Source organism: Gopherus flavomarginatus, chromosome 21 (assembly GCF_025201925.1).
Source record: "Gopherus flavomarginatus isolate rGopFla2 chromosome 21, rGopFla2.mat.asm, whole genome shotgun sequence".
In the NCBI taxonomy this organism is placed as follows: domain Eukaryota; kingdom Metazoa; phylum Chordata; order Testudines; family Testudinidae; genus Gopherus; species Gopherus flavomarginatus.
This window is the reverse complement of record NC_066637.1, coordinates 7,563,630-7,799,740: the sequence shown is the minus strand read 5'-3', so window position 1 is coordinate 7,799,740 and position 236,111 is coordinate 7,563,630. Positions and strand designations below refer to the sequence as shown.

At 46.8% G+C, this 236,111-nt stretch overlaps 2 protein-coding genes across 11 annotated transcripts; both read right to left on the bottom strand.

The window, feature by feature from the left end:
* Positions 1-5,767: 5,767 nt before the first annotated feature.
* On the bottom strand, positions 5,768-184,513 carry DVL1 (dishevelled segment polarity protein 1). 9 transcript variants are annotated; one of them, XM_050931464.1, is made up of 16 exons: positions 184,061-184,159; positions 111,702-111,771; positions 86,987-87,108; positions 76,234-76,346; positions 59,408-59,501; positions 39,761-39,899; positions 30,152-30,245; positions 28,975-29,044; positions 27,948-28,087; positions 27,459-27,535; positions 27,021-27,088; positions 26,322-26,471; positions 19,403-19,534; positions 18,245-18,412; positions 15,878-16,084; positions 5,768-10,369 (listed from the first exon to the last, which is right to left on the bottom strand). In XM_050931464.1, exons 2-16 carry the CDS (start codon positions 111,746-111,748, stop codon positions 9,951-9,953), a joined length of 2,040 nt encoding a protein of 679 aa, XP_050787421.1. In that variant the 5' UTR covers positions 111,749-111,771; positions 184,061-184,159; the 3' UTR covers positions 5,768-9,950. The 9 variants fall into 9 exon arrangements, with proteins under 9 accessions (XP_050787421.1, XP_050787423.1, XP_050787422.1 ...); XM_050931466.1 differs by lacking the exon at positions 184,061-184,159 and adding an exon at positions 158,931-159,004; XM_050931465.1 differs by lacking the exon at positions 184,061-184,159 and adding an exon at positions 155,201-155,288.
* Positions 184,514-196,872: 12,359 nt separating this feature from the next.
* Positions 196,873-233,317, bottom strand: MXRA8 (matrix remodeling associated 8). Of its 2 annotated transcripts, XM_050931482.1 has the most exons (11): positions 233,250-233,308; positions 232,995-233,076; positions 223,015-223,038; positions 222,276-222,584; positions 221,543-221,644; positions 219,776-220,234; positions 209,928-210,086; positions 208,753-208,783; positions 206,165-206,241; positions 205,064-205,141; positions 196,873-203,373 (listed from the first exon to the last, which is right to left on the bottom strand). In XM_050931482.1, the coding sequence occupies exons 2-11, from the start codon at positions 233,041-233,043 to the stop codon at positions 203,348-203,350; spliced, it is 1,314 nt and encodes a 437-aa protein (XP_050787439.1). In that variant the 5' UTR covers positions 233,044-233,076; positions 233,250-233,308; the 3' UTR covers positions 196,873-203,347. The 2 variants fall into 2 exon arrangements, with proteins under 2 accessions (XP_050787439.1, XP_050787438.1); XM_050931481.1 differs by having other exon boundaries at positions 232,995-233,317.
* Between the last annotated feature and the right edge of the window lie 2,794 nt (positions 233,318-236,111).

Below are 236,111 nucleotides of genomic sequence, written 5' to 3'. Positions count from 1 at the left end.
CTGTACATCCATTTCCGGTCCTGACCAGAGTATGAAAATGCAGGAAGGGCCACAGAAAGAAGGGATAGCATGGGATGGGGGAGGAGAGGACTTGCTCTCATGGAAGAAGTAGATGCTCAGCACCCTTCGAGTTTCAACTGGGTGAGTTTCCGATTCCAACTCAACGGTAGGGGGGAAAAATAGTTACGGTCTAGGAATTGCCAAGTACGTATCTACAGATCCTTTATTACTGCTCTCAAATATGCACCACAGGCAGCATGGATGGGGGAGAGAACCCACTGAAAGGCCTCTGCATTGCTGCTAGGGTGAGAACCAAGTAGAATCGTATTCAAGGATCAGTTCCTCTAGTCCTAGCAATTGGTTTAAAGGCTGGAGTTTGCTTCTGGCTTCCATCCTCCTGGGTGCTTCTTGGTATATCTGTCTGCTCTGTTCCTAGTGCACAAGCGTGCTTTGCAACACACAGGGTTTGTAACTCCAGGTTAGCGTAACAGGACTGCACGTATTTCTACATGTTTTGTGTTTAATAAAAAGGAATAAAACCAAGACATTCCGCAGCCTTGGATTTACATTGTAGAAGTTACAGTGAACGGAATCATTTCCCCATCTAAATCAGCAGCAGGCCAAAGTGGCCACCAAAACCCCCAGAGACTCCCAGATCCATCTCAGACCAATATAGAATTTTGCAGGCTGGGATCTATCATTTCTTTGTGCTGCTCTTTTGCCTTAAAGAGGAGGGTGGTTACAATCTGCTCGAAGTCAGCTGGGACCCTTCAGGTTCCTTGAAAATAGCTAACGTGGCCTCGGGTTGGGGCAATTTTTGCATGCCCTTGATTTCACCTTGAGGAATACATAGAAGGAAGGCGAGGACATGGGAGGGGAAAGATACAGGAAAAGAGAACAAGAGTAGGTCAGACCTGAAATGGGGGGGAAAGAAACAAGAGTGTAAGTTTTCTCCCCATAACTGATATAAATTAATGCTGGAATCCCACCTGAGCATTCTGGTGACAAGCTTTCCTCTTACCATTTATACCTTCCCCAGGATCCTTCAGTATACCGGAAAGAGAGTGTGCTATTCCTTATTTATATCTATATTTACCACTGCATACATTTGTACTGAGACTTGTAGAAACCTCATTTAGATCAAGTATAAGGGGAAATATCTGGCCCAATACAAGGGACATATTAATAATCTAAAATTGGCTCTAGTTTATTTTTTGCCAAGCTGCCTTTGCAAAGAACATGGAAATGAACTGAAAATAGAAAATGCAAATCTCACCCTCCCGAGTCAGAGCAAAATGCTCCCACAGTCTCTGCAAACATGCAAAGGATTGGCCAAGAGACCCACTCCTCACCCAGTGGGACCGTTTGCATTGAGATAAAATAGCAACATCCTTGTTGCAAATTATGAACTACATGTAAAAAACCCCTCACCTGTTCATGAAACAGGCTCAGGAAATGTCAGATCAGTCAGACCAGCGGTTTGTCTAATTCAGCAACCTGCCATCAACAGTGACAAATAGCAGCTGTTTCAGAGGAAGGGGTAGGAAATCCTACAATGGAAAATTATGGAATAACTTCCTTCAGGGCTGGTTAATGCTCTGAAACATGAGGGTTTACAGCTCCTCCATTTTTTAAAAACCCTATCTAGTGTCAATTGATGTTTTCATTGTCCATATAGTTGTCCAAATCTTTTTGAAACCTAGGATCTCCCTAGGCAAAAGGCCATGCTGCTTCCCATGAGTATATTATTAAGTGTATACTACAGAGGTGGGCAAACTACATTACAGCCCACGAGACTGTTCTGCCCGGCCTGAGCTCCTGGCCCAGCAGGCTAGCCCCTGAACCTCCCACAGTGTTCCCTCTCCCCCGTAGCCCCAGCTCACCCCGCCACCGGTGCAATACTCTGGGTGGCTGGGCAGCGCAGCTGCAGAGCCGCAGCCTGACCTGGTGCTCTGGGTGGTGCTCCGGGCACGGTGGTAAGAGGGCAGGGGAGTTCAGGGTGGTGGGGTCAGGGGGTGGGGGTGTGGATAGGGGTTGGGGCAGTCAGAGGGCAGGGAACAGGGGGTTGAATGGGAGCAGGGGTCCTGGGAGGCAGTCAGAAAAGAGAGGAGGGATTAGATGGAGTGGCAGGGGGCAGTTGGGGAGGGGTCCAGGTAGGGCTGTTGGGGGCAAGAAGCAGGGGAGGTCAGATAGGGGTCAGGGGCTGAGCCACGCCTCACTGTTTGGGGAGGCACAGCCTCCCCTAACTGGCCCTCTATTCAATTTTGGAAACCCGATGTGGCCCTCAGGCCAAAAAGTTTGCCTGCCCCGGTCTACTATCTAGTGATAACCAGCAGGCCCTGGGTTTGCAGGTGTTTCAGTGGAAGCTCCATGTGTGGAGGGCTTGCAGGCTGAGGCTGATGATATTTATTCCACTGCATTAATGTCTACGAGCTCCAAGACCAGGACCTCACTGTGCTAGGTGCTGCATGGACAAAGAATAGAAAGACAGTCCCTGCCCCCAAAGAGCTTACAGTCTGAAAGCCACAGTTATAACTAAAGCTATGATCTCAGTATGGAGATTTTTAGTACATTTCACAGCAGAGGTGTGGGGAAAAAACCCTAAGTCATGGAAAGGCCACCAAACAACGTGTTCTTTGCTACCTCAACATGTAAAAGAGACTAGTGGGCCTGCTGAAAGGTGAGGGGAACAGAAGGATCTGAAGAAAGAGGCCACTCCACATTCCCCTCACAGCAGCAGATGCTAGGCCTGGCTCCCCATTCCCGTTGTTAGGACCTGCTACAAGGGGTTGCAGTGTCACTCTGGTTTGGCCCATGGCCCTTCCATCTACATGCTCAGTGACTCTCAGGAGACTGCCCCATCACAGATAAAATATAGACAGTGTTTTGCTTGGAACATACACACACAGACAATAGCACTCAGCCCCCAGAACTGCTCAAGTGATCACAACCAAAGCATCCCAGGGGCTGGTCTACATTGTAAAGTTAGGTCGAGCCAGCTGCGTCACTCAGGGGTGTGAAAAATCCACCCCCCGAGTGACGTAGTTAAACCAATCCCTATCACCACTCTTCCATACCTAGCTACCACCTCTCAGGGAGGGGGATTAATGACAGCAAGGGCAGAACCCCTCCCATCGCTTCAACGGTGGAGCTGTAGCATTTCTGAGCGTAGACATAGCCTGCCTTGCAAAGCTACCCATTCCTTTCCCCGTGCTCTGCCCTAATGAAGGCTCAGTTCAGTGCCAATAAGTCACAGAAATGAACTACACTGTGTGCATTCCATTTCATTCCCTACTCAAAGTGCATTGCTTGCTGTGCTGAAAAGAAAAGCAGTGCATTATTTCAGGGGGAAATCTCTTGGTTTCTCAGGCCCGAGTTTGTTGGTGGATTTATTTTTTTAAGGACCATCAAAGAGGGATCCATCTTTACTGAAATTAGATCCTAGATTATGAATAAAAATAAAATAAGTTTTTAATGGGGCCTTTGTGTAGCAAGAACAATCACATTCCTTTTTGGGGGGGCGATGGTAAAAAAGCATCATTTTATCACATTGTAACACACAGATCCTGATTCCACTCTCTTTTATATCAATTTTACACCCATGTAAGTCCATTGACTTAATATGGATTTACTCCTTATTTATACCACTAGATCAATATGTGGCCCTCTGAATCTACATTAAAATGCAACAGTTCCATCTGAAGGTGCCTCCCGTGAGTTCCCCTCAGAAGTACCCAAGGCAGAACTTTTTGAAAGCAAGCAGCTTTTTTTCCTGATATCTCCCTATTTTATTTCCCTCTCCCTCCTTCAAAGTTCGCCCAAAGCGTTTGGTCTTTACCTCCATTTTTATCAGTGCAGCTTTATCGGCCAGTCACTGAGCTGCACGAAAATTATCCCATCAATTGAATGCACATGAAGACTGGACATAAGCAGATACTAATCTGTGTGATAGGCTGAACGTTAGAGAAACAGGACTTTTGCAATGCATCTCATGCACAATTCTTCCTCTGCATTTAACTCCCTGCATACTGAAGTTCTTTTGGAGGTAGGAGCCTGTGCACACATGTATATGGAAATCCATGTGAGTGGGATTTCTTGTGGAGTAAGGTGCTACCCAGCACGAGCCAAGGTATCAGGATCTGGCTTGAAGTCCCCATTGCCAGAGACTCTACTCAAGGATGTATTGTCACATGTGAGAGGACCCAAATGGTGATTTCATGACCACACAGCAGTTTATGTTATTTTCTATCAGCATTTTCAAAACAGGAAAGATACAGAGCCACATTCTTTGATGAGACTATTGAGGTCAGCAGAGATTAAACTGACCCCTTCTTTTTACAGCCAAGTGGAGTCCCCTGTTCAGGGATCCAGGCTGGGGTCAATAATCTAACTCCCTCGTTAGACAGCTGAGTGAGTGCAGGCTGCACAACCTAGATCTGCAAAGTCTGAGAAATACTGGGCCCAGTTCTCCTCTCACTTGCAGCTGAGCAGCTCTGGACTGTGCTCTAAATTGTGATTAGCATCCAGTGTTTAGCTAATTTCCCCTCAGCATCCTCCAAGCCAATATGTAGTCCTTGAAAGATAGAAGAGCTGGGGAAGTTCTTCTGCACACAGCCCAGAGAAGGGGTCTCCAGTCCATATCTGCTACAAAGCAGTACTATCCATGATAGGCCCGAGGGGTGTTCAGGGGTCTTTCTAGGGGCCCCTGATGACAGAGAGCAATCCCCATTCTGCTGGCTCTTGCCAGCCTAGGAGGGAGATTTGGTCCCCATCAAGCCCTTGGGAGAATCCCTGTGCCAGGCCCATTCAGGCTTTAGAGGGCAAATTTCTTTATACTGTTTATCAAATGCATTTTGTTGGGGTTTCCTTGTTAGACTCACCTGCAGTCTGGGGTCCGGCAGGATCCTAGTCTCCACCTCAGCTGGGGCAGACATGCAGAGTCCAGGACAAGCGAGTCTAGTCACAGGACCGTTAGTGGGTTGAAGCAGCTCCAGGGGACAGAAGGAGAGATTTCTTACTCGCTTCTTGGGTCTGCAGCTCAGACAGCTCCAACCTAGGCCCAGGACTCACAACACCCTGGGCCACACAGTGCAAAATATCACACCCTCTACATTATATTTGTGCTCCCACAAGCTCTGCCTACTCCCTTTCCAGAGGCAGGCTCAGGGAGAGGGAGGAGAAACTAGATTAATCTAGCCTCTCTTATAAAGAGACAAGCATGCTTGCTGCACAAATGCATTGATGACAAGGTCAGGGCATGGTTGCCAGAAGCATTGAGCACTGCCAGTAGCTCCTGGGAACCTCTCCTTTCACTCATCATCCTGCATGGGAACAATCAGACCTCTGGATTCTATTCCCTCCTCTCAGGCAACTCATTTAACTATCTGTGTCTCCGTTTACAGACCTCGAGTCCCTGGACTCATACACCTTATCACAGGGGGGCTGGAACAATTTGTATATTAGGGGTGCTGAGAGCCATTGAACCAAAATGTAAACCCTGCATACAATGGAAACCACTTCAAGCACCCCTAGTTCCAGCACCTATGCCTAATCAGTGTCTAAGCATCCAGAGAAAAGGCGATAGGCCGTAGAACTCTGAATCCCAGTTCCCTGCTCTAATCCACAGACCACACTTCCTCCTGGACAGAATACTACCTCTCTCAAGTGGGGAGCTGTCCGACATAATGCATGCCTTGAGATCCCTGGAAGGCAAGTACTATAGAAGTGCAAAGTAACCTTATCAATAAAGGGAAGACACTGGGTGCAGTTGTCACATAAAATTAAAAGCTTTTTTAGTGTTTAAAATAGCATTTACACGTAAGCAGCTATATATTAACTATACAGACACTTGGGTTTTAATACAATATCTACAAAAAAGAATTCAATTATGCAATAGACATTTAACAGGAACAGTGCAGTCCATGCTAGTAAAAGGTTACTCTCGGAGTAGAACCAATTCTAGAATAGGTGATAGTCTGGGTTTTCATTATTTAAAAATCATTTAACGTTTCCCCTCCCCACTGTACATAAATTCTTTACATGTATTTCTAATCACTGATTAGAATGATTTTTTAAAGTCAATCTTATTACAATCTAGTTAAATGCAAAACAAAAACAATTACATCAACTCATCAGCTGTCAGTCTCAAGAGAGGACTGTCAATTTGACAAAAAAACAACAAAAATATCAAAAGTCGGCGCCTGTGCATTGTTTGCCATCCAATACACCTTTGGATAAAGTGTCCAGGGACTATTACCTCTGAAAAGAAAACATGTTAACAGGAGGTCAAAGACATCAGCAGTGCCTTTAAGACACTCAAACCATTCACCAAAATCTTACTCTTTAGAGAGTTGGGTTAATATATTACCCTGACATTCCAGTAGGAGGCATCATCCCAAAGCCTTGGCAATATGTTATCTCTAAGCCAAAAACACACCTATTTGTCCTTATTCGGTGCTGTTGACAGGAATGAATAAATAATAGTGCAAGTCTAGCTGCAGAGCACAGGCAGATTTTGATAATTCCTCCCACCCCCCCCAAATTTAAATACTATTTAAGGCTCCTGTTATGAGGCCAGCTTGTCATTTTAACCTGTTCAGCATCACACCCTTCATGTGCCTATTAACGGCAAGCTCATTCCTTTTCACTGCAGTGGGAGGAGGACAGGTCAAGATACATTCTAGAGCCAGACCACTGCCAGCTCCCCGACCTTAAAAGGAGCAAAGTAACCTGGGCTCTGCTAAGAAACTACATGCTCTTTAAGGGCCTGATCCTTCAACTATTCGCCACTTACAACTGCCTCGTGGATTTCACGGGCACGTCTCTCTGGAGGAAGTACTCCATCTGGCAGTATATGCTTGCAAAGTTAGCCCCAAAACACCCCTAGGCTGCAAAGATAAACTTGGACATATTTAAAGGCATCAGCAGGATTTCGGAGATCTCTCTCCATCCACTTACGAATAAGTGACGAACAGTCTGCGCCTGGTTCCCCGCTCACTCAGTCTGGCATCTGGCTAGATTTCAGTGGAGTTACTGTATGTTCCTCTTGGGGAAGGGAGAGGGGAATCAAGTCCTACGTATTATACTATAAGCATGATGTATTGCACTATTCATAGAATGGGCACTTAGATTCTCCTATGGCTCTTCAGCGAACAGAAGATTCTAAATGCTGTTCATTGTTTAATAACCTGCCATCACGCACAGAACAGCGCATGCTTTGCCTGAACTGGGAGCTTGATCTCAGCTGGAACCAGTTTGGATAGAACCAGGCTAATGTCTAACCCACAGTCCAAGCCAGACTTGGCAGCCTGTTCCTTCAGCAGATGAGCACCTTCCCACACCTCCAATATGGACTGTGCCAGCCTGACTCCAGAGTCACCCATGCACACGGAAATACAGAACACAATCATTTCAACACAGCAGCAAAGGGCAACACGACACAAAGCAGTTTTTCTGCCAATAGCACTTACTACAACAACAAAAAGAAAAAAAATACAGCAAGTGTGTAACTGCAATTCTTGAAAAGATGTACAAGGAAATAAAACATTTCAGCCTCCTTGGGTGAAAGTCCAGCCTGCACTCACTCCCCCTTCTGTATACCCTACCAGATTAACACTACAATCTTTTTCCCTGATCCCATAACTTTTGCTTTAAGATAAAGTGAGCCAGAAAAAAACAACACATGAGCAGAGAAGTAAAAAACTGGTTTAAAAGCAGAACCACCAGAGATTGTCAGTAAAGTCACAGACTTTTTTTTTTTTTTTTTTTTAAACAGTGTCTCCTTGAGATACAGCAAAAGTAAGGGATGATTTACCCTGATTTCTCTGATTGCTTTAAAGTTTGATTTAAAAAAAATTAATTTCTGAGGGAGATTAGTATTTGTGTCATGCCTAGATGAAAAATGGAAAGAATGTTGCTGAACAGCTCCAGGTTCTAAAAGGATCGTGCAATTTTATATTGGTCACTGGCAACTTTGCTACTTAGCCAGTACAGTCTGGGATTCCAGATGAATCATCATGAAAGCTGTGCTTCCAGAAACAGAGCTGGGCAATGATAGCCAATGGGTGAGTTAGGCAAAAGGGATTTAGGGGTTTAAATGGGGAGTTGGTGTGTGGCAAGGTGAGGTGTAAAATCTACAGTGCTCCAGCACACTAACTGTCCGTGTGGATCCTGCTGCTGTGCACTAATATGCACTGATGAAGTGAATGGCTGTTTCAAACAGCTGTATGTCAGTGTATTCTAGGGAACCTTGTGGGTACGGCAGCGGGATCCACAGGGACTGTTGCAGCTTTACGCCCTTGCTTGCCATGCACTCACTGTTCATTTAGACATGCCCTAAGACCCACTGACTCGCAGGCTGCTCTGTGCCGAAGTCGCTTTTGAAAAGGAGCCCTACGATCCTAAGTCATTCCGCTACTTTTGCAAATTTTTACCTTTTGTCTTTTTCTAATTCCACTAAGAAAAAGTAAAAGAAAAAGCTGTGGCAGCCACCCCAGGGTGCGTGATGTGATAAGCAGACTGCTTGGGAAGTCAGTGCTGCAGTAGGATTAAAAGAGAACATGAAATCCCAGCAGTATACAGCTATACACCTTCTCTTCTGCATGCCTGCTAGGCACTGAAGCCAACAATAATGCAAGGAATATAGCAGCAGGGACTGTCATATTGGGGAAAAAATCTTTTCTATACAGTGAAGTGTGATTTAAGCACCTATCCTCAAATTCAACAGGAAGAGCTGACTAATAAAAGGTGGATTTTAACAACATTTTCCAACACCACAGGACTGAAATCCTTGGAGATGTGTGACAGCGGATGCTTAAGAAAAAGCTGCCTGTTGGAAGTGGGACCCTTAGCACAGGTTTCACTGTGTGTCAGGTAGAAAGATGAATCCATTCAAGCATTTCTGAGCTGTGCATAAAAGCATTTCCCTTCCTACCATAACTAACCTCTAGCCCTGTCGGCCTTCAGAACACGCCCACTTGGTAACACTGCAGGGCCAACCCCAGGATTCTGATTCACAGCAGAGGTGAAGCTGAGAAGGGGGATGCCAGAAAGATCTTATTCAGCAACCAAGAGGAAAAAGAGCAGCCACAATTACCAGCAAAGCCACTGATGTGGGCAGGAATAGGATGAACATCCCCTCTTTAAATTGGGAAAAGCTGCATCTATGCCTTGCATAACCAGAGAGCGGCAACTGTCCCATTGCTACAGGAACAACCTTTACAACAGCAATTAAGTGCATGTTATGACCAGACAAAAATAGACATGCCTCATCATCAGGGATGTCACAATTGTGATAGGATGATGTCAAAATGAAAGACAATTCCACTCCTTACTCAGCATAGGAAAGAAGGACTCTACATTGAATCAGATCTTTGCCTACTGCTGGGAATTTCACTCTGTGCCTGCCCCTCTTACGTATTGCCCACACACTTTCGGACGTCAGGGCTGCTTGTGTTGCTGTTTGCTATATACCAGATGTATGACAGGGAAATCAGTCATAGTAGCCAGTGTTTCTGGTAAGACAGAGAGAGTGAAAAATCAAGGTGCTAATAATGCATCACTGGAAACTTAGAAGTCATATGAAATAATACTCTTGAATCAGCCAAGAAGACACACTAATTGCACTGAAAGTAGGTGCCACAATTACCAAAGCTCGTTAGGCTGTGAATATACACCAGTCAACCACATTAAAAAAACATGGGGAGAAAGGGAAAAAAAGGAGGAAAGAAAAGATGCCATTGATTTGCTGATATTTAAGAATCTCAGGTGATATTTTTTGTTTTTTGCAACACATGACTGAGATTCAGGAAGGTGTTACATGCAATACAGTCAAGCTTTCTTTCTTGAAGTGTTTGGCAATGACCCCATCCCCCCAAACCCAAACTCCAACATCAATTAAAACAAGCCCCTCCCACCCCTCCCCCAAAAACAGAGTCTGAAGGCACTTCCTCTCACATGATGTCAACAAAGAATTCGCAAGGGTTGCCCATCGCCTTCTGGAAGGACTGCCGGCTCCCCGTCAGCTCTGGAGGAACAGAACTCAGTTCTCTCACAGGAGGTCCGCCGGGGGGTCCACTCGTCCCGTAGACTTTGGACCCTAGCTTTGGCAAGTTGCAGAGAGGTGGGACCCCCGGAGGCCCATACGAATGGTGGCTGTGGTGGCTTCTCTCGCTGTGGGTGGCAGAGACGTGACTCCGGTGGCTGAGCTGGCTGACGGGCCGTTCACGGCGCACTACGCTGGCTCCGCCCCCGCTGCGGGCGGTGTGGTCAGATTCGCTGCCGCTTCCGGTTGACTTGCGGTCCTTGTCCCTGCCCAGAGCCCTCCGGCTGTTCTCACTATTGCTCCGGTTAGAGCCGCTGCTCTTGCTTCCTGTGGATGGCGAGCAACAGGAACAGAACAGGAGGGTCAGTCAGTCACGTTTCCTCCCCTCCACATTCATCAACACTTCCTGAAATCCCCCGGCATCAGACCCACAGTGGCAACAATGACAATGACCAACTCCGGACCACATCAAGCACAACAGGCTATGGATGACTCCAGAATTTGGCGACGACACCCAGTAGAACAAAGCTGAGGAAGCTGTGGCATGCAAGGATACACATCGATTGAACCCTCCCTCCAGAGCCAGCACAGGAAAAGCATCGGCTAGCCTAGAACTACAGCCTGAAGCCCTTCTGCTTCCATGCCCCCCACTCCCGGCACGTAGAGAGAGAAAAGACAAAATGGAGGAGTGGAGAGGTTCTGTTTTTAAACACAAAATCGGTTTTTTCTAACAGTATGACTGAGTCAATGTGTGGATGCCAGGAACCCTGCACAGGAATGGGTTATCCTCTCATGGAACCTCTTCTTCAAAACACAACTCATCTGGTCTTTCCTGTACCAGTCTTTGGTAAACGAAGCAGATTCAAATGATGGCCCTGCTCCAAACCCAGTGAAGTCTACAGAAGTCGTTCCGTTGGTTTCCATGGCATTAGGGCCTGACCCAAAGGCAGATTCCTACAAAGCCCATCACTGAGGTGTTTGGTGGTTGTAGTGGCCTTCAAAAGCCGGAGTGTAGAGTTGTTACACGTAGATTGCCGTGGATCATGCAAATGCCGAGTCTAGATGTTCCCCACAGAGGCTGAAAAATAATGCCTGTGAGGTTGTGTGCAAGTAGCCACAGTATGCGAGTGTGAGCTATTGACTTCACTGGGTCTGAGGCAAGGCCCTGTGTCAGCAGCTGCAGGAGGTGCTCAGATATCGTAAGGATGAGCATGGGATGGATACTTAGGTAGATATTTCCAAGTTAAATCTCTCTCTCTTTAAAAAAAAAATCCTAACTTTCCAAGCCATCGTTCAACAAGGAACTAATTGCTCCGCTTAAACCAAACCCCTTAGTTTGAGGTTCCATTCACACACAAACTCCTCTGCCTCGTAATCGTGGGCCAGATTCTGAATTTGAACAATCACCACAGCACTGATGGTTAATGCAACAGGAGAGAGGGAAGAGAGAATCACAGGTGCTCCTATTGCTCGTCCACTGATGAGATTATATAGAGAAAAGGCAAAATGAAGGAGATGGAGTTAAAAAGCTAGGCGGCCTGGCATGTGTAGTAGAGAGCTCAAAGCCTCCTGCAGAATGCAGAGGGGTTGAGGACCAAAGCAGAATGTGAAATACCCAAGACGCAGTGTGGGCGAGGGGTTTGACCGCAAGACTAGGAACCTGCAACTGGTGAATTCTATTCCTAATCCCCAATTCTCCTGTTTGCTTTAGGCAAGACTCGAGCTTCAGTTTCTCCATCCATGAATGGAGGTGATTATATTGTGATGCAGTAGGGAGTGTCTGTGTGGGGAGTGGGAGAGCAGGGGAGGACTTTAGGGGATGGACGATGCCAGGGCCTGTAACCTGAGCTAGGTAAGGGAGAGGAAAGGTCAACACCTTTGCCCGGGAAGGGGACAAAGGAAGGGAGCGGCAGGAGGGAAACAGTTTGAGTTAGGGCTTGGGGCTGTGTGGGCGGAATTCAGGGTATCCTAGCTAGGATCCAAGCACCCTGAAAGCCCAGAAGGACTCGGTGGAGGGGTCCTGACTGTGCCTGCAAGCTCTGCTGTAACCTGTGTTCCTGTTGTCCAATAAACCTTCTGTTTTACTGGCTGGCTGAGAGTCACTGTGGGTCCCAGGAAGAGGGGTGCAGGGCCGGACTCCCCCACACGCCGTGACATATATTTACTCCCCTAACTTCCAGGGGTGTTGTAAGGATTGGTTAGCTAAGCCCTTTGAAAACAAAGCACTACATAAATGCTGAGTTTCATTATCAAACATCTCCTAATAGCCAATAAAAAAAACCAAACACACATCAGAGCATAATTAGGAATTAGCAAGATGACTGTTCCAGCCCTCACTCCAGGCAGGATCGACGCCAGCATGACACAGAGTTTTCTTACAAGGGACTGATTATAATTCATCCAGGAGTGAATGGGCAAGTGCCCATCTCCACCCAAAAACAAAATCTTAAGGCAGGGCTCTTTGGCAACTGCTTTGCAAGATCAAGAAGCACCTTGATAGGAAGAAATTCCAATGCAGTGGGCCTTTTTTCCCCAGCAAGAGATCCTCCCCACATTGTGGCAACCCTTTAAGTACTAGAGAAATCTCCTTTCCCACTAACGTGTCCCAGGAAAATAGCATAAGTTTTCAAGCAGGAATTCCCATGGATGGAGAGATCAGTAAGCTGGGCATGCAATGCCAAGTCTGCAGTAATGTTCTTAGAGTCAAGCTGGAGGCGTACATCAAAGTTAAGGTGTATGTGAGAGTTGTTATTCGAGATCAGGCCCCAGAACCTAGGTTGATTTACCTCATCAGCATCGTCACTGCTGAAGGTAGCAGCACATTCAGTTTGGTGCAGGTGAAAGGAGCTGAACTGACAGCTTTGGAGAACTAAGCCCTCTATTTACTAAGAGCTACGTCCTCCCCAGAACAGTAAGATTCAGGCAACTGCAGGGCAAGCTTCCTCTCATTGGCCCTTCCAATACTCCTCAACACAAATCTAGGAGAGGAGAATAAAATCCAGTATCCTTGGCGGCTCTGATGACTACTAATGAGATACCAATTGTGTGACATGGACAGTCACCAGATCTGCACAGACACCCTCGGGCTCCCTGGCCACTGCAATCCTGGGATATGCATTTGCTGCCTGGGGGTCACTACCAACCTACCAGAGCCACTGTCTCTTTTTGAATAGTGGAGTTATTGCTACACCCTCAATGGCTGCTCACTTTACGTGTCCGTCAGTCATGTCAGCTTTTAGACTTCTGAATGCCCAGTGTGACCAGATCCAACAGCCTGGTCCAGCACCCCCAACAACTAAGGTGCATGGCCGGCACCCACAGGCCTTCCACCAGGCAGGAGAGCATTGGCGGCCACCTCTAGAAGCAGCTTATTGGACTAATAAAAACAGGGTCCAGATGAGAAACTCAAAAGGCTGATCAAAGGCACTCAGGGCACCATTTGGAAGTCTGCACATTGGCAGGGAGAATTCTGATGTCATTCCCTGGTAGCTGTTGTACCGCTGTGCAGTCAGATTGCTCACTCCGCTAATGCCACGGTATTACAAACAGGATGTCCTGGGACAGGCAAAGTGCCTCTGACAATTAAAAATAAAACAAGGGGGGAGGGAACAGCTAAACACTTGGATCACAAGAGTCTAAATGATCATGCTATGAAGTTGTTGTTATTATGGAGGCGTTTGAAGCTTACCAATCCCCTAGTGTCAGCCATTCCTTTCGGAATCCTTCAGTCTAATGCTTGCTCAGAATAAAACAAGGGAATAACACAGTTATAAAACAAGAAACAACACATCAGTGTAGTTTCCAAAAGTAGAACAAGAAAGAAAAAAGTGTTGAACCGTTCAAAATGAAACCCTCCCGTCGCCTTTAATGAAACTCTCCTAGCTGGTAACCCAGGATGCATGGACAAAAATACTGTACCTTTCCTATTCCACCAGCAAAGAGCTAATATTCTGTTGCTCACAGTGACTTGGTGAACCCCCTGAGGAAAAATCAGTGCCCCCCCAGTGACAGAACAGACCTGATGTGGATTTTTTCCTAAAGATCTGAACTTTTTTGGTTTCCCTCCCACACATACTTGTTTTCAGCTGAAGTGGGAAGGGCAAGAGCTGGAAATCTCACAAGAGTTCTTTTCATGGGATTTCCAGCCTGGGTTTGCATAACGAAGGAGGTTGGGTTAAGTCTGGAGGGGCTGCAGGCAAATTATTGGATGTTTATCTTGGTAACATGGTTCATACCCACACTTGGAGCCTCCTTCTGAGCCTTGCTTTTTGGTTACTGGCAATGTTTCACATTCGCACACCAGAAGCAGAGTATTTAAAAAATTGCAGGGGGCCCCCACTGGACAGTCACACCACAGAATCATGTTTTATTTACTATGCTCAGAATGAAGTAGCAGGGTGATCCTAGGGCTGGAAAGGAGGTGGTACATTCAAGCAGCCCATGCAACATGCATCAGGGCAAAAGTCATTGTGCTTCCCGCAGAATGGCGTTTCAGGGTTGCAGTGTATTTGGCTGGCTGCTCCAGACAGCACTCTTTCTGCTTATTTCACATAGGAGGAGGTGAATGGCCTTCTGCACTCAGTACGGAAGTGGAAGCCGGGAGCAGATAGTTTGGAATCCCACTTCTGTCCTTGACTCTCAGTTCTGGCACATGACTTCAAGCAAACCACTAAAGGCCTGATTTTCAGGGATGTCGAGCTGTGACGAACTGGGAATGTTCTTAATGTTTTCTCTGAATACTGTGTTGGTGCCTCAGTGTCCTCATGGCAGTTCTTAAGTATCTGGCAGAGCAAAGGGCCAGTGCACCTAAATGCCTGGCACTCTGTCTCCTAGCAACTGATGGCCTGGGCCCCTCCTCTGCAAAGGTGCCAGCTGAAGGTGTTGGAGACAAAGGGATCAGGTGACCTCCTGGCCCGGGAAAGGGGCTGAGCAGAGAGGAGGGGTTGGGAGGGGTTGTTAGGCTGGAGCTGGCTGAGGGCAGGTGTGGGGGTCTGGTTCACTGCCCCCCAGAATGGACCCGGCCGAGAGGTCCGGTTTGCTGTATCTACAAGCTCTGTTTTAGACCCTGTTCCTGTCATCGAATAAACCTCTGTTTTACTGGCTGGCTAAGAGTCATATGTCTGACTGCGAAGTGCGGGTGCAGGACCCGGTGGCTTCCCCAGGACCTCACTGAGGCAGGCTCGCTGTGGGAAGCGCACGGAGGGGCAGAGGATGCTGAATGCTCCAAGGAGAGACCCAGGAGGTGAAGACGTGTGAGCTTCTTGCCCTGAACAAGTCTGCTCCAAGGGAGAGGAGGCTCCTCAAAGTCCTGCCTGGCTTGGTGGGGAGCAGTTCCAGAGCATCGCCCGGGGACTCCGTGACACGAGCACACCACCGAAATCAGCGCCTCGCACCTGTGAAAACCAGACCCTTCACCTCTCACGGAGGCCTTCTGATTAGTCGGCAAGCTGTTATCTATGTAGCTCTTTCCTGGGATGAGGAGTGAGTGATTTATCAGTGCTATGCCTGTGCCACATTGGACACGACAGACAGCCCTGTATCTAGTTCTCCCGGGGTTCTTGCTCTGTGTGCTGAGCTCTAGCAAAGTACCCAGATGGAATATTGTGCTGGCTCAACTAAAATGTAATAGGCACTTGCACTGCAGTGCTGAAAGGCCGGCCCACCTCTCCCCTGCGTCTGCAAAGGGAGTTTTGCTTCAGCACAGTTGCCACACATCCCATGCATGGAGCATACAAAACCACGAGAAAGGAGAGCACAGACAGAACTAGGGAAACTCAAGCAAACAGCCTGGGATAACGGGAGCTGGGACAGTGCATGCTCTACTCACAGGCTTACCTTCGCTTTGCTGGCTACCCGCACTGCCACTTCCGTAGCTGAAGCCTGGGTCCTGGTATGCTGGTGGGAAGCATGGAGGGGGGAGTGGGTACTGGTAGGGGTACCCCTGACCTAGCGGCCAAGGTGCAGCAGGATGTGGAAGGGGAGCAAGAGTGTCCTGATCAGAGGCTCCGCTAGACCCGTTGTTAAGGTTCAAGGCAGCCATATCTGGAGGAAGAAAGAAAAGGTGGGGACAGTACTCTTCCTAGGCCCCGGATCCCCACATACCATCATCACCCTCTAGAACGACAGCTAGTGGGGTAACTTAACCTCAGCAGTTCAATGAAGCTATTACCCAGGGTGAAGTAGGTGTGAATATTGAATATGGAGGTACAGATATCATAGGCGTCGACTTCCACTGTTCCTGGTGGGTGCTCGTCCCCTTCTGGTCCTGCCCCTGCACCGCCCTCGCCCCGCCCCCATTCCACCCCTTCCCCAAAGTCCCTGCCCTGCCTTCTCCCCTGAGCGCGCCGGGTCCCCGCTCGTCCCCCTCCCTCCTGGAAAGTCCTAAGTGCCGCCAAACAGCTGTCTGGCAGCAGGAAGCACTGGGTGGCAGGCAGAAGAGCGGGGACGCGGCGTGCTCGGGGGGGAGGAGAAGGGGGAGGAGAAGGTGGGGGTGAGAGGAGCTTGTCTGCCAGTGGGTGCAGAGCACCAACTAATTTTTCCCCGGGGGTGCTTCAGCCCTGGAGCACCCACAGAGTCGGCACCTATGACGGATAGTTTCAAGTAAGCATGTGCAACTGCGAGTGCAAAAACACCTGCACTGCTCTGATTCGATGCCCCAAACCTTCTACCATTTGCCTATCGCTACCAGCCACCCGCAAAGACATTCTAAGGTTTATAGGAAGCATCTCAGTGGGGAGATGGGCCTTGCAGCAGAACCACTAGGTTAACAAAGCCAGTCTCTGGCAGACTAAGGAAGGATGGTGGCCTTGTGCTTAAGGCACTGACTCCCTGAGTGACTCTGGGCAAGTCCAGGCTGCCAGCTACACTTGGAGCTAGGAGTGTGAGTCCCAGCGTGCACACTCACCCTTGCACTAGTTCGCGCTGAGCAAGTGTGCTAAAATGAGTAGTGAAGCCACGGCAGCATGGACAGCTCAGGCCAGCCGCCCCCAACAATAAACCTGCTTAGACACGGAGGTGGGGGGAGGGAAAAGGTGATCAGGGCAGCTCGCCCATGCTGCTGCTCCCGCTGCCTGCGCACTATTGCAGCGACGCTACTATTTTTAGCGCACAGCCTGATGAGAGCTAGCAGGTCTCCCCGAGCCTGGGATCACACCCTGAGCGCCAAGTGCAGATGTAGCTTCCATCCCCTCTGTGCTTCAGCGCCCCTTCTGTACAAGTGGGGGATCTGTTCTGAACGCTGAGGGATGTGGCGAGGGTACAGCCATTACTGAAATAGAGGTGCTAACACACTGCCACGATGGGGGCCCCTGAAGTGACCTGAAGAATGAATTCCAGAGCAAGAGGGGTCAGTGGAGAATGCCTGGCAGCCTAGTCCCATTTAGACAAAAGGAGGGCCAGACGGAATGCCTCTGCTGATCACACTTGTGTCGGCATGAAATCATTATTCGATGTCAGATCATACTTATACAGCCCTCATCACCGTAGTGTTTGAGCCCCTCACAGCATCCCCATAAAGCAGGGTAATACTAGCCCCATTTTACAGATGAGGAACTGAGACCCGAGGACACACAGGAGTGTGGCAGAGTCAGGATTGGAACCCAGATTTTCTGAGTCCCAGTCCAGTGTCCCATTTCACTAGACCACCCTTCCTATCCAGATAAGAACATAAGAACAGCCACGGTGGGTCGGACCAAACATCCATCTAGCCCAGTGTCCTGTCTTCCAACAGTAGCCAATGCCAGGTGGCCCAAAGAGAATGAACAGAGCAGGGCATCATCAAGTGATCCAGCCCTGTTGCCCATTCCCAGCTTCTGGCAAGATAGAACATAGAATATCAGGGTTGGAAGGGACCTCAGGAGGTATCTAGTCCAACCCCCTGCTCAAAGCAGGACCAAGCCCAGACAGATTTTTACCCCAAATCCCTAAATGGCCCCCTCAAGGATTGAACTCACAACTCTGGGTTTAGCAGGCCAATGCTGAAACCACTGAGCCATCTCCTCTCTGAGATAACTCAGTTGCTTCTTCTAGGGGAAAATATTGGCTAACGATCATGTGACTGGGGGGGGAGAAACAGGACAAGGGGGCACGTGTGGAAATGTGCCTGTGAAATACCACAGGAGGCTGTCCTGCACTTCCTGCCAGAACAGAGGAGCTGGCATCCAGCACACACACAGCTTTGCCCTTCACGGCTGAGGAACTTACTGCTGCAGAGGTCCCCGAAGACATAATAGCACTGCTCTGAGAAGGTGATTTTGTTCACAGTGTGCCTGAGGTAGCCGTGTTTTAACATGCTGCTGGCGTATTTTCTAGCCTCTCGTCTGTCCTTGAAGCCCTCCACGTGTGTGTAAAGCCAGTCAACCACATCTGCCCCTGCAACGGGAGCGGGGAATGGAGAAAGAGGAGAAACATCCCAATGTTACTTTTAGCTGGCAAGACAACATTCAAACTCCTATTATTATCTACCATAATGCAATAATGCCTATAGGCCTCAGCCAGCTTAGCAGCAGCATTGTGCTTGGCACTGTCAAAAAAAAGAGAGGGGTCAGGCCCTGCCCCGGAAAGCTTCAGAATATCATAATTTCATAGCACCGTTCATCTGGAGATCATTTGGCCCACCACTGAAATGCATCCACATCCGGGGCGGGATGGAGCAGCTGTCTAACGGTGCCAACCACCATCAGTTTAAGCCAGAAAGTGAAAAACAATCCTGCATCCAAGGTGGAGCACCCATTCATTTAAATGCTGGGGGGAAAAAAATCATACATGGATTTTTTTTTAACATAGTGCATATGAGAAGGAATTAAGACACTCTGAAATGATACAATGTTTATTCAGACAGTGACAGGTGTTCAACAGATATGGGGGGCCAGGAGGGGTGGCAACTCCAGGCTGTCTAATGTCCTGCTTCGGTTACAAGTAAAAGTAACTTAGGTTTGCATTTGCATGCAGCATGAAAACACCATCTGGGTCACTTGGCAGTCTCCCTTCAAGAGGGGAATAGCTGGGAGGTGGTTCCAGTCACGACTGAGATGCCTTGACAGAACGGTATGAACGTGCAGGTTTGGAGCAGCAGGGGGCGCTGCTATCCTGGACTGAGAGGCGTTCATTCCACAGCTGCAGGGAGGCACAGGGTGGGAACAACAGTGGGTTTAGGTGCAGTGGGACAACGGGAAGGGGAAGCTTGTACAGTCCTAGCCCACACGAGTTCAAACTCAAGCCATTCGTTCTCCCCTTTCACAACTAGATTCTTTCACAGATACACACAAGAAAAAAGTCACCCGGGCTCTAAAAGGCAGCTTCCCCAGCCTGTTCCTAACAAGCCGCTAGGTGATCTGCGCAGCCATCGGGGGACCCGCTTACCTATCACTGCATTGGAGATGGTAATTTTTAGCCACATTCTGTCCCGGATTTCCAGGCCTGAGTCAGGTAACTGCATAACCTTGACAATAGTAGCCATGTCACTCTTCACAGTCAAGGGAGATTCTTCCAATTCTGAAAGGAAGAGAGGTTAGATGCTTCTCGGAGCTCAGCCACCTCTGTAGAGAGTCACGGTTTCAGCACGTTTGGATTGCGCCTCTCAAGACACAGCTTTCCAAAGCAGAGGCAAGACACAGCCACAAGATTCTCCCGTCTTGCCCTCAGCAATGGCACCAACGTACAGTATTCACACCAGTTCTGTAAAGATGCTGCTTGGCGTGAACAGCTTCGTCACTGAGTTGCAAGCATCCTACAGGTGCTAGCTTCTCCAGCCAGTTACAAGTCACTACCGGCCCCTTTCACTAGGGGGAGCTCCTGAGGCTGATCCAATCATCTGCAATTTCTCATTTAATTTGCAGTGCAGAAGGACTGTAGGCAACACTCCCTCCACATTCAACCCACCACAGGTCACATGGCGGTTGTACAACAGACAATGTTGGGAACAAGCAGGTTTCGCTTCTACCTAGACCTCTGGGTTAATCACCATGAATGGTGGCCCTGCCAGGGGAAGAAGAGGACGAGTCTATTCTGCTATCAATGCATCTGCAGCTCCTATTGATGTCAGTGGGCACGGTCCCAGCATCAAAGGGAGGAGGGAAATGAATCAGGAAACTAGAAGACAGCCTGTATCATTAACAAGCACTGGGCTGGTGGATGCCTTCAAAATGACTTGTTTAGTGGTACGCAGCCTAACAAACCAGGGGAGTAACACAGCCCAATGAGAACACCCCCTTCCTCACACTTCAGGCACCTCTCTTGCAGAATATTTGGAAAGGCCAATTCTAGATGTGTCAGCATTGATCAGTCATTGCTGCTTCTCTAATTTCACCACCCCATCTCGTGCATAACGCCCCGGACCTGAGTGTTCAGCTAGAAACAAGAGTGATTTGTTTTGCTGATCCATTTCCATCATAAAACCCAGCAGCAAGTGCCTGCCAGATCTCCTGTGCTGGCTGGGCAGGGTTAAGCCTAGCCCCCCGTCCCTCGTATGGGAGGGCTATTCTCCTTAGTTACCTCAACCAGCAACTCCTAGGACCCTTCCTTCCATAAGAGTGATGCTCACTATAGATCATAGTAATTAGAGACCGATCTGAACCCCAAACGCCGTCAAACTCTGGATCCAATTCCCAACTTCACAGCTGGTCATGTATTTTTAATGGGCTGCCCACCATACTCATTGTGTTAACCCTGCCTCCTGTCCTCCCAGCTCAGGAAAATTCGTATCCATCACATAGCTCAGGCCCATCTCCGGCAGAAACATAGCAAGTCATGAGCCTCCCACCTTTCTAGGAGAGCAACAAAACCAATTTCTCTTTGCGTCAGCCACCCTCACACTTTTGGTAAAAGGCACAAATACAAAACAGCAGAAACTCAAACCATTGATCTTGATACATGCACATCTACACATTTGAAATAGATCATCACATGCCATATACACATGAGGCTTCTAAACTCTCATGCCATCTGAGCAACACTAAGATTTTGCTTTTGCTTTAAGTTAGTTCGGTTAGTAACAAAAAGCAACTTTAAAAAAAAAAGAATATCTGATTTAAATATGTGGGGAGCAATAAACTTGATTTTCATGGCCTGCCTCCACATCAATATTATGCTTTTAAGAAACCACTGGAAGCAGAAGGATGCTGGATCAGTAGGCTGTAGTTTGCTGGTTGCTGTCCAAATCTGAAAACTCTCAGTTACATCAAAGAAAATGCATCCACTTCGGGACTGGCCTTCATCAAGTAACCCTTGACCTGACAACATGACTGAATGGGGTGGTGAATACACAAGCATTAGAACAGGCAGAAATGCCGACCATCTTTTGAATCAGATGCATTAGCCCACTGATCCTCAGATCCTAGCGGTTCAGGAGCCAAATCAGTGATCAACGTTCCCCAAAGGAGCCACAGCAGTGTACATTTATTGTTTCATTCTCTCTCTCTCAAGATATAGATATATATATCTATATCTATATATATATCTTGAGAGAGAGAGAGAGAGAGAGAGAGAGAGAGAGAGAGAGAGAGAGTGTAAATTATATAGTCATTTTGCTGTGAGAATTATATATAATTATTCTCACAACAAAATGACTGACCAAGTGTTCTACAATTGGTTAATAACATAGTAAAAGTATCCTGACTGGTTAATAACTTAGATCAGTTAATAATTAAATCACACAGTGTTTTAATATCATGTGGTGTAAAGAGCCACAGGAAATACATTAGAGAGCCACTTGCAGCTTCTGAGCATCACTGCATTAGCCCATTGCTTTAGATTGGTTCTGAGTGGCACCTTTACCTGTCAATTTCACCTCTCCGCTTTTGGAGATTACGGATAAGGGTATATACATCAGGACAAGGCAGTTGTACCACGTCTCATGCCATCTTTATTTTGCACCTTCATTCCAGTGCACATGCATGTACAATATTTGCTGAAGAGAAAGGCCCATGCAGAAGGAACAAGTAGCTCTGGGCAGGACACCCCTTTTCAAAAAGCAAGAAGGTATTTCACAGTAACGGTCTGAGGGTTTGATCCAAACCCCATTCAAGTCAATGGAAAAAAACTCCCATTGATTTCAATGGATTTTGGATCAGACTCCGAAACACACTTGCTGCCAAGAGGGATTTTGAAATACTCAGGGGCTAGCTCCCGAGAAAACTAGAGTACTTTTACACATAAATATATCTAGGGTGATCTTAGAAGACCTGGATGGGCAGTAAGCAAGCTCCCCTTCTGAAAACGGAGAGGGGAAAAGGTGCTCTGCCTTTAACAGATAAACCAGCATTGGCACTTGTACTGGCTGAAGGCAGCTGGCCCAACAGAGAAAAATCAGAGGCTATTGCAAGAGATTGTTGCTCTGGAATAAGCTGAAAATTATTTCAGAACAAGGTACTTTTTTCAGTAATAATTAATATGGAAAACTGGCTCTATCTGGTATGAAAAAGTCTGATTTAACAGCAATTGAGTAGTCAGGTCCCTGAGGAATCCTGTGTTTGAGAACAAGCCTGAAGAAAAAGAGATACCAAAACTAAACCCAAATAAGAAACCCAAGCCCTGCTGTGTTGTGGGTTTCACCTGAGGCCCTCCAAATCTCAGGTGCTTTAGTCACAAGTGTTGATGTAACACTGACAGCACCAATATGTCTGATGTTAGGAACAGGCAAGCAGGTAAAGGGGGTGGGCTGGAAGAAAATAGGAGTCTTTCAACCTGTTTACGTTGTCCCAACCCCATTATATAAACAGAGTAAATCAGGAGACATATTGCAGTGCTCAAAAGAAGCACTGCAAAAGCACAGACTTGCACTCAGCTAATGCTGCTCCATTAACTGGCTGCTTCCACGTTTACAGCCAAAACAGTAAAACTGATGTTTATGTTTGCTGTGAGTATCAGCAATGTAACCCTGAGAGAATCTAGGAGGCTCCTGGATGGGGAAGTGCAAGGCTGGAAAGCCCTGTTTGTATTTAAGCTCTTCGTTTATTCCATTCTGGGTTTAGAGGCGCGCGCTCTCTCAGCTTCTGCCGTACTTGGCTGAGATGTTAATGGGTGAGATCCTCTCTTCCTCCTGACCACTCCTGAGATCTGGGTGTGCCACGCCTACTGTGCATCAAACTGGCTCCAAGTGGAGGAGACCGAAGGGGAAAATCAAATGAATGGCAGTGCAGTTTGCGACCAACCTCACTGCTAGTCCTGTTAGCCTTGTTTGTAATAAAATGTTACCCTTCTATCGCGCCTCCCATCTGAGGATCCCAAAGAGCCAGGTGTGCTGGAACAATTTGTATAATGAGGGGTGCTGAGAGCCATTGAACCAAACTGTAAACCCTGTATATGATGGAAACCACTTCAAGCCAGCGGGTGTGGCAGCACCTCCTTCCCCGCTACCCCCGTTCCAGCAGCTATGCAAAAAGCATCAGAAATATGAATGAAGAATCCCCCAGACACACCTCTGATGTGCGTCAGGATAACTACTTTACAGATGTGGAAACTGAGCCATTTTGTTCCAATTTCAGTTTTTCCTCCTGCTCGTGTTAGGAAAAGGGGACACCCCACGCCACAAGAAATGAAAAGCTATCTGCAGAAAACTGGTTTCACTCCCAAGCAGCCTGCATTTCAGAAACATGATGAAGAGGGTGTCCGCGTTCCTCATTTCCAAATCGCCGTGCTGTGTAGCAAGGCACCCAATACATTAATGGTTCCAGAGGAATGTAAACAGAGTAACAGACTCTCATTGTTTGACAGCAAATCAGCAGACATATTCGACTCCAGTAATCTTTAGTATGTATAAGACTGAAAAAAATGCATCTCTAGATAAAGCCACGGTGGGATAAGTGGTTCACTTGCCTTTGACTGCTGATAATATTTTGCCCTCTTTTGTTGGTGCCGCCTCCTGTCTAGGGAGATGCAGAGACAAGGCCTAGAAAAGAGATAACTCCCCTTTCAGAGTTTCAAGGTGAGGCTGTAATTCTAGCAGCTGTCTGCTTATGAAATCTGAGAATGAGCAAGCACCTACACGGTCTGGCAGGACCTGCTGGTATTTTTAAATATAAAGGCACCACCAATGCATAGACAACTCCAGGAATTTAATACTTCAGCCAAACATTTGTCCAGGAAAGATTCTGTCATTGATCATTAACCCAAAGGCCTTTAAATGAGCAATGAAGGTCTACTTTATTCATTATGATGATTGTTGTTGTTTTGCCTCTATGGAAAAATCCAATACAACGTATTAGCAATGAAACCAATAGAGTTTCTCTAAGGGGTTACAGAAATGACGTTAAGCAACCTATAGATTTTAGGCCCCAATTAAGCAATGCACTTAAGAGCTTGCCTAACATTAAGATTGTGAGTTATGCAAGCTGGCTTCAGTGATTGCTGAATTGGAGCCTTAACAGAGAATGAGATCCTCCCTACAGAAATTTTAAGGCAACCTACAGAATCTGTGGGGAATTATATCCTTGCTACAGATTGGGTTAACCTTCTGTAGAATTTTTAGCATTCTGTATTAAGGGTTTTTCCATACAGGATATCTGTAGGAAAGAAATAAGCACTTTTTAAGGTGTAAAGTTCCTTAGAGGGTCTAGTTTAGATTATTTCATTGCAAAACAAGTCTCGGAGTGGAAATAACACCTGAATTATAATTGGCAGTGTCAAGGTTAGTTAACAGAGTCAATCTTTTTTTTATTATTATTCTCGTGCAGCCGAGAATATTTTCAGTGTGAAACAAAGATTAAAGGAGATGTGTGTGAGCAATACAGCTAGATCAATCAATTCTCACCCCTTCTTTTAACCTACTCAGATAAGCCAACCCTTTCAGAAGTGACTAGTCATTTGAGGCATTTCAGTTTTTGGATGTTAAGCTGAGGCACCATAAAGGGCCTGATTTTTAGAAAGGGGGGAGCACTCTGAAACCTAGCCATCTTTAAGGTATTTCAAGCAGAGCCCAAAATTGCTGGTCACTGAAAATCTTGGCCCAAATTTTCTAAATCGGGACATGCTATCATGAATAGCCACCAAAAGCATCCAGTTTGCATTGCTCCTTCCCATTTCTTCTTCTTTTGAAAAAATATGCCAGCCAACAAAGTACAGCAGCTGTCCTGCCTGCCTCAGAGGAATCGGTGGGAGAAGAAAAACTTGGGGACACAAACTGAGGCTTTGCCACTTGACGAATAAGAACAAGACAAGAATTTGATCCTGATTGAGGCAAAAGTGCTGTTTAATTTTGCTGTTCGCAGGGCAATTGGGAAGTGTGTCCAGTGCGTTTAGCTAAGTTGGTCAGTGCACTGATTGCCCTGTGAGCACCAATAGGACCAGTTAGCAGCCGCAGCTCAAAGCGGGATGCTAGATGGCAACATTTTGGATGAAGTCGTGAACCAGTCTTGCAGAATGTGTTTAGTTTCCGGTCTCTCTATTCTTCGTTCATTCATCCAGGAAAATACTTCAGCGTGGTGCTTAAGTCCACCCCTATTTAGGGCAACACTTACGGACTAGCTTAAGTCCCTTCAGCACATGCTTAACTGCGGCCTCGAACAGGGATGCTTTCCTAAATTGGGGCCTCAGTGGTGAGGCGCTGAACAGCCACCTGCTGTATGTATGTGTCTTGCCTCAGTGCCATGTGTTTTAAATCAAATGCTGCATTGTGCCCTGCACACTCACTAGAGAACAAGACAAGACTTATTTCTTCACTTCTAACATTTCCAAGATAAGAAACCATAACAACTTTCGCATTAGGCAGACAGGAGAACTTAGGAATTGTCACAACAGACCAGACCAGTGGAGGAGAGAATCTGACCCTTCATTTCCTCTTGCGGGACAAAAGTCACCAGGTTTTGATTTTCGTTTGTTTGTTTTTTAAAATTTAATAAAAGTTCCCAAAAGAAATGGCAACCCAATTAAACCATATTAAAAACACCGTGAAGGCTGTTTTGAAAGCAAATAAAAAGTTTCCAAACATAATGCCCCAGTTCCTGATCTGCAAAGTTATCCACCTGGGGGGAAACGGCTTCTGACTCTGTAAGGGATTGATACATTAGGATGGAGCTCTGCCCTTCCATTTGATTGGAAGATGTGGGGGAAGCCCTTCTCATTTATGGTGCAAAATGTAAGTGCAAAACCTTGCTCCTCCTACTCTATGCTATCACTGTGTTAACCTTCAGAAAGTTTTATGCTCCCCACACGTTAAAATTAAAAATTTAAATGTTTTCTTGTGGTTGTTGTGTTTGTTTGTGTCTTGCTTTGCTTTTTGTGCAGCTCTACACTGCCGGCCCTGAGCAGAAGACACCTGCCCTGTGCTGGCCGCAGTGCGACTTACTTTCCGAATCGTGAATTGAGCTTGTTAGTGAGGAGCTGGTAGATGTGATGGTGCTCATGGAGGGGCTCATACCGTAACGGGGGTACGCTCCCGTCATGGCTGTGGTATGAGAGATCCATGCTGCAGGGTCAATCGGCCTCACTGGTTCAGCTGGAACAGCAAACAAAAAAGAAAGAAACCAATCAGATTTCTGGCAGAATCCACCTCAGCAGGATTCAACGGATGGTGAGTGGGGGTAAGACAATTATTTGGACACTGTCAGTATCTTGAGTCATTGTCATTCATGTGCACTGGGCTAAGATCATCACTAGTGTGAGGGACCAGAAGGAATTGTCTCCTTGGGTGTCCTATCAGGGACTTTTGCCTTCATCCAGGGCACTAAGCAGGGACGGTTGGGTTAGATTTGGAGGGGTACATCCAAGATGATCAGTTTCCTGTGATTGTAGCAGGAGTCTTCTCATATTATACTATGAAACCTGACCCAGACCCAAAGCTAACTGAAGTCAAGAAAGAAAGAACCCCTGCGCCCCCCACCCCCCACTTAGAACTAGATATCCTGATCTGTTTGCAAAGGGTTGTGGGGGGAAAAAACTTTCTAAGATGACAGGGTAGCTGGAAATGCCTTGACCCTTGAGGTCTTTGTGCCATGGATTTTGAAAACCTTGCAACTTAGCACTGTTATACTGGCTGCTCACTTACCCCTCGGGATAGTGAAATAACTCCTAGGTGTGGGGTCCCAGCACTTGGCCACTGTTAGGCTGATAGGTCTGAAAAATCGAGAAAATAAATAGGGATGAGGCAGTTCTCTTTCCCTGTAGAACCGGGAGAATGATACTCTGTCGCAGTGAACTAATTTGTTCCTCCCCAGAGATGGCCAGATAGAACAATCACATTTTGAGAAGTCTTTTACCCTAGGATCCCCAAAGGGAGTGAACCAGCAAGACAGCTACCAGTTTGTGTTGGTTTTAGCTGGTATTCTAGCAGCCAGAGACTGACCTACTCCAAGTGGTTCAGATAGTCAGGATAAGCATCCAGTGAACTGTGCTTATCCAGACTGAACAGCTGAACTTTTTGAGCTTTGCCCAATACCAATATTTCGGGAGATGGGGGAAGACAGGGATCTGGTGACACACTCACCCAGGCTTGGAGACGATTTCCCGTAAAACCCGCACTGCGTCATCATTGCTCATGTTCTCAAAGTTGACCTCATTCACCTGGAACATGTCACAAAAGACAATGATGGTCAGAGGTTGTCATTGAAGGGAAAAGGATGTTTTACTTAGGCTAGTGTTCGCCTGTCCCATGCCAACGGCAATGAATAGGGCATTGTCAAGCACTATGAGCGAGGCCCCAACTTTAATTTGTCTTAACTTTGGTGGAGAAACTGAAGAGATTTTTCACTGCTGTAGAGTTGGTCAGCCATCCAGCAGGTTAAACATCCAGATCAAGTTAAACAGCAATGATTTAGAGACTTACGTACTAGGTAGACCTTGTGCAAGCTAAAACTTCTTTGCACAAGGGAGAATTTCACTCACGGGGTTCTGGAACGAGGGAAGCTGGTGGAAAGGCTGAGCGGAAGCCAGTAATATTTCAGCAAGTGGCGTAATTTTGGGGGCATGGACCAACCTGTAGAAGCATGTCTCCTGGTTCAATTCGGCCGTCTGCTGCCACGGCTCCTCCTTTCATGATAGAGCCAATGTAAATGCCACCATCTCCTCGGTCGTTGCTCTGTCCTACGATGCTGATCCCCAGGAAATTATACTTTTCTAGATAGGAAGAGGGGGAAGAAAAAGCAAGCGAGGTGATGGAAGGCCACTGAAAGCTGGCAGAGCATTACTCTATGGCCTTAAGAGAGACAGGTGTCTTCCAGATTTCTCACCACCACCACCACCACATTATCAACAGAAGCATTGTAGACATTCAGACTAAGAGGCTAAGCTGAGCTGGTTGTATGTACCTGGCATATTCATCCAAGCAGGGAGAGGTTGTTGATCTTGGATTATTTTTTCATATGACTTGTTGAAAATTTGCACATTTTAAAGAAAATAAGCAAGAGGAACTGTACTGAAAAGACCTGTCTGCACCTAGAAATAGAACACTTAACAGCATCAGGTCGTGTTTGTTTTTCCATACATCACTGGGGCAGCAGGAATTCAGGGCTGGTGAAAGGGGTTGGACTGACAAGTCTGAAAGCTTCTAGTTATCCAAACAATGCAGACAACATGGGTGGCAGCAACATAAGCCTCCATCACCAAGCTACCTTCCTCCTTACCCCACTTCTAGGAGTGAGAGGAGAATTCCATCTCCAATGACCACAGTCATGGCTTATCCTGCTCTATCTGCCATGAAGATCAAAAATCTGAGACAGTTATGGTGTGGGTTACGTTATATGGACACACATCCACTCTGAACTGGACCGAGAACCACCTGCTTCATTTGGCAGTCTGGACAGCTGTCAAAATTTATGCCCCTTGAAGTCAACGGGAATCTTTTCATTGACTTCTAAAGAACTTTGGATCAGGCCCTAATTTAAGTAGCTCAGCTATTGTATCATGCTAAGTCCTGACCTTAATAGTAAACAATGAACATTTACAGCACTCGACAAATAGAATTAAGAATAAAAATAAACAACGACGCTACAACATCAGCTTACCCATATTGAGCGTGACAGTGATGATATTCAGGGACATGGTTGAATCCGTAATACTGCTGAATGAGGATGACTGGAAAAATAAAATAGAGGCTTCATCAGAATCCCAGCTTTCAAATGGTTCAAAATCTAGCAATGAAAATAACTAACTGGAGCAATTCATTGGGAGCAACCAACGGATCAGATTTGGACCTTTCTTCTGTATGGGAACCACCTGGGAACCCATCATGATTTCTTGAAATTGATTCCTTATTCATAATTCTTCAACAAATGTATTTCATCCAATGGTTGTTTGAAAGGGGCTCATAGCAATACTCAATATCAGGGATTCTCTATTTGAACGGTGCATGCAAAGTCCTGTGGTACAGTTTTAGACCAGATGACCTAAAGAAAGTACTCTTGTCGCATAGATGTGCATTTGCATGCGAGTCCTGGTATTCCCATGGATCAAAGCTCCTTCCCAACCATCGGTGCAAATAAAACATGACCCCACAAAAGTCTGCAGAAAGGCAAACAGAAAATGGGACACACACGGCTAAATCGAAACACTATCAAGGTTCAACAAACATGTGAGAATAGCTCTTCTGTTAGCCCAGTTCTAGCAATAAGAGCTTAACATATTCTGTTTCTTTAAAGCCCCCGGGAATATTTTTTTTTATGAGAAGCAAACAAGTGCCTGATTAAATTATAATACATCCTCAGAGTCACTCCAGTGCAGCTGTTTCAGCAGCGTACCAGAATGGAGTGAGACACAATCCTTGCAAGTTGCTGAGTTTTTCCTAAGAGCTGAGCATCCTCTGCTCCCGTTCAGGTCAACAGGAGAGGATGATGCAGGCCAAATTCCCAATACTGCAGTAACCTTGCCATTGGCCCTTCCTCTTACTGAAGACAGTGTCCTGACTGAGGCTGTCCCATGGGAGCACGTGGCAGAGAGAAGATGGGGCAAGAAGCAGGGTCACTCAGCATCAAAGGCAGAAGTCTGAAGAAAAATAACAAGCTGTGATAATACTTCAAGATTCCCAGGTTGAGGACCTGTTTCAAAGCCTATAGGAGTGGACAGGAATCTTCCCACTAGCTTCAGTAGGTTGTTGGCCAGTCCCATAACCTCCTTCTAGCACACACGCGCTCATCAGAAACATGACACTCCCCGCCGGATGCTGCATGACCCCCTCAACCTTACCCTGTCAATCTGGCGCATCCTTTGTTTTCTCCTCCTGCGTTTATGCTTCCGTATTAGCCGGGACGAAGTACTTTGCTCTGTGGAGCTACTCAGCCTGGGGAGAATTCAAAGCACAATTCAGCTGCATAAAAGTGAGGCCATTTTCAACTCTCTGCTCTGCCACAAACGGCCGATGCCTGAAGATCCAGGAGGGAGCAAGAAATGTAGGCCCCAGCAATTGACTCACGATGCACCTCCCTCCCTCCTTGAACTGCCGCTCACCCCAGTGTGTTCGATCTTGGTCTTTGCCTAGCAGCATGCACAGGGCAGTAGATTAACTGTGACAAGGAAGTTACAGGCTAAATTACAACATGGATTAATGAGAATAATTTACTATCTTCCTCCTCTCCGGGAGCAAGAGGGAATTCAGCCCCCAACTTGGAAACACAAATCCTTCTGATTTAACCACCCAAGGTCACGGAAACCCAGCATTGCCTAGTACTTTGTGGTGGTCCTGACCCCATTATCCAATGAAGAAAAATGCACACAATAAAGACAGCTGTAGGCCAAGCAATTATTTTAATCTCTGCTCTGAAAGGCTCCAGCACAGAGAACCCTGGAGAATCACGTGATGCTACATTTTGAGAGCCCTGGAGGGAGAAAGAAAGATCCTTGTCAGCATGCCGCTATTCCTCCATGCAACTGGAATCCCATGTGACTAGGAACTTAATGGGGGCCTCGTAGCTAAGAGAATAAACTTTCTCAAATAGTTATGCTTGTTCTGATGGCTCCTCAGTCTGTGGGATGGAGAAAGTTACGTTGCCGCAGAGCGATTTATTTATTTTTGTTTCTATGGTTTTCGAAGGCACTGTAATCGCTGAGCATCACATCCATTCATGCATTTTTCTTCAGAACTGCTCAGTGAGGTAGGGAAGTTGTATCATCCCCATTTTACAGATGAGGAACTGAGACCCGAAGAAATGAAGTGACTTGTCCAAGGTCACACAAGGAATTTGTGGCAGACTCAAGGACAGAACCCAGATCTCACAAATCCCAGTCTGGTAGGTAACCACAAGAACATCCTTCCTCTCTATTTGTTACTCTAAAAATGGTTCAGAGACACAAAGACGATGCTATATCTTTAACCAGCACAACACAGCAGCTACAAGAGCAAGTGGGCGAGTCCCTGCTTCACATACCTGAGCAACAGGGACCCTGGACCTTTTTTTCCATGTCTACCTGGCTCCAATCTACAAGATTCTGGCCATGTTCAAAATGCTGGAAACTACAAGAGAGGACAAACCCTGGAAATCTCATGAAGGGGCCTGTTATCATGAGAATCCCCACACGCCGGCAGTATCCAAGTCGTGTATACTCTGCGAGTGAGTACTAGGGCCGGGAACCTCACGGATCTGGAGCGTTTGTGAATCTCTCGATTCATCCTCTGAGTTCACAAAACTAATTCAAAGCTTGTCAACATCAAGCACATGTTTCCCCCCAGCCAGGAGGGCAGTTCCATTTGGAGTGGCCACAGCCTACATTTTCAAAAGCAACTAGTGATTTCAAGTGCCTCCATTACTGGGAAAGCCCACGCACCACTTAAATCCTACCTAAGCACTCCACGTATGGTACAGTATGGCTTCCGGGGTGCCTAGATCTTATTGGCTGCTCTGCCTAGCGGTCAATTTCACATAATGTCCATTTTGTCACCAATATTTTTCCCAATTGGATTTTCACTCTTCCTCTTTCCTCTCAGAATCTCCCCTTAGTAGAGCATGAACCTAAGTACGTTCAAGATTGAGCTGAATTCTCCAACCCACAACGATCAGGGGGGCTTGAAGTCCACTGAAGTGAGTTTGCTTGAGTCCAATGAACCTGCCTGCTACTTGAAGAGAGACTCTGGGGAAACTTTCCTGCTTTCAAACAGCAAGATTCCTGGGAAGGCTGCCGAGTGAGAGGCAAGTGCCTTTCTTAGGCGATAAGAGTAGGATTTCAGTGCTTCAGTAGGCAAACTAACCCTGTGCCGAGATTTCATTCCATGCTGTGAGCCCTGGGGAAGGGGTGAAGTCCAGTATGAGTCATGGTGAAGCACACACTAATCTTTCTGTTGATTTTCATGCAGCTGGGTTGGGCCATGAGAGAGAAAGAATGAAACACATGGCAAATTTTTATAGTGTCATCTTTTTCTGATTCTAACAGCTTTAAATAATTCCCGGCAGCTTTGCATCATGTAGTTGATTTTCAGCGTCTGTAATGATCGACCGAAGCGTGCAGTAGTTTAGAAGGTGCTGCTCCTTCTAAACTACTGCAGTGTTTCTCAACCTTTTTTAACCAGGGACTGGCTTGCTGCCTCCCTGGACCGTGTCAAGGAGATCTCAGGGACTGGTGCTGGTCCACAGGCCGGTCGTCGAAAAACACCGCTCTAGACAACTCCTAAGGAGGGGAATTCTGGTTTGCAACGGAGACACAGATCGCAGGACACGTCCCAGGCAGCTCACCATATCATTTGTTTGGTATCACAGTGCCATGCCAAGCAAACCACTGGCTGCTGTTTCCGATTGTAAACGGCAGGCTCTAGGTTAGAGATGTTGACAAAACGCACATGCCACGCCACGCCTGAGATGTCAGATTAGGGAGGGACTCCTCCCAGTAGCAGAGAGCTCTTCCTTCACCTGGCAGACATAGGTGGTTTTGTCTGGACAGGAAATCACAAGACCAGTGGGCAGAAACATAAGACACCTTCAAGGCCCCCTAGCCCAGTTTTGCCTCAAGAGTCTTGACAGGGACCTAGTGTTACTTCCAACATTTCTGACACAGAAGCATCTTCCAGCCCACTCTCTCCCTGTCAATATTCTCATTATCACCAGGCATTTCCAGTAAACAAACCTCCCGAGCTGCCCATGCTGACAGGTTGTGCCAATTCCTCCCCTTCTGCTCTGAGGCACATCAACACAGTGCTGCTTAGAAACACAAAGAGCAATTATACCAGGGGTTCAATCAGATTCTCTCTGGCAGGCTGAACTAAAAATATTTGTCTGCAGTAAATCTGGCTGGAAAATGCAGCTGCTCTCTGACTTTGTGAGCACTTAAAAGTGACGTTTTAATCCCCCATCAAGTCAGGGACTCAGTGTTTCAAAGATAGCTTTGATATATACAAGGGTAAAATTAGCTAAGTTCCTAATTGCACTGAAACCAATTAAAGATGTCCTGATTGTAACTTGTAACAGTCCATTGCTAAAATACCAGCAAGATGGATACATCTTAGACACTGGTCTGATGCAAGGGATGGTCAAGAGAGTTTGGCTAAAATATTCTCACCAACTGGTAGTGGGCTTAACTTTTCCTCCTATTTTCTCTGCTCCTTCTGCAATTCTGGGCTCCGGCCAGGGCTGGAAGTGTAACGAGTCATTAGCATGCTTTGCACTTGGGTCTTCCAGGTCACATGCTGGACTTCTACCATTAAAGCTTAGCTGGTGGCTAGTAGCAGGCTGTTATTTTCTAGTGACCCAGCCACTAGGTAGCAGTCACATCAGACATGTTGCTAGTGTTACAGAAGTAGAGGTGCAAAAATACCACAAGAAAGTGAACAGAACAAAAGGAAGAAATAGCAGAAATCTGGAGAGAAAGCCTGTTTCCCATGAGACTTAGAGGTTCTGCAGATTCAAAGAAGTCTGAGAACTAGCATCCAAACTCTGGGTCATTATTCAACCCAAGCTGTCAGATCTTCTGAGAGGTTCTTCCACCAACCACCATCTTATACATCCTTTATTACTGATTTCTTAAAGAATAAATGTACCTTACCCCTTCTGACTTGCTTATCTTTCATAATTATATCAAAGGAATTCTGAAGGCGTAGGGTAAAATTATACCTTCTCAACGGAGACCATGTCAGAGCAGAGTGTGGTTATTAAAAGCGTAAGAAACCGATTCTTACAAACTGAAGGGAAAGGGAGACAATCTGCTTAATGATTCAGAAAGATGGTTCTGTAACCCTCAGGAAATTCCAGACATTCACTCAAAGCACCTAATTGGCTCTAAAGTGCTGCAGAGGTGGTGTCTGATCTGGCCAACACCATCATCCATGTGTCCTACTCTCTATGCCAGAGGAGCTAGGCACTCGGTTATTATTTATTTGCATTATGGTAGTGCCCAGGGCCCCACTGATTTAGGCACTCTCTAGACAAACAAAAGAAGACAGTCCCTGTCCCAGAGAACATACACTATATGAGAGAGCGACTATAGGGATGAGCCTAGATAGAGGGATTAGACAGAAAGAATAGGCAAACCGAGAAAAGATACTTGCATATGTGTGAGGGTGATGGCAGTCAGAACATTTTAGCATCACCTGCAGGCTGATTCCACTGTCAACTGCACACTCAGCATCTTCAAAAGGATACACACCTTTACCCTCCCCATGTACCTCGGCAATCCTGGATCAAATGATACTAGTCTGCATAGGGAGACGTGGGCCTCATGTGGGAATCCAGGCTCCATTAGGATATGCACCTCTCCAAATGCTGAACACTGTCGATCTGTAAAAACGGAACTGGATATCCCACAGAACAGACTTTCTTTAAAGATTTCTGGCACTTTTTTGTTTCCAGCTGGTATCAGACTAAGAGGAGTCATGTTCTTTTGGTCTGCAGTATTTCCGGTTCTACTCTGCATCAGAAACCAGGAGTTGGGGTGCCGGGGAAAATCAGACCCACAAAAGATCTCAGTTCATATATGGTTCTAAAATACAGTCCATGATTTGGGGCAGTTTTAATGCGATCCAAATTGGCTCTCACTCTCTTTGTCTTTCAAAATTCAAGACCACATCTTCAGCCTTAAGACACACTTCCCTTGGCTTGCTTTCTGGCATCCTTCCATCACAGATGAAGGATGTTAAAATGGTACATGCAAAATGTATGCAAAAGAAATGAAAAAGGAATTTATCCTGAAGAATGCTACAAACGTGTACGCATTTAATTCAGTTAAATTCTTGATCCCTTCTTGTGGAAAGCTGGGCAAAGTTTTAAGCTGTCTTAATAACCTTGGGTGGAAGTACAAGGAAAGCAGTTGGTCTTGGCAAGACTCCTAGATGATGTGAAAGCATGTTTGTAAATATCAGGCTCCACAGTCTCTGCGATTTCTTTAAAAAAAATAATTAGGGAGAAATCAAAGGAATCAAACTTATTTCCTCTTGCACGTTGCCATAACATTTCAGCCATCTCTTAAGTTCTTCTTGCCAACTTTTTCAAACCTGTGTCCTCAAGAGAACTGCTACTTACTCCATATTTAATCAATAAAGAAAATATATATTACAATTACATAGTCATACTAATTTGCATTTCTGTAGCACTTTTCACGCCCAGTATTTCACAAGTGCTTTACAATAATTAATTACGTAATCCTTACAACATCTCTGGGAGATTGGTAGGAATGATTACTGCCATTTCACAAGTGGACAAAGAGAGTGACTTGCCCAGGGTCACCAGGTGTCAGTGCCACGCCAGGAACAGAACCCACAAGTCCTGACTATCTCCTGCTGCAACCACTGGCCAAAACTCCTTTTGCACTCCTCAAAACCGAAAGGCTATTAAAACGCTACCCAGAGGTTACAAAATGAGGATAATCAATGCAATCCGGTTTCTCCAAAGAGGAGGCAAGTGGGGTGGGGGGGGGGGAAATGGTAACGATAGACATAGTTTGCGAAAAGGGCTTCAGAAAAAGTTCTTTCATTTGGTTCTTTCATGCAATAGACTTCGGCACATCTGAAGTCAGTGCAGTTGGAATTCTCGCCACGCACGATTTTGACCACATTAGAGCTAAGAGTTCTTATTAATAATAATTATAGGCTGCTGTCAAAAACCTAGCTTCCTAACAGCCTTTCGTTTCCCAACTATTTACGGTCTTAGAGGGAAGGAAGAGAGACTTTAGAACAGTACCTCTTTACTGAATAGATTACTCCCCAGCAGCTCTGTACTCAATATATCACCCATTACCTGCAAACGCCACTAATTTTATGCTGTTTCATGACTTGTGTACTATACCCCATTATATCACATTGTTTTCTTTAAAAAATGCCTTTTAAAGCAAACAGTTTTTCATATCTTTTTCCCACATCCCAGAAGAAAAACACCAAAATGAATCAGAAGATCAAAGTCTGAAACTCCCTGAACCATAAGAGAGAGAGAAATTGCTACTGTCTGTAGAGAACCTGAGACAAAGATATGCCAGCACAGATGATACATGAATCTTGGTGTAACAGGATTCTGGTTAAGAAAAGAAACCTAAAAGATGGTGTCGAATTGGGGAACTGTACTGCCTTGAGAGATCCACTCACTGAAATTAAGCCCCCCTCACTAAAATGCATCATGGGTTTCACTGGATTGGAAATTAACCACCTCTGCCGCACCGCTCCAAGTTAAAATCAAATACTCACAGAGAAGTACCACAGAAAGTTCACATCTTCCTTGTTGTTACCACCATAAAATCTTTACATTTGGATTCTTCTCTCCGTGTTGTCCCCCTCACCTGCTCACTCCCCACTCTCAACTCGGCCTCCAATACCAGAGTTTATCAACGACATTAAACAAACTTACCCCCTTTAGCCCTTTCCCCGGGCCCCCATCCCCAGCAGCTCTGGAGCGTGTTTGGTTTTCTATCAGGCCATGTTTGCTGGTGAAGAAAATTCTCCCCCCTCCAGCGGAATCTCTCATCCGCTTGTGAACATCGTCTTTGTTATAGAACAACATACCTTGGAGCATTCCATTACGCTGCTCTTCCTGACGTGCTAGCCTGGCAGCTGCTTTGTATGCCAAGAACTTCTGCCCTCGCCTGGAAAGGAAAGGGCCCTTGGCAGCAGCTTCTAAGAATCTCTATCTCGTCTTGGGTCAGATGCAGAGAGTTTTCGTTATTAAAATATAGGACAGGATTTAGCTGGGTCTAGCACGCTGTGCTTCAGTAGCCACCCTGACTGTGCTAATCCTGCCCCACTGCATATCTTGCTGCCATGGAAATAATTCATTTATTTACAAGAAACAAAATGAGCTGCAAGGCTCTCTTGGGAACCCTAAAGGTTTTAGGAAAGCTTAGAATGGATGCAGGTTAAAGGCAAAGGGCTGGATTTTGCAAATCATTTAGGCACAGGGAAAGCTGATGGACTTACTCGTGTGTGTAAAATACTTGAGGATTGGTCCCTGCATTTCCACATGTTGGGGATCCATGCCCACAGCTCATATTTGTACAAGGAATTTCCATTTGCATGTGAAATTATCAGTTTTGGCTGGGCGTTTTTCACCCAGACTGTGTCTGGCAAGCACATATTTTTCAGGTCAAAGCAAAAATCGGCCAAACTGTCAACAGGTGACCCAGTAGCCCAAAATGAGCATGCATGTGCCTGGACAAATAGGCATTCTGCATTCCGCATTACCCATCTGAAAACCTCGCCCTTTACATGTGTCAAATGGAGCTGAAATTAAGGGGGATTTTAGCAAATTAAAAATAACTGAGGCCCCAGTTCAGCAAGGCACTTCAGCATCTGACTAGCTGCAAGCCTGCAAATAATTCCTCTGAATTCAATGGGCTCTATTCATGTGCTTAAAATGAGGCACATGTTTAAATACCTTGCTGAGTTGGGCTCCTCTTCTGTTTGCTTTTCACCTTAGAAACAACAGGAATACCAAGCTGTGTCTTTTGTGGTTTTACTAGAGGCCTCCTTGGAGTACCAGAGACCTGGAATGGGCTTTTTCAGCTCAGCATCTCTAGAGGACGTCAGCACAGCTCTAGATACAGCATTTACAGCTACTTGCATTGGGAAACTAGGAGAGGGAACAAGAAGCTGGTCTTGCAAAAGCAACGGTGAGTTTTGTTTTAAATCTTGCAGCAATGGAGTGGTAAAATCATTAAAAACATACAGAATTAGAATACGAGTGCCTTGTCATCCTACAAACCCTTCAAGGAAAGGCAAATGTAACCAGAGAAAGCGAGAGTGCTTTGATATGGAAGATCATTTGGAAAACATCAAGGAATATTTCCCAACTACTCCCAGTGCCCTGGCTCCAGGAAAGATTAAATAAAATGCCCGTATAGATATTTGGCAAAACAGGCCTTCCTTGTAATAACATTATTTGGGATGAATTCCTCTACTGCTCATCGGGATCATGGAATATGTAATTCAGCATTAATTAATGTCTCCTTACTTGGAAGATATTACATTATAATATTCACATCATTACTATGGAGTGTTTTGCAGCTAATAACAAGCCAAAAAAACATCTGGTACTTGAGGTCTGCACGATGTTTGGATTTCAAAATGTAGCCGTCCTTGCTCTGAGGACACAGAGCAGGATAGCTGTTAAAGACATGGGATGTCCAGGAATTAGAGTTGTTCCTTAATTGGAACACTCACTCTCAGCTACAGGGCAATTTGGCTCTTGGTCCAAACTTCTCAACTGGGTCCCATCTCTAGTATCCAGAGATGAATGGTAAGGAGTAACCAGTAGGCCAGTGCTCAGATCAAAGTAAAGAGCAAATAAATCCCCCATGGATGCATCCCCAGAGGTCCTCCATTTGGTTTCAAGAAGGGCCGCAATGTATTCAGACAATGGAGTATTTAGGCTTTGGCAGATCAGACCATCTTAGGAGGCTGTGCAGAGAAGGGAATTCTCCTCCTGCCCAGATACTCCCAGCCATGAATCCCTACTAAATGAGATTAATGTCCCAATTGGTCTCAAATAGGTTCCCTGGAATTGCAGCAAAGCAGACTCCCTGGTTAAGTGGCTCTCAATTAAACAGCTAGTCCTGTCTACCAATCGACTGAGCCGTCAATATAGAGCAGGCGCCATTTCAGACTCAACGTCCACTGTAGTTTTGCCCTATGATAAGAAGGTGCCACAGCACTGGGGGAAGAGGCAAATGCTGGGGTTTTAAAGGACACGATAATACTTCTTGTTGTCCCCTTGACTCGGAAACTCTCCCGTCTGCTCCTTAAATTCCCCAACAACCCACGTAATCCAGAAAACCTTCCTACCTTGGGCCTCCCCACTCTCCCTCACTTGAATGGCTGTCCCATGACTCGTCTTTGTCTTCCACTGCAAACCCACGAGGGGTAAGGTATGAGTCTTACTCCAGGTAAAGAGCCTGGTAAATTCACAGTGTTCAACAGGGGCTTTGTCATGAACCCAGAGTATGGGGCAGCTTGTTGGCAGGCTTCTCCAGGATAAAATTGGAAACCAGATTGTGACTCAGTCAGTCTGGCCCCTGGGTGCCTCTCCTTGCTCCTGGCAGGGGGATGTGATTTGCATCAGTCCTACACCTACTGCAGACCAGGTTTCTCCTCTGTACCCGCTCAGCTGCACTGGCTGGCAGCACACGTGGGTAGGTGATGTGGAGACCAGGCTCCATTTGCTCCCAAACCCTGCCTGCTGCCCACCTTTGCAGAAGCTGCCCCACAGAGGCTGCTTTTCCTCCCCCACACCCTATTCCGAGCTGCAAATGGTGATGGGGATAGTGTGTGTAAGGGATGCCTTACACTCCCTTAGCCTGGTGCATAGCTAGGGTCACAGTCTGGCCCTACATGATTAAAAGCAACACAGTAAATCTATCCTAATTGCTCAGCGTCAATTCCCCACACCGGTTCCCTACCTGCTTGTGTTATCGTCATCATCAGAGTCAATGAAGCTGCTGGACTCCAGCTCGCTGCTCATCATGGTGGAAGAGCTGTCGTAGCCGGGCGGGTGCTCGCGGTGCCTGTCCAGCTTGGGGTGCCCATTGAGCCTAGGGACTGTGGAGAAAACAGCAGGAAATCAGGCCTGAGGCGGAGAGAGGGTGACAAACGACTGCAGTGGCATGAAGGTGCCAGGGATGGGAGCATGAGACTGACACTAAACAACCAATTCCCAACACCCTGGGAAAAGGGCCCATCTTGAAAACAGAACCACTTAGTGTTTGGATTTTAGTCAACAGCTGACAAATCCTTCCCCCATCTACCCCACTCTGGTTCATTCACAGACCAAGTTTAGAGTTCACAGGGAGAGTCGTACAGAGGTTAGGGCAGACGGGCTGCAGGTCAGGACTCAGGTGCATCAGCAGAGCTCTGTGGGGAGCCCTGTGCTGAAAGAGCAGCAAGTGCTGAAAGTCAGGATTGAGGTTCATTGGCAGAGCAGCACATAGCACAGGGGTGCCACAAACTGGGGGTTTGGCGCTTAAGCAGCAGGGAAAAATGTGCACTGCCCTGGTCTGAACAGTGCTACCAACTTCTCTCTCAGACACAAATCCGTACATTCCCCCATGCCCAGTCAGGTTCCCCACAAACCTGGGCAGCACAACTACGTTGCAGCCTCATTGTCTTGGCCTTTCCATATGCATAAAATATATTGGCACATTTTCTTCTGCTAGCATGGCTCTGAGTATGCAATCAGAGTGCAAGGACTTTCCTCTACATCTTCCCTCCGAAAGCGTACCCCATTTACCTGAACGCACCGGTGGCTCACCTCTGGCTACAGAGGCACTCAGGATATCCCTCTACAAAACAAACTTCCTCTCTCTGTTCTCCCACTCAGTCACCTGTCACTAAAAGACCCTTGACCTAAGAGTGAAACAATTTGCCAAGAAAGTTCTTGTCCTAGACGCCGGAAAGGCTGTTTCTGATAAGGCACCCGGTCAAGAAATCAACAAACTGGACTTCAAAGCAGGAATGACTTTTTAAAGCACGCTTTCTAACCCTTGGAATGCCTTCTCAGGTACAAGCAGATTATACAATGGAAAAGCTTCATACTGAAAGAACGATGGTGCCAGGAATATACAAACCAGAGGGCAATTATTATATCCAGGAAGAAACTTTCACAGCCTAAGACTTTGCATAAGTTTTGAAGTAAGATTATTTGAAAAATTACAAGAAGCAGCATGGACTAGTAGATAGACACAGGACCAGGGGTTGAGAGAGCTGGTTTCTAGTCCCAGATCTGCCACCCTTAACCTTGCTGCCTCAGTTTACTCATCTGGGAACTGGGCATCTGACTACTTCCCTCCCTCCTTCCCAGGGGAATTAATTGTATAGCATTTTGAGATCTCCAGACAAAAGGTATTCGAGAATTACAAAGCACTATTATTCTCTGTAATTCAAGCCCTCCCGACTGTAAAGCTAGATAATCAAAATGCTGTGACAGTAGCCAAGCCGATCCTTCTGATGCATAATTTCCAAATCCCATTCCACCACTACCTTGGCCCAGTTTAGCAGTGGAGAACAGGGACTGCCAACATAGCCCCTAAGACCCAAGCTGTCTTTGTATTGCGAGAGCGGGTGCAACCTGAAAGCAGCATGGTCAGTTCCCCCCTTCCTGGCCAATGTGACTCAATCTTGGTTTGCAGGGAACCACGCCTAGCAGCATCCCTCCTAGCTAGCCTATGGTGCACGAGGGGATCGTTTCAGATGCCATGGTCCATTCAAGCCCTGATGCTCTACTAGGATTGTGAACTAGTTCTAATAATGGGTTTTGAGACTGGAATCTTGTCCTCTCAGAACTACGTTGAGACTGCCGAGGATGGTCGTGTGTTTAACACCTCGGGTGGGAGGTCAGTGTTTAGTTCCAGGCACTGCCTCAGATTCTCCATGTGACCTTGGGACTATTGGCATTTAATCTCTCAGTGCTTCAACTCCCCATCTGTATCACTGGACAATGGTACTTTGTCTTGTCTATTTACACTGCAAGTTCTTCAGGGCAGGGACTTGTGCCGCTCCCAGCATAGTGGGGCCTGGTCTTGGCTGGGACCTCTAGGCACTACTGGAATCCAAAGCAGTGGCTCTCAACCTTTCCAAACTACTGTACTCCTTTCAGGAGTCTGATTGGTCTCCTCACTTAAAAACTACTTGCTTATAAAATCAGACATAAAACCACAAAAAAGTGTCACAACCACACTTACTGAAAAATTGCTCAGTTTTTCATTTTTGCCGTATAATTATAAAAAAAATCAATTGGAATACATTATTCACATAGCTGAAGTTGCGTAACTTAGATCGATCCCCCCTCTCCCTGTCATGTAGACCAGCCCTTAAACAGGCTGGAAACTAATAATTTATGTGTACATTGCACCACAGATGATCAGGTAAAAAAAAACCAGTGGGAATCCCCCTGAAAATAGCCTTCTAGTTCTGGATTTCAAACCAAACTCAGGGACCAAGCAACTAAGCCTGTATATCCCAGACTCAACACAGACAGAAGGGAAAATAAAGGGAAGTCAAATTTTGCCCCTCCCAGCCTGGACCATAGGAGTGCTCAGGCAAAAACTATTCTAATGATCAAGCAGGCAGCCTGGAAACAGACACACCCATGTCTCAAAGGGTCACTGAGGAAGTAAAGACTAAACTGTGTTATTTCTTCTCACGGGGAATCGGCCGACTTTGACCTGTGTCAGCCAAAGTCAAGTAATCTGTTCTACAAAGTCCCTGAATGTTCAAACCCAGCATCTCAATCAAGCTTTAAGAGCCATTTTTTTTTCCACTGGCGCGGTCATCCGTGACAAAACAGAAGGAGGAGAAAACTTTCCCAATTCTAAAGCTGAGAAAACAGTGTTCTGGCCATCAAATTAGTAAGTTTCACACAGCTACCAAACTGTCCGTTAAAACCACAGAGAATGTTCTTGGCTTGGGCTAATGACCAGCCTCCTTCCTGGGGAATGACTGAATAATTTTAAATCCAGATACAGTGCAGTCTAGTGGCTAGAGCAAATGCCTGGAAAACCTAGTGGCCTGGGTTCTGCTCCCAGCATCAACGTTGCTTCATCTCTCTGTGCTTCAGTTTCCCACATCTGTGAACAGGGGAATGATAAACCACTTAGCTCCTGCTAGGAGAGTTTTGCGGCTTAATTATTGTCCATAAAGTCTTGGAGACCTTCAGATGGGAAGCTCCAGAGAACTGCGAAGTTATGTTGTATCACTGAGGCTGAGCGACCCAAGTTATACCAACATCAGCACTCCCGTGCACAGCACTGTGGCGGCAGGAGAGCTTCTCCCGTTGACACGGCTGGTTCACGGAGGGGTTTTTATTATGCCAATGGGAGAGCTCTCTCCTGTCAGCATAGCACGTCTTCACCAGATGCACTGCAGTGGCCCAGCTGCATTGGTACAACCATGCCGCTGCAGCACTTACGTGTGTAGACATGGCCTAAGAAATATTCAAATCCCATTGAGAGTCAATGGGAATTTGCGTGGCTAACTTCCCTTACGGGCCTTTGAAAAAAATCCCATCTTAAATCACCCAAAACATGTGCATCTTCCTAAGCAGGAACCTTTTGTTGCTTCCCTTGTGCAAATACAGAAGGCAGACTCCTGCCCAAGCCTGTTCAGGTCTAGGAAGGAATGTTTTCATTACTGGTCCGGAGAGCAGGGTAAAACAAAACAGAACACAAAGGCTTCACTGCTGAAAGAAGCCTATTCTGTTGAGGGGAGATTTAAAGTAATCACCAGGCAATCGGAGTCACCATCAGAGCTCCCCAATTCTGGCGACTTGGTAAGACAAGAGATGAGAAGTGAACCTGAGAGCTGAAGAACACAGAAGCACCTTAATCCGTTTACAAGAGAACAAAGCCATGCGTGAAGCTTTAACTGCTGGGGCTCGCTTCCCATTTCCTGACATTCCTCTCCACGCCCAGATGTTTCTTGCCCCTCAATCAAAGACACATCCGACGTGCCCATTCCCTCTCTGCATTCTGCAGGTGCTCTACCCCCAACTGCGTCTCCTAAGGTCTGCTCTGGATAACAATAAGGAGCACTTTTCATCCAAGGCGCTCTCAGCTCTCTACAATAGACAGCATGAGCAACTTCATTCTGCAAAGCCCAATCCAGCAAAGCACTTGAACACAATTAACTTAATTTTACTTATGTGCTCAGGTCCCATGGGAGTCAATGGGGGCTTAAACATTAAGCACGTGTGCAAGGTCTGTGCTGAATCGGGGCGCACATCTCTAAAGGCAGTTAGGCACCTAACTTCCACTGGATGGGATTTTCAAAGGAGCCTAAGGGAGTTAGACACACAAATTCCAATGGAATTTAGGAGACTAAACACCTTTGAGGATCTGGGCCTAAGTGACCTGGCCAAGGGCAAACAGTGAGTCTTTGTCCCTCTTTGGCGTTGGCTTTGTAGCTGGATTTGATGCGCATCTGGTTAACAAAAGCTGAACCTGACACTACCCGACAGCTGAGGAGCCATGCAGATGGATTTATAAGATTAGCTTCACAGTTTTCGGTCTCAAGGTAACATTTCCAATCAGGCAGGTCACAGGTAGCACCTCACTAAGGCAAGGTGTGTCTATTGACAACATACATTTGTCACAATGTGGGAGCTGAAGTTGAGGGGAAGAGGGAAAGGGTTTAGGAATAGACTGTTGGACCCAATTTTTACTGTGCTGGACCCAATTTCACGGTTGGTGTGGAATACCTGTTGGTTTCCTTTTTAATGGACTGCATTTTTAATTTTGGTAGAGAGGGGACAAAATATCCATGATTTGGGTTTGTACTTTGGTTATAAGACCACATAAAATAAATACATACCCTGCCAGGAAAGAGGGTAAGAACGGTCCATCAGATTCACAAATATTTAATAATCTCTTGCACTAATAATTCCTGTTTGAACACTTAGCTGCGCTCCACCAACGAGGCTGAAGTGTTCAGAACTGCTCTGATGACTATTTATTGTTTGTGTTGCTGTAGTACTGAGTTCACAGGACCGCAGCATGGTCCCATTGTGCTGTACAAACACAGAGAAATGGCCCCTGTCTTTGTGCAAGGGATCTCATTAGGGTTGGGAAGGATGGAAAAAATCTACCGCAGCCTTGGGGTTCAGCAGCTGTTATAGTAACCAATACCCCTCTCACCTCCACCCCACATGCTGGGGCTGAGGCCAGGAATCCACAAAGATCTCCTTGCACTCAAACCTCCTGTCCTTGTTGTTGTGCAGACTCCTGGGGACGAGGTGAAGGAAAAATCATGAAAATGAATAGCAACATGATTGCAATAGCAGAACCTGAACACATCCAGCAGCTGGCGGAGAAACGCAAGGGTGGAGGTGGTCACAACGCCAGCAGATATTTGCAAATCAGCCTGGAGCTGGGTCTTCAGCAAACACCGCAGATAAACACTAGGATTAAGGAAACCCATCTATCATAATCCATCATTCTGGGTCAGCTGGATCTCCGTGCTGTGTTTCTCTCTGAACCGGCTGCTAAGGATTCTCCATTCCCATTCAGAGGAGGGCTCCTGGACTTGCCAATAAACATCGGGTTTCCAGTTTATTTTATCAGCTGTGCTGGACGGGGCACCCTTATTGTGCAAACCAAAATACTGGAACACACACGGCAGCATTCGGAGCGAAAGAACAGCTTCTCCTCACACCCCAATGCCATCCCCGGAAAAGTCAGTTTACCAGAAACTAGCCAGGGGTTGCATGAAAGACAGAGTGGGGGTCAGAAAAGGCTTGAGAGGCCCCGTCTAATGGTTAGCCTGACAAGGAATGATAGGAAGCAGGTTCTTGCATTATTATTGCAGCAACTTCCCAACTAAGATGGGGACCACATTGCGCAAGGCACACACACACAGCAATTGTCCTTGCCTCAAACAGCTTACAATCTAAACAGACATGTCAGATGGCAGGTGGGAGACAGGCAGGACTATTATCCCCACGTTACAGATTGGAACTGGGGTACAGAGAAGGACTTGGTCTCACAGAGATATTTGCAGCAGAACTGGGCACACAACCCACATCTCTCAAGTCCCAGTCTGGTGTCTTAAATATGAAACCACCCTTCCATCCCGCCTTCCCTGTGCATTGGTTAGTAGGAATTGTTGACTGGGATGGGAAACTCCATAAGAGAAGCAGGCCCAGAGGGAGGATATTCAAAAATGGACAAAATAGGGGAGGGGAGGGATGCACCTAAGGCAGGGAGAGACCCAGACCACAAACCCAGATCCAACCACCTCTGGGATCCAGCTTTCAATTGTGTCTTGAGCTTGTTGGTATCCCCAAGGGAGGGAGAAGGAAAAGAAGAGAGCAGATTGAAGAAAGGAAGAGTAGGTGGGCTGGTCAGTCAGGGGTCGAGGAGACCAGGAGGGCACTGAAAGGATTTCAGGGACAGTCTCCATTTCCTGACCAGGGACAGCAACTCCTGCTGCCGACTCCAGGCCCTGGAACTACCCAAAGCAACACACGTTAGCATATGGTGGAAACGCAGCCACTGGAGGTAAAACCCACTGTACTGGACGCTCTTTGGGGCAGGGACCATCTTTTTATCTTGTGTCTGTACAGCCCAATGGGGTCCTGGTTCATGACTGGGGCTCCTAGGTGCTGCAGTAGATGAGGAAAATAAAACTGGTCTCCCTGTTGTCTTGTCTGTGTAAACCTTGTCCTTCTTCAATCCAGTTCCTATAATCTTTTCCATGGTTCCTATAATCTCAGACTAAGTTCTGTGGGGCAGAGCATGTTCCTTATTCTAGCTTTGCAAATCACTGGGGAAATTTCTGTCAGCCCTACTGCACAGTGTTTTGGCTCACCCCAGTGCAGTGCAGTAGCAGTGTTTAGCTGAGTAGCCCAGCAAAAAACCCACCCTAATGTGAGCCCTAAAAAAATAACTATGTCGCCATCCACTTCAGCAGTGTTTTAAGGGATATAAACCTCTGAAAACTGGGGCTAAACAACTGAATGCCCCAAAATTCAAAAGATTCTATCTTGAGCCATTGGGTGCAGAGACTGTTTCCCTGATATGTGCGCACAGCCCCTAGCACAATGGGTCTCTGATCTCCAAGTAGGGTCCCCACCCCGCCAGCACTACGGGAATAGAAAGAATCTATCATTTAAACATAGCAATGTGGAGTCAATACCCAGACAAGAAGAACCTATAGCAAAGCCATGGGACCTCTCAAGCCACCTCACCACATGCAGACCCAAGACCGAGCAGAACTGCTAGCGAGAGCTGACGGCATATCATTTGCTGACAACAAACCGGGAGCGAAGTCTTGCTCCCTCTGAAGTTTTGTTGCTGGCTGCAGCTTTCCAGATTCACTAGCTGCCTCCTACTTTACCATGGACAGACTGAATCACTTTGTTCTTTCTGAATCTTAAATGTCTATTGTTCATACGGGAGCTGTATATAAATCAGAAGCAGCACGGGTCCAAAACACTAACCCCCAGGAGCCCCACTTTATACTTCCCCATTAGACAAAACCCCCTTCATTACTTTTCTTGCCCTCCCTGAGTTCCCTCTGCTATTCGTCGGTTGCAACTTATAAAACCAACCCCACCAATGGGAGTGGATCATTTTTATTTCATTTGGTGGAGCTGACGTTAAACAGAGCCCTGATCTTTAAAACAAGCCCCCATTGGGGAAAGCTTTCCCAGCTCCGATTGGCTGGAGCATGAAGATCACATAAAAGCTGTGGGGCCAGATTTTCATCTCAGGTACAGGGGTGTGAATGGGAGATGAATCTGGCCAACAGGTTGCACCAAAAGGAGAAAGCTTATTTATATTCAGCTTTGATTTTTAAGCATGTAGCTTTCGAGGCCAGTTGCATTTGTCGTGTTCCCTTTTCCCCTCTGGTTGCAGAACTGTTCTCTATTTTTGCAGCTGTAGGACTCTGTGCATAAGTTCGGGCTGCCCCCAGCACTCATTACTCCATGTTCACTGTGGAAGCCTCAAATCCACCCCCGGCAGTGACTAGATAGCATAGATTCTTAATTCTATTCAGAGTGGGTGGTCCAAGAGCTTTTACTACTGCGGGTCCCCTTTTCCTCTGTATAATTCCATCTTGCATTCTCTTCACCGCTGAAAACTCCACATGTCATCACTTATGGGAGGGTTAAAGAGGGATATTTATCGCCTGCAACCTCCAAGCACTCTCTTAGCCCACACAGCTGGGAAGGGCACTCACTTCCACAACCGGGCCTCCCTCACCACAGAGCTCCTCATTCATAATGGAGTGTTTAGCCAGTGAATTTTTCTGTTCACAAACTGTCAGTGAGCAGATGGTTAGATCATCCTTGAATTTGTCATTCAGAATTCTTTGCCAAATAATGCTGATGGGTAATTCTGGGCCAGTAGCTCATTTGGCTTGCAAAGAAGATCCACCATTCAAAATGCTAGACTTTTTGATTAGTCACAGAGGTCACGTGGCAGGGTTTTGTTCTCTCATTGGAGGAGCGTAGCTCTTAGAATCAGGTTTCAGGTGAGAATCCTTGCAACTGCAATTTGTTATTTGCTTCCTTTTTACACTCTTGCAACGCTTGCTCAGAATTTATTGATCCCACAAACCTCAGTGCTAATAAATTCACTCACCAGGACATCCACAGAAAACAAAAACAAATGCTCATAGCAAATTTGCCTCAAAATTCCAACTAATATTGATATGAGTTTAGTTTTGAAGCTGTCAGTGTCTCATTGTCTAACACTAGGGTCTGGCGCAGGCTTCTAGGCTACTCCTATAATATGGTTTTAAGCAGTATTTCTCTACAAGAAAACACTCTTTATTTTCCTGTGCATTGCCTGGCTAGAGATTTATGAAGGATTACAACACAGCATGAGCACATTGTTCACTGCGATTATCTCGCACTCTGAATAATAATCGACAGGAGCGGTTAGCTTTGGCATCTCAGAATATCCCATGATTTACATTTCCCTAAAGTACCTGCTCATTTTGGAGGTTATAAACGTGAAGCTGTGACTTGTATTCCAATCAAACTGACTAGGATAGCTAATCCCACATGTAATTTTTAGACTCAAACCATTTCCCCATTCATTTTCAGGTAAATAATTTATCCCAGAAAAACTCCATCCGTTCACAGCCACTATGAAGAATTAATGGCCCACATCAATTTGCTATGCTCTTTAGTTCTCAAGGGGGGCTTTTCACATGGAGGACCACTCTAAAAGCAGGCAGAATTTTAACCAGCTGAGTGCTGCTTCACATACCTGGGACAAACGCACACCTAACAGGGCTTATCTGTATACTGGGCAAGTTTCCTTCAAAGCTCTGACCTTCCAATGAAATACTAGTGTTTAAAAACACAGAAGGCAAGTGCCATACGGCGGCTGAACCTGTGGTTAGCAGTGAAAGGGTTAAACATGGATCCATTTGCACTTGTTCTTAAACTTTCCTCAGTTTCCTGGTCACTTCGTTGGTGATCAGCGTCTCGCCCTATGCCAGGTGTTCCCTTTCATGGCCCATATTCTCTTTCTACTCAGTCTTGTGGTGAAATCATAGGGTTGGAAGAAAACAAAGCTCTGGAAAGCAGCTGGGAGCAGGTGAGTGGGCGTCAGGACTCCTGGGTTCTATTCCTGCCTCGGTCAGTGCTTGGCTGACACACCTTGGACAAGTCTCAATCTCTCTGTGCCTCAATTTGTCACATAACATGAGGTGAAGCTGCTTCCCAAGCCATCATGAGATGTTTATAAAGCCGTTGGAGATCCAAGGCAAAAGCCATGGGAGTGCTCAGGGCTTGCAGAGTAAAAATCTTGCCAATTGAGTTTGATGAGCCACTCCCCTCTCCCCGCCCACCGTTCGCACACCGAGAATGGGCCTCTCACTGCTGTTCACTAAACGTTTAATAGCAGGGTGCTGGGGGGCGGGGTTGTTTGCGCCAAGAGTACATGTGAATTTTTAGTGGGAGCAGTGTTTGACAATGCCCCCCCCCCCCCCCAGTGTTAAATGAGCTCTTTCCTTCAGACGGATACAGATGGGAACATAAAAATACTTAACACTCACAGGGGGCTGTCTCTCTCCAAAGGACATTACAAACATGAAATTATTTAAACCCCAATATGCTGCAGGAGGCAGGTGTGTGTTCTCACCATTTGACAGACAGACTGCCCTCGGTTTCCCTGTCTAAGACCACACGGTTACAAAATGCCCTTGCGGGAGCTGTGTGATCTGTTTGACCGCATGGAAGCCTCAGTTAAGACGGCTCTTGATACCTACAGTGATACACGCGGGGCTGAGCTTCTGGGTAGCATCTGATTGGTTCCAGGGGTCTGGTCAGGGGGCGACACCACTTGTGGCAATGTCTCCTATTGTGACTGGGTCTCGGAGGGGAACGTTGCTGCTGCTGCTGCTGTCGTCGCCACCTCTGCTGCTGCTGCCTCTCCTGCCATGGCCCGCTTCCCCCAAAACATTCCAGAAAGGTGGACGTGACCATGTCCCTGCCCACCCCGGGGCCTGTGAAGCAATCCGCAGAATGCACGTGACAGCCGCGCCGTGCAACTCAAGCAACCAAATCCAGAGGCAAAAAATTCTCCAGCTCTGTGCATTAAAAATAACTCTACCCCTGAAAAGAAGGTGGCGTTCAGAGCTCCATCTGGGGCATTAAGCCAATTCTTTGCCTGAAGACTCAGAGATTATGGGGGAGTGGGGGGAAATCTGCACGTTCTTCCTCCATGACATAAATCCCAAGGATGCTTGTGCCCGAAGGGCAGCCAATCTGGTGAGCACTGGATCTTCAAGGGACTGGGGAAACAGAACATAAATCATTTGCATGAGCTTTTTTCACATGGCTGTTCCCTGAGCATGCTTTGCACTCTCTCTTTCATGGATCATCTCTGAAGAGTCCAATCCTTTTACAGACACATTTTTTAATGGGATCCCTAGGAATATATGCTATAGTCCCTCTCTATCCAAATAAGCCACGCATAAGCACAGCTTTGGAATTTGCAGGATTACTTTTTACTCTATACTCAGGCTTCAGGAGATTATGACGATTTGGGGATTATTATTTTTAAATTGTTTCTGATTTTTAATGTATTTTAGAAATACAGTTCGGGCCTAACTACACTGGCTGATTTTTCTATTTTAATATAGCTGTTTAAATTCTTTATTCATTTTGCCTGTATTAATACTACTACTACTAAAACAATAAAAATAGTATCTTTACAGTACACACATGGGGATTCCCTTCTTATCAATTTGTTCAGTTTCACATACACATTAGGATCTAACATGAGCATTGGCAGGTTGCTCAGACAAAATTCTGTCAATTATATTGGTGTAAATCTACAGTGACTCCACTGACTTCTAGTTGACAAAGGATAAAACACACAGACTGCTGTCAGAGATATTGTCCGTTTATAGTGGTGGAGGCATTGCTTACAATGAACAATAGATCAAATTCTGGTCTCACTCCCACCAGTGTAAATCCAGATTAACCTTCAGTGAAGTCAACGGGAGTTTGGAATGTGTAAGGACCACAAAATATAGCCTGACAGACTTTGAGATCCTACAAGTTATGTCCCCAATTCAAGAAGTGACATAGCATGTGCTTAAATACTTCTCATGCTAAGTGTGTCCTTATACCCCATTGACTTCAACGCGTGCTTGAGTTGTTTCCTGAATCAGGACACCTGGGCAAGGTCGCACTTTCATTCAAGGCAAAATAACTATTGACTTCAATGGGAACTTTGCTTGAATAAGATCTACAGGATCAGGTCCTAGAAATCAGTTATTTAATGCCACCTCCCCTGGAGTCAATGTGAAATTAATCATAGAACATCTTCTGTGTGACGGATTTCGAAGATCTTTGTATGTGTTTTATCTCAAGCTACACACCCTGGCGCTACCACCAGGTGCTCCAGCCCAGTGTAAAGAGGCAGTGTTTGCTGAGGAACTGTTTCCATTCAGAAAATTAAGGGCCAACGCATCAGATGAACTTCCTCAGCTCCCAGAGACACCAACTGGAGTTGCAGTGGCTCAGCTCCTTTCAAGCTTTGGCTCTACGCTTATACCCCATTTCAGGGAGGTTTTCATATTCCACGACTGCCTTCTTCGCCGACTGGGTCACTAGGACACAGAGACAGCTACGTCTCCTACCCCGGGGATGACGGGATATTTAAAGAGAGCTTGCAGCTTTGTCACAAATCCCTCCAACTCCTTCTCTTTGCTTGCTTTTCTTTAAATTACCCCTCAGAAGCAGAGCAAAGGAAATTGGGGAGGGGAGTGGAATATAGAGGTGCTAGTTTAACAGAGAAAAATAATGTACATTCTTGGTATCACAATTATTAATAGTAGTATGACAGCACCTAAAGACTCCTATATGGTACTTTACGTGCTCTATATTACTGCGTATGCTAGATTTAAACAGATCTAACACAACTCTAAGAACTGGGATCTTATATCCTCAAACTACTTTTTTCTCCATTTACAGTAAGTAACATTGTCTAGGTTTCTTACCACCCAACACAGTGACTCTACTAGGACATGCAACTTACTGATTTCCATGCGTGCAGCTCACTTCTTTTAATAAAATTAAAAGATTTAAGAAAATACCTATCCCGCTCCCCTCCCACCTCTGCCTTATTTTTCTATTCATATTCCAATGGTTACATTAAAAAACATTTAAACAATTTACAAAAAACTTTTTACCTAAACAATACGTGTTGTTGAAAACTTCCCCATTGTTTTCAAACTATAACATTTTAGCACCTCATATAGCAAGAGACTTTTGGAAATATACTTTCACTTTTGACAAAATCATGGCCTTTGATCAGAAATACTATTTAAATAATCCTTCCCATGGGGTTTGAACAGAGCAGAGGTCAATAACCCTTAACTAGAGAAAGGGACACTATTGTTCTGCAAAGACATCACAACTGAGTTGTTGGTGTTTTGTTTTGTTTTAAAACTATAAAGGATTTTTATGATTAATGTCTTTCAAAGTTTGTACAACACCGAAGCAAGAAAGTGGAGAGCAAGAGAGATCTCTCTCTCACACACACACACACCCCCCCTTCTCTCTCTAAAACCCATCCTACATATTCACGCACCTCCTGAATTTTTCCTCAACAGCACATACCAAAAGCTACTCACTTTAAAGCTCCTTCCAGCAATATGCTCAGTAAGCTGCTATATATACTTACTTTAAAGCACAACTTCAGCTGACTAGACTGGGCAGAAGAAACTTCAGCCTGGGCTTCCTAAGAAATCCTTCTTAAAATGCACAAACACAACCAAACCTCAAAGTGCCTAAAGACACCTGAGCCAGTGGATCAGTGAGACACTACAGTCAGCCGTCACTCTGCCTTCACTGTAGACACAGCTGCATCAGGGAGAGCCAAACCAATGAGGGGGAAGCTATGCAAATGTTCCGGTGATGTACTCTCTTCCCAGGGCCTCTGGCACACACATTGTGGCCCTGATGAATAGTCCTTCAGCGCTGAGTCCCCAAAGGGCAGTGCTGGAAGACAGGTAGACTTCTCTCCAGCAAGCAGCTGACATATGCCGGCCAACAAAGGGGTCTGTTGGGAGAAGGCACGTTCTCCTGATCAAAGCCACAGGCCGTGCGCTGCTTTGACAAGAGGAAAGAAACACCGTGTTTCTACTTTCAATGGCGTAAGGTCGGCACAAAGCACGGCAGCCTAATACGCTTGCAAACAAACATTCTCCTCCACTACCTCTGTACCCCCCACCACCGCGTCTGCGAAGGAAGCTAGAGATAATTCCGCCCATTATCCCTCAGGCTTGTTGAGCCAGAATAAAAGGTGGCAGCAAATGGAATCAGCTCACCAAAGAGGCTGCCGGGACAAAGTTTGCGATATCTTGTGTTAACTCGGCTGAAATCAGACAAATATGAAATGGAAAAACCAAAGGAATTTCTTTGGGGTGCAGAGGGTGGGAAGGGAAGCAGAGGCTCCAACCATTCCTAAAAACAACAGACAGGATAAGCGCTACTTGGCAGCACTGAGATTCCTCCTAAACAAAGAGAAACACCCCCAAGGCCAGTCATATATGGTCTCTTTTGACTCACATGCTTAGTTGTATAGCATGATGTTCCCCATACATAAAGAACACAACAGGTACCAGAGCAGCAGCCGTGTTAGTCTGTATCCGCAAAAAGAACAGGAGTACTTGTGGCACCTTAGAGACTAACAAATTTATTTCAGCATAAGCTTTCATGGGCTACAGCTCACTTCTTCAGATGCACAGACTGGAACACACAGACAGGAGATATTTATACATACAGAGAACATGAAAAGGTGGAAGTAGCCATACCAACAGGAAGAGTCTAATCCATTGAGACGAGCTATCATCAGCAGGAGAAAAAACCTTTTGAAGTGATAATAGAGATGACCCATAAGGTGTGAGGAGAACTTAACATAGGGAAATAGATTCAATTAGTGTAATGACCCAACCATTCTCAGTCTCTGTTTAAGCCTGAGTTAATTGTATCTAATTTGCATATTAATTCGAATTCAGCAGTCTCTCTTTGGAGTCTGTTTTTGAACAGGTACTGTTCAGCCTCGGTGGCTTTCATTGTAGATTAAGGAAAACCACCAAAAAAAAAGGAAAGAACAAAGTTTTTCTGCAAGATTCTCCACTGCCCTGAATTCCCTTCCTGCCCTATCTCCCCATGGAGACGTCAGGCATATGGAAAACTCAGGCAGACTTCTTACCTATCAAGGTGAAGCACACAGAGAAACAGAATCCTGGCTGCACACGTCACCTACACTATTCAGGACTAACAAACCGTCCCCAAAGTTATACTTTGCACATGGATTCTTCCAAGGCACTCAAGTACCATGGCAACGAATGTCATACACAAGCCCACGGGGATGGATCGGTTAGATGGGTAATATACATTATCTGACATGACTTTCTCCATCGCAGAGAGAGGTGAGGGTGGCTGCTTGTTATGCAGCTCTGGGGGCACAACACCTGGAAGGCTGCATTGAGATCTGAGCACTGAAAGACGCTGATGTGACAAAGGCAGGTCAGAGAGGAGCAAAGAGTCTGGGCACTGGAGCGGCTGACTTACGGGGGAAGATGAAAAGAGTTAAATAGGTATACTGCATCCTGTGGCTAACAACCGATATCTATCGCCAGGGCTGAGCCTTTCCTCTGTGCCACGTCCAAGTAGCTAGACTTGGCCCAGAGTAAGGGGCAAAGAGTGGAGGAATCCTCCATCTCAGGCCATGGAGAGGCAGTGGTGCCACTTGGTGCCTTTCATAGGAACTGCCAGAGTATATCACACCCACCGTCCATCTAGTCCAGCGTCCTGTCTCTGGCAGCAGCCGGTACCAGATGCTGCAGAGGCAGGTGTCAGAACACGGCAGTAGCAGAAGTGGGATAACCTGCCCCCTACATTAGCCCTTATCCTCCTCTCTAATAGCTAGAGATTGGCTTAAACTCTGAAGCACGAGCTTTACCATCCCTTCTGAAAAGTCTGTGAGCACTGACTATAGCAACGCCAGCGATTCCCAGCATTTTTTAAATCTTGCTAAGTCCTTGGCCTCAGTGGCTACCCGTGGCAAATTCAGTCATGTCCATTCGACAATACTTAGTTTTGGGTTACTTCTTGACCTTGGCTCAGTTTGAACTGGAGACCCGGAAGCCAAAGGCCCCCCGCTCCCCATTCCCAGCCTCCAGAGCCCATTCCGTCCCTCTGTCGTCACACTTTAGACGCGGCCTGAAAGAGAAGAGCTGCCAAGACTCTCCAGTAGGAAGCAGCAGATCCTGTAAATGTTTGGGCTCCAGTTCTGCAGCATCAGGCTCAGCACTACACAGCTGCTGCATCTGAAGGTGCTAAAAGTCTGCCTTAAGCGCCACCCCCACCAAATGCAAACACAGTATGGTCTCTCCTACCTCCGGCCTTTCATTCCTAACTAAAAACCACCTCCTCTTGGAGAGCTGTTTAATTAACAGCTGCAACCAAGTCTTGCGGCCTGCGGACATTTCGGAGGGAGCAACTGGCAGAAGGGGCGGCTCCGTGGGCAAAAACTACGTCTATCATCGGGTTAGTGCAACTTTGCAATTGCCATGTGCTCAAACGTTCCTACTGCAACAAACAAGGAACCAAGGCATTAAAGAAATGTCCAAATGGTAACTGGTGTCTGTTTAGAACTGAGCATGGAAGTGGAGTCAGGGCGATTATCTGAGCAATGCTGCGAGAAAGCAAATTAAACGTCATTTATCTAATCAATTGCTCACCTGCAGGCGGCTGCCATTCGTTTCCCCAAAAAGCAGAGACTCCAACTGCTTTAATCCACTGCTGATGAGCTGCACTAAAAACAAGAGTCGAGCAGAGAAGGTGCAAAGACACACAGAGGCCACCTTCCCTCCAGTTCCCTCCATGTGAAGAGCCATCAAGAGGTAAGGTGAGGCGTGAATGAAATCCTCTTGAGCTCAGCTGATCCAGAAAGGCTCTTTCACTGGCCCCTTTGGCTGATGCACATGGCTAAGCTACAAGCTGGCAATGCTGAGCTCTGGAAACCTGAGACCCTGAGATAAAGATACATTAGGGGCCAGATCCTCAGCTCAGCTTGACTTCAGTGGAGCTCTGTCAACTTACAGCACCTGACAATCTGCCCCAAGTACATTGATTGAGTCCCATCTTATTAATTTGCTCAGTGGAACATGTACACTCCCAAATCGGCTGCTGGCCTTTTAAAGCTCTATAATCAAAAATAATCATGGACCCATTTAAAATTATTCCACAGACTTTGGGGGCCCAATTTGTCCTAGTACGAAGCAACAACTGCACCCCCAAACCTACACATGATCTCACCTGCCCATACATTTCACGCACAAGGCACAGCTGGCACCCCCAAAAGATCATGGCACTGCGCACGCAGCCAGCTGCAAGTGCCAGCTAGTGCTAAAGAATTAAATACCACCTAGCTCTTATATAGTGACTTTCACAAGTAGGTCTCAAGGGTATTGAAGTCCAATAGGGAAAACACAGAGATCCACCAGTTAGGAATAGGATTTTCAGGAGGTAGGCACCCAATCTTAGGCTCCTTTGAAAAGACCAATCAGAGCCAACAGAGGCCAGAGCATAAAGATTCAGTACAATACTAGTTACTGCATTGCCTAAATAGCAACTGTTAAAACATTTAACAAGCGCACCACATAGCAGACACATTTACTAACATCGACTGTGGTGGAACCAACCGGGGCATTCCTCAGCAGGTTATTATGGTTTATTGTCAGTGCAGCTGCTTCCCTGCTTTGCTATCGTAAAACTGCAAGTGAAGTAAAATGGGGAGTGTAAAAATGCTGCTAATCTAGGTAAACGGGATTGAACCATTGGCTTCACTGGGGGGTGGGTGGCAGGGGAGAAGGGAGAAGGAAAGCAGAGCAGCGAGGCAGGCCTGGCTCATTTTCAGGGGAGGTGATCAAGAGGAGTAACTCATCCGCTAGGTTCTAAGGGTTTGAAGCCTGTTCCATTTGGGGTTGGGGGATTGAAGTGGTTCTGCTAATCAGCTCCGCAGCCCTTGAGAGTCAGAATTCACTTCGTTAAAAGGCAGATTATGTTAAACGGGCAGCTGTGTCTCCAACCAACGGCAGCCTCTTGATCCAGGCGTGCTGGATAGCCGAGCGGTGTGCCTGTTCCCAGACCAGTGTCTGTCTGAAAAAAAATAATTCTGAAGGGAAACAAGGTCAAGTCCGTCGGCCAGGACTAAAGACGGCTCCAGTGCTGAGCCCCGCCCGCAGGTCTTTGATAAAATACCTCTAACCTAACCTTTCTCTAAAGACAAACTCAATGGAAAGTAATTACATAAGAGAGGGGAAACACGAAAAGGCCTGTTCTGTCCTTGCGGGGCATGCTTGCTTCTCCTCCTCAGGCGAGCAGAGTGTGCCCAGCTAAATAGCTAAGAGAGGCTACAGGCCTGGATCTTCTAGGCAATTGTCATCTTCAGATTCCCTTTTGAACTCCCACCCTGGAAACGGAACCATGCAGAGGCCAGATCCTCAGCTAGGACAAAATACCACAGCTCCAGGCACGTCAGTGAGTGATATGGGTTTGCACCAGCTGAGACTCCAGCCCCTGGCTTTTAAAGTCCTCAAGATGGGTCTGCATTGTTAAGTGCCAGGCGTGTTTATGATGCTATGTAGACAAAATAATTATAAGGATGAACCTGTCTGGATAAGTTAAGAACCTCTGATTGTCACCCCCTTCCCAAACCCACGCTGGTAAGGAACCTCTTTTGAGCTCTGTAATCATGTGTTACATTTTTTTCCCTTGGGGCTTGTCATTTTTCAGCAGCCAGCGCACAGCTGGGCTTTGGCTGGGGCTGGAAACGGAACAGTTGAACGGCTGCTCCAGAGGGAGGCTTCCAGCCCGAGTTTGCAGATCAGAGAGGTACTGATCGTTCGGGTAAGCATCCACGCTCCGAGTAACTCCATCGAAACCAAGAACGCCAAGCTTGTCGTTCGTGTATCACTGGTTTACTACAGAACATGCTTCCTGCTGCTATTTATCAGTCACCCCGAGCCCCACCTCCCTCCTATTTGTTGCGTGCTAGTTTTGGCAAAACGATAATGCACGTTTCATCTTCAGGCTTTTACCTGGGGCCTGATTCTCTTTTACACCAAGTCCCCTTTAAAGCTGCTCTATGCTATCAAAGCAGCGTAAAGCGGGGGCAGGTATAATATGCTCCCACGCTAAGCAGGGGTGACAGTAAGTTAAAGGACTTACCGGTACGCCAGAGTCCTGAGCAGGGGCGTGGCCTCAACCGCAAGAGGCAGGGCCTTTAAATCACCTGGTGCTACCAGCTGCAGAGGTGGCTGGGAACCCTGGGACTCAGGGGCGATTTAAAGGGCCTGGGGCTGTGGCCGCCGCTACCACAGCGGAGCTCCGGGCCCTTTAAATCGCTGCTGGAGCCCTGTCGCCACTATCCAGGGCTCCAGCAGCAGGGCTTGGGAGGCCATTTAAAGGGCCCTGTGCTCCAGCTGCTGCAGGGAGCCCCGGGCCCTTTAAATCACCAGCCTGGGGAAGCCAGTCTGGTCCGGCACAGCATACCGGATAGAACCAGCTTATTTTCACCTCTGACGCTCAGACACCGTTACACTGCCAGAGTGGAATAAATGGACTTTGGGTCTTCTCTACACAGGAGGTTTTTCAGTATCCCCTAAGATGTGAATAGCTATAGTTACACCAGTATCTCTTGTGCATATGCATGTCCACAATGCATTTTTTTTCTGGTTTCACTATGTTCCCTGGGAAGGGGTTTAAGCCAAACCAAAAAAAACCCACCACTCTCCAGTGTCCGCATGGGGTTTATACTGGTATAACGCTGCCTGTGTCACTGGGACAGTTTTCCCAGGTAGACAAACCCTAAGTGTAAACAGGAATCCCCTCCCTTTGTCTCAGCCATTCCCAGCGCAAACACATCCTGCCGTTTCTGTCTCCCTTGTACCCAGTACCCATCTGAGAATTCAATGCCTAACCCACTAATGGCCAGGGACTTTCTACCCTCCTTGACCCCGAGCTCCTATTGCTTCATTAGAGGAAGCAGAATCCGTTGAGACGATCAGACAAGAACCTTTCAATCTGTCATGACGATTAGGAGAAGACATTGCTCCGGAGATTAAAGTGCATTCTCCTTGGCTTTCATCAACAGCTGAGAAGGTCTCACCCTGAGGGACAAAAGCACTTCAAAGTGTGGAATCAAACAAGCCTTGAAAGGGGGCAGCGGAGCAGAGGCATCTGCACCAGAAACTTAGAAAGGGTTCTCCATTAGCCCCGTGTAGAACAGCAGGGAGGCCAGGGTGGGCAGAAATCGCAACTAACCCTAAACCTCAGAGAGGAGATGAAAAAGCTCTAGCTATCCAGGGGATCCTCCATCAATTATAGGCAGACACTGAAATCCATTCCAACACATGCCACCTCCCCTCCAGCAGCTGGGTCCAGGCCTGTGAGCACAGGACACAGTCGTTACTGGGCAGGTAAGGGGAGAAGAGGGAGTATTAGTGCCTCATAGCCATGTTGTGCTCCCTGCTTGTCTGTGTGTTGTATGCACCTGCCATCTGTTCTCTTGTGCTTGGACTGGGAGCTCTTCAGGGCAGGGACGGGCTCTGTTTTGCGTTGCACAGCACCTAACACGATGGGGATGTGGCTGCAGCAATACAGACCAATAAAACAAACTCTGACAGACGACGACGAAATCATGGGTTCCCTCCTTCCCTCACAGACAAGCATGCAGCCCAGCCGTGAGAGTAGCCCGTGCAAGACTTTATGCCCCTTTAGACATAAAGCAACTCACGACAGCTGTGAACAAACCCAAGCAGCAGCAAGCTGCCTCCATGTTAAAAATGAAGCAAACCTGAAAACAAACCTACTCGGCAACACGAAGTCCTTGGACATGTGTGACTGATCCAGGAGCGTTACTGCCTCCAGTGTCAATATGGTGAGCATTTGGTTTGGCAAGGGAACATAATCACTTACTCCTAAGAGTTTTTCCTTCAAATAGGAGTAGCCAATACATTTATTTGTCAAAGGAAATGTACCAAGAAACACAATCACTCATGAGCGGTTGCTTCCCCATGCTGAATTAGTCTTAACTTGCCCGGGAAAATGAGTTGGATGCAGGATAATGTAACTTTCCTTTTAATAAACATCCTTTCCCAATGTTACAGCACAAGATTCCTTTCCAATTCGCCTTCTGTACCTTAACAGATTTGCCTACATGGTTCAGTATTTACATGTATCACCTTTCAACTGCAAATGCTAGAGCACTCTGTAAACGTCAATTACATCTCGTACAATATCCCAGGTCAAGTGTCTTTATCCCTCTTTTACGGATGGATAAACTGAAGCCCAGATAAATGAAGGAACATACCCAAAATCACAGAGAAAGTCAGCAGGAGAAAAAGAAGAAGCCAGGAATCCCAACACCCAGCCCTCTGCTTTTAGTGCTAGGCAATATTTCTCAGCAGAGGAACGCTACAGCCACAAATACGTTCTCTGGGTCGGATTTTCAGAGATCCTGAGCATCTGTAGCTCCAAGTGAAATTAACACCTGCAGGTTCCCAGCATCTCTGGAAAAACACACACACACACACACACACACACACCCCACCTGCTATTGTATGTATCTAAATGTGTTAAACTAGCTGACAGATGGTATTTACAAATGAAGACTTTCCTGGTGCCCCTTTTTCCTACTACAGCTGTTCAGTACAGTCCTTAGTACCTCAGAGAGCTTGGGACACTGTTGGTCCTATCCAAGCAAATAGCATTTGAAATAACTACACAAATATTTCCCACATGAATCTATTTGATCTGGATTCTAATTACCCACGGACCAGGCCCGATTTTTGCATGGCGAGCTCTTGAAGAATAAACGAAGCCAGAGATGGTTGGGCGAAGCTCTTCTTTAGAAAACTACGGTTGTTTACGTTTCTGTTACAACTGGCCTGAACAAAAGGCACTGGGAGTACAGATACACTGTTCTCCCCAAGGCTTAAGAACACACATACTGTAGCTGCTACTGGAAATTCGGAACAATCGCTCTTCCCAAACGTTCACAGGGCCTTGAGGGTACATGCCAGGCATCTCCCAAAGCACAGGCAATTGACCCAGCCTTTTTCATCTATCCATACAATGGTTCGTTTCACCGCAGTGCAAACTCAGCACTGAAACAATAGCACCGACACTTGATGGACGCAGACTTGTCAAAAAACGGCAGCAGCTATAAAACATTCTGAACGCCCATGAAAACTTGTCCCTTAATTACCTCCCTAATTAGATGTTCCACAGTCCCTTTTCTCGCTCCTCCTTGGGAAATGGACGTGGGACCTTTGTCCTAGTCAGTGAGGGGTCCCGAGAACATGTGCCAAGCAGACCTCCCACGCTTCTAATCAAGAGCCTGGCTCCCCTCTCATTTAATGGGACTTGGTCAACTTTTCCTAGTATCGAGTACTTTTGTTGCTTTAAGGGGTGGGAGGCAGGAAACAAGGGGAGTCAGAGTTCTCCCCTAGTGACAGCTCCAGCCCATTCAGCCTGTGATTTTATTTGCAGACAAATCCAGAGAGAGATTTGCTACTAATTAGACCAAAAGGTGATCAGGAGAAAGACATTTCCTAATTCATATAAAGCCTCAGTTTGATATAAAGGGGCTCTTGGTTTCCCCACACCAATTATTTCTGTGTCTTTAGCACCCCTTCACTTCTCCTCTGCCACTTTTTTTTTTTGTGGGGGGGGGAAGGGGAGGAAATCACATTCAAAAGGTAACTTTGCATAGGTCCGCTTACAAAGCACATCTTTGTCTGCAGGTTGGCTTTACTGTCTCTTACTCGAGAGACAGATGACATCTACATCAGCACAAATGCGCTCCTCTTTTGTGCTTGATGGGTAACACTCTGGTTTGGGAGCACAACAATCTAAGAATCATGCAATCCCTCTGAGGAGGGCACGCTGCTCTTTGCTTCTCTTTGTTTTCCAGCCATTTTATGACACCTGGAGGATCGGTAGACAGAGATTAGCGTGTGCATCACATTATTTGACATCTGAGGATGTATGTTGCTCACTAATGGGAATTATTCTTTTCAAAATTACTTAACTGAGATTGCACGTTGGGAGGAAGATAAATTGGAAGGTTGGAGACCCCAGAAATCAATGATCTCGTTTCTATGTATCATGCTAGTGCGTGAGTATGGAAAGGGGGTCAATCCCCTCTACAAGCACCTGAATCCTGACCCAAAGCCCACTGAAGTCAACATAAAGCTTCTCCAATTGACTTCACCGGGCACCTAAACACAACCCAGGCAACATCCAATGCTGGGTGCTCTCTCAGGCCCTGATTCAGCAAAGCACTTAACATGCTTAAGGCCTATTGATGTTATTTGGCTTCAAGCACTTGCTTAATGTTAAGCGTGCACTTAGGTGCCTTGCTGAATGGGTCAACAAGCACATTCTACAATGTTCCTTGACCCCACGGAGGCCTGGCTGGCGAGGTTGGGCACGGGCCCGGCTGATGAGAGCTGACTGAAGAATGGATTTTTTCAGTTGAGTGGCCAAACTAAAAAAAAAACCTGAAAAATTCAGTTTGGCACCAAACCAGGAGGGGTGGGTTTTTTGGGTCTCTTGATGAATTAAAGGAAATGAAAAAAAACTTTTGTTCAGGTCAAACAAAACATTTGGAATGTCAACATTTTCCAAACAACATCTGCTAATCGAAGTGTCAGTTCAAATGGACATTTCATTTCAAAATGGTTCCTTTGGACATTTTGTTTGGAAATGACATTTCCAGGGGTGTTCCCCAGTTCTTTTATCCCGACCAACACTATTTGATGAATTTGACCCACATTCACAAAGATGTTCAGAGCCCTGAGGAATGTATTTTTCGGTGAAATTTCTATTCACTGTAAAATCATCTGGCCCAGCTCTATTGCTGACATCCTTTGTTCAAACAAACTGTGATGGAAATTCATCTGACGCACCAGTCAGGCCTGCGGGAAAAACTAGGAGACTGCTCCTTCCAAAGATCACACCTCTTTAAATGCATATCACTTTACGCAATTTAAAAATCAACCCTTTGAAAATTAAGCTGGTTCCCTGGGAGAAATCACTTTCGCCAGCACCGCAATTTCTTTGATAATGATGAAGGATTTGCTTTTTAATCAGAATAGATACAGGCACAATGATGTCTGATGCCATTAATTATTTCTGTGCTATCAAATAGCAACAACATTAATGAGAAGTGTGAGTGTAGCTGGAGGGAGTGGAAAAACCTCACATGTATCATTACCAGAGTCACTCCCTGATTCAGTAAATCACAAACTCCTCTTTACTACAAACCTCTATCATCTCTGCACAATGAATATATCAGGTGATAACCAAATTCTCTTCTAATTCTCAGTTTATGCAAAGCAAGGCTTAACATTTTTCTTGAAAACTCTATGCAAAGTCAGTCATGCACTTATGAGACAATCATTCAGGCAGGGGAGACCCAGTTAAGCTTTTCCATTAAAGTACCAGAAACATTTTGCCTGTCCATTCCTGAAGATTTCCATAAGACTGCACATAGACACAAGAATTCTGCTCCAAAATGTCCGACGAACAAAGTGACTTACTTAGCCTTCTGCAAGGAGCAGGGTACAAAAGAGAAATGAAAACAAACATGAAAATGTTACAGGACCAGGAAACACAATTGGTATTTGAAGCAACGGCAGACAAAAGAGCTGAAAACTCTGGCATGCCCCAGTTGCTTTAGGCAAAGGGCAGAGTTAAGGTTACATGTGAAACCTTAACTTTGACTTTCCCTGACTTTGAAGTATTAAAGCCCCGATCTTACAATGTACTCTGCAAAGACAGTCCCCTTGCAATCACACTGAGCTCCAATTACTTCAATGAGGCACTGCATGGAGCTAACAGTACAATCATGACCTGCTTTAATATTCTCAATGAAGCTTTCTATACACAATTTATATAAAAATACCCAAGCAATTCAACCACAGGCTGTTGGGCTCTATGAAGTGAAATTTTCTGGCCCGTATTATGCAAGAGGCCAGTTTAGATAATCATAGTGGCCCCCTTCTGGCCTTAAAATCTTTTTAACTACCCACACATTAGAAATGAGTGTAAACGCAGTACTATTCTAGTCTCTACAGGTTCTTATATCGTGCTCATCACTGCAGTATCTGAGCACCTTCCAGTAGTGCACTAAGTAATGTGAGTAGCATCGGTCACAGGCTTGCTCTCTCATCCTCTCCCCATGGGAAGGGATAGGGGAAGATGCCTGTGCAAGAGACAATCTTGTTTTGGTAGCATGTTTTTCACATAGGCGCCCACACGCTGCTCTGCATCTATGCTACAGAAGGGTGATTAAAGAATGCACCTGGCACTTGAAGCAAACGGTGGGAAGGTGAGTGAGGGCCCTTAGACACTGGAATGAACTTCCCCAGGGACTCATGCCAGCACCCGTGAAAGCTCTGTCTTGTGCACAGACCTGAGCTATATCCTTATCGTGGAGAGCTCCCTTGTGCCAGCGGAGAAAAACGGCCAACCATGGTTTTCATCCCGGCGCTTTAGGCTCTTTTAAATACGCTGGGCCCAGGCCAGGGACTTGAAATTCTGTGGGAAGCCAGTGTAGAAAACAGAAGGCAAGTCTGATGTGTTCTCAGTAGCCCATGTCGCTGAGGAGACATGCTGCAGCGTTCTGCACTAGTTGGAGTTTCCTAGGGACTGAAGCCTTCATACCCATATATATTGCAGCAGATCCATATTTGATATGTCCTGCATAAGAAGCAGCTTTTTCTCCACATCACACACATCTTGTTCACATTCTGATCTGCTAAAAGGTCATGATTTTATTCAATTTCATGCCTTGGCCAGCCCCATATCCCCACACAGTTTGGAAAAGAAGATAACAGTAAGCTATGGTGGGAAAAGCTACCATTAATGCAGATAGATGTATTATTTAATATCAGAGTGTATGTGTGATGAAGGGGGAATGTTCTTAATGTTTTCTCTGAATATTGTGTAGGTCCCTCAGTTTCCCATACACATTTATCAAGTATCTAGGTGGTGGGAGAAGGGTGTGTGATGCCTGCAGAGCCCTAGAGGACCAGTGTGATGGTGTCTGTGCAGAGAATGGCCGATGCCCTGGCTCCTGGCAATTGATGGCCTGGGCCCCTCCCCTGCAAAGGTGCCGACTGAAGTTGCTGGAGAACAAAGAGATCAGGTGACCTCCTGGCCCGGGAAAGAGACAAAGGCCAGAGGAGGGGCTGGTGAGTTTCAGTTTGGAGCTGGCTGGGGAAATGGAGGGAGGCCAGAACTGGGTCTGGCTCCCTAACACCGCAAGAAGGACCTGACTGAGGGGTCCTGTTTCTTGTACCTACAAGCTGTGTTTTGGACTATGTTCCTGTCGTCTAATAAACCTTCTGTGTTACTGGCTGGCTGGGAGTTACGGTGAATCGCAGGAAGTGGGGGGTGCAGGTCCCTGTCTCCCCCAAACTTTGCGACAGTTTGTTTCCCTTCCAACTGGAGTTTGGCTCTGTTAAGGAATGCAGAATGTGGCCCTTAGATAGGAGAGGGGAAGTAGGGCCATACACTGTGAGGATATCTGTGGCCAGGCTGCTACCAGCACATAGGGGACAGAGCTGGTTAAAATAAATACTGTCCAAAAATACATGAAAATAGCTACTCAGCAAAACAAAAACAAACATTCACAGAAAATTTTCCATCACTGCTAGAAATGTTTCCAGTTTAACAACAAATGTTTGGTTTCACTTTCTGAAAAAACAAAAACACACACACACACACACACACACACACACACACTTTTACTTTTCCTTTTCCAAAAGCCAAAACATTTTCACAGGAAATTCTGAAGAATAAAAACATTTTCAAAAGTTCCCATGAGAAACAACTGATTGAAAAAAAATCAGCTTGAATGTTGGGTAGAATCAAACTGATTAATCCCCAAATGCTTGGATAAGCAGCAACTCCATGGACAAGGGTGTTTAAATAACACACATACATGTTATAACACCTCAGCTCTGTTAGGGGTTGATCCTGAGGAGAAAGGGTTAAGTGGGCTCTGCTGACTCATTTGAGGTATGGGTCTCCTTATCTCACTTGGATATAAAGCAAAACTTGCTCTCTGGTGAGAGGGGATTTAGGGTGTGGGCTGAGCAGATGTGAGAGAGGAACCCCATAGGCAGCTAAACCTGGGGAGAAAGTTTGAGCTGAACTTTGTCATCATATTGCTAATGACTCCATAAGTGGGGTGAGCATTTGACTCTACACAGTACACAGAATGTGTGTTGAAGCAAGTTGGGAAAGGCACCTTCTCATACAGAGTGGGAGAAACTGCAGGTGCTCAGTATAAGTCTATAGTTCTGAATGCTCTCATTCATGGCTATTCTTCACTAGAAAGTAAAGCAAGAAGCCATAAAAACAGTACCACGTCACCAGGCACGTCCCATGGCCTCAGCTGAGGGTTTACCATCCACTTAGATAATGGCCAGCGTCTGTCCACGGATGCGTATGAGCAACTCAACAGCACCGTTTGTATTATCCAGAGTAATCCTGAACTAGAGCGTGCAGCCCAATACACACAAGCAATCCTACCATGACAACACACATAATTACCAAGAGATGTCGTTCATTCACCATCACTTGAGTCTTACAGTTTTCAAATCAGGATGCTCAAATACATTTGTTAGTCTCTAAGGTGCCACAAGTACTTCTGTTCTTTTTGCAGATACAGACTAACACGGCTGAAACCAATCAGGATTGTCTCTGTGTGAGGAACGTGCCCTAATTCAACCACAGGTTGTTGGACTCAAAGGAGGAACTGCTGGATGAAATCCTCGGTCCTGTGTTATGCAGGAGGTCAAGTAAGATGGTTGTTACAGTCTCTGCTGGCCCTAAAATCTATTACATTAATTTTTCTAAGCAGCTCCACAATGATGAACCAGTTTGTGCAAATGGCAGTGGGGATGAAACTGCAAGGAAAGCGATTTCAGCCTCCGAGGGTTTAGAACAAACAAGCTGACCAATAATCAGAGAGGCAGCAGCCCTAGCGGATGAGGCATTGGACTAGGACTCAGGAGACCTTGGCTCTGGTCCCTGTTCTGCTTTGTGATCTTGGGTGAGAACTTTCCCCTCCTTGTTCTCTGTTTTCACTCCCCTCCCCTCCCACAACCTTTGTCTGTCTTGGCTATTCCAAGTGTAAGCTCCTCATCTGTCTCTCACTTCTACGTCCGCATCCAGCACCTAGCACAATGGGGATGGTGGCTGGGGCTCTGTGTGCTACTGGCAAATAAATGGTAAATGCCGACTAGAAAATGTCCGTTTAATTCACCCTCTGCATCCTCCACCCAGAGACTCTCACCCATGTTCTACTGATCCTGCCAGCTTCTGATCAGCTCATTCCCCTCCCCCCCCACAAACACCCGAATGACTAGTCTGTACAAGACCTTTCTTTATTTGAACATTGCACTGAGCTACCTATTATCAAAGCCCATGGCTCAGGAAAGACAGATTATTCTGTAGCGGCTCCATTGTTGTATGGTAGGACAAGGCAGCAGAGATCAGCTCAGGATTCTAATCCTTACGGATGGGAAGAAAAGAAAGGCCACCTGTTATTTACACTGCCTCCCTGGCTGATTTCTGCCATCGTTGCTGTCAGCGAGCATGGGAGCAGAGACACACAGTGCACATGCAAAAACACACCGATGTGCACCCCTTCAACAACCCAAATGGGGCACTCACAAAGTATTATTTATCTTGCAGTAGGGCCTCAAGGCACCAAGTGGGGTCTGGGGCCCCACAGTGCTAGGTGCTGTCCAAACACAGCGAGAGAGTATCCCTGCTCCGAACAGCCAGAGGGTGGGAGAGGGAAATGGAGGCACAGACTAGGGAAGTGTTTCGCCTGAGATCACAGAGCAGGGTGGTGGTGGCAGCTCTCGGCTTAGAGTGCAGATTTCCTGAGTTTTAGGCCAGTGCACTAGGCTGCATCCCCAACTTTTATTGTGGCCAAATTTATGACACTTGAGAACCCTGGACTTCGAAAGGGGTTTCTTCCCCTTGTTCACTTTTCTGCTTTTGCACACACATGAACCCGGTGTATATCTACATAAATACTTTTACTCCATCCCATCTGCCCCACTAATTTCAATGGAAAGTCAACAAAGTGACAGCTGCTGCCTAACGTTTTGCTAGGGATCCTTGAGTTACTGTGCTACACAGTGGCGCTAGGGAAAATTCTGCTGGTGGAGGATCTGCTTATGTCTATTAATTGAATGCAACATAAAACAATCACTGAAGATCCAACAGCACCTATCATTAGGCAAAGTATGATCTTTACATCACGGCCCAATTCCAGCCTGGGTTGTTACACGCTGCCTAGCAGAAATTGCCCTTGCAGGTTCAGCTGCAGGGAAGATTCTTCCAACCTTACTTTTTGCGCTGCTGTTAATGCGCAGTAACACTCTGTGAAGCAGAGATGGCTGCATTTCAGCACTGGGGAAGTGAATCATATTCTTTGAAAATCACTTGGGACTGTTCAGGTTTCATTTCTGGAGAATTGTGGGTTACAGAAAGTGCCTGAGGTGAGTTGCACCTGTCCATTTTGCAGGTGAAAGAGAGCATATTTACCAGTAACTACTGCTGTCGTTTATCATTTTGCATCAATATGGGAACTGACTGAATGTTCACACTGAACAGGGACACAAGGAATGCTCCCTTTTTAGACCAGGTGCACTAAGTCTCTTTGAAGCACGGCTACCTAGAGCATAATTTGCTCTTCAGCAGGATTCAACCTCTCACATGAATACCTAAAGCCAGGGGCACTCTACTAACAGACACACCTTCTCCACTGTGGTTGACTAGATCAGGCAGAGGATGGGGAGAGCCTCAGTGGGTTTGTGACATTACGAACTTTGCAAAAGAACTTTTGGGGAATTCACAAAAATAAAACCTCATCCATGAATCATTTTTTCTTGTCCTGGAAAATTCCAAGAGCTAATCAAATTTAAAATGACAACCAGAGAGGGGTTGCCTAGCTCATGGGTTCTCAACTCAGGGGTTGCAATCCCCCAGAGAGGACAGCAAACAGGTGTCAGGGAGTTTTCCCCACCTTGCCCTTTCCGTAATGCTAAGTGGGAAGATGTCCCAGTCTGGTCCCGGCTAGATGGCAAGGAAGGGCTGGGAGTGGTCTTGGTAGGGAAAAGGTTGGGAACCACTGGCTTAGATAACAGGAACACTACGCTATGTGCTAAAGCCAGAAGAAGGCCCTGAATGCCAGCTTGACAAGAGCGGATGTCCTCCCCATGAAAACCAGTTAGAATTTCCCTCTCCACTTTTCTCCATTACTCACATTCACTCTGGGTGTTTTCCACCTTAATTTACCCTCTGCTCCTGTTTCACCCACTACTCCCAGTGGATTTTCTATTGCTTGCCTTCTTGTTTTGTAGCGGAACAAAAACCCTCTAACACTTGACCTCCTAACCCCACAATGAGAAAGCTTTAGGCAGAAGGAGTTTGCCGTCCCAGTTGGGCCTTACCCTGATGTGCCAGAGGCTGAGAGACTCCCCTGTGTCTCATTAGCACCTTCTCCTGCTATGCATTTGCTTGAAATTAAAAAAAAACAACAAGCCATTCAATTCCTCCCCTTCCTGCAGCACTTGGGGATGCCCCTCCCCCTTTGGCAGGGAAAGGAAATTAATCGTTTTGTTTAAACAAAAGGACGGACTCGGGAACACAAACGGGAGGTGGTGGAATCTCCATCATCGGGGATTTTTAAGAGCAGGTTAGAGAGACACCTGTCAGGGATGGTCTGGATAATACTTAGTCCTGCCGTGAGTGCAGGGGACTGGACAGATGACCTCTCGATTCTATAACGGGGCATTTTTTCAGTGTAGCTTGGTGAGCTGATGGCACTGTCCATGTGCTTAAAACAAGCGGGGCTTTGCACTGCAGTGTAATTAACGCCCCTGGAACAAAGCCAAAAGGTCCTCAGAGCACTAAAGAGGACACTTCCCCCACACCCTAGTGAATTACTGGAGCTGTAATTTTGGTCTCCTTATAACAAGTCTCTACATGGCCAGATCAAAGACTTCGTATATTGCCTTATTCCCATAGCAGCTGAGGAGGGGCTTGGCCATTATTTCACAGTGACGAGGGACACACACAGCTCCTGTCCCTGAATTTGGCTGTGGACCCTAATCCTATTGTCTGTTCCACAGCCGTACGCCCCTCATCCTTTCATTCCAGCAGGCAGAGATGGCCAGAAGGCTCACGGAAAGGATGGCTCTGCTGACACACGAGTTGCGTTGTGAAGGGGCTTCAAAAATCAATCTCACTAATCAGAGGAGAGCTGGATTTTTTTTTTCCAGTGAGACGAATCATTGCAAATTACATTTGCTTTTTAATCTTAATTAAATGCCAGAGAAGAAGCTGTAATGAGCTGACAAGCCCGGATGGTTGCCTTCAATTAGAAATAAGGCACTGTTCTTGTTTGAAGCACATTCCTTCACATCACCAAGGCCTTGTTCATGCATCCAGTGTGCTACAGGGAGCAGAACAGATCACTGTGCAGAACAGCCATTTACATAGCTGGATAAGTGATCTACCATTTGGCAATATCGGCAGAACTAAGACAGGGCTGAAAGGAGGAGTTTCCATGCATAGGGAAAGGTGTGGGCTAGCGGTCAGAACACAGGGCCAGCAGCCAGGAACTTCTGCATTTCAAGCACACACACTCAGCGACGTACACAATTGTCTTAGGCCAGCCAGTGAAGGTTTCATCCTGCTCCCTCTGAAGTACGCCGCAAAACTCACATAGCCTTCAGTGGGGGAGGCTCAGGCCCTCAAATGCCTCACCTCTGTGCCCTCATTAAAACAAGGGTGATCCCTCCAATTTACTTGCCTACTCAGGGTTCTGGGAGGATTAATGAGTAATGAGCTAAGGGAGGTAAAGCCCTGTGAAGATGCGTAAACCCCATTTAAGTGCAAAGGGTTGTTATAGGAAAACTCAGTGTATGAAGTAAACCTCATTAAGTGCAGCGATGGGCCACAGTTGCAAAATTCAAGTCCCACTGCCATCCAAGGTAGGGAATAGTGGGATGCAAGATACGGTGTCAGACCCATCCCTCCATTACCAGGAAAGGATCAGAGATCTAGCCAGACAACCAGAACACCCCCAGTAACATTCGATAGGATGGAAACCCTCATGCATCGGGACATAAGCCAACTCCGACTAGTGGGCAGTTTATTCTTCTAGAATCTTGGGGACCTTCCCCTGAACCAGATGGTGCTGGCCACTGTTGGAGACTAGGAACTGGAGCGGATGGAGCACATCTGATCTGCAGTACAGTTATTCTTTTGTTCCTATGATACCATTCCAGCAAAGGCGACACACTTCATTCTTGTGGATACAGACTAATATGGCTACCTCCTCTGATTCTTATCGGCATTCATTATAAATTCTGCTCCATTATTGGAAAAGTAAATAAAACAGCAGCAGAACTTTCCATTTCTCCACGGGTCCAATCCTGCCTATGCCCTCCTAAAAAATCTGGGGTCCCTGATAAAGAGGTTGCCACGATCAAGAGAAGGAATGCCCAGCAAACTCGGGGCTACTCTGTTTGATCACAAATCTCCCACCTGTGACTTTATGTCAAACAATGGTGACCAATCCAAAAACACCCCCAAAAGGGCTTTGTTTAGCTCCCTACAAATCACAAGCGAAAAAGCGCCGTGTACAAGAACACCTGACAAGATGCATCCCAGCACCTGTTAGACAGGTCAGGATCTATGGATCTCCCAGAGAATGGTGGGAAGCAGAGGTTAGCATCTCTTCTAATTAAAAAGGACACTTTCTCTTTGCAAACTTCAATTCTCACACTAGAAAACAAATGATTGTCATGGCAGCAAATTAATGATACTGAAGGGGAAAGAAGCTAAAGGCTGGAACCATGCAGCAAACACAACAGCCTCACGCAATCTCAGAGGGCCAGGGCTATGCAACTGCGAGGAAAATGTAGCGCTGTTCACATGCGGCGCCCCTAGGGGTACATAAACAGAATATGGAACAGGTGCTGCCTCTGTGTACAGATGGGATAATCTGGATGGCGCAAGACCCAATTCCTTGTTCTGCCTTATTCAACCCTGACTCCAACCCTAACGAGAAGGCTCCAAGGAAAGTGATCAGACTGGACAGATAGTGCCTGCCATCCAGGAGGATCCGAAAGCACCTCACAGCCCAGTGAACACAGTCCATATACACTCACCTCCTCTGAGGCTCAGCTCCACCGCCATGAGGCAGACGCAACACTGCATGGAAGGTCTGTAGAAAAGGAGATCAAGAATACCATCTGCAGCTGAAGTCGCAGCCATCAGCATCTCAGTGTGATCCTGCCGAGTCTGGCAAACTAGAGTAGTGCTGAAACAGGTCAGTACTTGGGTCGGTCAGTTTAGGAAAACCCAGGGTGCTGTAGGAAGCAATTCAGTAGGTAACGCACTTCCCGCCCAATCAGGAGTGAGTCTTTGTCCCAGCATGGCTCCTGGGGGCACTATGCTGCTGACGGTGTGACCTTTCAGATAAAAGCTCAGGTTCTTTCAGCTTAGCAGCCACCAGTGGTTACTAAAGGTCCCGTGGCTTTTCACCACAGCATTACTACCCCTTGTTAAATGCTGATGGGATTCTCAGTACGGGACAAACATGGACCCTTCTGCCCCATGGAGCTTACAATGGACAAGGAAGTCAGACACAGGTAAACAGACTCATCAGGGGTATGTCTACACTGTATCTGGAAACAAGCCTCCCAGTCACCTTTGAGCTGAATTTGTTTTGAGTTCTGAGAGGTACTTGTCTGAATCTGAACCTCCAGGCTTCGAACCCTGTATGGACTGAAGCCCACAAACCAAATAATTTGTCCAGAGCCTCCTAAACCTAAGCCGCCAGCGGCCTCCCAGCTCTTTTCCACTTTCTGACCCAGACATTTAAACAGGCATTGACAAGTCTAGCAAACGTCCCCTCCAGACAGCAGCTGGGAGCCCCGCCAACCTACCTCGGCATGCTGCACAGAGGGGTGTCTATGGGGGAACAGCTCACTGCCGATCACAGAGATCAGGGGAAGGGGAAACATCCTCTGAGCTGAGCAGAGAACAAACATACCCTTTCTCTGCTCCCTCTCCCACTACAGCCTCAGCTGTAATAATAATACACATCTGCCCATGGGAGCCAAGGCCTAAAACACGCGCTCCCCCTACGCTGGGCTAGCAAGTGAGAAAGGGGCATGGATGAATGGAAAAGGCAACAGACATTGAAAACAGACAGGCATGGGCCCCACAGGGTATTTTTAGCTCTTTGGTCAACAGCCCTTAGGGTCTGATCCACCCAGGAGCCAAACAAGCCCTGAAGCTTGCCAGCAGCTTGCAGGATTGAACCTTTGCTGGAAAGGACCTGACTGCATCCAACCCCTCCCACCCTAGCAGGTATCTGCAGTGGAACCAAACAGCTGGAGGGAAAGACAGCACCAGGCATTCACACAGCATGTGACAAGCAAGGGATGGACAGACACACACAGACAGGGAACTACATTTCGACCTAGAGAGCCAGGTGACACTAGGTGGTTTTGGCCAAGTTTCCCTTTGAGATTTGGGATGTGAACCTCAATCTCAAAGCAACACTTGGGAGGCACAATCCACAGGGGCTGAAGCCAGCCAGATCAAGGACAGGAGCTCCAGGCAGAGAGGTTCTGCTGAGTTTCACACAGCTCTGGCTAGAGCAGCAGGCCCTGCATCAGATCAGGGCCAGGTGGGACCCAGATCCAGTCAGACCTCAAATGAGGGGCCCGCCAGGTTAGCAGTAGAGAGCAGCAAACAACAAAGAGAGATTCCAGCGAATTGTCAAACTCCACATACACCTTCTGTTTCTTTGGAGTGGAGCGTCGAGAAGAGACGCAGAGCAGGCGAGTGGGGGTAAAGGAGGCCAAGAGGTCTGTCTCTTAAAACTTCCTTCTTATCGAGTTCAGACTGGCATATTTAATGCAGTCATATCTAAAGAGATTGGGAGGGAGGGAGACAATAAACCAGTTTTAAACACACGTCGCCTTTTAACATTCTTCAAGTAACAACCTTTTGACCCAACATTGTTCGAACACTCCCCCCCTTTCCAGTGATTTCCCAAAGGAATCTGCAGTCAGTACCATGTGAAGACAGCTCTCTGCTCCACCTGCCATCTGAGGGACACTCATTCATTCTCCGAGCCACTGACGTGTTGGGTGGTTAAATAAACAGAAAGACACCTGCTGCCGACACAGTATTTATGCCCTTTTGGTCTTGTGTTTGGAGGCACTCGCAGATACTTTGGTAGGTGGGGCTGTGAGTTAAACCCACACAGGCTCAAGAGATGTCAGAGCAAAATATTCCAGAAGCAGGACAGTTTTATATTTGATGAGCCATAACACTTAACCCTGGATATGCCAAACATTGCTACTCCGGCAAGTAATTAATAAGCTGACTCAGGTGTGTAGAGACCACAGGATGGAATTCTACACTTTACACACTTACCTTGGATGTGCAAATGTTTCATAACCATAATTGGTGGGCATGCATGATATGCACACCCACAGCAATGTAAACCATGGCTTCCTTACTACATCTCTCAGGCTTCATCCAAACCCAACTAAAGACAATGGAAAGATCCTCACTGACTTCAATGGCCTTTGGATCAGGTCCTTCGTGTAAAATCTGTGGTCACGTGGGATTTTACAGCTGGCACTTACGATGCCCATCACAGCCACACAGAACTTCATGCTCCTTCACACAACGGGCAGGGCTGTGCATACACAGGTTTACAAGTCTTGGGCTGAGTCCAGAGGCAGCACCAGCATCAAGTCTGATGAGATGCGTCAGTTACACCACTCGGGTGTTGGAGGCAGGTAAGGAGTTTGGGGGAAATCTAAGATAGCACTGAAGGTGGTGTCCCGAGATAAACCAAGAGCTGAGAGTTGCACCAGGCTACCTAAATAGAATATGGTGCATACACACCCATGGCCCCAGCGAAACACCAGTGGGAGGCTGGGAGCCAATGACAGACCTGGTGCAGTTAGTACCAGCAGCCTTTTCTGTATATGTATAAAAAAAAAGAAGTGCTAGAACTAGTTGAAACAAAGGGAGCAAAATGATGAGACAAAAGGGGGTGGGGAATAAATGCATTTTCATCAAAAACAGAAATCTGGAAAATTCTGACCAGCTCTAAAATGCCCCTTGTCTCCACTGCAATATAAATAATAAGCAGAAGCAAAGCTGGGACCCGTCTTCTAAACGCTGGAGCCATCTGTGCAAATTTCGCAATAGGATTTCCCCCCACCCTCCTTCACTTCACTGGAGAGTGCTCGGGCTAACAGGGAAATACAGGAGCTCCCGGCTCGGTAACATGCTTCCCTATCCTTTATCACAGGGGGTCTCAACCTTTTCCTTTCCCCACCCCATGCTATAAAAACTCCACAGCCCACCTGTTCCATAACAACTGGTTTGCTGCATATAAAAGCCAGGGCTGGCGTTAAGGGGGTAGCAAGCCAGGCAATTGCCCAGGGCCCCATGCCACAGGGGCCCCCCCAAAGCTAAATTGCTCAGGCTTCAGCTTCAGCCCCAGGTGGCAGGGTGGTGGGGCCTCGACTTTCTGCCCTGGGCCCTAGTGAGCCTGATGCCGGCCCTAGCCGGCGGAGCCTTTGAAACAAGTTCACAGCCCCCCAGAGGCCTTGGACCCCTGCTTGAGAACTGCTGCTGCCAACTTTTTTAAAGGCACAGGAACCCAGAGCCACCTCTTTCAGTGGGTGGGGGGGGGGGCCAGGTTCCACAACGGGGCTCCAGAATGATGCCGTAGATGGATAAAAGGGACACAGGGCTTACCGTCTTCATGGCCTTCCCTGTTCCGCCGCCGGTGTCTCTCTCGCCTGTGGCTAACAACCGACTCCGTTCCTGTTTCGTTGTCCAGTCCATCTCGACTGCTGGCAGCATTCGGGCTGAGAGAGACAAGGGGGCAGAAGACAGTCAAGGGTCACACACCACCTCACTAAAAACAAACGTGCCGATGTGCTTAGCGTCCAGGAAGGGTGCTGACTTTGCAGCCCCAGAGACGGAATACAGAGGACAGCTACAACACAGAAAGCAGTAGTGTAAGCTTCCCACAGACTGCTCCGTGAGGGCCCCACTGGAGCTGAGCTAGAGGACAAGGGGACAGATTGGTCTCCCTGCCTTGGGAATGCCCAGAAAGCATCATGCTTTCATTGAACAAAGCAGGCTCAGACCCTCTAGTTTAGATTGTGGTCCCAATGGTCTTGATGTTGGGATAAGAGAGGGGATTGTTTCCACGTGAATCTTAGCAGATCCGTGGCACGCTTTGGAGAGGCCAGCAGAAAGGCAGCTTTGACTGGTCACACATTCACACAGCAGCTGGAGACTCCAGTTCACGTTTTCACAGCACCCTGCCGGGAGCCTGACCATCAGGGAGGCGGCACAAATGCACCTTGGGCCAAAGTCTAACTCAGGTGAGAAAACACCACAGGGACTCTTGAGGAAAGAGTCATCAGTTCTCACATATACTTCTACCTCTGAACACACAACCGCCCTCTCCCAATGCCCCTCAATATTCTCCACAGATCAAGGATCCAAGAAACATTCACAAGGGCATCTGAGTTATTCCAGTAATGCTGACAGTCCAATGGCGTGTTTCTCTAGAGAAGTAGCTATTGGGTCATTCTGAAAGGACTGCTAGACACTCGCTGTCCCTCTCAGGTATCCCTAGGGTAGCCATGAGTCTCCCTGCTGCAAAGCAGACAAATCACCTGCTGCATGCACCCTCGGCTGTCGCTCACCATCCTGAGGGCTCAGTCACACGGTGCATGGACCCCCAACCTTTACTCCCCGTTTGGAGTTAGCAGCTTGCCAAAGGGCATAAACCACAACTGAGTACAGCCCCCTTTATGGCAGCCTTGCAGCCTAGGAAGACCCCGAGTCCCAGAATTCATTGCCGAGATACAGAGGAATGAAGGAAACAGCCTACAGCATGCTGGGACTCACAGTCACTCCAGGCTGCAAAGCCACATTAGAGAGGAGGCTGGTTGCCTGACAACACCATGTCATCCGCCAATCCTTGTGTTATCACAGGGACCACTGTTAGAATTCAGCAGTGCAGATTCCCAGGCACTGTATTGAGTCACGTTCTATTCCTCGCAGCCGACTTACCCTAGACCTTCCTCCACCAGCCCATAGTCTGGCACCCCCATCCATGTTCTGCCTTTTCCCTGCTGGTTCGAGGCACGAGGGAGAGAGCAGGGGAGTCAGGTTATGTTGGGTGAACAATGTCAAGGGGCAAGAGCGGAAAAGGGGCCAGTTGGGATTTAACCAAGCCAAAGTCCTGGGCAGCTGAGAGCCCTACGCTTCCCCCTTCTGCGACAGCGCCTCCAGGAGCCACCTGTCCACTCCAGCAATTTGCCAATGCCCAGATTGTCAGTGGAAACGTTAGTATATAAGTCAGAGAAGAATTCGGCCTCTAAGACTTGAGGCCACGTTGTGAATTTAGACAAAAAACGGAGCAATACTGGTTCCCTACTCCCAGCCTTCAGGGGACTGCTCCTCAATACAGCTAAGCAAGGCTGCCCATCACCCCTAGTTTAAATACCTACGCCGAACTGCAGCCTTTGCTAGCCAGTCACTGGGGCTGTAATACAGAGCACTGTGCATATAACCCTGTTTACGAGCAACCGTCTGTTTCAAGACCACTGCTGAAGAAATGCCAAAGTGAAACTGGTCTGAGCAGAGGGGATGTGCTTCCCCCCACACAGTTTCCCCAAACAGCATTAGCTTGGCTACATACTTCTCCCTTCAGGCTCAATGGGTTTTATGGCGCCCTGTCACTCTTACATTTCATAAACAGCACCGGAGCACTCATGTGGAAGGCAATAAGAAAAGCCTCCCAGAGGCCATAGCTCATTTTAATGGACTGATTTGTGGAAATTGACCTGTAGCTCCTGAGAACGCCGACTGAACAGGATCTGATGTAGCAATGCACCACTGTGCAGCTAGGGGCTGGAATAGCTTCCCTGAGAAAGGGTCACCCCCCACACACAGTCCCCTCAGATACCCACCCATCAAACAAGCTGCCTCAACTTGCAGACACGCTATGCAGCTGAGTTAGGTTTCATGTGCGTCTCTCAGTAGTTCCTTTTATGGCCATCATTGCAATAGTATCCCAGCTCCACACAGCCATCAACAGATTTATTCTCACGACACCCCGGGAGGTAAGAAAGTGCTATCACCCCCCTCTTATAGATGGGGAAGTGAGGCAGAGAGTCTAAAAGGTACGTCCACACTTTGAGTTGGTAGTAAATTCCAGCTGAGGAGACATACCCACGCTAGCTAAAACTCCGGTTTGAGGAGACAAATTACCTCTAAGGGTAGATGGACCCACAGAGACTTGTCTAGGTCACACAGGGTGCCCGTGGCATAGCCAAGAATCGAACCCAGGTCTTCAGAGTCTTGGTGGAGGGCTCCCCTTGCTTCCCTCAGATTGCTGCATTAGCATTTTGAGGTGCTTTTCATCAAAGGATCTCAGATGGAACATCCTTGCTTCACCAATAGATAAAATAAGGCACAAAGTAACTGCTAATTGGGGAGGGGGAATCCAATTTTTGACACCCTACAGTAGGGTCTGAATTCCAGCAACGCTGAAAACATGCAGCTCCCATTGATCTCAACAGGAGATGGGGAGGGTGTCATCACTGCTGAAAATTAGGCCCTGATGCAGTATGTCTAAAGTTGAGCATGTAAGAATGGAGGTACCCAAAATCAGAGGCCATATTTTAAAACATGGGCTCAAAAGAGAGCCAGAAATACATCCCAGATCTCTCTCATCCCAGGTCCTTCTCTGAACCACAAGAAAACACCATTGTTGCCACCAATGAGCCGAATGACAGTCCAGTAACATGAAATCTTTGTTTCAGGGACAAAAAAAAAATGTTTTACAAAAAAAATCACACTAGTTACACCTCAGCAATACATGTTCCAACACTGACTTACCACTTTGTCCCTATCAGAGACTGAATGGATCGCTCTAGTCTAACAGCTGGTCAAGAGAGGATAAATTGCATGCAGAGAATGCAACAAAATGGATATAGTTAATGACACTATGACGTGCTCTACTGATTGCATGGATTCAAAAGGCAAAACTGTTATACAACTACTGTAGACCATCAAGGGAGCTGAACAGCGTATGTGTAATAAGTGTATAGAGGACTTAAAAGAGGGCTAAAAGTCAATTATATGGGCACCTATTTAACAATGATTTTCCTCCTTTTCCCAGGGGTTTCTGTTTTATGTTCCACACGATGGTGAATTGGGGTAAAACCGTTAAATGGAACAGGTTAATCTTACTCAGCCACTCCACAGCAGCTTCCGGCTGAGGCTCTCAGACATTTTGCAAACACTAGTTAAGTCCCATAATCCCCATGCGGGATAGGCAAGTATTATCCCCATTTTACAGAGGGAGAAACTGAGTCAAAGTGAGGTTAAAGGATTTGTTTGTGACAATCAGGAACACAATCCAGAGGTTTGTGCTCAAATCACAAGACCATTTCCCACCCAAAACAAGAGGAAAGGATGTCTGAAATCCACCAGTCTGAGCCCAGTGTTCTCTCCCTGGAATCACAGGGAACTGAACATGAAGGATACGCCCATCCAGCAATAGATGACTCCTGCCCAGTGCTCCAAGGTGGCGGCAAAAACTCCTTTTAGCCCCCACCAATATGCCCCATGGGGAAGGGAATTAAGTCCCCAAATGAAATTTGCCTACCAGTTCAACCTCTACATGCACCAAAGGGGCTCAGAGAAGCACCCTAACATTTGGATACTTAGAGGAACAGAAAACTCTGCACCGTTTGAGTTTGCTCCTAACTACCATAGTACAGGGAGCCATGAGGTACAGTGGATAAAGCACTGGATTGGGACTCTGGAGATCTGAGTTCTATCCCAGTCCCGCCACTACCTCAAGAGAAGGGATTTAATTGTTCTGTGCCTCCGCTTCTCAATCTGTGCATGGGAGATTATGTTTACCCAGCTGTGCACAGTTCTTTCAGACCAGGGGATGAAAGATGTTTAATGCGAAATACTAGCAATAATCTGCAGAGGTGCCTCTCAGATCTCAGCGGTTATGCCACAGACCAGGACATATGCTGAGGAAAGAGACAAAAGCAGCACCAAGTCGACCAAAACACCAAGCTCTGTAAAAACAGTGCATAACTTAAAGCTGATCCTTGACAGCCAGAAATTGCTCAAGCAGCATATGCTGCGGAAGAAATCCCCCAGCTTCTCATTAAGGCTGAAGAAACACAGGAGATGCCCTACCAGTTTCACATGTGTGCATCTCTCTATTGCTAGAATGAGCCAGGCATGTCAAACAGAAAGTGCGGGACAAGGGAATTCAAGAGACACCAGCACGCTGCTCAGCGCCGATGCTAGTTCTTTTCCGTAGGAGCTGTAAAAATTAAAAATTCTTTGAGGGGAAAGGCTGGTGCCTGAGTGGTCCTCTCTTTCCATATTGAGAAACCCAGGACAACAATCAAAGGCTGCATCAAATCCTACTCACTCAAACCCACATGGGGACAACTGAAAGCGAGCAGGAAACCCACAAGATCTCTATGGACTTTCCTCAGGGTAGAAATTCAGAAGGGACCATGCTAGCACCTTCCAAACCTGAGTAAATGGGCCCCCAATGCCACTTTGCCAAGGTGTTTTAGTCATGACCAACAGTTCCTCCTGCTGCTACAGTCCTGCACACCCACAGCTGTGCCACAATGCTTCAGTCCTGAGCCACAATCCCCCCGGGATGCTAGTCTGGGAACTGGATATTAATTATAACAATGTGACAGCTGTGTGGTCAAACAGACTCCCTTTGCTTGTGGTGTAAGCTGATGCAGGCATGCACCCCATGTAAAACACAACATGACAGACCTGCTGAAATTGCCTCCTGCAGCTGTGCACCACACACTTCCCTTTGATGAAGAAGCTGCACTTAAGTATCCATCACACGCAGACAGGGCCGACTTTAAGCCTATTCCCCGAAATTGGGCCCCATGCCTAAGAGGGCTCCGCACCCAGTGAGAATCCCTTCCCTGGCTAGAGGCGCCTTTTTAATTTTTACTCACCTGGCGGCACTTCGGGTCTTCGGCGGCACTTCGGTGGTGGGTCCTTCGCTTGCTCTGGGTCTTGAGCAGCGGGTCCTTCAGTGCCGCCCAAGACCTGGAGTGAGTGAAGGACCCATTGCTAAAGTGCTGCCGAAGACTCAGAGCACCGCCCGGTGAGTACAAGCCCCACGTCTTTTTTTACATGTGTGTGTTTTGGTTTTTTTTAGTCATCCCTGCCGGGGCACCGTCAAAACTGTTCAAATTGGGCCCCGCACTTCCTAAAGCCGGCCCTGCACGCAGAGGCCCCAATTCAGGACAGGACTTAAGCACGTGCTGAAGTCCCAAAGGCACTTAACCATGACCTGAAGCACTGTCCTGAACAGGAGTGCTTTTCTCTTTTGGGTCCACTTATCACAGGGGGAAAAGAAAGAGTCCCTTTCTCCCTAAACAAAGATGGGCATCAGCTGGTTTTCCAGGCCTTCGTCAGTCAACCTCAGCAGCACCATCTAGTGAGTGCAGGCAGTTAGCATGCATTGCTACACAGCTCACTGGCAATCAGACACTCAGAGTCTGCCTGAGAAATCTCTACCTTGGAACCGCGGCACCGCTGGTTTTCTCTCTTGCTGCTGGGCTGTCAGGTTTACTTGCGAACATGAAAGGAGCACGCCGTGGATGTGCGAGCGCAGGGATACTGGGCCAGGCCCTCCACTGGGGTAAATCAGCATTGCTCCATTGATGTGACTGGAGCGATGCCCATTTACACCCTCCGAGAAAGTGACCCCAGCTTGTAATGCCAGGTTCTGCGCAAAGCTCTGAAGTGATCATTTTCTAATCAGATTTGTACAGCTTCTGCTCCCACAGTATCCGAGTGCTTCACAATCTTTAGCACGTTGCTCCTCACAGCCGCCCTGGGAAACCTGGCAGGGATACTGTCGTGCATTTGGTGAACACAGGCTATGCTAACAGGAGAGTGCTCAGAATAATTACTCCACCTCAACGAGAGGCAGAAGCTATGTTGGTGGGAGAACGTCTCCCACAGACAGAGCGCAGTGTGGACAGCACGCTAAGTCAATCTCACTTATGCTGCTGAGGGAGGTGACTTTTTCATACCCGAGTGACATAAATTAAATTGATGTAAGCAGTTGTATAGACAAGCCCTGCGGCACAGAAAGATTAAGTGACTTGCCCAAGGTCACACAGGAAGTCTGTGGCAGAGCAGGGGATTCAGCCCAGATCTCCTGAGTTGCAGACTAGAGTTCTAACCACTGTACCGTCCTCCAGGCAGTTGAATTAACACCACACAAAAGCAACGTGTTATTTGTGCCCTCACTGAGCTGCCATGGTGCCAAGCAACAACAATCAAATATAATGAAAAGCATCAGAAAAAACAAAAAAACAACCTTTTTGAATCCATCCAAAAATAAATCCAAAGGTTGGGCTAGGACCAACCCCCCTCAAAACTCTACAGCAATGATGAGGCAGCTGGTGTGTTGTCTATCATTCTGACCAGTATTATCTCATTGTTGTGCTGCCTGCCAACCTGTCTGTCGACACTAATTCATCTCCTCATCTTCTATTTGGAGCTAAGCTCTTTGGGGCACTGACTGTCTTTGCTCTGTGACTGTACAGCAGCTAGCACTGTGGGGTGCCGAACAGTCACAGAACAAACACAGACGGAGCCCCAAAGAGCTTATGATCGGGGACCCTGGGTGATGCAATTAATAAATACAACCACCACCAGAAAAGGGAAGGAGAAGAGAAGCAAGAGACATTGGGCCAGTGGCGGTTACACGAAAATAAAACACCTCTGAAAAGAACAAAGAACGCAGGTCACATTTAGAAGATTGAAGGTGGGGGAGAAGGAATCCTGGACCACATCGACGTTGAAAATAGACCTGGGGGTCCTGACAGATCACTAGTTGCACGTGAACTCCCAGGACAATGCTGTAGCTAACTGGGTGAATGAATGCAATCCTCAGCTGTGTAAGCAGAGGGATATCAGGCAGTAGGTAGACAAGGGTATATGGTGTTAGTGAGACCATTAGCGGAATGCTGTGTCCCGTTCTTGTGTCCGCTCTTCAAGAAGAACGTTGAAAAAGTGGAAAGGGTCCAGAAAAGATTCAAAGTCTAGAAAACACACCTTACTGAGAGAGATTTCAGAAGCTCAGTTTCTTTACTTGATCCCAGAGAAGGTTAGAGGTGACTACCACTTTCTACAAGTAGCTGCATGGGGCAGATGTCCGATAGCGGATGGCTCTTTAATCTAGCTGGATGTGGACGGTAAAGAAGTTCAGATTAGAAATAAGGAACAGCTCTTTAGCAGGGAGGATAGTTGTCCATTGGGACAACTTACCTAGGGGTGTGTTGGGTTCTCCATCACTTGCAGGCTTTTGAAATCAAGATGGGACATCTTTCTACAAGATATGCCCTAGCTAAGCAGAAGTTCTTGGCTTGATGGAGAGGTTACTAGGTGAGGTTCTCTGGCCCGTGCTAAGGGGGAAGTCAAACAAGAGGATCAGACCAGTCCCTGCTGGCCTTAAAATCTACGACTATGAAATAGAAAAAGGAACTGACACAGGTATCAAGGGGGTGGGGGGAAAGCAATTCCTACTCTAAAAAGCCCTCCCCTTGCAAGGGCCTGCTGGCCTAGGACAAAAGGGGATGCCAGGCCAGCACGCGCAGTGCAAGTGCAGAGATCTGTCAAGGACAGGCTGCGACGGAACTGAACCGCAAACCTCTCATCAGACTTCAGGGGAAGAACTCGGACTTTAAAACAACTCATCTGCCAACGTCCAGCCAACCCACCATGTTGCTTCCCAGGACCCTCTGCTCAGGAGCTGGCCAACGCTCCTGCATTCTCCCAGTCTGCTGAGGCCCAGCCCAGCCAGGGCCAGCACTCCAGGCAGCAAGAGCAAACGTACACAATGACGGGCCATACACTTGGCAGCTGCCCTCTCCTCACATACTCCCATGGCGGCCCACTCCACCATACCATCATTAGGCAATTGCTCCACTGGGCCAAAAAAGCCAAGCACGTGCATTTCTTCTCCATCCCCGATTTCTCCATCCTGCTGTTTGTTCAGACAGCTGGCTCAACGCCTCCATGTGCCGCGACAGCAAGTATTGTTTAGTAGTCAGAACACAAGCCTGGGAGCCAGGACCTCCCGGCTTCTCTGCCTGACTCACCACGTGAGACCTTGGGCAAGCCATGTCACCTCATTGTGTCTCAGTTTGTCCAGCTGCGAAATGGGGATCTCAGCCTCTACCTCCCAGGGGCGCTGGGAAGCATGATGCCCCATTGACAAAGTCCTGGGAGTTCGACAGATGGCAGCAGGTGCAACAGAAGAGCACAGCTGAATAAAACGGCATCTTTAAAGCACAGGGGGTAAAAACAGGGAATGCTGCACGCGTGACCCTGTGCCGGGAGTTTGAGGGGATGTTTTTAAAAGGTACAGTTAAAGCGTTCTAAAACCATCACATATTTCTATATATAGGTCAGGAAGAAAGAACTAGTTATGCTCGCAGGTCACGTGACTGCAGTTGTACAGGCTCCTCGTCTGCAAGGAAGGCAAAGCTTGGTCACAAGAGGGCAGCATAACCCTTGCGAGAAAGGCAGGCAAGGTGATTAGTCCCTGGGATTTCTGGTCCCCTCCAGAATGCAGCTGGGTGCTCAGCCCCTCCACCCAGATAACAGGCTCTCCCAGGCAACAGACATCCCAGAAAGCAGGGGTGGGGGAAGGAGGAAGGAACATGACAACAGCAGGAAAGGACACTGGGTTTGCCTCTTTGAAAACTGAGTCACTGGCTCACCGGCATTGGGGTTCGGCTCCTGCCGCTTCCTTACTGGGGACCTGTTAATGTCACCAATGCAGAGCCAAATGCAAAGGACAGAGTCAGCAGCGGAACAAATGGAACAGCGGTTAACCCCGCTGCGCCAGGGGCTGCCTGCCATTCGGGCCTTGCGGCACAAAGCCTGTCAAAGAAGCGAAGCGGAGAGATGTCCCGGCATCAGCATCAATGCACCAAGCATGGGGCATTTGGGTTGCCAAGCACAAGGAGAGGCCAGAGCTACTGAGAGCTCACTTGGCTTCCAAGAGAATAAAATGGGCAAACACGAGGGTTTCACGCAGCAGGTCGTTCACTTGATCAGGCCGGATTGGTCATATAGCAAGAGAAACAGCACTGAATTTTGAGCTAGATAAGCCTGGGGCTGACAGCCCTAGAGACCGATGGCTTCTGTTTTTCTGAAGGGAGGCAGAGTGGTCTGGTGGTCACAGCAAGGGGGAGAGGGGTCAGAACTCCTGGGTTCTATTCACACTTCCAGGAGGCAGTGTGGTTTGGTGGTTAGAACGTGGATCTGGGCACTTTGCTTTCTAATTCTGATGCTGATACTAACTTGACCTTGGGGAAAATGCCACTTAATTTCTCCATGCGTCGGATTTCCCAGCAGTTTAAACTCACATCAGAAGTGAGAATAATTCACTTTGTTGAGAAATGGTGAGGGGCCTGAGAGTCAAGATTCGGATCCGGATTCCAACCACTCCAAAGGACTGGTGCACAGGGCAGCAGTTTTGAATCTGGGTTTGGGAGTTGGGTTACAGAGAAAGGAACCAGCAGCAAAATTCAGGACTGCACTGATCTGGGGTTTCAGTTCAGGCTCAAATCTAAAACTACAGGGCAGAATCTCAGCTCTCAAGCACAGCTAGCCTTTGGGGGAAAATACTTGCTGTTCCCTGGAACAGAGCAGAAGGATCACCGGATACTTAAGGATCAGAGGGGTAGCCGTGCTAGTCTGGATCTGCAAAAAGTGACAAAGAGTCCATCTGACGAAGTGGGTATTCACCCACGAAAGCTCATGCTCCAATACGTCTGTTAGTCTGTAAGGTACCACAGGACTCTGTCGCTGGATACTTGAAAACAGCACACAAAAGACTATGGTCCGGATCTTGCTCTCAGTCGCCATGTCATTGGAGTCAATGGAGTCATTCTAGATTTACACCGGGAGGATCTGGCCCTGCAAGTATTGCTGCAGGTAACGAAGCTGCTAGTCCACCAACGTATGTTGCATTACATACAGTCAGGGTGATAGCGTGGGGGCGGGGAGTATTATTCTTTATGCAAATCGCTGCTCATTATAATAACATTCCGCTGCCTGTGTGAGCTACATAATTATATGGCACACGGTAATAGAAGGTTGTCATCCACATGCCAGGCAAAGCATTTACATTCCTCCCCTTCTCTCCCCTACGGTGGGTTTCAAAATGACGAGCAACAGGGTAACTTTATTTCAGTGATGATATTTTTCCTCCCATCCCCCCTTTGAGTCCCCAATGAGCACAGCATTAGCAAAACAATAAAACAAAACGTGTGGGAAACACCTAACCCTGGGTGCTGAGAGCCGGGGAAAGGGAAGGCTGAGAGGTGGGAGAAGAGCCAGGCGAGTATTTTGCATCCCTTGATTAGAAAGCATAACTTGGCCTTACTGAAACGAGGGAGGCCGTGAGTCTCCAATGCCACCTGTTCTCTCGATGGGAGGAGGGAGGTCCGTGTGGCTTTCAGTGCACTGGGAGCCCGTGTCGGAGTGGGAGCTTTCAGCCAGGACCAGCTGCAATAGAGGGGAAAAAAAGGGAGAATTAGATACACTCATACAGGTTTCCATGCCCTGACATAAGGCGCTCAGATGCCCCCGATAGGAACCCTATGAATGTCTAGATAGATTAGATGGGGGAGAGAACTGCTTGGCATCAAATTCTGATGACTCTTTGCCAATCATTCACAACAGCCAGATCACTTTGGGTCTGAACATGAAATTGAAACTGGTAGAGATTCGTGCAAAGCCCTTTTGAGACCCACAAACCTGCAGCTGACTCAAAGCAAGACTGACGTTGCTGGGCGGGGAGTGCATTTTGAGAGACTTATGCAGCGTCCTTTGAGTTTCCTAAGGAAACTTGTGGCCCTTAGCAGGTCACTGGGACTGAAAAAAATCCCTGGAATCCTCCCAGGCCTTCAGGAACCCTTAGGAAACACAAGCACATAAAAGCACTGAGGGACTTTGCAGAATGCCCTGCCTTCAGTGACCGCTTTACCACCACGGGTTCAATCAACCCCCATGCTCACAAGGAAAATCAAAGGCTGCAAAATCACATGGCCCAAACGCAAGAAATTTCTCTGTCAGTTCCCGTGGCAAGCGCTCGTGTGCAAGGTGCTGAAGACTGCAGACTGGATCCCGGCTGTATGCACCCAGCCATGGTTTGTTACACAGACCCCCCTGAAGACGGGGAAAAAATTCAGAATCTGGGTCCAGATCCAATTTCATGGCTAGCCCTTATTTTATACAAAAGCCCCAGCCTGAACACCTGGGAACTTTAGGAGACAGACCTGAAATCCCAAGCAGGGTCTGAGTTTTGTGATTTAGGCCCATTTCCATTATAAATGTCAAGGTCATTCCTCAACAGTGCCATAAAATCCTCATACAGGTAGAAACAAATTGCAGCCAGTTTAAAAATCCAAGGGATCCCTAAAGATTCGGGGCATTTTTTTTTTTTTGCTTCGCAGGCTGTGCGCTCTCAATAGTCCATAATGGCCTGAAACCTTTTGTAAAATAATGTTGCTATAAACGACTGCATACAAAACCCCTTTAATGCCGACATCTGCATTCACGGAAGCTACAGGCTGCTAGGAGGCAGCCAGTCAGGGGAGCGGGGAAGGATGCAAAGGACTCCACGTAGAACACTCATGTGAAAATGGATAATTGAAGAAAAGCTACAGCAATCAATCTTCTCACCACAAACAACAGACAGCTTGACACAGACTGGTGTGTCTGAGGCTTATTATACATTCCATTCTCATTACAGGGGTGTATAAATCCTGCAGTTAACCACCATGCTGCCGCTTCTCATTTTCGACTTCCTGTCGATGGGACGAAGCCTCATGTATATGGATAACAGAGATGTTAGGGTTACACAAAAGACGCATTGGGTCCAGTCCTGTTCCACCAAACTCAGCGGATGAAACTCCCATGGGTTTTGCGCCTGCAGAATCAGGCCCTTCGAGAGTGAGCCAATCAAGTGCCCTTGTTCTTAACTCAGAATCTTATGTTGAGGGACACTGGAGGACGTTTGAAGTTGGAGACTTATACTAACCAAATCTGATTTATCCAACTGCCTCGTATCTCCGTTACCACATTCTCCCAGCTTTTGGAGGCCAATGTCTTTCAGTCTATTCCCCATCACCACCACCCTTTTTTTGGTAGAGCCAGATGAAGCAAGAGCTACTTCCATCTTTATAAAACCTTGCTAGTGTTAGAGAAAGACACAGTTAAAGCACACAACTGGGAATCAGATAAGCCGGGTTCAATTTCTGGCTCTGATGGGGATTCTGTGCAGCCTTAAATGAGTCACTTAATTTCTCCCTGCCTCAGGTTTTCCTTTCAGGCTGGTCTGAGATTAAATTCATTCATTAATGTTTGCAAATTGATTTGCAGCCCTTGGGTCGAAGGGGCCATAGCTAGATAAAGGACACTTAGAATCACACCAGAAGCGGTTTGGACCCAGCTTCCATTCTAAACTAATCCCTGATGTTTGGGGATTTCAGATAAACGGGTCCGGTTTTGCTCCAACTTTTTCTTTCCAACAGAAAGGGGCAAAAATGGGAGCAATATTTTTGCTTTAAAATATAGATTAGATTTATTTATTATTATTACTGTAAGGAAACAGCCCCTCGTCCCACGCTATCCAGGCCTCCACACACAAATTGGAGAACGCAGGAGGCAAAAAGGCTTGAAAATTGTTCCATTTTTTGTTCACAATGGAACTGGTGCAAACTCCTCCCATTGCAGGATTTTATATATAGCGTGGTCACACTTCGAGGCCCAAGAGGAGGAGAACAGAGTCCTGTTGTGCTCAGCCCTGTACGCACACAGCAAGAGACAGCCCCTGCCCCAAAAGAGTTTACAGGCCAAACAGACAATACCCAGGGTGGGAGAAAGGCAGTCTGAATAGCATCTTGAACAGATGGGAAACTGAGGCACAAAGCGTGGCAGAAACAGGAATTAATCTGGGATCTTCCAAGTCCCACCCAGTGCCTTGACTGTGAGAGCATCCTTCAGTCTTGTTTCATCGGGAGCATTGTGTCCAGCAACAGGGAATTCAGATTAACCAGAAATGGTACTGAGGACATTTCTTTCACATGGGCCTCTGATCAGATGAGACGCCGAACATTTCTGGCCATGAGCTCCACTTGAACTAGAGGCAAAGGGGCCCATATCCTATTACCAATCCCTTAAACCATCTAAATCCCCTTGCCCAGTCCCTTCACACAACACGATTAAGAAGCCTTTTAATTAAGTAGATGCGCTAATGCTAACTCAGATTATCACCTCTCACTGAGAGGCCAAAGGTCTCCATTTCTCTCCATTTGTAACGGGGCATAAAAGCTAAACACAGCTTCAACAAGCTTGACTGTAACTGGTTAATTTATCAAAGGCTAATCCTAATATAATTCTTGGGTAAACGCTAGCCATCAGAGCAAATGGGGGGGGGGAAGGGAGGAAAACCGGTGGTCCTGGCAGGCAGCACACAGTCCCGAAGGGGAATAAATCATAGTAACAAGCAGGCAAGAGACAGATGGACACAAAAAGGAGCAGTTTGAATACAAAAACGGTTCTTCAGAGCCAGCTATATTACTCATCAGATTCGTACATCACCCAAAGCGAGAGCGACGGGGGAAAATATGGAAGCGACACATAGCACGAGTGATCCAAATAACAAGCCACCGGGAATCTGTTTAGCGCCAGGAAGGTATCTAGAAGGCATGGCAGTATTATGGAGACGAGGATGTGTGATGTTGTGCAGTCTATATAGTTTTATAAAAAATATGGTAATAAGTGAATATAATGTAACTGGAATATGCTTCATGCAAAAGGTCTCTTGTAAGGTATTTACAAAGCTTAGAATCTACTGAGTGTGGTCATCCTATTTGTATAAATGTACCACTCTTATATTTCATATTTCTAGTCCCAGATACAATTCTGAGGGCCTACTGCAATTATGCAAAGTCTGGGCCACTAATGGCGGTTTGGAAACTTAATAGTTCCCATCAACCAGGACAATTGACCGAGGCTCTGTTTACAAGCAAGCCTTCCTGTGAGTCAGGCTGGGAGGAATGAAGGCTTGGGGTCTCACAGTGACATGTGATCATGTCACATGAACTGGAATCCATCTTTAATCTGGTACTTTTCCAGTGGGGTAGGGGCAAACCCAGAGAGAGACAAAGGATTCCTGCCTTATGCAAAAGATAAATAAAGAGGCGGAAGTGAACAAAAAAGAGCAGTCATCATGAAGAATCCCCTAGCTACCACCTGAGCTGGAACAAGAGCTGTACCAGGGGAAAGAATTGTGCCCAGGCCTGGAAGGTGTCCAGTCTGAGGGGAAAAAAAAAACAAAAAAACTTATTGATGCATTTCTGAGGATGAGATTATCTGTATTCAGTTTAATTAGACATAGATTTACGCATTTTATTTCATTTTGCTTGGTCACTTACTTTGTTCTGTCTGTTACTACCTGGAACCACTTAAATCCTACTTTCTGGATTTAATACAATCACATTTTACTTATTGATTAACTCAGAGTATGTGTTAATACCTGGGGGAAGCAAACAACTGGGCATCTCTCTCTATCAGTGTTATAGAGGGCGAACAATTTATGAGTTTACCCTGCATACGCTTTATACAGGGTAAAACGGATTTATTTGGGTTTAGATCCCATTGGGAGATGGGCATCTGAGTGCTAAAGACAAGTGCACTTCTATGAGCTGTTTTCAGGTAAACTTGCAGCTTTGGGGCAAGTAATTCAGACCCTGGGTCTTTGTTGGAGCAGACGGGAGTGTCTGGCTCAGCAAGACAGGGTGCTGGAGTCCTGAGCTGGCAGGGAAAACAGGAGCAGAGGTAGTCCTGGCACATTAGTTGGCAGCTCCCAGAGGAGATTCTGTGATTGAACCCCTCACAGGGTGCATCTCTGAGCAAGGCCTGTCCCTCAAGGAATCCCTCTGCAGGTGAGAACATTTGCACGACTCAAACCAAGGAACACAAAGGAAAAAAAAAAATGGGCGTAGACATGAGATCCGAACCCTCCTCACGCTTGTCCCATGCCCAAATCAGACCGAGCTACCTAGACCAGTCTAGTGCCATTTGCTCTGAAGGGGGAAGATGCAAAACTTTCTCCAGCCTTTCTACAGATGGGAACACCTGTCCTAACTATGTGCAGCCAAAAACAAAGAGGCCGAGATGAGCTGACACTGAGACAAATTGCTTCCCAGGAAAAACGGCAGTTACACATTTCATCCAGGACTGTCAGTTACCCAGCAGCGCACTGCCCTTGGTCTGACGAGCTAATTGCGCTGACAAGGTGGCACAACACCTGGGGCTCTGGTGCACACACTGAAGGCCACTGTCAGCTTTGCCTGATGTTAGCCACAGGCTCTATTTTAGGCACAGAGCACCTGGGCTGGCACGTTCAAAGGGACACACCCATTTCCTATTGGCATTCGATAGGATCCGAGTTCCCAGCTCCCTTAGGCTGCTTTGATTGTCCCAGGCCCAGTGGATGGTTATCATTCTGCCCCTATAGAGGTGCAGAAACAAGCACATACAGTGCTTTACTTAGCTAATTCAGCTTCAGCAGCACCCTTGGGTGGTAGGATAAATATCAGTAGCCTCATTTTACAGATGGGGAAACTGAGGCACAGTGCCTAAGTGATTTGCCAGAGGTCACAGAGGTAGTCAGTGGCAAGGTGGGATGGAACTCCAGAGATCCCGATTCCTATATGTAGACCATAAGACCACGCCACCACCCACTAGAGACAGAAGAGGGCTAGCCAAATGGCCTGTTCCATCCTTCCACCAATGCAGCGGTTTGATCCAAACCTACCAGAGCCTGCCCAATTTGACTGGAAATTCTGCATGGACAAACTCGCGCTATTGATTTCTGGTACCTCCTGTTGGCCAGCTTGCAAAGCCTGGAAGAAAGTCTTTGAGGATATCAGTTGTCAACTAAAAGTTAATTCCCACAAGAGGATTTAGAAGGGCCGACAGAGGGCAGCCCATTTATCAGTCAGGAGTCTGGGGTTAAGCCTGGGTCTCTTTGGAAATGAAACAGCTGCTCTCCAGGCAGGGAGACCCAGGATTACGGGAGTTGGTCAAAACTTGCTTAACTTTGAATTTGGTAGGGCAAGAAAATGGAGAACTCTTTCTCCGAGCTAGCACAGATGAAAAGACGTATTACCTAAAGGCAGCAACATCACCTAGTGGTTAGAGCACAGACCTGCGAGCCAGAACTCCTGGGTTCTAGCCCAAGTTCTGTCCTTGATTTCCTGTGAGACACTCGATAAGTGACCTAATTTCCATGATGCAGCTTCTCCATCAGCCCAATGAGAATAACACCACCTCCCAGGGACTTGTGAAACCCAATGAATCAACATTTTAACGCTTTGAAATCCTTGCAGGAGGCTCCGTGCAAAGTGTTTGCATCTCTAAAGGGAAGGGCTTAGTCCTGCAAAGCAACGAGGCAAAATCCTGCTGATTATTAGAGTTTGGATGGCCCAGCCTTGGGGAGAAAAGGGGAGGATGTGAAACTCAAACAGCTTCTTTGAGGATATTGGAAGTGTCAGGAAATCCCTGAAGTTTGGCAGCACCTGAAATGAGTTGAAAGTGAGAGTTTAAAAGGGCTTCGGAAAGCGTTCTTGCTGCTCTGCAGATCTGGGAGCTGGAGGGTCCTGCAGGACTATAGCAAAAGGCCTTGTTACAATATTAAAACAAAATCATTTGCTGTCCAGGTCCATGCCGGCTGACAGAGGGCAGGGCATGCTCTGCCGTTCACCGAATCTTTCATCCTTCACTCCTAGACATCCACATTTGTGAGCACGGGAAATAAAGTGTCACTGGATATTCTGATGGCTCTAAACCAAATTAATGGGAATACGATGAAGGAGCTTTAGGAAAATACCCGCTGTGTGACTGCAGGAAAGGAAACCCGCCCCAGATGACAAAGGTGCAGTTGGATTAAAGCAATGGCTCAGGCTAGCTGGCCTTGCGCCATGGTCGAATGGAGTGGAATCGGAGAAGTTACACATATGTACATCACCTAGCACAATGGGGTCCTGAAACTGGTTGCGGCCTTCCAATGCTACTATAGTACATGCGGTAATAAAACAGCTGTCCCACTCCCTCTGGAAAGCTCTTTGTCGTGACAGCACAAGGAAGAGGAATTCGGGAGGAAAGTGAGGATGTTACAGCGTTTGCTGCATCTGCACTCTGGGATCGAACAAAGGGCTCGTGTCATGTATTGGGGTGCAGGGAAATCTGTTCTCTGTTTTTTGCAAAGCTCGTTAAGGATTCATCATTTCTTCCAACAATGAACGGTGCCAGGCAGAGAGCTAAGTATCTGATCAGCTTCACTTGAAGATAAATCACATCCCTTTCTCTTAGGGAGCTAGAGCGTAGCGCAAAATGCTCCAGTACTAGGTCATTTTTAAAGGAAAAAAACCCCAAAAGGTAGTATTCTGTCTGGGCACGATAGGCTTCTCAAAGTGTTTCCAGAAGAGCAGGGGTTGTTAACCCCAGCGTCCTGGCCAAATGCCAACTCCGATAATTACATTTTGCCCATCAAATTCCCCCTGCAGTTTCAACTGGATGCAGCACCCTGCTTCATTTCCTGCCTTATACTGTAGCTGTGCTGTGTGGTTACACAGCGTTCCTGTGCGCTGTGAAACAGCTACTGTGTTCCACCCCAGAGAGGGCTGCATTTCAGTGATGGATGAAGCGGACTCTAAACATCTTTTGCCTATTTCACAGGGGTGAGAATTAATAAATGTGTAACCAATTGTAATGGTTGCTTAAAGTCTGTTTCACAAATTAACACAGTGAGATCCTCATATTGCTAAGATCTCACCACAGCAGCTGCTATTAAATCTTTGCTGAGACATGAGGAGAACTTACCCATTCTGTGTGAGCTACAGAAAGGGCCTGATTCTCTTCTCCCATTGGTAATGCTGCAGTATCTCCGCTGACTTTATAGAGTCACTTTTGATTTACAGAAGCACAGGTGATACCCAGTGGCAGGCTCAGAGGGCACAGGTTAATACTGTGCAGCTTAGAAAGAGTCTATGGTAATAATATCCCCTGTGATCGTTTAACACTGATGGAAGCCTTGCCTTTCTTTCTGCATGCTAGGCATGTATAAAGGACTGCTTGAAGGGTGGACTTGGTCCTCGCACAGCTGATTGATCCTTGGCGTATTTCTAATCAAGTCAATGGAGCTACTCCATTACGCCAGGGTGAATCTGGCCCATCATACAATATTCTGGCCATGACCTAGTCTTTCACTCCTCAGCACTTCTCTACACTAGTGGGGTTAATCAATTCAAATGTCTTTTAACCAATTAAAATGCAGCTGGCAACCAGAGGCAAAAACAATTTAATTTAGTGGCTGGGAGGCAGTGATCAAAGTTACCTCGATAATTTGCAGGGGTTAAAACTCAATCCAATCAAATGCCCATATGGATGCACCCCACTGCCCCAGTCAGCCATCCCACTTGAAAGCTTAACGTAAGTACACCATCAACTGATCACTCATGTGCACATAAATCCAAAGGTTCCCATTTGGAGTCAGAGATGTGACTAGTGCACTGGCTTGAGAGTCAGGACACCTGGGTTCTATTCCCAGCTCGGCCACTGACCTTGTGAGACACCTCGGGCAAATCACTTCACCTCCTGTGCCTCAGTTTCCCACCTCACCCTGTGACATATTATTTAGACTATAAGCTCTTTGGCGCAGGGACTCTCTCTTGCTATGTGTTTGCACTGGGCCTAGGATGAGATTTGTTAAGTTGACCCACAACTGAGGCCATGCTAGGTTGGTGGGTGTGTTCCATAGTGCACGTGGGTCTGAGAACCTAAACACGCAGCTTCACTAGAGGTCTTATGTCAATCTCTCAGCTCTGCTGTCTGTAATGTTGGAGCACTTGGCATCTGTGCCCCCTTAAGGACAAGGAGGGAGGGTGATAATAGCGGATGCATAAATACCTAATTAAGAAGAACCGTTAGTCAGGATTTCTGCAGTCAATGCTGTAACTACCACCTCTTGTTAGGAGCAGAAAGTCAATTTCATATGAAGGCATAGCTCTATAGTCTGCTGAAGGCAAATCCCCAGAGACGTGGCCCATTGTCCCCAGGAGCAGTGGTTATCAACCAGAGGTACATGTACCCCTGGGGGTACGCAGAGGTCTTCCAGGGGACACATCAACTCAACTAGATTCTTGCCTAGTTTTACAACAGGCTACAAAAAAAAGCACTAGTGAAGTCAGTACAAACTAGTTTCATACAATGACTTGTTTATACTGCTCTGTATACTATACACTGAGATGTAAGTACACTATTTATATTCCAATGGATTTATTTTATAATTATGAGAAAATGAGCAATTTTTCAGAACTAGTGTGGCTGTGACATCTTTTTATTTTTATGTCTGATTTTGTAAGCAAGTGGTTTTTAAGTGAGGTGAAACTTGGGGATATACCAGACAAATCAGACTCCTGAAAGGGGTACAGTAGTCGGGAAAGGTTGAGAACCAGTGCCCAGGAGCACTGCCTGTGTGGGTACCGATCCCGCAAAAGGATCCAACCATCTGTCTGGATGGAGTCCCATCAAAGGCAACAGGGCTCCACAGAGACATGCGGGTCTGCACAGGCAGATCAGGGACACGGGATTTACTTTCGCGCCTGGGACAGGAGACTGCCCCAAGGACAACCCAAGTTACTCAGCAAATTGTGCTAATGGTTCACTAGGCAGTACGCTTCCCTCCAACCCTGCAAACATTGGGCAGGCTCAAAATCCAGAGAAATGTTTCAGTGTGGGCCCGTCTGTATTAAAGGCAGAGCAGAGGTTTCTCCCACTAGGGCATTGAGAGGCAGATGAAAAAAACACACGTCCATACATTCTAGTCTATCTTGATGATCTTCACTTCTACCATATCTGACCCCCAGTGACTTCAGTGGGGTTTGGGTCAGACCCCAGCTCTACTGCTTGGTCTGTTCAAGAGATCTTTGGTGCAAAGACCATGTCGTCCTCATGCTACTTGGTGCCAAGAGCACTAACAGTCATCTCATTTCCTATCAAGAAGTCGCCCGCCAACTTCAGCTCTTTCTCCAGATTTTTTGCAAAATATCTGGCCTCCCTTCAAACTATTCTATTTCAATAACACTCTTCTCTCCACCCCCGGCACAAGTCTGGGAAAGCTCTAAAACGTCCTCAGTTGCAAAGCTTGGAGGAGCTCAAGTTAGTATGCCACAGACTGTGTCTAATAAAACAGAATATCAGCCCATGATTCCTCAGCCCTGCATCTCCTCTGACATATGGCAAAGGGGAACGGACTATAACGAGGGTCTCGAAAGTGACTGGAGACAGCTGGGCTTCAGCGTTCACAGCCTTAGGGGGTCTCCTCACCCCTTGTGCAAAGCGTGTAAGTGTAGGCAGGGCCATCTGCTTTCATCAGTGGGAGAACAGCTCCCTCCTCCTACCCCTCCCCAGTGTCTGTTTCACGTCTGTGGCTTGATATCTAGCAGAAAAGAGTCAAAACTAAGCTTTGATCTTTCCACCTAACCCCCAATTCTGCGTCCTCAATGACAGTACCATTAGCATCTGCCCGAGTGACAGGAAGGCCTAAGGAGCCGCCTTCAACTCCTACTTCTGTCCTTGATTTTAACATCCCAGCTGAGTCCAAGCCCCACACCTTCCCCTTCGCTCCCCAGAGGTGAAACGACAGCCAGGAGATTTTAAAAGGGATTTGAAGGGGAGGTGGGGGTTTAGCAAACATGATCAGAGAGGGCATGCCAAGCACATGGAGAGGACAAAAGTAGGTACTGGGGCCGGCTGGAGTATGAACAAAAAAAAGGCCACAGACAAAGAAGGTTAAGTCCAAGTGATGCAGGATCTTGCAATTGCCACCAACAATGGACTCACACAAGGCCCACTTCTCAAGGGCTCCACACCCACAGCCAGGGACCGTTTTCAAAGTTCTCAGCAGCTCCCACTCGGGCACGAATGGCCGGATTTCCAAGATGTTCCTGTACCCAACATGCACCCCGTCCACCGAGCTCTTTGGAAAATGCAGGCTGTGCTGGGGAAGATCTATGCATCGTAGAGCAGAATCTTCCTCCTGCTCAGGCTTCACGCATCCAGATCCAGAATATTTCTCCCAGCAAAATGGGCAGGACATTCAGTCCCCACTGCCAACAGCAGAGGAGCACGTGAGCTTGTATTCTGACAGGGGAAGAGAAAGGTCCTGCTGTAATTTCTTTCACAAATTAGAATCAGCTGGAAGCTGCTTGTTTGGATTATTTAGATTCTGCATCCACTGCCTCAATTATGCACTAAGAGACACTGACTTAGCAACAGATTGCTGAACAATCCCAGGTCTCCTATGCAACCCTGTACGGCACAAGGCTGCATAACTCTACCCGACAAGTGGAACAGCAATTGCGCAGAAATGCAGCGTCTGGAAGTGTACATACAAGAGGACAAGCAGTTCAGTCCATTGACAAAGCATCATCTCTTTGCACCCAGATACTACAGGCGGAGAGAGATGGGTATGACATCACTAAGAGCCAATCAGAAATTGGATGTCACCAACCAGTCACTCAGCCAATTGTTCTCAGAGGTCGCAAAGCTTTCCGAAAAAACCACTAATAATGGCCAACCCACTGCATGTGAACTGCTGGCAGAGGCCTCTCGGCTGGTTCTGAATCAGCAGCTACCTGCGGGCTAGTTCTTTTCAAATTCCCCATCAATGGGCAGGCTGTGAAAGAAGAGGGTGGGTGGCTGGGTCTGTCTGTCGCCCCCCTCCCATAGCTGCCACTGGCTTTTCCACAGAAAATCCCCAGCAAGGCCCCAATCCTGCAAACCCCGGAGCACATGGATAACTTTGCCCGTGTAAGCAGTCCCATTGGCATCAAGGGGAAGTACCCACAACTTGTGCTGAAGGGTTTACGGACCAAGGGAGCCATTTCTTGCAACAGAGCAGCTCAAGGGAATCGGGGTTGGTTGGTTTACATTCAGTTAAAACTTAGGCCTAATCTAGAGGAACAGTCAGTGCCTGGCAACCTGGGGCGTAAATCTACAGTGTCCTAGCAAACTAGCTCGCTCTCAGGATCCTGCTAACACGCATTACGAGTCCTTAGCTCACTTGGCGTCGGTCTGTTTTGAAATGGGAATAGAGCAATGCACAGCAGGGAACTGCTAATGCACAGTAGCAGGAACCACACACCAGATTGGGCGCAGCACACCGGTACACCGCAGCTTTGCACCCCAGCTTGCTGTGCACTCAGACTGCGTCTACATTTGAGCTGGGAGGTGGGATAACCAGCTCACTTCGATGTACCCAGACTAGCGCTGCTTGAGCAAGCATGCTAAAAAAATTAGCATATCCACAAGGCAACTAGGGCTGGCCACCAGAGAATGTACCAAGGGGGTTGGAGTGGGTACACACTCAGGTAGCTAGCTCAAGCCACTGCCTGCACTGCCCCAGCGACACTGCTGTTTTTAGCACACACTGGCTCGAGTGGAACTAGTACATCTACATGAGCTGGGAATCACATGTCCCAGCTCAAATGTGGACACAGTCTAACTGTTCATATAGATAAGTCCTAAAACATATGGGTCAAGAATTTCAGTAATGCCTAGTGATTTGGTGCACCCTAAATGGGCCTGATTTTCAGAGGGCAGGTGCTAAGATATTCTGAAAATGAGGGTCCCTTTAAAGTGTCAAGTTAGCACCCAAAAATCAACGGCCACTTTGGAAAATCTTCGCAATGAGTCACACAAATTTCTGATAGAATACTGCAAGATCTGGATGACTAGAGGGATGTGGGGAGTCTAGAAACAGACAGAAGAGTATTTGAATAATAGTACTTCATAGCACACTGGGATATGGAGTGTGTGTATATATATATAAATAAAAGCATCACATCTTCTTCTCAGTGTAACTTCCATGCTTCAAAACGTCTTTATAACCTCTTTCAAACATCTGATCAGATACACCAAGTGAGAAACAAAGTTGTCTGCAAACCATTGGAGGTTAGGAATTGAGGATTGGGAGTTTGCTTGTGTCTATTTTAATTTTCAAAGGGTGTCCCATGCATGTTAAACTGATTAAGCAGCAGCCTCGCCAAAGCAAGAGCCAGAATGTGATTTAAAGTCATGTTGTGAAACAAACAAACAAAGTTGATTTGTGATTCAGCTCACCAAAGGAGGAGGTCGCCTTTTACCCTCAAATACAGCTGACAAGTCACATCATGGCTCGGATTAGAATGCTAAATGCAAAATACACCGACACACACTCATTACCAGGGGCTCCCACAGATTGCTCCAGAGGACAGGTTCACGCGAGTGGCGTATACAGAAGAGGATCCATTTTCTTAGCAGCACAGCTGACAATTCCTTCCTATAAGTCCAGTAGATAAACACACCCACAAGGATCTTGATCCAAAGGCCACTGAAGTCTGCAGCAAGACTCTCATTGATTTCAGTGGGCTATGGATCAGGCCCCAATCCATCTTTCATGCTACTGTCATTGCCCTATGAGCTGCTAATGTATTCATGACAGATGAACGGCTACACCAGCCCACGCCGGCTGCCTCCTGTTCACTCACGTGCACTCTGATCCCGTGAGACTGGGGCTTGCCGTAGACTAAGCACCACTTACGAAAGCCTGAAATACCACTAGCTTGGCCTCCTGGGTTCTAGCCAGGATAGAATCACTGCTAGGACAAGAATCCGTTCTTTGGTGGCTGGGGCTTGAACTGTTTGGCAGATTGTCCCTGAACTTGTGCTGCTACGGATATAGAAATCACATCCCCGCCCTCCCCCCCAGTCCTGCAAATGGGCTGCAGTGAAGTACATTTTTGTAACAATATACATACAGATATTGCACCCAACAACTCCAGATGGCGGAGAGGGGCAGAATACCCAGATTATACTCACCTGCTCATCAGCACCTGCCCTCCCCCATCAACAGCTCAGCTCCTGTCACTGTTGGAGAGAAGGTAGGTCCGTCTGCCCCACTTCCATGCCCAACCGCTGGGGAATGGAATCTTCTGACCCCTCTTAAAGGCCCAATTATCTTCTCACGTCCATGCAGGACAGGAGGAGCGACTAGCATCGATGCAAAACTGGTGAGAGCAGAATCCAGCCTTACGGTTTTGCCTACACCTGCACTTTTTCTCATGCCACTCTGCAAATTCATTTCAGTCCTGATCTGCAGAGAAATCTATTCCCCCACCCACTTGGTACTTTGTGGTTCTTGCAGGGGAGGTGGGGGGAATCTTTCTACTTGGAGTTTGCTTGCTGGCTCTGGATTGAGGCCTGTAGCAGAACGTCTCTTGTGATAAAATCCAGCTGGACTCCTGGCCTCTGCTCTTTATCCATCACTTCGTTCAGCAGCCATGCATTTTGTCAGGAAAATGGACTTACACTTAAGGCACTTGCAGGAGACTCAGGAGATCAGAGTTTGACTCCCACCTCTGCCATGGACTGTCTGTGACTCTGGGCAAGTCACTCCAGCCCTTTCCCCCCTCGTGCCCCAATTCTAAAATGAAGATAATGGTCCCATTGTCGGCTGTGCTCATTTGCGCTAGAAGCTCTTCAGGGCAGGGCCTGTCTCTTACTGTGCGTTCATGCAGATGAAAGACTGGCATGCAATTTATTAACAACGTTTATACTGTGCTAGTGCCTAAAGGCCAACCAGGTTGGGCCCCACTGAGTAGGTGCCTTAGAAATCTATCATGACAGGCCCAAATCACTTAGTCTTAAAAAAAAAAAAAACACACCATAAGATGCAACAAGTGGATGAGACAAACAAGCAGGCCAAGGCAGGGATGGAGGAGGTGGGACGACAAACATAATAGGAGGCCACGCAATTGTTAGCCAATCAGAAGAGGTGATTGTGACTCGCCACTCGCAGGTATAAATGAAGGCAGTTCCAAAGCGAGGGGAAACAAGCAACAGCTGAAGGGTTGCAAAGCCTCCTTCTAAAGATATCGCCCATGGAAACCAGTCCAGCATGTGACGCCAAGATCAAAGCTCCTGCCGATGACAAATATAACGATTCAGATGTTATTAAAAAAGACGAAACTCAGAACTTTCTAAATGTCACTCATCTTGTAACTTCAAAGCGTCAGTAATTGCTGCACCAGCCTCTGGAGAAAGATAGGAGGGGACTACTAAGCCACATCACGTATGCCGAACGCTCCAGTTTTTAAACATTCTGCCAGGATGTGGAAAGTCTATACACAGACAAAAGAATTACAGTAGAAGAGCCCAGTTATCACAACTGACTCAGTGAGAGAGTCAAGGCATTTGCTGTAGGTAGGCTTGGAAGAGTACCATTTTTTTTAAAAAAAAATTTTTAAATAAATTTCAATAGATGTTTATTTTTAAGCATTTGTTTTCTGTTTTTATTGATTTAAACGTTCACATTTGCACTAAATGATGGGCTTTAAGCATTTCTTTATTTTTTATCAATTTCAATTTTCCCCATTGTGAGAAATTGGGGGGAGGGAGCAGACCATTTAATGACAGCAGACAGATTCAAAAAGGTAAAGCTTTATAACTATTCAAACACGAAATCGTCAGCATCACAAGCTAAATGTCCTTTAATCAAACACTAACAAGTTTACAAGCAGCATTTTTCTTACTTTGCGTGTTTGTAAATTTTGATCATCACCGATGGAAATACATTATCAGCACGTGCGTCTACAATTAAATTGACGTTTACTGACATTTACCAATAAAAATCCAATCCTTCCAAGCCTAGCTATAGGCAGACGCTTGATTTAAACTGTGAAGGAAACAAAGGCCGCTCAAATCCATTGTGTGGGAAACCAGGTACTGGAGTAGGTCATGCTGAAAAACATCCTTATTCCAAAAGAGAAGGCTGTAACTAGGCTAGGTCTGAAATGCATGGATGCAATTTTCTATTCAGTTCAGGTGACTGGGATATTAAAAGGTTCCAAACTGTGAATAATTAATTTATAGTAAGATTAACATAAACCTCCTCCAATAATTAGCGGCAAGGAGAGGCAGATAAGCATTGCAATTTTATGGTTGTTAATGCGAAAAAAAGTAATTTGCAATTGGTAATGCAGGTCAGGCACAGATGTTTCAGCTGATAATTCAGCACAGCGAACCGCAGCACATCAATGTCATTGTCTGTAAAAGGGTGTCGTAAACAATGGGCAAGAGGAGGGCTACAAACTGAATCCTAGCTAGTGGGACACACACAGAAATGTAGAGATGAGTTTATGGCTGCTGGGTGGTTCTCCGTTTTTTGAGGTAGAGGATAGTTTACATTGCCTGCACCAACCAGTGCCCATTGCCTTCTGTTCAGTTGCTCACACTTACCCCTCCGTGGAAACTGTTCGCTTGAAAATGAATTACAACATACACAGCTGAATGGCAGCTAGGGTGACCAGACAGCAAGTATGAAAAATCAGGACAGGGGGTGGCGGGTAATAGGAGCCTATATAAGAAAAAGACCCAAAAATCGGGACTGTCCCTATACAATCATGACATCTGGTCACCCTAATGGCAGCTAGATAGTGGTGTGCACAAGGGGCTAAGAACAGACTCAACACTAATAACGTGGTGAATGGGAGACTAGTGTACTTGTTGCAAAAGGCTTGGCAATACCACTGGTTTAGAACAGCTGATGGAGGGCATCTATTTGCTTGTGCTTCTTGATCTTTGCAATGCTAATGTGATCTCTAAGCTTCCAGATTTGGAATCTGTGACTCCGCAACCAAACTGACCCTCGGCATTAGGAGCCCTGGGCTGGCGCTCAAGACAATGGAGACTTCTGCTCCATCACCTGATGAATCTCATTTCGTCTAGGGAAGAGCAGACAAACAAAGCCAACATTCTTCCTGGAGAAAGTGAAACAAGCAACCAAGAAAGCAGCATTGTCTGAACACAAATATCCAGATGAGAAATTACCTGTTCCCTGATTTCAAAAGCATTAGCCCAGATTGCGGCATTACAAGCATCAGGAACACCAAGAGTGGCAGAAAGGTGGTGAATACCTCATCATAGTAACATTTAGCATTTATTAGCAGGCCTTGGTAAGGGGCTGACAACAAGCAACGTAACAATAAAACAGTTTACAAAGACTAACCCAAGCTAGTCAACTGCAAAACAATCAGAAGCAGCATAATCTACAGCTCTTCAGCGGGACTTTACTTTATCAGCACATGGAATGGAAGAAAATTTTGGAACAAGTCAGGACTTATCTACAGTTGGAAATTGACCAAAATAGCTATTCTGAAGTAGTTATAAATCCGCATGTGGACATTCTTATGGCAGAATCAAAATGCCTTTTCCCAATTTAATTTAATCCACTGGATTCTGGGATAAATATTCTAGAATCACTGTTTTGGAAAATGTTCAAGTATAGACGTAACCCTTAGGGATGAACATCCCTCTAAAAGATTTGCCATGTGAGTTTAGAGGAGTCATGCACAGCCCAGATCCGGTAAGGCTGGTTGGATCCTTACAGGCCCAGATGGAAATAAGGATCTTCCCAGGGAGTTTCAGTCACTTAGGAAGTTTGACATCAATGTAGGAAACGGTCTCAGAAATGAAGAGAGAGACAACATTTCTCTGAGCTGCAAACGCTGCTCTTCACAAGAGGTTCTTTTTCCAAGGAGTTTGATTCTTTAGGGTTGGTTTTGTGACTTCTTCATTAAAAACACATCTTTCTACATGACCTTCCACGAGACCTTTCAGCCGTTTACATATTCAAAGAGCTGTATAAACACATGAGCTAATTAATACTAATTAATCCCCATGTTGAGAAATACTATGCCATCCAGTAATTAGAAACTGTTTCATAACATGCTTGCACAAAGCAGGAGGCAAAGTTAAGGTCACATGTGCAGTCTTAAATTCAGCATTTCCTACTGGAATGTGCAGCCTTAAATGTAATTTTCCATGGAATACCCCCACGTACAAGCACAGAACAAAGGGCTAAGGCCCTGATCCTGCAGTAAGTTCCTTGCATCGCAGGTCTGTCCGCATGGAGCTCTGCAGGATTGGAACCTTGCTGTAAAAAGCAGGGGTACTGCATCTGTTACACCACCATCTGGGGAGAATCTCTCAGCTTCTCCCTTTAAGGAGACACCACACTTTGCACTGCTCAAAAGGTCCCACTGCATTTTTGCTCCAGGGCTGAGAACTGCAGCCATTACAAACCAGCTGTGTCGGGAAAGCGGAGACCCCTGTAATTCACAGATCTGGAGGCCTGCACTTCTCTGAGCGAATGGCTACATGAAACAGTACAACCAGGGTAACGCTCGTATTCTTCACCTAAAGGGAGACCAAGAGCAGTCAGGGGGCCACTCCAGACTTCCTCCTGTCAGGTATGACGAAGGGGTTTCTCAGTCCCCACCCAGGCCTGACCAAGGGTGGCTCTAGCTTTTTTGGTGCCCCAAGCACAGCAGGCATGCTGCCTTCGGTCCCGCGGATTCGGCGGCATGCCTGCAGGAGGTCCACTGGTCCCGTGGCTTTGGCGTACCCGCTGCCGAATTGCTGCTGAATCCGCGGACCTCCCGCAGACAAGCTGCCAAAGACTGCCCGACTGCCACCCTCACAGGGACCGGCAGGGCACCTCTCACGCCTTGCCGCCCCAGGCATATGCTTGGAGTGCTGGTGCCTGGAGCCACTGCTGGTCCTGACTCATGAATTTTATGAAATGGATTAAATGGTATCCACCCACCATGCACTGATCCCTTTCTTCTCCCATCACACACACTCCCTGCTCCTACAGAAGTCAACGGCATGGGACGATGCTCACTGGGCTTATAGGAGGCATTGGGCCTGATTCTGCACCACTTAAAATCAATGGGAAATTTTCCCATTGACTTCACGCAGAGTAAAAAACACTCAGCACCTCCCAGGATTGGGCCCTCCGTATTTAACAGCAGCCTCTGAATGCCGCCACTGCTGTAACAAAGTTAATGAACACGCTACCTCTGTCAGCAGAAAAAAAAGAGAACACACGGCCGGCGCTGACATTTTTGATAAGCCCAATTAAAATGTAAAGCTTTTGAGGTTTGTTTCTCTCTTTTCAAGTACATCCTGACGTCTGAATTGTTGGAGACTTGGGTTCTGGTAGGTTTTTTAGTCTCTCTCTAGACAGTTTCATTTCAATGACTCCTGGCATTTCTCCTTCACGTTCCCATGCTGCTACTAACGATCCCATTAGAAGGTTAAATAAATAAATAAACAAACAAACAAAACATTACGCTCAAAAAATTCACTCGTCTTTCAAGCCGTCCTTCTGGTTGCGAGGCTCCCGCTTAAGAAAGGGGAAGACGACCTTATGATTAGGAACTGGGTTGGGATACAGGAGAGCTGGGTTCAAATCACAGAGGTGCCTGGGGTCACACCAGGCAAGTCACTTCCCTCTTGTGCCTCAGTTTCCTACTTGTAAAATAGGAATTGGCTTCCTTTGTCTTGTACCTATTTAGATTACAAGCTTTGGGGGCAGAGGAGTCTCTTACTACATATCCGCAGAGCACCTAGCACAGTGCGGCCCTGATCTTGGCCAAGGGCTCTGGGAGCAACCATAATATAAGTAGCAACAGCTTTTATTTCATGTCGGAATGGATGGGAAAAACTGGAATAAGGGAGAAACCCCTGGATTATCCTTTCCTGCAAGTCTGGAAAGTGGCCAGCACCCTGTACTTAAACTAAATCATAATTAATAATAAAACTGAGGCTCTTACAAAGATGCATTTCGAAGACTTTGGGATTCCACTGGAATTTTTAAAAACAACATATGTAAAAATATGTAACTTCACTCATCTCTCACTGTTCATGTGTAGATCTCAATGCATTTTGCAAAATAAACCAAATATCGTGATCCCCATTTTACAGATGGGAACACAGGGGCACACAGCCAGGAAGTGACCCGCCCATTGTCACAAAGCAGGTCATTGACAGAGCTGGGAATGGAACTCGAGTCTCCTGAGTCCAAGTCTCACCCCCTTATCCACTGCCTACATAAATGGGTTTTTGTAACAGCAATGAACAGCAGCAGGGGAACACTCAAAGTCCCTTTAATCCTTAGTATGGAGAAATGGATTTTCCAACAGCCCAAAATATAACTACCTTTGCAATAATGTCAGTTCTGCACAGGAGGGCTAGCACAATGCAATCACCAAACTGGCTGGCTTAGACTGAATCAGAAACTCGTCCCACTGCCAGAGCAAAACTAGGGATCTCCCACCCATCGTACACTAAATCACACGCATAACTGCTTCCAGAACAGTAAGGAAATTTAGGTTAGATAAAAATAAACCCCACAGAGATAGCAAATGTGTTGGAAAGGATAAGGGCCCGGCCCAGCGGTGCGGAAGGCTGCTTGAGTATCAGCTTGTTCGCATAAATTCTTGTCAGTTTAGCAGCTTAAATTGGGGGAATGGCTCCGAGCGGCAGGTATGGCTTTTGGGTCATTTCTCATGAGCAGGGCACAGAGAACTGAGAAGGAGCTCGTAGGGTTTGGCTTGTTTTTCTCCTGTTCGGCAAGTCGCCATTCACTTCCATCTCTTTCAAATGGATGCTGCTCGCATGCCATAGTAGCAGCCATCATCATGGGCATTTCTGGGGCCCCTTTCACCCAAGCGCTTTACTCCCTTTGTTAATACACTACACAGCACCCCGGCTGTCAAGAAATTTGCAGCGGGGTCTGGTCCCCCGTCACTGGGGTGTAATGCAGGACCACTGGCCGCAAGGCTGAGGAGAACGCAGCACAGCTAAAACTTCAGGGGCCGAGGGGGGGGGTGCAGCATGTAATCCAACCAACTGGCATGTAAACATGGCACAGTGATTGAAGCCTCTTACTATGGGAAAGTAGTTTACGGGGCCTTTAACTACCTCCCATTTTCAGGTTGCTCAGTTTTAAAAGCCAAGCCAAAAGAAGGGACCTCCAGCCTGGCAGTGTCGAGTAACACAAGAGAGTTCAGGACCCACGCAGAAAGAAGAGCTCCGCCATCAGCCACTCAGGGATGGATCCAGTCCTGGAACAGAGCTCCTGTGGTACCGAGATATTTCCGGTCTGTCTCTGGCCCGACTCTGCTGGCCTTGGAAGGACTGACTGGATCATCGGTATTTATTCAATGTTGGTTTTATTCTCCAGTGCAAAAAACACGCTTGAAAAACGGGAACAGTTTAGGATGGTGGTGTGTCTGGTTTTTGACCTGAACACTAAGTCGAAAAGGGATCCTGGTGGCTCCGGTCAGCACCGCCAACCAGGCCATTAAAAGCCCGGTTGGCAGTGCTATGGAGCTAAGGCAGGCTAGTCCCTTCCTGTCCTGGCACCGCGCTGCACCCCAAAAGCAGCCAGCTGGTCTAGCTCCTAGGTTGGGGTAGGGGTGGGAACCACAGGGCTCTGCACACTGCTCCCACACCGAGCACTGGATTCTCACTTGCACCAGTTCCCAGGCAATGGGAGTTGCAGGGGCGGTGCCTGCAGGTGACAGCAGCATGCAGAGCTGCCTGTCACGCCTCCGCCTAGGAGCTGGACCTGCTGGCCGCCTCCAGGATGCCGTGAGGAGTCAGGACAGGCAGGAAGCCTGCCTTAGCCACCCTGCTGCATCGCTGACTGGGAGCCGCTGGAGGTAAGCCTGTGCCTCAACCCTCCCCAAGCCAGAGCCCCCTCCTGCACCCCAACTCCCCCATCCCAAAGCCTGCACCCCTAGGTGGAACCCTCACCCCAACCTAGAGCCCCCTCCCACATTTTGAACCCCTCTGCCCCAAACCCCTCATCCCTGGCCCCACTCGAGCCCACACTCCCAGAGAGTGCTCACCCCCCTGCCTCAACCTGCAGCCCCCACCCACTCTGAACCCCTCATCCCCAGCCCCACCACAGAGCCTGCACCCCCATCTGGAGCCCCCACCCCCTCCCATACCCCAATCCCCTGCCCCAGCCCAGAGCCCCCTCCTGCACCCTGAACTGCTCATTTCTGGGCCCACTCCAGAGCCCACACCCTCAGAGCCCTCACCCCCTCCCACACCCCAGCCCTGTGAAAGTGAGTGAGGGTGGGGGAGAATAAGCCACGGAAGGAGGGGAAATGTAGTCAGCAGGGGGCAGGGCCTTGGAGAAGTGGGGGGGGGGTCTTGAGTGATCCATTTTGTGCAATTAGAAAGTTGGCAACGCTAGTTACTTTGTCCATGTAGCAAACACAGAGATTTCTCCCTCGATTATGAAGGCAGATATTTAAATATCCCTTCTTGCTTGATTACTCCCTTGATTCCTTGGTAGCATCAAGGATTTGTATCAGCACACTTCTGGGAATAGTAGCTGAGCTTTTCAAAGCCATCTAAGGGCTTTAGCTACCTAAATCCTTTAGTCAGCTTTGAAAAATCCCAGTGTCTGTTAGTCATCTACTGCTGCAGGGCCACAAGGACGAAACACAAAGCAAGCTGCGTAGGACCTATATAAATAGTTTTTTAAATAAACATTTCTTGGTGATAAAGTGCTGAGTTGTATTCTTCTTTTATAGGACTATTTAAAGCCTGGGGACCATTCCCACTTTGGGCTATAGCCGTTTTAACGTTAAAGATCCCAATTCAGCAAAGTATTTGAGCATACGCTTAATGCTAAAACACGTTTAAGTGCTTTGCTGAATACAGGTGGTCTTTACCCTAAGCCTGTCCTTTGCCAAAGTGAGGCTAGAGAGTTGTTGTGACGATACTGTTTAAAATACGTGTCCCTTTTAAAAGGGGCGAGAAAGAGAATACTGCAGAGTACAGCGGAGACAAATTCGTCTACAGGCCCAATCCTGCTTTCGCTAAAGAGAACAGTAAAGATCAGCTGCACTCGGAGCAGTCTCAGGCCCAAAATGAACGTGTAGAGTTGGTTTCTCACAGCCAAGCATGAAGTTCTGTATCTGTTGACTCAGACGCACGAGCATGTCATAAACAACCTCCCACCTCCAAACGGACAGACGTTTAAAAACACATTGCACGTTCCTTCTACGGCAGACAGCACATGTGCATTCTACTGCAGGCTACAACATGTCAGCCAGGTTTCCTTTGACAGCCAAAACCTGTGTAGTCATGTCTTCCAGCGGACGGGCCCAGCGACATTCCCAGCAGCCCAGCGAGGTTTTGTACAATGCAGAGACAAGTTTCCTCAGCAGCGTTTCTGGAGAGACGACTGAGGTAGTGAAATATTTTTAGGCTCCCTGTGCTCTCTGTGGGGCAGGAGAAGTGTTATCTATGGGCCGGATCCTCAGCTGGTATAAAAGTCAGCATGGCTCAGTTGAAAGCAATGGAGCTCAGCTGAGGACCTTGTCCCATATACTAGAGGGTTACAAAGTCAATCCCCACAGAGCTAACTGCACTGAACAGCACATGGCAGACAGCATATGCACCCTTACAGTTATTGCTGGGTCCAGATGTACCTATCTGCTTGGATTTCCCCACTAAAATAACCCTAGAATAATAATTTATTTTTACTACTTCTTGACCATGGGCCATCCTGCAGACACTGTCTACCTACCAGCCCCCTTGACTACCAGCCCCCCAAACTGTAGGAAGAAATGTCACTGATCTTACTCTCAGTGGCGAATGCTACGCTTGGCGATTCCAACCAGACACACTTGTCAAAGCCAAGGTCCGAACACGATGTTCATGGCCTGCTTCTAGGTGCTCAGAACAGTGCATAGGGGCAGATGGACATCACTCAAGTTTAGCTTAAGCCCTATTTTGGAGACTTGAGTCATGCACAGACCTTGTGTCAGTCCTGTGTACAGGGGTGAATGGTATCCCTACTTCCAGATTTCAGTATCCAAGTGCAAGCTTTGGACATCCCAGCGAGGGGCCTACGTTTGAAAACTGTGCTCTTCATTATGCAATCAAGTATTAAAATTGCAGGCAGACTCTTACGCAATCATTAATATTCTCATCTTCTGCTGGATACCACAAGGAGGGTATCTGATGTTTCTCTCAGACTGAACAGTCTCAAAGAGGATAGTAAAAGGACATTGGTTTGCTAGATCCTTTTTGCCATAAAAAAAAAAAAACCCACAAAGTTTAAAACAGACCCCTCCAGAAAATCAGATAGACCGACTTACTCTGCCTATTGTTAGTCACGTACCATGGACAAAAGGATGCAGCCATTCTTTTGTTATGCCACCACATTTCACATGTATCCCTCTCCTATGAATTATACAACATTTACACCAGAGCTCGACATTCAGATTCACTCCGATGCTTTCTTTGGAGGGTGGGACATAAAGTGTTACAAAATTCCTTGACCATTTTTGAAGTTCTCGTGCAGCAAAAATAAGTTTAATTTCCTCTCTCCTCCACACACACTTGTGGACCTCGAAACATTCCAAAATAAATTGGGGGTGGGCAGGGAAACAGATTTGCAGATCACAAGGCTCTGAGCAAAGGTACAATTAAAAAATATAATCAGTATGCATTTGTGCAGTTTGTAGTCTCAGGCAAAAGAAAGATCCTCAAATTGAATTTAAGTCTTTCCACTGACAATCTGGATGTTTCTGGAAACAGGAACTAAATGCAAATAGCTTATAATTTAAGGGTAATACCATATTTTCAATTATGGGTATTTAGATGCATCATAAACAGCCTGATTTTTACAGTGCAGAATGCTATTGGGGTCAATTGAGTTCCTAGGCACCCTGCACTTTTGAAAATCGGGTCATTCAGCTAAATGCCCAACTCCAGCCCCATTTTTGAAAACCGTAGCCTAAATAAATAAACGTACCCACTCAATTCTACTTACTTAGTCTGGGCCCAATTCAACACAGATAATACACATAGGTAACTATATTCAAACAAGTAGTCCCACAGGTATCTGTGGGATCACTCATGTTAGTAAAACTATTCACATGTGAAGATGCATAATCACACCCCTACAAAGGCACAAATTCTTAAAAGGCAGAGTCTGAGTCAGTACCACGAAGAGTATTGGAGGGGAGAAGAGACAAACTCCTGCACTGTCCCATAATCTGAGTTTGTTTGTAGGCATGAGGCCAGTAATTCCCTGCTGTACTCACATACCAGCTAAATCTAGATGCAAGCCACCACACAGCACACATACACAGACACACAGACCAACCTACCCAGGACACCACTCTTCCATTGAAGCACGGTAGCTTTGCATTGTCATCCGAGATCTCCTCCTTCACCACTCTGAAAAATAAAACCATCAAGAGCTTGTATCAACATCAGATCCAAGTGGGCAGCATTTAATAGGTTCTAATCTGTGACATCAAGACAGTTCTTTGCGCCGATCATCCCAACGTAGCACCAAGACCATAAACTGTAAGTAATGCTCCAGTCCTTTAGAAGGCGTAATTGTACTCCTCTGCTTTTTGCTCTGTTCATTTCCTAAGCTATCTAGTCCTATAGAGGGAATGCTGCTGGTTCTGGTGCATTTCCTGTTCAATTACTCTGCATGCCATAAAAATTTCATCCCGAAGAGGGTTATTCATCTACTGGACAAAAAATGCTGGCCAGGTCAGTGAATGGGTCTGGTGGGCAAGCTGTCAACTCCTCTCTGGCTATGGAGTCCAGAATGTTCAGAGGTGAAGTCTCAGTAAATGATATTTAAGCTGGGGACTTTTCATCTTAGGTGACTTGAATCTGGGAAAAGGGCCAACATGAGCATCAAGATGTGACTGCTGCCAGTTATAAACGTATCTCAGTAAGTCTGCAAAGGGCTAGATGCACAGTTTAGTTTTCGTTGGGTTTTTGAGAATCAGAAGCACCAAGCAAAATTCTGTATAAAAAGAGTTAGATTCAAAGCCCACTGAAGTCTTTTCACTGACTTCAAAGTGCTATGGATCAGGCTCCGAGAACACCAGACTCATTTCGCATAGGCCACCAAGCTGATAACAGCGTATCAACTTCCAGCTACTACTTACTCATAGACTCTAGGACTGGAAGGGACCTCGAGAGGTCATCGAGTCCAGTCCCCTGCCCTCATGGCAGGACCAACTACGCTACAACCTGGAAGTGAAAGCTACTCCAGTCTCAAGTCTCCGTACGGCGCCTGTACTACCCCCTTGCTGCACCCTGCAGCTGTTCCGACAATCGAAGACAGAAACGGACAATTTGTTTTTTTCACCTTTCTTGATCTGCCCAAGTTATACACAAAAACCAGAAAGCGTGTGAAAAAAAAGACACAATAGACAGACACAGCCGAGACCAACAGATCCCAGGTCTCTGGAAGGACTTAAGACGGGAACTCTGTGCAGGCAGAAGCTGCAGAATCAGGCCCAGAGGTGGTGGGATCCTAATGATTTTAACATCAGTAAGTATCCAGCACCATATCAGTCAAGCCCCCTCCAGAGCGTAGGAGAAAGTGCAGAGGGAAAACAGAAAGGAAGCAGGTGGAGGAAGGATGTGAGGGGTACAGCTGTTACAGCTAATGATAAAGGAAAGCAATGCACCATGTGATGGGTCACATTTCTCTTGCTTTATAACCCAGTTCTTCAAATCATCTGAAAACAGGAGGTGGAGCGTGATCAGCAGTGGTTGTCCTTCTGCCACAGGGAACGCCAATCAATCATTTTCTCAACTCTGGAGTCTCACTCCTGCCTTGCCATTCCAGTACAGCCTCTAGGCCAGGGGTAGACAACCTATGGCACATGTGCCAAAGGCGGCATGCGAGCTGATTTTCAGTGGCACTCACACTGCCTGGGTCCTGGCCATCGTTCCAGGGGGCTCTGCATTTTAATTGCATTTTAAATGAAGCTCCTTAAACATTTTAAAAATCTTATTTACTTTTACATACAACAGTAGTTTAGTTACATATTATAGACTTGTAGAAAGAGACCTTCTAAAAACTTTCAAGTGTATTACTGACACGCGAAACCTTAAATTAGAGTGAATAAATGAAGACTCGGCACAGCACTTCTGAAAGGTTGCCGACCCCTGCTCTAGGCGCTAACCCAGGTCAGGGCTCTGTTGCGCTAGGTGCTGCTCGCACACAGACTGTTCACACTGAACGCCTCACAATTTGGATGGACAATCCAGAGGAAATTCTTAATCCTAGTCTATGAAATGGGGATAATAGACTAATCTTAAGGGACTCCCCTGAGGTCACATGGGTAAGTCTGAAGCAGAGCTGGGCTTTAAACTCAGATCTTCTGCAGCACCACAGTCCAGCCCCTTTGCTCCAAGGCCATCCCTTCCCCTTAATTCCAGCACCCTTCGCTCCACTCTTGGATCATTCATTTTTCTCTTGCCGCTAATAAAGTTCTCTGGCTTTCCCCCTGTCCCACTCCCCTTTCTGAAGTGTTCACAAAGGTGCAGCCTGCCCCAAGGTGGGTATGGATGAGCACCAAGGTGCAGCTGTAGCTTGGAGTTCTTTTCCCTTGCAGAAGTGTGATGCCAAAGCTGTGTGATATTCAGAAGGAGACAAATGAGGAGTTACTGTCATCAGCTGCATGCAGCTCAGCTCCGAAAATGCCAGGGAGCAGAATGGAGCATTGCCCCATCTCGCAGGCTACTGCGGACAGCAGCCAGAACCACAGGGCAGTGCAGTGGGAGTGATATCACCCTTCAGCTCCTCATTCTGTTAGCAGCACAGGCTGGCACAAGAACAAAGGCAAGATCCCAGATCTGAAGGGGTCAATATTTCATTTATTTTCAGGCGGTCCAATTCAAGCGTCTCAACTCCCAAAGGAAGAACGGCACCGCCATAAACCATGCCAGCTACGTAGGAAGGAGGCGCATGTTTGCTACCAAAAGATGAAGCGTGTCAATTTCATTTTCCATGGGGCAGCCTCTAGTTTGCTTTCTTAAAAACACCCGCCTCCCGCAAAAGCTTCCTCTAAAAGGAGCAATCCAGCTCGCTTTCACAGAACGTTTATTTCTATCTCGTTTGATTGCTGCTTTATAGCTGTGTAATAAAACAGCAGCAAACCTTGGACATTAACAGATGTTAATTTGACACTCATCTATTTGTCTGTCTTCCTAGAGCCTCCGACACTCATCCTCCCACCCAGCGATCCGCTCCACAAAAGGTACGCTTTGCTAGTGGGAAGGCAGGCTCAGAACAGCTGCAAGGGTCATGCCTGCTTGAACGAATGCCTCTTCCGTCTGGAGACCACATGCCTGGACCGCTGTGATATCTCCCTCCCTCTCTCCTTCAGCCTATCTATCTAAGCTCCAGCTGCCCAGCTCCATTTCCACTCCTGATGTCAGTTAGGATCTCCCCACTTCCTTGGGCCTTTATCCCAGTTTTGTCCTGCCTCGCTGGCCCTCATCTTCACCTGCAGCCACCTTCGCTCTGCCCCAGTAACAGTCAGTTCCCCACCCTCACTGGCTCGCTCCCTGCTCCATTTCTGCTCCGTGATCGGCTACCAAGGAAAGGAGTATTGTGTTTGAAGAAAGGATTTGAATGAACAGAAGGAGATGGGGCAATGTTATACCAGGGCAGAGGATCCCTGGCACCCAAACCTGTGCGGTTTCAATGTACCAGTGGAGAGAGGGGTTGTGCCAGGGCTAAGGGAACTGGAGCAAGGCCCAAAGGATCTATTGCTACAGGGATTCACCTCACAGAGAGGATGCGGTAGGGCTGCTGTTCCTCCTCCATCCGCCCACATGCACCCTTGCAGTACGCAGCCCAGCTACTCGGACAAAGCTCCTGCACCCTGTTCATCTTTGCACAGTTTGGACATGCTGCAATCATGCATCAGAACCACAATTGTCAGGAATCATGTGACTGCAGGTCATAATGTATGGAAATTGGCCATGAAAAAAAATCCCCCAAAAACCAGATGCACACCTATTCCCCACCCCCCACCTCACTCTCCAGATACACACCCAACAGAGAGGGACCCAAAGTAATAATCAGAGAGGGGCCCAAGCGGCAAACTTCAAATCCACGGCAGGGTTGGAATTTCCAACACCCCAAGGTTCAGAGCACAGAACGTGACTTTGGATTTTTGATTCTGGCCTATCTAGAACAGTTATAATTCATTAGACCAACAGCAGGCCAAATTCCCCCCACTACAATCTCTTTGCAGTTCGTGGAGGTGCACTAGCTATGCATTTGGCCCTATAAGATCTAGTCACATGGACTAGAATCACTCTGCAAGAGCACGGGCATTTCAAAGCACCAGGAGACAGTATAGCAACTGTCATCCCAACATCCTTTACAAACAGGAATGATTCCAGCCACCTCTGGCATGTGGCACAGCAGCTGTTTAACAGCATGCAGGAACACTTCATGGTACTTTGGGGAAGAAAGTGAGAAGAATTCTGTATCCCAATCAAAACAGCTATGGGGCAACTGGCAGGATGATTTAGGACCCAATCCAAACCCTTTAAGTCAATGAAAAGATACCCTTTGGATCAGGCCCTTAAGGAGACAAAATGTAATTACCCAAGTTAGTATTTGAACATGACAACACCTGGATTAAGGCCTCTGCTCCTACAAAAATTGCCTGTGGAATCTTTGAAGACAGCAGTGCAGGCTAACCTCTAACCCCATGCAGGGGCACTGGTTCACATGCTAAGACAAGAGAGAAAAAAATGAATCACCCACTGGGGTCAGTACTGTTACTATTTCACTCCTGAGCTCTCCTTAGAGGTCTCCCAATTTGAGTACTGACCACACACACAGACCCCCGTAACACAGCCTCAATCCACGTATGCAGCTCCCATTGATGCAGCATGAGCAGTGTGCACAGAGAGAGGACACGGGATTGCCATCAAATGCATTCACAACCAGCAACCATTCTAAACAGAGTCACACTGGAAACAAAAATCAACAGCCGTTTGTTTGTTCTAGAGTTCCAACCCCCCAGCAACACAGGGCAGTGGGAGAAGATTGCTTACAATCTTCAGGGCAACCCACTGGACTGATTTATTTGTAAATAAGTAAATACCAACCAGACATTCAAGTGACACTATTAGGAAGAAAACAGACATGCACCCCTCCAAAATGGGCTGAGTTCCAGGGTTTTCTTTCAAAGGGCTTTGTTCCACATTTTTACCCCTTACGTTTTCCATTCGAGGCTTCTCACCCCTTGAGTGCCGAGTTCAAACAAGCCCTCAGATTCAAAGCAAAACTCAGCCAGAAACAAGGTTCGGGATCAAAGCCATGTTAAATCATCACATTCTTCATGCCTTCTGCCCAGAGCCAACAGACTGCCCAAGTTAACTCAAGAAGCATGTGCCCAATCCTCATCGAGGAAGGATGGCCTTGCGGTGAAGGGGGCTCAAGAGATCTGGGGTCAACTCCCAACTCTCCCACAGACTGTGAGGCCATATGCATGTCAGGCTCCCTGGCTCTCTCAGTCTGGAAACGGGTAACAACGTTGCCTTTGTCTAAGTTAAGTCCTTTGGGGCAGGCACAGGAATACCATAGTGCCTGTAATCAATGCACTCTCCCCCTTGGCAGAGAAGAGATTGGTCTGGGTTCACAAGCAACAAGGTCTATATCGAGGCTGCTGCACACACAGATTGACCCTGTGGTTCTCCCTAGCTCCCACGCTAAATAAAATAGCTTGTACTGCTGAACAGCACTGCACACAGCCTCCCTAAATCCTGGCCTGGACTCCACAGTGATGGAAGAGACGGTTGACTACACTAGTCAATACCTCTAGAGTCATCCAGATGAATACAGCAGTGTCTAAATCAACAAGTGGTTCCAGACTACTGGGAGTAATTAGCAATTGCCTTGAAGCTGTGTGTTCGCAACAAATCCCCAGTGAGCCAGCTTCCAGCTCTACTAAAAACAGTTACAGATGTCATCTTTTAACAGGGCACATTCAGCTAGGTTTTTATGACTGTTGCTTTAGGCTAGAGAGAGTTCTCACTTAAATAAAATAAGATTAAGATTAGGGAAGTGCGAGCTCTGAAACCCCATCACCTTTCCCACCACTCTCCAATCCCTGTCTCAAAAGCTGCAATCTGTCAGAAACCGCTCTCAAACAACAAGGCAAAGCAGGCAATTCTAGGGGTTCTTGTAAAGACAAGCGGAAGAGAAGTTTTAAAGAATAAATTGTTTGGCGGGAGGGAGGCGTTAAGCAGGGTGGATAAAACTTGATTTTTCAGATTTTTATTTAAATTGAATACTTTTTTTAAAAAATAAGCCTATTTAAAATTAAATTTGAAATGACAACCTATATCAAGGCCCAAACTTACTATAACCTATGAAAATATTTTAAATTAAAATTCAAAAGTAACATCCAAGCAGTACATGTTTGCTGCCAAAGTTTTAAAGAAAATCAGACCACTGCACAGATGGAAGTCACTGGCTAAGCACCTGGAACCAGAGTTTGTTGAAGTGCTATACCAGTTTTTGGCAACAGTAGCCTCTTCTGCAGATGCAAAGAGAATATTTTCTTCCTGTCAGTTTATTCATCTAATTCAGTTCAATGACTATTCAGTCACAGTTCAGAAAACTGATTGGGAGCTGAAAAGGCAGGAAAGCTTGTTTTCTTCATCTAAGCTACAAATAAAAACTAGGTGTGAGGATGAGATCTACTAATTCTAAAATCTTGAAAAGACATGATGTCCAGAAACATCAATTCACTAACTACTGATCATACTTCCTTTGTTTAATAAAATTTGTTTGAAATATAAAACATGTTTTATCAAGCTTACTTTATTCCCCTATTTATCCAGCATATTCAAGGGAGTTTTATTTTAAAAAAATTTAAAGTTCTGTTCTTGTGCATTTTTAATTGAATTTAATTCGTATCCCAATGCAGCTTGATACTAATCTGGAGTGCAAAAAAAAACCAAAAACCCAAAATCTAGTAAATAAAAAAGGAGTCATTCATCATTCCTTACCATTATAAAAAAAGTAAACATTAAGAATCTGATAAATGTAAGTTAAACTATAGAATTCCTTAAATAAATGTGTGGAGATATAATGTATCCTCCTGGTTAGCAAAAAGTACCAAATTTAGTGTAGAAGGCTCTATTTAGTTGCAAATCAAGTTGTTTTAATAATTACCAACCAATGAGAATCAACGTTTCTATAGTCATATAAACTAAAAATTACAAATGCAAAACAAGATTAAAATCAATTATTTAAATCAAGTTTCCTGCTTACTGATTTAAATTGTGATTAAAATTGGTGATTTAAAAATCAATCCACTCTGTTTTTAAGATACTGAGATCTTGTGCCATGAGTGCTTAAGTTTTTGAAAGGGCTTAAATGCTTTGGTGAATCGAGGCCTGGATGTTCAGAGTTTTCAGTCCGAAAATTTCTATTAGTCAAGTTTGTTTAAAATAAAACCGTACAATTTGGGCCAAGTTTTGATCTGACAGTATCTGACAGTATCCATTTAATCTGTACAAGAATAGGAACCCACTACCCAAACTTGCCATCAGAGCCACATGGGCAGACCCTACAGCTGGCACTAGGGTGACCAGATGTCCCAATTTTATAGGGACAGTCCCAATTTCTGGGTCTTTTTCATATATAGGCTCCTATTACTCCCATCCCCTGCACCCCGTCTTGATTTTTCACATTTGCTGTCTGGTCATCCTAGCTGGCACAGAGCCGCCATGACCTCAACCCAAATTCAGCAAAGCATTTAAGCATATGTTTAACCTTATGCACATGGCTTTAGTCCCATTCAATCGGATTTAAGCACATGCTTCAGTGTACTGCTGAATCCTCTTCATGGATCCAGCTGCAGGATCAGGACTTCAGAAGCTGCAATAATTTTATGCTGGCGGCTACATCTTAAACTAGAATGGCAATTTTTGGTACGGAAATGTCATTTACTGAGAATTATATCCCAGTCCTGCACATCCTTATGCACTAGTTTACTCTATCCATGTGAGCAGAGCCAGAGAAGTCAGCAAAGCTGCTCACACAAGTAAATTTACGCCTCTTTGGGTTTACAGTACTACAGCTCAAGTGTTTGACCTTTTGGGGCCACCCACCAAGCTCAGGGGTGTGGTAAGGGTCACATGTTAGGAGGCAGCGGGTTATGTTGTTCATCAACGCCCCCCAACCGCTACTTTTTCCAAAGGCCTCGGTGGTCTTTAAACAGACCCTGCTAGCCATGGAATACGTGATTTCCCTGCTACTCAGCACAGAACAGTTCAGCCGTAGGCTTGCTGGAAAACAGACATCACAGCTACCACTTCCAAAACAATGCACTTCAGCACAGGATCTGCTGGGGCAGGGCTGCCAGCTCTGCTGCAGCTTGAACTATTGAATACAGCCCCAGGCTCTGAGGCAGGAGAATGACAGCCTGTAATTCCCAGCTCGCTCTGGGTAGCAGCAAACAGTGCCAAGAATATCAAATACTGCAGCCACCACTAATTTCATAAATCATTCCTTATGCGGAAGAGGCAGCTCTCGGTTCCCAGGAGGTGGTGGCAGTGGGCTTAGGGAGGGAAGAAGAATGAAGCACATGGGCTCTTTTATTCAATTTGGGGACCTCTTTGAAAGCACAGGTCAGTCAAAGGCCCGCCCCTGACTTGGCTACACAAGAGCGGAGATGCAGGGCTTGGGAGAAGGAGACGTGTCAGCGTCAGCACCTAGGGAGATTTAGAGGCTGCTCTTGCTAACACGCAACAGCAACTCAGCATCTTGGGACTTGCAGGATCAGGCCCTGAGTGACGAGCCCGGTTGAGGCTGGCACAGCGAGGAGCAGAGAGGCGAGGCAGCTTCTCATCTGCCAAAGGACTCCTGCCAAGCAGCTGGGACAGGACTCCTTAAGTCAGACTGGGGGGTGGAGGGGGAGAGGGACAGCTGCACAATGGGGTGGGGGGGGGGGAGAGAAGAGAAGAGAGTAGGATCCACTCCACCACCGCAGCCTGCCCTATGATAATGAAAGCCATCAAGCCAGGGCCACTAGGCAGCTGGAAAAGTAGGTTCTCAGTCCTGACTCTGGAATGAGTATTTGCCACCTAAGCCACACCCTGCAGCCGGATAGAAGCCAGGTAGGTGCTTATTCCTGCTAAGAGCAAGCAATTGCTGGACTGGGATCCTGCTATTCCTCTTCATTCCAGGTCTTCTATGTGTCCCTCAAGCCGGGAACTCTCTGGCCTAGGGACTGTCCATCCGTGTGTGTATTGCACACAGTCATCACTAAAACAGCAATCAGTAAAAAAAAACAACTGGGTTCCTGGAACCTGGGATCATCTCCTGGAGGTGGCCTGAGCGTGTCGCAGCAGCGCATCCAACCCTTTCTGTGCAGGGGCAGGGCACGCCTCTGAGCCGGAGAGAGACACTTATGCGAGTATTTTAGATTCACAATAATTTTGCCCTGTCCTGCCACCTGTCAGCAGAGGTGAACTTTTAAACCTCTCTACCCACCTGCCAGGTAGGTCAAGCGAAGCGCAGAGAGGGGCAGGGACTCGCCGGCTGAGCCAGGAACAGAACCCAGAACCCTGGAACCCCCAAGCGCTTCTGCTATGGAAAACTTGGAGCAAGCAGGCACTTTCTCCAGGGTGCCTTCTCTAAGGGCCATGTTCTTCCCAGCATTCCACTGAGAGAAGATTTAAAATCCAATTCATACATGGAGCCATCAGTCCTGGTAGCAGAAACTACCCTCCTTCCCTCGCACCAGTCCCGGTCCTCCCCTTCCCTGCCCATCTAGGTTCCTATACCCTCCTTGTGCCCACCCTCTCTTCTCCGACTTGCAGCACAATCTGAGGCCAAGGAGGCATGGCCAGGTGGTGCGGCACAGCCCCAGGAGCAGGAGAGCCAGGCTCTGTGTCCAGCTCCGACACAGACTTCAGGTTCTACTTTCCACTGGCAGTGGTAGGGCTTCAAGCAGCCCCCCACCTCCTCTGGCTCTGGTGGGCAGGTGCATGGACTCAGGTTCCACCAGGGCTAGGCAATGACCGCTGCTGAGCCCTGACTGTGAATTCAAGCTGCCTCCCCTCGACAGCAACGACGGGAACACTGTCTGTACTCACCCAGGGGTGAATGCATCCTTAGCCACAGGTGGCCACAGGCCTTGCACAAGATGACTCAAGCCTTCCAACGTGGGACCTTGGGCAAATCTCTTCCCAGCCTCATGGCTGCCCGACTTCACAGGCCTCAGCCATTAAATGCTAGAAGCTCCTTGGAGAGAAGGGCAAAGCAGCAGGGTAATTTGTCCTAAATTCAAAGCCAATTTGTCTCAGAGTCAGTAAGATGACAGAACTGGAGACAGGCTCATTGAAGCGCAGATTTTAGCAACAGAAGTTCAAGCCGCAGCTTCTCACAGGTGCCCACTTTGATTCCACTTATGAAGCAGCAGGTTCTCTCCCCCCCCACTCCCAAAATAAACAGCTGTTTAAATTAACAGCACCGTCTGCTAATCTGTGACAAGTAAACCAGCCTGGAACTTATTTATATTAACCCACTAGATGTTTTGGCAGCCCTTGAGTCTACAGCTTGCCCCAAGCAGCTTTGAAGCCTCCTAACTGTGCTGTAATCTGCTTCGCTAAATACATTAACATGGAACTAGGGGCCAGATTCTCAGCTGTGGAAATAGGAGTTGCTCCACTGAAGTCAGGCATTCCACTGAAGTCAGCTGAGCTCTGCTGATTTACACCTGCCAAGGATCGGCCATTACCCCTTTAAATCTGCCCAGAAAGTTTCTCCAGAATACCCAGATTACCTGGTAACATCAGTCTTGTTGGACCAATCTGCAAGGATTAAGACCCCATGTAGACTATAAACACTGCAAGAGAGCAAGGCTGCCGTGATCTTCCCTGACAGGGCATAGCACCAACAGATAGATTCTGTCATTGTTGTGGGGGTCCACTCTAAAGTTCAAAGAAAGCGTCAGTCCCTATAAGGACAGAACGTATTTCAGAGTGCACACGGCAAACCAGTAGCAAACGGCTGCTGCAGCCAACCTTTCCGAGTCTCTTTAAAAATCTCACCCCACTGATCACATGATGGGTTGGGAGTACTCCGAACAGAATTCTACACAGCTGCTCTAAAAATAGGTCCCTTTCAAAGCTGATTAACATTTCCGTTGGAATTCTTAATGAGAATTAAAAGTACAGTTTTGATAGCTGGGGCCTCAACACAAAAACACGTTTGTTTAACCATCCCTCCTTGAAAAGAAAAAAGATTCACAAAAATAATGCCACCCACAAAATTAGCCGATGGGATCTGGCCGGGACACAATGTTTATTCTGAAAATAGACTAGAAGGGATAGAATCTTTTTGCCAAGCAGGATAAACACCATGCTGCAGTGCAGCATCAGAAGGACCCTGCTCAACACAAAAGATCCACAGCCTTTTGTAATGCTGGAAAACCTTAGATCTCAGCTGCACCCCGCTGAGTTACCAAGCAGGGAACGGGGTTGAGCTGCGGAAGCTTTTAGAGGCAGATCCGCAGGTGCCTCTCTGTGGAAAGCTCATGCAAATGACTCCCCAGCCTAGGGATCTTTCCACTCAATGCAGTAGAGCCAGAACGGAACCTATGCACCATTTTTTGAGCAATTAAAGAATGACAATATTTTGCATTTCCATACAGGCTCCTGTACGAGCCAATACTTGCATAAATGAGTCATGAACACACACTGGCACACAACACAATTACTATACAAATGACACACAACAGCAGAAAGTTGGTACTAAAACCCTTTTCCTACAGCTTCCAAAGCAGAGGCCTCAACCCCTGGAGCTAAAGACGAGCTCCCCTCGTCTGACAAAAATAGTAGGTCTGTTTTCCTCTTTGTGGGGTCAGCCACTAGAGGCCATCACCCAGGCATAAAGCACATTAACAACTTGCCTCTAGACTCTGTTTCCCCCAGCCCGGGGTTAATGACGAGACCACCCTGCGAACATATCTGATTAGACCCATTCTTAGACGTTCTGTAAAAAAAAAAAAAAATTCAAGGACAGACCTTATGCACTGGGCATTCAGGAAAGCTGCTTCTTTTAAGCACAGTCAGGATCTCAGAGTGAAATATCCACAGCCCTGAGCAAGTTATACCGACTTTAACCCCCATGTAGACAGCGTTACATCAAAAGGAGAATTTCCCCTGTTGACATAGCTACCGCCTCTCAAGGAGGTGGATTAATGGGCCAACAGGAGATCTCTCTCCCATTGACATAGATAATCTTCATTAAAGCACTGCAGTGGCACACACAGCCTTAAGAGAAAAGGCCCCTATGCTGATGGGAGAAAGCTCTCCCATTGGCATAGTCAATCCACCTCCCTGAGAGGCGGTGGCTATGACAACAGGAGAAGTTCTCCCATCGCCATAATGCTGTCTACATGGGGGGGAGGGGCAAAGAAGAGGTCAGAATAAAGATGATGCTTAGGGTTGTGGATTTTTCACACCCTTGAGCGATGTAGTTACACCGACACAGGTCTGTAGCGCAGATCAGCCTACCCACTGAAAACTATTAGCACCCACGAAACGAGGCGACGCTTTCTCCAAACTCAGAGAAACTCGTTCCTTTCAGGTTTTATACCACTCGCTTCTGAGGATAGGTAACAAGGCAAGGCCAGGGAGCAGAACCCCCGAGTCCTGTCTCCCAATTTCCTGCATTAAGGAGGCAGCGTGGCTAGTAACTGCTCGTGTTATCACGAGAGATGGTTGAGGATCTCCGCAGGGCACACATGAATGACCAAGATTACAGTGGATCATTTTGGTCGCTTCAGTGGCTTGTTAAAAAAATATTTAAATCAAAACAGAAACTCTGAAACGGAGTGAATCTAATTAAAGGCATGTAACGGGGCGTTAACCTAAGCTTAACATTTCAATGTGTAAAAATCAGACCACTCTGAGGAAGATCAAACACTGCTCCTAGCCAGGTCACAGAGTATAAAAGAGGCTAGGAGGAGAAATTGATGGGAAAACCTATAATGGGAGCAATGAGGTTATTTAGGGGACAGTGGGTAGATCTATACTGCAACCGGAAGTGACTGCTGCACAGGTAGACACACCCACGCTAGCTTTGAACTGGCCACACAGCTAAAAACCCAAAGTGGAAATGCAGCAGCATGAGCTTCAGCACAAGCTAACTTACCTACAGTCCCCAGCCGGCTAGTACTACCTGAACTGAAGGCCAACCTGCCACATCTTCACTGTGATTTTTGGTCATGCTAGCTAGATTAAAGATAGCATGGGTATGCCTACCCACGCTGCAATCACATCTCCAATTGCCATGCAGACAAGGCAACCTTGCCTGGGTCTGGGATTTCATGCAAAGGCTCTGGAGAGGAGTGGTCCAAAGGATAGTATAGGAGGTCTAGGTGCATCTGACACGGGCTTGCTGTGTGACACTGAGCATGTTGCTTCTCTCTTTGTGCCCGTTCCCCCAGCTGCAAAATGGGAATAATACTACAGACCTTTCTTGGAGATCAGTGGAGGAGAAACACTATCACAGCTAAGCGTTATTGACCAGCGATAAAGGACAATCCAGAGCTCTGTTAAACATAGTCCCCGCCACATAAGACTTAAGAGTAAATTTGCAACCGGGGTAAGGAGGAAGGCAAATCAGCCTGGCACCTTTCACCAACACTAAAAACCATTAAAAAAAAATAACCCCCCTGGTTGTTACTGAGCACAATGCTCTGACACGGTGACTCACGCTAAACGGTTTCACGTGTTTCAAACCAGCTGTGTTGGGCTCCCAGCCCAGATCTTCCATTCCAATCTAGCCCAGCAGCCCAGCCCCTTTCCTGCTAGCCCTCTGCCCCTTGCCAGATTTTCCAAACATCACTGGAAGGCAATTTCTAAATGTACAGTTCAACACTGCTACTCCAGCTAAAACTTGTATTGCATTTATGTTAACATCAGTCCCCTCGTACAGATTTTAAAACATTTAATTGGGGACAATTCTCCTCAGCTACCACAGTGAGCGGTCCTCTATTCCCAGGCCAATAACTCTTATATTGTTTCATGGATGCTAGAGGTGGGACATCTAGTTCATCCACTGGACATTTCTTCCCTAAGGAATAGGGTAACTTTCAGTCCTGCAAGTCAAGTATTTTCTAGACAATATACCTTAAAAACAATGGGGGGGGGCAAACTGAGCTCCAGCTGAAACGTCTATTCAAACAAATTAAGTTGTCTCCATTGTGACTTTAGCGCTGATAATTATTTTTTTTATCCATGATTGGGACTTTCCTGTGACATTAAATAGCAATACCAAGCACAGAGGGATTTTTATCTGCAGATCTCGAAGCACTTTGCCAAGGTGGAGAAGTACCATTATCCAGGGCTGCTGGAACAACTTGTATAGCGGGGGTGGTGAGAGCCATTGAACCAAACTGTAAACCCTCTACGGAATGGAAACCACTTCAAGCCAGGAGGTGTGGCAGCACCCCCAGCACTCCTCCTTCCAGCACCTACGCCATTATCCACATTTCAAAGCTCAAGAAGTTGAAGAATAGAACGCAACACACTTAAGATCATGCCATCAGTCAATCAACAGCACAGGTGGCTAAAATGCAGATATCCTGTTCCCAGGTGAGTGGCTCAGTCATTAGACCAGGCTACCTCCCAAAATATTTTAGGTATGTATTACACACACACACACACACACACACACAGTTTTACAAAACCTAACACAAACGGAAAGCTTTTCTTTTTCTTAAAAAGACACAGTTCAGGTAAATCAGTTTTTTTGTTTAAATAAACAATCCCCTGCCACGCAGGAAACCTAAACACCATAGCATCTTGCGAGGGTCTGAGTCTTACAATGTAACAGTAATTATAAGACAGAAAGTGACACAGAGCACCCCAGTTTCGCTGAGTGCAGACCACAATAAAGTGAACAGGCTGCACAAATGGAGCAAAGTAAATTCCATTTCTAAAACCTCTTTCAGTTGTAATAATCTAGGGTGGTTTTAGTAGCATAAGGAAGGAACCAACACATGGGAATTTCATTGTGACATAATTTCAAAATGGGAAAAAACCTCATCTGAGAGGCATCAGGCGCTTCCACTGGGGGTGCGAGTCACAGGGTGCCCAGCTGAGCAAAGTGCAAGCATTGATGCATTAGCAGAGAGTGACAGAATAGTGAACAAAAGGAATGATACCGTTACTGAATACAGCACTTGCTTCTCCCTCTCCTCCTCCAAAACCACATATGAAAAATCCACCAGCTCCGTGACGCATACAGCAATGCGGACCAAACACTGCTCTGCCTTTGCACTGCACGATGGTACAGCACAGTATCATACCCTTGAGATTAAAGCTTCTCTGGGGCAGGGATCCTGTTATTTCTCGGGCACCATTCACATATCATACAGCACAGCGCTCACATGGGGCACTAAGAAATGATACGAAATAAATAAGGGGTGTGTGGATCTTGATTAAGTTTAGGCTACAGCTCAAGATTTGATTTGATTTGACAGACAAAGGGACAGGCTCTGTTCTGAGAATACTTAAAGCCAAATCAATATCCAAAGTCAGATTTCAACCCTACCTGGCAGAAGTCTCTCAAAAGTTGATCTTGCAAGAGGCAGACTTCCAAAATCCTGGGCTACAGTTGAGCCACACTGCCACGAACAGGCCACTTCTACTTCCACAGCCAAAACTGGAGAGGAAATTCTAACGCAACCCTGTCCTACCCACCCCAACACACAAACACATGTACTTTAAACTGGATTATTGGCATGTGTCAAGTTAAGCGTGCGTATAAGTCTTTGTAGGACTGGGCTTAAGTGAGGTCAGGAGACAACAGTATTTGGGGTCAGAATATAACAGAAAAAGGTTAGACAAGGACATGCATGTGACAGGACAGGAAGTGAAATATAACTGGATGGTGAAATTGACAAGCTTGTATAAAGAGGCCAAACTTTTCTCTTGGCTGTCCCCTGTTAGGACACTGCATCAGTCCCATGAGTGAATGTTGCTGACCCATTGTGGCAGAAGCATTCACCTGGAATAAAGAGAAGGGTGTAGCCCTCTGGCCAGAGAGAGCTAGGGAGGTCCTCCAGAGAAACCAAGGAAGAGCCAGGCTTGGAGAGAAGGCTTATGCTCTTTATTATTAATAGAGTTATCCAGAAAGCACAGCTGCAGGATGCATATGAACTGACCTAGGGAGTCATATAGAGTCACTGAGTCTAAGGCCAAAAAAGACCACGAGATCATCTGACATCCTGTATATCACTGGCCACCAATGCCAGCACACTAAGCCCAACAACCAGAATGATACCAAAAGTATCACAGCCCACAGGACATGACTATTATGTGCCACAGGCAAAGAGTCAGATGGAAAAAGGTGTACCAGTGCCCGAGGACCCTCCTACAGCAGGGAAATAATTAAAAGGAAATACACCCAGATAATCCTGGCAAAAAAAGGATTGTGACCTGAACCCAAACGCTGCAGAGGAAGAAGAAGAAAAACATACCATGGTCACAGCCAATCTGACCCAGGGGGAAAATTCCTTCCCAACCCTACATATGGCAATCAGCTAGACCGTGAGCATATAAACAAGAACCAGCCAGCCAAGCATCTGAGAGAGAGACTGATCAGTGCCACCTCACAGCCCTGGCCCACTCTGCCCAGTATCCTACCTCCAGTCATAGCCATCCCTGATGCTTCAGAGAAAGGAGATTAAAAAAGCCTCCCAGAATACATGGGAGAAAACAGCTCCCTTCCTGACTCCCTGCCAGTGGCCAGCTGAAACCCTGAAGCATGAGTGTTAAGAACATAAAAACTGGAAGTTCCAAGGTTGTCACGGAGTGTGGGGAGTCCGGCCCTGCACCCCTCTTCCTGGGACCCACAGTGACTCAGCCAGCCAGTAAAACAGAGGCTTATTGGACAACAAGAACACAGGTTACAGCAGGGCTTGCAGGCACAGTCAGGATCCCTCCACTGAGTCCTTCTGGGCTTTCAGGGTGCTTGGATCCTAGCTAGGATACCCTGAATTCCACCCACACAGCCCCAAGCCCAAACTGCTTCCCTCCTGCCACTCCCTTCCTTTTGTTCCCCCTTCCCGGGCAAAGGTGTTGACCTTTCCCCTCCCTTACCTAGCTCAGGTTACTGCTCCGGTGTGGTCCATCAACTAAAGTCCTCCCCTGCTCTCCCATTCCCCACACAGACAGCCCCTACCCCATCACACCCAAGGCTGTTGAACCCTGTCCCTGTCATAACACGCAACCCCATCATACACTCGCACTCAAATTTGTCCAGCTCTCTCTCAAAATTAACTTGTTTGCCCACCCACTCCCCCACAACTCCTACTGGGAGGCGGTTCCAGAACTTCACTCCTCGGATGGTTACAAACCTTCTAGTTTCCAGTCTGAATTTGTTCATGGCCAGTTTACGTCCATTTGTTCTAGTGTTAACATTGTTCTTTACCAGAGAGTGCAAAGAGCTACTTAAGGTTATTTATCCTCCCCAATGTATTTATAGAAAGCAATCATATCTCCTTCCCAAACTTCTTTTTCCGAGACTCAACTAGCCAAGCTCTTCCATTCTCCTCTCATAAGACAGGTCTCCAGTCTCCTGATCATCCTAGTAGCTCTTCACTGCACCTGTTCCAGTTTATACTCATCTTTCTTGAACACAGGTGACCAGAACTGTACATGGTATTCCAAATGAGGTTTTACCAACACCTTGAACAAATGCATTAATACTTCTCTCTCTCTACTGGAAATAGCTCACCTAATACATCCTAGAATCACACTTGCCCTTTTAGACTCATGACACTGGTGGTTCACAGTCAACTTCTACTGACTAAAATAACCATGTCTCTTCCCCTCTGCACTTCCAACTGATGAGCCCCCACCTTGGAACCAAAATTCTTATGGTTAGTCCTTAAGTGCATGACCTTGTACTTTGCGCTATTGAATTGCATCTCATTTTGGTCACTCCAGTTTTCAATGTCACCTAGATCTTCCTGTATAATATTCTGATTCTCCTCTATATTGACAATGCCTCCCATCTTTGTATCACCACTACATGTTGTTAGCACACTCCTACAATTTGTGCCAGCATCATTAATATACATATTAAGTAAGACTGGTCCCAAGACTGATCCTTGAGGAGCTCCACCAGTAACCTCCCTTGAGTCCGATCATTCACTTTTCAGCACAACCTTCAACTTCTTCCCATCTTACAGTGAGCCCCATCTTCCCTAATTTAACTAATGATTTCCCATGTGGTACCATGTCAAATGCTTTACTGAAGTCTAAATATATTAAATATAAAGCACTTCCCTTATCTTAAAAAATACTGTTATTTTCTGAATGAAGGATCTCAGGTTAGTCTGTTGTGGTCTGACTTTGGTAAACCCATGCTGTATTACATCTCCTTTCCCATTTCTCTCTAAATTTAATTGTTCAGAGAGGTAAATGGTGACTATGTGGTTATGGAAGTATATTGGTCTCAAGAGACCTGGGTTTGGTTCCTAGCTACACCAGACTCCTTGTGTGACCATGACCAGCTCATTTGTATCTCAATAGCACCACCAATGAGCTGGGGATAAATCAGTCTCTCCCTCATTCTTCTTCTGCCTTGTCTATTTAGATTGTGAACTCTTTGGGGCAGGGACGATCTCTTACTCGGTGTCTGTACAGCACCTAACCCCATCGGGTCCTGATCTTGGTTGGCACTACCATAATAAACACGGTCAAAAAACAAACAAACAAACCTCTGAAGCAGAAGATATCAAAAGAGAGGGTAATAGCTCAGCCCGCAATGTCGGTGGCATCTGCTGCTATGCACTGGGGAATTTTAAAGATGGTTTTAATAATTTAAAACAGTCTCTTATGAAAGAAGATTTAAAAACAAAAACAAAACAAGAAGCTCTACTTTCCCCTCCAAAATATGCTACCTGAAGATACAAACATAAATTAAACAAAAATGTTATCAATGACCCCGATGGTAAAAATGCAGCCTAACTCAGGGCTGGATCCGAAATATATATGTTCTCCATTTTCACAAAAAGTTTTTAATTAAAAAGGAGGGGGGGTCCCCAGTCTCCTTGAGCCAACTGTTTTGGCAGATCATAAATAAAAGAAGATTTACTGTAGCATCTTTTAAGCCTCATCAAACATGACTGCATAATTTATCTTTCACTACTCGCTCCACACCAGAAAGGTTGATCTGAAGGCGCCCGATAAGACTGAAAAGTGGTACAAAACATGTCAGCAACCACTGCCTAGATAGCTATAGAAGTTGCTCATACCAAATGTGTGCAATGAGTGCCTGGGCCGCCAGTGTGAGCCCAAAAGAAAACCACAAATTGCAAACTTCCCAGGCACGGCATTAAAAAAAAAATAAATAAATAAAAAATCTTTAAAGAATCCAGCATTCCTCAGATTTCACTCTTCAGTTACGGTGCTGGGGGTGACTTGGTATTTCTGTGCTGTGTGTCATTTATTCCAGATGCAGCTCCTGCTAGAACGCATGTTGCAATGTTGGCTGAGCAAGCCAATATTCCCCTTGCCCTGAGCCTGCAGAAAGATCTAATCATTGGGCTGCAGTAAGGAAAAGCCCACCGCTGGTTATGGACTCCTGCCATCATTACAGGGTTACTGAGCTCAGGGCCCCATTGTGCTAGGCAATGTGTACGCATACTGGGAGTGACCATCCCTGCTCTGCATAGCGTACAGTCTACAGAAGACACGGAAGCAGAGATAAGGAGAAGGGAAGTGAAGTGACTTGCTCAAGGTCATCCAGGGAGTCTGTGAGAGCAGAGACTCGAACACCGCTCTGCTGAGCGCTGGGTCTTGGGGGCCTATCCACTGCAATTTACACTAGCTCCCAAAGATTCAGCTGCAAAAAGCTTCTTCTGCAATGAGCAACAGGTTTCAGAAAATTCTCTGCAGCAATATCCCACTGGCCAATGGGCACGTCACCCTCTGCCACGTCAATGGCTCTGCTGGGAGGCAGCACAGTCCCTCGACTAGATGACTTCTAGCCACAGCTCTGACACTGACCTACCAGGACATGGTGGCCAAGTCACTTCACCTCTGTGTTTCACTTGCTTTAGCCACAGAGAGGGAAAATGCTGCTTATCCACCTTCACAAAGCACTTTGAAATCCATGAATGAAAAGCACCCGTTAAAAACTAAGTGCCCTGTTATTATGGTAGAGCCAAGCAAACCCTCAACAGCACATGGCAGAGGTAGGAGTAGAATCCAGGAGTCCTGATCCAACCAATGCTCTCTGCAAGGGTTTGGAGTAGAACTGGGAAACTGTTCACAGCAAGCTGTACATTTAATGAATTTATCACTGGTGCTTATGGACACGTGAATAGATAGCAAAGGCTGTTTGCAGAAAGCTGGCATTCAAAACGTGATTAATGGTTTATACGAACATACTTCTGCCTATAAGCTGATTGTTAACTATTAGCAACTACTCAAAGTGATAGCTGCAATTTATAGCCTTGTAACTGGTCCAGCTAAATCATATCCTCTCTTTTTCAGCTCTGACAGGATGTTTTCAGAATGGCAGCTGAAAACATCTATTCTATGGTGTATCTACACAGCAGCGTAAACTCGATCTGCGGGACCTGGATATTCAGTTTTCGAGCCTGCGATTCAGTGTCCACACTGCATTGTAATCCGGGTTTATAATTGCTGCACCCAAGTCTCTCGGCAGTGCTAACACATCCCTACTGCACTACATAGACCTTCTGACTCAGGTCTGTGGTGTGAGCTGTGTTCACACTGGAAATGAGAGTGTGAGGACCCAAAGTCACTGTGACCCTCCCCCACCAGGATTCTAGGACCCCAGTCCTGAGTGCTTGCTGACCCAAGTCAGATTAATCCTTGTGTCTGAATGGAAGGGACCTTTGGGCTCAAACCTAAAATCAGAGCCTGGGCTAAGTGTACAGTGTAGACACACCCTTAATGTGGATTCTAATGTGAATTCGAAACATTCACTCTCGTGACCATTCTTGCGAACAAATATTTGCAAATGGCAAGCGAACGGGATGGTGAATGATCATACATTTGCGCAGGAGGGAGCCAGTTTTCCCCCTCCGCACAGCATGCACTTTGCCTGGAAGAATTCTTTTGCAAAACAAATTGAAGGAAAGAATTTAAGCTTCTTACAGCTGGAGTGAAATAAAATCTGAATTGAAACTGCTACCTGAAGAGTAACAAGTCTAATCTAATGTATCCTGTCTGGGTGCCTCTGGGGCCCGTCCATCACCGTAGTATCAAATGCCTCCCAATCATGCATGAATTTATCCCCATTGCACAGATAGGGAAACTAAGTCCATAGTGGCAAAGCGACTTGCCCAAAGCGGCAGAATCAAGAACTGAATCCAGAACCCGAGTCCCACTCCAGGGTTTTGACCACATTCTAGATTAACAACTCCTCATTAAAAAAATGGAATATCTTTTCCTAAGAAAGGGCCTAGAAGGAAACTGCAAAGGGAGACTGCAGCAGACAGCGAGGTGGTGCTTGAATGCCCATTTGAAATGGCTGGCTCCGATTCTGTTTTCCCCAAGGTGCAATTATCTTCAAAACACCAGAGTGGCAAACTCTCCAAATAGTACTTACAGGCAACAGTCACACGAAGTTAAGGCAGAGAAGCAGCCAGTTAAAAATCTAAGTCTCCGTAGGCTGAGCCCATGTCTTGACCTTTGCATACAAAGAACTGTGTACTAATTTACCAAGGTGCTGCTGCTTTTAATATGCACTTGAAGTTTTGTTCTCCCAGCCGAGCCTCAGTGGGAAACAAAGGGCACAGTTCAGATGCTTTCACTAATCAAAAGTGGCTCCAAATCCCAACAGCGAGTGGCAAAGAAACCTGCCCAACTCCCAGAGGGCCCAGCCAAATCACCTGCTATGTTGCTCTACAAACAGGATAAATCTTTGAGGTGGCAGCAACTGCCTATTCAAATGGCATCATGCCCCCCACCCCATCCCCAGCACAAGGCACCTGTCGCAGTCAGCGCCATCAGTGTGTGTGTGTGTGGGGGGGTGTCATCCCATTATAGATTACTGAGAAAAGAATGTAAAAGCTCCATCAGGGACCCTAGACTTTACAGAACTCACACTGTCCCCAGGGGAGATGCCATACAGAACTCTTAAGCAGCCCCTCCACTATGGTACTATGTGTATCGAAAAGCCCCATTAACAACCATCGTCACTGGGGACTGAACTCAGAGCCTCCACAGTCAAAGCACACGCCTCTCTGGATCAAGACAAGATTAAGTCCCCTAGCTGGTAGCTCCAGCAGATTCATATTCCCTGTGAATCAGAGGAGGAGGAGAGGATGCGTGTTCCCACCACACGCAGCAGCAGTACAGGTGCATCTCACTCAGCACTGCAGATCTGTTCTTCAGTGGCAGAGCTGAATGCTGTGTGTGGAGACAGCAGGGTGAATCACAGGACCTGCAGCACACAGTGCCAAGAGCTGGCATGGTTACCAGGTGCACCGTTCACACGCAAATGCTACGTGTAAAAAACAGCATGCTGACAAGTGGGGTGGGGAGCAGCAAACTCAGAATTAAGGGGCAAAGCGTGTGTGTGTTCACAACATGCGCCATGGAATTGGTCTGGTGGTTGGAACAGGGGACTGGAGGCAGGACTCCTTGGTCTCTTCGAGGTTCTGGCATTCATTGGGTGACCTTTAAATCAGCCATTTCATCAGTGCTTCAGCCTTTCCAATACTACAACTAACTTCTTAAGACACAACTCACCCTTTTGCCAAGACCCAGGGCAAGCTCCCAGCTCCAGGTAAGTCAGACTTAGCAATGCATAGGCGTCATGCTAGCCTTCAGCACAGGGAGGAATTTAACCCTTCAAGTCTGGGCTCTGTGTAAGCTTGAAAGCTTGCCTCTCTCACCAACAGAAGTTGACCATACAAAACATTACCTCACCCACCTTGTTTCTCTCATATCCTGGGACCAAGACTGAGATACAACACCACTGCATACAACGGGTGAATACAGACACTCTCTCAAAGCATTTTAGAGTAAAAGGCATCATTATCCCCATACCAGTACCGTACCTTCCCATGATTCTTAGTGAACTGTCAGAAAGTGCTCTAAGAAAGATGCCACAGACATGTAAAGCATTGCTGCAAGTTTGCTATCCTACACGTCCCCACTCAGTCAAATTCCCACCAATGTTAATGAATAATGGCTCATTATTCAAAAATGTCAAACAACAATAAGAACAGACAATATCTGCAGGCTGCAAATGTCTGTTATCTTTGTAATTTGCTCACCTGTAAAAATGGCCAAAGCAGTGTCTGAGAGCCAAGTGGAGGCGGGATTGTTATTTCCTGCTTCAATGAAGACATTGTTGTATAGCAAGATTAACACAAGGTGAATATGCAACTTGTAAGGCCCCCCTCACCCTCGGGACTGAATATTTTTAGTGGGAAGGCTGGCATGTACTTACATCTAACTGCAACCACACACAGCAAAGGCTGCAAGACCAGATCTTTCCAGCTGGAACAGCAACATGCAGACACATTGACAACCCCAATAGCATCACCTGCACATACACAGAAAAACCAGAAAACAAAACAAGCATCTGGCATTCAATAGCATCCTTAGTTTCTATGCCAAAGCAATTCAGAGAGTCACATGGTCTCACGTCTTGCCTTTCAAATTCAGCAGCAGCGCTAGATTTGTGCATGCAAAGGCTGTCACCAGCACTTTGGCTTATTGGTTGTCAAGCAATCTATTTTCAAAGGCAATAATACCAGTCACATATTGCAACCTTAAGAATCCATTTTCTGTGTTAAAGGGGAGGAGAAAAAAAAAATCTATAAAATCATGTTCCTTCAGTCTCGTTCCATTTGCTTTGCTGTCACGGGTAACCATGGTGCAATCATTTTGAAACCAGATCATTCATTTCAGTGCTCCTCTCCAGTGTAGCATTGTGGCGTTAATGACATCAGTACAAATTTCAAGACAGGTAATAAAGCAAAAAGAATTAGACCCAAGATCTGCCGAGTTAGAAGGGGCCATTTTTACAGTCACATTTCTAATGGAAACTGCACTTCAGAGATACCTTTTCAGTTCTTTGCACCTAAAACTATGCTGCCAACATCTGAATTCATGTGTGTTCATACGTGTAATGGGACACCTGTGTGCGCGCGCAAGTGTAACGCCAACAGATGCCAGTCGTCAGCAGGCAGGATCGAACTGGTGACCTTTCCAGCTTAGTGCATGAGACTCTACTGCATGAGCTAAAAGCCAACTGGCTCGTAGCTAAGGCTGCAGAGCAAACTCCTTTATCTTTAAGTGGTTTCAATACCACTAGATGGGACAGAACACCACACCCAGGAGGTGTGTGGGTTACACAAGTTCCCATTCACTAAAGCAATTACGTGTCTGCATGTATGTACTGTACTTTGTGAGAGCAATTTAGACGCCAGTGTTTGGCAGGTGCCACGTTAAGGAATTTGGTATTTATTCCATGGTCAGAGTGGTGAAGAGGTAGAATGAATGTTCATTCAGGATTGTGGAGGTAAGTACTAGTCAAGGTGCACTGCAAAGCTAATGTAATAATGGCCCCCGTCTGGTTCATTTGAACTCTGGCTTTCAAAGCATGCTCTTCCACTGCCTGACCTAAAGGATCAGGTCCATTTGCTCAAACCCAGTAGCAGATCCATTAACCTCCATGTTGTCATCCATTAACCTCCATGTTGTCTAGCCACTGGAGGGGGATAGAGCCACACTTATCCACGTTAGCGTGGCTTACGCTAAATTGACAATGGAGACCTAAGAGCGAAATGACCCACTAATCGGTCTGTGCCACCCAATTCTACTGGCTAAAAGGCAGGGCTGATTGTATCGGTGATGTCAGAGGATGGTATATTCTGAGATATCTTCAGCAAACCTCCTCCTCTCCCTCACCATACAATATGGAGCATGGCGGTGATTTTTTTTTTTTAACTTGCCCCGGCCCAAAAAGAATTTTAAAAGAGTTGTCAACAAAATCTCTCAACTGCAAAGCGTCTAGGGCTCGCTACAGGTACCATGAGACATGGACTGTCCTTTGTAAACTGCAGCATAGGTATTTATGGGGCTAATGAGACGTATCTCCCATTGCAAGGTGCTTGGAGATCTACAGGTGAGCGTTACGTGGGGCAAAGTCCCCCCTTCCCCCTCAACGAAGTGGGCCAGCATAAGGCATATGGACCATTTAAAACTGAGCCCTCCTATTTCCAACACAAGGAAATGGAGGAAAAACAAGGGCACAGGCTGCCTTTGCATCCAGATGTTACCCATAAAGAGGGAACTGGTTTCTTAATGAAATGCAACATAAAGTTAATCTCACCCGTCCTATGCACCCACGGGGTAGCAGTCACTGCTCCAGCCATCTTTCAATACCCAGCAAGTATTAATTCGTTAGCAATAAAAAATGTCACCTGAGCATAACTGTCACCATATCAGATGCCAAAACATCTCAATTCCATCATACATATTTTACTCAAAAACCACCCAAGAAATGAAAGACATGAAACTTTAACACACACAGACAGACACACCAAGATGGGCATTGACTCCAATTAGTCTTTAAAAGTGTTTCATCTCACATTACTTAATGACTTGACTAAAATTCCATATCCATGCCAAATTAAAAAAGCCTCCATGGCCAACACCCTACAGAAAATACTATCAACTAGCCAGTTCCAGTGATTGCTGGCTGAGAGATCTGAACGCCAAGTCAGCCACATGGAAAACTACACACTGCAGCCAAGTGGCCCTAATGCTCACAGACTCAAACATTTCGGATGTGGAAAATCATCCGTCAGTAGGTGGTTGTAAGAGTAGTTTAGTATGGTCCCGATGCAGAAACCTTTCACACTATTTTATTATTGACAGGGTCTCTCTCAAAGTTATTTGTCTACAGATCAAATAACATCATTCAAGGTCACTGATGTAGTGGAGACAATTGAGTTCATCAGGTCGGCTGGCACATGACCTCAGCTTCCACCAGCACAACTCAGCGTACAGGCATTTGGCAGTTCGGCGTATGCTGTAACGAATTCATGTTCCGCAAGCAATAAGCACCACCACTATATAAGTTACCAACACCACACACGCTGGCGGCTGAGGGCTAGACCCCAGTCTGTTAGCTCATGTGTTGGAGGCCTCTCTCTCTGGAGCCAGATTCAGTGCATGGCACGGATGGCCTCTACTGGGGAAAACAGTCACAGAGTCTTGGTTGCAAATTAACACTGCGGTGTTCCTCTAGGGTTTAATCCCCCACAGGATGCAACAGTTCCCATTGGCCCAGGCAGTGAATCAAGATCACTGAACACACACTGACATTCTCTGGGCATGTGCACATGGGGAATCTAACGCAACACCCTGAACCTGCTAACTAAAGAGTTGAGATTATGGGTCAGGCACTGTCGTAGTACAGACTCTTACTAGGGCAACAGAAGGGGTTCTTCCCCCACGGACATAAACCCACCTCTTTGGTAGCTAGACTGATGGAAGAATTCTTCCATCAACCGAGCAGTGCCTACACTGGGGCTGAGGTCAGCTTAACTCCATTGCAAAGGAGGTGGATTTTTTCACCACTCTGAGCGATGCAGTTAAGCCAACCCAATTTTGTAGTTCAGGCCAGCCCTCAGTTTCAAGTCAGAAAAACAGATTGCTAAGGAGTGAGCACAATTGTTGTGAAATATGAGCCTTTAGAGTCCGTGCAATCAACAGCGGATCAAACCCAGGGTTAGAGTGAGATTGGTAAGTGAGGGAACTAAGTCATCAACCAAGACACGCTACTATTAAACTGATGGACAACCTGGATTTGGACTCCCAGTAAATTAGCTGAGTACAATGGCAATGAGTTAGTCATTAAGCCAGCCTTGAAAAGGCTGTTAATCTAGTAACCAATCAAAATTGAAAGGAAAACGCAAGTGTCCATTTTTCAATATACCTTACATGGGTATCTTCAAAAGAAGTTCTGTTTAGAGGATTTTTTGTGTTTCAAAGTGAGAGAAACTTTAACAAGGATCCTATAGCTTAAGTTTTGCAGCTGATGGCTTCTCATGTAGCTATTTCAATTCTCAACAGGCCTCCCCAGAATGTAAGACGCAAATGCAATGAGCGCATATGACATAGGGCTCATTAATGAAACCTCTGGGGAAACGCCTTGGAGCAGGGACTGTAGTTTCCTAGCATTCCCAGCACCTGGCACAATGGGGGCCCACTGTGCCCTGTAAGTGCTTTTGCAATTTAAATAATAACCTTAGAAGACAACCTAGAAGGTAGATCAGTGCCAATGGGGGAAAAGACACTGTATTCTTTGCCCATTTCTTAGTGAACAAGCACAGACCTCTCGGCATGTGCCACCACCAGATGCCTGCTTTTTGGCAGTCCCAGTGGACAGTTTCAGGATGGAGTGGACTATCAATGAGAGGCAGTGCGGTCTAGTGGATAAGGCACTGGATGAGCCTCCAGAAATCTGGATTCTGGCCCTGGCTCAGCCGCCAGCCGTGGATGGGTCACAATGAGGCCCTGACTTCAGCTGAGGTCTCTAGATGCTAGAATAATACGATACTAGATGATCAACTGTCCTCCATGTAGTGGATGATCCCTTCCATTCCATGGAGGCACACCAGCGGGGTGGCGTGAAGACGTCTGTATTGTTCCCATGCTGTGAACAAACAGAGGACTGCAATGCTCGGGACTGGCACTCCAGTACTTTATGTTCACAACACCACAAAATTTATGGAGGGAAGGGACCTTGGATGAAGATTGTGGGAAACAAGATGCACATGTGGTTACCCCAAAGAGGACACGTTTCCATCACTCTAAGCCTTCCCTGAACATAAGAGGCTAGGAGGCTGCAATTGTAGATATACGTGTAAGAAGGAGGTGAATCCTACAGCCACACTGATGAAGAGACAGATACTGCACTTTTTAAAGCACCACTATCCATCATATCAATTTCATTACAGAATCTCTCCTGGGCAGTCAGACTTCAATACCAAGCACAGCCAGTCTGAAAGGGACAGAACCCAGTCACTGTCTCATGAGTAATACTCTATCCAGGAGCCTTTAAATGCCAAATTACAATCAAGAAAGATTAGGTCTTTCTTCTAAATCAAGTTTATTCTCAATTAAACCTAGCCAATCACACTGGATATGCGTCACCCATTGCAGTTAGTCTCATTCTGCTTCCTCTTCCAGATCTTGTTGTGAAGTTGGGACCCGAGCAAATCATCGTTGGAGAACAGCACTGGCCACAATAGCTGGGGGCTATGTATTCCACAGCCGTCATCAGGCAACATTTGTTACCCACTGAGAAGAATTCAGAAACTCACCTTTATTTTAAGAAAGCTGGGAATTTTTATTGGAGCCCTTTAAGCTCTACCTTTGTTTGGTGGCAGGTGACCTCTCCATCCATCTCTAAGCTTTGAGGAACCACTCTGTCGCCTTAAACTTCTCAACGCTCTAACTAACAGCCACCCTCAATTCTGAGAGCCAAGGATGATGGGACTGTACTTCTCATATATTGACTGGTAAAAGGTGATGTTGAGCAATAATGCTCCCAGTCAAAAGTGCTCCAGGCCTAACAAACCGATCAGAAGTTCCACCTCTCTGAGGCAAAGCCTCCTACTCATGGGTTGCTATCAAGTCTCACTGCTCTGGGCAACAGGAAACCAGAAGTTAAACTGGACACTGCCAACCCTCACAAGCAACCGTAACCTGCTGTTAGTCTGAGACCTTTGCTGTACCATCCATGCCCACTACTCCCCAGTCAGTCCCAGCATGGTTTAACCTACCATGGAAATTGGGCTTCTCCAAACCCCATGGTGATGATTGCGAGCAACCCCAGGAGGGAGAGATAAGCTGGAGGAGGAAGACCCTGGAGTACCTGTGACAGAAGCCTGAGGTACGTGAACTGGTGGTGGAGAACCACTGCACTAGGCCACTGGGCCTATGCTGGATATAGCTAAGCTCTTGAACACATCAGATGCAACTTCATACTCCATCTAGCAATGGGTATAAAGCTGCAAAGTTCTCGTTAAGGAGCAGGCCTGGGCCAGCCTGTTCCAGCTCATATGGAGTCCCAACCAGATTCTGAGACACCTTCCTCTAGAGGTCAAGCCCCCATCTTGCAAACCGCACAGGCACAGGACAGTGCCTGACATTCCCCGCTCCCCCCCATCCAGCACAGTTGGGTGTCTTCCTGTCAGCAGTTCGGCAGACTGCTGGGTGTTCAGGTGGGACCCTGGGTTTGGTGCTTGACAGAAAGCTAGATGAGAACTTCAGTGATGGTGCCGACTGTCCACAGAGCTGTTTGGATCAGAGCTTTGTTTCACTCTATCATCCCAGTGAATGTGACAAACTGCTCTGTCCCCCCACCCCCACTCCCCAGTGATCAGACTGCAGTGCAGTAAAACCCCAGCGATGCTGCGTTTCAGCCCTCCACTGTCCTTCCAGTCTCACTAAGCCCAATGGGTCATTAGTGGTAGGAGCAGCGTTTGCCCGGCTGCTCTTAACAGCAGCCATTTAAAGAAAATCAGAAAACCTAATGTGCTGGGAAGTTTTCAGCTAAGACGCCGTTCAAAGTGACAGATGGGGCGCCTGCCAAGAGCTAACATGCGTGCATTAGGAAACTGCGCTCTAAACATTACACTTAGATAACTATTACCTTGCAGCTGGGAGAGCCCACAGGCCACCTGGCTTGGGAGCGGCCCCATTAGAACGCTCACAACATGCTTCTCGCTTGCCTAGCTCTACCTGTCAGTTTGTTTTTCTTCCCCTTTAAGAGAGTCATTGGAGGTGCCTAAATGATGGCTTAGAGAAACCAGGGCAGGTCAGAGAAGAGGTTTAGATTCTGTGCATCTGGGAATGGGGGCCCTTTGTCCTATTTGTGTGTGAAGGTGGGGAGGGGGAAAGAGGGGCAAACCCTTTGCTCCAGACTTGACCCAAACCCTTCGTAGACCCACGAGGTCCTGGCCTATTGGACAAGCATGTGAATTTTCATGTGTTGAACCGAACAGAACCTCAAATCCTTTCTTAGGGTTACCAGTCACTACTGCTACACATACATCAAGAGAAAAACATAGGGCCAGGTTAATATTTATATTCGATTACATAGCTAGAGATCTGCAACTGAGAGCAGGGCCCCACTGTGTTAGGCCCAGTAAGGGATGGTCCCTTCCCCCAAAAGCTTGCAACATAAATAGACAAGACAAAGGAAGGACTATTGTCCCCATTTAAATAGATGGGAAACTGAGGCACTGAGCAATTAAGTGGCTTGCCCAAGATCGCACAGGAAGCATGTGACAGAACTGACTCCAGATCTTGTAAATGCCAATTCAGTGCTTTCACCGAAAAACCAGTCATCCTCCGATTCTTTACCAGTTTTCAGATGATATAACTCTGCTGATGTTGCTGTACAGCGAGCAGAGAATCGAGCTAGAATGTGTCTGACCACTAGGGAGGTGTGTATTCAAGCACCACTGCCTTTCAGCCTGTATGACTGTCCTGTGCCCTTTAGTATGCTGATCCCACTTGCACTCCAACCGGGAGATTGGTGCAGAGGACTGAAAGACCAGGCTATTTCCTTATTCCATATTCAGTGATCCCAATTCCCCCCAGCCCATGCTAATTGCCCTACTAGATGCTCTGATTATTTTAAAATGCCTTTGACAGGTGGATAGCATCATGGACTTCCCTCTCTCATTTGCTCAGATTGCAAGAACATAGCTGAAGAGAACAAGGTGATAGGTTATCTAATTAGAGACTCCGTGTGGTTCTTCCTGCACCTGTAGCTCTCTGGAGTATCTCATACAGCCTTTAGTTGTTCTCCACCTAGGCTGTGGAATGCACCACAAGGAATCCAAATCCCTCAGTCATCAGGAAGGGTTATGTGAATAAGGACTAAAGATGCTGTGAAACAGAAGGTGAAACAGCAGGGGGAAGTTTGCCGAAATGACAAGACATTTGAAAAACATCTGAGTTTGAATTTTGGGAGAAGGTCTGAGATGCTTCCTAGTTTTATTTTACTAGAACCCATCAGACTCATCTCTGGTTGAACCCAAATTGAAGTACCCTGTGGGGACTTCATAGTCCAGGGAACAACTGTCTAGGAAAGACCAGACTTTGGCACCACTTGCACATCTGATGTCTGCAGCATCCCTTGTGGTACCAAAACGATTGCAATACTCAGTTGTAGCAAACAAAAAGTTAGTCCTTTATGGCCGCTAGACACAGACAGGCCCTGTGGTTATCTTGGGTTCTCGCTATCCAGCTCGGGTTGTTTGGTGTCACTGGACAGGGTCTCTCCAAATCCTACACTGAAGGGACTGCTGGCTGCCACGCAGGGGCTGACAAGAGGAGAGTAGCACAAGCTCAGGTTGCAGATGGAGTGACCAGACAGCAAATGTCAAAAATCGGGATGGAGGTGGGGGGTAATAGGAGCCTATATATGAAAAAGACCCAAAAATCGGAACTGTCCCTATAAAATCAGGACATCTGGTCACCCTAGTTGCAGGTCTCACAAGCACCAAGACTATGTGCTGAATCTAAACCTCCACCCAGTGACAAAACACAAGTGGCTGCTTATTGGACAGACTCTCAAGGTCCTGAGAGCATCAGTGAGCATTTTGCAGCCTCGGAATAGGCCAATGCTGCAGGAGCCCATGATAGCTAAGTGCTCTTCATTTCTTTGGCTACAGGTACAGCAGATAAAGCAGCTACACTGCTTAACAGGGGCAGGCTGCGCAACGGACCCTGAAGGCATCTTTGGCGGCCCACGTCTCTCTGCAGCAGGATCCGGGTAGCATCTCCCAAAATCAAAGCTCTGTTTTGCCATTTCCTAATTCCCATTTCTTTGAGATGTATCTACTCTGATCCGGCTCTGCTGAACAACAGAAGACCCAATCCCAATGGCTTTATAATCTGTCCATTCTTCCATTACAGCTGAATTCTTAACTTCATTCATTTTCTGCTCAGCGATTCCAGGAGAGAGACTGGCAGCTCTATAACTGTTTCAGTTGCCAACTGTTATCCAACCAACCAGAGGCTGATTTCCTAATTAGTGCTCTCCAGAGTCTGAGAAAAAAAGAATCCATTACAAAGGAGAGAGAATGGAGGTGGAGGAAGGGGGGGAGAATTAAACGTTTGGCTCATCAGAACTGTCCTTTCACATGTCTATTGCTAGGACCTTGCCACACACCTGCGAGAATAGGCCTCTCTCAAATGCTTCCTGAGAATGAACTTCTCTAGTCTGCGAATCCTAGACTCATTCCCTCTGTGCTCCAAAGGGCTTGTGGTCATGCCACCTGGCGGAACTCAGGAGCCAAGTGGGGCTGAGCTTAGCTCAGTGAAGGGTATCTCCCATTCAGCACCTAGGAAATAGATTCAGTAGGGGGAGGCTCTTCCTTCCAAATCACCACGAAGCAACATCATCACTACCATGATATTAGGGGGCACACCAATACCACGGGAGTGGTTGGGGGGGACAATTTTTTGGAGCAGATGTAAAATCAAAATCCTGTCCACTTGTCATGGAAGAGTTCATGGATATTTTCACAAGAGACGGGATATCAACACCTTGGTGTACTAACAAAGTTCTCATTTGGGCAGTATCAACCTCTCTAACTAAATTCCCCTCTGTCGTTTAAAATTAACATAGGCTGGTTCTTCATCTTCGGCCCTATTCTGTTGTGGAGAGTTGTACGCACTGTTAAAGCAGCTGCTACATCCCATCCCAGTGGTGAGCGAAGCATTCCTGTGGACAGTTTGTTGAGTGCTTTGAGATCCTGAGTCGAAGTGAAACATCTCATTCCAATGACTACTTCATTAACATTATTCCACTTGCCAATTACTTGCCCGGTAGAGGACTGCACCCGTTAGAATTTCCATCGGTAACTGGATTCACCCCCTGGACTTTTAAACCACATTGCCCCCAAGTGTTTTCTATTCAGACTGCTGCAGCCATCACTCAGCCAGCATCTTCCCTAGGACACCATTTCAATGATCTACTTTATTTTGCATACAAATTTAATTAGTCCTGGGAGCCAGTCGGAATAACTAGAAAGTCATTCATGTAATTTGTCAAACTAGGGTAGTGTGCCAATAAAAATCCCATAATAAAATTCAATTGTGCAGAGCTTTACATAAACCAAACACAAGTGAACCTTCTTCATATCCTCTTGGCTTTAAATAGCAGGCTCTTTTATTACCAATAAATCTCTAAACTCTGGTCACTCTCACTCATTGTACCTTTGCTATGATAGCAGGGAACTCCTCCCACTGACATTTCTACAGACCTTCGGCTGGAACATGAAAGAGAAGTGGACATTAGCCCTTTTTGGAGGTATCGCCTTTTTTTTAATCTATTCATAAAAAGCCTATAAAGGGGATACAGTGCAAAGTTATTAAGCCTTGAAATTTACATGCCTGATGATTGTCCCATTTGCAAGACTTACCTCAAGGGGACACTGAAAGATATTCATTATAAATACATGTGGTTAAATATGGGCCTGATCCTGAAGCTTTTACTTATCTGAACAGTGGAACTACAACTTCAGTGGAACTACTCAGAGTAGGATTTGCAGGGTCAGTCCTCAAAAGCGTAGGTTCACTGATTTCTTCTGTAAATTCCTGTTTTTTAGAATGCTAGAGGTCTAGGAATTTGAACACAGATTTGTGCTCAGGCCACCACAGGGTTCCCTATTCTCCTGGGCCCCAAGAGGGCTGTATCTGGCTCTGAGGTTCAAAAAAGCTGAGCCCCCAGACTGAAATCAATGAAAGCTCCTATCTAAATGCGTGTATGGCCCTCATCACCCTAACATCTGAGGATCTGCCAGCCAATCATGGGTTTGAGCCTCACAACGGCTTTTCAAGCCAGGGAAAGTACTATCCCCATTTGTAAAGCAGGGAACCGAGGCGCAAGGTAGACAGACTTCCCCAAAGTCACAGAGGGAGAGACTCTGGATGAGCTGAGAATTGAACTCAGATCTCCTGGCTCCCAGCCCAGTGTCCCAGACCATCCTTTCTAGCCACATGGGATCTGGTGAGTGCTCAGGACTTCTAAAGTTCAGGCAAAATGTGGAGATGATAGGACATGAGGCTTGAAGCTGTTGCTATAGCAACAACAAGTATCAGCTTTAATATCTGACATTTCTCTTGTGCCTCCCATGGAAGGCTGTCCAACGGACTATGGACCAGATTACAATGCCTTACTTGCTAGTTAACATAAGAAAGGGATCCGAAACTGACTCCAATTTATGAAGCCTCAATACTTCTGCAATGTTGCATTATTATCCCTTTTTAATAGGTGAGGACACTGAGGCAGGCATTGGTTCACTAACTAGTCTAAAGTTAGAGAATACCAGCCATGTTAGTCTGTATCCGCAAAAAGGACAGGTGTACTAAGTAATCCTGTTCTTTTAACTAGCCTAAAGACACATTAAGTGCCTACCCTGTTTTTTTAAAAAGGTCATTCCCCTTAATGGACTGAAGACAGATATCCAAAAAAACAAAAACATACCCAAGTCACTCAAAAAAATAAACAAACTAGCAGATCTTTTGGAATTCTGACCAGCACTTTAGCATGTCAGGGACAGCAACTCCCAGTCTGCTGTTCTAAGTCTTATACCTAAGGTGACCAGATGTCCCGATTTTATAGGGACAGTCTCGATTTTGGGGTCTTTTTCTTATATAGGCCATTACCTCCCCACCCCATCCTGATTTTTCACACTTGCCGTCTGGTCCCCCTAGGTTAAGTTTTGACATGCTAAACTGAAACACTAACTATTTTTTGAAGGCTACAGAGATGTCAAGATGTCAGAAAAAAAATTCTTTAGTGGAAGCCATCTCTGTCTCTAAGAAGGAATGGTAGGCTTTTTCTCATCAAGTAAAATAAAAGAGAAAGCAACAGAAGAGAGGGGATGGAGATCGTAATCACAGAAGGGACCATTGTGGTCAGCTCTGGGGACTGCAGGCTGGAAGATATCAGACGGGAGAACAAGTTCGTGACATAATTGATCTAGCCAAGCCTGACAGACTGACTAAAGGCTGCTGCCCATGGCTGCTTCTGGATACAATTGGTTTTGACAACCTTGAGTCCATCACAGATAGTCTAATAATACATGTTGCTTCAAATTAAGCAAAAACGAGACACCTCTCTCTCACTGGAGACTCAATGGTCCTGTTTCTCCTTCCCCCGAAGGCTGGTGCAGGTGGCGTGAGCAGCTCTGATTTATATCTGGATGCTAAGCTGATGGCAAGGGGCTTTACATTATACCAGCCAATAACTGGGGCATTGTAGACTCTCAGCAGCTTACTGAATATCCTCATTAGAGGCCATATCTATTTGCTTTCTTTAGAGTAACCTAGTGTAAACTGGGAAATGGCTCTAACTCTGCACACAAGTGGACTGTTCTTGTGGGCAGGGTGATGCCAGAGAATTGGTAAGACCCCACAGTTCCCTTTCGCCAATGCGTCCAGGGTTTGAATCTAGGCCAGTAATGGTTCTGTTGGCGGTCTGTGTGAAATGAGATGTCAGCTTAAATCCTAGTGGATGGGGGTTTAATATCACAACAGCCACCATTGGCTCCTCTGCTAGATCTGGGGCGTGGCTGACTCCTGAGAAACCTGCTTAATAAATGTGTTAAGAGGTGCTGATGCCGTCAATGTTTTGTAGACTGTGGGTTTGCCCTACATTACAACCAGAGGACACAGCATTATGGGGATGTCTTCACTGAAGAATTAACTGGGGTCTGGAAACCCAAGAATGGGTATCCGGGTTACCCAAGCCAAACTCCCAGCATCCATGCTGCAGAGCCTTACATATATAGGGGCATCCACACTGGCACTGTAGTAACCTGGGTTAGGCACTAAGCCTTCTGGGGACATATCCCAGGGTTCTTAGTGCCTCACTAAGGAATTGTTTTGCAGTGCGTTGCATGATCTCTGTGGTGCTGTGTTGAAATCTGGCTCTTGTGAATCCTCAGAGCAGTGTGCTTTAAAGGAACACTCAACCTGAAATCAAACCCGTTTTCAAACTGCAAGTTAAAAGTAGTTGTGGGTTCTACAACCACTCCCAAGTGCCCCTACCAATACTTACGATTTTCACACTCCCATTTTCCTGCTTTTTAAAACACTTCTCTTGCCTGTTTGTGTGTGAAAGACTCATGCAAACAAACTGGCTCTGCAGAGGGAACAGCAAAACTGACTGCATACAAAGTGCTGCCAAATGCACAAAGTAAACAAAAACAAATTGAGAGAATTACAGGTTTTGGTTCTTTTTGTTTGTTTTTTTCTTCACCAGTCAGTAGTAGAAATCTTGAGTGTTGCTTATATAACAATAGTGAGTGTGGAATGTTGGCCTTCTAAAGTTGAGGAGTCCCTTTAAAGAAACTGTGACAAAGGGTAGGATTTGCACTGTTGCAGGCTCTGTATTTTGGAATTTTGTCTAACGTCAAACTGGCCGCAAAAAAGTGATACTCTACAAACAAAGTACAAAAAAGTTAGAGAAACCCGTCTGAAGCCTTGAATTGTGGCATTGGAAAAAAATAATATGCCCCTACAAGCAAAGGCACAGTGCTGCCCCAGGAGAGTGTGCCAAGAAAACTGGAGGGATAAAGCAACTGCAGTCTCAGCATAACTAGCGTGCAATCTCCTTTTCTTTGCTCTGCTTTCCCAGCGATACATGTCCTGGTTAAGCATGGTGGAACAGGACAGAACACCGACCAAAAGTAACACATTACACAGGTGATGTAATACGGACACGGTCAAACCTGCTCTACCAACTGCCACTTTCATAGCACTAAAAGAGAAAGATCCCAATTTTTTTTGGGGGGGGTCTTCAGGGGTGTGGTATAATTAGGGTGACCAGATGTCCCATTTTTAAAGGGACAGTCCCATTTTTGGGGACTTTTTCTTACATAGGTGCCTATTACCCCCCCCCCCCCCCACTCCATCCCATTTTTTCACAGTTGCTATCTGGTCATCCTATTCCTGCCGCTACTGCTCTTAAATTTCCCAGACTGCACTTGGTCTCACTTTTTCAGACTCCCTCTGCCCCTCTCAGAGTTTTACTGGGATTTTATCATGGGAACAATAGCACAATGGAATCTCTTTACCCACTGGCTGGGAGAACCACAGTATTTGCTGAGTGCTTCATTACATGCTCATTCTTTAGGACATCTGTGTCATCCTGATAATTAGGGCTGAGTGAAAGGGCCTTTAGTAAATAGGAACCAATTAACTGCAGGGCAAAGGGAATTGGTTCCATTTTACACTTTCCCTTCCCTGTGTATACAGGGAGCATAAAAAACAGACAGGATGAAACTACAGAAGAGCTGAACCGGCGCAGCTCAGAATGCTGTAGCTCTAGGAGTGTGATGTTAGGGTTGCCAGCTTTCTAAATTGCAGAAAACCAAACACCTTTGCCTTGCTCTTTTGCCGAGGCCCCACCCCCGCCCCCACGCACTCCATCCTCCCTCACTCTCCCCCCAGCCTCACTCCCAGGCTCATTTTACCAGGCTGGGGCAGGGGATTGGGGTGCAGGAGAGGGCTCTTAGCTGAGGCCAGAAATGAGCGGTTCAAGGTGCGGGAGAGGGTTCTGGACTAGGGCAGGGGGTTGGGGTGCAGGCTTCAGGGTGGGGCCAGAAAAGCAGGATTCAGGGCTGGGGCAGGGAGTTGAGGTGCAGGCTCTGGGCTGGGGGTGTGGGCTCTAGCGTGGGGCTGCGGCTAAGGTGTTTAGAATGCAGGAGGGGGCACGGGCCAGGGTATGTAAAGATACCCAACCACAACTATGCCAACAGAGCCCACTGCAGAAACAGCCATACCAAGAGAGGAGGGATTCCAGTGGCACAGCTAATGGCCGTTCACAGAGCAGTCTTGCTACCCTCATAGAACTCCTCCTTCTGTTGGCTTGTATTGCATCTACACTAGGCGGCACTGCCGGTATAGCTATACAGGCAAAGACCTGGTAGTGCAGACAAGGCCTTGCTAGGTGTTTATAGCCTAGATCAGCTCTCTTCTTGATTGAGGGCTCTAAGCACTATCATAATACAAATAAATACAAGACGAACCAGACGAATCAGCTACACTGATTTTTCCCCTACTGCCCTTGCTCAGATGTCTACGTTCCACCTCATCTTTACTGCAACTCACAGGGGAATGGCCAAGCCAGGGCAGCTGCAGGAATTCCCACTATGAGAACCTGTCAAACCAACCCCTCCTAAAGCTTGGCCACCATTCTCTGCAACACCCACGGAAAATGACCCCTCCACCGCTCACCCCTTGCAAGCCAGAGTCCTAATTCCTCTTGCACTTGCTGATTTTTGTTATAGACACTCTAGTCAGCGTGGCATTAATGATGCAAACCAGGATCCCGCCCTGCAGCAGAGGGCAATTCATGGCAGCATTCGCGTCAATTCACTGGCTTGCTGCTAATTTGTGTGAGGGCGGGGTAGGGCAGCGAATTTTTTCCATTGCTAACATAAGCAGAAACTTGCTTATTAACTAGATTAAAAAAACAACAACACACCTTATTCAAAATAATGCTGGGAGGGTAGAAAAGGAGCATGTCAAAGAAGTAGGAACTGGAGCCGCCTGGCTAATATCAGCCATGAAATGCAGCCCCTGAAACACAGAGGAGGCAGGCATTTGATTGCTCTAATTCAGAGTGAAGCTAGCTAATAGCGTATTAGGAATGGGACCCCTGATTTATTCCACAGCTCATTGTTACAAGGAAAGAGTGTGACTGGTTCGGTCACAGAGACCCCCTTGGCACTATCACCTGATGTGCTGAGCCCATTATCCCTGCCAGTTTAGGACTCCAGAACCCTGCCTTGTTGAGCCAAACACACGAGCCTGCTGCAACACAGACCCAGGTTCTGAACCACACCGCCAAAGCTGCAGGCTTTAACCGAAAACCACTCACCAGGTTACCTATCTCCAATACCCAGACACCAAGTTCCTAATGGGATCCAAACCCCAAATAAATCCATTTTGCCCTGTATAAGCTTTATACAGCATAAACTCAAAATTGTCTGCCCTCTATAACACTAACAGAGAGAAATGCACAGCTGTTCACTCCCACAGGTATTAATCACTTACTCTGGGTTCATCAATAAACAAAAGTGATTTTATTAAGTATAAAAAGTAGGATTTCATAGAATATCAGGGTTGGAAGAGACCTCAGGAGGTCAACTAGTCCAATCCCCTGCTCAAGGCAGGACCAGCACCAATTAAACCATCCCAGCCAGGGCTCTGTCATGCTGGGCCTTAAAAATTTAAGTAGTTTCAAGTAATAACAGACAGAGCAACGTAAGTTACCAAGCAAAATAAAACAAAAACAAGAAAGTCTAAGCCTAATACATTAAGAAACTGATTACAGATAATATCTCACCCTCAGAGGTGTTCCAATATACAGACTAGACGCCTTCCTAGTCTGGGCCCAATCCTTTCCGATATAGTCCTTGTTAGTTCCAGCAGACATCTTAGGTGGAAACTAGGGTTTTCTCATGACTGGAAGCTCTTTGTTCTGTTCCGTCCCCTTTTAGATCTTTGGCACAAGGCAGGAATCTTGTTTCTCCGAGTCCCCACCCCTCCTTCTAAATGGAAAAGCACCAGGTTTAAGATGGATTCCAGTATCATGTAACAAGTTCACATGTCCTGTGAAACTTCATTCTCCATTCTTTCAGGTCTGGCCCACAAGCACCCAGAAAGGTTTGCAATCAACTGAGCCATTTACAGGTCATTGATTCTGAAGCACCCTTAATGGCTTCCAGTTCATATGTTTGCATCAGTAATACAAGTTTATATCTTATTCTCGTAACTCCAGACATAGAAACAATACCTGCAAACAAATGGGGTGAACACACTCAGTAGATCATAAGCTCTGTAGTGATACCTTACAAGAGACCTTTGCATAAAGCATATTCCAGTTACATCATTAAACTCATGCATATTTCCATAAAACATTATGCAGTGCAACACCACAAAAAGAAAGATCCTAAATATCATGAAAAGGACCAAATCAATCCCCTACATGCCATGAACTGGGGACATGTGTCTTTTTCAAATCAAGCCTGATGCAAGTGTTGTGAGCAGGGCGACACAGTATGAAAATATTATGAAATATACCAACTCATTTTGAAGTGTCCCCAGTGCCATGTCCATGGAAGCTATGGATTGCTGCCGTACCACCATCTGGTCTCTCTTTATTTCAACACCCACAGCTCTTCAGCCCCAGATGCACTCCTACCATTAAAAACTAGCTTCTGCCCCCTAGAGCCACTGTGAGTTTTGCCATCAATCCTGCCTTTAACAACTCATGTCGAGGAGCATATGAGCTTGCTTAAAAGTCTATAGTGGCTGGGATCCCACTAGTCTTCCTGACGACAAAGGAAACCCAGGCATCCCCTAAGTGAGGGGAAGTAGCATGGTGAGTCCAGAGATTGAGGTACAGAAGGTCTTTGTAAATGCACAGGTCACATCATTACTGGCTATCACTTTGCAAGAAAAAAAGTTTTATATATGGCCAAATACTGTTAGCTTTATTAGATAGAACAGATACGTGGCATACAAAAGGGAAAGAATGCTCTGGTGCTCGGGGATTGGGTATGCATCTCCTTTCCCTTTAAGTATCACTTTGCATCTCATGAAAGGGGTATGTGCCCCACGGTGAATTTCAGAGTAAAATTCATCCCTCCTAATGCAATGCATCCATTTTTGCAAATTTTACCTGCAACTAAAATAGCCCATCGGGTGCAATGAATCCCTGGAAATTGCCACTCTCAAAAACCTTTGAGAGAATCATTTGAATGGCCCGACTTTCTGAGTGGGCACATTTCCCTTTCTTCACTCAAACTGCAGCAAGAGATTCAAGATCAAACTTCTGCAGGTGAAAGTGGCGTGATCTCTGCAGATGGCTGCCACAGAGAAATTGTTGCAATGACTGCCAAAAGCCAGGAGAGAAAGAGACACACACGTTTTGCCCTGTGGAACAAAGCAAAAAGGAAAGAGAAAACTGGCAAGTTACTGTGATTTCTTGGCAGATGAATGAGATAGCCTGTTGTAGGACTTTGCTGCCAAAATACTAGATGCTGGGTATCTTTGTACCAGTGCGTAGCTGCACAGGAGCAGCCTTCCAGGACTGATGTGCCACGTTCATGGAACACGAAGCTTGCATTGGTGGGGCTCAGCCTGGTTGAAAAGCTTTTTTGGATGGGTTATTGAGGCACAGAAAGATTCATTCCTCAAGTACATGTGCTGAAATTTAAACATGGGAATAGTCCAACCGACATCAACAGAACTAGTTTAAGCTAAGCATGTGCATATCTGTTTGTAGGATCAGAGCCTAAATGAACTGCCCTGGGCTATACACAGAGTCTGCGGCAGAGCAAAAAATTGGACCCGGATCTCAAATCCCAATCCAGTCACTTCAGCACATCATCCTCTCTCTTAAGGGAAACTGAAATTATTTTCCCATTTAAAGTTCTTTCAGGGTTAGTTGTTGACTATTATTAGTCACTAGAATTTTTAAAGGACTCCAACTTCGACACTGGCTTTTCCAATCTAATTCTTTTCACAATCTATTTCATGAAAACGCTGAAAGGTTTTCTTTTCTTTTTTTAAAAAGCCGAACAAATCGTAGAGTAAGTGCTACCTTCACAAATCCCCATGGCAGTAGAGCCAGTTGCTAATGGACAACTTTACGCATGCCTGCTTGCAAAGAGATTTCTAACAGCCCACTTCAAAATACATCTGCTGCCACACCCCCGAGCCTGGAAATGGATACAAATGGGAAGCTACTGGGTGAGCAGGAAAGAAGTAAACTTTTCTGACCCGTCACAAAGGTTTGGTTTGAGTCTGAGGCAAAGGATTAGCGAAGGGGCCACCACGAACTTGTTCTACAAGTCTCTCACCTCTGCCATGATGGCCACAGAACACTCAACAGCCGCTAAACTGCCGGCACGCTGGGACTGCTGCATGATCTGCTCAGCTGAAGGGTCTCGCTGTTACCTTGCGCTCCATCCTCTGTTTTGTTGTACTTCAACTGTAAGCTCTTTGGGGCAACGACCTTCTTTTCATTAGTAGCCTACACAGTTCCCACCATGATGGGGTCCCAGTTGCAGATTGGGTCTCTGCTCCTGGAGACCGACTGCGACAGAACTGGTTTGTTTTGGTGCCTGGGTGCAAAGCCAACCAGCTAAACCACACACAATATTATGGACTGAGGCCAGGTATGAATTCTCAGGAGCCAGGAGCTCTCAGGGGAGGGCCCTTATCTGTTCATTTTGCCACAGAACAAACCCCGTGTTCTTTGTATGATCCATGACTCATCTCTGCACAGGTTAATGCCTAATAACCAACCTGCTGAGTCCACCCAGGTGGTGTGCCTTTTTTTCAGAAGTGAGCTATGGCTGCCACGGAAACAGATGCCTTTCAGACCCAAGCAAAGGGTGCCCAGACACAATAGCAATGGGTGCCTTAGAAATGCAAAATAATGAAAAATAGCAGCACACAAAGCTGACAAAAAACATTATCCTTGAAAACAAAGATCTGGAGCTGGGCTGTAGAGACTCAAAGCTATTTTTGAAAGGGAGATTCCTGACTGCCTGAACAGACTGACAGCTCGTTAAGGCTGCTAACACAGGAACAAGCACTAAACCTGTTTCCCCACAGTGTCCACATATTAACTCATCTTGCATTTGTTTTCGAATGAGGAGGACTGTGGTAGGAAGAGTTTGATACAGAACATTCAGCGCCTCCCCGCCCCACACTTTTGAAGTGGGAGAAGATTATTTGCTTGCTTTGGCTAGAAATGCTGAGACGGTCTCTCGCAGAAGCAAGCATGGAAATGCTTCCTGGGCTAAACCAAGAGCAGTCTCAGCTTGGTGCATAGGGAGATGCCATTAACATTAAACAGTCATTAGCTCTAATACAGGGATAGTCCAAGCACAATAGGATTCCCTCTTTGAGAGGGGTTTCCATGCAGGATGGAAGAACCCCTTGGCAGCTAAAGGCCATTTGCTTTTCCAGCTGTATTCCCACTGCTGTTATTAAGGAAGCATCGTAGAGTGACCAGATGTCCCAATTTTACAGGGACAGTCTTGATTTTTGAGTCTCTCTTATATAGGCTCCTATTACCCCCCTAGCCCCATCCTGATTTCTCACATTTGCTGTCTGGTCACCCTAAAGCAGCGTGACCTAGCAGGGGATTGGGAGTCCAAGGTTCTAATCCCAGCTTCAGGAAACTCAACTTCTCTCTGCTCCTCAGTCTTCCTCTCCGTGAAATAGAGGGGAAATAATAATTCCTTAGCTCATAGGGTGGAGGGCACTTCCCTAGTGCTCTCCTTGCCAAGGATCTCAAAGCACTCTGCAAACACTAAAGGGCCAAAGGCCAGAAGTCTCCAACAAACCACTCTGCATGCAAATGGAAAGCAGCATCCGGCCCTTAGTGTTTGTTTGCCAAGCACTTGGAAATCCTGCATGGAGAGCACTAGGGAAGGGCTAAGTGTTAACAAAGGGTTCAGCTCATGTTTATGACATCAGTTCCTGTTGCCATGGAAGTGAGTGGGGGTCACGAAAGGTAGCAATAGATCATCTCTGCAGGGTCCAGGACGAGGAAATGCACATTTGTTCAAACAAGACATAAACCCAAGGCCCTGACCACTGGGAATATCAGAGCTCGAGGCCAAAATTTGGTGTCTTGGCCAGATCCCAGCCCGGATCATTACATTCAGCTGCCCTTCATCCCCACCTAGTTTGTACAGAGGGAATATTCTTCAGAGTTTCCAGCTCTCACCATTTCATCTCGCACATCACAGGACTTGAAGCTGCAGCTCCTGGAGTTCTGTGATTAGGAGAGACTCTCCGGTTTCATTTTTAAAGGAGGACGTTTCTAGCCCTGGCTGTAGAGGAAAGCTTGAACACGTTACTGATGTGCCCCTCAAAACACTCAAAAAGCCCAAAAAACTGAGAACAAAAAACACATCTTGATTTTTAAACCCGATTCATGATTTTTGAATGCATGGGGTTGGCAATACTGTTCTCACTCCATCCTGAACTGTTCTGTAGGAGATGAAAACTATTATGTTGCTCTCCAGAGATGGCTGCATTTCAGTGGTTGCTGAAGTCAGACCTGTGGATAGGCAGCTTTGAAAAAATCTCAGCTTAAAGAGCATCCAAATGCCTAGGGCAGGTTTGAAACTCTCAACCACAGTTTGTCAAGCACTTTACAAGGATGCTCTCTAGATACATAGCACTCAGTGTAAGTAAAACGTATTATTCATTAGCACAGATAGGGTTCCATTTAATGGTCGTCAGCTGGAGTTTAGAATCTGAGCTCTGGAGCTGGAAACAAAATTCTCATCTTTCCTACAGACCAAATTCCTACTGCTGATAATCACTTCTGAATCAGTGTTTAGAGTCCAGATCCAAACTGGACGTTCAGGCGTTTGCGTTCCACTCATTTGAGCAGCAAGCTTGTGTCTGATTTCTTTTTTTCAGTTTCTGCCCAATCGCTAATAAGACTTGGTTAAATTTCCTCCCTGCTTTTGTTGACTAAGATGCACAGGAGAGATAACCAGGCATAGGTTTGAAACAGTCAACATTCCCTGCCAGTGAAAAAACCGAACACTAAGATGAATTCATCAAAACAGCTATGATAAAATTTCCACCCCTGAAAAATATCCTGCTCTTCATCTCCCCTGGGAAACAAAGTTTGTGTTTGTTTCAAACTAAAGCACTTTCACATGTCTTGCGATTTGCGGGAAGCATGCCTCATCTCCCCCACCCACCCTCCAGGGACCTGCTCCCCCCCCCCTTTTTTTTTTAAATGCCGTGCATGAAGAAAAAACCCCACGCAGGGAGAGTCGGACATACAGTACATTCCTACAGAAAGGAATACTGTCGCTTACAAACCTGCTCTTGCTAGACACTGGTCAGTAAATGCCATCTACACTCGCGCTAAGTTCCATGAAAAGCCCGGGGAAGCGACATGCGGCTCTCTTGTTTAGTAGAGCTCCTTTTGCCCCATCATACATACATGGAGGGGAAACATGAGGAACATCTGCATTTTGCTGATAACCAGGGGGCTGTGGAATAGAATCCCACATGAAGCATACCATCTACATTGCAGTATTTGCATAAAGCAGATGGCAGTTCCAAGACATGCCACATCGGTATCAACGCTGGAGTCTAGGGCTCAAAGGTGCCCTATCTCTGGATCGCGTAATTGACATAAAGAGAGCTGGGGCCCCAATTTAGAACAGCAGAGGATTCAAAGATCTGTCAGTGCAACATCCCAGCTCTACACGCTGTTCTGCACCTGGAGGCGCTAACCATGCAGCCACTCACAACACGGAGATTTAAAGAGACAACAACAATCCTGTGGCCAGGCTGCATAAACTTGGCAGTTGCCAGCAGGCACAGAACTCCGGGCCTTCTGCTACAGTAAGCACCTGCCCCCAACACTTGCACGAAGGGGATCTCAGCTGTAGTAGAATTTATATCCTGAGGGCAGGTCTATATGACAGCCTAACTCGATCCAATTTATGTCGTTCAGGGGTGTGAAAAGGTCCCCCCACCCTCTGACCGACGCAAGTTTCGCACTGTTCCACACCAGCACTATGTCAGCAGGAGACACTCTCCCGTCAGCATAGTGCGTCACCACCAGAAGCGCCAATGTAGCACTGTAGTGTAGCCTTGCCCTATGTTGGCCTCCAACCACTAGAGGGTGACAGGACTGCACTTCTGAATGTAATCTTATCACTTCAGCTCTATGCCAATGTAAACCCTACTGAAAGTGTAGCAAATCCAGCCCAATTAGCTTTAGATCCAACTCTTGTATGTTTGGCTTTAAGCATGTACATCTTTGCAGGACAGGGGCCTTAGCTTATAAGATCCTTGGGGAAAGGACTGTCTTCCAACATCTTTCTCCCTGTCGATACACAGAAAAACATCTTCTACTGTGTAGTTTAATTTTTTTCCCCTCTTTCTTTTCTTTCAAAGTCAGCTCAATACACAAATATGGAAGAGTAGCAACAGGAACAAAGCCAAGGACCAAAATCTCACTCCAAGCAGGAAGCCCTCTAGCAGACTTCATTGAAGAATCTCACTTGTTAGGAGTGTGAAATTTCTCCTCCATCGCTGCTTGCCCTCATCAGTATCCGTCTGCTTTCCTCCTCTCTCGTAAGATATTTGGGTAATTGCTCTTGTAATTATCAACGATAATTCTAGAAGGAGGCATGCATAAAAATTATCCATCAAAACATTTCTCTTCATGGTCCGGACTTTTAAACAAAACTGTACACAGATGTTGGGCCTAAAACAAGGAGATCACCCCTTTAAGAGCCCGTGCTCCAAGCTGCAAGAGGAACACCAGCAGTGAAGTGGGTTTTGTACTTTAAAAGCAGAACCTTAGCAACAACAATGTTTGTTTTTATCAGAATGTCTCATGACAAGTCAGCTCTGATGATTAATGAGGACAAATTGATATTTTTCCCTTGCAGACATTCCAGTAATCAATTCAGCATCCCAAACCGCTAGCTACGATCACGTAGCGGATACTTTAGAGCACTGTGGGCAAACTCTGCCATAGGATACTTGTTCAGATCAAGGAAGATCGTTCATTTTGCTGTCACTGGGGAATGTTATAATTTCAGAAAGATATCTAATAACCACCTACGTTTCCATTATGAAGAACATATTCCCTTAGGTTCAACACCACATCATGTTCAGCGAAATGTCTACAGCTAGTGAAATTAGGCCACAATCTATAGGGAAAAAGTAGGTTTCCTCCCCCTCTCCCCGACACGGACTGAAATAAGATTAGAGACTGTGTGTTGCAAATTGCCAGTTTCCTTTCTGTGCAAGGTTAGCTACATCCAGATTTTCTGATCCTTGGTAACCATGATGCATAGTAGGGAGGTGATCTACATATGGAAAAATTATCCTGCTAAGCAATTTGAATTAAATAATAAGCATTACAGTCTTACTTGTAAAAACATTCCCTAGAAGCTTTCGTTTATGTAAAGCAGAGATAGAAACGATACACTGCTGCCCGAGACACAGTATAGATTGCGAAAACCTCTCTGAGGTTACACTCTCCTGGATCAATGTATTCTCCCCGATACATGCATTCAACAAATGTGTTCCTTCTGCTAAATCCCTCCATGTGTTAGGAGGTTCTTAAATGGACTAACAGCAATGCTGAGAAAGAAAAAATAATCAATTGTGCAGCCTCTTGCTTACAGCAAAGGGAAATATTCGAATGACAGTCAAGCCTAGAACAGTGAAAAGAAACCCTAATGTGTACTAGCAACAGGAAAATAGAAACACACGCAAAACCACATGCAGCAAGCATGTCTCATTATTCCCACTGGAATATTTTAGTTTCAAGACCTCAGTTTAAACTAAATGGTGTGGACTAGTAACAACTTTTCCTTGTTTGCATACAGGAAGTTATGCACACCTCACGTGATCAGAGGCTTGCATAAACCGTAAATTTAGCTAAGCATCTAGACTACCTGTACCTTTGGAGATCTTCTCCCTTCCGCCACCTCTCAGAGGAAATCAAATCAGTGAAGGCCAGTGGTTAGAGTTGTGATCTGGATATCAGAACTCATAGATGGAGTCTATTCCTGCCCTTGAATTCATGCTGGCACTGTTATTGCGTTAGAACTGCTGAGCAGAGCAAGAATGCCACTTGGTTTCATCTAGAAAAATTGAGTCACCGTGAAATTTTTGCAGGAGAGCTTGTGATTCTGTAAGTGGAGCATCTCAAAAGTACTTAATGATCATGAAGCTTTGAAACCCCTTAAGAAGGTTACAAAGTCAGAGGCAGGGCCAGGACTGGAACTTGAGAATATTTGCTTCCACTCCTCTAAGACATGCAAGAAAGATGCCATCTGCATGCTGAGCAGCCATGGATATTAATTTCTCCTAAACAGTTATTGGATTCATCACTCTGGGATCCTACACTGCTTCTTTTGAAGCCTTTCTCCATCGTGAATGGTGCAAAACATTCTATAGCACAAACTTAGTCAAGGGACTAAAATTGTTAAAATATTGACGGCTCTTTCAAAGGATCCTGGCATCAAAAAGCAGCTCTCAGGTTTGCTTCCACTTTAATTTTCTAGCGACAGTTGCTCGTTCTATGCTTGATTGGGTTCTTTGCTGTGATTTGTGAAAGACTAAGACGTGCTGCTACCACGAAGATCTGTCTGCTCAGAGACAGACTCAAAGGGCCAAATTTTAAGCATGCATCAGTGATCGTCCATGCAAAAATTTGCACATCCAAATTAGAGACCAGTCTGAAATGAAGGCCCACACATTGTGTTTCACTAGATTCTGCACTTGTGCACGTAATTTTAAGCGCACGAGCAGTCCATTGACCCCAGTGAAAATACAGTTAAGCACAAGCAGGATCAGGGCCTTAATCATTATTCATACAGCACCTAAAACACATCAGACACGTACAGGACAGAGAGGGTACAGTCCCAAAGACCTTACAGCCCCAGTTGAGATAACAAGAGAGGGTTACAGTTTTTGCATACATCTTGCTGGCCAAGGTGGATCTGTGTGCGGTGAGATTCCCCAGGAGAAGCACATGACCCAAGGAACACAACAGCAGAGCTGACAAGGACCTGGCAATAGGAGACTTTTTGGGTCAGGCCTGTGAGTGGTCACACTGGTCCATGACTTGGCACCTAGGTGCTAATACACTACATAAATAACACCAGTCACTGGGTCACTTGGGCAGGATTCTAAGGCTGAAATGTTCAAACCCTCCGACTGGATTTAGGCACCCAATTTCCAGGAAATTATAAATCGTGTGTCTAAATTCCCTACACCACTTCAGCCGGGGGAGGGGGGGCGGGGGAGGGAGAGACATGCTCTCAGCCTAGAGTGCATGCATACAATATTTCCTAATCTTGCCAGTTAAAAGTTAGGTCAACATCAGCAGAGCCCAGCAAATCTACAGATCTGCTTTATATCCAGGGCTCTATGTATCATCAATCCCTCTCTTTCCTCCTACCTTTCACTTGAGGCTCTAAAATCTCTCTACAAAAGGTGCACAAGTACCATCCTCATTGTGCAGCAGGACACACTGAAGCACAGAGATGTTAAGTGACTTTTCCAAGGTGATGCAGCAAGTCGGTGGCAGAGTCAGAAACAGAACTCAGGCCTTCTGGTGGTTAGAGCAGGGCAATGGGCACTACACCATGCTGCCTTCTATGCAAGCAGAAGGCTGTATTGCAACAGATGCATCTATAGGGACAAAGCTGGGATTAAAGCTGAAACCTTAACTGAGAATGTCACAAAAAACTCTAACATATAGATGCCTAAGTGCACTATGGGAAATAGATTTTGAAGGGGACTTTAAGCTGAACATGATTTTTTCCACAAAGCACTGTACCAAGGCCCAGTTTTCAAATGACAGGAAAGTCTAATTTCCACATATCTCCCATGGAAACGCAAGCAAGCTATTTCTGCCGTTTGCCTTCCGTACGGCATGCACCAGAACCATTGCTTAGCTGCTGCATTGCAGAGGGAAAGAGAATACACAGTTCAAAGACCGAGCAAAAAGCCATGCAAGTTAATGGCACCAGCAGTCCCATTCAATTACTGTTCTCTCAAGAGGACGCGGTCTAGGTTGCCAGAATGGATACAACGAGATGGTAACACAGAGTAACCTCCTATTCACTTTGCACAAAGGCTTTAAAATAGAGTTTTAACTAACGATCACTCAGTCAATACGCTAGATCCCATGCACCAGGGCTAATAAGGCAGCCAGACACACAGACCCAAGACAGCCAAAGACTACAGGACTACGGATGTCATCTGCAAAGGTGCTTAGGGGATTTGGATACTCAGTTCCCACTAACAATTAAGGCATTTGGGTGCCCAGTTCCCATTCGGCAGCTTTGAAAAATCTCACCTTCTATGCTCTATCCACATGGAGGGGGGGCGGGCGTGGGAGACACGGGACTTCCATGCTCTTTTCAACGCAGGGGGTGGAAATTGATAATATTTAGTGGCCTGCCTGGTGAACAAACCACCTCACACATCGTAAGACATCTTAGCCAGAGAGACTAAAGTTGGATCTCAGTCCTTTGGCAGGTAGGTTTCAAGCAGGTAGTACCTGGGAGGCTTTTGCCTCTGTGAGATTAAAACAGTCCTCATTAAACACTACTGCTATCAGCTTGGCTGCTTGTCCACCCCTACTTGTGGCTGAAGGAGTATCATCTTGTGTCCAGCTGTCTAAGAACATTCGATTTGACGGTGATGTGTGGAATCGGTGGCAGAACTGGTTGGGAATTTTCCATGGTTTAAGTCAGAAAATGCCAATCTGTCAGCCCTGAAATGTTTCATTACTGCTGTCCAGTGGCTGAAAGCAGGGAAACTGACAACATGTCCATTTCAGCCAGCAGCTGCCATCCAAAGAGCAGACTTCCTTTCAGAACCACCACCTGTCCGTTTCTGAAACAAACGTTTTACAGTATCAGAGGGGTAGCCGTGTTAGTCTGGATCTGTAAAAGCAGCAAAGAATCCTGTGGCACCTTATAGACTAACAGACATATTGGAGCGTGAGCTTTCGTGGGTGAATACCCACTTCGTTGGATACATCCGACGAAGTGGGTATGCACCCACGAAAGCTCATGCTCCAAAACGTCTGTTAGTCTATAAGGTGCCACAGGATTATTTGCTGCTTTTACAAATGTTTTACAGAATTTCTGGTGCTCACACACACACACGGAGTCTGGTTTCAGTCCCAGTCTGAAAGAAACCAAGTTTCACAAGTTAGCCCATAAACCCCAAATCGCAAGCTTTGGCCAGCCCTAAATCGATGGGCCCTAGAATGAAAGAGTTGGGTGGATAATAATGTCCTGTCCAGCCCTCGGTAAGTTCCAATACCCAAAGGAGAGCACAGGCTTGTATACAAAGGAGGAGACACCAACGTTCTGCAGTTACTAGCAGCAAAATCTGGACTAGGAGACGCCACGCAATGAGCTGCAGGATCCTATCCCATGAAGTGAGCTGAGCAACCAAACAGCTGAAATGCCTCAGGTACATGTATACCCCAGCCAAGAGTCAACAGCCACTAAAGAACTGTGTTCCTCAACTTCATTCCCCCCCGAAAGGATCATGGGAAGAGAGACCGAGGCTTCCTGGTCCTTCCAGGGTAAACTGTAATTAACCTATCCTCTGGCTTGGTCTGACCGCATTACCATGGCGACTTGGTTTTAAAGGGACATGGGCAAGTAGTTTAGTCTCAAGAATCTATGTTCAGTGCTAAAAGACAGCCTCACAGGCACCATATGTTTTTAATATTGAAGTCTTAATGAAAACACTTAAATATTATCAAGACGGCCTGCAGCGCTGGAAATGCACAGCACAAGAGCATCAGGCTGCTGCAACAGAACCGGAAAAGAGACATCGACTGTGAACCGAGAGCACCATTGACTAGTCTTATTTTATTGTCCAGTCCAAGCCCTACTTCCCGCCCCACGCTGCCTCTTGTTTAACATTCTTGCACAAGTGTGTGTACGGATAAACACTTTCCAAAAGTGTCAAAAAACACAATCTGCTATTGCTGACAAAACAACTTTGATACAAAACATGCATGTAAACAAAACATTGTAAAGACACTGGTAAACAATATAGTCACAAAGACAATAATATAGATACCAGCGTACCAGCAACGCAGCAGGATTAGACCGCACCATGAAGGTTTAGAAATAAGAGTTAAAACACAACTAAAATTCATGTTATACGCATTAGTTTTTATCGCCACTCTTTCCTGGCCATCATGCTGACAGCTGTTCTTTAGCACATTTGCTGCGCTTAACAAGTCCTACCACAGGTTTCCAGGAGGATTTTATTTTTATCAGGTCATTGATATAACCTTAAATATAGCTGATAGTATCTTGCAATGTTCCCCTCATTTCAGCTGGTCACATTTAGCCCAGGGATTCTTTGCACCAGAGTGAACTTGGTGCAAATATTTAGGCCACCCTTTCCTTGAATACTGTAAAATCCTCTGTATTTGTTCATCAGCTTGCCTCATTCGATTACACTTTGGTGCAGAAACTGGCTGCTTTACCTTCATGTACGCTTTAGTCTCCTCTGAAAACAGGGACCCCCTCAAGATAGCAAGAAAGTCGCCAGCAATGCATGCCCCCCCGCATGCTCGTATGTGCTACGCCATTGAGCTAATGCTCATTAAACCCCACATGACATGACATTAGTGGCACCCGATGCAAACTTTTGGTGCTGTTAATTAGACTGGCGCAGTCAGCCATCAGCTGGAAAGAGTCTAGCCAGCATAAACAGCAATGTTTCCCCCCCTCCCCCCTGCCGCACACCCATGCACAAGTGGGGCACTCGGCACTTATCTCCGCTCTGCCACTGATGACAGGGAGCAAAGAGCCAGAGGCAGAACTGGAGAGTCGTGTTGCTGTGCCGAGACACCTCCTCTCCCATCTCTCTGGCAGGGTTCTCTCCAGAGTCAAGGCAGATCTCTCCCATTCGTCAGCTCCTCGATCTGAAGCACACACACAGGTGACGTGCTTTGAATGCCACAAGCTCTCTGACGTCTGCACGGCAGGAAAGTTGCAGTTCCAGAATAGCTTTGTACATCCTAGGCCCTGGAAAGGTCAGTCTTCCTTGATTTTGCAATCCAGCTAGTGGAAATCAAGCGGATTTGCCAGGAACTTCTCGTTACGTTTCCTCCCAAGAGCATGGGTGTCCTCAGAATCCTTAGTCCATCACTTAAGTTCTTTTCACAGTGGAAAAGGTACTGATGCAAACTCAGAAGGCGCAAAAGCCTGTAACAGCTCAGCCAGCTCTCTGGTGCACTTACAATCCCTTGTAATCGGCTTCCCTCATCCAAGCCCACCAGCATAGTCTGAGCCAAAGCCCACTGAAATCAGCAGCAGCTTTGCCACTTATTTAAAAGTGTTTTGGCTCAGGCCCATAAGTGCGAAGGGAATCTTGTACCGGCCAGCAAATCAGAGGCTTCTGCATAAGCACTTGGCTGATGGAGATGGACCTACTCACATGCTTCAAGTCAAACACATGCTTAGATGCTTTGCTGAATTGAGGCCTAAACGCTCTGGTTAGTAATGGATTCCTACATGTTATGAACTGGTGCTTCGGCACCAGTGATAAGTTCTTTGTAGGGTACCTAACTCCGCCACAGAGATCTGGAACAGAATTTCCATTTACTCAAGCATCTATGGAAGCAGCACTACCCCATCACAGACTGTATGCTAGTTAAGGTAGCCCAGTTACGGCCTAAATGCAAGTAACAAATGAGGGGCTGCTTTGTCCAGTAGACTCTCCGAAATTGAAACTCCTCCCGTAGTGCCTGGGATACCTTAAAAAGAAGCGCCAACCTGACCGGTGCAGATCAGCGCACCTCCACTGGTGCAGATCAGCACACCTCCCGTTGGGAGCCCGCTAATCATGCTGCTTAGTAACAACAGGGAAGAGCACGTGTGTCAATTCTCCCCTTCCTATGTCCCTGCACAGCACAACAATGCACAACGTTCATGCGGCAAAGGCCCACACCCAAGAGTCAGGGCCAAGCTCCCACACACTGAATGTTAACTGCTAGTGGAAATAAATAAGGTGAACATCTCCCATGGCATCAGTCTCTCCCCCAACATCCATATGTTATGCTGCCGTTTAAAAAAAAATGGCCACACACCCCTTGGTATTAGATAAGACAGGTGCATTTCTCTCACCACTTCTAAGATGCTTCACCAAAGTCCAGGGTTTGAGCAGTTTTCCATATTTAAAGAGGGAGGATTATATAAAGTACATCTCCCAAGAGCCTTCATCCAAAACTCCAGAGGATAGAAGGTGTTCTGAGGAGGAGAAGTTTATTAAGCCCTTGGAAAGGGAGACCATCCAAGAGAGGGGAAGGATGGAAAGAGAGACGGGCTTCTTTTGACACTCTGTGGCCAGCGAGCAGTGGGCTTCAGTCCCACCTGGGCGGACGTGAACTGTGGGCGAAGCTGGGTCAGAACCATGACAAATTTCAAAATCACATTAGGCAAAAGTTAGAAGTGAGTAAAAATAAAGTAACCCAGGGACCTCCCCCCACACCTTTCGAACCAGCCATTGAAGACTGACCTCAGGAGCCTGCACAATGCATACTCATTATTTAGCAGGCTCTGGTACCAGTCGGGTGGTCTTTTTAAACTGAAGAATTGTATTGCCTTTTGGTGAGAGAGAGTCGTGGGAAGGATGCAGCTGGGGAGAGAACAGAAGAGTAGGGTAGAGGAGGAATAGCTGCAGGCCCTGAGGGCCTCTCTGGAGTGGTGCTGGGAGGTTAGCATACCCCAGGTCAGAAGGGGACGAGAGGAACGGAAGGAGGCTGCCCCAGGGGAGAAAAGCTCCCCATGGTACTGTCCCCACCCCTGAATCCCACAGGGACTGCGGCACTGACCCCTGATAATGCAGGCCTTGTTATCTGATCCTGGCTGGCCCTCCACATCATCAGAGCCGCTTAAGGGATGTAAGGGGAGCTGGGATGTTTCAGACTACTGGCCAATAGGGACAGCGTGTGGGCAGTAGTTGGATTCTTTCCCCGCAAAAGAGCTGGGCTGTCATCAGAGAAAGGGATGGCCTGGGACGCTGTACCCAAGCACTGGACTTGCATGAATACAGCCCTGAGAAGTGCCTGGATTTTAGATTGGGGGTAAAGGAGGGACACCCCCCCCCCAGCCATTCTGGAATGGAGAGGAGACCCAGCTGCCTCTAAAGGTAAGAAGGTGGAGATTCCTTATGTTTCAACTTGTGCACGGGGTGGAGAGGACGGTTTCCAGCACATGATGCAAGTTTTTTCCCCAGGTGTAGGGCGAGGCAACCTGGCCCACAATCATCTGCATGCAGATGAGAGAGCTTGGAACCTCCCTCTGCCCTAGAAGCAATGCAGAGCACCCCTGGAGAGGCGCACAGTCAGTGCCTCGTGTTTTTAAAAGACGAACTGCTTGTTTTTCCTGTGAACTCATACCAGCCCCTGCCAAGCCTACAGAGCTGGAACAGGACGTGGGTAATGGACCTCGAGACAGAGCTACCACCTCTGGGGTGAGGAGCCAAGCCGCTGTAATGCTGAGAACCACCACTCTGGAGACAGCAGGGTGCAGCTCCTGTGTTGGAAAGGCCTGACCCCTTCTCTTGTTCTCAGGGATGATCGCCAGAGTTCAGCCAAGGGCGTGTCAGGAGCTCGGAATTTTCCCTTCCCATATGCCGGGGGAGCCACCATGAATTGAGAGAACATTTCAAATGCTAACAGAGGCTCAAAGACACTTCCACCGGTGCTGGGGGGTCTGTCGCAGTACTCGGCTGGGAGTGGTTTTCATCACACACGGGGTTTACAGTTTGGGTTCAGTGGCTCTCAGCACCCCCCACTCTTCACATTGTTCAGCCCCTGAGACGTTTCCATCTTTGGTATCTCTAGAGGGCTTGCCCACATGGGACACTCAAGTACTGGAAAATCCTGAAGGCAGCAACGAGCAGATCCATAGGCCCCTTATTCTCCCCTTTCCCCGATTACCAAATTCTTTCCATGTTGCTCCTCCCAAAGGAATTCTGTTTTCTTCTTGTGTTTTCCTCCACTCCCAAGGTTCTCCATTATGCTCCTGACCATTCAAATCCATGGGAAGACACATTTGCTTCAATAGGCTTTGGCTCAGGCCTTAAGTACTAGTTGGGGACAGGAAGACGCAGCCACAGTGGGAAGAGGAGCATCCTGCCTTTAGACACAGCCACTGTCCCTGGCTCTCCATCTCCTGGAGCTCCCTAGACTGGGGTCTTGCAGGGACAACTCTGGCATTTGAGCCCACAAGACTGATTCCTAGCCTGTCTGCTGTGCAGTTGCCCTGGTAAGATATGGCTGGCTAGACAGCTTCTGGGATAACTCCGTTCTAATCCATGACGGGCTTATAGACTCAATATGGAACCCTCTTCTTATTGGGAAAGCAGATTTCTTTTGCTAGCTCCCGCGTATTTTATTATTGTCAACATGCTCCGAAGTGGCTATTTTGATTCCGTTGCCATTAGCTTTCTTTGTACATTACCTGCCTCATCAGCTAAAGTGACAAAGCAGGACTTGGAGCAATCTAAACGCAGCACTGCCTGCACTTAGTCTGACACCTTTAATAGAAGGCCTTGGTCAAAATCAATGCCAAGATGAAACACACACACACACACACACACACACACACACACACACACGAGATCAATTGCTTTGGAACTCTTGGATAAAATGGGACAAGATTCCGTTTGTCTAAAGGCAGAGCGAGGAAGCACCTGTTCAAGAGCTTTTTGCTAATTGCCCGAGGAAATGCTCAGGTGCACACGGAGCACTTAAGCCTGAAAGGAAAGTTACAGCTCAACTTGGTCTCAGTCTGCTGAGAAGGTTAAGACGAGGATCTAACTAACAGTCACGTAGCAGATCCACACCCCACCCAGAACACCAACCACCCCCTGCTCCTACATCCTGCCCCCAGAAAAAAAATCACACATTCCTTCTGAAAAACCAGGAGTAGTCAAGAGACACTTTTGAGCTTTTTAAAGGCCACGGTAGCACTGGCTGCAGAACAGTCGTGTATAGGGTGAGCAGATGTCCCAATTTTATAGGGACAGTCCCGATTTTTGGAGCTTTTTCTTACATAAGCACTTATTACCCCCCCACCCGCATCCCAATTTTTCACACTTGCTATCTGGTCACCCAGTTGTGTAATCATGTCTTCAACAAATCTCACTGGGTGTTTCGACAAGTTACCTGAAGGAGAGTCCATCCCCATCCCAGCATTATGCATCCAGGTTAGACAGCTGGTGAGTAAGTCAAATAATAGTGTTGAAATTAAGAGGAGGAAAATTCAGGCCCCATTAGGAAAAGAGATTTCTTCCAACCCCCAAGTTTACAAGGTACACTGAACGAGCCTGCTCTGGTGCAGGGGCAGGAGATAGAGTCTTTTCATGATTAGGTACCCGAGATGTATCCAATAATAGAACTCATCTGGACCTCTGGCTGTGCAAATAGCCGAGCACCCACAATACACCTTGCTTGGTTTTCCACTGATTAAAAGACTGGTCTGTTCATCTAGGTCTTCCTATCATAGCACCTCAATGTTAATAAGACACACACACACAATTAATTCATACAAGCCATACAGCAGTATCTGCTTCACCTACTATAACAAAAGCAAATGAAATATCAGCTCTTCCTATCTGGCAGGGATTTATTACACGTACGTTTTACTGTGGCATGAAGGCTTGAGTGCCATAGATTTTTATTGGTACTGCAGAAGTACCCAGAGGTCACAGTGTGCTACACACAACAACAACACACACTGAACTGTCCTAGCTCTAAAAAGATCAGACAAATGGTGGGAGAAGGCCAGTATTATGGAATCAGAGTCAGAGCATCATTTGTCTCAGGCCACAGCTGCAATTGCCGTACATGTTTATTCTACCCACGGTAAAGCTGAACCAGGTAGCAATAAAGACGACAGACTTACTAGTTAATGTATGCAAATTAACAATCTGGGCCCTTGGGGAGGAATTCTAAATTGTTAATCAGGAATCCCTATGAATCATTACAAGCATTCAAGACAACAGTGAGAAGGAGACTAGGGTATGGGATAAGTTAACTTGAGGTCTATGAAATCTATGAAGCTGAAACATGCCTTCGAGAAGCACAGATGGATGCCTTTTTCCTCCTGGCAGAAGTACTGTCATTTCCCCATCATGGTTATGAATGGGGAAGCTGTTTTAGAAAAGAAATTATCAGAGCTGGTCACGATTTTAGAGTGGTAATCACTTAAAGCAGGAGTCCCTTGGAGACAGAAGGAAAGGGAACGGAGCTCGCAGGCAAAGAGATTGGGGAAGAAACTTGAAGACTGTGGGGAGGACTTTTTGAAGGAATACAAGGAACTCTCACCACGAGTCTCCCGATGACTCTAGCGGAGTTGAGAAAGAAAACGCCACACAGCCCTCACTTCTAAAGTTTCTTTTAGAGCTAGCTACATGGGCAATTCAATCACTCATTAAACTTCCTTGTAGCCAGAAGGGGGTCACTTGCTGAGCCACAGGTGTGCTGTAACCGCTCCTGTTAAACAATTCAAAGCAAGACAGCCAGTTGGGCCCAACATTGCGTCATTCTGAGAGAGATCATGTACAGTCAATTGATGTCTAAGAAATAGTTACAGAACACGAACAGTGGGGTTACTTTTCTCAACATGTGGATTTTCCATCCAGCAAGTTTTTATGTTCCATGATTCACTGGTGTATCATGCTGATACTGACCATTTCCCAAAACCACTTGACTAGATGCATCATACCCATGGAGAATATTTCAGTGTTGTATCTCAAGTTCCTCTAAAGATCATCAATACGTGGTGACCCTTTCAAGATGCTGTTTTGAAGAAAACTCAGTAAAACAGGCTGGGCTTAGCGATGAGCATTTATATGCAAGAGTGTTTCTACAAGCCACGAATGATCCCTTTGGCACGAGCACAAGCAGGCATTCAATTTTAAAGCTTGCGGGGGTTAACATTTCTCATGGGAACCAGCAACATATTCTGCTCTTCATCGGGTTTCCTATAAAACTCAGTTCTTTGCATACAAGCGATCAGATCATGTGCAACAGCAGATTTATCAAGACACTATGGGGACATGGCAGGCAGAAAGGCATCTGTTGCAATGGATCTGTACATTCAGTATTGCTTATTATTCCCCTGCCCTTTGGGGCTGGTAGTCATAAGGTGCAGCCAGCTACAATGGGATAAACACTCAAAAATTCCAACTCCTGGAGAAAATGTGGGAGAGGCAATTTCAGTTATCAAGGCAGCTGAATTGACACAGGCAGCAAGATTCAAAGGATGACCCAGGCTGGAAGACCAAGGAGAGCATCCTGGCAGCTACCACCATGTAGAACGAGCTAAGAAGTAAATTCCATATATATGCACACTACAGCTATACCACCTCATCAGCTTCCATATGCTTCTGCTGGAGCATAGCAGTTGCAAAAAAGACTGACACTGTAGATAGTTTCATGCCTTTGAGAGGATTCCCCCACAAATTAGATTTAGCCAGGAATGTCAACCCTGCCTGCCTCTCCCCCCCCCCCCAACACACAAAAAAAACTGTGCAATTTCTTGGTTCTCTAACATCGCCAACATCTGAGACTCTGCAAAGCAATCAGAATGATAACTGATAAAGGTGCATACAGTCACTTACCGGCTGCATTTCCAAGTAGAACCCCAAAGACAAGCAGGACAAGCCTATTTTCAAAACCCCCAGGCCCGTGCCCAAAGGCAAGCAGAATCCAAGTCAAATCAACCTGCTGTATTCATCTCCAGTATATCACAGCAATTTTCACAGGTTTTACAACTGCATGTAAATGAATTCCTTAATCCTATCTTTCATCTGTTCCCATGCTATTTAAGGTTGATTTTGAAAATGCAGACATGGATCCCCTCCTGGTGAACCTGCTTTGCTCTCTCTCTCTCTCTCTCTCTCTGGCAGCCTAGAAGGATGATAATTGTTCAACAAATGATTTTTTTAAATAAACCCTATTTAATCCCACTCACGTCACAAATAAACTCATTCTTTACAGGAGCAGTAAGCCCACAGATGTGTTCTGAACCTCACTCAGAGAGACGCTTAATTTTAACAGCTGCACAATCTACATGTGTAGTTAAAATCAAAGGCAGGAAGGCTACCTGCCTACAGGATAGTTGACTATACACACATTGTGGGGGAGGTTTAGTTCTAGGAATAGTAACTAAGTTGTTTTTCTAGCTTGTCTCACAGCAGATCACTAGCCACAGGAAGCAGGCCAAACCTACTGTATCCCTTTGGCATGTTTTCGTAGCACTGGTTTTTAATAAAATGTAACACTCCACCCTCAGAGCAGGGCTGTCCTTGGGATCCATGTTATTGCCACTAGAACAATGGCTGGTTTAATTATTTGATTATACGACAGCTGGACCTTTAAAATAAAGACGTGACTTGCACTATAGAAAAGCATAAGAATGAATCTAGCAAGATACATGTATGCTAGTATGGTTACAAGTGCATAGGCTTTGGTACATATACCTTTATGATTTAGCATTTGCAGGACAATACCACCTACCATCCCCAGCCAAATTAAAAGGTCCCACTTATGCAGGCTCTGTGCAAAAGAATCATCACAGAGACAGACCTTGCTCCTAGAAGCTCAACATCTAAACTAGGGATAGGCAACCTGCAGCACACAAGCTGATTTTCAGCTGCACTCACACTGCCCTGGTCCTGGCCACCAGTCCAGGGGGCTCTGCATTTCAATTTAATTTTAAATGAAGCTTCTTTAACATTTTTAAAAACCTTATTTACTTTACATACACCAATAGTTTAGTTCTATATTATAGACTTATAGAAAGAGACCTTCTAAAAATGTTAAAATGTATTACTGGCATGCGAAACCTTAAATCAGAGTGAATAAATGAAGACTTGGCACAGCACTTCTGAAAGGTTGCCGACCTCGACCTAAACAGATGAGACAGACAAAGCTGGAGAAGGGAAGTTCAACTGCCCTCATTTTATAAACAGCAAACAAGGCTCTAAGCACAGCACACACCTAGCAATTCAGCAAAGCACTTAGTTACATGTCTAACTTCTTACACAGACGTGTGTTTAAATGCTTTGCTGAACTGGGACCTAAGTGAGTTGACCAAGGTCACATAAAAAGTCAGTGGCAGAACAAGCATTGACTCTGGAGCTCAAGTCCCAGGTCAGTACAAGGCATCAGTACTTCAGGCTTGTGTGACTTTTAACCTAGCTTCCCCTCCCTGCCTTAAGGCTGAAAACTCCCTGGACCCAACTGCTGCCTGACCTAGATAGTCAGGCCCAAATTATGCTGTAAGTGATTCCGTTACTCCACAGTGACACTGGTTTGATTGAGAACAGCAAGTGGCCCTCAGTTTTGATTGCTCTCCAACTGACCATGGATTGGGACAGGTGCCAACTTCTCACACGAGGGCCTGGCGCAGACCAAGCTCCATTTCAGGCTGGAGCACACTCAGGAGAATAGGAGCAGGTGGCTGCTCCATGGAACCAGTCAAGGCCCCCATCTGGCAGACCTAAAGAGTGGCCCACAAAGGTTGAGAAACACTGCTGTCAAAACACCATCACAGAAGTCTTATTAGCTACCATTGAATGCAGTAACTAGTTAAAATCACAGCGCCAAATCGAAAGGAGGCTTTGGAAGATTTCCCTGCCTCTGACAAGTTTCTCTCTTCTCATGATGCTACTCAGCCACCTGTTTTACCTACATTTTTGTGGGTGCCGCTCATTGAAATATTGGCAGATCTGACTTTAAAAAACCATCTGTTCCCCTTGGTACTCACAACAACTGCAAATTCAAAACATGAACTAGATAGCTAAGGAACTGCTGACTCAAAGCCCACCGAAATCAATGGAAAGACTAATTGATTGCACTGGACTTTGGCTCAAGCCCTGAGTCAGCAAAGTTGCTGCTCCCCATGTTCTTCAGACTCTGGGCCCTCCCTACAATGCTAGTTAAGTGAGCAACAACAGAAGGGCTATAAAACCTTGTCAAAGTCCTCTAACGTGTCATGCATTCATCTCCTTAAGCAGCCATGTTTGTTTGTTTACATCACGTGGAACAGCTGAGCATGACTTTAAGTCAACTTTGATGTCTGTAGGCCAAAAGAACCTGTTATATAATAGTCCGAGCAAGCAGAGATAGGCACCGTCTGTTCAAATGTACGTACCACTTGAAAGAGATATTTGCACTGGAATGTATTTGTTAGAGAGAGAGGCCATCTAATTTGTACAACATAAGAATGGCCATACTGGGTCAGACCAATGGTCCATCTAGCCCAGCATCTTGTCTTCCAACAGTGGCCAATGCCAGATGTTTCAGAGGGAGTGAACAGAAGAGGGCAATTATCAAATGATCCATCTTCTGTCATTCAGTGCCAGTTTCTGGCAATCAGACTTAGGGACTGGGGCTGTGTCCCTGACCATCTTGGCTAATAGCTATTGATGGACCTACCCTCCATGAACTTATCTAATTCTTTTTTCAACTCAGTTGACTTTTGCCCTTCACGACATTCCCCTGGAAGTGGGCTCCCCACAGGTTGATTGCGCGAACAAGTACTTCTTTGTGTTTGTTTTAACCCTGCTACCTATTCATTTAATTAGGTGACCCCTGGTCCATGTGTTAGGTGAAGGGGTAAATAACACTTCCCTGTTCACCCTCACCACACCAGTCGTGATTTTATAGATATCAGTCATCTCTTTTCCAAGCTGAGCAGCCCCAGTCTTTTTTAATCTCTCCTCGAATGGAAGTTGTTCCACACCCCTAATCATTTTTGCTGCTCTTCTCTGGACCTTTTCAAATTCGAATATACCTTTTTTGAGATGGGGCAACCAGAACTGCATACAGTATTCAAGGTGTGTGCATACCATGGATTTATATAGAGGCATTTTTATATTTTTTCTGTCTTAGGCCTGGTCTACACTGGTGCGGGGAGAGATAATCGATCTAAGTTACTCAACTTCAGCTATGTGAATAACGTAGCTGAAGTTGACATACTTAGACCTACTCACTGCAGTGTCTTCACTCTGTCTGCGCCTCTTGCAGCAGTGGAATACAGGATTCAATGGGAGAGCGCTAGCTGGATCCATCGATCGCGTCTAGACTATACGCGATCAATTGACCCTTGCTGGATCGATCGCTGCCCACCGCTCCAGCAGGTAGTGTAGACGTACCCTTAGTTTCTATCCCTTTCCTAATGGTTCCTAACAGTTTGTTTGCTTTTCAGACTGCTGCTGCATGTTGAGTAGATGTTTTCAGAGAACGATCCACAATGATTCCAAGATCTTTTTCTTGAGTAGCAATAGCTAACTTAGACCCCATTATTTTATACATATAGTTGGGATTATGTTTTCCAATGTGCATTACTTTGCATTTATCAACATTGAATTTCATCTATCATTTTTGTTGCCCAGGCACCCAGTTTTGTGAGATCCCTTTGTAACTCTTGGCATGCACCTTTGTTGCATGACGGTATTACCATTTAAGACCCCCAAGCCTGAAACCCCTTGTGCCTGAGTGGACTGCTGTGCCCATGTGGCATTTAATTGAAGTAGGGCTCTGCACTGGGTCAACTGTCTGTATTTGTCAAAAAGCTGGAAGGTCAAGGCCTAAACCTGCAGTTGAGAGCTATTCATTTAGTTTATGAAAATGCATAAAGTCCCCAAGGTTAAGAAGTGATCCGAACCTGTTATGTTAGAATACAAACTCTTAGATTTGAGTAAGGAATATACCAAGCAACCTATTTGCAATCTGGACAGATTCTTCCATTGCTAGAGAATAAGTTTCCCAATCATGACGGCTATTGAGTTGCGTGAATGATATTAAACTCCTCTTTTTTTCAGTACTAGTGGAGTTCAATGTTGCACTACAATTCCAATAATCTTAGCTCAGCTAAACAAGGTTGTCTGGAGGGATTAAAAATTCACCCATTAATTTTGTTCCGATGAGGTCTACAAACTAATGGGCCAGATTCCCAGCTGCTGTAGATCAATGTTTCATCATCGATTTGTTCACAATAAAGGTCATAACTACTTAATCCTCAAACTGTGTAGGCAGGTAAATATCATTCCTGGGGAAATTGAGGAAGAGATGTTAAGGGCTTGATTTGAGAAGTGCAGAGCACCATCTACCCCCTGGAAGGCAGGAGGAGCAGCAGGCACCCAGCTACCCTGGAAACTTGGCCTTACGGCTCCAATTCAGCACAGCATTTCAACATGTTTACCCACCCGGTCTAACTCCATCCTGGCCCAGCAAAGCACGTGAAGCAAATGCTGAAGTCTCACAAAGTCAGTGGGAGATAACCATAGCTAGGATTCTCAAAATGGCCTCAAGGAGTAAAGGCATCCACCTCCCATTGAATTCCTATTGAAAGTCAATGAGCCAACTATTTCCTTTGACCCCTTTGAAAATCAAAGCCCACATGCGAAAAATTAAGCATGCGCTTAAGTGATTTGCTGAATTGGGATTTTGATGACTTCATCAGTGCCATAGATTGAGTCATAGTCAAAAACGGGATTAGAACTCAGGCCCTCTTTACTCCAATGGGTCCACCCTCTAGCTAAAACCTACACTACCATTTCAAGTACAAAGAGAAAGATTAGTAGGAAAAACATTGACAGACTTCGCATTTCCTCAGTGTTGTGTAGCAGTAACCTGACATTACTTTCACAGATTGAAGCAAAGCGCAATACTATATCAACTTTCAGTCCGGTGGATCCCCAGACTACTCTAATTCCATTTAAATTCATGGGATGGAGCCCCAGTGAAAGGAGCTGGCTGAGGCCAGAAGAATACTTTAACCAGGGAGTTTCTGCTGGATGATTTATGAAAGCAGAATGCAGTTACTCATATTCAAAGTGGTCACAACTCCACAGTTAACTCTCCTTGGGGAAGGGTCTGCGGGACCAGAACCCGGTCTGCAGAGCCTGGGACAGCTGATGAACCCACATTTCCACCAAGCAGAGGGCACACAGAGCCACATCCAGGGAGCACTGTGAAGAATATGCACCACAGGAAGTGCCACCCAACGGATCCAGAGTTACAGCACGCTGGGGTTTTCTCATTGGCCCATGCTCACTATTTAACTCTGGGGGGTATGCCAGGAAGTTGTCCAGGCAACCACCCAGACTTTGAGTTTGCTGCGACTCCAGGCCTCACCTCACTTTCTGATTTCCAGTCTCGGACTCCAGCCTGACTCTGACCCTGACTCTCGCCTAGCAATTAGTCAGCGAGCCGGGCTCAGAGTATCACCTCATGACTGGCCTTGTAGGCAACCATCCAGCCATGAACGCTAGGCCAGGCTGTGCCGCCTTCACCCTCGTCCCTTACATCTGGTCATACATTTCACCAAAATATGAATGCATGTTAATGTTTCTTTTGCAGCCCAGACATCAAGTGCCATTGAACTAACATTTTTTGCCCTGGAGTATTTATGAGCAAGACACATCAAAAACTTTTTAAACGTATCTTTTGTTTCTATATTTTGTTCAGTTTCTTGTTCCCAAAAGTTTTCTAACCAGATCTAGTGTTTCCTGTTAATGTGGTATATGCAGAATTCTCTGTGACTAGAATGGAAAATGGCATAAGTTTTTAACTACTATATGGGGGCAGAAGTGGTGGGGTTTTATTATTATTAAATGATGACACTTTTCTAGTGGGGAGAGGACCTACTTTTCAAAAGCTTTTATCCCCTCAATTTTAGAAGAATTATGGACAAGAGATGTATTTATGAGCTCAAAAAACTTTCAGTACCTAAAAAAGTTGTTCTGTATCTCCGCATAGATCCATTTTTCAGGCTAGAGGACTTACATAGAGTCAGGGAAAGCAAAGACACACCCCATAGAAAGTCTCCACATGAGCGTATGCAAAGTGAACCCCTCATACTGGAAGATCTTCCACCATGAATTGTCTCATTCTACACATCTCCCCCACAGTATAACACCAGCAAGACGGCGCCCCTTTAAGAGGCGCAGTACAAAGAAAAACCATAACTCCTCACTGATACAGGCTCATGCATCAGAAAGATCATGTAAGTGAAGATCTTATGCAAAACTGATAGCAACATCTTTCAATACAGAGATACCAAAGGGGATCCAGAAATCAATCCTCTCTTTACATCCTCCCCAAGAACATACAATAAACAGAACATCACTTCTTGATTCTGCAGATCCTGAATATCCTCCAGAAGAATGGCAGAATATATTCTGGTTTCTTGTACATTGGGCAAGAGGATTCCAGCAGCAGGTCCTTGACAGAAAAGGTTTGTCTTTCAGTACCACCATTAGGGGACAGGAAGACAAGCATCTGTTCCAACCCTACTGACATATTGGTTAAACGCCTAGGAAATGAACAACAGGGCGGACACCGTGGAGCATGGGGCACATTCATCAATATAAACCTTGGGATGTGGCCCAGGTTACGCGTTGTAGATTGAATAGTTCTTCCTCTGTATCTCTCTTGCCAGCAACAATCCTGTCTTGCTGTGTCCTGTGCTAGCTAGTAAGGGGCTGGATAAAATGAAATCCCAACATGTGTTACCATACATTTATCTTAGGATGAGAATGTTACATGCAATCCTGTAATTAATTGCTTTATCTTTGAGTTGATTGCTTTCATAGTTTCCAGCTCTAAACCACACATTATTGGACAGTGTTCTACAATATAATAAATCACTAGGTTTTTTCCAGAGCTTTTCCTTACAAATATATGTGCTCATCTGATATTATGGACACTCCATGTGAATAAGCTGGATTCTGAGCTGTAAGATCTGTGCAACCATCAGAGTTTAAATTAAAAAAAAAAAAAATAAAAATTCCAAAAAAAAAACAAAACACCACCACCACCACCCCTCTAACATAGTGTGTTTATTCAAATTAGCAATTGCAAAAAGAAATCAGTGAAGTTGCATTAGACAAAGGACTGCAAGGACGCATGAGCATAACTTCAGAGTCAATACTATTCCAATGGATAGGAAATAACCTATTGTCTCTTACTGTGAGAGGCGAGGGGGGAAAATAAAAAAATCAGTTACTGTAAAACACCAAACAAACCAGGTGACACTGCTCTTCAGCTAACAGACACAGGCCATGAGCAGCAGATTTTTTCAGAGACTGAGAGCACGACCCTGCAGTGTCCTGAACACCCTCACCTCCCACTGACTTCAAAGGGAGTGGAAGTTGTCAGCAATTTTACATTAGAAAATAGGCGCTCTAAGATGTCTTGCAGCTACAAGGCAATATTTACATTCATATATTATCGTGAGCTATAGATATGAAAGTAGCAGGAAAGTACTGTACCTTCAAAGTATAGACAAATCCATGCCCCTACCAGCGGGTGCAGAGGTCATCAGGCATGGGAGATGCATTATGAGCCCGATATAAGCAGACTTCAAGGGATGTTAAATTGTTCTATATCATACCTGTGCATCACTAAGGTTTACACTACCATAGCTGACTGAGGCTGTAACATTAAGTACTTTGTGCATTAGTAAATTAAGCCCTAACTCCAATCAGAAAGATCCCTAGAACCTCCTCTGCCGTGCTTTCCGACCAGCATGCTGAAGGCCAGCCAAACACTCAGCATAGATACATGAAACAGACTGTGTAACAAGGCCCCTGTTCTAACACCACTTCTCTCTGCCCTAAATAATGCTGGTCATTCCAGGTTGGAAACAATTCCATGTATACATTATTTCTGAACACAGTTATTTATTACATTATTTCAGGATCCAGGAAAGGCTGGGCCATAATTACAACAACATGTGCAGTATTGCAGAGTCAGTTCCTGATCGCTGGCTTCGGAAGAAGGCTCCACTTCTGCACAAAAACATTTGCCTTCCTAACACAAGAACTACTTTTTATTCCATATTGGGATTTATAAACTGCCCTGCCAAGCAGTCAGCTTGCCAAATTATAGCTCTGCATGGCCATTGAGCAGCAATGCCAAGAACAGAAGTCTAGAGCGAGAGAACTCCAAACGACAGGAACATTTCAGTTTTAAATGAAATCTTAGAGAACAGGAAAAAAAAATTCCTCAGGGAACATTTTCAGGGATGTTCAGAGGAAATCAGACAATTATTGTGATTGTTAGTGGAAACTGTAGATATAGTTCCCTGTTTGCTATTGAAAAAAATGCACCCTTCAGGGTACAAGACTATAAAAACACAAATCCACATTTACTGTTAATACTTTGTCCTGACAGACAAAACGCAAATTGGTTCTTCAATTCCCTCTGCTTTTCTTATGTAATTGTGTTTATAAAGGAAGCAATAAAAGCTTAGTAGGACCAGTAGACAAGGCTGATTGATCGCATATTGGCTTATGAGAGACACTAGCCCTAAACAGGAGCAGACGCTACCCTTACTGCGCCAATAGCTTCCTACTCCAGTGCATCTACAACACAACATAGCTTTAGTCTTTAGCCATTCATACAGACTGTATCCTGAAATGCTTTACAAAGTTCCCCACCACAGTTAGAGAGTGGAATAATCACAGCAGGAGAGAGAAACAGAGGTACACAGAAAGGAGAAACAAACTTGTTTTCATGTGAGATTTGAAAGCCGGGGATGGGGAGGAGATTATAAAGTGGAAGAACAGAAAAAGCTGTTCCAGATGATAGGAGCTGCACAGAAGGCTCTTGCACCAACTCTGCTGAGGGGTGAGATAAAAAGGAAGCTGGTGCTAATGGACTGGGGACAGGAACAAAGTCAGAGGAAAGACTACATTGGTGTAATTTACACCTTTTAGTCCCACGACACCTAGGATTTACTGACGTTGGCCATGAGCTGACAATCATATGAGCAGTCCCACTGAAGTCAGCGGGACTACACACATGCATATAGTTAAGCACGTGCATCAGTGTTTGCAGGATCAGGGCTTTAGATTGAACCCCATCGACCAACATATATAGTTTACACACCCATGGTATCCCTCAGATCAGAAACGAGCTCATTGGGTCCAGGAGTCTAAAGGACATGGCATCTCTACATTTGGTTCAGAGAAAGTCTGCAGTTTCAGATGGAGCAAATCCAGGTAGTGACATTACAAGGCAGACAGTTTTGAACTGTATCCTGAAATAAGATAACTACTTGCTTAAAGAATTATATATACACATATATATACTCTTTCCCTCCCCCCACCAATGAGCAAACCCCAATGACTGCCCCAGTCACCAACTGCATGATGAACGTGATGCAGAGAAATGAGCCCTGCTATAAGATGATGACAGTTTACATCAAGAAGGGAGGTGAAAAGGGCATCACTAGAGGATCACAGTACCCCAGAATTGATAAAATTCAGAGGTCACAGAAGGAAAAAAAGACAAGTGACTGTGGTGTTGTTAGCCCTGTTAAATGTTGCATCAGCTCTTCCATCAGAGATCTGATTTTATGTTGGTTTTCAACTTAGCCATAGAAATTCATTGTGAGCTGAAGTTTAGGAAAGATAAGTAAATGCCCTTTAAATTTACACACAGACCCGAATCTTGCAGTCAGATGCATGCTGGCAGACCCTTCTACCCTCAAAGAGGCAAGGATTGAGGTCATATCTTGTTATATATTATTTAGAAACTTCAACAGGGGTTTAAGCACAAAAACTTTGACGCTTACCTTTAAACAACTTCAGCTTTTACAGAAAAGCATCTTGCAACAAAACTAGTGCTGATGCATGAATGGACAGTCTAGGGAAGACACAATGTCTGCCCCAGATGCAGTGGACATCCACAACTCCCGCTGAAGAACACAGGAGTTCTGGATGCTCTATACTTCAGGATCAAGCACTTCACCAGCTGACTGCTGCTACTAGCCAATAAATACAGCAATCCAAACTGTTAACATTCTGTGTTGTGACCCACACAGAGATCAAAGGTTCTTATTTAATTTCGGGGAAAGAGTGCAGCAGATTATATTTTAAAAATCCTTATTTTGGAGAGTTCCGCCTCCCTCTATCAGAAAATTTTAAGATCCTCTAGCTCACATGCTGGGTCTGGCTTTTCTTTTGCTGCTGGTTCCTGAAGCAGAATATAGTAGAAGCCTTGGAACTGTCAATTTTTCAGCACACATCTGCACATAGGCACGTCAAACCGTGGAGTACCAGGTACCGCATGTGAGCGGCAATGGAATTAAGTTTTATCCTACGTACTACATACACAAGGCAGCAGCAGTTAGTGACCAAGTATGACCTTTAGCTCTGAGTTTGCTAGGCATATCTTGCTTCATGTTATCACCTTATAATTTAAGCTGGTGGTGTTAATGTCTGTGAACCCCATTCACAGACTTGTAGCTTTGCAATTTGGAAAAGCAAAACCTTTCCAGTTCCATATTACAAGATCACTAGGACACTCTCTAAGACAACGTCTTCAACCAAACACCCTCATATTTCCCACTGTACGAGGCAAGGTTCCCCTGGTATCACCAAGCTGCGACTCCACGCTTCACTGACAGCACAGACAACTTAACTGCAGCCTGACACGTCACTTATACAAATATACGATACAATTTATACTTTGTAATGGACAATATTGTTTACTAAAGGGACACTAATTTGACGGATCCAAAATCTAACTGTACATCTGCAACTCCTCACTCTTATGCCAATTCCATTTTCACAAGCAGGCAAATGGATCAGATAGAGATGAAAATCCAGGCAGTAAGGGAACTGAAACAAACAAGAATCTTGCGCAGGATTTTCTTGTTAACTACTATCCTTCACCTGGACAAAGAGCAAAGGCAGCACTACATGAGTGACTTTACCTGCAGTCCCAACAAACTCAGAATTCAGCCTGGTTTTACTGAGGTTGGATCACACACCCGAAGAGCTAGCATTTTAAGGCTATCCCACAATACTGCAGCACCCTTCATGTAGAAAAATGTAAGTTTAAGGGATAGGCAAATTTTATGCTTGTCCAACATGATATACATATTTTTAATTTGTACTCGATTGTGCTATTAAAAAGCAAAGTACTTCAGAAGGCCCAACTGGCTGGTCTAACATCTGGATCATTTCACACAACCCCATGTGTTTGTTTTGAAATTAATTCTTAATGTACTTTTTTTCAAAATAAACATTTCCAAATTCTAGGAAATAAATAAATCAGTGCACCAGCAGCTCAGTAACAAACCAATATAAACAAACAATCTACACATAAGAAACACCCTTCAGCATAGAAACATGTTCCAGTGCTGATGGAGAAACAATTGGAGAAACAAGCTTTGGGGTTCGAGCTTTCCAGAAGCAATAAAGAGAATATCATTTTAAGATAGTATGAATATTACCAATGGAGTCATTTTAGATACCAGGCACTATATTCATACGCTTATTATGTTAGTGATGCTATAGGCATTGCATCACACACGTTATTTTTCAACAAATGTTTCATCTATCCTCTTCCAAACGCAATCTAGAAATGCAGAGATGTCTTGCCAGTGATAGATGCAGATACGAACATCCAAGACCAAAAAGTGCAGCTGTGTATTACAGACGGATTACTACCCTTTGAAAGCTGATTTATGACAAACTGTCAAAGGGCACTGGACTCTTTTTTATATTTATATATGAATGCAAACAAATTCAAGTATACAAACCCCTCATATGGGAGGGAAAGCTGGGCCAGAAGTGTGTCCAGCACACAGATCACATTGGAAATCTGGGCTGAGGACTTCTGAAAATCTGGCCCCTCATCTTCATCAGCTTTTATACATTCTGCACACTCTTGGGGTGAAAACGATCACTTCCGAAAGGAAACAGCTACCTGATGGGTGCGTGCAAAGGTGCTTTTGCTCTTGCAAAAGTGGAAGGCCTTTTGAATACGTCCATTAGCATATTCTTGGTCATGTCTTTTATGCTATATTATTGGGGTGTCCTGAAGACTATCTAGAGCAGATGTGTAAGGAGACAGGACAAGGTGACAGGAGAGCGGAGATGCTCAGTGTGCAGAGGGCTTGCTCAGCGGGAAACCAGCCAGTTACCTAGCGCCAGGGCAGAGTACTGGCCTCTCTTTCTGGGTGATTAGCTGGGTATTGGGAATGGAATTTCTCCCATTTCCCCAGGGGAGGCGGGGGGTGTCCAGGACGCAGCCTGGCTTCCCGGGACCAGTGGCCTGGAGGAGGAGAAAGGCTTTTGGCCCAGTCTCCCAAAGGCAGATCCCTGCACGTGGGAAGGGCCATGGACCGGTCTCCCTGTGGGTCTGACTTGGGTAGGGGGATAAGGACCCTCCCTTGCCCTCTTGTGCCTGGGTACCGCGGCAGGAATCGCCCCAGCCCTTGGCACTGGGAGATGCCCTGTCCCGCTGCCGGGGCACAGTCCCCGGGCAGGGCCAGGCCCCTTATGCCCAGCTCCTGGGTGCGTGGCCCTGAGGGCAGGGAGGGGGAAGCTGCCCGCAAGCCCCCCACCCGCGGGGTAATTGGCGCCCCCCCGCCCGGGCAGTGCTGGGGCTGTATTGAAGGAGGCTGCCCCGGAGCCCCCCCCCGGCCCCGCCGCCATGTTAGTAGCTGCCTCCCCCGGTCCCTGCAGCGGCGGCGGCCGCCCGGGCCTAGCGCGGAGCCGGCGCCGCGGTGCCAGGCTCCCCCCGCCCGTGGGGGTGACAAGCTGCAGCCCCCCCCAGTGCTACCCAGCCCCGCTGGCTCTAGCGCTGCCCCAGCCCCCTCCCCGGGCACCCCTTGAAGGGCAGCAGCCCCTGCCCCCCCCAGAGGCAGCCCCCGCGCCCCTCCCCTCGTGTAAAGGGGGCACCCCCCCAGCGCGATCCCACCCCCCCCCGCCACAGCTGCTGGGGGGCTGCTCTCGTCGCCCCATCTCCCAGCCCTTGGGGGCGTTTGCTCCATCCCCCCCCATCAAACAAACGCCCCTCGGACCCTTCCCCCTCCCGCGAAGGAAAAGCCCCCCGCCTCCCGGCGCGGGGAACAGGTGCGCTCCGCTGCGCCGCTCCCGGGAGGGGTTTAAAGCCCATCGCAGCTGACAGGGGAGGGGGAATATTTGGGGCCCCCCCCATTTTGGGGAGTGCCTATAACAAACAGCGCTGGGGGGGGGGCGTTGCACACGCACTCACCCGAAATCCTGGTCCATGGACTTGAAGAAGAATTTGTAGCTGTGCACGGGCCGGTTGCTGAGGACATTTTTAAAATCTGTCAAAGTGACTTTCTCCGGGGGGACGGGCAGCTTCACCAGGTAGGGGGTCTCCTCCTCGTCGATGTGGTAGATGATTTTAGTCTCCGCCATGGGGGAGGGGGGGAGGACGCTTCCGAGGACAAGGGGGGGGCCGGGGGGGGCCGATCCAGCCCAGGCCGGGGCTGCCAGTCACTCCCTGGGTTTCAGCAGCCCCAGGCCGGCGCGGCTGCAAACAGGAAGGGAGAGCTCGGCTCCTGGCTATTGCACCGGGGATTTCATTCCCTGCACCGCTCTCTAGCTGCTCAACGGGAGAAATGCAAGCGGGCCCCAGCCCCGGCCCGGCCCGGCGGGCGAGGAGAGGGGGCACAGCGGGGGCGGGCCATGCCCCGGAGCTCGCCGGAGAGGCGAAAGCCGCTGGAGGAGCCCCGCACGCAGCCGGGAGGCGTTTGGAGCCGCCTCCTTCCGCCGCGGCAGCCACCAGCTTTTCCCAGCTGCTCTGGGTGGGGAGCGGGGAGTAAATCCGCTTCCCAGCCTCCTCGGTGCTGCCTCCTCCCCCGGCGGAGTTAAAGGGGCCCCGTGTTCGCAGCCTGGCCCCTGCCTTTAGCCGGCACAGGGGCCAGCCCCGCAGCCGGGTTACCGGCAGGGCTGCTCCAAAGGCCCCTACGGACCCCGCACCGCGCGGCTGCCCAGGGGATTTCAAAGCGGGGTCCCGGCTCCGCCGCTTTCCCCTGCAATCATGTGACGCGCCGGTCCTGGCTTCCGAGCCGGCGTGGAAACGTGATCCGCCAACTCCGGGAACGAAATGGCCCAGGTCGCTAGTCCCCTGCCGGCTGCCTGGAAATAGACCGGGGGGCTGGTTCCTGGGCGGATTGAAATGGACAAAGACAAAAATCTTCGTAACGAAACAAAAGTGACAGCGGGTGCCGTTTTGAGGCTGGCAGTCTTGACTGAATTGTAGCTACACTAAAGGCATTTCACGGGTTTATGGTTGCCATGCCTGGAAACCTGATAGTAAAGCTATAGTAAATAATCAGCTCGCTTCATACCTGTCATTTCCTGACTGAGAGCGAGTTACGGTTACACAGGAACATGGGGCCAGATGTAGCCCTCCCTGGCTTTCAAATAGCCCTCCTCTGAGTCCTCTTCATGCGAGCTGCCCCCTTGACTCCAGTAAAACGACTAATGAAGGGGCAGCAGCTGAGCACCTACAGTTTCCATTGAAATAAAAAATCAAGCTGCTCTGTGTATCTGCCTAAATATGGATCTGGGAGCATAACACATTAGGCAGCCAGGGTTGAAAATGTTGGGCAAATTTTGGTGCCCGGCCCATTCGCAGCCCCTCCACCTGCTTCTCTTCTGCAGATTGCTCTGCTCCTTACAGGACTAACCTGTGAGATAAGGACACAAGTGGCACTAGCTTTGCATTAATAGTTGGAGTAAAGGGAAACCAACGAATGCTGGAATTTAGGCAAAAAAAAAAAAAAATAAAGAAAAGAGCTTGGGGTTAAACCAAGCAAGAGCTGGTAAAAAGGAGATTTTGGTAGCTGCAGAAAAATGTGTCTTGTGCTTTGTGACGGGAAACAGCCAGGTACAGAAAGCAGAGCAGTCACTGGACAAATCAGGGTTGTTCCTTCCCTTTGTATTTCAACAGAGCTGGGTTGATTTTTTTTCTGTCTAATCACCATGTTCAGTGTTCCCCTGCTGTTAGTACAAGTTGTCATGGACCAAAGCCTATGCTAATAAGAAAGCAGAGAGAGACATTTGCCATCTTCAGAAATCTTTAATAGGTGCTGATTGTATTCAGTGTAGATACTGCTGGGGTGGTTGGCATCTACAAAGCTTTTTACCTGTCATAAAAATGTAATCCTTTCTCAGACGTCATGGAGCAGTACAACGAAAGCTCTCCCATGCTTTGGAGTAGCTTTGGTCCTACTGCTCCAGGTATGAGAGTGGTGCTTTGGAGCAGAGTGGTGGTCCTCTGGTTCTAGAGAACACCTCTTTAGGGGAGCATATTCTGTAGCGCCTACATTTGAGTGAATCCAGCTTCCTCCTTAAAAATTCCAAAGGAGGGCAACCGGCCTGTGAAGATTTCCAAAAAGTATGTTGCTGAGTCGTGAGGAATCTGCGGTTCATTAAAAATACTTCTGCAGCAAAACCCCAGGCATATTATATTCCTTTTTTTTTTTTTTTGGCGCCGCCCCCAAGAAAGAGCCCATTCGTTTCTCCAAATATTCAGTTGCTGCCTGTGGAAAGATAAATCGCAACTCAGTAATTGAATGACCTGTGGCCGTGGAGAGCCGCAGGGGAGCCAGTTGTGTTAATGCAGCTGCAGCAGGCCAAACGGTTCGTTAACATTGTTACTATTTATTATTTTGAAAGGGGAAAGAGGGGGTATCCCCAAATCTAAGTCTGAGGGGTGAGATTTTGAAAAGCATCTAGTTAGGTTCCCAATTCCTGTTGATTTTTAATGGATATTGGGCACCTAACTTTAACTTCCTTAGGCACCTTTGAAAATCCTACCCTACATCTGACATTTATGTAGCATCCTTCAGCCGGAGGTGCTTTAACAAACTATGGGCCAATCCTGCAAACACAACTGAGTGCAGCCCCTTTGCTTAAATGCGGTAGTAAGTTGATGCACGATCAGGCCCTGTTTACCTCCACCAAGCAGCCATCACTGAGGTGGATGGGACAGCCAGAGCACAGAAAACCGGTGCACAGCCTCCTGTGCATCAGTCATCAAGGAGGGAAGGTTTTTATTTTTAATTTGAAGGTAAAAGTATTTCTGGGTGCCCCAGCCAAAAGACAGTTTGATCCTGCCATCCTGGGGATGGACCAATGTTTCTTTCTATCCTAATTTCCTATGTTCCCATCCCATTTAAAAAGAAGCCATCTCACCCGAAAGGAACCTAACCATTCTCTGTTGTAACAGACAGGTAGCGTCATTCTAGCGTGTGTTGAGTGAGTGTGGGGCTTGGATTCATTTCAGTAACGCTTAGTATCATTGTAACTGGGGCTGACAAAAGCGGGGAAGGGGAGACAAGTGGACCAGGGCCCTGATTTCAAAGGGCCCGCCTCCCACCATCTGTACCATCTGTGTAAATGAAGTGAAAGGGGTGGGGCAGTGAACATGATGTGCCAAGGTCTCACATTTCTGTTGCCAGGCCTGACTGTGACATGTATTGGGAAACCAAAATGCTAGCGCCAACTATCTGCTAGCACTCCTAGTACTGTGATGTAATCACAAAATTGCATTCACTGAAGTTCTCCAACCCTGACTCTCCACTCTCTCCACTGTTTTCACCATTGAGCCCAAATCCCTGTCACCAAGACATGCAAGGTGAACAGCACGGAAAAGCTGTGGCTTGAATTTTCAAAACGTGATTAGTGGTTGTAGGGTGGCTCGGTTTTGGGGTCTCCAATTTGGCACACATCAAAGGTGTCTGATTTTGAGGAGGTGATGAGCACCCCCACTCTCAACATCAGTCTTCTTTCAAGTGTCCCCAGTTGGCCCCGTCAGAATGTAGCCACTAGTCACTTTGGAAACTTTAAACCTATGTTTTCCCTATTTAAATATTGGCCTTTTACTCACAATAAGCACAAACTACTGAGGATTTCCATAAGTTCACACTAGTGTGATCAGACAGCAAGAGTGAAAAATGAGGATGGGGTGAGGTGTAATAGGAGCCTATATAAGAAAAAGACCCCAAAATTGGGACTGTCCCTATAAAATTGGGACATTTGGTCACCCTAGATCACACATCCAAGTTCTCTCTCTCTCTCTCTCTCTCTCTCTCACACACACACACACACACACACACACACACACACACACACACACACACACACACACACACACTGTGGTTCACATAACATTTTGGGATGCGCTTGGTACAGAAAATATGCCACAAAAACAGCAGTTTTCCCACATTTTAGAATCACTTGGTAGGAATGTCCGAGATTCCTTACAGCAGGCTTGTTCTCTAACCTGAGCGATGCTTCTCAGAGATACCGTGTCCTCTGCAATCTTTTTAATAAATAATAAAGAAAAACCCCACACAAATATTCAAGACTTTGGTCTCTTTAGTGGGTACTTAGTGACTTTCTGAATTTCTCAGTCTCAAAGGAGGGGCGAACACAGGGATTGGGTCTGCAGAGCCCTGTCACTGCTCTAGCCAATTTGCTTTCACTTTTGACAACTAAAAATGGAATGAGTTGTATAATTGTCAGATGGCTACATGCCAGCATAAAGAGGAGGAGCTTGGATTTATGACTCGCAGAAGGATTCCTGTGTCCTGCCCATAATGCCCTGCCTTCTTGGCATAACCCAGATGACTGTTACAGTTAAACCACAAACTAATCCAATTAAGAAATGTATTTGGTACATAGTGAGGAACAGGGGGTTTGCCATACTAGTAAACCATTGGTGCACCAAAGCTAATATTTTGTTTCTTGCAGAATCCAGTACCTGACATTTCAAAGGAAAGTCAAATTAAGGTATAATGGTCCAAGCCACTTGACTGAGGAAATAGCCTTCTGGAGGAGATGAATGCTTAAAGCATAAGCGCTGATCAGCCATTTTTTAATTTTTTTTTTAGCAGTTGATACTACCCTTCATTACTGGCTACAGAATTCACAGATTCGTAGACTCCAAGATCAGGAGGTCCACTGGGATCATCTAGACTGACCTCCTCAAAGCACAGGCCAGAGAACTTCCCCAAAACGAGTCCTTTAGCAGATCTTTCAGAAAACCATCCAATCTTGGTTTAAAAATTGCCACTGATGGAGAATGCATCACTGTGGTAAGATGAGGCCCTGAAACATCAACCCTTCTCAGAGGCCCGGTATGAGGCCTAAGGCCTGAACTAAAGTAATGGTCAAGGCTTTGCTAACATAAAGCAGAGTTAAGCTGTGAGCCAGAGGCAGGCCCTGCTCACAGAAGCTGGCAATGAAAGGGCTGATGCTGCAAAAATATTCATACCTAAAAGGTACTGGACACCAGAGGTGTAAACATGTGCTAGGATGGTACTAGAACACTCTGATACTTACATATTCCACATAGATAACAAGGAACAGGCTGACCCATCCTAAAGACGAGGAAAAAGGGTAACATGATGGCTAGAGTTGTTTTGTTCGAACCAACATATACAAGGTGAGAGGCAGCACCTTACTACGTAGAGGGGTTGTACCTCAATGCGTCAGGAGTGAGGTGTAACTTGTTTGTACCTGTGTATAAGAATGCACCCTTGAGGCACTGCCTTGTCTGGCCTAGGGGGCAGTGGTGATTCCCGTCACTGACTGAGTTGGTCCACTGTCAGGGAGCACATATGTACTAGCAGAACTGTAGACATCTGATCCAGGAAGCTAGAGATTGTGTTTTGTTTGGCAATAAACCTGGCCGGGTGCCTTTGTACCTTACTAGAGTCTGTGGTCATTGGGAGTTCTCTTGGGCTCTGCTGTGTCAGCGATCTGTAGAGCCGGGGCAGCACACAGGGGGAACACACGCCTGCAGCCGACTGTTATCAACATTGAACAGAGCAGAGCACCACACCGGTGACATCTGATGACAATCACGACCCTTGGTAAATTGTTCCCGTGTTAATTGCCCTCACTATTACACCTGTGCACCTTAATTCCTGTCTGAATTTGTCTAGCTTCAACTTCCAGCCATGGGATCATGTTAGATCTGTCTCTGCTAGACTGAAGAGCAAGTATTGGTTCCCCAGGCAGATACTCACAGACTGCAATCAAGTCACCCCTTAACCTTCTCCTTGTTAAACTAAATGGATTGAGCTCTTTGAGTCTGTCACTTTCAGGCATGTTTTCTACTCTTTTAATCATTCTTATGGCTCTTCAATTATCAACCCCATTTTTAAAAAATCTGGCTTTTATGTTGTATTTGTGATGGCCTCTTGTGGCACTGAATTCCACAGGCTTACTGCACGTCGTGCTTTTTTAACTAAGCATTTGCACTAGAAATAGGACTGAAAGAAAAGCAAGGATTGGGACATCCTGGTGTTTTAGGGAACTGTGTGACTCAGGCCCATTCCCAGCTTGCAAGAGTGTTTTTAGAAATCTCTGCAGGTAAAGGAGAAAAAGCATCTCCCCTCACTCTGGTGATCCTTTGGCAAGGGAATCCAAAGGCAAAACTCATATTTATTTTGACTCTAAACGCTTTGGGGATAGGAATAGTCTTTTCATTGGGTCTGTGCACGGTACCTAGTATAAACAGGGCCCTGATCTGTGACTGGGGCCACTAGACACTACCAAGGTACAAATAAATGTTTGAAAAGTGCCCTTCACACCTTGCATGGAAACTTTGCCATTTAGAAACCTATCAAGGATCAGGGAATTTAGTTTTGGTCCTGTACCAAAAGAAAGCTCCTGATTTCTTGACAGAGCAGCCAAGTCACTCTGCCCCTGCCTGTGGTATGAGACTCACAAAGGGAAGATGAACTGAATGGCCACTCAAATGACACCTCAGACAAACACCTGTCAAGACTGAGCAAAAACTTCCATTGGGAGCTTAGATATTGGTTTCACCTTAGAAAATAAGCCTGCTTTGTTCTCTAAGGGCCAGCCAATGGGCGTGTTGCCAGTGATGTCAATGAGATCATAAAAGTGCCCTTGGTCAGATTGCCAGCTAGAAAATGAAAATTTCTGCTTATCAACAGAATGGGAACATCTGGGCTAGTGTCAGTAGAAGCTTCCCACACCCCCATGTCCAACAATCCTTGCCAACTTTCCTTATCGTCCTATAGGTTCAGACTCAGTCCTTTGGCCTCTCTGCTGAGAACGCCACTAAGGAGGCCAGTGAGTGTCACATCTATGGATGCTTCTCCATCAGGAAGTGAACTGAGGCCACCAGCTAGCTGGCAGAAACTCCATCCTGGCTGGATTCACACTAATGACCTAGAGATAAACATTTCTCAATTTGCCAAGCCATGGAGTGCTGCCAGCATGACTCATATTTACTACTCCTTCCTGTAATTGGACACTTTTCACTTAAGCATTATCCACAGGAGTCACTGGTGAAAAGGAGAGGGAGAAAAGGAGAGGGAGATGTTGGCCATTTACATCAGAAGGACGTATAAAAGTTTGGGAGTAGTCACCTCTATCTGCGAGTGCAGCTACGCGTGCGAACCGCCAAGCAAGCCACTGTTCTTCGTCACACGTTTTAAGTGGCCCCATCTAACGAGGTTTAATTGTATTGGGTACTAATAGATTTTCTGAGTGTAGCAAGAAAGGGCAGGTGTAATGATGTGCACACGCTCTTCTCTCAGGGAGGGGGTTTGGCGGCTCACTTTCAGTGTTTTAACTCCAGTTCGTAGAGGCTGTAAATGTTTCCTGTCATCCAAAAATGGGAGCTGGCAGCTAGCCATGGACACTGTCCTAGGAGCTTTTTACAAAGGAAAGACAGGTCATGTATCGCCCACACATCTGGATTTGTCTAAAATTACGAAGCAATGGGCCTGCTCCTAAGATAGTATAAATTGCCATTGAAATCAATATACACTACCTGAGTATCTGGCCCTGTGAGTCTATTTCCTCTTCTGCCACCTCCCTGAGGGGCTGACAGGTCATTGCAGAACTCAGCTCAGGGGAGGCTCTCATGGCAATAAACCCATCTGCCACCAGAGGGTGGCAAAGGCATTGCAGTGCAGCAGATCCGCTCCCCGGCTTCCAGCAAGGCTCCTTGTTGCTTTTGGCTGCAGCAGGTTTAGAAAACAAATAAGCTAGAATGACACCCGATACTGGGCATTTTCAAAGGCATTTCAAGGAATGTACATACTTACCCTGTGGGGCTTTCCAGCTGCAGGTCTGTGCCCGCCGTGAGGTCTGTAGGAATGAGACAAAATGTACTTCACAGGCAAAAATAATAAATAACTAAACAAAGCTTGATACCTCAGCCCAGGCAGCACCTGGCGTCTGAACTCCTGGGGGCCTGTTCAAAAGAAACAAGACGCTTCCAGCGGAAAAAGTTAGTAAACTCCGCTGGGGCAAGTGTATAGTTCCCCTATGAATGTAAATAGAAGCTGTGGGACTGGGGATGGGATAGAGCCGCCTCCAGCCCAGGTTCTAATTTTAAATCCAGCCCAGGGCTGTAATGATGCTGTTCCCATCTGATGGGCACAAAACCCAGCGCCGTATTCAGCACTAATTGCCTCCTGTGCAGGCCATGAGCCTGAACTACCCTCCAGTGCATCAGTGCATCCCAGCAACAGCAAACCCAAAGTGAAAGCCAGATGCTTTTAGAGAATGATGTTTACCTACATTACAAAGGTGCTCCCATCACTGAAGTGCAGCCATCTCTGAGGTGGAACGTGGCAGCTGTTTAACAGCTCATAACACTACAGACAATTTAGAGGATATGAAGGAAAATCCCAGATGGAACTGAAGCTGTAGAGCATAATTTAAATTGGCCGAATTTGGCCAGAGTCCTACAGGTAACTCCCCATATCTTGCAAAAGGTTTTATGAGATCTTTACTAACTTGATAATCACAGGTGACCCAGGGCCCAGTTTTTCATCTTATCTAGTGCTCTGCAGTGCTGATGAAAGCCTGGCGGTGTTGCTGTTGCATACATCACCATTAAATCTGCTGTGGCCTGTCAGATAACCTCTGAGTGATGAAATCTGAATGGGAAAGGATGCCGTTTGAGTTCTATAAGCCAGATGGGTTGGAAATACTGAGAGAAGCAGGTAAAACAAAACCCAGCCCATCTCTTTGCTGGTCAAATGCCTGAACCTGCAGCTCTTATGCAGAAAAGTCTCCTTTTGAAGTTGCTGGAAGTTTTGCTTGTGAAGAGACGTCAGGCTGGAACACGGAGGCAGGTCATCAAAGCAACATGTGGGATCAAGTTAATTTTGATAAAGTGCCATTTTTCCTCCTTTTGATTGTTTTATATGGGCTCCTCAAATTCAAGTCCCGTATTCAATTCCCTGCCTCCAAAGATCAGAGAATCATAGAATATCAGGGTTGGAAGGGACCTCAGGAGGCCATCTAGTCCAACCCCCTGCTCAAAGCAGGACCAATCCCCAACTAAATCTTCCCAGCCAGGGCTTTCTCAAGCCTCATCTTAAAAACCCCTAAGGAAGGAGATTTCACCACCTCCCTAGGTAATCCAGTCCAGTGCTTCACCACCCTCCTAGTGAAAGTTTTTCCTAATATCCAACCTAAATCTTCTCCACTGCAACTTGAGACCATTACTCCTTGTTCTGTAATTTGCTACCACTGAGAACAGTCTAGATCCATCCTTTTGAAACCCCCTTTCAAGTAGTTGAAAACTACTATGAAATTCCCCCCCATTCTTCTCTTCTGAAGACTAAACAACCCCAGTTCCCTCAGCCTCTCCTCATAAGTCATGTGCTCCAGCCCCCCTAATCATTTTGGTTGCCCTCTGCTGCACTCTTCCCAATTTTCCACATCCTTCTTGTAGTGTGGGGCCTAAAACTGGACACAATACTCTAGATGAGGCCTCACCAATGCTCAGTAGAGGGAAATGATCACGTCCCTCGATCTGCTGGCAATGCTCCTACTTTACAGCTCAAAATGCTGTTAGCCTTCTTGGCAACAAGGGCGCACTGTTGACTCATATCCAGCTTTTCATCCACTGTAACCCCTAGGTCCTTTTCTGCAGAACTGCTACCTAGCTGCTCGGTCTCTCATCTGTAGCAGTGCATGGGATTCTTCCGTCCTAAGTGCAGGACTTTGCACTTGTCCTTGTTGAACCTCATCAGATTTCTTTTGGCCCAATCCTCCAATTTGTTTAGGTCCCTCTGTATCCTATCCCTACCCTCCAGTGTATCTACCACACCTCCCAGTTTAGTGTCATCTGCAAACTTACTGAGGGTGCAATCCACGCCATCCTCCAGATCATTAATGAAGATATTGAACAAAACCGACCCCAGGACCGATCCTTGGGGCACTCCACTTGATACCGGCTGCCAGCTAGACATGGAGCCATTGATCACTACCTGCTGAGCCCGATGATCTAGCCAGCTTTCTATCCACCTTATAGTCCATTCATCCAGCCCATACTACTTTAACTTGCTGGCAAGAATACTGTGGGAGACTGTATCAAAAGCTCTGCTAAAGTCAAGGAATAACACGCCCACTGCGTTCCTCTCATCCACAGAGCTAGTTATTTCATCAAAGAAGGCAATTAGGTTAGTCAGGCATGACTTGCCCTTGGTGAATCCATGTTGACTGTTCCTAATCACTTTCCTCTCCTCAAAGTGCTTCAAAATTGATTCCTTGAGGACCTGTTCCATGATTTTTCCAGGGACTAAGGTGAGGCTAACTGGCCTGTAGTTCCCTGGATCCTCCTCCTTCCCTTTTTTAAAGATGGGAACTACATCAGCCTTTTTCCAGTCATCCAGGACCTCCCCCGATCGCCATGAGTTTTCAAAGATAATGGCCAATGGCTCTGCAATCAAGTGGGACAAAACCTGTGTTCTAGCCAAGACACAATCCCTAGATGAATCCCATCCACAGGGCATCTGTGGAACTAGATATACAACCACACACCTCTAAAACATTTTCACAGTGAGGACCACATCTCAGCAGTGAGATTAATGGGCACCTCCCATTCTGCATTGCCTGGTTCATCCATCTTCCCACTCACCACCAGGCATCACTCCTCCAGCTCTTGTTTACATGGGAAAGTTTTCCTGTCATTGACGCTGTCCTTTATGCAATTAAAGCCAGCTCTCTGCGAAGCACCAGAGTTTCGGAACCTGGGCAAGGGACTGTGTTTTGTCCATTTAGGAGAGAGTGAATCACACTGTGAACTTTTGCTCTTTATTTCACCTCTCCCTCCCATCTGTGTCTCCTCCACCCTCTACCCTGGGGCTTGCTCCCCTTTTCCTCTTCTTCCTCTGAGCAGGTTTCCGGACACTTTGTCCCCTGAGGTCCAGAGCATTGTGTGGCCCAGGATTGGCCCTGGTTAGGCATTAGGACCATGTTCTCCAAGGGGTTTGGTGATCACACCCACCTCTGCCAGCTGCCCGATTTGCGTATGGGAAAAATTCTCCCTTTTGGTTGGCGGCTGGTCACTTGCCCTTGGAGCACATGTAAATGTGGGTGTCATGCATGTGCAAACAGACATGCCTGCAGACTTTGCAGCTGCACTTTCGGAGGCCCTTTGGAAACGTGGCTCCACATTTCCCATCTAGCACTAATGGGAGAAAGCAAATTGCTGGAGTCTTTGGCCTCCAGCAGTTGCGGTATAATTTGAAAGCATTTTCCATGGCACAGCCCTGAAGTTTGCTCGAGGCTTTTAGAAAAAAAAAAATAAGGTGAGGAGCTAGTTTTCATTCAAAAAATGGTCTCAGGTTTGATTCCTTCCCAGTGGAGGTTGGTCGAGGGATGAGCTCTGCTGCTAGAAGAATGGCCAGCCCTGCTTCCCCTTAGATGCTGCAGTGAGGAACATGCACTGCAGCTTAAAAATGGGACCGACCAGCGTGGAGACACTGTGTGCTTGTGAGCCCTGAATTCACCTCAGCCAAAGAAACACAAGGTTCATGATGCTTGGTGCAACCTGGGGCACTCCAAAGGCAAAGGGTTGGATTGTCACGCGTGTTTTGGGGAGCCCTATCCTAGCTGGGCTGATTGAGCAACACCCAGACAAGTGGGATAACGCCATCAGAGGCAGGGAAATCACCCCAACCTTCCTTTCAATCTGCTGTCAGAAAGGAGATGGGGGGGGCCCTCCAGCTCATCTCTAGCCCCCTCTTTAGCCTTGTTTATTTTGGCCAGTTGGGAGAGTTGAAGGAGGCAGTGCAGGCTGATTTTCCCTCGGGTAAGAGGTGTCATAGAATGATGATGGATTGTTTTTCATATGAATTCCATGCAGGTGAGACCCTAAGCATTGGTGAGAGAACAGGTAGACTGGACAGGCTCCTCAAGTCACCTCTGGCTATTTACACTGTATCACCTCCTGCTTTTCTCCCATGCCAAATGCTTTGATCTCCCTCTTCCTTTGCCAGGGACTGTGGACTGTCCATGCAACGGGGTAACATCGGCGGTTTCCACTCTGTCCTGGGGAAAACTCTGTCACTCCCGCTGGAATATTGGTCAGCAGTTGGTGGCTCTCCAAGAGCAGAATGGACTTGGGGAGGCTTGGCGGCTATTTAAGTCCAGCAGGAATTCCAGGGAGGAGGAATTGACTAAATGCGCCAAGTGGCATGAGCTTTGGAAGGTTAACTCCTGGCAGCAGGTGGGTGGGGCAGATTCCTGACCCCCTACTAAAGGCAAATTCTTTGCCTCTCTGTCTGCCAATCCCAGAGTCCTGAAGATTCTACTAACAGTAATAATAACGCAGCTATACTGTCACCGTGCCCAACATCCTCCTCCCCTGCAGTTTCAATGGGATATGGTGTCTTCCTTCTCTTCCTGTCCTACAGCACTGTGCATCGTTACCGTGGACTGCTAAACCCTCAGCAGTGGTGTGAGTAGAAGGGCTGACCCTGCAGTCCTTATACACAACTTCTTGGGAAGTCAATGGGAGGTTTTGCATATAGACTGTAGGATTTGGGCCTTAGAGACCCAGTCTGATGAGCCCTCCTCGTGGGGAGCTCTTACCAAAGCCAAGGGGAGTTCCATACACTGGGAGCATACACTGGGAGCATGCACCATAGTTTGTTGAGCACTTTGAGGTGGAAGATACTGCACAGATGGAAGAAGGAACATGTGGCTGCTTCTCAGTTTCTCGGAGGGCGTCTCAAAGAGCAAGAAATAAAACCAACTGCATTTGAAAACCAATTACATTCTTCTTTATTTCTTACATGTAAGGAGAGTAACGCAATGGGCTGATAAATGATCACAATAAAGCAACAATTACAGTATGGAAATGAAGTATATTACAACACAGAGTCAAACCAGCTTTATGGTTTCCTCTCAGTCTGGAGAGGCAGCACAGTTCAGTGGCTAGTGCACACAGCTGAAAACCAGATTTGTGTCCTAGTCCTAGCTCTGCTATTGATCTCTTCTGTATCTTTGGACAATTCGATTAAAAAAAAAAAAAAGAAAATCACGGTGTGCCTCAGTTTCCCCACCTGAGACCTAAAGACATTTCTACTTACACAACTCCGTAAAGCACTTTGAGCTCTTGGGCGGAATGGCTCCTTGGTATTAATTATTATTATTATTATAGGGTTGCAGAGCTGTAACAGAAAAAATTAGCCCCATATATAATTTAGGAGGCATTTTCTCTTGCACACATTACTCTAATTTTATTAATTTCCAAATGCACCTCAGAAAAAGCCAAATGCAGCACCAGGCCACCAGCAGAGGCTTCATAGATTTTAAGGCCAGAGGGGACTGTTATGATCATCCAATCTGACCTCCTGTATAACACAAGCTAGAGAACCTCACCCACTAAATTTCTGCATCAAGCCCAGCATTTCCAGCTGAGCCGGAGCGTATCTTTTAGCAAGCATCCCCTTTTGATTTACTGACTTTAGGCGACAGAGAATCCACCACGTCTCTCAGTAAGGTGTTCCTATGGTTAATTACCCAGCGTAGCCCGCAAGCCAGAAGCATGGTGTGTCACTGCAAACACCTTCTGGGTTTTACATTAAAGACTTAAAGACACTTCTCTACATTGCAATGACTACTATTTCATCAGGAAGTTGTTAAAATAAAAAATCCTAAATGGTATAAAATAATCAAATAAAAAAATAAAAAACTTTACAGCTTTTCCTGTGCTCACCGTGAGTTTTCTTTCCACAGGCAAAATCTCTTGTAGCCTGTTCTGCGGGACAAATCATCAGACAAACCAAAATTATTATTTCCTTGAACAAACTGTTGTGGGTCAGATCATTAGCGGATGTAAACGGGTGTAGCCACCAGAGCTTACTGATTTACACCAGCTGAAAAACTGACTCTGCCTTTGCTTCACGTTCCAGTGTCACCTGGGAAGCAGCACTTAACCTCTGCCCCTCTGAATTTTAAGACACGCCCAACCACTCAGATACTGGGGGAAGAAACACTTTTTGCTTCACTCTGTGTCATTCAGGTGCATCCTACCTGCTGCATGCAACCCAGGCAAGCCCCACATAAAGACTGGCTTATAGCATCACACCTGCCAGGCGGGTTCTCATCTAGATGGAGCTCCACTGTAATTAGCAAGCTTCTGATTACCAAAATATATATCTATATACCAATTCCCAGCAACAAGAGCAGCTGTCTGATTTCTGGCAAAAGATCTAAGTTGGAGACTAACATAATCCCTGTTGTTTTAGCACCTGTAAAAGGATTGCGCAGCTGCATCAAATTATACCATCTCGCAAGCTTCTAGTCAAGTTCAGGCATCAATTAAGATTTCACCAGCTCATGCTGAGGATAATTTTTTGCCCAGACACTGAAACACAAAAGCTGTTCTTTTTTTATCTTTTCCAAATCACTGAGTCCATGCAGGTGTCTTAGTTTTTTATCTGTACCCACTTTCCTGCCTACAGAAATGACTCCCTACTGTTTATGTCCAATTAAGATCACGACAATGTCATCTTCATTAAACCAATCCTAGGATTTCTCTCTGTCTTTCTCTCCAGTGCCAAATGACTATTCTTGCTACAAAAGGAGGAGAAGTCATTGCAGGTCCAATAGCCTATAGAACAGTTAACAATAACAATCATTCACTTATGAACAATTGCACTTGGGAGGAAAAACAGCCAAAAGGACTCCATCAGTGGGAATGCAAGAACAATAAAACGAACTTTCTGGCAGCTTTCCTATCCGAGTGGAGAGCATAAATCACAGGGAAAGGATCCAAAGTCAAAACCACCAGCACCAGATAATACTGATTCCAAGAATTAAAAATAAAGGCCCTGTTGCTACACAAAGCTTTCTGGAAAATGTTTGCTTCCAAAGAGCCGAGCCAATCTGGGACCAGCTGGCATTTAACGTAACCCCTTTTTAAGGTCACCGATGTAAACTGTTGCCTTGTTTCCAAACAAAAGATTACAGTCTATAAAATCTTAACTACCCTACCAGGCACTTTGCATTTTTTGCCATCAACTTGCTTCAGAACAGGGAAAGCAATCAGAAGACAAATATTGAGGGGTTTTATTATTATTATTATTACAGTGAAATGTGTTTCTCAGGAATCAAAGGAAACTAGAAGGGTGCAAAGCTTGACAACAGTCCATACATCAAAAGGGAAACATGTCTGCTAAAGATTAAATGCAGCATCTGCTCCGTGCAGTCATTTTTAATTTTTTTTTTTGCACTGCTATAGAGACCTGCATTTAAGGGTCTCAAAGTGCTTTACAAATATTAATGAATTGCTCTTCTGTGAGCGAGGAATTACTATCCCTCTACACTGATGAGAAAACCGAACTGCAGAGAGAACAGCCATATTCCTTCAGGCCAAGGGGAAAGACCAACAATAGACAAGAGGAAACATGCCAAGGAGCTACAGCTAATGAGCTGCTCAGTGGTGTCAGAGCTGAAAGCTGTCTGCCCTCTCATCACTCCTATACACAATCAAACACAAGAACCTACCCTTGCTGACTCCACTTTAACACTACTATGGAAACACTAACCAGATTGTCCTGTAGTCTTGCCTGGATCTCTTTATCTCTGGCCTTTGACTTGGTAAATGACACACCTGGCACGTGTCCCTGTAGTAAGGCAGCAATGCATGCCCTGTCCGGCTTGATTGTCTCGTTGATTAGCAAAAAACAACCTTGCACTGAACTTGTTCAGATCTACACAGGACGCTTGATGTGCCAGACTTTAATGCTGTCATTTTTTCTTGGAGAGGGTGCAGTCCCTCCAAGAGACCCTCTATTTAAAATCTCCTCCTCCCACCCAGCAAGGCCTGGAAACTTTTTATTTTTTACTATTAAGCTTCAGTGGTGTGCCTGGCTCTGGACCAGATACGGTCCCTGCCCCAAGGAGCTGGCAGTGGAAACATCACAACAAGGTCACTGTCTGGACATGATTCCTTCAAGAACCATCACCTCTCTTACCACGCATGCAGAAAGGAAGGGGTTGCTCTCCTGAGTGTTCCTAGACCCTGTCAGCATGACAACCTCAGATCCTCCTGTGGCAGGCCAGAGATAAAAGAGGAATTTTGTCCCTCCATGTGTAGCACAGTGCAATTGGCCAGGGAATTGCACCTTCTTTTGAGGCACCAGGTAGTGCCTGAGGCAGGTTACCAGACAACGGCCTGATCCATTATGGCAAATCCTTTGTTCCTGTGCTGTCTGGTGAGACTTCCAGCCTGGCCCTTCTTTTGTTTTTTCTTAAAGTGGCCTGGACAGCAAGGGACGTCTAACAACTGCCAGGCACAATTTTCCCTGGCCACATTTTTGTGTAATTCTTCTCAGCCATCTTTGGGCCCAGACTGAAACTCCAAGCCAGTTGCATCATGTGGACTGTGAGAAATGCAGAGATGCAGCTGTGATACATGGCACAAGCAAAATTCCACCCACAAACGTCACAGGAGGCTTCACAGACTCACACACAAACTCCTCTTCTGAGTTACTGATTCACTTGCTTGCTAGGCAGGCACAGTACCACCTCGGGCAATGTAGGGTTACACACACCCCAGGCTTGATTGCTCCCCGCATTCACACTGGAGACCAAAGCAAAGATGGGGAACTCTCAAAGCCCTGTGCCTAGTTCAGAAAACATGTTAATTTTTTCCCCTTAAGCTCTTTTGCAGTCTAGAAGACAAATGAAATATTTAAACTCCTCGGGATCTTATGAGTAAGTGACCCCATTCTAGCCTGTGTCTATATAAGCTACGCTAAGCAATTTGAACTGGCAAGTAAAAGTTCCAACCTTTGACTCACAGACACGAAAGAGAAAGAGAGACACACACATTAATGCTGACTGCTTGAGACTGTGCCATCCTGATTGAATAACCAGTGCTTCCTTCTGCACCTGCAGAGATGTGAGTTGGATTTCAGTCAAGCCCCACAAAATGCAAGCCAAGAATGGCTCTTTGCCTTCTGAGGCCAGGCAACTAGTGGAACGTAGGGCCTTGATCCTACCAGCTGTGTCTCGCAGGATCAGGGGTTTGCCTTCACTGAGCAGCTTGCAGGAAACAGGATTACATGAGGATAAGGGAAGTTTCTCAAAAATCACAGGATCTCTATATGGGGCCATTGGGTCTCTAGAGGGATCCAGAATAACTGGAGGTTAAAGAATTACCCTACTATGTCGCACCAGTATTTTTTCACACCTCTGCTGTTTAGCTAATGTTGCCCTAAGAGGCTGCATTAAAGTAGCGCACTCCCACAGAAAATTATTCTTCTGTAAGAAGACACTCACCATTGGTGAGAAATCAGAGCCTATGTGGTACTCATGATGAACCATTTTCCTTTACACTCTCCTTTAGGTACAAAAAGCCTCTCATCCTGGCTTCTAAGTATGTATGAGGGCCCCGTGGCATTGTGATAAGATTGGCTGGGCACCATCCATGATCCCTCTGATGGAACTTGAAGAACTAAATTCAGCTTTGGCGTAAATGGATGCTCCAGGCCCAAATTTGGCCCGAAATGCATTCTTGTGGCAGCCAGGCATCTCCAGAATTCAGCCTCTGCCAGGGAGGAGATAATGGAAACCAAAGTATGGCAGAATCCACCGTGATTTCCAACATGCAAAGAGTTGACTCAGAAAGAGATTCAATTTTAAACCTGAAATACCAGCCCAACAGGCTATTTATTTGCAAAGGGCTTCTCAGCCTATGTCCCCTACTTCCAAATGTGAAGTCAACATCCACAGAACTGATCCTGTTTCCTTTCCCTCTTCAACCTTCTTGCCTAAGAGTTATCACCCTGAAATCGCCCTGTAGCCTGTTTTGAGAGTTTGTTGATATACACACCTTGCAGCTCTTCTGAATCTGTTCCTCCTTCGCTGGGACCTTCCAAGTCTTATGGAAAAACAAAGAATGCTCTCCGGAGCAGCTCTATGATGATAATTTACCAATAGGAAACAGACGGTGGAGGATTTGAAATGCTGGCCAAACAGTCAATGGGGCCACTGGATGATCAAGGTGCTGAAAGATCACTCAAGGAAGACAAGGCCGTTACGGAGAAGCTTGATTAACTGTTTGCATGAGTCTTCATTGCAGAGGATGTGAGGGAGATTCCCACACTTGAGACATTCTTTTCAGGTGATAGATCTGAGGAACTGTCGCCGATGGAGTTTGATTTCAGTTGCTAACCTAAGGCCTCCGTTCACCCCCAGCATACCGCCTCTCTTTACAGCAGTAGGAGTTGTGCCTGGGGCTGGGTTTGGTGCATAGTGAAAAATTCTCCTCCCTGATCCATCCTGCAGCTAAGAGACCTACAGGATGGAGTTAGGTCTGCACCTCACTGCATGGGTAGGACCCGCCTAGCAAATGCAGGATATGTAGCAGAGAACCACTCGATGGGTCCAAGAATTTTGCCTTGTTCATAGTAAGATTTCTGGTTCTGATCTAGTTTACACTGGTTTTCCAACAGCATAATGCATTGACTTCAAAGGAAGCTGTAACTGCTTATGCCAAGGTTGGATTTGGTCTACAATTTAAAATAATAATAATAAAATCAGGCAAGGTGGCTGAGAGGAATAAGACAGAGCTACGTGTCCACAGCATCTGGGATCTAATCCTGGTGTTACCACTTATCCTCTGCAAAATCACAGGCAAGTTTCTGCACTTATATGCCTCAGTTTCCACACCTGCAGGAGGATGATAATATTTACTCACCCTCCTGGCAGGGCATGAGGATGGATTAACTAACATTCATACCACATTTTGACTATGGAAAGTGCTAAGTGTCATGATTGTTCCTTCTGATTTACGCCAGCATATGGGAGATCAGAAACAGACCCTGTCTTATTTGCTGTTAAATACATTGCACGGAAAAGGACCTGACATACGGATGGCTCAGGGTCATGGTGCAAGTGGGGTTTATTTAATGCTGTTAAGTTAAAGCCAAACATGTGCAGGTTCAGCTGAAAAAAACCATTGATGCAAAAGGACAAAACAAATCCAGAAAAGGGATGGAAAAATAAACAGGAAAGGGGAAAAAGAAGCCACCAAAAACCATCTCCAAGATCACACAGCCAATCTAAACCTTTCTGTATGCAGCTGCACACGCCTGGGTGCCCAACGGGAAGAAAGTCTAAATGAAAGCTCTACGGTAACTGGAAGGATGTTATAATAAGGAATGCATCTTGTCTATTTTTAATTGCAGCTTCTGGTCCAGCCAGCAGCTTCCGAATGTCTTCATTTACAGTATTCCTTCCTGAAATCTGAAAGCACAGGAGGGGGGCGGAGGTTAGCGTTTGCAGACTCCTTTAAAATCATGCAAATCAAGCCACTGTGATATATACAGATGTGCAGCAGGGTGCTCACAGCCTGCTCATCTGGTAAAAATCCTCCTTCTGAGACCCAGCTGGGCCTGGGGTATGTGTGTGCGTGTTGTGATGGAAATGCCTCAGGTGAAAGTATATTAAGGCACCTGAGTGCTGCTTAGGAGACCTGAGTTCAATTCCCTCCTCCCAGGGCTCAAATCCCCAAATGGGAATAACGTCATTTCCCCACTTCACTGGTCGAGCCAGATGTTTCAGCTCGTTGGCAATTCAAACAAAAATGTGAGATTGACTCAAAACTGAATTTTTTCTAAATTTTTGGTGACTTGAAAAATAATAATACGAAGAAAAAAGAATCATTTCAGGTCAAACAAAACATTTTGATTTTTTTCAGAATTTCTCTCTCTATTAGGGTTTTTTTCAATCAAAGCTCTTCACCGAAATCAACGTGAATTTGCCACATGTTTTGGTGTTGCCGAATCTGCATTTTGCACTGAAAAAAAGTTTCAGTTGAAAAGTTTCACCCTATTCTACTCGCAGGAGAACGAGGAGGATAAATGCATGTGTGAGCGTGAGGCACTCAGAGTGAACAGAACTTTTTCCATACTCTGTGGAAGTGACTCACAACTTCATCCAGACCTAGGCCTGAGGGGGAAGGATTTGGGAACTTTCCATCCGCCTCTTTTTCTGTGGGGTGCCTTCTCTCGTATAATTCCATCTCCATGCTTTGTGATGGCCACCCATGTGATCTGATTCAAACAGAGGAAGACCCAGATTCCCTTTAGGAAAAGTCTTTCCCTCTCTTTATACAGGGAATATTCCATTGTTCCAAATAACGCATAATCATTTTACTAGAGAGCACAAAATGTCTCCTTCATTTGCTAGCAACTCCCCATGGACTCTGCTTCTTTCAGTGATCTGGTATGGTCCTTTCACAGGTGGGATCCAGACTGGTCCCAAGCTATTTAAATGGTGACTATGAGATGCTCCACAGAATCTAGGCAGTTGCAGCTCCAGGGTAACTGATGTGATCACGATACTAATAAAGTTATAAGGCTGAATTACAGGAGGCCCAGGGTGTGATTCCCTTCTCACTTGCACCAGTTTTACACCAGTGTATCTTTGTTGATTTCAGTGGAGTTACTTCAGATTTACACGGGCATGAGAGGAGATTCAGACTCCTGGGGGGTTTGTTTGCTTGCTTTGGAGCAAGTGGATGATGTCCATAACTAAATTAGCCCACAGTACTTTCTTCCAGAGAGTGGGTCATCCCTAACCTCCATGGGAGCACATTTCTGCTAGGAGGAGCCGGGGAAAGTACTATTTAAAAGACTGGAATAAAGTATTCTAGCTCTGTTACATACTGGGGTGGGAAGAAAATTCTCCTCATCTACTGCCAAGAGTTTTTTAGGCTCCTAATCACCACTTGTAACTTGTGGCTGCATGATGAGAGAACAAGAGCAGAACCAACTCCTCATTCCAGCGGCCACGTGTCAGGCTGTTTGGACATTCCCCCTTCATCTGTGGCTTGGGCAGCTGCAATCTTAGCACCATGCTCCCCTCCTCCCCCAGCCCCCACAATAAACAGCATCCAACCCAGCATTTAGTGGGTGGAGTGGGTCATCGGTACCTTTGTCTAAATCAATGATCTTTGCTGGGAAGCTCTTGGCCTGCTCAGCCCGCTCCTTCACGATGTTGTTTTTGAAATCTGCATGAGGAAAGAATGCAATTCAGAGGCCAGACTCCAACAGACGGTTAAAAGAAAGCAATGCTTTTCTGATTAGCGGGATGTGAGATTGTTCCTGATGGGTGCTAGGTGCATCTCCAGATCGGTCATATTTGCAGAACTACTCGGATACTGGCAGGGAGGAAACATGTTTCCCCAGCTTAATCACTTCACTGGAACAGATCAAGTCTGAATACTTCAGCGTGCTGCCCTCAGTAGCGGCCACGGATTGCTTAGGTCTGTAGTGAGATGCTCTGGATTAGCTGGGGGAAGGGCAGCTGGGGGCCTTTCCTGATGTCGTTATTTAAAGAATTTTGCTCCTAGGAAAACTCTCAGAAGATGCAGGCCCTCAGCAGGATTTTATCAGAGTTGTAGGAAGCCATAGGTGCAGCCTGCCCCACCCCCCTGCACAGAATGATATCCCAGATCCCATCCTCTGCCCCAGACCTGCCCCTGGGAACTCCTCTATTCTCTGTTGCTGCATTTCACACGCCTTCTGTTTTTCTGGGGCCCATCTTGGGATCTCTGTAGCTCAGTCTCTGATGCTGTATCCCATGATTCTCCAAGCAGTCCCTTATCATCCTTATAACACCCCTTTCACCGACTGTTGTGCAAATTTTCGTCCTGTTTTTGTGCCACATGGATTCACATTCCTGTGAATTTTGCTATGAGCTGCAAGGTTCAAAGAAGCCCCAAAGCTCAAAAGGAAAGTAAAGAGTTTTGCCCGTTTCCCCCAAACCCATAAATCAGCCCCCAGCTCATCCCAAAACTTCCAGTCACCCCAAAAACTCAAGCCCCCAGGTTCAGCCCAACATTTTTAGCCCAAGTTTTAAATTTGCGGGCTGAGATTTCCAAAGCTGCCTACAGATTGTGGATGGGCACTTCCCACAGAAATGAATGAGAAACTGGGCAACCAACCAAATCCTTTAGATGGCTTGGAAAATCTCAGTCGTAATTAGTTTTTGAGAACTGCTGCAGGAAACGTCCTGCTGATTCAACACATACCCAGCCTTATGTCTTCGCTTTTGTACTGGGTCAGGTCGGTTGTGTCAACTGAAAACTCTTTGAGATTCACATCCTTCCTGACAAAGGGAATGAGAAAAAAAATCACAATTTGCCAGATATTTTCTACACTTGGTTCTTTTAACTTTTTTCATGTTTGCAGGTTGTTCCCCACTTCTCTCATATCTTTCCCATCACCTCTGCTCTCAACATTCCAGCCAATTCCTGATCTTCAGATGAGGTAATTTCAGAGCAGTGTATTGGGGGATTTCTGCTGTACCACACACATTAAAGCTAAGGGGAGCACTGTGGTTAAATCATCAGCCACTGCTTTGAAGATTTACCCTTTAACAACAAAGATCAAAATCACGATGTTTTAACTGTTCTCTTCCATCACACTTTCCTTTAGGACACCCTATACCCCCAGGGTTCATCTGTATAAAATGATTGTGTGGTATCCAATGCAAAGCTTGTCATGTTGGGTGTCTTCAGCAGGCTCGTGATGCACTGAGCATGGTTGTTATAGTGATAGTATAGTAATTGTTACAGGTTATAATTTCCAGTATATAGTTATGAGGCTGAAAATGTATCTTCATGGCTTAAAGCAAGCAGCTTACATGCCAGAGGCTGTGCGTGAACAGTCCAGGGGTGGGAGTTCCTAAGCAGAGCAGGGTCAGGCTGGCTCCCAGAGTCAAGGATTGGAGCGACCTAGCAGATCACTGCTCCAAATAACACCAGAGGGGAATGTCACAATAGGTTTTTGGGAGACCATTCCAGAGAATTTAATCAAAAAAGGTTGTACATCTTTAGGATGGTAGGAAAACCCTGCACAAGATGCTCATTCGCTATTAAATACTAGAGGTTTTAGGGTATTTTCCGTAGAACCCTACTAAATTTCTACAGAGCCTTACTGGTTGCGCTCAAGACAGTGTGATCTAGTAGACAGAGCATAGCATTAAGAGTCAGAGCCACTAATCCTGGCTCTGCCAGGGTACATCTACACTGCGTTGTAAACCCAGGTTTGTAGGACCTGGGCTTGTGGACTTGGTGTTTCCAAGCCCATGCTTGAGCGTACACACTGCGTTGTAAACCTGGGCTTACAATCGCTAGATCCAGGTCTCACAGCCAGGGGCGGCTCTAGGTATTTTGCCGCCCCAAGCACGGCAGGCAGGCTGCCATCGGCAGCTTGCCTGTGGGAGGTCCCCGCTCCTGTGGATTCGGCGGCAGCCTGCGGGAGGGCCAGCGAAGCCGTGGGACCAGCGGACCCTCCGCAAGCATGCCGCTGAAGGCAACCTGCCTGCCGCCCTCGTGGCGACCCGCAGAGTGCCCCCCGCAGCTTGCCACCCCAAGCACGAGCTTGGCATGCTGGTGCCTGGAGCCACCCCTCCTCACAGCTGCGCTAATGCTTCCATACTGCACTATGCTGATCGTCTGACTCGGGTCTGAGGCTTGAGCTGAATCCACACTACAGAATGACAGGGCTTGGACCCAAGATAGAGAGCTCTGACTCACACCCCTAGCAGGGTCCTAGGACCTGGGTCCTGTGTCCTTGCTGGCCCGAGGCAGACTGATTTAGGTATGTACGGAAAGGGGGCTTGATTTCAAACCTGACTCAGAGCCTGAGCTTAGTGTGAAGTGTAGACGTACCTCCAGTGACCTGCTCTGTGACCTTCTGCAAGTCACTTGGCCTTGTTGTGCCTTGTTTTTCCTCCCATGCTTTCTCTGACTTGTCTATGCAGACTGTGAGATCTCTGGGTCAGGGATGGTTTCTTACTATATGTAAGTACAGTACCTAGCACAATGGAGCTATGAGCTCAGTCTGGACCTTGAGGTGCTACCGTAATACAATTAATAAAATCCCTAATACAGTCTATCAGACTTTTCTTATAAAGGAAGTGAACACATGACAAAATGGTCTCACAAAAGGGAATCACGTCTCCCACTGAAGTCCGGGGAACGTCACCAACTCTCTGTCTCTCTTTTCAGACACCATCCTCTCCTACAGCATGTCAGCCAAAAGTCTCTTCCTTACAGAGAAATAAACGGAGAAGCACAAGTCCCAGAAATGGGGCCAAGATGAAAGGAAAGTGTAAGGGGGCTTAGACACAGGCGTGTGTCCAAAACAACCACAGCAGTGTTTGCACCAGACCTGTGCACTTTGTGCCTTTAACACGAACTCCTGGGGGTATCGTTAATGAAGCGCTGTTTATTTTGAGGCTCAGTTCGCAGCGTGTAAGCAGAGGAAATCCAGCTGCCGAGCCAGCCCTCCAACAACCTTTTTGGTAGGGTCCACGCTACTCACTAGGGATGGGGATCCCAATTTTTGTGTACACCCCAAGCATATAGCAACAGCCATAATTAGGATGTGAGCTGCAGGAGAATCAGCGGGAAGGCAGTGAATAAAGCCAAGCCTGTCAATTAACATGCTTGTTGCATGACTGGGCACTTCACAGAGACACCCTTGGCGTGTGGACAGGCCTGGTGGCATTACAGGACGTGACAGCACCGAGAATCTGGGCTCATATTCTTCAAGACGGAGCCTTTCGCTTTGTTCAGTGCTCAGTTACTACAGATCAGGGATTCCTACTTACTCTTCGTATTTCTTCACGTTGTACTCGTAGCCTAGATGGGGAAAGAGACACGCAGTGAGCGGGAGCAATGACACTGGGGCTGAGAGGACTGCTCACCGTGGGCCTGGCTTTCACAGCCCAACCACGTGCCCACCCATGTGCATCCCAGCTCCATTGCCCGAGGACGCCATCCCAGCTACCCCTTCTCCCAAGCCACTGACCAGTCACGTTTTGTTCCTAAATCTTCACCTGTTGTTCCACCCTTCCCAGACCAGACTGGCCACCAAAAGCTTTGGTCTTCTTCATTTGTCATGTCTCCCTCTGGTATTTCAGGCGTGGACCTTTCGGGGGTCACTCTCTGCCTCATGCTGCTGCACTCACTAGGTCCATGGTACATCCACACAGGTAAGACAGGACAGCCATTTAGGACTATGTCTGTGGTGGGCCACAGGTATCAGGCTAGAGCCATTAGGTCTGTGAACTCTCCAAAAGGCAGGTATCAGCCTAGATTCCTTCACCGCACCTTGGATGGAACTATGATCTCAGGGGTCCTCTTCTCCTTAGGACAACCATGGCCCGGATTCTGTTCTCATTTGACACCAAGGTGAACCCAGTGTAACTCCATCAAAGTGAGTGGAGTGGCTCTGGATTTACAGCAGTGTCACTGAGATCAGAATCTGGTCCCCTGGTGTTTGGGTACCTACCCCCCACAAAGAGTGGCGATCCTAGCGCACCACTGAGGAGGTCGACATTGCCCCCCACATAGGCTCACCATAGTGTACGTGGCTATTTCTGTTACAGTCATGTCTGTAGGCACATATCTCCTTCTGCAGGGGGAGAGTCACCCATGGCATAGGGTCCACACAAGACCGAAGATACCAATTACACGCACTTCACCCACAGGTGGTGCTTTGGGTTTTACACAGTTTGGGCAGAGGCAACATGTAACTGTTGATGGGAGGGGTGCAATTTAAAGGTTAGGGGTGGGCCGTGTGACCGCCTCATGCTCTGATGACTATCACACCCATCTCATGGAATGGTCTCTCATCAGGCCCACTCCTGCAAACCCACCACGAGCCCCATTGCCTTCAGCACGATGCTCAGCAGCAAGCACTGACAGGGCTGTCTCCTTAAGCCAGGTAACACCCCTGCAGACTTTCCCATTGGTGCCTTTTCCCTGCCGGCCAGGGGCTTACCTCTCCCCCGGTGTTTGCGGGTAACGAGCACCACGATGATGAGGAGGATGAGGAAGAGGAGCAGGGTTGCCAGGATGTAGCCCAGCTGTTGGAAGAAGTGCACCCGGCTCTCAGGGATGATGACGTTTATCACGTTATGGCCCCTGCCTAGGTTTGGATCTGGTGTTGATGAGAGAAAGCAAAGCAGAAAAAAATGGCAGCGCCCACATGTCCGGAGCAAAGCAGAACACAGACTGGGGGGGGTGGTGCCTGGTTCAAAGGTAAATCCTTTTTGGTAATGGCTTTGGAACCTAAACGTGCCCCAGCGTGGGGAAGGAGAGAAGTTATTCTTCACACCCTCTTTTAAATGCTGTTGTGCATTGGGGCACAGAATGGCGGGCAGTTCCACCCCAGAAATGGCTGCATTTCAGTGAGGAATGAGTGATCCCCACAGGTACAGGCTGTAACGTCCAGCAGGAGCCTTTTCATTGAAAGGGGTCCCATTAGAGAGAGGCCTGAGGTAAAGCTAGCCCCACCTCCGAACAGCCTCTCGTCATGTTGGAACTGGCTCCAGCGCTGGAGGGACAAACTAAAACCCTAAACCAAACGCATTGCCCCTGTTGGGCCTACAGATTTACCTCCCCTGGGGGCAAGTTTATGGAGTGTCACAATAACCGCAAATGCTGACGGAAAAGGTGCAAAAAGGGGGACAGGGAGACTGAATGAGTCCAAACTAAGAGGCCTCCTACTATAATGTAAGGGCTGTGTAAAGCTCATTCCTGGTAAACGAGAGATGTGCGGGACCAGAACTCACTGACCCAAAACCGGGGTGTTGGAAATTACGTCTAATTGGTGAAGGACATAATAAGGGGCGAGGCGACTCCACCATTACTCCCTTTTGGGGCTCTTAACAAGAAAAGACCTTTAGGGGGAAATGAGCAGACTCGGACAGGCAGAAGAGGCTACTGCAACATGGGTGGATTGAAAGAAGGGGACGGAGCGAGTTTCACCACCGTGGCTGCTGCCCCGCCCCACATCTCCCCCCACACCCCTTCTGTGTAATAAGGGTCTGGCTTAGCTGGCCACATTTACAACACTGCTGTAAGCCTGTGACCAGAGAGGCAGATAGAAGCAATGCCTGAAACAGCCCGACGTGCAGTACAGTTTGCCAGGTCTCCGAGTGACTGGTAAGACCATGCACGGTGTCTGTTTTTTCCCAGCAGTGAGACTGCAAGTGAAAGTCAACAGAGCTGATTTTTCTGGCTGGCTGATTCTCTTCTCTTCCTCCTAGTATGAGTTTGGCTTGTTTTGTCTTCAAGAAGCCGGATTGGACTATAACAGCAACAACTGCTCCAACCCCCCTCAACTAACTTCTTCTGTTTTCCCCAAAAGGACAGTTATCACCATCTCTGTCACCATCTCAGACTGTCAGACAAGGGCAGTCCCTTTCTAAGAGCTCCCTTCAGCTACCAGGGAAAGGGAACAAGGAATGTTGTTAAAACGAAAGCCTTATTCAGTGCGGTACATTTCAAATGCATTAACCATCTTTCCTTCTTCTCTGGATCTTTAATGAAAGGTTTCAATGGATAATTAGTGGTGATTGCCACGCTGCTAAGCAGGCTGAGGTCTCTGGATACCAAACCCTGACCCTGTTTAATATTGGACAGTGGCAGGGTCACAGGCTCACATTAACACCTTGGGCCTCTTGATTCCTTCTAAATTAACACAACACACCCCTCTGGACATCTCAATTATTAATTCTCTCTTCATCTGAGCTTGGAGGCTCCCATCTAAGTTCAGGACCCACAGAGCTGAGTACTGTGCACACCCATGGTAAGAGACAGCCCCTGCCTTTAGCAATGTATGATCCTAAGGATTATTGACTCCAATTAACAGAGAGGGAACTGAATCACAGTGAGATTCTGTGATGTGAGCCAAGTCAGGCAGAGCATAGAGAGCAGAACCAGGAAGTGAACCCTGCTCCCCCGAGAGTCTATCCAACTCACTAACCATTAGAGCATCCGCCCACTCTGCTGCACAAGGCATTAATAATCATTCTTTAACATGTGCTCGTGTTTAACATTCCCAAGCCTTTCCAGGAAAGCAAACGTGCTGTTAGTGACTCTTACTGATTATCACTGCACTTTTCCTATCTAGCAAAGAGGGCAAATCCAGGGAGCAGCAAGGAGAGCCCCAGGTGCCTCTGCATGAGAGCAGAGAGAGCGTTTCTGGTTGCTTTAGACCTGCACTGCACTGCTTCGGCTCCAGACAGCTAATGGGTGAAGCAGCCCAGCGCTGCCAAGTGGTATAATTTATGGCGTGGAAGGAATTTGCAGTGCCGAAGAATGAATTTTCTTTTAAATAAAACAAAATAAATAACTAAGAACACAGCGAAAAAGCCAGAAATCCATTCCATTTCTGGGCGCAGCAGCTTGTCGATTCCAGTTGCTCGTCTTCCAAGCAGGGAAGGGAAACTGAGTTTGTACATGGAACATTTTTCTCGAGCCTGAATAATTGAGTCAATGCTCTCTCCCTCCCTCCGCCTGAAAAATGAGAAGGAAATATTTGTTTGCAAGAGTCGGGGGGTTAGATAAATCCTGCTGAAGGATAGATAGCAAAGCCCTGAGACACACTGTGCTGTGGGGGACTTCCCTTTGAAGCAGAGTTCAAAGCAATGCTGTCTCCTGGAGACTGGGAATGTTCACACAGCAGCAGACAAACACCAACAGGGAATTCTAACCTGAAAGCTGCTTCAGAGTTAAATTCCTATAGTGCGAGAGAGTGCAGGGGAACATCCAAAGAGCCATCGTACCTTGCAGTATGTTCAGGCAGAATTACCTAATGGCTAAAGCAGGGACCAGGAATCCTGGGTTCTCTTCCAAGCTCTGCACTCTCATATGCAAACTTCCTAAGTGTTCTGGTTCTTCAGTTTTCCCAGTGTCTATACAGTAATAAAAAAGGTCCAAATTCTGCTCACTGTTATACCAGAGTCAATCCATTACTTTGGATTTACACCAGTCTAAGGGAGAGCAGAATGTAGCTCCATCTTTTCTTTGTAAGTGTTTTTTGGTGCTCGTGAGAGTGGGGTGCTAATAACAGAGACAAATAGCAGGCACTGAGCGGCAGACTTTCCCCCCGCCATGCCCGGCCCACCATGCACAATATTGCCAAGAAAGAACGTCCATCTTTCTGCCAGCACGCCTGTCCTAAGCAAAGACTATGCTAGGCCAAACTGGAGGGTGATTTTGCAGTGTGGACCAAATGACTATCAAGACTAGAATGAGACCACCGGGGCCTGTCTCAGCTAGGACATGATTGTCCCCAGTTTGAACGCAGCTCTCCGTTTGTGTCAGCCTTGCCTGTGCAGCCAGATCTCCCCAGAGCCTTTTTAGTCATTCCCCGGTAAGTGACGTGACACCTCCGGAGTATCGGTTAAGCGCAGCAATGATCGGCTGTCAGAAGAATGTCGCTGCTGAGCGAAGCCAGCGAGTTCATCATGACTCCAACAGCTGGTTTTGCTTTTCAGGACATTTGAGAATATTATAAACTATTTGGTTCTATCAGCACAGAATGCAAATGCAGCCAGGGTCCAGAAACTCCACGTTCCCTACAATAAACTAAGCGCTGAGCACCCTGACCCAAAGGTCCAGGACCCCAGTTACAGAAGGGCTAATAGGCTAGAGCAAATAGCCTATTAAACCAATCAGCCAAACTTTAATTAAACACTTGAGTGACCCAGGGCCCCAGGGCATTAGGAAATGCTAAACTAGTGATCAAAATGAAGAATTGAGGCAGCTGCTCAAGAACAGGTAGGAACTAGGAAACCATCTAGCTGTCTCTGGGTTGGGTCCTGCTCTGGGAGGAGCAGGAGGTGGGACTCGAGATACCTCTCCAGTGCTTGTACTGTAAAAGCGACTCCTGCCAGGCTGGCCAGGATTCCGCAGGGCAGGCTCAGGCCGAGCACTTTGCTGCCGCTCCCAGCAAGAGTGAAATGCCAGCACCCCCTGCTGATGGCAGCATGTGTGATTGGATGGCTGGACACATCCCAGCCAGAAAAGCATGGCCCCCCGGGGGACATGGTGCCTAGCCTTGGTATGGCCATTGGTCCTGTCCCTTCATGCTCTGCTGGTTCTACTGGGGAAGAAGCTACCTATTTCCTTTTCCTGTCCTTGTAGACCTGCATAGTGCAGGGCTGGATTCAGCCCTCACTGTGATGTCTTTTTGCCATGAGAGTTTGACAGCTATAATACTGGAACACACAGGAGTGGTCCACCTGGAAAACCATTTGTTACCAACTTGGTAAGAGCAGCAGGGCATTCTGGGAATGGGAGGTACAGCAGGGTGGAGAGTTCTGAAAGCCTGATGGAGTCTTCGCTAAGCTTTGTGGAAGAAACCCAGTTAGATCTGGTTCAGAACCTGAACACTGGATCTGACCCCTCCTGAACTTTCGGGGAGCTTGGATCCAGATGCAAACAATCCAACCTGGGCCGCTCTCTTCAATGGCCCAGACAGAACATCCAACATCCTCAGACTGAGGAGACGTTCAGCTGCAAAGCCAATGGATGTGAAATTCACAACGTGGCCCCGTCCCTAATGAGGGGGAAGGGTCTTTGGTTGCCATGGGGTCAGCGTACACTCAGGGAGAGGAACAAGATCCCGATAATAAGACAAAGAATCTATTTACACCACTCCCGTGCCTCAGTTTCCATATCTGTAAAATGGCAAAAATAACTGATTTGCTCCACAAGGGTGCTGCAAGCGTTAATTGATGACTGTCAAGTGCCCACGATCCTGCGGTGAAAGGCCCTGGTTATGTACGTAGAGCCACTGGCTTTGGGGCAGGTTGTTTTGTTTGCTTTTTAAATACACACATCTTGGGAAACTGAGCCAAAAATGTAGAGCCAAAGATGATACCCTGGAAATGCCAACATCACCACCGGAAAATCGAGAGGCTCGGCAAGAGCCCTGTGTGGTCTGATGGGTTTGTCCTCCAGCCCGATCGTGTATCCCTCTTTTACTATCATCGCTACCCATTGCGCCGACTGTTGCTGGCTGGCTCTATTGGGAATGAACTGGGTAACTCTTGTCACCAGAGCCAGGCTTAAAAAATATTAAAAACCTACTAGCAGAGCCATCAACAACTGCCTGCTGCAAACCTCTACGTTGTTAAAGGCGGCAGTAGCTGCCACACAGAGGAAGCAACCGCACGGGCACATGTTTAAACCAGGTGACAGCATCCACAGCACGGCAGCTTACTGGTCTTTTGCCTTTCCCTGACATCGCTTGCTAGAGAGGGTTGGAGTTGGCTTAGCCTTTTGTAAACACTGGGGATTCACTAACATAATAAAGAATAGATCTGAAACAGTTTTGGGCCTCTTGAGGTTTATTTTATTAAGTATATTTATTATTAATTATTATTATTATTATTATTATTAACACCTAGCTGTTATCTAGTGCTTTTCACCAGTAGAGCTCAAAACACTTTACAAAGGAGATCAGCATTTTACAGATGGGGAAACTGAGGTACCAGGCAGTGAAGTGACTTGGCCAAGGTCACTCAGCAGGCCAGTGGCAGAGTCAGGAACAGTATCTCTATCTAGTATACAGTATCTCTTCCCCATTCTAGTTTTCCACCAAAGTGTAAGCTTAGGTGATGCTGCTTTATGCTACGAGCAAGAGCCAAACTTGCAATATTTCTAAATATCACATCCCTATCTGCACTCAAGCCACTGCACTAAAGTTCCCTAAAATAGTCAGTACTGGTTAACAAAAGAGGTGAGTGCTAACATAGCCAGCAATGCAAGAGCTAAGGCATTGACATTCCCACACACATGCTCACAAATCAGACTATAAAGCACTGAATTCAGTGGAGTTACACACCAAAGCCTCAGTCCTGCAATCTGATCCATACAGGTGGACCCTTAGACCCGAAGTCCACAGGGCTCGGCATGGACGTGAGGGTCCACTCGCATGGATCAGGATACAGGATTGGGGACGAGGCATGCATGCAGCCCTAGTCAAAATCCTTTCCTTGTTTCTCTCAAATACAGTATAATCCCGTTTAGTTCCCTCGCTCCCATACTACTCCATTTAGGACAAGGAGGAATAATTAACAGGTTTGTTTTATAAAGATGTACCTATCTCACAAGCTTGTGAGACTTGAGGGATTCAGAGTTTGTAAGATGCTCTGAGACCTTTGGTTGAAATATATGACAAACTTGCATGCATTTTCAAAGGGCTGCTGCTTATTTTAACCCAGGATAACTGATTTTTAGTGCAAAAAATTAAGTAGGGAACAGCCTCCCGACATTCCTGCCACCAAAATACCAGGGGTTGTATCCCCAATGCTAGTGTGGATGGGTCTAGCTTAACTGATGCCCACAGAGCTACACCACTTTGCACCAGCTGAGCGTCTGCAGGCCAGTAGAGGACTGAGCACAGCTCTGTGAACTGCGCTACAATACATCCGCCGGATTCTTCTCTCAGTTCCGCAGAATCATTGCACTAAAATCAGTGGCTTCACTCTAGATTTATGCGGGTGCATCCAAGAGCAGAATCCAGCCCCAGGTTTCTATTTGCAGCAGGATGAAGTTTCCTGTCTGGAAATGGCTCCAAACCTTGGAGCTAAGCCTGAAACTGGAGCTATTCATTGAGAAAGGTCAGCGCTTTGGTTCTGTTATCCCCTGACGTTTTCCTTTTCTTTCACTTCTCCCAGAAGATTTTTACAGGGGTGCACAAGCAGTGGGGAGGTTCTGTCACGGCCACTCCCGCTGCTATGGAAACAGGATCCGCTCCGGCGTGCTGCATGGTGTCGATGGGTTTGAAACAGGCACATGAGACATTCCAGCTTCTCTCAAATTCCCATTGATTCAGCAAATTCTTAGCGTGGCGCTTTGCAGGCCAGATGAGCACTCACCATCCAGGGGCCCAAAGGGGGCAAAGCTTAGCAGCTGAACTGACTTGCTTTGCTTTACCCGAGGCCCACTAAGGCCTGATCCAAACCCCGCTGAGATCCATGGGCTTTAGATCAGGCCCCCAGTGCACAGCAGCCAGCCCCTCATGGACCTGTTTAGCAAAGGCTCTGAACAGAAAAAATCCAGCTTACGTGTTCTTCAAATGAGGTGTGTGTGTGTGTGTGTGTGTGGGGGGGGGGTGATCCTAGGCCTGATCCTTCTCTCACTGCTGTCTCTGCAAGTTTTGCCATTGACTTCAAAGGGAACATGTTCATCTGTGTTGTTTTTTGCTGTTGGCCAGAGGAGACCAGTGAGGACTATTCGCATGAATAAACATTACGGAGATTCGCAGGATCAGGACCCAGTTTGCCAAAGTGGCAGAAGGCTCCTTCCCTTCTTGTACTAATACTTTGCACACGGGCCACAGTTCAGGCTCTGTACCCTTCAATAGCACCCGTCATCGGAAGATCTCAAAGCACTTTATGAAGATCAACCAATGATGGCTCATGTCACTGCTGCAAGACGTTCTCTCCATCCTGTGCAGGCACAAGCGATTACCCTGCTACTCGTGTGAGTGTGTGGTGCAGGACTGGACCCTACTGGATCTGTCCAAAGTCACAAAGCCAGCCACAGAGACTCAGCCAGAAAGAGAACCCAGGTGTCCTGACTCCCAGTTTCCCTGCGCTGATCCTTAGACGTCACTGTCTCTTGAGTTCCTCCAGCACACTCTGACCTACAAGACTGCGTTTGTCAATCCAGCTGCAGACACTGTTATCATTCAGTTAATGAAACACAGTAGCTTTATTTGATTTTATTTAGTCCTGTACATTCCAATGAAATGTAAAGGAGTCAAGAGTAAAACCTCCGGGAAAAGTTTACCAGGGAGAAACAAAAACCATTTGATGCTTAAATTTGAATTAGTGTAAGGGGAGAGAGGGCTCCTGAGACTGCTTCTTTGATTGCAGTAATTAATCCTTTCGTTCTTTTTGCCAGTGACAAACCTCGGTGCATGACCCAGACAACTGATATTATCTTGCACGTATCCAGCACCTGTTCTCCCAATGTGTTTGATAGGCTCAATTAAACTGAAACTCACTACGCTGGGATCACTTTCCCCACCTCTGAAATGCAGCCATGGCTGGGGTGAAACACAGCAGCTATGGGACAGCCCACAGCAATACTAAAGCCAACAGTTTTGAAGTGCAAGTGATGAATACGTACCCTATTGAAAGCCATGGGGCAATGCAAGGAGGCAGAATGTAATTACTCCACATCAGAATGCAGTCAGGATACTGAGGCTCTCTCTCAGTGCTATTTCAAATTGGCCAGGACATTAGTTAGGTATTTCCTCTAGAAGGCAAGAGGGGACAGTACTGCTTGAGCTGTTTTGGGGACCTGATGCAGGACTGAATGACTAGTGAGCTAGTCTGTCTATATTCAGTTGGTTCCAGCTCCTCCCATGTTTTGCCCAGCACCTGTTCAGGTGGTTACCAGTTCACTGACTGCACCAAGGAAGAGCAAACCTGGATTCCTAGGGGACCATCCCTGAAATTGACATGTAGATCTGCAGAATGGCAGCTGAATGTGACTCCCCAAGCCAAGGGACGGCAGCAGAACGGCCAGAGGCAGAGAGAGTAATACACCTCTACCCCGATATAACGCAACCCGATATAACATGAATTCGGATATAACGCGGTAAAGCAGTGCTCCGGAGGGGTGGGGCTGCGCGCTCCAGCGGATCGAAGCGGTTTCACTTATAACACAGTAAGATTTTTTGGCTCCTGAAGACAGCGTTATATCGGGGTAGAGGTGTATTTGTGTCCCAGCCTCTCCGTAAACTCAGCCCACGGGCAATCTCTGTTTGATAATGCCTCTCTTTTCTGGATGCCAACCTATGGCCCAACGGGGAGATGCAGGCCTCCATGGCTTGGAAAAGCCTCTTGCTGAAGCAAAACAGAGCTACTTAAAGATTTATAAAGCATGTTTAAATTCAGTATTAAGCACCCAATAAATATTAATCCATGATGAATATTTTAAAATGTTAATAAAGAACGATAACCCGGAAGGCTAAAAAATTATTAAACTGGGGAAGGGGAGTTGCCTGTGATGAGTGTGATGATTCAGGATTTGAACAGGCTTCAGAGAGCAGCTCGTCCAGAGAAGAAAATGCGAGATATGGTAAAAAAAAAAAGGGGAGGGATCTTGGGGCCTGATTCTCCACTTGGCATGGACACCTGTTCAGAGTGGGTGTGAAATGCTCCCATACCAGAATAGTAACCTTTGACATGCACTTTGCACCAGTGAATATAGTGGCACTAGATGCAAGGCAGAAAAGAATCAGACCCATCAGCTGCAAAGATGCTGAGCATCTTTAACTCCCACTGACTTCAGTGCGAGCTGGAGGCAGGATCAGGCCCTGTCCAGAGGTTCCCAGGGTTTGCTCTTTGCAGATGTTTTTCCCCTCTAGCAATCAGAGCACCCACCACCCAGACAAAGAGGCCAACCACCCCCCAGAACATAGGAGCAGATTCATTCCTGCATGGACAGAAGGGACGTTGTTTGAGTCTCATCTACTCCTGGCTGCAGGGTCACGTGTGGACCCTGGCTCAGGCTGGAGACGCTCTCAGAGCATTTCGAAGTTGCGTCAATGGCCTCTGTGGAGCTTTGCAGGGATGCAGAGTTACCTTGGTCACGTCCCCTCCCTCCTTCCGGCCTGCCCCAGAGTGTCTCCTGAGCCCAGGGCTGGTGTGAGGGCAGAACCATCTCTGCCTGCTAGAAAACCCTCCGGAACTGGAGGCATTCCCTGAGGGCAGAGCCCATAGCCCCTCTCAGCTGACCTAGCTCAGCCCTAGGGCAGGGCTGTAGCTGTTCACCTCCTCCCCTGCAGGACCCCCCCACCCTCGGAGGGACACCTACCTACAGGTGGCACGCTGTTGGAGTTAGTGAGGTTCACCACCTTCTTCTCTCTCACTGGCTCCATCACGGAGACCCGGAAGATCCTGCGCTCGTGGAGGCCGCAGTAGTGATGGTGGAGGTGGCAGGAGTACGTGCCCTCATCCGCGTTCTCCAGGGCTGAAATCCGCAGCGAGAAGTCACCCAGGGCGAAGGCCGTCTCAGTTATGTTCATCTTCTGCCGGATGAAGAGAGGCCCGTAGGAGCGGCGCTCGCCGGAGGCGTACAGGTCTATGAGGCGGTCAGCCCGGTCGTGCGGGACCCCCGGGGGCTGCCTGTCCCAGTGGACCACTTGCTGCTCCTCCTCGCTGTGCCGTTCAGTCCAGATCTGGTTCCGGTTCACGCAGGGGAGCACCACGGTGCTGTCCTGCAAGGCAACGATCACGGCCTTCTCGCCATCCCAGTACCTCTTCGCTTCCCTGGCTGCAGAGAGGACACAGGAGGCAGCTAGGTAAACATACATCTACATCTGGAAACAACCCAGCACACACACCTTATTATACCCGATGCCCCTGGCAGCTCCGCTGTCTAAAGACACCAGCCTTTCCTACGCTAGGAACCACCAAGAATCTTTCCTGCTCTGCACTTCCACCCAAGGATCTTAAAAGTGCATCACAACCTGAGGCACGTGGAGAGGAAGTGACTGGCTCTCAAACCTCACACAGAGAGTCTGTGCCAGAGCTAGGAATTGAACGCAGAACACCTGGGTCCCCGTTTAGTGCTTTAACTGCAAGCCCATCCTTCCTCCCTGGTAGCTGAGAGTCCGTGGCTAGATCTGCAAAGAGGGAAGAGTGTGCTCTCTCCAATGACTGAGAATGGAATAGCAATAACAGACTTTATCTTCAACACCCTGGCTCCCATCCTCCAAGCGTCTTAGGCAGTCTCCTTGCAGGAAATGCTTTGCTGCTCCCAGTGCCCTAATTACTGGAGGAGTTACAGGATCACTGGCTTGCAGGCTGCTCATGCTGAGCAATAAAAACCAGAAAAGCAGCCTGGGGCTCCTGGAGACGGACTGGGCATTTTTATTATACGAACAGAAACTTTCAGGGAGCGAGAGCAGAAAGCAGAAGATGCTGCTTCCTTCCCATCCCACCACCCACTTATACGAGTTACCCGTGTGCTTGCTGAACAGTCAGCCCTTCGCCTTTCGCAGCACAGCCAGGCAGGGCAGCCTCAGCTCTTTCCCAGGGCTAAGACGACTGGGACCTGCAGGAAAGCCAGCCGGCTGCTCAACCTGGACAAGATGGAGGTGAAGCTAGTGGGCAAGGGGGAACATCTACAGCAAGCAGTGTCTCCATCCAAGTGGTGCTGTCAGTGGCAGTCCCTTGAAGCCCCCGCTCTGGTCTAACCCAGAGAGCTGTGACACAGCAAGACTCCAATGGCAAAGAGAATGAAACCTCACAGCTGCATGGTTGCTAGAAGATGCAGTGAGCCCGGATGTCTTCTGAGGCGCAGCAACATTCACGTGCAGCACCCGTGATCCTATCCTGCACGGTGCTCTGTCTCTGCGCAAACCCCCACTGATTTCAGTGAGACAGTGGGTGGAGCAGGGGGCTCCCTGACCAAAGCTGGGTAGTACACCTGTGAAACCAACAAGGCTCTACATGAACATAGGGCTCCCCCTGCCCAGAGTTCTCTGTCAGCCTGGGGCCCGAAGTATTGGGCATGTGAAGTACCTGCCCCCCCGCAGAGGGACCAATCCCCACCGTTTGCATCAGCAGGCGCCTTTACCATTCTCGGTGACCTCCAGCTGGATTTTCACCGTCTCATACAAGTGGCAGTAGTGATGGTGGAGGTTACAGGAGTACGTGCCTTGGTCGCTCTCTGTAACATCTAGCACAGGAGAAAAAGACCATTTAAGAGCAAGGTGATGATAGTTTGCGGTTGTTTATGCAGCACGCCCCCAGGCATGGCGGTACAGAAGGAGCTTCAGACAAACAGGGCCAACCTCTCACGGCAGTTACATGCTCATTTGAGCTCAGTCTCATTTGTGTGAATTATTATTTGGCATTTCAGTAACACCAGCCCCAGCCAAGCTTGTGCGAGGCATTGTAAGAGACCCAGAGAGCTCACAATCTGCATAGACAAGACAGACAGAGAGTGGGAGGAAGACAGGATTCTTCTCACGTTACAGGTGTGGAAAATGAGGCACAGAGCGATTAAGTGACTCAACCAAGGCCACATAGGGAGTTCATGACAGTGCTGGAACTGGAACCCAGACCTAGTCCAGTGTTTTACTCATAAGGCCATCCTTCCTCTTGACACACCGTGATTAAGACTTTCAAAGTGGTTGCAAGGCACATTTCTCTTAAAAGGTGGTTACTTTACTAGTGGTTAGAACACTGCATTTCCTGGGTCTCAGATAACATCAGCCCCCCTTCCCCATAATAAATCTCCCTACAAGAGCATGGAGCTGCAGCTCTCTAGAAGCAATGGAAGGAGAGATCCCTTTGGCTCCTGGTACCTTTGATCACCAGTGAGAAGTTGCCATCTGCGAATGCATTCTGGGGCATGGCTATCCTCCCTTGGTTGTAGGAGCTGTACACCCGCTGCTCCCCAGCTGAGTACATGTCACACAGCCTCTCCGCCTTGTAATCGCCATCCTGGTTGCTATACAAGTCCCAGTGGACCACACGCTGGCGGTCATTCAGACGGTCCTGGGTCCAGATCATGCGGTAACTCTTGCAGGTCAGGACAGTTTGAGATCCAGCCACGGCGCTGACATTCGACACCGACACCACCACGCTCTCGGGGTTCAACATGTCAGCTGGGACTGTGGGCAGAGAGAGGAAGAGGCCGGACTGATGGGGCATGAAGTGGGGAAGGATGCATGAAAGCAGCAGGTTGGTCATGGCAGCATGTTCTAGAATCTATGCGTGTCCGGCAGGGGCTCCTGGCCAATGGGAGGTGCAGAGTTGGTGCTTGGGGTGGGGGCAGTATGTAGAGACCCCTTGGCCACGCCTCCTCCTAGGAGTCGCTGCCTGACTTGTTGCCACTTCTGGGAGTGGTGTGGGGCCAGGGCAGGTAGGGAGCCTGCATTAGCCCTGCTGCACTGCTGGACTTTTAGCAGCCTAAAATTTTCCGGATTGGCTTTAGTAGCCTCCGGCAGATTGAGCCCGATACCGGGAGGGTTGGCAACCCTAGTCAGTTCCCATACTTCTAACGATCCTAAAACCAGGACAGATTAAAAGGGTGTCACTTACCTGAATACAAATGAACAACAGACCCTGTCGAAGGAGAAGAGAAAATAACATTACTGACAAAGTAAATGAGCGAATATTAAATATATTCATAGCCAGCAGCAAGCATCTTTCCTTTATTTTTATTATTCCATCCTTCAGGTCTTCTTCAACATTGTGATTATTTAATATTTACACTGTGCTAACGCTGACGGCCTCACAACCCGTCTGGGCCCCACAGTGCTAGGCCCATTACAAGCATAAGAAATGAGAGTCCCTGACCCAAAGAACTTCCAGTGAATTAAAAAAACAAGCAGGCTGGAGAAGGGGGTGGAGACACGGGGTCAAAAACAGAGTCGGATTTGGTCTTGGCTTTGCAGAGATAACCTGAGGCACCAGATTAAACTGGCCAAGTAGTTTACCATGCTAATTAACTCTCTTCACCACCTTCAACCCCAGCGATCTGGCTGGCCCCTCCTCCCATCTTTTGCATTATCTGGATTCTCTTCTGGTAATTTTACTCGTACCCTGGTCCAGGCGATAATTAGAAAAAGGAGATAAGGGGATTGGAAACCTATCAATGACCTGGTATTTGTGGTAACTTTCAGAGGCCAAACCCTGTACCCACCAACCCCCTCATTGAAATGAACGGGCCATTCATGTCAGCGGAAGAAAAACAGGGATTTCTTTCAGTCCTCGGGTTCACCTTCAATGTGCTGGTAGGGCTAGAGGGGAGTTTATAACCCCAATTTAACCTCCCCTCAGTTGGTCCTACAGATGCAGCTTCTTGCCCAGTAAATATCTTAATTTTGTTCGGGAGCCACCAGGATAAAAAAAAGACCAACTAAGCATTTAATGCAATGCACCAGTTCTTCCCAAGATCAGGGCTTAAACATGTATGTAACTTACATCTTCTAATGGGTGCAGCCTACAGACAGGATTTGAACCTGTCCTTAAGAGTGTGTCTACACAGCAACAGGGAGGCATGACTGCAACTCATGTAGACATAGCCGAGCTAGCTTTGATCGAGTTATCTTGCTAAAATAGCAATGTGGCCACGGCTGCCTGGGCAGCAACACAGGCGAGCCGCTCGTGCACAGTCTGGACTGGGACGGTAGGTCCGGACTCAGGCAGCTAGCCCAGGCCAGGTGGCCACACTGCTATTTTCTGTGAGCTAGCTCAGGTGTGTCTACACACACTGTCCCAATGGTGGTGTAGAGATTCTCAGCTAGCCATCCCTAAGGGTTTCTCCTGTTGCTAAAAGGGCTGAGGCCAGCATTTTTTGAACTAAGTGGTCAGGGGTCCTGTTCTCAGGAAATCACTGGCCTTTCTGATGCCTGTAGGGTGCCTTCCATCCTGGGCCAGTTACAATAGTGCTTTCAGCCAGACTGCAGTCACACACTGCTTCTCAGTCGCAGCTTTGCCCAAAGAAAAGTACAGCTGAGCCTCATAGCTCAGAGCTGTGATTAGGGCTGGGAACATACTGACAGGGGCTGTCCCTGTGTCCTCACACCACAAAGCCTGGCTTTACACAATGGAAACAGGACCTTGTCTACCACAGGGTTTTTTCCTCCCTAATATTTTCCACCACTGTTACCGATGGGGCAGCTCCTCCACCAGCAGCCACAGGGGGAATGTTTGTGAACACAAGGGGCCGACAGCAGCCGGCATTTTGACCAACTCACAACGCAGACTGGCTCTGTGCAGGGTAAGACGAGACAGCGGCTGAGCACGCCCATCGATGGGAAATTGTAGTGAATTACCAAAATACCCATCCTCCCCCCGTGTTCTCTCGCTGAGACGGAGTGTTTATAATGGAACTGGCATACAAACATCACCTTGGTCTCTCTCCACTGGCTCCAGCTGATTCACCCTTGGTGCGAGGCAGTGCTTCTGACCACGCTGCTGTTATATAATAGATAATAGAGGCTTTTGTTCGGCCTGGTGTATAGTCAGCTAGGGCGAGGCCCTCAGAGCTGTTCATTTGGAAGGGGAGGGGCCCTGGGGGTCTTGTAAGAAGACACCCAGCCTTACATCTAGAAGAGAAAAGTTCCACCCTTCTCCCACAAACGGTTAGTAAGAAAGGGTGACAAGGCATAATTGCACCTCAATTTCTGCCGCATGGACCAGGCTCCCCATGACGGTCCATTGCAATTCCAGGGATCATCCATGGACTGTAGCAGCAAGGGGGCGCTGGATGGCTCATGGAACTAGCAATGGGGTATGGAACCTTCTCCTTGTAGATCATCTATTTGAACCCTGCTCGGCTCTGTGCTACCTGTGCGAACGGCGTTTGGTCATCTCATTCCGGTTCCTCCTTAGAGGGCATTCAGATTGCTGTCCCAACAGAGACCAAGGACTAAATGGACATGGAGATTCAGGTCCCAGGTCACAGCTGAGCCGGAGTAGAGTGGAGGGGAAGATGGCACTGCCACTCTTCCTGTCCTATGGCTAAACAGAGGACTTTGGTGTCCAAGTCTTCAAAGCTAGCACCTTTCAGGAGAAAGGGCAGCAGCACCGATGCTGGAGTTGATGCAACTGACTGAGTTCCAGCGTTTCATAAAAGGCAAAAAGCTGATGATCAGAAAAGCATGAATCTTTTGGCCAAGCTCACTGCACTCAGGTGTGTTCCCCTGCACGCTCCTGTCACGCTTCGCTGCCAGTACTAGTCAGAACAATCACCTGTTGACATCAAGGGCCTCCCCATTCAATTCTATCTCCCTCACACGCCAGGCTTCCCAAGGCTAGCCCAGTGCAGCCTCTCCAGCCCGCATAACTCAGATCCATGTGGTGAGAACTACTTCCAGGGACACAAACAAATGTCTTCATTTCCACCTTTCGACAGCCCACTACCTCCTGCTAGTTGCATAGGATGGGAAGTCCGGTGGGCAGCGTGGAAAGCATGGTTCAGTATCACAACACAGTGGCATCATTCATCTCCATAAACCATTGTTAACCATTTAAGCACAAATGGGTTACAGCCGGATAATTAGTTGTTTTGTCCTAAGAATGCCATGGGCACAATGCCACCCTGACAAAGACTGGAATTTATTTCTTGCAACAGGGAATAAATTAACTCCAGAATGGGGCTACTTCAATCACACCCACAGAGAACACGCTCAGTAAAATAAACCACTCTTATTCTCTGCCTCTCGCAAAGCATCGGCAATGACATGGTGTGAGAATGGCCATTTCCATGCAAGAGCCCCATTCAAAGATACTCCAGACGGAAGCCTTTTCTTCTGCATTTATATTTGCAGCTTTACAAAGAGAATACACTGGGAAAATGCCGGTGTACTCTGTATCACTTTGTATAAAAGAAAGGGACAACACATTCCCAAACAGTGAAGTGACTGAAATCGCTAGGAGTTACGCACACGCAGTGATGGAATAACTAGGACCTGGGCATATCTTCAGGTGTGATGGGACATCGTGTCATCGTGCTGTGTCCTGGCCCAGTACTGCCATGCATCAGTGTTACAGTGTGATGCTAACCAGTCAGGATACGGTGAGGTTTGCAGCGCGGCACAGAAAGGTGATGTCATGATAAGGTGGTGCAGTCAAATGACCTTCATCCCAGAGCACAACGTCTACATGTTAGAGCTGCTAGGTGTCTGCACACCCAGTGCTGTCAGAGCCTCGTTTTGCTGTTCACTTAATAAGGGATTGATTTGGTGCTGCTAGAATCTCCTCTTGTGGGAGAGCCGTGGGAACGCATTTATTTTTCCCTTTCCCCCTTACAACTTAATGCAAAAACCATGGAGGTAAACTGCATAAATTGGACATCTGACAAAGCCATGCAGCTGAGCCTTCCAAACCCGGAAACCCTCCATGTGCCCCACTCCACAGCCTGCATCGTCCCTGAGCTAAGACTAGCAGAGCCCGTCTCCCAGTTCTGGATTCTGTTATTATGCTGGTTTTACCTACTGGCATGATCAGGACCCACAAGCTCTGACTCTCCCGTCCATCCACTGGGGCGTATTGCCAGGATGGGCTGCTGGAGCTCATTAACAGGCCACGTGTGTTCCTCCGCCACATTGCAAAACGTGGTTGTTCTGTGAAAGAAGGCTTCAGAGCGTGATCATCTGTAACATCAGAGCAGCAGCTTCCAGGAGAGAAAAACTTGACACAGCTCCTGCCGGCCTCCCTTTCATTCATCTGTTAAAGCCTCTGCTAGCAGATCCTTACAGGGGAGGCACCAGGCTAGTGGTTACCAGGCAACTGCACGTCAGGACTCCTGACTTCTCTTCCCAGCTCTGCCACTCATTGTAGGACATGGGCAAGTCACTGTGTTTCTCTGTGCCTCAATTTACCCATCTGTAAAGTAGGCGTAATACCTGTCTGTGCTTTACCAGGGACATACTTCAAGCCCTTGGTTCTATTGTTCATCCTGACTGGATGAACGTGGCTGTGCGTGGCTCAGAGACACCGACTCCTACCTGTCAGTACTGATCCTGTCAACTGAAAGAGGCTGCTTTGCCCACCTTGATCAAGACAGTAACCACGTCGAGGGGGGCAGCATGAGAGGAGGTGCGAAGCCAGGAGTGGGAGGAGACAAAGGAGGTAGTGAGTTGAGCTGATCAGGCAGGACAAAGGGGGAACAGTGGAATGGCGTGAGATCACAGATGCCTGTGGGCTACTGGGACCCAATTCATCAATGTGCCTGAGACTGGAGATGGCACCTCCCTGATTCTGGGTCATGGTTTGGGGCTGCCCTGGGACCCAGCAAAGTAAGAGCAGCCTGAGACACTGCCCTAAGCTGCCTCCGGCCCCATGCAGCCATTGGGGCAGCTGGAGACAGCCAGAGCACAGCTGTACTGCGGCTACCCTCCCCCTGGACTGGAAGGGGATGTGTCGTAGAAGCATTGCACCAGCTCTGCCTATGCTGGAAGAAAGGCCAGTGACCCATCCTGGCAGCCATACAGCCCCTTACACTGACAAAGTTTGTGTGACGGAGGCAAGGGGCAGCCAGGAGCCCCATGCTCAACTCATAGCACCGTCAATGCCATGTCCAGGGCCACACTGGCGGATGGCTCCAGGAGATGAAAGGGAAGGGCAGGTTGCCCTGGTTTCCCTCTGCAACATTAGGCCTAGAAACAAGAGAGCTGAAGCTTTGGGACCACAACCTCAAGCCTGGCCAAATTGCGTTAGCTGCAGTTCATGATTCCGCTTTCCAAAATGGAAGGCAACTGCTCTGACCTCTGTAGCTACATCCCCCAGCCCCATCCTCAGCTCCAGACACAAGTGGCACTAGGGAGACTGGCTCACATGGTGGCCCCGAACTTTTCTTCTACTCTAGAGGCAAATACAGGGTTCTTCCCACTGAGTTCCTGAGATATCGTGCTGGCCCATCCAACGAAAGCTCCAAGGAAAGGCAAAATCTTGAGCTCTGCCGGATGAAAAGAGGGGAACAGCCTACATGTCAAGCTCCCCCTGTAAAATACACACCCAGGCTCTGGCTTCTATAATTCCAAGGCAAGCTCCTCCGATAGGCCAAAAAGAAGCTGGACAAACATGAAGCAAGAGCCCAAAACTCTGAGGAACATCCTGAGTGACCTCCTCTGTGTGACCCAATTAGGAAACCACCTCTCCCCTTTCCTACACACAGAACACCACCACTGCTTCCATCGGAAGGTGACTGGGATGCCAAGGAGAGACTGCCGCTCCGACTGAGAGGCTGAGCCCAAAGCTGGGCTAATCAAAACACCCGGCATCCTGTTCAACGAAGGGCTAATAGAGGACGAAAGGCAACAGCAGGGCTGAGCCAGGAATCTGGCTAACATCACAGGAGGCAGTGTGAATGGGACTGTTTGCTGGTAAGTGGGTGTGTTCATTACAGGGTCCTGTGACAGCGGGTAACCCCTGCCTCCCAAAGGCCCAATCCTTACTCACACTGGTTCTGATGCTGACCCCGCTGAAGCCAGTAGGAGCTTTGCCATTGACTTCAGGAGGTGCCGGATCAGGTATAGAGAGAGCAGTGCTTTACAAGACAAGCAGTGCCGCTGAAATCCATGGGGCCACTTGGGAAGCAAGGGACTCCCCCGAGGAGTAAGGGCAGCAGAATCGAGCCTTCTCAGTGATCTACACCCAGCATACTTGAGCACTGTCTCTTCCCAAGGCAACTGAGATCAACCAGGAATTGTCCATGCTCTTCTCCCTCCTAATGGTTCAGCTGATACAGGCTGGAGGAAGGTCCTTCTGAATGCAGGGACCTCATCTCTGGCCCAGCCTGACTGTGTTCCTAGACAAGGCCTTTCAGTTAGAGTAAGTTCAGTTCTGACCATCTCTTTTTCAGTCCTTTTTTCTTTGCCCATCTCGTTGCCCATTTTCCAGGCCACTGAGTCTCATAGACTTTAAGGTCAGAAGGGACCATCGTGATTATCTAAGTCTGACCTTCTGCACATCACAGGCCACAGAACCTCACCCACCCTCTCCTGTAACAGACCCTGAACCTCTGGCTGAGTTACTGACGTCCTTAAATCATGGTTGAAAGATGTCAAGTTACAGAGAATTCACCATTTACACTTGTTTAAACCTCCACGTGACCCGTGAGCCATGCTGCAGAGGAAGGTGAAAGCCTCTCCCGCCCCGAGGGTCTCTGCCAATTGGACCCGGAAGAAATTCCTTCTCAACCCAAATATGGCGCTCAGTTAGACCCTGAGCATGTGGGCAAGACCCACCAGGGAGACACCTGGGAAAGAATTCTCTGTAGTAATTGAGAGCTCTTCCTCCTGTTTAGTGTAACTGTGTCAAAGCTGTGCAGCATCCCGGATTCTAAACAATAGTACTCGTGATCCTGGCCATAGTCCTTTCAGTGTCAAAGTGACGCATGACACCTTTGTGAGCAAGGTGTTATCACTTCTAATCTGCACTTCAGGAAATTGAGCTCTGGAGAGGTTCAGGCCAATGCCTTTGAAAGTGAACACTGATCTTAGGTGCCTCAGTTTTGGGGTGCCCAACTTGGGGCACCCTGGGCCTGATTTGCAGAAGGGTTGAGCACCTGTAGCATGCAGGGACTTCAGCAGGACTTGGGATCAGCCCCTAGGTGTCTCTGGTTGGGTAGCCTAAGATATCAGACACGCCCCGAATCAGCAGCCGCTTATGAAAATTTCAGCCTAACCCAGATCACACAGAAGGACAATCACAGAGCCAGGACTAGATCCTGGGACTCCTGCCTCCCACTCCCTGCTCTAACCATTAACACACCACTGTGGTGCTGTCTAGATGCCTGAGCATACGTCAAAGGAAGTGACACCTCTGCACTGGCCATTAAACCAGCCTCTATTGACAAAAAGGGAGCTGCCGCTCCTCTTGCTGGAGGGGTGGCAGCATCACAGTCCAGTTGGAGCGAGTGGGCGGTGGATCAGGCCTTGAACGAGGAGCTTACTCAAAAACGGGAGTTTTTCAAAAAGTTAAAAAAAAAGAAGCATGTGAAAATACCAAGTTCCTCGTTCTCCATCATAGCAACCCCTGCATCAGCACTTTTAAGGGCCTTCCTAGAGCTATTCCCATGTCAGTGCAAACATACCAGATGCTGCTACTGACTTAAGCTCATACTCTCTTGGAAAATGGTAGCAACTTCACGCTGGCTCCTTGGGGGCCTGACCCAGTGTCAACGGGACCATTATGGTTTATTTTGCAGGCACTGTACTAGCAATAGCTACACCGAACAGCTCAGCTTAGTTCTGGGAATAGCAGAGGGAAGCGGATCTATGCCCCTCTTTTCAAATCACTCAGGCGGGGGCATCAGTGAGTAATGCAAGTGCTTGCTTCCTAATGGCTAACCACACTGCATCCCTGCTGCTCCTATCTCCTGCTGGCCTGGGAGTGAAAGACCGAGGCTGGATCTTGAATGAAGATCCCCTCAAAGGCAGCCACTTGATTGCTGAGTCAGCCTTTGCATTGGTGTTTTTTTAAGTCCTCATTTAAAAAAAATAAAGGTTCCTGGGATTTAATTTCTCAACAGCAGATTTTTGTTCTTGCTTTTGGAGGGGATTTTGGGACTCCCAAAAGCTTCCCCAGCCATCCAACTCTAACAATTCCAACACCTTCCCACAAGTGGGAACATGCCTGTTAGACCGGAGAGAGACAAAAATGTGCCGTCTCGGCAGAAAGAAAAACGTCCTCCGGCTGCACGAGGAGCCAGGAGACGCTCCGCCAGCATTTGCCCCTTGCCATCTTGGCTGCTGTGCACACAGGCCCTGCTTCTCCCAGACAGCTCAGATATGTGCTTCGCTTTGTAAACACGTCTCAGCCTCGTGTTCAGTGTGTTGGCCTGCGGCCTGCTACGCAGAGCCATTCGGAATGGAGCCGGCCTTTCCCCGAAGGATGAACGCTCCAGGGTGGAGATCAGAACCGCATCTCATCAAAGGTTAAAGGAACGGGATTTCTCCCCGCCTTGCTTCCAACTTTATTTTCATGGGAATTTGGTGAAGTCAGCCTGGAAGTGGAAGATCTCTGACATGGCTCCAACCCTGCCCCTACCCTCATACACTGCGCCCAAATGTGTCCGCTAGAACCCCTCAACCCTGACCTGCAGGTCTGAGCCCCACAGTGCTCCACGGCTGATGAGCAGCAACACAACCTGCTGTTCTTGTCCCACATGCTCCTCAAGCTTTGCCAAAGCACCTGAATCGTGTAGGTTTCAGTCCCAGCTGGTTTCAGTCCCCTCAGTTCTGCCAGTGCTTCTCAGGCATGACATGAAACCATCCCCCCCTGCTCTGGTCACGGATCCCCACACAGCTCTCCCACTGCTGCTCAGTTGTGATCATCTCTTCTGGCGCTGAGTCCCTCACAGCTCTGCCCGTGCCCCACAGTCCTCACCGGCAGCCTTCCCTGCTCTGCCCATCCTGAACCATGCCCAGAGGCACTGCAAACTGTGGATGGCTTGGTGAGGTGAAAAATATCCACCAGGGACCAGACTGAGCACAAAAACTGAATTCACCTGTGACCTGAAGGAGCTATGCAAGGCAGGTGCCGGGGAACCCCAGCCACTGGCTAATGGGATTATTTGGGTTTATGAAGCTGGGGGATAAAACAGCCCCAAAAGAGCTTGCACCCCACATTTCCCAGATGGGCTGCATTGTCGTCCTTCAGAAACTGAGCCGTCCTGTGCCCCGGGGAGAGCCAGCCTTGCTCACACCCACCTCTCCTCAGAGGTGTCGAAGGGGCTGGTTTGGGTTGTGTGACGTGGGCTGCTTCCTTCTGGGGGGCTGCTATTTACCCACAAGTCTTTTCACTTCATTAGAACCAGCTGAGGCTCCCTTTCTCGGCGCATTGGATTTGTCATTGCCCCCCGAAAACTTTGCAACACAGGAAACAACATAAAAAGTGCCACGTTTCTATAATAACCCCCCCCGCCCAAACCATCCTCCCCCTTCTCCATCTCCACCCTCCTCTGGGATGTCAGGTGAATCCTCTTTTTACCTGGGCAGCCCAAACAGTTTTAGCATTTCCCCCCTTACCACCCACAACAACTGCCTGCTCCTGCCTTACAGCACAAAGTCACCTGAGATCAAATGATTCAGAGCGTCTCAAAGCTTTAGGGCAATACCAGGCTATGTTCCTTCCCTTCCTTTTGCACGCCAGCAAAACAAACCGAAGTATATGGATAACGACCTAGAACATCCTCCGATCAACCCCTCCCCACTAAATATGCCTCCTCCAGAAAAGCCAAGAGAAATCCCTTTTCCCCATCCAAACCTTTTCCCCCACCTAGGGCGACCAGACAGCAAGTGTGAAAAATCGGGACGGGGTAGGGGGTAATAGGAGCCTATATAAGAAAAAGACCCAAAAATCAGGACTGTCCCTATAAAATCAGGACATCTGGTCATCCTGCCCTCACCCCACCACACACACACACTCCAGAAAAACAACTAGCTACAAGAAACTAAACAAAGACACTGAACTGACAGAGCCAGCTCCCCCAGGTAAACTCCAAGCCCCCATTCTCTCGGGGTGCAAGAAAGACACATAACATTGATGCCGATCAGCTAGAAGCTTACTTTGCAGAAGCAAAAGCTGCCACAGAAGGAGTTTTGCTACATGCTCCATTTCTTCAGCCTCTGTGTGTTTCTCAATCTCTCTCTCTCTCTCTCTCCTGAAAAACAAGTTGAAGTTGTTTTTTTTAACCCAAAAACACTATGACCTCATCACTGTACAGCCGGGGAGCCAGGGACAGCAGCTCAAATTCTTGCAGTATTACTCCACCTACAATTTATAACACCCACCTCCCTTCTGCACTGCCCCCTCCAAAACACTCTCTCCACCTCCTTCCCTTCCTTAAAGCTTCCTGCTCAATTTCTCCAAAACACGAGCTCTCTCTTTTCCCCCCTTGGATCCTTCTGCTCTGCTCCCTGACTTTGATGTCAAAGTCTCATCTGCTGACTTTCACTGGTCCCACACAGCTCTGCGCTCCAAAACCCAGCCCCCTCCCCCTACTTCCCTTCTGGGTATGGAACTAATTTTCCTTCTGCTTTTACTGGATCCAGCTGTTTCTTTCTTTTGACACTCATCCAGCTGTCTGCCAGGGACAGGATTTTTGAACCTTTGTGGTTTTTTGATCTGTGTCTCCTCACATGGTTTTACTTTAAAAACAAGTCTCAGAGGATGATTTAGGAAACAATGTTGACTTGAGTTCAGGGCAGTGGGGGCAAAACACTAGATTATAATTGTCCCCTTAAATGTCTCCTGATGGACAGGACCCCTCTCCAGCCTTTGGTGCCAACTTCTCTGCTATGTAGAGACAGGAGAGATACGACCAGCGGAGAACCTCTACATCAAGATCTGTGTACAAGAATGGAACAATGCCATGGGTTGACTGATTTCTATTCAAAGAAAAAGCAGACGCCTTGTACAGTGGATGTTGGAGAGCCCAACACACTGGTCTTTGTTTCCTTGGTCCGCTCGTAAGCTGTTAGATACAAGACTAATAGGGCCATGATACAGCAATGATCTCAGGTAGTGATGGAAAAGCAGAGTTCTTAGCGGGCTCCTGCTGATGAGAAAGATTGTTATGTTAGGCCAGGTCTGTACATAAAGTGGTACCAATGTGACGAAAAGTGTGATTTTATATCAGTTCAATTACCGGTGCAATGTTGTTCATGGACACAGACATCCATTCAAACCTGGCTCAGAGCAGTTTAGCTTGCATCAGTAAATGCACAGCCCCACGCTAAACCAATATAACCAGTTTTAAATTGATATGAAAGACCACATATGAAAGCGGCAGCAGTTTAACTAAATCAATTTCAGTGAAATCAACGCAGGTTTTGTATGTAGAGAGTCAATTTTGAGGAATAACTGAACTATCTGTGGATAATTCCCTCTTCACTTGAAAAGAAAATCTGGCCAGCTAGTTTCTCCAGCATCCAAGCGCTACCTGCAGAAATTGGATGAGTCTTCCCCAAGTTCACACAGCTATTTAAAAAAAAAAATCAAACATACATATTTTCAAATCCAATGTTAAAACTCCAGGGCAAGTCTTCCATTCTCCAAGAGTAACTGTTACTCTGCAGAATGTCAACCCCTTAGAGACAAGAAAAGATGCCTGAGAGCCAGTGGAGTCAAAGATGCAGCTGGTACGGGAAACAGAATGCAAAAGCTCCCGATCTGTTATCTCTCAATGGCAGAAAATAAATGAAAACAGTCAGAAGTAACAGTAAGGCCTTGGCCTGAAATCCGTAAACCCTCCATTATGAGCGGAGACTCTTGCTTCATCTCTGCTGAACATCTCAGCGGGTTCTGTGTCCTTTTAGCACATCAAAGGGAGCTCCCGCTACCAGACTGCACTGAAGACAACGTGAAAGAGAAGAGAAAGATTGGTTTCCAAACGTGAAGATGACCCTAAAACTCAAGCCAAGAAAAAAAACCCAACCCTTGCCCTAACTTTAATGAGGAAGGTCTTTCTGTTCCTTATCAGTCCGTTTTTTGATTCGGAAAATGAACCCAATCCTAAACTGGCGAATAATAAACCTTAGTGGGTGACATCTTGAGTCAGGACTCATGAGTTTTCTTTCTGGTTCAGTATTGATCTGTCATGTGGTGGTGTGGGCGCCCACAACTCTCATTGAGGTCAGTAGGTGCTCACAATCATTGCAAATCAAATCATAGCTCCCCGTGCCTTGGGCTAGCTCCTTTGTGACTCTGCTGTGTCAACACTTCCCCTCATCAGAGGTGTTGGAAGCTTAACTGCTTGGAAAGCACTTTGAGATCCTTAGATGGAAGCAGAACCAAAAACCTGATTCCAAAATTGCCTAAACTTTGGGGAAGTTGAGCCATGTTCAAGCTTTGCAGCTATATCTATAAAGGGATGAACACACCCAGATGAAAACACCTCTGTCACCTCCCATTCTTCAAATCTAGTCCAATTTTCAATCTCTCTCTAGAACAAAGGCTGTGTGTGTGGAGATGTAATCTGACAATGCTTATATGGATGCCCTGGCTCTAGTCATGTGCTGTTAACATTACACAGTAAAACCATCTGAGCTGCCATTCCCCATGCTAGGGAGGTCAAGGACAGCAGCAGTAGAGCTGTGACACGGAGGGATTTTTCAATTCCGTGACAGTTCCAAAAATTGTGGGGGGGAGGAATAATTTTCAGTCAAACCAGAAAAGAATTTTTGGTGAATCTAAAAGTCAGGAAGAAAATTCATTTTGAAGCGAATGAAAAGTTTTGTTTTGCTTTTTACCCCTTTTCAACATTTTTGATTTTTAAAAAATAAAATTCAAGATTTTGAAGCGAAGTCACTGTGAACCAAAAAAAAAAAAATCAAAATTTTTTGTTTCAAAAAGGTCAAAAATGAAACATTTCCATTTTTCCAGAATTTTTTTAAAGTATTTTATTTGGCAGACACAATTTAGCAAAACCAGCACAAATTTGCCAAACGTTTTGGTGAGTCCAATTCTGCATTTTTCACCAACAAATAGTTTTGGCCAAAAAATTCCACCTAGCTCTGATCAGCAACATGGGCTACCATCGGCCCTGATCAGCCTGCTGCAGCGTTCAGATTTCCTTTACGTAGCATCTGACTCAGAACAATGCCCAGACGTCTGATGGAAGCGGACTTGGAGGAATGCACATTTCAAAGGTTGTTCTGTGCTGGGAGTGGCTTAAATTCAAA

What these genes read in the sequence shown, in the direction of transcription:
- MXRA8 (XM_050931481.1), bottom strand. Translation starts at nt 233,043, where the DNA reads ATGGAGCATGTAGCAAAACTCCTTCTGTGGCAGCTTTTGCTTCTGCAA. An exon ending in GCTGGAGGTCACCGAGAATG is followed by an intron (nt 220,235 to 221,542) that starts GTAAAGGCGCCT and finishes TCCTCTCTGCAG; the next exon opens with CCAGGGAAGCGAAGAGGTAC. An exon ending in AAGCGAAGACATAAGGCTGG is followed by an intron (nt 205,142 to 206,164) that starts GTATGTGTTGAA and finishes TTCCTCATGCAG; the next exon opens with ATTTCAAAAACAACATCGTG.
- DVL1 (XM_050931460.1), bottom strand. Translation starts at nt 184,230, where the DNA reads ATGGCGGAGACTAAAATCATCTACCACATCGACGAGGAGGAGACCCCC. An exon ending in TCACGGCCTCCCTCGTTTCA is followed by an intron (nt 76,347 to 86,986) that starts GTAAGGCCAAGT and finishes TGTCTCTCTCAG; the next exon opens with CCCGAATGCTGCCAGCAGTC. An exon ending in GATGACGATAACACAAGCAG is followed by an intron (nt 30,246 to 39,760) that starts GTAGGGAACCGG and finishes AATTCTCCCCAG; the next exon opens with GCTGAGTAGCTCCACAGAGC.